This window comes from Stegodyphus dumicola, chromosome 8 (assembly GCF_044657685.1).
Source record: "Stegodyphus dumicola isolate Sdum_Otavi_A_Nest chromosome 8, ASM4465768v1".
Lineage (NCBI taxonomy): Eukaryota > Metazoa > Arthropoda > Arachnida > Araneae > Eresidae > Stegodyphus > Stegodyphus dumicola.
In genome coordinates this window covers 84,047,050-84,335,407 of record NC_140775.1, presented here as the reverse complement: position 1 = coordinate 84,335,407, position 288,358 = coordinate 84,047,050, and the positions used below count along the sequence as shown (strand labels likewise).

The following is a 288,358-nucleotide window of genomic DNA, read 5'->3' as shown; positions in this document are numbered from 1 at the left end:
ACAGTTATTGAACATAGCTTTAGTAAGCTCCCTGTTCCGAGTCAGGTCCCTGCATGTTCCCAAAGAAAGTAAGACGGAACATTGAACCTGATAACGTTAGTAAAACTTAGGATCCTTACACACTGTGGCTTATGATTACGTTTGTTGATGACAAGTGAAGAAAAGTAGTATTAACGATAAGGATTTACAAATTTTAGATGGATCCCTTTTCTGATACACTCTGTCAAGATAGCAACAAAATAATCATATACATTCAGGGAAAGGAGAAGATGATGATCAGGACGACAGTCACGAAAATGATGACAACAGGCAGAGCAAGAAATTACTAAATGATGTTGTAAAGCTACATAGGTCGCACAGCGAAGTTTTAAACTACTATGACAGTCCTGTACGCAGGCAAATATTCCAAACTGTATGCCACCACAATAAGATATTCGTAACATTCATGTAATAAAATGTATGGTAATTTCTAAAAACAATTATTTCGTTTTTCAGAAATATCAAATCATGTGCATGTGTTTTAATTTTAAATAATCTATAGAAATTTTCGATACTATTTAAAATATTTAATTGTGGCCGATAGATCAAAATCGTGACCAAAGGATTTTATGAGGTGTAGTTTCCACAGATGGCACAACAAAACATGAGCAAGTAATTTACTAGGAATGTATACTCACGTATCCGTAGAAATGTTTTATCCGAAATCGGCAAAGTCCCATTGATGTCTGTTAGAAAAAGATTCTATTCTATTTTGCTTCAAAGGCTAAGTGTCCTAAGGAGTGCAACATAGGATTCCAGTGTCCTAGTGTGTATAAAATAAAATCTAAAGAAAATCAATTCCAAGGAAAACAACGGTATTAATATATTTGGTTAATTTAAAATTGATAGTTTTTATTTATTTCAAGAGATCCACGCCTATCAGCCTGAGAGGAAGAATGCCTTTCTGTATCACCTTCTAAGAGAAATTGCCGGTATTCATATTAAATAGGGGGCAAATATCCATGCAGCCAGCTCGTCGAACCCGGATCGAACCACCAGTGTTGAAATGTCTTATCCATTCGGCCTCTGATGTGTCCGTATTTAAGAGATAGTACTCCAATGAATAGCCAAGAACATGGAATGACTTTCGGCAAGAGGGAAGGGTCGTTTACAGCAGACTGATAATCTTTTATAGATAATCGACATTTGATAGTAAATTAAATTATATATAAATAATAAAATGTAGGCTTTATGCGAATCATCCTAAGGATTTTTCCAGGGCTCGACAACTTCCGTTGCACTGCATTGGAAGAATCTCTTTGCTAAACTTCCCGTTTGTTAAAGGATTTCCAGATTTCAAATCTCCAAATTAATCATTTCTCCAATGATGACAATAAAAAATATTTTACGTAACCTTCAATATTTTTGTATAATTGTCCACTTGGAATGGGTTCTAGTTGTAGGCTAAGACACTCGCTATAATTCTGGAATTACAATTCAGCTAGTAAATACACATCATAACACACTTTTCCTCTTACCGTCAAGCTAATTTTAGCAGTGACAGCAGTGCAGTACTTTCCGCTTTACTCTTCAAATTATTATAGATGACTGTGTACAGTCATTCGGTTATTTTGAAAAAGGAGACGAGAAAAAATATGCAATACCCTCCTCTGGATTCGAACTCCGCATCTTCCGAATATGTGTCGAGAAGGCTTCCCATTACACCACAAAAGCATGCGGAAAGGAGGAAGAAAATACTTATAACTGTATATTCAATATTTAATCACTACTGTTTTTATTTTACTGCACATCGACAGTTCTTTCGTATCAAGTCTTTTCCTAATATCTACTATACTAAATGTCCTTTTGTGTACCCCTTCTAGGCTGAAAAGTTATGGTACTCTTCTTCTCAAAGCAAAAAATGATTTATCACTTATTTCCAAAGGGTCACTTTTCAGATTTTGAAGCATTGATTTTCTACAAATTATGTCAACCGTATCCTTTTAAGTTAGGTTAGGTTACTCTATTGAAGCAAAGACTATGAGGGCTATCTATTTAAAATCCCATTTTTGGAAGCAGTTTTTGAAATATGAATTGAAAGAAAAAGGACTTAAGCATATTCAAAACCATTACATTCACTAAAAGCTTTTGTCAATTATTCATTTTATGCAAATGTTGGTTAAACTTCTATAGCGCATACATTGTGGAAATTGTCTAATTTGCAATACCTCATAATGCAAGCAGCACATTTTATATTATTATTATTAGATACAGTCAATAACGATTTGGACTCATACTGCTGTTCCTGTGTAGCAAACAGCTGAACATCGGGGCAATATTTGTTTGAGATGGTGGTGCGAGTTCAACATTCTGCCGTAATTTAGTTCGACCCAAACCCAATATGAAAGAAGTAGTGAATCATAATGTGAAGGGTGAGGCAGAAGACCGTGAACAAATTAAATAAGTGTACATGTGGTACAATACATGGTTATACTCAGGTCAAAAATTGGCTGAATGGAGTCTTAGGAAAGATAGACAGACAGCAATGCAAATTCACAGGCGATTAGTGGTGAGCATAATTCCTACGCCAAGACCCGTATTTAAATGGAGTAGTATCTACAGCATAAGAAATGAAAGGAAGGAAAGTGGGAGCTTAATAGTTGAGACATACAACCACAGTACACCATGTATTCCAACTTGATACCGACATATAGGAACATTACTTTCGATAAGGTACAACAGGAATGAGGTATTGACAGAAGAGATACGATAGTGCATGAAGATTTGAAAATGAGTGGAATCTGGGCTCAGTGAGCGCCCACGGGCTCACTGAGCCCCGAAAACACTAAACACACAGAAACAAAAACATGTGATTGTGTGCCAGGCAATGTTGTATCAGACTATGCACGCTTCGATAACATAAAGGAAAATTTATATGATTGAGGATTCGCCAGCAAAGAGGAACTGCAATGAGCTGTCCATGAGTCCGCAGTACTCATAAAATAGTGGCATGCAGCAACCATTCGAAAACTTAAAGGAAAGCTGTAGCAGGTTTGATGTAAATTATCTGTAAGAATGATAGATGTGTTTCGATAATTAAAGTGTTTTTTGTCACTTAAAGTGTCAGTTAAGGTGTGTTCTTATCCAAAATGTTACTAAACAACCCAAAAATATTAGACTTACTTTTTAAAAGATTTTCCCAAGATTTCACCATGAAAACAAGAAATTTGACAGCACTTTGACTGCTAGTGACATTTCTAGAAGTGCTAAAGAGATAAACTTTAATCTTAATTGTCTAGTAAATATAGATAAAACATGTAAGTTGAACACTCGATCTATAGTAGGAAATTTTATTTTTCCACAGATCAGGAAAAGTATCTCAAAGCAAATGCAAAGCGAAAACTGAAAGAAGGTTAATGCTGATGTAAGCAAAATGGATTTTTACAGTTGAAAAATTAAAATTTTGATTGAAATTTTTGTAACAATTTCAATTGCATTATGAGTTTCTTCTATAGCTTCACAAATTACATATTTTATTTTTGCCGATTTGGAAATGGAATTAGAATAAGTTACTTCAAATTTTAAGCAGCATTATTACTCTGGTATGTAATAGCAATAATCATCCACAAAAATAAACAAATCCTAATAATTTTAATTATTAGTGCTGAACCATCTGTCCATCTCTTGGTAAATAATGTTTTTGAATTAAAAAAATTCCTTAAATTAAAGTAATCATAAATGCAAGAGAAATTCACGTCAACTTTGGTAAATAGTAAAATTTAATATTTTGTACATTTCAAACACGCGTATAGATAAACGCTATGAAGAAATAAGGAAATTCTGAAAAAAACATTCAAGCGTTCCTCGCATCTCCAGTAATGCCTACTGTTATGATCCACGGATGTCAAAAATGGTTTCTATGAGTACTGGACATGAAAATATAAGTTTTGTATGAATTAAAGAATCATTTTAGTAGTCTGAACACAGGACTTATCTTGTTCTGGAAGACACATCGTGCATCATTTATTGATCGCATAGTTTTGCCTCAAATGTTGCTTTAACGTTTAATGTAAGTTAAAAGAAACTTCTTGCTAGAATTTGATTTGACTTTTAATTGCCATAAAAGGAGATTTAGTAGAAAGCGCGCTGCTTCTTCATTAGCGGCAAAAAAACTTTCAAATTAATCTGATTCAAAAGTCAGTTGTAAAATCGTAATTAAAATTCACTTTTCGATACGGTATTTTGTGCTAACCTTTCTTCTTGAAGGTAAACAAATTTTCATCAGAGGTAAATAGCTTATGTTTTCCCGAATTGTGCCCGAACGTCAAAAAGGACACTTAAATTAATTATTTTTAATAGAGTTGTTGCCAGTTTTGGGGTAAAGTTGCCCACTGCTGAAATTGTTACGGAAAGTATCAAAAATAATTATATGAAGGTCACTCTCATTCCTTAGATCTAAGAAGTCTTTAAAAATAAATGTGACCCACTTTTTATTCATTATGCAATTATGGAACTTATTTTAGAACTGCTGCGAAAGATCCTGAATGCTAGAATGTCTCAAAGACTAGAATACTGAAAACCCAGAACAGAGCTTCAAATATATTTAAATAATGACTTTAAGGTATTCACTTAATAAAATAGCAACCTTTTAATGACACTTAGGATAGTAATTTTATCTAGATGTGAATTTCAGGGAATATTCTGAGATTTGATCAAATGTAGAAAACTGTATGAATTTCAGATTTTTCCCGTTGTTTTTAATTTGTATTTCAAAAGTTAGATCACTTTCCATATGCAGATAACTTTAATTCTATCTTTCACTAGAATTTATATGAAAAATGCGATGCTAAAGCAATCCTATTCCAGAAGATAAAAAAAAATTTTGAATCTTAAATCACTGCTTTTCAAATGCTTTTGCTGGATTTCTTGAGGAATAAAACAATGGTCGTTTAACAAAATTAAGAGCAGCAGCCTTTTATCTCCCCTCACTATCGATAGATGGTTTTATACAGAATTATCCCACCTTTGTTCAGAATTACGTGCTTCTTTATGAAGAATATCTGTTCTGTTTAGTGTAGCGTAGCAAATCGACTTTTACTCAAGTAGAAATCTTAATTTCAAATTACGGCGTTGATTATTTTGCCAGAACTTGACTGATTATAAAATGTGTGGTATAAATGTTAATTTAATTTGTGCACTAATTATTTCTGTTAATGTTACGTAGTTGACGGAATTTTTTTCTCTTGGAAATGTTAGTGCAAATCATTGGCAGCGGTGAAGAACTTTTGCTAAGTTATTAGTACATATGCTTGGCTTATGTACATATGCTTGGCTTATTAGAAAGTATATCTCTACTTAAAAGGCTATAATCACTGAACAAATCCCAAGCCACAAATTACATAGTTTTATTCCTTGCTTTCATTTATGTGTGACAATATTCATTTTTTGTCTCCAGCCGCAACCATTTTACGCGTTGGTTGTGTTGTGACTTATCTCACTTGTCTGACAGTAACATCAGAACAAGCCCAAGAAATTCTTCGTTTCAAGGAATGCGAGATTGCGCCTGTCGTCCGCAAGAGTCTTGAGCATTATACAGGTGATAATAAGACTGCTCAATTCTGCCCCCAATTTTGATGGAGAGCACCCTGGGGGACGAGTTCAAGAGTAGTCTCCCACCCCTCTTTCCCTACCATCAACCTTTCGAGAAGACTTTTGACTCGCCGCGTATTTAGAATGCCCCCATGCTGCACAAACACTCTACGTTTACAAACATCCATGCCTTCTCCGGAATTCGAAACCCCTCCGGCCCTTAGGCATGGCAGTCAGCGACGCTAACCACTATCCTGGTTGGGCGGCTAAGATTATTTTAGTGAGTCTAGCCAGTGTAATTCCTCGGATCCAGCTAATAGTAAATAGTAATAGAAATAAAGAATCTCGTTTATTTCTTTTAAACGGCTTACTTTTTTATTTAGTTTACATATACTAAATAAAAATTATACAGATTATATACAGATACAGAAATACATATATACAGATTTGTATAAAATATACAAATTTAATATACAGATTAAATTTGAAAACTAAATTAAACATCTTACGCTTTGCCGAAGGACTGGCGCATACAGTAACAACACATTTCTTTTAAATCAGTAATTGTTCATTAAATTCGAATGACTAGAATCTTACACTTTGTCGAGTGGTAAATCATTTCTTTTAAAATGCTAAGATTTCTGATTAAATTATAAACATAAATATCTTACGCTTCGAAAAGTGGCAACGAATTGCTTTTAAATTGTCCAAATTTGTTAATTAAAATTACATTAATTTTTTATAGAGCATGAAATAGATAAAACTATTTGAAATTCAAAATTCAGGCTTGAGTTGGACGGTTTTCGGTGGAGGACTACGTGTGCAAAATTTGAAGTCGCTTATATGCCTCCTTTTTTCCACAGTACGAGAAACATACATAGATATATACAGATTATTCATTACTTAACAGAGTTAATTTTTTTGTTTTCAAAATAAGTATTTTTAAAAAAATTTACAAAGATTTTTTTAATTTATTTATTTTATTGGCAAACAGAAAGAAAATGCATTTATTTCTTTGCTTATTGAAATAGTTAGCCTAAAAGTTATACACACGTATTTATATTGTACGTTATATTATTGTACGTTATACACACGTACAAATTTAAGAAAACATGCAAGTTATATCTATTTTTACGAAATGTATTGAACCAAATCGCTGAAGAACTATGCAAGTATTCAGAGTCGACTACGTAAACGTACACGTGCGTGTGTGCGGAGCTGTATTTGTGAAAGTGATATAAGCTCACGAGAGGTTTTCGTTGATTTGTATGCTCGTATTCCTTTACGGCATTCGGCATATTTCTCGCAAGAGTTGGGTAAATTTTACAAAGTATCAGGTAAAAGGATTATCCACGAAAGTATGGATGACAGAATAAGATGAAGAATTGTCAGTGGACTGGAGGCAGGCCAATATCACAAGCGCAGATGGCTATAGACCTTAGTATAATGTCAAATTGAAAATTATGAAAACAGTTTCAAAACCCTGGATCCATACCGAGACGACCTGAACAAGGTCGACCAATATTCCCAACGACAAATGAAGATCTTTATTTGGCACTCGTAGTGCGGCGGCAGAGGACCGCTATAGCTACACAGTTATCACGTGAGATGAATGCTGCCATTGGAACCCGTTTCACAGTCTACAGTTGTTCGAAGGCTTCCTGATAGGGCTAAATGCCAGAATACCCGCTGTTTCTGTCCTGCTCACTGCAGTACCCAAGACAGCGAGTTTAGCATTGTGCAGACAACATGCGCCTTGGACAAGACTTGAGTGAAGCACTGTGCTTTTAAGAGATGAGTCGAGATTCAGCTTGAACAATGATTCTAAGCGTACCCGTGTCTGGAAAGAGCCTGCAACACGCTACCATTACTTCCTCATCAGGTAAAATGATCATTATGGTGGTGGTGGGCAGATATGATTGCTATAAACTCTTTGATTCATGTGAGGCATAGAGAGGATATCTTAGGGCCCTATGTTTCATTTTTCAGGGACGCAATTGTTCCTGTTAATGGACGACAACGCTCGTCCACATAGGGCTTAGCTGGAGGAGTGAGATCACACCACAGGAGTGAGATCGACTGCCACAGGAATTCCTCAACTGCCTCCTGTCTAGTCTGCCCTCATGCTGTGGAACCTATCTGGTTGTGATAAAGGACCATACCCTATATTAGATTTTCAGTTTTCAGTTCGATATTACAGTGCGGATTTTGGACACCCGTGCACTATGAGCTATACTAAATCATGCATATATAAAATAGCTTTTAAATGGTACATCTCTTTCTCTGTTATAAAACAAATTCATACCAAACGTCATTAAAATTTGTCTATTACTTTTTCAAAAATTTGACATGATACACAAGTTCTTTTGATTTTGTTGCGCATGAGTGTATTTCGGATATTTAGAAAATTTTTGTGTTAAACATTTGAAATGAATTGATGACAGAAGTATGTTTTCTTATTAGAAGTACCAAACTGACACAAACAGAGACTCATTTGTTTTCGGAACTTGTGTTTTTCTGATTTTATTTGCAAATGTCCCTTACTAAAACATGAAATTACTTTATTTTTCTTTCACGTATACTATTGATAATCTTTTTAAAAAGCTACTTATTTTGGAAATTTTATTCCAAATTTTTTAGCAGACAGAAAATAATAATTTATTCAAAAATTCCTGTAAAATGAGCTGACATAAGAATTTGGACCCTTTAAACAACTTTTAGTTAACAAAAATATGAAAATAATGGGGCATTTAACCTTTCATTGGTTATCCTTTTAGCTAAAATTGCATTTTTCATGCTATTTGCCATAGAATTAACTAATTTCTTCGGATAAGAATATTTCATTTTGCTCCATTCCTTCGTGATAATTGTTTTTAGTAGAGATTTCGAAGAAATATCATGTTTCCTTATTCTTTTCTTCAACTCACGCCATACATGTCTGACAGGATTTAAACCTGGAGAATGTGAAAGACTTCATTCAACTACAGGGAAGTTGGGAAATAACCAAAAGCGAACATTTAAAGCTGCATGTTCAGGATAGTTATCATGACGGAACTTGAATGTATTTTTTATTTCAAGTTTTCTTGCAAATACTTTCAGGTTTTCATTAAGATATGTATATATTTACATTAACTCATGTCATTTTTTAAACCAAAATTTCCTATCCTAGAGGCAGAGAAATTTTCCAAAACATAATGCCTATACCCACATGTTTAATAGTATGCAATAAGTTTTGCAAATTGAATTCTTCACTCAAATTTTGCCAAACGCTGAATATATTCGTCCATCTGATCCAAATGGATTAAATTTTGACTCTTTCTGAAAATATAACATTGTTCCAGTATGATAAATTTTTGCTTACTTTGGATTTCCGGAACGGCAGGAATATTTTCATTGTTTTCTTATTGAAAACTGAATTTCCTTCTTGCTTATCGCCTTGTATCCATACGTCCTAATGACTATTTAACAGTTTAAGGTCAAACTCTTCTTCAAAACCTGCTGTATGTTTTACACCTAATTTTTGGCTCTTATTTTGATTTTTTGTAGAATAAATTTTGGATTGCCTGGTGTTATCCTTGGCAATGTCCTTGAATGTGGTTCAAACCTTAGTGCATTTTCAAGAGTTCCACATAATTTCCATCATTTTATAACATCAAGGATTTTGGGGAGGATACTTTTATTATCATTAAAAACGATGAACCATTAAATTTCGAATAGAATTTATCATTAATTTGTAGCGTCCTGCCATGCTCACTTCAGCTGTGAAACTGTTATTATATTTTGCTAAAAGTAACAATTTCCACACACGGATATTAATTCTTCATTTTTATTTAAAACAAATTCATGCATTTTTATTTAAAACAAAAAGAGTAAGACCAGAAGTATTGTTCGGCAAAACATCTCAACAAAACTTTGGAATGTCCGAATTTAATGTGTGAGTAACTGACTAAGACTTTTTTTTTTATATTTTATTTCAAGGAATGTATTTATAATACGTATTTTGCAAATATAAGAATTAGAATAGGGGGAATAATACATTAGAAAAACGTTTGAGTTTATGTTTTAATATTTAGTGTAAGATTTAAGCAAATAAATTTTAAAAATAAAATTGTCCGAAAACAAATGTGAACTACTGTATAACTTTCTATAGAATCACTTTGGCGCATGTTTTCCTGTAACGAAAAAGATCCGAAGTTATTTCCTTTATTATGTTTAATAGAAAAGCTTCGTAATAAATTCTTTCCTAAAGTACTGAATGAAGCTGAGAAAAATTCTCTCACAAAAGTTCGATAACGTGTAAAACTTTCAAATTTATCGATCAAAACTCTTAACGTTATTACGTTGAAGGAAGTGCAGAAGGAAAACAAAATATGTCGGAATTGAATGTATTATATTTTAATCTATTCCTGAATCTTATCTCTGTATTGTAATACATGCATTCTTGCTTTCAACGCGATTTCTAAGCTTACTTTGAAAGTAAAATCCTTTAGAAGAGGCTTATAAGATTCCTCAAATACGACGTATCAAAACAGGCAGAAACGTAGATGGAATATCAGTACAAACAGAGAACAAAGATCAGTAGATAAAGTATACGTAAAACTGAAAATCTGTATTATTTGCATTATGCTGCTTTTAAAGTTCCCAAAGCACGGATCGTTTTACAGATAGTATCAATCAAGAAATAATCATGAGGAAAAGGTGATGAAAATAAAAGTGCAGATTTAACTAGTTGACAAGTATAGATATTTAAAAATAGAGCAAAGGGTTAATGACCAAATGTTAATAAAAGCGGATTCTAGTTACCGATGCATGATGTGAGAAAATTAAGTCTGGAAAAGGAAGTGTACATAGTGAAATATCTCCAAGGATGTATATATCATCAAAAGCTAAAAGCAAATTACAAATTCAACGAGATATTGTAACAAATATTAAAAGATTTGCAGAGATATTAGGATTTTTTGAAGCAGAAGACATGAAAAATGAGCACTGCCCTCGGCGGGCCTCGAGCCTCGGACCTCTCGAATACCCGCCGAGTGTGCTGACTGAGTGACGAGTGTGCCGAGTGTGCTGACCGAGTGACGAGTGTGCCGAGTGTGCTCCACCGCAAAGGCAAATTAAGAACGCGGAAGAAATGCCTTATATACTCCCCCTTTTAAAGGGCTTTAAAAGGATAGAAACTCAACCACCAAATCCTGGTGGTGGAGAATCGTCATCCACCACCATTTGTTTAGTTTAGGGGCCACTGCAGATACTTTAGGTTATTTCGAAGCAGAAAACATGAAAAATGAGTAATGCCCCTACCGGGACTCGCACCTCGGACTTCTCGAATACGCGCAGAGTGTGCTGACCTACTCCAAGAAAGCATGCTAAGAAGACAAGAAAAAAACTTTATAGATTTATGTCAGTGTAAGATAGCTTCGATTTTCAATTAAACTAAAAAAAAATTTAGTTTAGAAATTTTTATTAGTGTCATATTTAATATTAGCCGTACATCCTACATTGCGAAACGTAAGCTGTTTTCAAACAATGGCTGAATTACACCACGTGCACTTTAACGGGTCGTTTAATTTCAAATTTAAATTAATAATTTTTATTATGCAAAATGCTTCAAGTAAAAAATCTATTTATTATCTAATCAAACTTATAAGGTATTTTCTCCCTCCTTTCTACATGCCTTCATGATGTAACGGCAGCACACTCGACACGTATTCGAAAGGTCAAATTTCGAGTCCCGGTTAGAGCATTGCATATTCTTTGTGTTTCCTGCTCCAAAATAACCTAAGGACTTTACAGTGGCGCCCGGACTAAAAGATGGAGGATGATGATTCTTCACCACCAGGATTTGGCGACTAGGTTTCCAAATCCCCAGTCAGCCTTTAAAAACGGGGAGTATATAAGGTATTTTCCCCCTCCTTTCTGCATGCCTTCGTGGTGTGACGGTTGCACACTCGGCACGTACTCGAGAGGTCCAGGTTCGAGTCCCGGCGAGGGCAATGCTGATTTCCATGCCCCTACTTAAAAAATACGTAATGTCTCTACAAACTTATATTGTTTTTTGCTTTACTTTTATATGGACATCATGATACACTCATGTCCATAAATTAAGGATAATTCGGAGTCAAGCGGAAATCGAGCTCTAAAATAAATATATCACCTGTAAAATCACTACACGCATCTTCAAGAATCATATGCAAATTTCAGGAAGTAACCAGATGACACCGATGGTACGTCACAATGACGAGAGTGTAAGAGAGGCAAAGATATATAAGAAATGCAGGCAAAGAAGTAAAATTATTCGCAGGCGCTTTATAAGCATTTCAGTGCAATAACCGAACAGTTATGACACAAAGGACGCATTTGGATGATTTTTTACGTGGTAGAATTATCGGCCGTCTGGAATGTGGGCGTACCCAACTGGAAGTATCAGACGAACTTGGAATTGCCCAGAGTGTCATCTCCAGGCTTTGGCAACGAGTCCAAGATGATGGTAATGTGAGTAGACGTTACAGCACAGGTCGCCCCAGAGTTACAACGCCGAATGAGGACCGGTATTTGGCAGATGCTGCCAAAAGAAACAGGCAGAGCACAGCATCAGACCTATCTCGTCAGCTCTCTTCAGCCACTGGTACGATAATTTCAAGGCAGACCGTGTGCAGACGCTTAGGGCAGATTGGTCTATATGCCCGTAGACCTGTCAGATGCGTTCCATTTACTGCAACTCACTGTCGCCTACGGTTAGCCTGGAGTAAAGAGCATGCATTGTGGACACCGCAACAGTGGGCTTGTGTGATGTTTTCCGACGAGTCCAGGTTTAGCTTGTAGTCTGATTCTCGCCGGACTTTCATATGGAGAGCTCCAGGTACCCGTTACCACCAAGAAAACATCATTGAACGACACCGTTACGGTGTTGCAGGAGTGCTCGTTTGGGGTGGAATTATTCTGGGTTCCAGAACTGACCTGCATGTTCAAATTGGAACCATGACAAGCCAAATCTACCGGGACATCATTCTGTAACAACATGTACGTTTGTTTCTGGGCGCCATGGGCGCAAAATTTGTGTTTATGGATGACAACGCCCGTCCTCACCGTGCAAACATCGTAAGCGAATGCCTTCAATCGGAGGATATCACCCGTATGGACTGGCCAGCATTCTCACCGGACTTGAATCCAGTAGAGCACGTGTGGGACATCCTTGGCCGACAAGTTGCAGCCCGTCAACCTCCTCTTACATGTCTACCGGAACTTCGGAGAGCATTGCTTTTTGAGTTGTGTAATATCCCCCAAGATCAGATCGATAATTTGATTCTCAGTGTTACATCTAAACTCCGGACTATCAGCGCCACCACATCTAAACTCCGAACTATCAGTACCTTTACATCTAAACTCGAGAATAATCCTACGTAAGAACGTAGTTAGAACTCTGAATCCGAACTTGAATGACTGTTAGCTGGAGAGCGCGTAATTTTCATGTAACCTAATAACTGTATATAAAATGTATAAATGTATCTAAATATAATATCTTTATTTATACAGAAATGTCAGTCTTTATGCAAAAGCTTGGAATTATTTAGATATTTCATCGAATAAGAATTTAGAATGGAACAAGCTCGGCTCCCGGGTGAACGAAAAGGTAAGAGATTTCTTTTTACCTTTTAGAATTCTATTGAGAGATACAACACTCAGCATGCCTAGGCGTTGTACGGACTATATTGCATCGTCTGGAAGACATACAATGTATTAGCAATCATACCAACCATATAATATTGGTTTTTTGTAAATAGTTTTTTTTTAATTTGCTCCAGGGAGAAAAAAACCGCTAATTTTTTTAATAATATCAAACATATAGCATCTTTTTTTGCTCTTTACCTTTTGTTTAATAAATAAGCTTTAGAAATAAGTCAAATTTGTTTTGCTTCTAACTCTTCCTTTGCCTGATTTTGCATTATCCTTAATTTATGGACATGAGTGTAGTATTCATTCAAAAATTACTTAGCAGTACGAGTCTATCAAACACCTTCAGAAATATGCATAAACAATGAAAACATTTCTTACTTTAAAATTGAGATTTTACTTATTGATATCTTTATTCTAACAAAACTTTTAATTTGTTTTACATTTATTGAACTGAAAATGCAAGGGTTCTTAATTTATAGTGGATGCAAAAAAGTTATTTCTCAGTATTCATACCCAACAGTTGTACTTACTTTAAATAAGAAGCAATGAATTTCGTATTTCTCAATAGCTATTTTACTGTCGATGGATTTATTTATTATGGGGAGTTTATGCCACATTTATTTAACTGAAAATTTAAGATTACCTAGTTTATTTTGTTAGTCATAAAGAAATAAAGATATTACTATATTATAAGATAGTCATGTGTCACTCTAGTATGACCAATTCTGAGGCGAGTCAAAAGAACTTCCTCTTTACATTTCCAGTAAAATCCCAATGCTCGATTCTAGGCTTTACATTTCTCAACTTGTTGTGAAGCTGAATGTCCCAAATTTGCTGCCAATTTTTCGGATCTTCCCCTTGATGACACAGCAGATATGTCTCTAAAAGGGATAAGGCGACTGGACAGTTTCAACAGCAGATTTTGCTCCGATATCTGCAAGCTCGTTTTCCTTTATTCCCGCATGCCCAGGAACCCAGCAGTACAAGATTTCATATTCTCGAATCGTTAAGTTTAAATGAATTTTGAGAACATCCACTACCACAGCATTCTGAGTGTTGGGAAAAGCTTCCAACGATTTAAGAGCACTACTCGAGTCTGTATAAACTATGAACTTTTTGTGGCAGAGCTTTGAGATGTACAAAAGACCATAATATATTGCAGTTAGTTCAGATGTTAGGACTGAGAAAGCATGGTGCAGGCATCTGCTCTCTATGTAATCTTCAAATACAAATGCCATCCAGACATGATCATTTGACTTGGATCCATCTGTATATATCGGATAATAACTGTTATACTTGTGCCTATGCTCAGCGAAGAGTTGTCTGTAAATTATCCCGTTAGTGCTTGCCTTCATGTGATGCTTGAAAACATCAAGAAGCTGAATCCGTGCATTTTTCCAAGGGGGGATTTCAAAATTCTTCACTGCTTGGGAGCGCATATCAGAAAGAGAAATTTCCTCAATGACAGGGCGAACTCTTAAAAGAAAGGTAGGAACACAGGATGGACGTGTTTCAAATCAAGTGTTACAGACATTATCAAGTAAGCACAGCATATTGGGATGTTCAGGTTGAGATAGCATATTAAAATATTGCAAAAGGGATAATTGCTCACGCCTCAGATAAAGTGATGGTTCATTAGAGTCAACATACAGGCTCTGGACAGGGAAAGTCCTGAAAGCTCCTGAACAAATCCGCAGAGCTTGATGGTGAACAGGATCCAGTTTTAAGAATACTGGTGACCGAGCGGATCCATAAACAACTGAGCCATAGTCCAGTCTAGAGCGGACAAGTGCTCTGTAAATGCGGAGCATTGAGCAACGCTCTGCACCCCAGGAGGTGTCCCCCAACACTTTTAAAATATTTAGTGTTTTTAGACAAAGTCAATTTTCGGTCGAACGTCACTCCTAAAAATTTCACTTCAGGCGTAACTGAAATAATTGTACCATTCAGATATAACTCAGGCTCAGGATGGAGACCTCGCTTCCTACAAAATTAAGATACCCAGCCTTGATATTCTTCGGCAGATCAGGCGACTTGAAGATCAGGATTACGTGTTTCGTGTGAATCAGCTGACCTTCCTTACGCATCTTGATCCGCTTTGCAGCACAAACCTTTTGATCAGCTGACTCGAAAACGAACTCTTCTTCACAAACAGACAGAAGGTCGACTTCCGAGATTACGCCGCGAGAATAATTTAATGTCTTATGCCCTGTTACAGTGATAGTTGCTTTACCGTTATTTGTAGTAAGGAAGCAGACTGGGTGGTCGAAGTTGTATCAATAAGCAAGTCTCCAGAGCGGAGAAGCTTAATATTTCTGGGCTCACCAATACAAGAATGGATATATTTATTTATAACAAAAGGAGACATCTTTTGCAGCTCACCAGAAGGACTAGAGACAACAAGGAAACGGAGACTATTATTAGGATTAATAGCATTTGCATCTATACATACTTTTTAGCAGATTTTTCGGAACTAGCGCTTGGAGCGACGGGACTGACTGCAAAGTCTTTAATGAAATATATTTTGGAATTAGCCATATTTAAGAAAGAAAAGATTCGGGTCCGACGTCCTCGCCCAACAAGGGAACACAGATTCCTGTGTTAGGGCTAGCCGGACCTATACGCAAACTGAAGCCCCACAGTCAACTTTCCCGAAAGCAGGTACTCCCGAGAGCCTATCCCCAAGCCACTGACACAAGGACTAGTGACCAGCCGATTGACACCCGTGAGGACGATTAAGCTGCCTCCTGTTTAGCTGAAGCAGAGGCCGAAGCAGTGTGTTGGGGACAGTACCTCGCCCCTCAACTACCAGGACCCTTCTTTCCAGCGACACGGGTCTCCACGCACGGCAAACAAGTGGGCAGTTTTCTCGCCACTTAAAAACTAGAAACAAGAGCTGTTTTAGCTTCTCGTGACGAGCCCCAACCTCCGAAGAAGAAAACCAGAAGGGAGAAGGAAAAAAAAGTATCAGGACAGAGGAGAGGAGACAGAAAAGAGGATAGATCACTGGGGCTCCAGGTTCGTGACACCCGTCTCACCAAGAAGATGTTCCCTGAAGGGCTAGGGTACCTCGGGATTGCCACACCCGTACTCACAAAAGTGAGCCCCTGAGGGGCGTCAATAAAATGTTTCTACAGCTTGTCATTCTATTCCTGTCTTCATTGAAATAACTGACGTAACAGATACCCATATATCTAGCTATGAAGACCCTTCTGTGGGCCTTGTCTTATAACGGAAAAGATTCGAATAATAAAATGAGAAGAAAAATATATTAATAGTTGAACTTTTTAATTTAGTGTCTGAAACATCTTTGCCCACAATATTGAATTTTTGTTTGCTGTAACATAATAATATGTTTGATAGCTTTTATAATATGAGAGCTAAGTACAAATTTTGGCTCTGTAAAAATTATCCATAAAGCTATTTCAGCTAATAAACTGGATTTCCGTGAAGCTTTTAGCAAATTTTAGCTTGCTTTGCTTAATATTAAACGAAAAAAAATGTGTTAATTGGATGCACCATTCTAACAATTTCAAAATTAGAAACAAACTTCTGATTTGCTTGAAATTTTGTGCCTGCAGAAAAAATAATATAAAAGAATTATTTAACCCTAATAACTAAGAAATTTATAATATTGAAAATAATGCCATTTATGGTTAAATAGGAAGTACTGATACATATAAGCATTTTTGGCTTGCCGCTCTTAAAGGTAAGTAGTGGAAACTATTATACCGTTATTGAATGCTTAGAAGTCGAGGAGTAATTTAAATGTACTTGTTGTTGTGATTGATCTGACTAGTCTGATAATAACATCAGATCGAATCCACGAAATTTTGGCTTGGTCAAGAAGCAAAGGTTGCGTATTACAGGTGACAGTACGAGTTTGACGCTCAGTTCCAATTTTATGCAAGAATCCTCTTTCCCTTCCACCAGTCTTTCGATAAATTTTCGGCTGGACAGCATTTTAAGTGCCCCCATGCCGCTAAGACACTGTAGGTTTACAAACATCCATGCTTTTTCTCCGACAATCTCATACCCGCGTGGTGGCTAATTCGCTTGTAGTAAAAAAGATGAAGTGTAGGGAGAGGTACATTATGGGACACAGAGAACACGAACTAAGCAAATGTTGTTTGCAAACCTTTTTGGTTGCTGCATAATTACCACAAGCGTTCTTCTTGTAAAAACGTATAGATTTCACGGACTACACTGAAAGTAAGCACAATAAAGCAATAGGCATCTAAATAGGAAATTGTCATGAATGGAAAATAATGGATAGAGAAACTAACTTGTATCTTTTTGTGAATCATAAATGTAAACAATCGGATTTCCTTGAAACTAAACTTTCCTTCTTATAAGCTTCCATGAGTTTTCGTGCGAAAGTAGAAATTATAAAGATATCATCGAATACCACTGGGAATCGCTTGAGATGTAAACAAATGCCTCCGGCAAATTGGTACGAAAATAGCTTTTCCACACCGCTGTTGGAAAATAGCTTTTCCACACCGCTGTTGGAAATGCGATTAAAACAAATAAAAAAAATATTAAGTGTTCCTTAAGGAAATAACAAAAGATTATTTACTCTTGTAATTTGTAGCATTCATTTATGATATCTACATAGCTCAGCTTACCTAGGATCGATTATGAACGAAATATGGTAAAATATAAAAATGTTACTTATCTACTTATTAGGTTATGTACCTTCGCGAAGAATTCTTGTTATCTAACTCTTGTTTATACGTTGCGAATCGGAAAAAATATGAAAAACGCATACAGCTAACCCAATCAGCCGCTAACATTATAATTCGGAGCCAAATTATTGGCGTTTACCAGTTAAGATTCCGCCACTGGGTTCGTATTTGATTCCTATACTGGTGGATTCCTATTTTGGTTAGATTTACACTTCTGAAATATTTAGAATTATTCTTGTATAATATAAATGATTTGCAAACTTAAAAGTTTAATTTTTCTCTTTAACACATACCTTTTCTTTATGTAACTTTACAGAATTGATTTCTGAGATTCAAAATCGTGTAATATGCCATTTTAATTGGTCGGTATTGTACAACTTGCACGTCTAATATGACTTATTTTTAGTACACTGTATTTCTCTTCCGAATTTTCGAGGTTGGATATTTTTAAATTTTGAAATTAAATATGGCGCTCAATTTTTGCCGGTACGAGAGTCAAATTACTTGCATTTTTTTTATCAAAACGAGTATAAAACTTTTTCCCACATAAATATGGGAATCGGGAGACTCATTAAAAGTTAGATTTCTTTATTTATCCAAAATTAAATCTTTTAATTTGAAATTGCCGAACATGCATATTTTCATCATTTGAAACGCTTCTGTTACTACTTACAATGATTAGATATTCTCCGAAATCCGATAATTCATTCTTGTCTTAAATGTGTAAAATATGCTGCGCAGTTTGCAACTTTTGTTATGTGGGCTAAATTTAGAGTTCTATATAATATGTCTTGCGATATGTGTGAAATAGCTCATTCTTAACAAGTTCTAGTAAAATTAATTAGTTAATACGCAATTCTTTCACGTACTATATTTATCTTATGAAACAGGAAATCCTGTTTTATGATCCGTAATTCGTAGCTTCATACCACGTTTTACGCATTATCTGTGACCCTTAAGTTTCAAAGAAAAACATTTTTCATAATTCCAAGATAACCATCTCTTCTAACATGCAAATCACGTAAGGGTAACTAAGCTGTACTTCATACCACAGTCAGCATTTTAATTCATCACATACTTAGTGGTTTTAAGATCAAATTACGTAATTCCACTATATAATGATGGTCAAAATTCTGAGAGAGTGAAAAAGAGACTCATATTTTATGTATACATGCATATTTGAAAAGCACTACAGATTGTAAATTCTGATAATTCGGTTTGTTATTTTCTCCGATGACAGAAGACGAGCGCAAGTACAATAAATTTCATATTCAAGGTTTTCAGAATAAAATATGTTTTATGCTTCTAGCATATCAAACTAAACCTTTGAAATCTACGCTTTGATAAATTTAAACACTTTTCGTTTTCTTTCCGAACTGATTTTTTTTCACAAACAAAAACACTAAAATGTCTTATGTTACGACATAATACTCTATTACGAACTATATTTTACTTTTATCCAATTTTATCTGCCCTGATTTTATTATTCATTTTTTCATTGTAGGTTTTCTTAAAGCTCGAAATTTATTTTTGACCCCACGTCTACCAAACAAATTTTCTTGAACTTTTTACCATACACGTATGTTTGATGACAATGCAGTATTCGACACGGTCTTTTCTTTCGCCCCAAATTGGAAGTCTTTTTTTTAATCACTTGATTTTTATTTATCATAAGATTTTTGACAATGACGGATTTTAAATCAAAGATTTAATATTTTGTGCTAACAGCTGCGTGATTTTAAGTAATACTGAAATCGTATTAATAAAATCAAACAAAAATTTGCATTAGTTTATTATGTATTAGTTTAACCTCCTATTATCGGATAGATTAAAAGACCTTTAAAGAAAGATAACATCACATTATATTATTACTGCGTTTATTAGAGAGAATAAATTTCTTGTGATCAGGAACATTTATTTTCTTTATTTATTTATTAGTTTTTCATCTTCTTTGGGTTAAAATGTGTATACATATATACGTGTGATGGTTCAGATGGTATGATGGGAGAAGACCCAGTTATGGCTGGAATGGCGGGAACGGTGATAGCAGACAGTTTGATATTGCTGCGTAGACGACTGGAATTTTTACAAAGCACAACTGTCTTGAAAATTGAACACGTTTTATTTCTCAACCTAAACAATTATGTAGAATTTTATTCTGTAGAAATCATTCATAAAAGTGGCAGGCAATCTACATCCCACAATTTTGTATATGCAGTTATATTTTAGAATAATGGAAGAATAGGAATAAGCAAAGAAGCATGGGTTATTCAAGACACAGCAACCGGGAAAAGATTCTATGCATAAACGCACGGAAGTATTTATAGCTCGATAATTCTTTGTTTGACTTCTGGATAGTGATTGGCAAGAGTTTTCACAATGCAAAAAATGGTGACACAAAATGGACACAAATATGTATTCTTGAAGAAGAGGTGTACTTAATTAAAGTTATATATATATAAGCTTTCAAAGTTACTTGCTTTAGTTAAATACATTTAAAAATAAATTTAAAAAAAAAAAATCTGAAATGTTTCAGATTTTAAATTACGTCCAAAGGGGCGTTTTTTTAACGTTTTGAGTGTTACCTTTATTTATTAAATATCATGTTCTTTGCACTTAAACCATAAAATTCAGTTCAAGAGCAATATCGCAAAATAATGTTAAATTAAGCATATCTTTAGAATTTCCGATATACACAGTCTCGCGAGCTGGAGATAAAAGTATTTTTTTTTATATATATAACGTTGCCATTTCTCGCTTTTAAAGCATTGAGTTTGTAAATCAAAAATTCATTAAAGTTTTACAAAATATAAAATCTATAATAAAACAAATTCCAAAGTTGGGATTTCAGATGCCCATATTCGCAGTAGGATTTCGTCATTCAAAATTCGATGGCTTTATGTACCATTGTTTTATCACAATGCGAGAAATAGACAATCATTTATGCAGATTTTTCATTATTTAATTTCTTCAAATATAATGCAGGACTCTAACATTTTGTGGCAACAGTTTGAAAAGTGAACCGACGTTTATGAGTCCGACGCAAAATCGCAAAATGAAAACAATAGTCCTTCAGGGACAAAGCCCCTTTGGACTAAAAAATCTGAAAGCTTTCAGATTTTACATTACGCCCAAAGGGACTTTTTTTAATCTTCTGTGCGTTACCTTTATTTATTAAATATCTTGTTCTTAGTGCTTAAACCATAAAATTCAATTCAACGGAAAATTCCCAAAATAATTTTAAAGGGAGCATGTCTTTAGAATTTCCGATACACAGCCACGCGTGCTGGAGATAAAAATGTTTTTTTTTTTTTTTCGTACAGTTTTGCCATTGCTCGATTTGAAATCGTTGAATTTGTTAATCAAAAATTCGTTGAAGTGTTACAAAATATGAAATCGATAATAAAGCAAATTTCAGATTCCAAATTTAGGCTTCCAGATGTCCATATTCCCTTGAAGATTAGGTTATTCAAAATTGGATGGCTCTAGGTAGCATTATTTTATCACAATGCGAGAAACATACATACATTTATGCAGATTCTTCATTATTTAATTTCTTTAAATATAACACAGGACGATAATATTTGGTGGCAACAATTTGAAAAGTGGACCGAAATTTAAAGTTTTCAACACAAAATGTCAAAACGAAATTAATAGGCCTTCTGGGCTTACGCCCTTTGGGCTGAAATTCTACCAATTATTTTTTAAAAAAAAAATAGTTTTTAGATTATTTTTTGATAATGTAAAGATTGAAATTTTGCCATAATTTTTTCGGGAAAAATATTGAATAATGTTAAAAAATATATCGAACTTCGAAAGAAAGTCCTGTGTTAACTTCGCAAATACCGCACATGTTAATGTACAATGTTAATTACATGTTAATGTTAAATACCGTACATGTTAATACTGTACATGTTACCGTACATGTAAAAACTAATTTCAGAATTTGAACCAAACAAGTAAGAAACCCGAATTTTAAAAAAAAACGCGTAAAACAATTATGCAAGATCAAATAATGTATATCTTTTTGTGTATTGTAAAAATAAACTACAGGATTTGATTTAAAACGAGTTTCTTTTCCATAAGTTAGCTTAACATTTAGTGAAAGCCTAGTGGCTTTTAAATGTTTTAAAGTGCGAAAGGAATACGCATAAAAACAGTAAGTAGTTTCTAATGGTGGCAAGAATTATTAAAATGCTTCAATCAATGCTCGTACATAACTGAAGCGTATTTTTGGAATGTAGCTTGGCTAGTTGCAGTCAGTATTGATGAAACTAAAGCACATTTATTAAACTGACAAATTATTTTCTTTATTAAAGAAACACAATAAGTTCCCATGTACCACATAGTATCACATGGGGCTTACAGAAGTAAGTATGAAACACAATACAAAATAAACAGAAGAAACTGACATAAAATTAAGGATGATTACAAAGTTTTACAATTAATTGACAAAAAGTGTTAAAAGCAACTCTCTCGGAAATAAATTGGTAAAATTCTGGAGGCCAGTTAATATTAAAATTTTTCAGTTCCAGTTTCAAGACTTTCCTTTCGCTCTCATATTTAGGACATAGAAGAAGCACATGTTCAACATTCTTCTAGCCACCGACGCTACAATCCCAGACAGACTCGGAGCTAAACTTAAATCTATTCAAATAACTTTTGAAATTTCCATGGCCAGTAAGAAATTGGGTTAATTTATAGTTTGTGAAGAAGTGATGACATGACAATCTCATTTTGATAGAAGGGAAAAATCTTGACAAATTATTAGAACTACTACTCGTAGTTCTACTACTACTATGAGAACTACTCGTATTTTAAGTTTTAATAACATTTAAATTAATACTAACTTACCTTCCCTTTGCTTCACGGCATATACCTACGCTCAGACAAAAGATTATGCAAGATAAAACACACATAGGAGAATTTAAAATCTACGAAGGTTACCTGTAAATCATAGTTTGCTGATTGAAAAGAAGTCTTCGGAATTGCTAGTATTGTCTAACTATTCAAGTAAGAAATTTAGCGTCGGTCGGAGGCTAGATTGATTTCTGGCCTCCGACCTTGCTTTTCGAGGTTGGTAAGCGCTCCTCTTTCTATACTAATTGTCTAAGACTAAGTTAAACTAAATGTCTTGCTTTAAAGGATTTTGTGTTCACATTTGCACATTTCAGTGCAGGGGATTGCTTAGTTATCCGTTATCGTCTTTAGTTTATAAATTCTCTCTTTGGTCGTAATCCACCAGAAGGAGATAAATAAAGCTTGTTGAATTTTAATCTGTGTTTGCGTAAGTTGAATTCAATCAAGGCGGCATTTCATTCACACGTCGATACCAATTCTTAGCTTGGTACCATTATTTGCATACTTTTAATACCAAACCCTTTAATATATCTTTAGAACATAGATGGACTAACCACGGCACGCATGCGACAGTGTGGCTCGATGTAGTTTTAACAGTAGCTCTCAAGGATTTATTGAAAATATTAAAAATTTGGAAAAATAATAATGTCGCCTTCAGGAACTTTGTCAAAATCAGTAAAAACCTTACTCATATGCTACTAAATGCAACAAAACCGAAAAACGGAACTGCATCATACTAGTACAATTATGCGGTAAGATAGCGTGGTCATGGATCGTGCCCAATGGGTTTGAATTGCCTTGCTTTGGCGCCGTTGTGTCTTGCTATGGTTGTCCGTTCTCGACCGACGCTCTGACGGTCTCGCTCACTTGATTTTAAACTGTCGAGCAAGATGTTAACCATTTTTTAAATTGTTTTTAATTTTGAAGTTGAGCCTCGTTGTTTTAAATTTTTTTTTCACTACACCCATGAACAAAACTTCGGTCTAGTAAGAACAATTTTTGTTTACGCATCAAAATACTTCCAAGCCTGTTTATTTGATACGTGAAATTAGTGTAGTTGTGCCTAAAACATTTAACCTGGACCGATATTTCAAATAACTACATAGTGATTTCAGCAAAAAATATATTGCAAACAGAATTTATCAGCAAAAAAAAAATATTTTAGCTGGTCAACAATCCTTGTTCCAGAACTGAAATGACGGAATGGAAACTATGGTGAAAGCTTCTCATGAACTTTCTCTGTTGTTAGCCAGGAAAAAAAAGAAAAAATCTGAAGGAAAGGAGATAATAAAAAATAGCGTTTTAATATTTACCTCAAATCTTGCTGATATTAACGTCAAAAATATGTTTGATAAAATAGCTTGATCTATAAATACCGCCATCTGTCGTATAGATGACATGGGACAGTATATTGACGCACAAAATGTCTCTGGACTACAATATTGCAAATACTTTTCATTAGCTTTGGATGAAAGTTGTGAGATCACAGGTCGGTCGGTTATTAATGTCTGTTAATATCGATATTAAGAGACACATAAATAATTTAAATTTAAGATTACAGGGAAAAAATCGTATTTTTTCTATCCTTGTTGATTATGTATCTTCCTTTGTGAACAAACCTTTGTCTTTTTTGTCTCGATTTTGGAGGTAAAAGATTAGTAAATTTCGCATTAATGCAGGAACTAGTTGCCAAAGTCAATAATTCTCCGATGTATGATAGATTTAAAAACTTAATATATATTTTGCAGCATTCATTCTGTGCTAAGTTTGATGATTTTCAGAAAGATAAAAACAAAGTACTAATCTTTGTCTTCCTGAAAATCATACTACACTGAAAAGCCTCATACTACACTGAAAAGCAAATATGAGGAACTTTATTTCAACTGCAAGGGATCTAAACTATATTGAATTTCGGAAGTTTGTACCAACACTATTTTCGAAATTTACACAATTTGCTGACAGATGTTGTTGTACGTTTGGATCCACATATGTTTGTGAACAAATGTGTTCTGTTATGAAGGTAACAAAACCAAATTATCGATCAAGATTAACTGATATGCACCTAAAACACATAATTTTGCTAGTATCTTTAATAACTAATCCTAATACAAATGACTTGGTAAAAATACGACAAATTCGGAATCCACATTAATTGAGTAATGACTGTTTAATAATTATTTAGAATTGAATCTATTCATTTTTATTTCATACATAACCTAACTGACTGAATTGTTAAAAATGTTTATTAACAATAAAAATTAAGTTCGTACTTTTGTTTTATTTATTATATTATTTTTTAAATCTCCAATACTCAGACTTACATGAAAAAAAATGTGTTATTTGCATAAAAATATATCAGAATATAAATAACGTCTTTTCTCATTTTTATATTTTTTAGTATGATGGAAAAGTTGGAAGCGGCCTTCACTAATTTTTTTCAGATGGTGGCACTCTTCTCAAAAAGGTTGGCCACCACTGATTTAGAAAAATCATTAAATAATGGTAAACAAAAACAAGATACCCCTTCAAACATTTCTCAAGAGTAAAAATCGATAATCATATTATTTAAAAATTAAATTATATAATATTAGCCAAGCTATTTTATCGTGGTTTCAGGAATCATTTCATCTTTCAGCTTCCCCACGTTGACATTCTTCTAGTCATGCATTTCTTAGCATGATGATTCTTTGTAAGTATGCACTTTATCGTACTCGTGCTTCTGCTAGGTTTCAACTGATATTGTTTGTAGGCATAAGTAAAGTAGCAGCACAATTTTAACCACGCTAAAATAGATGCATGTTGACTTCCAGGCTGCTTTATTGCACAATTTAGTCTTTTATTTTTCAGACAAGTTGATAAAAAAACTTTAAAAACTGCAATGATTCAAGAATAAACTGGTTTCCGATGAAGCAATGATAAACTTCTATGATGAGTCGCCTATGATACTCACCCAAATGTGTAAATAGTATTCGCAATATTTTATTTCAGAAACTATTTTATAATCTTCCCTGTGTATTATACTTAACGTAATTAGTTTATTAATTTCGTTTTGGAATTTTGCGTTGAAAACTTTAAATGTCGGTTCACTTTTCAAACTGTTGCCACCATATATTACAGTCGTGTGTTATATTTAAATAAATTAAATAATAAGGAATCTGCATAAATGTATGTATTTTTCTCCCTTTCTGATAAAACGACGGCACCTAGATCCATCCAATTTTGAATAATCTACGTTTCCACCCGAATATGGACATCTGGAAGCCCAAATTTGGAATATGGAATTGGTTTTATTATCTATTTCATATTTTGTAAAACTTTAAGGAATTTTTTATTAATAAAACGAATTCAAAGCGAGCAATAATAACACTGTATGGCGGAAAAAAAATTATCTTCAGCGTGCGAGACTGTGTAGCCGAAATTCTAAAGATATTCTCATTTTAAAATTATTTTGCGATTTTGTTGTTTAATTGAATTTTATGGTTTAAGTGCGAAGACCATGACATTTAATAAATAAAGGTAGCACACAAAACGTTGGAAAAAAGTCTCTTTGGGTGTAATTCAGATTTCCACCACCCCCCTTTGCTTTTTTATTTTTCATATGTTACACATTAAAGTTCTAGTGTCTTTTCCATAAAAAACATTGCATACAATAAACAATAGGTAGAAAGGGCGGCGTACTATCACAAAGTAGCTTTTGTTTGAGAATGAAAAAAAAAGGGCCACAAAATAATCTTCCAACAGTTCATCATAACGAATCTCATTAAATTACCAGCATGCTGGAAACAATGCAACTACCAGCTTCAAATACCAGTCTTGAGGAAGCGAAGATGTTCTCCTGAAACTCAACTTTCCTTGTTGAAATTTTCATCGATGCAGTTTGCCTTAAGATAGCAGTGAATTTTGGAGATGGTTTTTCCTGGCAAATGTAATGAAGAAGAAATTTTAGGCTCTACTGACCAAGCATTCGATTGCGTTCTCGTTTGAAAGCGACAGGTCCCTTTTGCCCAGGATAAACAGAAAGAAAAGTTTATAATGAGAATAAAATGAAAGGAAACGCGAGTTTTTATCCAAAAACTGCGATTTTGACTTTGGATAGCGCAAAGTGAATGCTTCAGGAAGGTATGATGAGTTAAGCTATTTGCGGATAATTTACAACTTCTTTCCTAGGTTAGTTTTCATTGAGAAGGCTGTAACTGTCGTACAAATTCATTTGCGGCTTTCGCAGAAAGTGTACTTTTTTTTTTGCGTTTTAGGATTGTATATAATATTTCTTCAACAATCTTCTTCAAAAATGAGAATCTACCAATTACATTTACAGCGAAGTCACCGATTAAATGAAAATTTTGTCGTAACTCTTTTATGAGATAATTGCAAAGTTATAATTTTTGATCCATCCGTGTTTAGTGCTTATTTCTAACCACGTGTTACTCGTTATCATTATGACGTCTAAGTAACAAAAATTCTTCGTGACACCTTTTATACTTTTTAATCCATCCATTCTGCGTTTCATGCTACGGATTATCATTATAGTTTCTTGGTAAAAAATTGCTTCTTTCTATCTATTACGATTGCTAATCCAATCCATTATATAATTCCATACTAACTTCATACCTTATTATGCATCCATTCATGCGTTTCGTACTACACGTTGTCATTATAACTTCAAGTTATAAAAGTTATAAAGTGCTTCAGGCTAACAAATATTTTTAAAAAATTAATTTATGAAACAAAATTGTATTCATATAATTATTATCTCCAAACATAAAACGCGTGCTACTTAAAATCCTTTCCAGCAAAACATTGCATAATTTACATTACTTGTCTTGATACGATAGTTAAACATAGGCTAATTGCCATAGATGAAAGAGTTCGCTTTATGAGCTTTAGGCGTTATAACTCAAACGTAGCACTAAGTACCTATGAAGCAATTTCTCTTAAAAAGCTTTCTATTTAAGTTGCTTTACGAACATCCCAACAGTGGCCAAGTGGCAAGACTACTGAATACTGATAGTTTGGCTCAGGTTCATATCCCAGAGAATGAACTGGCTAAGGGGAGGTTTCATGGTTTTTCCATGCATAACTTGAATAAGATCTGATTTCCCTTATTTGAATTGTCGCACATCTCTTGCATATATTACCGGTTACAGTTCTTTGAAGAACTTTGTCATAAGAGTACCTATTAACCTTACTTATCTGTCAAATGACCTACTAAAATTAAATTCTTTGAAAGCTTTCACTTTCTCCACTTCTAAGCGCTTACAAAATGTTCTAACACGAAAACGAAAGTTGACCCAAATAGTCAACAAAGACTGATATTGTTGATTGCCCAAGCTAATTTTACTTGTACTTAAAATGAATGTTATTATGAAACATAAACAAAGCTGTTTATTAAGGAAAACGATGCTTTCTTAAGTATATTTTCTAAAAACCAGCATCTGTAAGGTGACTATCAAGTTTTCCTTTTTCTTTCTTGTATTCTGTAATCTATCACTCTACTGATGAAGGCTTTCCGTTTAATTCAGTTTTTCGTTCAGATTCTATTTAATTTATTAGAAAAGCTGATGGATTCGTTGCAGTACATGCTCCACTTCAGTTTTATACCAAGTATTAGAGACGTGGCTAAAGAACTGAGCTACTGTGGGAGTAATGGGAAGGCGTAAGAGCTTACACAGGATTATCTGTAATAATACTTTTCAAATATTGATCAACAATTTACTTTTTAAGCTTCTATCAAAGATTTCATAAATATATAAATTTTGGATGGAGATATTTACGTTAATTATTAGGTTACTTCAAAATTTTATTAGTATTTCTTTTAATTCTAAAATTACTATTTATTTTGCCATTTCACATTTATTTCAGCAAATTTTGCATGCTAAAAATGCATACAAGTAAGTTTATGTAATTAATTGGTATAAAACTGAAGTGGAGCATATACTGCATTTTAAAGTTATGTTGCAATTATCTGTGTCTTCCAGAAGAAGAATATGCCCTGTAAATAATTTATAATTATTATCGTTGCACTTAATTAGGCAAGCCAGATACTTGAATCTAATGAGCAAATAGCCAAACTTCATCTGTCATTTAACCATCTTATCATCGACACCGTTACCCAGTGTGCACCACACGGTGCGGCCGATATTACTTTTGCATAGAAGGGGCACAAACAGTCTCAAACCTATTCGAACTCGCAAACCCTGAAGTTCAGACTAGCAGGTAGCCTCCGTTAACAACTACACCAATCAATTTTAATTACCATAGAGACACAACGAACTACTTAGCTTTTCTTGTCTCCAAACGTCTACGAAGCTCAGAGCAAAAACGCAGTTCTTCATCCAATAATAGCAAGATAAGCTTTTGTAATTTTTCGCCATCCGATTAGTATGATAGTCACAGGATACTTTTTCTATGTTTAAGAATTAGCCTTCAAATCCTGTTGAAGAAGGGAATTTTTTTTGGCTGTAATTCTAAGCGGATTAGAGATACTTAACATCTGTCAATCTGAGAGTTCTTTTCAGAATTTAATGGCAGCAGAAGAGCAGGAGAAACCATCGATTTGGATTTGTTTTTTGATTTCTCGATAAAGGTTGGAACTAAGTTGGAAAGAATTACAAAATGACCAGCAGTAACCGCTCAATATATACGATGCGTAAGACATACAACCCTTTAATCTCACTAAAACTTATGATGCATTGTTTGCATTTTAAGGATCTATAATGAACAATAACAATAATAAAACGTACGTAAGCATCGAAAGCTCGTTTATTATTCGTAATGTTGCGATTAATCTTCTCAAAACGAAATGTGATTAAGCTGGTCGGTCGATAAATGATTTCAGAAATACGATCAATTTAATTGTGAATCCGACATCGGAAATGTTTGTAAATGACAACTTACTCTAGAAAAAATCGTACAGTATCATACTTTCTTTACCAATCTCTCTCGTTCATATTGTTTACTGATACTGATTTGTTGATCAATAAGCGCTTTTTCTCCTTAAATTATGCTGAAAAATAGAACGTAAATTTTCATCTGCGCTAAGGCTCACTCCATGAAAAGCCGAAACTTAACCTGTAATGTTTATTTTAATTAATATTTTAATGTTATATCTTTCTTACAGTTCTGCTTTTCACCATCTCTACTTGAAGGGCAAATTAAATGAATTTAAATAATTCGAATTGAAGTTAAATGAAAGACCATAGGAAACTTCTGCCAGGAATGCTGTAACTCTCAGATTCTGATACCTACTGTAATATTGTAGCGATTTTGGGTTATTTTTGGCTTCCAGCTTTGCTTTTTGTTACGTTAGGAAGCGAATTAGCATAACAGCTAGGATCTTAGACTCTACTTTGTATTTGCTAAATAAATGGTTGAAACATTGTTCATTATCAGCCAGCAAGAAGGGAATGTCTAGTTTCTATCACGCACTTTAGTTTCTTGTACGTTACAAAGCACAAATAAATGCTTCAGTTAATTGTTGCGAGTAATTCTAATTACTTTGTGTTGTCGGATTCTAAATTAGAGACAAAATGCGAATTGGTCTGACAATATAGAGAGTTTACCCAGTGTTTAGATTAAGGTTTAACTTTACTAGCTCTCAGTGTTGGAGAACTAAAAATCCAAAAGTAAATATTTGGACAAGTATGATTAATCGCGTAAATCTGATATTTTGTAATTTAATCGAGCTATGCCTAAGTTAGATCATCTAAAATTCCAAGATACACTAGAATATACAGTTAACTGAAACAAAGTTTAAATTATTAATTATCTTCAGAATTAAATTATTAATACAACCTACGCTTGTACTACGTAAGACTGTGGATAATTGAAAATATGAACATTTTATTTTGATATCTATAGAAATTGCGGAGTGAAAAGATTGTTTTATCATTCAGTTACACATTCCTATAAATGATTAGGATAAAGGATGGTGTTTCCATTGAATTATTACTGGCTGAGATTAGCACTGTACTTTCAAACAAAAAGCAATAACCATTTCAAAGTTATTAAACAAGTTTAATTAATATTTAATTATATATTACTTAACTTGTAGACAATGCATCATTGTGTTTAAGAGCATTATGTTTCCTCATTAGTTTGTCAAGAAATAAAACAAACTGCTTTTATCCTTAATCAATCAAGAAATCAGTGGGGTGTGTAATTAACTGAGATGCCATAATCATTTCGGGTTTCTAAATGTTTACAATTTAGCAAAGAAAATTATTACCAAGCAGTTTAGCTTTCTAACTGACGGCAAATTACTGAATGTCAGCAACTTAAAAGGAAATATTCCTTAATTTCATTTCAGCTCATACTGTCAACATGTGAATCAAAATATTCTTTTCATTAACCTTAATGAGCTAGTACAACAAATTTCTCGTCCAGGAAATGAAAATGTTATATTTTGGGTCTCATTCGAGGATGAAAGTATAAGGAATTACCGCATTTCCCAGTATCTACTCTAGAGCTAAGTGGTGCTTAGCAAATCCATATGACAGCTGGAAAATTCGTGGTTCGAAATCCCGGCGAGGGCAAAATTATATTTTCTCAATTCTTGCTTCGAAAATTATAATAGTCTTGTCAGTACAGCCTGGATTAAAATGTAGGGGACAATAATTCATCGTTATTTCTATTTTATTAACTGAATCTCCTGTATGCTCCCAGTCCCCCTTTAAATAGGGACGAATCTAAAGCATTACTGCATTCCCCATTTAATTCTCTTGCGGCGTAAGTAATCAGCACACCCAGTTGGCGACACCGGGTTGGCACCGGAAAAGACACAGTTGATTTTTACTTCCTTGTACCAGGATTTAGAAGAGAAGGGCTAGTTCATAGAGCTTTTCCTCCTGAAACAACGGAAGTGAGGACTAATGATGTAATCATGTTGACACTGACTACAAAGACGCAATTCGCAGCAAATAAATTAACGTTTTAAATTTGAAAAAACAGCCTTAAAAAAACTGTACTCGAAAAATAGCTATAATCTACAACAGAAGATATTACTGTATGCATTTCAAACGTTTAAAAAGTTAATAACACTTATTTATTAATTTGAAAATAATAGATAAAATAAGTTACAATTTCGTTTTCGTTAAAAGCTGTAGGTTTTTTGCCCTGTACCTTTATTATTAAATCATGAAGAAGAAAACTATGGCATTTATTATCTTTTCTTCATCTGCATACTAAGAGAATTTTATTGCTCTTTCTAAAATAAGTATGATAACAGCCTTTTAAAGTTAGGCAAGAAAAAAAAAAACCTTAGTTTCGCGTACAATATATAAGTCAATACAATATATATGTCATTTTTTTCCTTCAGCTAATGAAGAAGAATTTATGTTTGATTGTTCTTGAAATCGATAGTTTTATTCAAAATTTAATCCAATCTAAGATCTTGCTGACCTAATTAAAAATTTTACATAAATTCCGATTTGATATAATATCTGCTATTTCACATCTATACACATACATTAAATTTAAATAAATGCAAAATCGTTGTCTTAAGTTTGACAAAACAAGTTTGCTCACAGCTCCTAAAGAGACTAATTTAGTCTTTCAGGAATAGGCAAAGGAGGAAGGTCTTTTTTATGCGAAATTACTTTGATGTTTTATACGATTATAAATTACATAAATGTCGAGCTAGTTTTGTTTTTCACAAATTATCAATGTATTCTTGTTTATTTTTACAGTTAGGGCATTCAGCAATATCTACATCATCATTTGTGATTTCTATTTTAAAATCATTCGTATCTGATTTATTATTAATATCATCATTTTCGTAATCGGCCACAAAATGAATTTTCTTCAGCTTCAATTCATGTAGTCTTTCAAAAGCCCTCTACATTATTTTTATTTTCGTGGCTCAATATTGGATTTTAACAGCGTCTTTTGCGACAATCCAAGCAAGCGATTTTTCATGTCATCTTCACAATTACTGCATAGAAAATGTTCCCTGTAAATTTTTGCGTTCTTTTCATTAATAGAATCCTCTCTTCAACACGTGCATTCATTTTTTTTTCGCCAAAAGCAAACTGTTTTTTTGGAAAAGTATGAAATACAATATCCTTATCTTTCTCATTTCCATGACTTTTATGGCACTTGGCTACAGTTCAAGAAGACATATTACATAAACGATACTTTACAACAGTAGTCTCAAACTTACACTGCACACGAGCCAATGCGTAATTTGAAAACAACCGACGGGCAGGAATTAAAAGGAAAAAAAATCTGATGTGTACACTACATGACTTCCTTGTACGGAATATTAAATTTTACGCATTTTTTGCTGCATTTCATTTAAATTTATTTCATAGAATTTCATTAGAAGTGTATTTTCCTAGAATTTCATTAGAAGTGTATTTCTAATTCAATTAATTTAGTTCTCATTTCGCGACAAGGCCAAAATACAAAAAACCTCAAAATGTCTTCATTAAAAATTTAAAATTATAGAAAAATATAAAACGTCAAATATAGTTTAAACAGTTAAAAAACAATTTTTACAGTTGAAATTAGAGTTTCTACGCAAACACAAGCAATTCGGCCAGCGGACAAGAAGGCACATTTATCGGTGCACAAAAGTGAGCGCCAAAAAAAATGTGACTTTTTTATATTAAAAAAATGCATATTAAAGTCTCTGAACACTGGTAGTTCCGACACGATTTGATTCCAGGCGAACTGGCTGGTTGTATGGGCGTTTTCGTGGTTTTCCCCTTGTGTAATATGTATACATTAGAAAGTCCTCCACGAAAGCATTCCTCCCCTTAAGCAGACAGCCCTAATGTGCTTTGCTTTAAAATCAGTAAACGAAACCTTAGAAAGTTCTCCACGAAGCCATCCCTCTCCTTAAGCAGATAGCCCTAGTGTGCTTTACCTATGTTAATATCTGGATACAGCTAACATTCATATTTATGCTTTTATAGAACCTAATATGTCACATATAACAAGGTAAAGTTTATATTCATTACATTTTTACTGACAGTATGAATTTGTAAAGCCTGTAATCGGCTCAAATGTCGTGTTACATTTTCGACGCAAATGTTCTCACGAATCTTGCGTATTTGAATCGAAACTTGTCGAAGATCAAAAAGGCAGTTTTTATGAGATCTGACATTCATTATCATATTTCGATGGAAAATGAAACTTTTTTTATCAACATCTAGAACGCACAACCTAAATTACACATTTCTTACATCCAGTTACGTAAGTAAGAATTCATTACACGTGAGACCTTGGAAATCAGGTTAAAATGAAATATTTATGCGACCAAGAATCACAAGTGAAAAGTAGTATCACTCTTAAAATCATATTTCTTTTTTTTTATTATTTGATTGTAAAACAGCAAGTTGCCAAGGCCAAAGTTTCGACTTCTTTTTTAAAAGTCTGTTATTACGCATATGAAAAAAGTTGAAAATAACTGTAAAAATACAAATGGCACTTTTAAGGAATGTAGTCCTGCGATTTTTTTTTTTTTTTTTTAAATTTAATTTCCTTTTGCACATTTCATTATCTCGTAGTTTTAAATGCTAGTTACCCGGGTCAATACAGGGAGTGATGTTCTCGCTAATTTCAAAATCACTGCAATTGAAACAAACCCGAGAAACGGGAACTTCCCATATCAGCCATGTAATTTTGTTAATAGAAAAATACTGTTGATTGTTTTCGGTATTTTCATACAAATTAAATTTATAAGAAGGAACTGAAAAATAATATCGTATTTTATTCATGAAATTTAAATAAATAATTTTATAATGTATTTAAATTTCGAATCAATGATAGAATAACCCTCATTATAAATGACATTTTTCACCCATTGGGCAACTTTTCAATTTTGAATCTGTAGAACAAAAATGGTTTACGATGAAACAATCTGGAAATTCCGTCTTTGACTTCCTTCCCATTTCGAAATTTTTCCACTCAAAAACTGCAATTGCCTGAATAAATGGTAATGAAAAAACAGATATCAGGCAAATTAAGTATGTGAAATAATATGCAACAGCCTAATTATTTGATTTTATTCCAAGCAGAATGACACCATTCCTATTAACAAGGACTGGATGCTTCTCAATCAAAGCAATATTTACTCAATTATTTTTTGGCAGTGAACATCTTCAGTTGTACTTTAATCTAGTTCTAGCATCTCAAAATGGATTATGCCCCAAGTATTATGGTAAGCCTGATTTTGAAGTAGCTAATGAAGTTTGACTGGAAGGGATCCGTTGTCTTTCATATTTAAGCTTGTCAGAAAAAAATTCTCATCTACAGTCACCACACGATCAAAAAGGCTTCTCCGTTGCGTCGTTTCAGTAACAAATTAGCTCTTTTTTTCTTCAACCATATGGAGCCTAAGTGCCTCCTCTGTTAATTTTACCAGTCTACTTTACATGCTTTCATGAAAGTTCAGTCAGGGTCTTAAGTTTATCTTAACACCCTGACTGTATCCGATAACACTTCGATTGTTCGACAAGGATTCTCTTCCACTTCTACAAGTAAAAGAAAAGACATTTTCTAGAGACACTGATATTCCAGAAGAAAGGAAATCACGAATATCAAAATTAGCTGACCTGAACCTAGAAAACCGCTTTTTCCGTTTACAGATATATAAATCGGTTGGATAAACACAATTTTTTTTACAATTTTATTAGCTTACAGCCTTTCCGAAGCTCGAATAATAATGCAGTGTCAATACCCAGCTCTAATTTTCGACTTGATATTTCGAGCACAGATGTTATGAAAATGAAACTGACCTGTTACACAAAAGAAGTCACTTGCAAAAATATCTTGCTTAACTTCGGCACACGCAGTCAACTGATGAGTATTAAACAAATGTTGATAACCGCAAATATGACATTGTTTTCCTAATAAATGAAAATTCTCATGAAGACAACACATGACTTCCTTGTACGGCCTATTAAATTATACACATTTCTGCTACATTTCATTTAAACTTTTATCTCCTCGAATTTCATTATAGATATATTTCTCATTCAATGAATTCAGTTTTCACGTCACGGCAAGTGTTATGAAGTATGAGATACTATAGGTTAAAAGAGTTAGTTGATTCTTGTAACTCAACGTGTTAAGACGTGTATATATAAAACTTAAAACACCTTCATTAAAAATAGTAAAATACAGAAAAACATAAAACCCCAAATACAGTTAAAACAGTTAAAGAAACCATTTTTACAATTAGATTTAAAGTTTCTATGCAAAAACAAGAAATTCGGCCAGCGAGCAAGATTACAGATTTTTCGATGCACAAAACTGAAAGCTTACTTTTGCTCCCACTCGACATAAAAACACTAAAGGTGCAGAAACTGACTTAATTCACAACTCTACTTCTGATTTAATTTACTATTCTACTAAGAGTTTTCAGATTTAAACAAATGGCGGCTTCTTTAGGCTTAGTGGGACTTAAACAACTTTTAAATTGTTGATAATTCTACAACTATTGCATGCAGATTAACTAAAGGCGTAAAACCCTTAACAGGAAGATAAGAAAAACATAATTCAATCATTTTTAAAGCAAAAATGTACAGTTTATACACATATATACTATATATAAGTTTATTTACTAAAGAAATATTGATTATATTATCTTCTAATATAAATTTAGTAGAATGTATCAAAATGAAGGAACCCAGAAGTAGGAAACTTAATTCCGAAAATTGTTTTTAAAAGGAATATTTATGTAAACCATGAAAAAAAACTTTTTAAGGAGACTTGAATTTAACTGGGTCCTACTTCTGGGTTCCCTCATTTCTATACATTCCACTAAATTTATATTAGGAGATAATATAATCAATATTTTTTAGTAAATAAATTATTATTATCTTACTTTGCAGCTATTGCGCAAGTATTAGAAAAACTTGTTTTCGATTTCAATGAATTTTAGTTCATTCAATATACTATATATATATAATAAGGAGACCGGAAAGTAATGTCTTTTCTGCGCATTTCGACAACAACATGCTAAGGGCAGAAGTGGAAGCAAATCCATGTGAAACACTCTTAACCAACCTTGGTCGACCATCCAAGAACATTTAAAGCAGAATGGAAAAATAAGCAAAGCAAGTGTTTGAGTCCCCCATAATCTGTCCGAAAAGAACAAAGTCAACCTATCCATCACATGTAACGTATTGCTTCAACGGTACCATACAGAAACATTTTTTGATCGTTTGATTAGTGGATACAAAAAAAAAAAAATAAGTCCTATATGATAATCCAAAACTCAAAAGGCAGTTTTAATAGGAGTTACAAAGGGTTTACATCCCGAAAAGGCGCTTCTAGGTATTTGATGGAGTATTCGCGGAATTGTTCATTTTGAATTGCTGAAACCTGAAAAAACAGTTAATGTAGACCTTTATTATAAACAATTGGATCTAGTGAACCAATCTTTAATCGAAAAATATCTGGTGATTGTCAACAGAAAAAGCGTCATTCTGCAACACGACAATGCAAGACCGCACTGTGCAAGAAGAACACTGGAAAAATATAATGAATTGGGGTGTGAGGTACTGCCTCACTCACCATATTCACCTGATATCGCACCCTCGGATTTCCATTTATTCCGATCCCTACAACATTTTCTTAGTGACAAAAAATTTGAAAATTTGGATGATGGCCAAAATGCCATCTCGAGATATTTTACTCAAAAACCAATTGAATTAACTTTATCGGTCTGGGTTTGAAATCGGCATACTAGATGGCCAAAGGTTCCTGATAACGAAGATGATTATATTATTGATAAAAAATAAAAACTTGTTACAAACGCAACCTCCAATTAACTTTCAGCAATTTAGGATCTTTCCCCTAGACCAGTACCTTCGAGAATATTCTAGCCTATCACATAACCGCTACTGTAAATACTGAGTGCGCGCTATTTGGGATCAGAAGCTTCTCTCTCCCTGTGCTGTTAAGACCTACGCTGCTGCTCCCATCTTTCTTTCCTCTATGACGCAGTAAATTTAAAATTATCTTATTTAGTAATGAATAGTGATCTGCTTCTGAAACTGAATTAAAGTTTTAAACTTAATATTAAGCCAAGAAAAATCCTACTTTCGTATTGATTTTAGATAAAAGTCTACCGATTTCGAAGGAGATCAAACACAAATCTCTCTTCTTCAGGAGCAAATCTAACTGTGTTTGATAACCCGCGAAAGCAACACAGTTTTATTCAAAATCTGCCCCAGACTAAAAGTAGTTTTTTTTTTTCCTACTTTTTAATTTTGCATTGCCGTTTCTCTTTCATTTTAAGCAAATTTATTTTTTCTGTTTCAGACAGAGCCTACGTAATCTAGAACGCACTTAATCCATCTCTATAAATATGGAGTTCACTGTAAATATACGAGAAATTCTGTTTTATAATACCCCTTCCGATTACTTAATGTAATTTTATCAACGTCAGACAATTACGAAAATGTATTTTAATAGCGGAAAGAGCTGTTACCGTTCTTAAAATCATTCCGTTTACCTGGCTAAAAATTAAATTAAAGAGGTTTGTACCGCCATCTATGGAATTAACGCCTCATTCTAAAATTTAGAATTACGTACTCATTATTTCTTTTATCATAATTATGTTAGTGCAGTTTCATTCTTCTGCCATCATTAATTTCACTTCCAAATGCTATATTTTTCTTAATTTATTTACGTATATACTATATGCTATTTTAATCATTTAACACACTGGTTGAAATTCAGAAAATAAATGCAAGTTATTTCGACTAATGTTTGTCAGAGATGCAACAAGTTTTTCAGTTCAGGAATAAAGAACAAATGAATGTGCTTTCAAAGACGTAACAGAATCACTTTTAGAGTTACAATAGACTTTGATGTCTGATTAAAAGAAGGCCATTTTTGGTTCCGCTTCAACTTACAGGACACTAGAGAAGAAAAGTTAGATGCATAATTCATTTTTTATCTTCAATTGCAATTCTGGCAAGAATTGTATCACTGCTAAATCCAATAAGTGGTTTGCTGGGTGCAGTTCACTTGATTTCCTGTGTCTGGTTATTATTTCCCTGGTATAGAAAGGACGCATCTCTGTATTACGAGTTCTCTGCCTCCAACCCAGCTATGATCGGTTACGCTCGCCAGGATAAAAAAACATGTCAGCAGTGAATTTGAGAAAAGTTTTCAGTCTGTGAAGAAAAGCGCTTAAATTAAAATATAAAATAATTCTGTAATTCATTCACTTCTGTAAGATACAATTGCAATTATAACCTATTACTTTAGAATAGGCACCTCAGCGTCATTTTTCCACAGCTTAATTCGTTACCCGTGGTAAAGACAACTGTTGCAAGTGGCCGAGTTCCTTAACTGTTTTTTTTTTTTTTTTTTTTTTTTTTTTTTTTCACTTCTTCATTTCCGTTTAATTCGTGGAAGGCGTGTGAAGAATAGGCTGACTTGAATTATAGCTTCAAATGAGCTGGAAAAAAAAAAAAAAAAACGCTAAGCATTTGATAACGACACTCATTACGATCGAAAATGAGTGAGATAAAAAGACCTTAAACTGCGTATTTTAAAGTAACAGATTTAGGGAATATTATTTAAGGAAACGAAAGTTTAATTGTTAATTATTCTATTACAATATTAATATTCTTAGTGCTATTCTATATTTTGAATGCAATATTTATTATTTTGCTATTACATGGGTAAACATTTTCATTACATCAATAATTGCTTGAAATAGCAGTAACTATAGCAATAATTATTTCTTTAATAGCTATTTGTTTAAAATACCTTTTCTGGTTTTGCTATCAATTTGTTAGTATATTTTATCAAAAATAAAATTATTTTCATTTTTTCTCAAATGATTTTAATAAATGAAATACGTTAGTTTTACTTTGTGTTATTTATACTAATGTCGTAGCTCCCTGATTAAGTGGGCTTAAGAAATACTTTTGTCTAAAATAAATTGCAAAGCAAGATCTTACGAATCTTAACAACACTAAACACACTTAACAACACAACAAACTGGCATAACTAAAGACGGCAATTTTGCCTTTTTTTTTTTTTTTTTTTTTTTTTGTATGTGTGTATGTGGTCTTTAACAGGTCGCAAATCCTGTAAATGTGAAGAAATTATTTTGTCTGAAATTTAATTTTTTCATATTATTTAATATATTTAGATTTTTCTGGCGATGTCATATCAAAAAGAGCCCGCCAAAGCAAATTGGAATCCTAAAATTAACAAAAACGAATCATTTTTATAGATTAAAATTTTTTAGACTGTCATGTATAGATTATATGCTTCACAATACTTCTTTATTACTTTCCGCAATGCTTTGCAGTCGCCTCAGCATCAAAATGTCTGCAGGTGTAGCATTTATTTGCTTTCAGAATGCAAAAATACTCCTTTATATCTCGGGTAAAATTCCTCTGTGCCCTATACAGAATTCAAGACAGCACACCTTTTTATAAGATTAAATAAACTCAATTTCGCAACTGCAAAATTCAACTGTCGCATATGGAAATTTAAATAAAAATTACACATTCTTTATATTACTTACATTGAATAAAAATCATCTATTTTAACTCGCTTGAGCGATTTGCGAAGTATTAGCATTAGTGCTGCCATCTCTTGTCCGTTGGTCAATACTTTCTATATGTCGATGATATGTAGGTAAACTCTTTTTAATAATTTTCATACCTAATACCCACTTTAAGTATTAGTATAGAAATGATAAGTAAAACCCTTTCCTTGGAATTTTAGCTATTTACATACTGAAAACATAGAGAAGATTTGGAAAATAAGAGGTGGAATAAGATTTGAAGATATGAAGTGCGACAGTTTGGACATCATATATTGAAATTTTATTAACACATTTCTAAAATATTGTTTTAATGCACTTATTACTGCTTCTAAGAATTTGATACACGTCTTAAAGTGTATACAGAATCAAATGTTTTGTTTTATTGTGCATATTGTAACAACTACACATTGCTTCTTGTTGCTGGAATATGTAAGAAAAAATTACAGACGCTTCCCTTAAATTATATAATAAATAATACGAGTACCTCAAAATATTCATTAATTAATTTATGACTGAAAGTATATGAATTTAGAACGCGGCAGGGAACAATCTGGTATACCCTGGGAGAAAAGATATTTTGAAAAAATGCAGCCGTCTCTTATGGTCTAACGTGGAAAGATATTTGCATGTAAGCATTCCATACTGCATTGCACACACCGTGAGAAGTCCATCTTTGTTACTGTTAGAAGCGCGAATGACACTGGCCGGTAATTTTCTCTCGTCTCTTTGGAAACTTAAAATTTTTAAAATACACTCTATTACAGAAAAAGAGAGAGAGAGAGATCCACTCATCTAGCCAAGTGGTTTGAAGTTCCTAAACTTAAGTATACACCTTAGCCAAGCATAAAAATTATCAGAAATTCATTACAAACAAATGCACAGAGCATGTTGAAAACGTTCAGTAAATGCGAATCCCAAAGCTCGATTAAGGCGCAACGTTCGGTCACTGTACCAATTTGGGCACCTCATACAGAAGTGCTGTTTGCATTATCAAATAAAGATGCCCCTAAAAACATACCCAAGTGACGGTACACTCAACTGATCAAGTTTTATAAAGATCGCCTGCTCACTTTTAGAAAGCGAAATGGCCATACCAATTAATCGCCCAGTATAAGAATCAAAGCCATGATGCAGTCAGGTGAGGTTGTTACTAATGGTTCCAGTGGGCATCCATAACTATCAAGAAATCCATAACTATCAAGGAGGTATCATGAAATCTCAGATAATAAATTCCAGGTAGAATCGTGCGCCAGGAAAAACTGCTTTAAATGCATTGACATCTTCGCAGTTTGCCATCTAGAATTGCTTGGCCACAACTTCCCGATGTATGGTGTCACAGACCATTGTTGCAAGAAGTTAGATAAATACTGAACTCCACTGGCTGCGTACGTTATGAAGTTCGCCACAAACTGCAAGGTACGGAAATAATTCTTACTGTTGCATCACAGGCTACGAATATCGGAATGCATCGACTCGAGTCATATCATATTCGATTACAAATCACAGTCTTAACTTGGCTCGAATAACGGAAGAATTCGTTTAACCCTTCAATGCATGATTTTTTATATTTTTACCAAACACTTTTTTTTCATAAATCATCATTTTTTTTAAATAAATATGGAAAAATATTTAAAAAATTGTTTAACATTTTTTATTAGTTATTTTTTTAATTTTTAGGTTTGATGCATATATGTATCGTCATGCATTTAGCAATAAAATGTAAATCGTATGAAAAATCATTTACAATAATATAATTAATAAATATTGGTATAAAATACTTAATTATTTATTGTTTTTAGAAGATATTGACTTTGATTGAAATTTTATTAAATTGAATTCTAATTAATCATGTTCAAAATTTATACAAAATTAAAATTTTGTTGAAAATTTAAATTAAAACTTTAAATAAAAATTACGTATCAAATATATTGTACATGTATATTTATCGTGCAGTTTAAGTTGTATGGAAAATTTTGAAACGATTTCAATCGTTATTTAGACATAAAGCTACAGAGCATTTTTCACATCCAATAAATGTTTGGAATTTCCAGTTTGGCATTTTACTAAGAGTGCGATTTTCGTTCCATATGGGAACATGGTGAATTTTATCCCGTTTGATGCAGGTTGGAGGAATGTTTGATGCAGGGTATCTCTATCTTTTCACATTGTAATCATTTTATAAAAGATTAGTCGGTCTTCAATGCTTAGGAACTGAAACCTTTCACACATTTTGCACAATCCAACGGATAGCTCAACTAGACAGACGACGGCAAGTTTTAGCAAATCCTTGGGGTTGGCTCCATTCTACGAGTATATAAACACCCTTTTGTAACAGCAGCCATGCATTTATAACCGCAAGGTGTAAGAACTGGTAAAAATGTCTAATATACCCCTTTCTTGATCTCAGATTTATTTTGTATATTTCTATTTGGTTAACCAAAAAATCTGTTCCCTCCAATATGTTTGTTGTATCGTTTCACAACATCTGGGTAGTCTACAGTAACTGTTTCTTTTTTTTTTTTTTTTTTTTTTTCCCAATCGAATCTGGATATCTGTTCAATGGGGAATTTCTCAGCAAATGTAGACAACAGGAGCACATTCTTATTGTCTTTCCACGCTAAATTACATATTTCAATTCTACCACACTCTGCAACGTATTCAGCGCTTGTTCCCTTCGACTCTTTCTTCAGTATCTCATCTGTAGGGAGTTTGCAACCTGAAACTCTGTTCCTACGCACAGTTCTCAAACAAAGAATGCCCTCGTCAGCTAAAAACTTCATTATTTCAATTGAAGTATAAAAGATGTAGAAAATACAATTTGAAATTTTAATTTCGAGGAATCTCTCTACAAAATCTAATCACATCATTTTCACTGACGTCCAGTTCTGCCTCATTTGTTGAGCGATTGTGAGGTAGATTTTGTTGGCCTGAGTATACCTCAAACTTGTGAGCAAATCCATCAAGTCCACATAAATTTCTGGCAAACGTTGGTCACTGCTTTTCACTATGAAGCGGCATATGTTCATCAAACCTGACATTACCTCATTCAAAGATCCATCATTGGAACTGTCATCTTCGTGACTGTTCACAGTACTATTAACAGCCGGATGATCGGCAATATCCTGTGACCTGTTGCAGTGGCAATGGTATGGCGTATGTCAAAGTCCATTCTTCAGTAAGATAATGCTCGTTCACACGCAGTAAATATCCCCAAAGAATGTCTTCGTAGAGTGTCGCAGTCCTCGCTTACCCTGCAAATCTCCAGATCTGTCCCTAATCAAAACGTATGGAACATATTAGGATCCTGTTACAACTGTCTCGCAACTATGCGAGAAAAAGCTAAGCGATTGAAGAATATCCGGTAGAAAATTCTACAAAACAACATTCGATGTTTATATTAATCAATTATACTGAGTACCTTAACTGCATTGGCATCACGAGCAACTATACATCGCATACGTATGTAAAGGTCATGTCAAACTCGAGGGATGAGGATCGCATGTGGCTCTTGGCTCATCCTGAGAAAATTTTAAAATATGTATGATTATAATAACAGAAACTGGAATTAATCCCCATCTCGATTGTGTGTATACAAGATCTCTCCCCCCCCCCCGGGAGTCGACCGGGAACAATCTCGGCGTTATGGCTAGGTCAATATCTAGACAGACTCGGCTTCTGTGGAAAAATTAAGTCTTCACAGTGAACCATCGTTTATCGGCAGAGACCATAATGAACTTATAATGAAGTATCAATAATGAAATATCAGAATCCCACAGCCAAGTGTCTGCCACTTGGTTGTGAGGGCATTACATGGTCAGATATCGAAGATTGTACTTGGAGGTTTGGCTCCCCTTGGTCAACACTGGGGAACGATCGATGTCTTACTATGTCGTGTTTGTGGTGGATGCGTTGCCGTCCACTTTTCACTTGTGCGCTTTTAACCCGGACTGTGTGAAACAAAAATTGTCTCCCTGGGTTGATCAAGGGGTATGTCTCCTTGGATCGCTTCTAGGGGTTACAGCGATTAACCATGTAAGGCAGCCTCGAGCAAGCCAAGTCTGGATGCCCTTTCCTCCTAGTGCACTGTGTATATACAACATTGGGTGCCAAAAAGGACTCTTGGTAGGGTCTCTTTACAAATATATTATCTCAACCTACGTTGAGAAAGTACCAGTTTATTTACAGATGGAAATAAAAGAAATTCAGTACTCAATTCAGAAAAAATCAGTGAAATTGTAATGTCAGAATTTTATAAATACCTGTCTACATGATTCCCAGAAATCCGCAAATTTGCATAGTAGGCAGTTTACATATTCGTAATGCGTAGTGTGAATAACATGTCTCACTTATGAGGAGGAAAAATTCCCAAAGAGATCCATTTGACAGAAATTCATTTGATTTCTGAAAATTGATAGTACGAATAGCATTCCTCCAAACATCTCAAAGCTCGTCGTTGCAGGAAAAAGATGTCATGTGTCTGTAAAACAGAGGTGTCTATATCTCTTACCAGGATTTCCTTGTGTTCCTGCTATTTTTAAAGAACTATAGTACTAGATAATATTTTCATTTTATAATATTCATATAGTTGCTCAATTTTTAAGTATATCATTAAGTATGAAAATAGCCTTTTTCCCATGTGCTCGCAGCCCACCAGCGGCCGAGCGGTAAAGACGCTGAACACTGGTAGTTCGGTCTGAGGTTCGAATCCCGCAAACGGGTTGGCTGCATGGGCGTTTTCGTGGTTTTCCCCATGTGTAACGTGTATACGAGCCAGTTTCCCTTAGAAAGTCCTCCACGAAAGGCATCCCTCCCTTTAGGCAGATAGCCCTCGTGTTCTTTGCCATAATTAAAATACATACATACATACATACATACCCATGTACTCGCACTATTGTAAAATACCTAATTTGCCCACCTGAAATACTGTGTTTGAAATCCTGTTCTAGACTCATGTTTACTCAAAAAATAGTTTGACTGATTATCAGTTTTAATTAGTGATCTTCTCTTCTCATTGCTCATAAGCAATTTCATCACGATCGAACAATCTTTTTTGCATCGTGAATTTTTTGACATAGAGTATATTTTGAATTATGCTTATTAAATTCATGCTTTTTTGCTAGTCTATTATGACAAAAGATAGGAATTTGTAGAGAAATATCATAAATTATATATTTTGCTATTTTTATTTTAAAAAATCACTAATAAATGCTATTTATTAAGAACATTGGCTATACTTGCCATTTCGATTCTTTAATGAAAGCTTTCGTTCGGTTTTTGTCGGAAAAACATATTACATTGCTTTTTATTATCGTCTAATGCATAGCACTGGTAATATAAGATAATTTTTAAAGAAAGTGTTGTAATAAAACCATCCTGTCCGGTTGGGGAGAAAAAATTACTGTTGATGAATCTAGTAGCACGAATTCCTGGAAAAATCAACTCTAAAGAATGACAACTACATTCTCATTGTTGTGTCACCTTGTGCTTGGCAAGGCACTAAGGCAGGGCTTAAAGATCAAATGAATAATTCGGAAAAACCATCTGGAACAGGCATCTTTACAAAAAAATGGATCTTTTTGAGGGGGAGGTAGGACAAAGACAAAATTTGTGAAACACTTTTATGTGTTGAAAAGCATTTTTTGGCAAAGTGCTTAAATATAGTAAAGCAAAATCTGCAATTAACATGAAGAGTAGTACCGATAAAATATCACAATTTTAACAAGTAGTTAATAACAACAATTTTCAACAGCGATTTGACGCTATAATCAGTTCGCATGAAGTTCATTTCTAAAAATATTCTGGGGAACTTACATGAAACTAGAAATTCCCTGCTAATGTGACCACATTTATATTTCGACTAATTAATATGATCAATTAATGATCACATTTATATTTAGTGTAATTTACATTTATTGACCTGGGAATATGACCAATTAATTAATGATCACATTTATATTTTTAATTTTTCAATTTAATATATATGTGTAATTTAATTCGTGTAAAACATTCATCTACAAAATTGAAGTAGTAAGCAGCATGTGACCTAAAAATGCATGACAATCACAAATGGTGTTTATGTTATGAAAATTACGGATGTTAGGTATCCTCATCGCATGCATTTTTGACAACGAACTAGCAAGTCGTCTATAACTTTTGCAAGTCTTTCATTTCATACCAAGTAAATTTCATTTCTTACAGCAACTTTCAGATTCTTTACGTGCAAAGATGATATGTGACAAATTTTCAGTTCTATAATTATTTTTATATCTAATATACAGTGCACTATTATGCTAATAAGCAATCTTTATTTTCAAATCCTTGCATTAGGATGTTGGTGAATATGCGTCGTCTATTATTCATCTGTTTTCTTATCCGTCGTGGTGACTACATTAAGACTGTTAATTAAAACTCAAATGTAGCCCTGCCTCCCGTAATTTTTAAAGAAATATTTGAAGGAAAGATAGGTTAAATTACATAATAATTATACGTACTTTGCTTGTGTGTTTACAGTCAAACATAATACTCAACAATTAGTATGCTTGAAAATGCTTAAGTGGGATTTGAAAGGTTTCAATAACATATACTGGAAAAGTAAATAAAAGTATTATAAAAATATTGTCCCCATTTAGATGGCTTCAATAATAGTTGTGTAATAAAAGAACATTTAGATATGATATTAACTAATTAATTTTTTTAATTTTATCTCTTTGACCTTTAAAAAATGAAGAGGTAATGTTTCTGGTTTATATTATGCGAAAACCTGAAAAAGCAAACAACAACTACACTAAATCTAAAAATGTTTCCAAATTCCACACATCTGCAAGAAACTAATAAGGTCAACAATGCCTGATTAATTGAATTTGTTGGCAGATGATGATTCAAATCTGAATATAGGAGACATCTAAATAGTATAAAAGCACACCAAATTTATATCAGTGTGTGAGTCATCGTATGTTAGAATGAGTGTCTACTATAAAATTAAGTACAAATCTTACTCTGAACTACTTAGTATGCTTATGCACTAATTTTTGCATTTTCTTAATTCATATATTTAATTAGCATTGTTACAAAATTAAATAATGTCTGTAATAATTGTAATTGAAACAATCGTATTTCAAATTTAACCTCTTTCATAATAACCACGATTGCCTAGTACATATGCATTAGCAAAACATACAATTAAGTGCTTCACAGTATTATTAACAGTAAGGCTGCTATCACACGTCGGTTTGTTTCGGAAGAACAACTGTTTGGAACAATTTTTCTGCTTTTCACAACAGCCAATCATCATAGATCGGGGTTAACACAGGGAAAACTGGTTCCCCATTACTAACAAGCTGATAGCTGCTTGGTTGAAAACGCATAGCTTGCAATTTTTTTGGACAGGAAGGAAAAAGGTCGCACGCTTTCTTTCAATGGTAAACCAGACAGAAAAATTGTCCGAAACAGTTGTTCGTGTGAAACAAACATCGTGCGATATGGGCTTAACTAAGACATCATTACTTACATCTAAAGAGGTTATCATACATGTCTACAGTCCCTGCTAGACGGGACTTTTCTGAGAAACGAGATTCTGGTAGCACTGATTTAAACGGGAGGATTCCTAGAAAAAAGAGCCCCGCCTGATGCGAAGTTCCGCCTAGCTACGGAAGCAATGTTGCGGCTACGCGGGATTTTTTTCAAAGCTCACCGAAAATGTCTCGGGTCCTGGGTAGAGACAACCAATCAGACAAAAGTTCTGCTTCTGAAGGATCACGTGATTCCTATTTGAGCGATAATCGATTACTGTTTGGCGTTCAAGTCTTTGTAGTAAGTGAGAATGGTAACCTAGCTACGTGTGTTTCCCGGAATTGTGCGGGTTCTGAGAATTTTCCCTTTCGACGGCAAGTCCCGCGTAGCCGAAACAATGTGATTGGGACCTTATGAGGTTGGCAGTAGGAGAAGGGTGCGAGAGCCTCGGACCGCCCCTCAGGGTATTCTTTCTCAAATTTGGGACAGAAATGCACAGTTAGTGCTTCGGGACTATATCTGTATGATCAGCGATAAAATTCTAGTGTCCCGCACAGTTCTACCTGCACCTATATTTAAGATAGAGGATATCGCAGCCTCACTATGTCTTCCATACAGAAACAAAATATAAGCATGAGCATTATAATCATAGATCTCACTCGCCGTGATTTAGAAATCTTAGAATTGCAATGATTTGTGCTATGATATCGTTAGGATTTACGCTATGATTTACAAATCTTCGCACTAAAATTCCTTTCGCCATTAACTTCCATTCAATGACTGATCGTTGCGACATTCACTTTCGCAACCTTTCTGATTCAATTATTCCTTGCCCTGCTTCAGAGTTTTGCGCAGAAAGTAGTTCAGATTTAAGTTCCTCGGAAGATAATTCGATTAAGAAATTCATTTTCAGTGTTATATTTGTTTTATAATTAATTCGCTCAAAAAAGCAAAATTTAGTTAAAATTTCTGATATGCAGATTAACTTGTCCAGCAAAGCAAACTTTAGTCGTACAGTTTTTGATATACAGATTAACCCATACGAAAATGCAAAATTTAATTGTAGAGTTTCTGATGTATAGATTGTGTAAGAAGTCAAAATTTAGTTGTACAGTTTCTGATATAAAGATTAATTTGTACAAAAAAGCAAAATTTAGTTGCAATTTCTGATAAACAAATTAACTTTTACAAAAGAGAAAAATTTAGTTGTAGATTTTCTCATATGCAGATTATTAACTTGCAAAGCAAAAAAGCAAAATTTAGGAGTAGAGTTTCTAATACAGGGATTTCTTAAATCTTTGTTAAATATTTTGATGATCATCAACGTGTTTAGCACGCATTCTAGTTACACACCGCAGTGGGCGCAAACGAACATAGCTCGCATTACAAATTTAAGACTGACAAATATCATGTGCATTTGAGAAGAAAGAATTGCTTAATCTCGCAACCACCGAAGGGTTAAAAAACTGTCCGCCAGCGACCGAGTAGTAAAGTCGCTGAAAACGAAGCCAATTTCCCTTAGAAAATCCTCATGAAGGCATCCCTCCCTTTAAGCAAAGAGCCCTCGACTGCTTTGTCATAATTAAATAAACCAAACTAATGAAATACCGACTGAGTAATTTGCGCCTTGGGGTTCAAATAAAACTTATTTTTATTCACTTGATCTCTTTAATAGATAAAAATTTCGATAAATAATGGTCCTCAAGAATCAGGACACGATAAATTAATTTTTTTTTCGTAATGTGGTCATGTTTTTCGTGGTTTTATGTCATGATCTTTCATATCTGCATTCAAATGTCACTTGGATTCTCATTTTTATATAATTACAGTTATTGTTCGGTTGATACAACTGCAAGAAATGACCTTTTTGTTTTATAACATTTAAAATGTTCAAAAAACCAATTTCTCATTTTTATACTAGATAAGGTATCTTATGCATACAAAACCTTGTTCAGCAAGTTTTAAAAGTACATTTCAGGGAAGACCGGATTAACTTTTGCCATTTTCCGACAACAAACAACAGGTTCGCCTAGTTTTAAACGCTTACATTTTGGCTTATTTGACAGCAAAACAAATCATTGTCTACCTATCATGATAAAAATTGTTACCTTGGCTTATTTAAATTAAAGAAAAAGTAAAATACACAGGTCCAAGACACCGTATCAGTAACTCTCCATGTAATGACAGTTACATACACGCTTACAGGCTTCAAGATTAACAAACAAAAAAATTCTAATTAAATAATAATTAAACAAGTAATACGTCGAACTATTTTTAATTGCCATAAAAAAGAAATAGGAACAAAATTTTGACAATTGCTAATTTCGATTCATTAACTGCTATCCATGCTCGAACATAGCATATTAAAACTTCACTAAATTGCAAAAAGAGAGCAAGAACATATTTATTCATAATTTTTAAGAAAATTAAATACATTTCAGATTATCTTTGTTCTCGAATAATAACGTTTGTAACAGTTCGTTATAATACAGAGTTTGTAATTGTTTTCTCTTTGTAGTAGGAAAAATTCAGTGGTATTTACCCGCCGATGAAAAGTTTTAGAATAATTTTAATTACGTTTTCTCGTAAATATCTCTCACATTAGACAGATGAAATATAAATTGAATTAATTATAAGACGAACAGAATAAAGATGTGTGAATAATAAGTGAAATCAACATGTGGACATTGAAAAAGTTTAATATTAAGCAAGTAGATTCTCAGCTATTCATCTATTTTGCAAAAATTCAAAGTTCGTGATAACCAATAAATTATTAATATGTTAATGAAAGCAAGGCAATTATTCCATAAGTAAAACGGCAGAACTGCCTTTTTTCCTATTATAGATTTTATGGGCCATTTCAGTTCTGGTAGCTTGAAAGCCCTCCAGCTTGAAAAATTACGACTTTAATTAACAATTTACTATATTTTTTCTATTTATTCTTACTTTTGTGGCCATATTTTAACATTTTGTAAAATTAGCCATTTTTTTTTCTTTCGCCTACGCCTAATTTCCTTAAAACTTGTCTAGCAAGACGCCATCTTGAACATTTCCTTCATTCTGCAATAAATTGTCACCCCCCACACACACACTGAGTCAGGTTTATGCCAACGGTCAGTGACTTTTCATGGGCTCTTTCATCATGACGTTTCTTCCCCTTTTACGTCATCCTGCCTAGTTCATGGACTTTATAAGAAATAGACTAACCCAAACGGGTTTTCTCCTTCGTCTGAGGCGTGGCCGGCTGTCACCTTGATCACATCCGGAGGAGTAGGGACGACTTGCAGAAAGTTAACATTGGTTGCCTATTGCAGCGTGTATAATTCTCAAGAAAAAGCTGGTTGTAGCGCGTCATTTCACAAATTAGAATTTCTACATATTTTAATTTTGAAATTGAGATTGATTTTTAAAAATTTAGCATATTTGTCAAGCATAATTAACATTCCAAATAATTATAAAGCTATTGCATGCTTTCAGGGCTGTATATTTTTTTAGCTTTTCCTGTGCTGTAAGGAAATTTGTAATTACTTCTTTTAGAAAATAATATTTTAAATCTGAACTAATATAAAATTTCAAACAAGCAATTTTCTCTTGCAATTTTTATGCTTTTTATTGGTGCAAATAAGTAAAAAGTACTAAAATATTTAAAAACGAATTTTTGAAAGTTTTGCTTAAAATTCTAAATTGTGCTGCTTTTTTAAAATTATAGATGAGTATAATAGCACAATTTCTATAAAGGAATTTTATTTCAATTATATTTCATAATACATCATAGTGATAAACACTTTTGACTCTTTAAAAATGTTTATACATTTAATTCTAATATTAAAATTGTATTTAACTGTAATAATTAATTTTGCATGTATTTTATAGTGATTATTTTTTTAATTAATTTTTAGTTCTGCATAAGATTTTTATTTACTGTTAATTTAATTTACTAGCCCAAAGCGGCGGAAGCCTAGAAAGGCTGTTAGTTTCGAAGCGGCATTTTGCGCTGTTTTACTATAAATGACCGTGTCTCCTTGCAAATTGTTGTTACCTAATATTATCGCCCTGTATTATATTTAAAGAAATTAAATAATGAAGAATCTGCAGGAAACATGTATGTTTCTCTCACCGTGACAAAAACGACAGTATCTAAAGCCATCAAATTTTGAATAATGTAATCCTCCACCCGAACATGGGCATCTGGAAGGCGGAATTTCGAATTTGTTTTAATCTATTTCATATTTTCTAAAACTTTAACGAATGTTTGATTAACACACTCAACGAGTTTAGCACTGTACAGTGCTCAAAGCACTGTACGAGCGAGCACTTAAAGTACTTAGCGAGCACTGTACAGAAAATAACAGTTTTATCTCCAGTGCGGAAATTCTAAAGATATGCTGTTTTCAAATGTATGTGGTTTACGGGCGAAGAACATGATATTCAGTAAATATAGGTAACACACAAAACCTTAAAAAAAGGTTCCTTTTGGGCATAATATAAAATCTGAGAGCTTCTATATTTTATTTTACCCTTTTTTCCCCCTTCGTAATGAAGGGAAACTCAGAAAATTTTATGCTCCGAATTTTATAAGTTACTAAAATAAATATTCCACTTTAATGTTAATAAGTTAATGATGATATAGTCAAATAAATGATTGTTTTGTAATGTTATTAAAGTTTTGAAAATCACTGCCTGAAAATGGTTATTAATTAATTAAAAAAAGTTATCGGATCTTGTTTAATTTTACCTTATTTATTTCAAAGCATCACGTACTGTCATTGTTATTTAATTTTACGTTATTTGTACTTAAAATTAAGTCCATGAATTTTGTGCCTAGAGTTTTTACCGTTTTACTAAAGTAAAGATGTTTGTACAAGAATTACGCGAAATGCAGTAAAAATGCGCGAAATGAAGTAAAAAGTGCGTTAATGAGATATATTAAATCCTATTTGAAAAAAATTGTGGCTTTCATAATCTCATCACTATACAACGTATCACATTTAATAATTAAAAACAGTTATGTGATACAAACGCCATAGGTTTCAGTGTTAAAGTAAACCAGATCGTCCCTACTCTTTCTTGCCAACATGTCGGTGACGCGCGCCCCGCCCACTGGGTTAGTCTATATCTTATAATGTCCATGGCCTAGTTCAGTGCTCCGCAACCGGTGTGCCGCGGCACACTGGTGTGCCATGAGTAGGATATAGGTGTACCGCAATCAAATACATGTATTTGACATTTTGCAATTTTTTATCATGTATTTAATACACAATGACAATTTTTTTCCTTAATAATGTCTATTTTAAATGTTTTTATATATTTCACTGTTGTGTGGTTGTGTGTGTGATTGTAAGTGTGTCAGCATTTGAATTTTTTCGGCACTTCCTTGATAACTCGGAACTCTTTGGTGTGCCACGAAATTCCAGAAACATTTTTTGTGCGTCGCAGGTGAGAAAAGGTTGCGGAGCACTGGCCTAGTTGGTTGGCAACTTCCTTCCTCGAGGATTTCATCCCCCTTTTGAGTTAGCATGGATCCAGAAAGAAGACATCGACGTTCCAGATCTGCTTAAAATTTTTTTTTTTTTTCCCATTTTTGGTCATAGCTTGACCCTTTTAATAATTTTCTAGTCTTCTTCGCTTTGTATTATAATTTTTTTTATTAAAAATTTTTTAGCTACGTTCACAAAGTTTAAACTCAATAAGCTAGTAGGTCCTCCCTTAAAATCTTGTAATTTTGATTAATAGCAAATCGCTATTTATTTTATTTTGTACATTGGCATAACTAGACCATTATGTACAGTTTTTTCTTACACCTTAATGTGTTTTTTCAAGCGGACGCGTCGTGAAATGGAACAGGAAATTGAGACTAAAATTTATGACTTAGTTTTTTCAATTAATATACAAAAGCGGTTCAAAAAGAGTTTCGTACACAGTTTCAAATGTCTGTTTCGACGAAATGCGATATGGAATTAACTGGATTCAAAATCATTATAAAAATTTTCCCTGAAGAGTCGGTAATGAAATTCGAATTGGGCTAATCTACCATTCACCGCTTTTTTCTTTTTGTATTTTTGTCTTATGTCACACTTTTATTCTATTGTTTAAAGTATGCCTTACCTTGATCAGCATATTATTTACAATTAGTTTTGAATTTTATTTGTAAATATTCTAGTGTTAATATTGTCTTTTTAATATTTACACTTTTCATTGCACTTTACTTATGTTAAAATTATCACCGGAACCACAGTATCTAAGCTACTTTTTAGCGTAAGCACTAAGAATTTTCTTTTAACTTGTTTTCTAAATTTTGCAGCTTAATGCGCAAAGTTCTTGACCACAAAGGTCTTTTTTAGTTTGTTCTCTTTTCTTTAATTATTAATATATATATTAGAATATATATTTTATTAAAATTCAAAAGAAAAAATTGAATAAATACATTGAATAAATACAAATTTAATTAATTCTTTGCGCCATTGCTGCAAGGAATGAAATTTAAATTTTAATAAACATGTATATACGTAAAAAAGCAAATTTAAATTTAAAAAATAATGTGCAAACATATAAAAGATTTAATTTTCGAACTAATCTACAATATCATTTAAATTCAGATAGCATAAGCAAATCAAGTGCAAAACCAAAACATGAAAATAAATTCACCAATTTATAATTTTTCATAAGATTTAAATGAATCTTGGTTTATTTTCTTCATAAACTAGTTAATTTTATAGCCAATTTACCGCCTCCTAAGGTTGCCGCCCCGGGCCGGGACGCGGCTTGCCAGCCCCTAGCGCCGACCCTGATCCACGAAGACATCTCTCCTGTTAGGCAGATAGCCCTTGCATGCCTTACTCTATTAAATAAAAACTTAACCTCACCTATGTGCCTAATTACAAATATTTTAACATGCATAATACACAAATGTTTTCACCTCAGTCGATTACCCTATTTTCAAATTCTTAATAAGATGATGTGGCATGTTCATATCATTATGGTACTTTCACCGAATTCGCAAATGTATCCGTCTTCTGTTCCCCACATTTGTGTAAAACTGTGCATAATTTTACACAAATGTGTAGTTATAAATCAAGGAAAATATAACTTATTGGCATGTCTGTGTATAAAGTATTGCTTTTTTGTTGTAATATAACTGCCTGAGTTATTTTTAAAATGTTTATATACTCACAGGGCCGTCTTAAGGAATTCGGCGCCCATGGGCTACTAAAAATAATGCGCCCTTCTTCCTAAGAAAATACACTGAATGGCAAATGGGAGTCGGAAAAGTTATACAAAACAAAAGTGTCAGAACTAGAAAAAAAAACTATTTATTACTTTTATAATAAACTGTTATCTTTATTGTAACTTTTCTTTAAAGTCACTTATTTAAAAGATGGGTATAAATGTTTACCCAGATTTGAGGGGATTATCTCAATAATGACAGTTCCGATCAGTTTTTAGTCTAATCCTTAGAACTTGATCGGAACTATTATATGATTCTCCATCAGTGCATAACATAAACAAAAATAAAATTTAATTAAATAAAAAACCATTTAAGAACAAAAACACACCTTAATCTAAACAAATGTAACTTATATATTTACTTTCCTAGCTTTTTCTTTGGCAAACTGATCAATAATATCACTAGTATTTAAATTTTCAAGTAAATCTCTTTCAATAGACAAAATACTTAAATCATTGAGTTTACTCTGTCCCAAAGAAGATCGTAAGTAATTTTTTATTCTTTTGATTGCTGAAAATGATCTTTCGCCACTGCAGTTTGTTGTGGCGATACTTAAAAATATGCGCAGTGCTGTGGTTACGTTTGGAAATGTAGATTCAATTTTTAACTCGATTATTGTCTTTAAACTTAGTTCTGCGATAGATATATTTTCGTTATTTTCCAATAAATTCACATGTTTAAAATGTAGGCATTCTTCAATAAAGTTGTTTTCTAAATCATTCTGATATATTTCGCACAACTTTGCAGCATTATTTCTAATTATGTCTTCATTTATATTTTTTAAATTAACTAGAAACCCAAATGTTGAATAAATGTCAACATATGCACATTTTCTCTTTTGTACTTCTGCTAGAATTTTATCAATAATAGCATAATATGTTTTTATGCGGAATTCGTCATTTGCATCAAGTTGCACTTCTTCCGACGTATTTTCGTCGAACTGTCTTTTTCTTTTCCGTAACCGTTTGTATTCATAACAGCCAGATAATTTTATACCTTCTGATTTGTAAAGGTTAAACGAATCTATATTTCGTTTCGATTGTACAAATTTTTCTAAAGAAGCATATAATGAAACAATGCATTCAATTGTAATATCAACTTTTTGAAGCGATTTATTAGTTTTATCGATGGTTTCCAATATTTCACTCCAAAATGCTATCATAATAGCAGTTTCCAATGAGTTGAACTCATTTAACAACCCCTGGGCTTCAACTTTTGTTGCAGGCTTTTGAAAATTATCTTCGTAAAGTTTAGTTAAAGCATTTTTAAAATTTTCATAGCCCGAAACCACTACTTTCACTGAATCAGCTCTTGCTGACCAACGAGTGTCGCTTAATTTTTTGGGAACTTTATTTTTTGCTGTTAGCGTATTTTTTAAAATTTCCCATCTTGATGTTGATGCGGCAAAGAAATTGTATAAGTTTTGTAGAAACAAAAACAATTTAGTTGCTTGTATGCAGCATTCAGCTGCCGATTGTCCAATTAAATTTAAAGAATGTGCCGCACAGGGCACGTAAATGGCAAGATTATTTCTAGATTTAATGCGTGCTTGGAGGCCGTTATATATACCCGACATATTAGAGGCATTATCATAAGATTGTCCTCTACAATCTTCCAAACTAATATCTAAATCAGATAATAGCTTTAAAATACAGTCTTGCATTTCTGAGCTCTTATGGCCAGTATTCTCCAAAAATTTTAAAAACCTTTCAACGGGTGTTCCATTTTTATTGACATATCTTACGACAATGGTTAATTGATCCATATGGGAAATATCGGGCGTCGAATCTACTATAATAGAGTAATATTTTGCCACTTTTAGTTCTGTGATAATAAAACATCTAACATTTCTGCCCAATATTTTTAGAAACTCATCACAAATATTTGCAGATAAATAAGAAATATTCCCAGTACCTTTATTTGCAAAATTAAATATATGTTGTTGCAAAATAGGGTCAAATTTTGCTAAAAGTTCTAAGCACCCTAAATAATTCCCATTATGTTTATCACCAATAGTTTGATTTTCTCCCCTAAAAGCCAAACCCCTTGAACTTAAAAATTTTATGTCTTCGATGATATGTTCTAAAATATTTTTCCAGTAATTCGTATTTTTTTCCATTGATATAATAGAATAATTTTTGAAATATTCCCATTTTTCTGTAGATCTGTTCACAATTATACGGGTGTTTTCTTTATGAAGGGCTGAATTTTCATGGTCCGAAATTTTTTCACTGTGTTTCCAATCGTTAAAACCTGCACTAAATGGATTATTGGCACTACCAAACAGTTTGCAAGGGATGCAATATACTTTTCCTGAAGTATTTGAGTATAAAAGCCAGTTTCTTTTTTGTTGTTTTCCGTTTTGTAAACGTCTATAAAATATCATTTTTGTAGCATACCTGCTCTGTGATTTGTAGACCACTTTAGATGCAGAAAAGTCTAGTTCTTGAATATCTACCTCTACGTTAGATATGTTCTTCATTATATCTATAATTTTATCTTCGCTTAATCTTCCCTATAATGCTGGATCAGTATAATTAACACTCAACATATTACTAAGTTCATCTTCATCTAAATATTCTCTTTCTTGATCTTCTGGCTGTGGCTGTTCCATGTTTTGTTGTTTCTGGTCCTCTTCTTTTTCTTTCACATTTGATTGCTGGGCATTATTGTCATACTGTTGTTGATTTTTTTCTTTTCCCTCTTTGTGTTGCTCATCCTCTGTAATATCCATAGAAAGTGTTTCGCCTTTTTTAAAGAAATTTGTTAATGTAGGCATTTTTTCCAAGAGAGCTTTTTGCCTCGCCTCTTTCTCTTCTTTTAATTTACGATTGGCGGAACCAGATAATTTTTTTCGTTTACGTTCCATGGTTAGTCTTCCTACATAATGGAATAAAAAATTGTTATAAAATTGTTAAATATGTATATATCATTATTAATTAATTTTTAGCTAACATATACACTAGTGGACAAAAAAACGCATAATCAAAAAAATGGCATTTAGCAAGATAATATTTATTAATTTTAAAAGGTTAAAAAATAAATTGGTTTTTTTTTCTCATTTTATATTTAAAAATATATTTACTTTAAGGTATAAAGAAATTAGGTAGTATATTGAACGGTTTATAAAAATCAAAGTGGACAAAAAAAATGCATATTGTTTAATTAATACCTTGTATGCCCGCCCTTTGCTTTATAAAGTGCTTCAGCTCGATCTGGCATACTTTCGACTAACTTTTTGCAGAAATCCGGATCAATCCTGTCCCATTCTTCATGCGTTATCCTTTTTAACTCATCAATGTTTTTTGGCTGTCTTTCCCTTATTCTTGTTTTCAGGTAAGTCCAGAGATGTTCTATTGGATTCATATCTGGTGATTAGGATGGCCAGCTTAGGACAATAATCTCCTTATCTCTGAAATATTCTCTTTAATGCATTGAACGATGCTTTGGATCGTTATCTTGTTGGAATTCATATCCATTAAGACCCATTTTTGAAGCTGACAATGCAAGACAAGAGTCGATTATCCTAGTATATTTAAGGGAATCCATATTTCCCTCAATGATCGTTAACATTCCAGTGCCATTAGAGCTAAAACAACCCCAAACCATAATATGCCCTCCGCCATGTTTAACAGTAGGCTTTAAATTTTTCAAATTATATCTTTCCCCTACCTTACGACGCACATATCTTCGTCCATCTGATCCAAACAAGTTTATCTTGGTCTCATCTGACCAGATTATGCTATTCCAATGCTCTTGAGTGTAATAAACCCATTTCTTAGCATGCTCATATCTGCTTAAAACATTTTCAGGACTTAAATATGGTTTAGAACAGGCAACTCTGCCAGGCAAACCTATAGAACACAATCCACGACGAATTGTTCTAGATGAAACACATTTTCTTTTTGTGTCATTTAATATATTTTTCAATTTATTTGATCCTAATTTAGGATCTTTTGAGATATTTTGCTTCAAAAAAGTTAAATCACCTGATGAGAGTGACAACTTTCGGCCAGATCCCGGTTTTCGAGATGAAGACCCTCTTATAATATATTTTTTAACAATTCTGGAAATTCTTGATTGATTTACGGAGTATTTTTTTGCTAACTCCATTTGGCTCATTCCAGACTCGTGGAAAGCTACAATTTGAGCCTTGTCTTCAATTGATAATTGCTTTGACATAGATGCACTGAATCATAGAATTTTTTTATGTTTTTGGCGGGAAAAGGCAATTTTTTTCAATATGCATTTTTTTTTTTTTTTTTTTTTTTTGTCCACTTTGATTTTTATAAACCGTTTAATATACTACCTAATTTCTTTATACCTGAAAGTAAATATATTTTTAAATATAAAATGAGAAAAAAAAACAATTTATTTTTTAACCTTTTAAAATTAATAAATATTATCTTGCTAAATGCCATTTTTTTTATTATGCGTTTTTTTTGTCCACTAGTGTATGTAAAAGGAAAAGCACTTACCTTAGGAAGATAATAATATAATTTAATAATTTCCACTTAATTTTCAATTTTTAATTCACCTTATTCAGTCGACAAATACTAAAATTATATCAATTTTACTTTTGTCGTGCAATCTATATTAAGGTACGCATCAGTGACCCCTTTATGTTCCTATCTTTTATCAGGATTGTTAAAATAATACAATTTACGTTTAGATAAATGAATATGCCCTGGCGACGCGGTGAGTATACGTAGGTGGTCTTATATTAACTCCAGTACAGCTCCGACAGTTCAAATGCGACTGAAACAAAAGTACGATCGGTAGGGTGTTACTCCTATTTCGCGTTGCCCTTCTCTATCTATCGTTTTTCAGCACATTTGGAAGAAATAAAAATCAGTTTAATATTTTAAGAAGTGTTTTAATTTAAAAATAAGTAAAAACTAATAAAATGAAAAATAGATTTTTACTATATCGCAAATAAAAAATTGCCGCCTCAAAAGGCTTGCGCCCTGGGGCTATAGCCCATTTAGCCCTGTGGTTAGGGCGGCACTGGAATTATGTTGTTTTTATCTTCCGGTTAAAGTTTTTATGCCTTTAGTAAATCTGTATGCAATATTTTTAGAATTATCAACAATTTTAAAGTTGTTTAAGTGCCGCTAAGCCTTTTTTAATGGCGGCCATTGATTGTTTACATTTGAAACAGCAGACTAGTGGATTTGTTGTCAATCTAGAAAAACTTAGCTTCACAACAACAAAGATAACGCCTTCATTTATTATTGCCAATTAAATCGTGCTTAATCCTTTTTGGAATTTTTTCGAGGAAATAAGTGTTTAAGATTTACTTCGTAATTTTTAATAAAGCTATTTTGAGTTTTATGTATTTTTGCCTTCTCGCGAAGTGAGAACTGAATTAATTGAATGAGAAATACTTAATCGTCTGTGAAAAACTGTTTCTTTTTTGTTTTGCTTGCTTAAATTTTTATACATCATTCTAGCTTTATTATAGTATTTAAATAGAACATGTGGCAATGATTAGATAATTCTGTTCTTTAAATGATATAAATTTTGTGCATTATGAGTTATAATATGAACGAAATATAATACTGTTAAGTGAATATAGCACCAGAGTGTCACTATGGTAAACAAATACTAGAGTGAATTTTAAAGAATGCATTTATTCTATTGTGGTTTATGAGCTGTCGGCGAAGTAGATTTAATTCAATCCAATAAGTTTAAATGAAATGCAAGAAAAAATGCGTATAATTTAATATTCCGTACAAGGAAGTCATGTGGTGTACACATCAGATTTTTTTTATTTAAACTACTTTTAAATCTTTTAGAAATCGCACTTTTGTATATTTTTCCGTAGGCGAAAATCACATTAACGAAAACTCCTACTGAAATATAGAAAATACAATGATTATTCAGAGAATCTATATATTAAATGCTGATGTGGGATAACTCATAAAATAACCCAGGTAAGCCAGTGACCAATAATCAGGTAACCCAGTAACTTCCAAAAGAAAAAAATAATTGAAAAATTAACATGAAACTTGTTTATACATTATTCTCCATCTAAATAACTCCATTTCATTGTGTTATGTAAAAATAAAGATGTAATTTTTAAAGTCTTGCAACATTAGCACAATCAAGTCATTTTTATTCATGATGAATCTGTGGAGTATTTTACACTCTATATTACACTGTATGTGTTACTATGTACATTATTTTCTTTTGCGAAGACTTTTCTGAATAATATGCCGTAATTTATCACCTGAATTAATCGCCAAGGTTTGTAATTATATTTTAGGAAATCACACAGTCTTAAGCTGCAATTTTAATTCCACATGCTTATGATTTCAGATGTCATGTAAGCAGAAATTCTGTATAAGTTTTCTTGAAATCTGAAGCATTTTCTTTTCTGTACAAATAAAATATTCTAACCACAGCTATCACCATTGGATGCCTCTAATTTTTATTTTGTAAAGAGCAACAAATTGTATACTGTAGTCTACACATCTGCTGCCTATGTTCCTATAATTTCTGATTGTGGAATTGTGGTGAGTTTTCATAATTCTGTATTATGCATATTAGAGCATGCATAAAAATATTTCAGTTGATAAAAGAAGATTGTACAAATGCTTTTTTTTTTTTTTTTTTTTTTTTTTTTTTTAAAGTTCTGTATCAATGGTAGTAATTTACTTAATTCATTATTGCAAAGCAGGAAAACAGTATCTTCTTAAGGGTAGAAGATTTTCATGAAGTATATATTTAAAAGAATATGACTTCTGTTCATGTGGCACAAGAGAAATAGCCCATGCAGCTAGCCTGTCCACCAGCGTTCAAACTATTAATCCTTCTTAGTCTTCTTATTTACTCGACAGCTGATGAATACTAATTATGGAAGATGGTAATAATTTTTCTCAGTGTGAAAATTTTGTGACCATTTCTCACTCTAGTCCTCTCCAGAATCTTCAGATGAAGTTATCATTACATGACATATCATCATTTTTTATTTCATATCGAAACTGATTGGGGAACTGCATTTTTTTTTTTTTTTCATTTGGAATAATGGTTCCTAGTAGCAGAATAACTGCACACAAAGGACTTTGTTTATAATTGTTATTCTTTAAACATATTTAATAAATTAACATTATTCAGTTTATTATACCATTATTGTACAAGAGTCAAAAATGGCTTTAAGACAAATGAGTGGTATCTGAGTATAAGTGTGCATTTAGTTATAATAATTAGTAATAATCATTTATTGTTTTACAGTAATGTTATGTTTTCCTAATATCTAACATGTTAAACAACAATTTTATTTTGCTTGGTTTAAGGTTGGTTCCTAGGGACCAATGCTATATTTAATACGTTAAGCAATAACTGATGAAATGTTAAATTGATAAAAACAACTTATTTGTACATAGAAAACAAACACCTGAAATTTTCAACTTCAAGTTATATTTTGTGATTATGCATATGATCCATGTGCAAAAGATATTTTAAAATATAATATTAAAAAACAAAATTTACAGAGTTTAAGAATTTATAAAAAAAATATTCATATTATGCAACATAATCTGATGTTTTGGACAATATATATTAAATTGTAATTTATCAACCTAGATAAAATTTTGATTAAAATATCCAGTGGTGAGCTATTAAAATAATAACAAAGAGCACACACTTTATTTTATAAATTCAAAATACCAAATTATGTTTAATTTTTTTGTTTTAAATGTTTTAATTTTTACAAAAACGGAAAACAAATAACTGTGTATGAAAAAAAATTAAATAAGAAATATGATGGAAATTACATAAAATAGCAAATAAATTTCATGATATGCACAGTTTGTGCCAGAAGTTGCCACTCACTGTTTTCTTCTCACACCATTGTAAAACTGATGGCAATGAAAAAGCTGATTTCCTCACACAGAAAGAACAAACTTACTGAGTGCATTAGATTTCACTTTCTAAAGCTTTTGACGAATTTAATTTGTAGATTTTTCATGCAGTCATTTCGGGCATGTAATCGAAGAACTTGGAATGCTGTTCGAACAAATCCACGTGTGATCCTAGGTTCTCAAAAATATATACAGTCAAAAGTCATTAATTCGGACACCCATAATCCGGACCTCAAAGCTAAAAACTTTCTGCGCATGCGCATAGGCGTTTACGCGTGCGCGTAAGACCTTTACGACTGCGCATATGCGTGTGCGCAAACGCAGAATACGTTTTCGCGTGCGCGTTTAATGTATAACGGACGGTATAAGCTAAAATTATCTAATTATCTATTTCAGTTAATGCTGATGATTGCGTTGTTCCTTAATCTTCGAATTGGATGCGGGTTATTATTTTTTGCAGACTGTAAGAGCAATTTTATAAAGTTAACTTGAACTTTCGATTATGTCAAATAGAATTTCCGATGCTGGAGCTCCCAAAGGATCTACAAAACGAAAGTATGTTTCGATATCCATCAAACAAAAAGTGGAATTGCTGCAAAAAATGGATAAAGACATGAAGAAGGTGACAGAGAGGTTAGTGAAAACGAAAAAATTTCGATTGACGAGTTAGTCGGTATTCTCGACACAGCAATTACGGGACTTGAAGAGCGGAACTTTGTAACTGAACAAGAAATTATGTCTGTTTATAGAATTAAAGGGAAAGTATTATCACATAAAACGAAGCAACTTAAACAACTTACATTGAAAGAAATGTTTAATAAAGTAAACAAATATATATTGAGCTTTTTTTTCGTAGATTTTGATACCCTTTAGATCATAATTGTTCTTTATTTCATAAATTACGGTTTCATATTTTTAATTTTAGAATTTCTGCATGCCATCTTACGAAATTTAAACTGATGGTCTATAATCCGGAATTGCCGAAGTCCGGATTAACGACTTTTGACTGTAGTTGTCACAAAATTCAAAATTTGGCAGGTCATGAATTTAAAGACTAATATAAATCAAAAAGGCTTAGACTGATGCAGAATTTGTATAATTCTTATTAATTTTGAATGTTATTTGATATATGCTATTCAAAAAGCCAGGAATAAAAACCTTTTTTCATTTTTACTGAAGAAGAGGGACCTACCAGTTATTTCTTAAAACTGGCACAAGATTTTATGTTAAGCTGCTATTTTTGCCTTACTTTAATTTTACATGTTTTTTTCAGTTAAGTATGACATACTTTTATCTGCTCTTGAATGTCAGACACATTATTTTTTCTAAACCATGGGTTGTATCAAAATAAAGTACTTTGGAAGTAGATTTAAGCAAAATAAGTATGTTTCACAGAAGACTCATAAGTATTACAGAAATATAAATTCTGATTGTATTGGAAGCTTACAACTTTAAAATACATAATTACAAATGTTGGATATGTACATATTTCGTTATATGGTATCTGTCTCCATACTGCTTGATAGAGTACTCTGGCTGATGTGTTTGTGTAATATCTACATGACACATAACAATTTCACTGGCTTGTCGGTTTCCTTAGCCACAGTAATCTTGTTTGCAGATCAGACATAATATTGGGTACAAATACTTTGTTTTTCATTTACCATTTTATAGACATCATCAGACCAGATAAGCTAAGCAAAAGGTGTCCAAATATATAGTTAGGATATAAACCTAACAATCAGTGTTCAGCAGTCTTACCATTCATAGGCTCTTTTTCAGATGATTATGAACTGCGTTATATAACATAAAGATCTTCACATTTTACATTTCTCATGTTATGCTACAGACAATTTTTCTAAAAATCTATTTGTTACATACATTAATCCTTCACACATCGTTCTTTCCTAACATAGTTATGTACTTAAGACACAATAACACGCCGAATAAATACTAATTCAGAAGTCAAACAACAAAAATCAGCGTTATATTTACAAAATTTTCACAGGACTAGTTTCGAGGGTTTTACCGAACCATCAACCTCAGCTGCAAACCCGCAAATGAACAAGATAAGAAATAATGACAAGATAAGAAAGCCTGGAGAAGAATAAGCAAGTGGCGCCATCTGTTAGTGAAACCAGAACTAAAACATAATTTCTTTAAAGGCCGAAGGCAAATTTGAATTGGAATTAGAATCGTTAACTAGAACAAAAAGATTTTTATGAATGTGAAATGCCTCTAGAAAATCCAGTTCTCCAATGGAAGATGTTTTTTGAATAATTTTGGCAGCAGAAAAATTGAAAGTGTGATTTTCGGACCAACAATGTTGAGCAACAGAAGACTTCTGTGTTTCCTTTTTTCTAACATATGCCTCATGTTCCTTGACGCGAAATTTTAAGGCTCTCTTAGTTTGGCCAATGTAAATTAAACCACACTGGCAAGGAATCCTACAAATACCCCAGGAATTCCTATCCGGAATGGGGTTCTTGAGTATGGAACTCGGAATTTTATTGATGGGAGAATAAACAACCCGAAAGTTAAATTTCTGCAAAATATGTGCAACTTTACTGCTAATTGATGTAAAGAAGGGAATGACAACAGAATTTGATTGGAATAGCTAATTGATGGAAAGAAGTGAATGACAACAGAATTTTTATAATCTCCTAAAACAAGAGTGTGCTTTTTAGTGTGTTGAGATGAGAATTTTTTAATTGCTTGTTTAATAATGATGGGTGAAAAGCCCCTGTCAATAGCTATTGCTTTTAGATAATTTAGTTCTTCATCAAGGGCTAGTTTGGAGGAGCAAACTTGAAGAGCACGGAAAACATAGGAATAAAATGAAGCTAACTTTTGTTTAGTCGAATGACATGATTTAAAGTGTGGTGGAAGGCAAACCGATGAAGGTTTACGGTAAACCGTAGTACTGAAGTTGGATGTATTACGTGTGACCAGAATGTCGAGAAACGGAAGAGAATTGCATGTCTCAAGTTCAAAAGTGAACTGAATAGCAGGATCAATAGAATTCATTGTTGAAAGAACTTTATTTAAATCATCTTTATTACCTCCAAACAGAGTAAAAGTATCGTCTACGTAGCGGAACCATGCCGGGAAGTTTAAAGTTTCAAACAATTTTGATTCATAATGATGCATGTACATATCAGCCAGGATGGGACCGAGGGGGCTACCCATGTCTAATCCCTCAGTTTGCTTGTAATATTTATTTTCGAAAACAAAATGTGTTTGTTTCAAACAGAGTTGAGTGAGAGAAATTAGCTCATCAATTTCGATGCAAGGGAAATGAAATTCGCGAAGTCTGGTTTCTAGACATCTTAATGCACCCTCCACTGGAACATTGGGGAATAATTATTTTACATCAAAAGAAACCATGAGTAAATTACTAGGAGAAATGTTTTTAACCTTTTTTACAAACACTATTGAATTTTTTATGGTGTAAATGTTATTGTCTAATAGAGTTGAAAATCTAGAAACTAAATATTTATCTAATGGATACGAGGCAGTACCTAAATTTGATACATTAGGGCGGAAAGCAATACCACTTTTATGAATTTTGGGAAGAGCATATAATCTGGCACAATTCGTAACAGATGGGATAAGCGAATGTTTTAAGTTGCCTGAAATGATTTGCGAAGATTTGATCGCAGTTTTTATTTTTGACAAGTCCCAAGGTCAAGGATCTTTAGGGATCGGATTATATGGTCTTTCGTTTAAGAATTTAGTGACACCATCGATGTAAGTGTTCTTATCCATGACGACTATCTGGCCACCTTTGTCGGGCTTTGAAATGATAATATCCGGGTTAGAATGAATTTCGCGCATTGTAGCTCTTTCTCTCGCAGTTAGATTTGATTTCAAAGGTTTATTATTGAATTTCACATTATGAGCGATAAGATGCCTAATCATTTTTTCTGTGAATCTGACACTTTACTAAACTTCAAAGCTTTTTCGATAGGAGCCAAAATCTTTGGAATCGAGGGTTTACTGGTTTGTGAGAAGTTAAAATTATATTTTAGAATTCTCTCTTGTTCTTCTGAAAGACTAACATTAGAAATCTTAATTATTGGCTTGATGTTTACAATGGGAAGATTTTTTGAACTACTTGAACTGGAAGACTGTAAAATAAATTTTTCGAATTTAACTGCAAGGGTGTTTTTATGACGGTTAACTGCATTCTCCGTTCTAGACCAAGACTTTTGTTCAAGGGCAGTGAATTTTGGATATGATTTAGCGAGTTCCAAATGAAGCCTTATAGAGTTCATGTTCAATTTTGGACAGTTGTTGACGTTTATCCCTTATGACGGACCGAAGTAAGACAAGGTTGCATTTTAATAGAATTCTTGAAACGCGACTCGAAGGTTTTTGATTAGATTTGATTTGAATGAAATTGGGGATCAAATTTTTACATTTACATTTAAGTAAAAAGTCAAGATGATTCAGGAATTTTTGCCATTTCAAGCGTAATTTAGTGAAACGATTAACGGATGAAGGCATGATAAACAATGCAGAAAATCAAACTAAATTAGCTAAGCAATAATAAAGCACACACCAAACAGCAGAAAAATCCCTCGCTGAAATGATTAGGAAACAAAACGTTTGTAAGCAAAATGCATGAAATCAGACAAGCAAAGCACAATATCCAAATATACAAAACATAAACATAACTTGAAAATTGCAAAAAAGTACTTACCGAAACTCATGCAATCACAAAATGGCGGCCACACCACGTGCAAAAAAGAAAGCAAAAAATAAGTCTGTTTGGGGCTTCTATAATTAAGACACAATTGTTGTTTGACTTCTGAATTAGAATTTATTCGGCGTGTTATTGTGTCTAACAAAATGTTAAATAAATAATAAATCAAATTCCAAATTAGAGCTTCCAGATGCCCATATTCGGTGGAGGATTACGTTGTTCAAAATTTGATGGCACTAGGTACCGTTGTTTTATCTCAATTCGAGAAACATACATACATTTATGCAGAATCTTCATTATTTAATTTCTTTAAATATAATAGAGGGATGTAATATTTGGATGAAACAGTTTGAAAAGTGAATCAACGCAAAATACCAAAACAAAATTAATAGCTCTTCTGAGCTAACGCCCTTTGAGCTACTACTACGACTAATAATAACAACAACAACAATAATAAGAGTAATAATAATAATTCAATAAAATTTTACATTGTGGAATTTTGTATAAGCAATTCCAAAAGTAACTCACTTCTCTTTGAACTATTCATCCACTTAAGTGTGTAGGGTTTATATTTATTTTAACTAACATTTATTTTAAGTTTAAACTATCTTTCCTGTCAAGCCTTACTTTCCCCTGGAACTGCCAATGCCAGAATATGTAAATTTGAGTAGAACGCGCAAGCATGCAAATTATCAGCGGAAGTAGTATGATTTAAATAGAAGGAAACAAGTTCGGTGTGAGAGTTATTCTTACTTAGCGAGCGCGGAGGTAGTTATCGAGAATTGAAGAACCCCGCGTTGCGGCCTATGTGCTTGGCGGGAAGTAGTTGCAATTGTTCCAGTGAGCTTTAAGTCTGCTGAAGTAGCTGCGGTATTTGTAAAACGCGATGAGTTAGTTATTTTAGAGAGCCTCGTAGTTAGAATCTTGTCTGTACTTTCTTTTTCAGGTTATTATTTTTATTTGACTGCCTAGTGGGCACAGTCTGTAAGCGTCAAGAGGACGCCATTGTAATTTATTACGTTGAATAAAAAGGGACTTAAACCCTTTATAAGACTCTGTGGTTTATACAAGCTTTCACAGTCACCTCTTGGTTGCGTGCAAGTTAGAGGCGCGCAACGTTATAAGTGTGCCAGCCTCTGTAGCTACAGCGAAGAAAATCTAACAAAATTTTATATCATGTATCTAAAAGTCACAATTTTTACATCCTGATTTGCAATGCCATTTCAAAGTTGTTTTGTCACATACGATTGGCTGCTTATATAGGAAATGAAAAAGTTAGTATAATACAGGAACGTGATAAATGATTGAAAGCGAGACACTTCCTAATGCAAACTAGTATACTTGAAACATTACACACCCTGACCTGACTGTACTCGTATATTTTATTGCATTTAAAACCAACCCTAAATTTTAATGATTACGTTTCCAGTTAAAGTACGTTGATAACTACAAAAACAACGAGAAATATAATGCTTGTATTACGTACTACATATAATATTTTTGTAGGATATCGATATTGGATATTTTGATGGTCCATATACTACATATTTTATAGCTCTCTTCGGGTTAGAGAGTTGTCTCCTTAAAAAGTGCTATTGTAATTATCAACTCCAATGCTTATTTATGTTCTCAAAAATATAATCATTTTCATAAGAGGTCTCCTACGGAAGAGGTTTTCTGCACTTCTGTGAAATAAAATTTTCTATATAAATTTAAGTAATTACAGGCTGAGATATGAGAATAAAACGCCCGAACACTTATCGAACTGAAATGGCCGAAAACTGGATGGAAGCCGCTGGACAACACCAAGAAATGACAACGCAGTTAGAAGGATTTGGATACCTGGTCCAGACTTTGAGAGCATCAATCAAGCCAAACGTCTATTTCGACGGAAAAAATTCGGTGTCCGTATTTTTAGAAGGTATAGAAAACCACTTTCAGCTCTACCCTGTGCCTGAAAGACAAAAAGTCGCCATCGCCACATCAGCACTAAGAGGACAGGCCGCGCTATTGTGGAAAAATATAGGAAAATTTCTACTAGGTGAATTTGGAAGCCCGACGTATACATTTGAAAATTTCAAAAAATCGTTAGTAAAGGCCTTCCCCATAGTGAAAGATCGCGCACGGCTGGAAGCCGAGCTATATAGTTTTTATCAACGGGATACAGCACAATTGACGGAATTTATTTTACGAAAAATCAAGCTAACGGATATGCTGTATGGGAAAAAACCCGATGCGGAGATAATTGAAATAATATTACCAAGATTGTTACCCGCTGTCCAAGACTACTTTGAAATTAGAAACCCAACCACATTGCAGGAACTTTTCGAATTGGCGGTGAAATTTCAAAATCGCAGAATAGCGGAAAGAGCGAGAGGGGAAACATATTCTCAAAGTACCAGAAGGAAGGAGGAAACCAGAAATGGAAATCGCTCGTATGGGGGAAAGAACTATCAAGCTAACGCATCGAAACTTGAAGGTCAAGGCCCAAAAAGAAAATTTGAAAATAAGCATCCGCGTACCCAGAAGACACAGATTGAAAGGAAAGCTTTAAACGACTAGAGGGGCCTGTGAAAGGGAGGGTCCAGACCCCGGAAGTTTTAGAAAAACCCTCAAATAGACATTTAAATACAGTCATCGTAAAAAACTCACAGCTACCAATTATACAAGTCCTGGTTGGCGATGTACCAGTAGAAGCCCTCATCGATACAGGGGCAGAAGGAAATTTCATGAGTGAAAAGTTCTTCAAAAAGAATTTTTATAGGATACGACTCTTTAAAACCAGAAATACGGAAATTATAGCGGCGCAAGGAAAAACATGTCACTGCATCGGGAAAGTATCATTAAACGTACAGGTAAAAGAGGAAAATCTCAAAGTATTAATTTTTGTGGTGAAAGACCTCCAACACTCTCTTATTTTAGGTATGGACTTTTTAAGGGCCGCGAGGGCCAAATTAAATTTTCAAGATAGTTCCGTGGTGCTGGAGATGGACCAGAGGGTGGTGGAACCGGTGGAGACACCTGAATTGGACCTTAGCCATTTGAATGACCAGGAAAGTAAAGCAACACAGCAAGTGGTGAGTAATTTTTCTCATTTGTTTTCAGAAAAACCGGGAAACTGTCAGATCGTGACTCACAAGATTCAATTAAATGCCGAAAAACCTTGTAGGACTAAACCGTATCGCTATGATAAACAAAAAGACTTAATCATCGAAGAACATATTCAGGAGATGTTAAAGAATAAAATAATAACACCCATAAATAGTGAATACGCGAGTCCAGTCGTACTATGTAGGAAAAAGAACGAGTTTCCTCCTTCGGATAAAAGGGCTTGGAGGTTTGCTATCGATTATAGAAAACTAAATAGCATAACTAAATTTCCAGTTTACCCTTTGCCGGTTATAGACGAGATCATTAGACAGATCAAATCGACGAGATATATGTCTACTTTGGACTTAACGTCTGGCTACTATCAAATAGCTATGAGACCCGAAGATATACATAAAACCGCGTTTATAACAAAATCGGGCACTTATGCATTTTTACGCATGCCCTTTGGGTTGTGTGGGGCCCCATCAACATTCCAGAGAGCTATGGACATTGTTCTAAAGCCTGTCCTAGGAAAATCAACTTTAATTTATCTAGATGATATAATTATAACGAGTAGTACGTTGGAACAACACATTAATGACCTCGAACAAGTTTTTAAATTATTAAAAGAGGCCGGTCTTACAATTAACGCCTCAAAATGCAAGTTCGCAACTAAAGAACTTAAATATCTCGGTTATAAAATTTCGCAAAAGGGTATAGAAACGCAAGATTCAAAAATAAAAGCTATTAAGAATTTCCCACCGCCCAACACCGCCAAGAAACTTTCGTCTTTCCTTGGACTATGTTCTTACTATCGATCTTTCATAAAAGATTTCGCTAATATTGTTGAACCACTCTTAGTAATCAAAAGAAAAAAGAGTAAATTTACGTGGACAGCTGAAGCTAACACAGCTTTTGAAAGATTAAAAGAAGCGCTTATTAATGCCCCTGTTTTAAAATTCCCTGAGGCTGATGAAAACCTGGAAATTGCGGCAGATGCATCAGACTATGCGGTGGGTGCGGTTCTTATGCAAAATAACCATCCGCTGGCATTTTTTAGTAAAACATTGAATCAAACACAAAGGAATTATACAGCTACAGAAAGAGAAACATTAGCCGTATTAATGGCTGTACACAAATTTCGAGTTTATTTCGGCAAATCGCCAGTAACAGTCTTTTCGGATCATGCGGCTGTTGGTAGACTTTACTCGGGAAAAAACCTAACGCCCAGGTTAATAAGATGGGCTTTAAAACTCCAAGAATATAATATCACAATAAAATATAAACCGGGTAAGGAAAACAATGTAGCTGACGCACTTTCTCGTATAAAACTGGACGATGAAGGTAATGAACTTAAATGCGCTGTGTTGACTTCAAAAATTTTAGATTCTAGAGATACGGTTATTACTGAACTGAAAGCTGATCCTGAATTTGGAAATATCTATGCTTATTTGAGAGACCCCGAAAGCTTTGAGCACACAGATATCGATGCGATAAGAAATAGAGCAAAAAACTATGAAATAATAGATAATTTATTATTCTATACGAAAACAACAAACGAAAATCTTGAGTATAAGCCAGTCATCCCAGCCTCGCTTCGATTAAGCATTTTGAAGGAGTTGCATGAAAAAAAAACAGCGGACCACCTCGGGTCAGAAAGACTATAAAAAGGGTACGCGAGGCGGTATATTTCCCGCAATTATACAAAATAGTAACGGCGTATGTCAGGTCCTGCAATCAATGTCAGTTAATAAATGATATTAATTACAGCCCGGCCAGGTACTTAAATAGCATTCGCGCTACATTTCCGAATGTAATTTTAGGCATAGATCTCCTTGGTCCCTTCCCCCAGAGCAAGTTAAATAAAAATCGTTTTCTTTTAGTAATAGTAGATCATTTTTCAAAATGGATAGAAATTGTTCCACTTAAACGCGCGTCAGCCAAAACAGTCGCAGATGCATTCTTACACCGATACATTTTAAAATACGGTGCACCGATAAAAGTCATTAGCGATAACGGAAAACAATTCATTAGTCAAATATTTGAAAACATATGCAATGGACTTGATATACGCCATATCAAAATGGTTCCGTATAGACCACAGGCTAACATAGCAGAAAGAGTTAATGAAAACATTGTAAAAATAATTCGCAGTTACGTTAGCACACATCACAAGCGCTGGGATGGCTACATAAATGAAGTAGCTTATGCTTTAAGAACGGCACATCATGATACTACGGGAAAAACTCCAGTAGAATTATTTTTAGGCAGAAAGTTAATTACGCCTTTAGATAAATTATTCTTTGTGCAACAAAGAGAGCAGGAATTTAAACAACAAGACGTGCAAAAATTGATTGAGCAGGCGCTTAAAACTTCGGATACGGCAAGAAATAGACAAAAGTTATATTACGATAGAAAACGCCGTGAAGCAGATTTTAAAGTTGGGGATAAAGTATTGAAACGGAAATTTTCCTTATCAAGTGCCCCAGACAATTTTATGGCAAAGCTAGCTCCAAAGTTTGAAGGCCCCTATGTAATTCAGGAAATCAAAGGAGTATTCTTATATCTTAAAAACGAGAGAGGGGAAATCTGTAAAGCAAGTCCCGACCAGGTGAAAAAATACTATAATCCAAATGATTTTGAAATCCTTAAAAGTTTCTTGCAGGACTCAAGTCTAAACGAAATAGAAGGGTCAGAGACTACAACAACTATTCCACCACCCAAGAAACGGAGAACTGAAGAGAGACCTAGCACTTCTACAACCCGGACGTCGGTATCAAAAAGAAAAAATGATTTTCAAACTCCGGCGTTTAAGAAAAACAAAAATACAGATGAACCGGGTAAAGAAACCGTGGTAAAGACGAAAACACCACCTACAAAAGATGGCAGGAGAAATTACACATCAAGGAGAACGCGCACACGGCCACAGAGTCAGGTGCCAGCAAGGCCGCCGTTCCGGAAACTGAAACGCCAACAGGAGGCACAGAAGTACGAGGAACAGAAGAAATTCAAGGACTCCAGACCGGAGGACGTCAAGACCAGCCGTCCCAGGCAGAAACGCAAAGGCCAACAACCAGACGATTACTCCGTCAAGAGGCCAGCATGTAGAGGACGCAAAAGAAAGACACTCGGAGATCAATAATGAGAAGATTGACATCCATGACACCTCTAACTTGGGATCAATTTTGTCAAAAACGGATGACGGAGTTTCAAGCATCGAAAACTCAAAGATAAGTTAAAACCTTCTATAAATTTTTTTTTTTCTCTTTTGTTCCGAAATGTTATGCATAAGTACGAAGTTCTATGTTTTGACGAAAGTCAATATGTGTCGGTTGAGACTTAGTTTTGTTTTACTTTATTTAGCTAAGGCAAAAGTATTATTTTCTTTAAGTGTAAAAGCTAAAAACAAGCATTTTCTGTTGGTCGAAAGACTAATTCTGTTATGTTAAAGCCAAAATTTGGCCGGAGATAAAAATAACTTCGTATTCTTGTACTAATAAGAATTTTAGTTTCAGTACCGCCAGCTTGGCGAAGAATGAGTAAAGTAAAAATTTATTTTCTCTTATTCATTTTTATGGTAAATTGTAAAAAGCATATGTATTAAACTTTTGTAAATGTATGTAAATACTTGCATGTTATGTAAAAGTAGAATTTAGTCTAGAAGCATAAAATTGTAGATGCTAAAAGTGAATGCTTAAAAGCAATGAAGTCAAAATTTAAGTATTAAACTGTAAAGTCATGCTTTAGAGCGAAAGCCTGCATGTTTAAAGATGAATGAGGGGGAAGTTAGAATGAATGTGTTTTGTAGGGTTCTCCACCTACATTTGAATTTTTAAGAATATTAAAGTAGCTCATTGAGTTGTAGAATGTCGAGTAAGGTGTGTCTATTTGGTTGTTCAATTCTAACAAATCATGGTGGTTAGGGGAAGTGTTGTAAGACTAAAACACGAATATTCCCGTTTGACACCACACACGGTGGAGAGCCAGGGTAAAGTTAAATTAATGCTTGAAAAATTGAATGAATGTGAAGTAAGCAATAACTAAGAAAAACGAATCGTTAAAAACAAAAATTTATTGTGTCAAGAAAGTGTAAATTATAATGTATGTAGAAAGATACTGATACTTATTCCTTCCAGATGCTGGAAGGAAAGACCAAGAGTGATTGATGAAGTCCAGGAAAAGTTGCTGTAAGAAGAAAGCTTTGTAACGAATAACAGAATTTTAATATATAATTGTTACATAAGATTTTTTTTGTGTAAACGAGGCTTTCGCCAGTTAGTTCAGAATTAGATAAACTTACAACAGGTCGTTTGTAGGACCTGCTTCCAAGTTTTCCAAATTCTGGCAGCGGCAAATGTAGGGTTTATATTTATTTTAACTAACATTTATTTTAAGTTTAAACTATCTTTCCTGTCAAGCCTTACTTTCCCCTGGAACTGCCAATGCCAGAATATGTAAATTTGAGTAGAACGCGCAAGCATGCAAATTATCAGCGGAAGTAGTATGATTTAAATAGAAGGAAACAAGTTCGGTGTGAGAGTTATTCTTACTTAGCGAGCGCGGAGGTAGTTATCGAGAATTGAAGAACCCCGCGTTGCGGCCTATGTGCTTGGCGGGAAGTAGTTGCAATTGTTCCAGTGAGCTTTAAGTCTGCTGAAGTAGCTGCGGTATTTGTAAAACGCGATGAGTTAGTTATTTTAGAGAGCCTCGTAGTTAGAATCTTGTCTGTACTTTCTTTTTCAGGTTATTATTTTTATTTGACTGCCTAGTGGGCACAGTCTGTAAGCGTCAAGAGGACGCCATTGTAATTTATTACGTTGAATAAAAAGGGACTTAAACCCTTTATAAGACTCTGTGGTTTATACAAGCTTTCACAGTCACCTCTTGGTTGCGTGCAAGTTAGAGGCGCGCAACGTTATAAGTGTGCCAGCCTCTGTAGCTACAGCGAAGAAAATCTAACAAAATTTTATATCATGTATCTAAAAGTCACAATTTTTACATCCTGATTTGCAATGCCATTTCAAAGTTGTTTTGTCACATACGATTGGCTGCTTATATAGGAAATGAAAAAGTTAGTATAATACAGGAACGTGATAAATGATTGAAAGCGAGACACTTCCTAATGCAAACTAGTATACTTGAAACATTACACACCCTGACCTGACTGTACTCGTATATTTTATTGCATTTAAAACCAACCCTAAATTTTAATGATTACGTTTCCAGTTAAAATACGTTGATAACTACAAAAACAACGAGAAATATAATGCTTGTATTACGTACTACATATAATATTTTTGTAGGATATCGATATTGGATATTTTGATGGTCCATATACTACATATTTTATAGCTCTCTTCGGGTTAGAGAGTTGTCTCCTTAAAAAGTGCTATTGTAATTATCAACTCCAATGCTTATTTATGTTCTCAAAAATATAATCATTTTCATAAGAGGTCTCCTACGGAAGAGGTTTTCTGCACTTCTGTGAAATAAAATTTTCTATATAAATTTAAGTAATTACAGGCTGAGATATGAGAATAAAACGCAAACAAATAATCCTACAAAAATCATTTTAGCTAGCTTACATTTTGCAAAACAATATGTGTCGACTAATATTAAAACGGCTTTGTAATACACGTTCCAAATAAGGTTAAAAACAAACTTATAACAAAATTCGAAAGAAAAAGGGCAGATGTAGCTTTAATATTTTATCAAAAATGAAAAAATCAGAATTTTGATTCTGAAAGCGTTATTTTAAATGAGCACCCACGGAACTCTCGTTTTATTTTTGTGTGAATATGATTTTCCATCGAAAAGAAAATACCTAACGAGAAATATTTTAGTACAGTATTGTAGATACAACAACGAGAGAAATGTTTTATTGTATGCAAGATAATTCTACTACTGTTCATGAAATTGAATTTTGAATTAAATCGGTCGTTTAGAATGGAATGAAGAATAAATTTAAACCAAATTCAGAATTTTTTTCATTTTACCCCAAGCAAACAGTAAAATAAATCTAAATAAAGTGGTGTAAAAATTACATAGACTCTGAAAAGAATATATATACCTTAAGTTATTCTACGTACGCCAATAGGAACAAATGAGTGAATTTTAATTTGAAAATAATTTATTTGAATAGTAAGAAAAATATTATAACATCATTATCATAATTCTAGAGCATTTCGTTTGTAATTTAAAGGAAGGAATTAATTTCTGAAATACATTAGATGATAGTCTATAAGAACTAAGATTAAATTTTTATTTGGAATACTTATGCACTTCCGTTATATGCTGTTAGATGTTTTAAAAATTATGCGAATATATTGAAAGATAATAAATTTCCTGGATTTACGTTTTCTTTTTCTTTTTTCAATTGTATCTGCATCATAACTTTTTGTTATCGAAGGACAATCGTCTATTATTTTTCCTTGGAGAGAAGACGATCCAGAATCACGAAAATCCAGTAGGTTCTTTACTTTCTATATGATAACGTACTGATAGTTCGAAAAGCGATATACAAAAACATTTTCCTTCAGGCTGGGTCATGTTAAAAAATGATAAGGTGGTACACGCGAGCAACGCAAAAAATTTCAGAACAATAAGGAGGGTTTAGAATAAAGACAAGTTTTGAACAAATCCGAAGAGGTCCCTACTTGGAGTTTTGGAATAACTGAAACATTGTCAGTAGTTATCACAATGATAACTCTTACGATGACAATCTAATCGTCAGTTGACAGGACAGACTTTTGCTTTTCTGGAGGAGGACAGAAGAGATACCATATGAAAATTAAAACTTTAATAGCTTGTTTTTCCTTTGAGGTTAACCTTGTTAGGTATATAAAAACGTGTACTTTGTTATTCTAAGGAATTAAAAGGCATTCTTTCCATATGTCCTTGTGATATCGCAATCAGCACATTCACTTAGCAGAGGTTCAAAGGTTACATATAGGGTTCTGAATTGGATTTTCGATGAGATGTAGAGTTAATGTTTCAGGATTTCTAATCACAAATAAACAAACGACTCTGAAAAGCTTACAGTGGTAAAGTCACGTTCCGCCGCTAACTGAAGCTTAAATGAAAATTCATTAACCTGAAGCAAAACACTTTTGAACTTGAGACTTGCAATTCTCTTCCGTTTCTCAACATTCTGGTCACACGTAACACATCCAACTTCAGTACTACGGTTTACCGTAAACCATCATCGGTTTGCCTTCCACCACACTTTAAATCGTGTCATCCGACTAAACAAGACTTAGCTTCATTTTATTCCTATGTTTTCCGTGCTCTTCAAGTTTGCTCCTCCAAACTAGCCCTTGATGAAGAACTAAATTATTTAAAAGCAATGGCTATTGACAGGGGCTTTTCACCCAACATTTTTAATCAAGCAATTAAAAAATTCTCATCTCAACACACTAAAAAGCACACTCTTGTTTTAGGAGATTATAAAAATTCTGTTGTAATTCCCTTTTTTCCATCAATTAGCTATAAAGTTGCACATATTTTGCAGAAATTTAACTTTCGGGTCGTTTATTCCCCCATCAATAAAATTCCGAGTTCCATACTCAAGGACCCCATTTCGGATATGAATTCTTGGGATATTTATAGGATTCCTTGCCAGTGTGGTTTAATTTACATTGGCCAAACTAAGAGAGCCTTAAAATTTCGCGTCAAGGAACATGGGGCATATGTTAGAAAAAAGGAAACACAGAAGTCTTCTGTTGCTCAACATTGTTAGTCGGAAAATCAGACTTTCAATTTTTCTGCTGCCAAAATTATTCAAAAAACATCTTCTATTTCCTAGATGCATTTCACATTCAAAAAAATCTTTCTGTTCTAGTTAACGATCCTAATTCCAATCCATCTTTGCCTTCGGCCTTTAAAGAAATTATGTTTTAGTTCTGGTTTCACCAACAGATGGCGCCACTTGCTTATTCTTGTCCAGGCTTTCTTATCTTATCTAATCATTATTTCCTATCTTGTTCAATTGCGGTTTTGCAGCTGAGGATGGTGGTTCGGTAAAACTATTGAAACTAGTTCTGTGAAAATTTTGTAAATATAACGCTGATTTTTGTTGTTTGACTTCTGAATTAATAGTTATGTACATTTCTTATGTATTGAAATTGGGAAAGAATTCCAGATTTTATTTGATAAACAAAACAATTTAATAAAATTTCATATTAACCTTTTCAAAAATACAGTATATTTGAGATTTTTACTATCAATTTATTCAACATGTTACATTTCTTAAAAAAATATCACACAAAAATGCAATGCATTTTATTAAAAGTTCAATTAAATTATATTTTCTTAGTATTTAGGAATCTTCTAATATCTCTACATATATAATAAAAGAAAAAGTCACTGTGTGTGTTTTTCGTTTGCGCTGCGCGTAAGCTAATAGACCCACGGCTACGAAATTTAATACATAGGTGCATCTAGACAAGAGCCAGTGTAAAGCGATTTTATTTCGAAATTCGAATTCGAATTTTTTGAATTTTATGTTTTGTGACGAAATCACGTCATTTTGAGACATAATGGGCTATAGGAAAGCGAGATTTTACTCTACACACTCCATTTTCACATCGTCATGAAACGTAGGCACTTAGCTATTTTACGAACTTAAAATAAATTTCAGGTTTCAATAAATCGATTAAATATGAAGTTATTTAACAAAGTGCGCTTAACACCTTTTCAACGGGATTTTTTTCTAAAAAAGTTTATTTTTCTTTGAATTTTGGACACGTTAACTTTCATCTTTGCGACTGCTTTTATAAAAAGAATTTTGGAAAAATGATGATATTTTGTATTTTTAAATGAAGATTCCGAGTTCACTTCTCACATCTTTAAAAATGTGATTTTTGCAATAATTTTTCTGTCTTATTGTTGTTGATAGATTTTTGATGAAATCGCATCATTTTGAATAGTTTCATTCTTTTAGAAATATGGGTTTGGTATAAGTAAAGGTAACACACAAAACTTTAAAAAATCGCCCCTTTGGACGTAACCTTAAAATCTGAAACCCTTTCAGATTTTTTGGTTACTATTGAATTGTTATATTGTATATACGCATGGATGTAGGATGTATCTTATATTTGGTTATCTTATATTTATATACTAAATAAGTAAACATTTTCTGAAATTAATTTAATTGGACTTTTCAGTTTTGTTATATTTTTCTCTCTGTTTCTGTTTTTCAGTAAATTATTTTTATTTAAATAATTAAGATTCAATAAATATGTAAAGAGTTAAACTAAAATTTAATAAGCGATTTTTAATATAATTTTAAAGCAAAAAAAAGTAAAATTTTCGAGATTAAATTTCTACTGAAATTGTTCTTCAGTTACATAAAAGAAGTGCCGGAACCTTCTTATTTAGGACTTCGGTGCGCTCCGCCTAGAATTATGATTCATCCCAAAACCTAACAAGAGCCAGGATCTGGTGGGCTCGGGCGCAATTTAAGCTCTGGCAGTAGTATCTTCATTCTAGAGTCTATCTCTGTCGCCAAACTGTCGAATAGGTGGGCCATTAGTTACTGCCGCTGATACTTTGTCCGTAGCCGCAGGTTATCGAACTACCTAAAAAATGGCAGATAAGCATATTAAAATCTTAGCTGCATAAGATGCAGTGGGGTATGATATAAAAATGTAATGGCAATTTTGCATTTAGCTTCTACTTCTGGAATAGCTAAAAGTTTCAGAGAACGGGTTTTTCCATCACAGGCTTGTGGTATTGTTAAATTAAATTTTTTTTAAATAATTTAAATCCGTGTAAAATATTTTGAAGAGTTCGTATAATAGAAAAGAGCTCAGAAAAAGTAAAATATTGTGATGTTGATCAGTGATTTTGATGACTGCTACTAGATGGCAGCACTATCGTGTTAAAGTAATACAAATAACGAACTCCGCGAAACGTTTAACTTCCATGAATATGTTTTACAAAAATGTTATATTTATTGTAATTTTAGCCAGGAATTGTAAGTTGCCGACTTAAAACATTCCTTTTTACGTGTTAATTAGATTTGTCCTGTTTTGCGCATCCCTACGTTGGTCCAGGGGCCGAATAAGTAGCCCGGGAGATTCCCAACCCGAAGTGAATCCCCCCCCCCAAGGCAGGAATTTTAAAGTTTAAGGGAGGAGGCATGCAATCAGCCTGATTCGACCTGCTTCTTGCTGTGCAGTTAAAAAATGTAAATAGATGTAGTATGTTTTTCGAGTTTTGGAAAAGGGAAGAATGATCTTCTATCAATAGCGAAAGAGGTGCATGAGGCAAAAAAGCCTGATAATGATTGGGATAGACGGTATACAAATGTGCTTTGGTTCGCCCGAAATGTAAAGATAAGGCATGGACGTAGCCGTGCCCGTTGCGATTCCTATGGCTATCCTGTTCTACCTATTACAGCATCTTCAAGTTATAGATAATTATTACGTGACGAATACATATTATGTTAATAGCAGTTATCTTATTATAAATAATAAATATATTATAAATTTTATTAATAATACAATTATGTAACAATTAGGGATATATTGCATTTAATTATCGTTATTTATAATGATTACCTAACAAACATATTAAATGCGTAACTCTGTTTTTGTTTTTCACCTTAACCGTTTTAACCTTTATTCAAGCAATTTTAAAAAGCATAATAAATAACAAAAATAGAATAATGCTAGTAAAAGTACTTCTAGTATTTTACGTTAATTTCTGCCGTATGCACTCGCACACATACAAAGAAATATCAAAAGAATTTTGAAATTGATAATACTTTGGTTTCATAATATAACTATAAAGATAAATAAATATATAAAATCCGTATTTCTGTTCTATATAATTATATAATTAAGAAATTGAATTAAATTCGTAAAATCATTTATTTTTGATATAAAATTAAATTTCAAATAGAAAGAAGACAAACATTTTTCTGCACTTTCATTTTGATTCGGCAATTAAAATATTCCCGAATTCCATTTTCGTGGCTGCAAACTGGCAAATATATCAATAACTTTATCAACTAATATTTCTTTGGTATAATGAATATACATTAATGCCAAAGAACTTCTGCGCTTTTCTATCTTCGTAGCTCTATTATAGTTTTCTAACCTTTTCAAAGCGCTTGCGGAACATTCACATTCGCAAGATGTCATCGGCAGTGTAGCTACTATATGCAAAAGCACATCAATATTAGGGAAAAAGATATTATTCGAAGCTTTTAAAGCCAAAACTGATGTGTCTGGGAGTTTTGCTTTGGGAATAGATATAAAATGCCATCACCAACGTTTCAACTCTTCGTTTAGAAGTTCTGGAGAGAGTAAATCATCTTTATATGTCCCCTTCAACTCATTTGCAGAAATTCCATTTACATGATCAGCATAAACTGATGGTAAATAAGGATGATGCATTCTTAAATTTGAAAATCGAAATTTGAAACGGAAAATGAGATAGTCAAGTAAAGGGATTGCTAAAATAGCTTTATAATAATTAAACACAGAATCACTATGAGCATTATTTCTCTAGACTTCCTTTCGAATGATGCGTGGCATTTTAAGCTGTACATCTAATTTTTTTGCACATTTGCCCAGCATGATCAAATAGACTCTCAAAACTCTTTTTTACATTTTTCTGCTTAGAAATGTAAAACTGTTATTTCCTGGACTATGTTATAAGTTTGCACAATATCAATAACTCGTCCCTGAAGTTTAACTGCAATTCCTTCTAAATGATATAGATAATGATTTGCTGTTATGAATGTTACAATGAAAGCAAATGAAATGATTGAATTTATCAGAACCATAGGATCTCGCTTATATTGCGCACTCCATTGATTATACACATGAGCATCTGGTTTAGTTGAGCAACACATCGTGCTCTAAGGCTTCAAATATATCGAAAAAGCTTTGATAAAAATGACGGTACGCCTTATTATCAAAGCTTTTTCTTCATGACCCTTCTTGTTCGACAAAGGTCTAATAATATTTCCTCGGCCTAAATCATATGAGGAAACTGGATTATATGGGCTTAATGTAACCAAAAATGCAAATTTATTAGCCACCAAAATGTAAGGCACTATAAAGTACAAATAGACTTATATTTAAACTATAAGGTACAAATAGACTTATATTTAAACTATAAGGTACAAATAGACTTATATTTTAACATTTAAATAATATTACACAGAAGAGTAAATATATTCATAACAGCAAAAGAAAATACTGAAAACACTGTTCGTATGATATATACGATATAATTTAGATACGATTATAGATACTATTCATTTTATAATTTTTATCTCAATATAAGTAACAATATCTTTAATTTATAACAATAATTTGAACTTAAATAAAAATGGATTTCAGGCAATACTTTATCTGCAAGATAAGAGTTATTAAGGACTGCTAAGCTACAGAACACGATTTTGCGCTTTTTATATTCTAGTCAGTATCCTGAGGGATTTAAGATTTTTCTTTTAGCAATCTTCTTTAAACGATTTATTGAAATTTGTTATTTGAATATAAAATTTAATTATTTTATCTGCATTATTCAACTATTTTATCTTTGTGAAATTTAATGCATTAAATACAGTGAGTCGTTTTTAAAACGGCAGTCTTTATTGCAGATAGTTTTGATCTGGTAAGTAAATAGTCGCCGTTCTCAGAAATACCGATCACATTTACAGATGGACTTCGAAGGAAGATGGTCATCATAAGAAGATTCCTTGTATTTAATTTGTATTTAAAACAGAATATGGAACGTGTATTTCCCCCTTCTTATTAGCGGGAACGTGCATTTCCCCCTTCTTAAATAGTATTCGTATCTTGGTATATAGTTGGAAACAATAATGATATCTTACAGAAAGAAATTATTGCCTTCTATTATCAGGTTCAATGTTCCGTCTTACCTTCTTCGGGAACATGCAAGGACCTGACTCGGAACAGAGAGCTTACTAAAGCTATGTTCAAAACTGTGGGAAGTAGACAGGATACACAAGAAGGGTATACAAAACCCTTTATTTTTCTCTATTTACAATAACTTCCGTACTTCGGAATACACAGACCCGCTACTTGGGGTCTAACGTAAAAATATAAAAATAGAACTAAACTCTAATTTAACTTTAAAATAATAAACGTGGAAGATTGGCCTTATATTAACAGGAAGCCGTATGTAGTACAGAGAACTGTGAACACTACAATACGTTTAAAAATTATCAAGAGGATTAAACCTCTGGCCTGGAAGGCAACCAGCAACTGAGTAAAACTTCTAAGGTAAGCGGCCTGCTTCGACTAACTGCTTCCTCTCTCTCGCTTGGCAAAAAGCCACAACTTAAATACTTGGCTTTCGCCATTCAAATTTTGCATAAATACTTTAACGCTTATAATTCTGGCCGGAAGTAGAAAATAAGAAGTGATAGTAAAGATTTAAAATAAAATAAACGTTAGTAAAACTTAAGATCCTTACACTATTATTTTTTATTAATTTACTTTTATGTCATTGGGATTATCATTTAAGTATAAAATTATTTTTGAACTTTTATTTTAATGCTGAGTTTATTAGTTTATGGATTAGAATTTTATGAAATTAATAATTTATTCATTAACATTTATTATTTATTATTATCTAAAGTGTTTATTTATTATCTGTTTATTTATTAAGTGTTGTTTATTCAATAACACTTTAGATATACTCCATCCCATTTAAACTTTTTCATAAGCAATAAATCAAATTGCATATCGACTCGGTCTTTTAAATTGACAGAAGCAGCACTGGTTAACTTATTTACAGTTGATTTTTCAATGTAAAAAAGTTAGAAAGAGGGCTTTGTACTTTTTCTTCCGCCACTAAATCAATGATTCTCACATTTCTTAGAATTTTTAATACAGCACAAAAGATTAAACAATTCAATTCATGGATAAAGGAGCAAGGAATATGTCACAGCATACATAAGTTGTAAAAGACAGTAAATAAGTTGTAAAAGACATTTTCCTTTTCAAGATCTGTAAAATCGGTGACGTTGAAACATTATTAGCAAATTTTAATCTAGTCATTCCTTTGTGATTAATGTTGCCCTTCGAAGAAAAACTTCAAATAAGAATTAAAATAACTGCCCCCTCATTAATATCATACATTCCTCTAACTGCGCAACTTGGAAGCATTAACTATCTATATGATAATATCTCTGAATAGTATAGTTAAATAAAATTAAGTTTATTGCAAATTAAACTAATGTTTCGAGTACTATTTATAACTGCAAGTAATTAATAATTGAATACGTTTACGAATTACTAAAATTTGCAGTTTACATACATTTAAATACACAATATAGCACATACTGCGTGAATTTTGAATGGCATAAAAATTATTTTATTTATTATAATTACATCTATTATTATAATAGCTATAATTATATAATAGTCAGAATTTTGAAATGAGAGGGAAAAGTTGCTTTCCTTTTTTCCACGACAGAAATGCTTCGTTAGAAAATATATAAGTTTTTGGAGAAAAGAAACTCACAATTTTTTTAGACTTTTTTTTCTAAGTTATGCTTTTTTTTTTTTTTTTTTTTTTTTTTAGGGAGTTCCATATTAAGTGATTTATATTAACTCAACACAAGTTAAAGTATTATTGCTAGTAACACAACACACAGCAAAATCTGTAGAAAAAACGTGGTAATTTTCGAAGACGTTAGATTTGACCCGTTATTTTTCACTTTTTCATGATCAAATTGGCCGCATCCCTCATAGTTTATCCCTAAGGTCTAACTTCACCTCTTACAGTGATTCCCGCAATTTAGTAAAATGCCTCAGTTCTGTTCGTTACCTGACTTGTTTTTAAACAAAAGAATAGAGCAAAGAGTATGTGCCTGTGTTTTATGTTATTTTTAGATGTTTACTTTTTTGCTTAAAAAGGAATAGAAGCTTTAAAACTGCAAAATTAAATGCAGTTTTGAGAATTTTTTAAAAATCGATGATCTACTTTATAGAATTTAACACTGAATAACTATCATTTTAAAATTTTAGGCCATGAATCTAAACTATTGTATGATGTAAATGAACCAGAAGAAAATGAACAATATTTTCACACTCCCTTCCGAGGACTAAGGTATAATATTAATATTAAATACTTTTGTTATTTTTCTGTTTAGCATTATGATCAAAACGTAAAATGCATTTATTTTTGATAAATATATTAGAACTATAGTGTAGATCGGCGTTTCTTAAACTGTGTGAGGCAACCCCCAGGCGGGTCGCGGGACCTGCAGTAAGGAGTCGCCAAAAAGTTTAGCAATTTTGATATTAATTTGTTATAATAATTTTCAATTACCAACTATTTTTACACAATGTGTCTCAAAATGGATAAAGATAAAAAAAATACAGACAAAGAAAAAGGAAAAACGTTGATTTTACTTGTTTTGCAAGTGACGGTATCATTTCGTCTGTTACTTATTTAAAACTTTCACATTGTTCTATGTCTTAAAATTAGAAATTAAAGTTAATGACCTAAAACTGCAATAGTATATTACAATACGAGTGAAAAAATTGACAGTTTCACACACGCGTATGTCGGATTTGCGCATATTTTCGTCCTGGGGATCGCGAAAGAATCTCAGAGATAAAAAAGGGTCGCAACTGAAAAAAGTTTAAGAAACCTTGTTCTAGACCATCGATTTTTGTAAAATAAAGCCCATGCCAATAAAATTCTTTCCTTTGGAAAGGGATGTTGTTGATTCGTGGTTTCAGCTTGATGTCGACGATGTACATGATCATACAATTACATCAAATTTGTATCATTATAATTAGTACTTCATATATGCTTCCTGCTGTTTGTTTACATCAACACGGAAAAGCATACAAAGGTTATCTGTACCCATAGACATGCATAGGGAAGGGATGCCATCCCATTTGTGGAGGACTTTCTAAGGGAAACTGGTTTATACATAAGGAAAATCGTAAAAGCTCATTCAGCTTGTTCTCTGATATTCTAACCCATGTCGAATTATCATTGTTCAGCAACCTTATAAATTTTGCCCACTAATGGGCAATGTACGTTTTTCGTTTTTATTAAATTCTCTTGTTTTAGACTTCCTTTTAATCAGTAATTATCTGATTATTTGTCCCAAACATAAATAAATAAATAAGTCTGAAAGCTTTCATATTTTATATTACGCCCAAAGAGACCTTTTTTTAACGTTTTCTTTGTTAGCTTTATTTATTAAATATCATGTTCTTCGCACTTAAACCATAAAATTCAACTCAACAGCAGTATCACAAAATAAATTTAAAAGAGCTATCTTTAGAATTTCCGATACACAGTCTCGCGCGCCGGAGAATTTTTTTACAGCGTTGCCATTGCTCGCTTTGAAATCGTTGAGTTTGCTAATCAAAAATTCGTTCAAGATTTACAAAATAAGAAATAGATAATAAAACAAATTTCAAATTCAAATTTGGGTTTCCAGATACCCATATTCTAGTGGAGGACTACGTTATTCAAAATTTGATGCCTCTAACTACCGCTGTATTTTCACAGTTCGAGAAACATACATATATTCAAGTAGATTCTTCATTATTTAATTTCTTTAAATATAATGCTGGGCTTTAATGTTTGGTGGCAACAATTTGAAAAGTGAAACAACGTTTATAGTGAACCAATGCAAAATGCTAAAACTATTTTAGGCTATTAATGCCAAAATTAATAGCCCTTCTGGGCAAATGGCCCTTTGGACTAATAATAAAATAAAATAAAATACTTGGCAGTTGAATGAACTACCTGCGTATTTAACAACTAGCCTATTAAATAATTTTAAATAACAAGAATTTAAATTCCTAGATGACTAAGAAAATAAAATTCATTGCATTGAAAGCATCGAAGTTGACATGCTCTCTATACTACTTCAAAAAAAAAAGTTTCATATTTTTTTTTATATTTACTGTCTTAACTGAAATTCGAAATTAATGTAAAAACAGTCACTGAAACTTATTTTACTGTGTTTCTCTTTTATATTCTTTGCAATTTTTAGACAGGGATATCGGACTTTTGCATTATTGAATATATTGAAAAAATGCATATAGGGATTTCGTAAACATATTTCTTGAATCATACTTATAAGTAACTAAATTTATTCATAATTTAATGCCTTTTAATCAGTTTTTTTATGAAACCATTATTATTTCTAGCGTATGAAATCTTTTTATGAACTTGCTCAACTGTTTCAAAGAATCTGCTTTCTTTGTCAATTAAATCATTAAATCATCATTTCTCCAATAGTATAGTTTTTATATTTTTGGCGCATTTCACAAATGCATTTAACGCTTCATTAGTCTCAAGCTAAAGGATTCTAATTGAAACTTTTTCTTCCCATTTTCGTTTCTTTTAGTACCTGCGGATTCAACGCATAATGAATTATTACGTTGTGGCTTATTTATATCGCAATTGTTTCCTTTATATTAGCAATTTTTATTTGTACAATAATTTCGTGTTTTGAAAGGGTACTTAACGTATTATTCGTTTTTTTAATAATTTAGCATGGTGGTCAACATTTTCGTCTTCCTAGGCAGCATTTTGTTTCATGATAATTAGCTGGAAATTCATTAATAGTTAACAGCAATTTAGATCAAAGTTTTGTGATGTTTTGTTATTTGCATGTTTCCAAACAACAATAGCCATGAAACAATGCATCTATTTTCTTGAGATGAATGCTGCGCCAGAGTTTAAAGAAATTTGGACAGTCCCTGTTTTCATTTGAAGTTTTGAATGAATTGAAAAAAAGAAAATAATTTAATAGCTTGATCCATAGATTGGATCAAATTGTTAACTTTGGTACATGTTATTTTGAAGTAATGTTTTTCAATATGAATTTAGATGTCGTAAGATGGGCTATACAGTTTTTCAGAAGCTTGGAATTACAGGGAAAACCAAGTTTTATTAATATTCAACGTTTGGGAAATGTTTAAAGCCATATTATTTTGTTTCCATTCCTTATCAAAATTTTTACCAGGGTGAAAAATTCATAAATAAAGAAAACAAACTCTGCATTAACACGAAGTTTAGGACAAAGGACTAAACGAATATGGCAAAAAGACTTGAAGTAATATCCGAAACATTCCGAATGGAATGATATTAGCAGCCCCGTAGTGTGTCGGGGAAAGGATGACAGATTATCGTACTTTTGATGTTAAACGTAAACAAAGTGACCTGAGATAAAGGAGGGTTGTTTCATTGTTTGCTAATGACATAACTGTCACACAAACGTTGAAAAACTATTAAAATTCTTGTAAAATTAAAGGTAATGCACCTAACTTAACCGAAATTTAGTCAGAATATCTTAAAATGGAACTTGACACTATTCATTGACTAGATTTTTATATTTATGTTACGAGAAAGGAAAGATGATTACTACAAAGTATTGCAAATTTGTTGCCAAAGCGAGTCTATAAAGTATTACAAATTTGTTATAAAAGCGAGTCTATAAAGTATTACAAACTTGTTGTCAAAGCGAGTCTATAAGATATTACAAATTTGTTGTCAAAGAAGGTCTATAAAATATTACAAATTTATTGTTAAAGCGAGTCTATAAAGTATTACAAATATGTTGTCAAAACGAGTCTGTATACCTCAGCCGATGACTATGTTAACCTATTAAAATTATAAGAATGAGATTAAATACCTGTCGCATCCGGATCCGTATTAAGATTTTTAGAGACTAAGCGCTTAAAAGATTTTGGTGCTCTCCCATATGTTTACGCCAGTTGATTGTTTATTCCTTCTGTCTTTCGATTTTAATTTAGCTGCACAACGCATTCCGGGCTAAAGACGGCAATGAGCAATTTTTGGTGGTCTCTTTCCTGAATACCTGAAAACCATTTCATAGTGTCCCCTTTCCTTGATGCCCTAGGCACGTGCTTGTATTGCTTAACGGTTAATCCAGTCCTGGTGGCATCCCTGTTAGAATTTTATTTTTTATCTTAAACTGAAGAAGAAAATGTTGCCAGAAGCAAGCGGAATTTTAATGTAAATAGACACATAAATTAAAGTATTAATTTTATTCGGTTAATGGAAGTTAATGTACATAACAAACATCATAACAGAATATCGTTTATTATAATGTAAGCCAATGAAAAAGGGTTTGTGTGACTAAAGTGAGATTTGCCACCGACACATAGAGCCTAAACGTTTGATATCCACCTTACGTGGATTTTTATTGAGAACACATGCAATAAATTCTTTGTTTTCTCTACAGGTTTATTATTTGCCATTCGTGCTTGTAGCTCATATGTACGAAGGTTGTATTGCAGAATTATAAAATATTCACAACTGAAAATCACTTTTGGAAGTAGGAAGCAGGGAATTCAATTTATAGTTATAAGGATAGAAGAGAATTTCTTTAGAACTTATCAAGTAATTAATACGTCTGAAATAATAATCAAGAATTTACGCTTTAAAGTAATATATAAAAGTGATATAAGCAATATATATCAAACTTGATGTACTTAAGCCTAATTAGTATAATAAGTTATGCTTTATTTCAGTCTATTATATGTTATCGGTATTAACCAGTACTGCAAGTATTTATATTAAAATTTGCTGTCTGCGCCTTGAATTAAATAATCCATCAGCACAAATTAGCAAATAAAATAAGAGAATAAGTTGTGATTAATTATATACTTTATTTGGAGAGCTACAAATAGAGAACTTAACGAACTTGAAACAACTTATTCGAAGCGCCATTCTGGAATTGTTCTGGGCGGCACTGGCGGCGAGAGCGTCGTTCTCTTTAGCCCTTCCGAGCAATGAAGTTGACGAACGGGAACTCGAGTAAAGCACAGAACACCAATCACGTACAAGTCTCGATCCACACATCCACTGCCTTTACGCAAAACATCTATGCAAAATGAAGATGCATCAATAAGCATTTCAGATATCAAGCCGCTAATGTACATTAGATGCAACATCAGACAAAGTACGAGGTTGTTGCAAATGAAATGGTTGCAGAATGATGTCAGATTTTTACTTGTCGCGGAAAAAAAAAGCAAGTAAGGTTTATGCAAATTTTTTATGTCTATGGCAATGTCACATGCGGGTCATGAAACTGTAGCATTTCTTTTGTTCAACGAACATTACACATTGAACATTATAATAATACACGTCGCTAAATGTGATCGCAGTTAATGTTATCGTTAGGATGTTGCTATCGAACTGTCGAAGTATCGCCCGCTTATATACGAAAACATGGAAAATGCATCGCTTATTGTGATCAACAATTCGGTTAATCTGATCAAAATATTTATAGTTTGGTCAAATATCAAATATATATAGTTTGGCGTAGATTTTCAATAACTTAGGCGATTTGATCGCTTCCTTAAAATCCCAGTCCACACGTTCCTCTTCTTTAGAAGGAGAAAAAAAGAAAGAAAGAAAAACAATCCCTAAAAGCATATAAGCCAAAATAAGATTGCTTATTGCTTTTAGGCCTGATTTTAAATTTTATATTAGCGCGTTCTCTTTTCATGAAAGATGCTCTTTGAATATTTAAGTTAGAGGTGCAGCATAGCTCAAATGATTTCCAGAAACATTATGAACCGTTCATAAAAGAACTTTGGCATTAAAGATATTGTGAACAGTTCGTAAACAAACACTGCGTTTCCCTGATTAAGATGCTATAGGAGTGCCTATTTATATGTTTCTAGTCATATTTATATGAAATGAGTTGAATTCCATAGTTATTATGAAGGAATGCTATCGTTCACGGTTAATGTTGAACAACTGATGTGAAAAACCTATTCACCGTTGGTTGTAAATATTTCACTTAAGTGTGTAGTTTCTAGTCTACAAAATGGTTGCTGTGACCTCTACTGATCCGAATGCCATAAATAATTTCATGAAAATATGAAAGTGATCGCCAGATGACGGTAACGATCCTTCACTGATGAAAACAAAACACGGCGTTCGAAAATGTACTCTTCCTTCTTAAGAACGGTGAAGAAGAAAGGTTCCTGTTATGAATTATGACTGTGAGTGAGAATTGGGTATTTTATAACAACTGTATATTTTTGTTCCAGTGGCTGGGGGTGAAAGATCCTGCAGGAAGCACTGACTTCACCTTTGCCTTATAAGAAAATCTTGTTTACTGTGTGGTGGTCTTCTGCTCGTATATTCACTATTTACTCCCTTTCCAAGGTGAAACGATAAATTCAGCTCGATACTGTATAGACTTAAATGTATAATGAATTGCGATATCAGTAACCAGCACTTATGAATAGGCATGGAGTCCAGTTTCTTCAGAATAATACTCGACCGCACATGGCGGCGTAAACTATACAGCAAATAAACGCTTTAGGATTTGTGTCACATCCTGCATACGTTCCTCATATTTCCTTCCAAATTTCCATTTTTTCCTAATTATTACCAATTTCCTCCAAATTACCCTTTTTTTCTAATTATTAATTTTTCCAAATTACCATTTGAACCACTTTTGTCCAAGAAATGCTTTGCCAGCGAAGCATGAGTTTACGGGATAATGGAGGACTCCACTTTCGGAGACACTGATGTTCACAAACATGGGTATAAATCACCGCGCCACACGTTTCCAGGGCAATACTCGCCCTATCGATAAATTTCCTATCAATAAATCTAATTTTTTTAAGCCTGCCATTCATATCTTGTTGGCGTTTATTGGTGATGAAAAGTATTGTGAAGCAACAGTTTGCCCATAAAGTGAATCCCAGGTACTTATGCTTTAGTTCAGTTCCAATGATCAAGATGGTCAACAAATGTACTTACTGTATTAAAAGAAATCAGACAAGTGGTATTCCATGTAAAATTTGTATGAAATAAAAGACAATGTAGAAATGTAAGCAAAATTAAGATACTCTTCTGGAGGATCTGATGTGGGAATGTATGATTTTGCCTTCAGAATATAAAACATTTATGAAAGATTCACACTGAATTCACATTTTTCTCGAAAGCATGATGAGTTTATTTTTTATTATAGTGTATATACATATTATAGACATCAATGAAATACCTCCGATAACTTCTTTGTTGTAGATATATGCATTAATGGCAATCAGCTTTCTAGGAAATTTTCAGAATGCTATAAACATTAGTAGCCATGTACTTAACAATTCTTCACTTTCAGCAAACAGCATTACATTGTTATTGTAACCTTTTTAGTAAAGGCCCACCTCTGGTACATTAGTGGCTTATTGGAACCTTAAAATATATTAACTAAATTACAATACCAGGAACTCTACATGAAGCTATAACACTAATTGCGTCAGAGAGATGGAGCACAACTTCCGGTGTGCTCCGGCGCAATTTAATTATTAATAATAATCCTTTGGGGACATATTCTAATTCTAGCAGGAGCGCACCGGAGCCCTAAATAAGAAGGCTCCGTCACTTTTTTATGTAACGGAACAATTATTTTAGTAGAAATATGATCTAGAAAATTTTATTTTTAGCAATAAAATTATATAAAAAGTCGCTTATTAAATTTTAATTTATCTCTTTACATTTTATTTAATTTTAATTATTTAATTCCTTTAATCTTTAATTATTTTAATAAATGATAATAAATTAATTGTGAATTAATTAAATAATAATTAATAAATATTAATTATTAATATCGATTAAATAATTAATTAATATTATACTCATTAACTAATTAATTTTTAAATTATTAATGATTTTAATAGTCATTTTGTTTATTTATTTACTCTTGTTCCTCATTCGTGATTGTCTTTCATAAGGCTCCGGCACTTCTACTTTTAGAAATTAAGCCCGGACTGTTGCTATCCAAATTGAATATCAAACTTATCTATAAAGACAACAATGAAACATTACGTCTTGGTTAAAACAATGAAATCACTAAGTCTTGGCAAATTGATCAACATCATTAAACTCTCAATTAAGATTTTAAGACACACTCCCCTCAAAAAGAGCTAAAAGATTTGATCATGTTTGCTTGATGCCATATATCTATGCTGCCTTGTTAATTAAGACAAAAAGCAGTTAGCTCTGATTTCGACTTAATACATTAGAAATAGTATACTCTACTGAAACCTGGAAACCGACAATTTTTTCAGTACTCACAAATGCGAAATAGCGATGACAGCAGTCTAAAGAATTTCATAGCTCACTTGCTGAGCAGCTATAACGTCGACAGTGAAACTTGTGCATATTTGTATGTACACTGCGGAGGTGGTGGGGGGAAGGACACTTCTATATCTACCGTTCTACTAGCCGATTGATGAAAATCAAATTGCGTTCTTTATGTCTCGACGAAAGTTCGACTTAGGATATATATTAGATTTACATATATCACTATTCTAACATAAGTATTTTTACACAAATAGGAGCTTTTTCTGAAATAATATACCATTTTTTTTTACATATTTCGATTCTGTGACTGAAATTATGCCTAAATATTAAATTTTGTAAAATTTGGTGTGAAGTTTACGGAGAAATTCAAAATTTTATGTTGGCGCTTTTTTTTCAGTTTGCGCAAAGAATACTTCACTTGGCGAACTTCTTAATATTATGGCAACCTATTTTCATTTCCCTTTTTGTATAGTGCGTGAGAGGAAAAAAAGACCCAATCGTTCCTTCTTTCAAATAATGTTCTTTATATTATATTTTTAATTATAATTGTTATTATTTTAAGTAATATTTTCTTTTTCGAATTTTAATTGTTTAAATTGTATAGTCTCTTTTAAATAACTGTTTTAAAAATTTCTAGTTACTCATTCGAACTGCGTAGTTTAAATAAAAGGTGCATCGTTTTTTTCAAATAGTTTTCTTTATACTAGCAAATATTTTAGTCATAGTTCTTATTTTAGGTATTTTTTTTTAAATTTTTAGACTTTTACTTTAATTATTTGTGTTGCATTGTCTCTTCAGATAATTGCTTTAAAATTTTCTGTTTATTCATTCGAACTGAGCATTTTAACCCGCGGTAAAGCGCGTGGGGTGCGTATCATACACCACCCTTACGTTAAAGTGGAATATTCCTAACTTGTGAAACTGAAATTCTGTGCTGCATTCAGTAGCTGAGTTTCTACGACAGTTAGCCAGAAATTAATTATTTTCATTCACTAGTATTTAAAAAAAAAAAAAAAAAAAAAAAATTAGCAGACGGTTTCACTCAAACAAGAGCTCTACAACATACGTTCCTCAAGAATTCTTAGTCCCTCCCACTACCATAAATTACTTCACACAAGTCTTACCGACTGATATAATTACTGACTGAAAACTGAAGTTTCTTGTTTTGTCAAACAGTAAAATTTTTTTGTAGTTAATGATTTGAAGATCGAGATAGTCAATGTTATTTTCCGAATTATTTCTTTTATTGAGTGTAAGGCATTTTGGATAAATCTCGGAGTATTCAATCTTATTAAAATTATTAAATGTCATAAGATCATCTATATATTTGTAAGTGTGCTTGTAGTAATTTAGTTCTTGGTGTTGTAAATTTTTTGGAAGTTAAATTCTTTGATAAATAAAAATGTAGTTATGAAAAAGTGTGCATTTTAGGTAGGTTTTCCATTTACTAAGATTCATAATCGTGAGTATATCAGGGAAGAGTTTAGGCAGATCTAGTAGACTAGTATAAATTTCTTCTAAAGGAAGTGAGGTATATAAGTTTTCAAAGTCATAGCAGTTAATGTTTTGTTGAAATTTCGTTATTCATGATTTAATTCAAGTCCCCGTTAAACATTTTTAACAATTTACTTCAAGTTACTTTAAAACAATTTTCGGAATTAAACTTACTAATTATGGATTCACTCTTTTTAGATAATTCTACTAAAATTAATCTTCGGAGATAATATAATCAGTATTTCTTTAAATAAATTAGTAACTTACTTTGGAGCTATTGCGGAGGTAGTAGAATAACTCGATTCCGCACTAAGTGAATTTAAGATCATATAACATTTGATATGCTAAATAGCAGCTATTAGCGCTGTTTATCTCTTACCTAATGAACTCACTATATATATTACCTCCACCTTTTATTATTATTATTTTAATTTTTAAGTTTAAAAGTTTTTTCTACAAAAACTTTACTGTATTGAAGGTTAGCAGTCTCCTTACTTTTAAATCTTGCTCGTATCTCTCTAAGTGAAATCGTTAAATGTCATTCCACTAGATGACAAACTTGCAAATTTAACGCCATGCCTACTACAGGCAACACCAAAAAACAGTTTCTATGAAAAACATTTAACTGTATTTACATGATTACTTGCGGCACCTGATATATTAAATATATATGACAGACTAGAAACAATCTTAACTTTCGAATTAATAACCATAAAGCTCACATTAAGAAATTCAAAGCAAAAAAAAAAAAAAAAAAATAGCACTAAAATAAGTACACCATCACAAATCAATTCAGCAGAATTAGAGCACTTTAAACACCATGACTCCAACTCTATTCAACTTCAGATCTTGGATATGATACCCAATCACAAAGCACGAAGTGTTCAGGAATCACTCTATATACTAAAACAACGTTCACTTTATCCCTATGGACTTAACACTTGTATACATAGTCACTAATAAATTCGTTTTCAGCCACTTTAAGCTTTACAGCAACAAAACGCAAGGCAAAAGAGGAAGCAAATTAAAAAATAATTCGAGATTTTTACCCACTTTGGATACACTTTCATTGAAAACACAATTGAAATGTTTTTTTGACTCGGAAAACTTCCCCAAGAAAATTCTCAACTGGTTACACTCTTGTACTAATAAATTCCTTATCAAACTAAAAAAATTCATTCATGAAAGCTACATATCATTAAAGACATGTTCTCAATTTTTGTATATTCAGACTTTCTAATTATCTGGCTCAAAGCAAAATTTATTTTAAAGTCAATTTTCTGCATCCGCAGTTTGACAATGTTCGATTCTCTAGATTCATCAACGATTGTAAAGTTTACTTCCCAGCTGTAGACACCATACCAATAGTTGCATTTAAATATCAAAGGACCTTAAGCAACTTGCTAACTAACCACCATGAAATAGATGAGTTAGCAGAATAACATTGCAAGTCACCAGTTTACAGTACTTACATAGATTCTCATCACCAGCACATAATTGCTGGCAACCTGAATATCATACAAAACCATTAACTAAAAACACTAATGAGTTATGGTGCAAAATTTAGACCAGTCAGAAACACCACTAAAAATTACTGTTACAAGACTTTCGAAAACAACATCAACGAATTTATAGTTAAAGCAAGCTATCAACTGAATTTACCCATAGATACCTTCTTAAAATGGAAAGCTAAAATTCTTCAACGCATATCCACCGAAATCAATCGCTGCAAGTTTAAAAGTACATTGAATTGGTCGCAACTTACATCAGATATTAAAAATTTAAATAAAGTTTTTACTATTACAAAAATAGATAAAGCAAATAATAACTTTAGCATTATATGAAAATAATTCTACGCAGAAATTATTCATAAAGAACTTTTCAACGCAACTACTTATCAATTAGCAAACCTTACAGAAACATCTATAATAAACAGAATTAAAACTTTTCATAAAAAACTAAATATTACTTTAAATCCAACCTAAAACAGCTTTACTAACCTCTATGCACTTCCCAAATTCCATAAAACACCATTAAAATTCAGATTTATAGCAAATGGAACTAATAATTACAAGAAAAATGTAGACTATTATTTTTCAATTCAACTTAAAAAAATCTGTAAATTTATTTTCAATGATTGTAACACTAATCATAACTATTGCTGGATCATCCATAATAACACTCCTGTCATTAATGCCATTCAAACAATTAACATAAAGAACATTAACTGCTATGACTGAAAACTTATATACCTCACTTCTTCTAGAAGAAATTTATACTAGTCTACTAGATCTGCCTAAACTCTTCCCAGATATGCTCACGATTATGAATCTTAACAAATGGAAAACCTACCTAAAATGCACACTTTTTCATAACTACATTAAATTTCAAAATCAACTTTTTAAACAAGTCAGAGGTCTTCCAATGGGGTCCCATTCCAGTACCTCGCTCTGTAATATCTTTTTATTTATCAAAGAATTTAACTTCCAAAAAAATCTACAACCACAAGAATTAAATTACTACAAGCACACTTACAGATATATTGATGATCTTATTACAAGTAATAATTTTAATAAAATTGAATACTCCGAGATTTATCCAAATTGCCTTACACTTAATAAAACTAATAATTCACAAAATAGCATTGACTATCACGATCTTCAAATCCTTAACTACAAAATAATTTTACTTTTTGACAAAACAAGAAACTTCAGTTTCAATACTAACAAATTAATAAATCGGAATTCCAACATATCCAAAAAAGTAATTAACAATACAATAATAAATCAAATACAACGAATTAAAAATATCTGCACTGGTACGATAGATCTACAACGCGAAATTTTGCTCCTTATTAAAATTCTCAAAAATAATCTAATACCTAATCAATTTATTAACCATTGCCTTAAAAGAGCAGGCATTAAATACTCACTCTAAATCATTTAACTGATAGGGATATGATAATTTGTTCCTAAACCTGAGAAGGCAATATAAGTTGGATGACTATCAGTTGAAGGATTTGTACATAGTGTAATTACCAGCTGTATATAATATGTAAAAAGCTAATTGTCTTCAGACTTATGCTGTTACTAAAAAAATGGGCCTATTTCATAATCTTTAGTCTGTTAAATAGCTCTTTGACAGTGAAAATTCTTTTTTTTTTTCCTTTTCTTAATTTCTTCTTCGTTACGACACGACAATTAGCCAGAAATTAATTAATTTCCATTCACTAGTACATTCAAAAATTTTAACAGGCGGTTTCACTCAAATAAAAACTTCATAACATACGTCCCTCAAGCATTCCTAGTCACTCCCTCTCCCATAAATTACTTCACACAGGTTTCGCCGACTGACATAATTCCAAGCCCCCGCTGCCGATAAAGAATTTCGGACACACAACCCTTCTGAGTAAGACGCGAAGACAACACTTTGCCCACTTCCCACTAGAAAGAACGTAAGTTAATTAATACTTTTTCTGGCCTTTTATATCGTCGTGCACATTCCCTTTTCTTATTATATATATTTTAAATTTCAATTTTGATTTTTGATTTGTTTTTGCAAAGATTGCGTTATGTTTCTTATATTTTGTAATTTTCTGATGTTTATTTCAATTACTTTGAGTTCTATTTCATAATGCCAATTTCCAATGCTTAATTTTTTACAAATAGATTTGAATTAAAATACATAAACACGAGGGTGTCGGGGGACTATTACTGAGGTAATTTATCAATTTTACTGCATAAATTGCTTTTCACTCAATATTGAATTAGCGAAAATGCTTGATCAGAATGAGATATTTAGTGCTCTGCATTGGTTCTTGAACCCTTCAATTCACGGAAATATTTGGCCTAACTTAAATTGCCAGTTTGGCATCGCTTTATTACTTGAGTAAAGGACGAAACACCTTCGTATTTATTTCTTAATTATTGTTCACTGAACGGGAGTTCGTTTGTTCCGCTTGAAAAGTCAACTAATATCCGATCAATGGCAATGATTACTTGCTTTCAATTTAATTTCTTTTTGCAATTGAAATTTCGTTATTCATGATTTAATTCAAGTCCCCGTTAAACATTTTAACAATTTACGTCAAGTTACTTTAAAACAAATTTCGGAATTAAACTTACTAATTATGGATTCACTCTTTTTTATATAATTCTACTACACGGGTGTGCAAAACTTAAACAAGAATATAAATTTTAATCATATAGCCATGGAATTGCAGAAAAGAGGTTTTTGCGATGAACACGCAATTCAGTAGAAAGTTCATACGTATGCAAATGTCAAGAACAAAACGTCACAGGCGACGTGAGCGTATGCAAAACACGTGCGCACGGCGGGCTCAACTCAAGTCTACAATAAAAGGAAGAACGTAGACGCAATTAAAGACATTCACTGCAAGTACAAGTGGGTCCTTTCGTGAAATATGGCTAGACGAAATCACCTGGATGACTTCATACGTGGAAGAATGATGGAAAAGCTGCAGGAGGGGCGTAGTGTGACCAGTGTAGCTGAAGAGTTCGGGATGAACAAAAGTGTCGTTTCGCGCGCTTTTAAAACCTTCCAAACCATACGTACAGCTGTTAGAAAGGTTTGTGGTGGCCGTCCCAGGAAAACAACTGCAGTGGATGACCGATATATCGTCTTGCAGGTAAAAAGAGCCCGAAACCAGTCAGCAAGCGCCATAGCTCAACAACTGTATACATCAGCGCAGCGAAAAGTGTCGCGGTTTATTGTGTCGAGACGCCCTCGCAAAGGTAGCCTATTCGCCCGCCATTCTTAATGCTGCATCCCTTTGAAAGTTGGCCATCGACGACACCGTTTAGAATGCTGCAAGAAGCACGAAAACTGCGCATCTCATCAATGGAGTAGTTTTCTCTTTATGGAGGAGTGCCACAAGCAATTCTCAACGCCAGCTGATTTGGAGAGAGGTCGGTTTCATCCCAGTAATGGTTTCATTCCAGGATAGTTTCATTCCAGTAACATCACGGAAAGAAACCTATACGGTGGTCCTGGAGATTTCGTCTGGGGAGGCATTATGCTGAACGGCCGCACAGAGCTCCCTATTTACGACAGTTTCTGTAACCGGAGATAGCTATTGTCAGGAGGTGATTCTTCCCCATACGCGTCTGTTCTGTGGTGCCATTGGAGCAGACTGTTTTTATGGATGACAATGCACGGCTGCACCATACTGATGCTGTTCAGAAGCTACTGAAAAGTGAAGATATCACTCGAAAGGGTTGGCCAGTGTATTCCCCTGATTTAAATCCAATAGAACATCTGTGGGATGCTTTGGGGAGATGGCTTGGGGCAAGATTACATTCTCCGGGAGCACCGAACAACTAAAACAGATGGTGATTGAGAAATGGGCACTCTTACCTGAAGATCTGTTGTACAGTCTGGTGCTGAGTATAGAGAGACGGTGCGAAGCAACCATTGCAGTAATGGGAGGGCATACCCCATACTAAGTAATATCTGCTTGTTGTTCTTCCTCTTGTACAGTCATGTGTAACGATAATATGAGTTCAATAAAGCCTTTTTTATTTTATTCCATACTGTTTGCATTGTATTCATTTTTGTGCACCCATGGTTTCGTCATCGTTTAAATACAAACTGTCTCACATTTCCGAATTTCATGTCTCTCAGATGATTTCTCGTGGAGTTATGGCAAAAAGAACACCTGTTGCTTAAGTTTTACACACCAGTGTAACATTAATCTAAGGAGATAATATAACCAATATTTCTTTAGTAAACAAATTATTAACTTACTTTGCAGCTATTGCGCAAGTAGTAGAATAACTCGATTTCGCACTAAGTGAATTTAAGATTATATATATATATATATATGTAAACTCGGCGTCTAGGGGATATTTACGCTGACGACACACATTTAGGTGACTAAGTATTTATTTAGTTATTGATGGAGATACAGTGATGAGTATTTACAAATGAAAAAACGAGTTATAATTGAGAAGTTAACAGGTTCGCCATCTATTAATACGTCTTAGTCGAAAACATGACTGTTCTCTTTCGCTTCCATCATCCATCTCTCGTCTCACTGCAATGCCGTTCGTTGTGTTGAGTTGTTGCACTCCTGCTACTCACACTCGGGTATCCTGACACGACAGGGCCTCCTGTCGTTCTGAAACAACAAAATCTGAAGAGTAATTAAAAAAAAAGAAAAGGAAAAAGGAAAAAAAAAGGTATTTTGGATGGGAACCATCTTGGAACATCCTGAGGGGGAAAAAAAAGGAAACGTCATTTTCTTGGAGTGTCAATTGATCATCCTGGAACATCTTGAGGGAAAGAGAAATGTTATTTCTCCAGACCGTCTTAAATGCTCAAGCGTCTTTAGGAGCATATCTGGGACATCTTGGCGAGGCAAAAAAAAATGAACATCTTAATAAATCTTGTATATATAAAAATTCTTTGTAGAGAGGGAAAAGAAAAAAAACTTTTCAACTGATTAAAAAAATAATGAAGAGGAAAAAAATGAAAGGTAGTAAATACTAAGTAGAATGTCCAGTTGTAGAGTATAGAAATTCTAAATTATGAATTCATTGTTGAAAAGGCCATGGTTTCATCAAATCAGCAGCTGTGGAAGTTGTATTCGGACCTTCATGTATCCCGACTTTCTCTACCTCATAGCGGTCATTTGGCTTAATAGCTGTGACTTTGTAAGGTCCAAAAAATCGGGGACAGAGTTTGATTCCAGTTCCAAATTGAGTACGTTGAAGTGCGACTTGATCACCAACTTTGTATAAGTTTGGCTGTTTGCGGCGTTTGTTATATTGACGTCTATTTTCTTCTTGAAGTCTGAGAATATTGTTTTTCGTTTCGTCGCGTAATCTTTCTTTTTCTTGTAAAGTGGATTGGAAGTGTTCCTCTTCAAGTATTTGCTTAATTTTGATATAGTCTTTGTTTTTCATCATTAGTCCAAAAAGTAATTCAAAAGGCGTGAACTTAGTAGCTTCAGATGTAGTACTATTGATGATTCTCTGCACAGAAGCAACATGTTTAAACCACTTTTCGGGATCGTCTAAAGATAGCTTAGTTAAGACGGGAATTAAAATACCATGCATGCATTCAATCTGTCCATTTGCACGTGGAACGCCCGTAGTTATTGTGATGTGTTCAATATTCTCGTCAAGACAATAGGTTTGAAAGTCAGTTGAAGTAAAAGCTGTACCCTTGTCTGAGATAATGCGTCGGGGATTACCAAAAGTTGTTTGCTGTAATTTCAGTTTGTCGACAGCAGCTTGAGTGGTTGTTGATTTAACAGGATAAAGGCCAAAGAAACCTTGAGAATGCATCAACAACTGTAAAAAGATATTTGTAATTCTTGTTTGTTGACGGCAGTGGTTCCAGAAAGTCTATATGATAAGTATCAAGTGGTGTATCGCCTTTTGGAATCGGATGAAGAAAACTTTCCGCTTTACCAGCCTTTTTGGAAGAAAGAATGCAGGGTACGCAGTTCAAAATGATTTTTTTAACAATCGCAGATAAATTAGGGATGTAATATTCACGTTTAATAATGGATTCCGTTTTGAGAGCAGAAAAATGAGCTTTAGAGTGAGCATTTTGCACTATTTCGGTTTGCATTGCCTGAGGTACAACTAATAGTTCTTGGTCTTCAACTATTTTATACAGAACACCGTTCTTTAAGGAGTAGTCATCTACAGGGGTTTTATCTAAAGTATGTTTGATCCCCGTAATGAAGTCATCACTTAATTGTGCGTCAATAATCTTTTGAGTGACACTGTCAATGGCAATTAACATGACAGGGAAACGACTTAGAGCATCTACATGTTTCATAAGCTGTCCAGAGCGGTGTTTTATCGTGTAATCAAAGTCTTCAAGGTAAAGAGCCCATCGAGCAATTCTGGGTGTTATGTCTTTTTTAGACATAGTTTTTTCAAAAGCAGCGCAATCTGTAACAATATCAAATTTTGTTCCGGCTAAATAATGTCTAAATTTTTAAGGGCTTCAGTGATGGCTAGGATTTCTAGTTCATAACTGGAGTATTTCTCTTCTTGAGGATAGTTTTCTTGCTCATATAGTAAATTGGGTGGAAGGAGCCATCAGTGCTTTGTTGCAAGAGAACAGATCCGTAACCGTATCTACTTGCGTCACAATGAAGTTGAAGCGGTAAACCTTGTTGGTAAAGGTGCAGAACAGGATCACTGGAAAGTGCTTCTTTCAGTTTTAAGAAAGCGTGCTGTTGTGCAGGACCAAACTCAAAAGGAGTGGACTCACGTAGTAAGTCACTGAGGGGTTTTGCAATTTTGGCATAATGTTGAATGAATTTTCGAAAGTAACGAGTTAGGCCAAGAAAACTTTGAACCTGTTTAGCTGTTTTGGGTTCAGGAAATGACTGTACAGCGCGTGTTTTGGATGGTGAAGGTCGAATGGTGCTATCTTGAATAACATAACCTAGGAATTCAATTGTTTTCTTTAGAAAGTTGCATTTCCGAAAGTTTATTTCTAGACCATAGTCTGAGGCAAGTTGAAGGACTCGTCGTAATTTTTTAATTCCGTCGTCTTCGTCCTCAGATGGAATAATTATATCATCCATATAAATTATAACAGTCTGATCACTAATGAGAGGTCTGAATATGGTATTGATAAATCTTTGAAAAACGCTAGGAGAGTTGCACAGTCCAAAGGGAACTTTAAGGAATCCATACTGGCCTTCATGAGTAACAAATGCAGTGTATTTGCTGCTTTGGGGATTCATGGGAACATGAAAAAAGCTATTTTTCAAGTCAAGAGATGTAAAGACTTTAGAATTCTGTAAATTATCAAGAATTTGCTCTATAAAGGGTAGAGGAAATTTGTCTTTCACTATTTTCTTGTTGAGACGTCTGTAATCTATACATAGTCGGTAAGATCCATTTCGCTTTTTGCAGAGGACAATAGGAGAAGCAAAATCGGAGCAACTAGGTTTGATAATTCCTTCGTTCAGCCACTGCTGGATTTGAGCTTCTACAATACGTTGTTCGGCGATAGATAAGCAGCGAGGACGTTGACTAACAGGGATTTCATCCGTTAAAATTAAAGACATTTGCAAATCTGTTGTTTTGGTTTTATTAGGTTTGTAAGCCGAAACTAGGTGTTTGATTTGTGTGCGATGATCTGGATTGGTAAGATGCGTTAAATCAGGTTCATCGAAAATATTTACAATATTAATTAGAAAATTATGGTCAGGAGTTTCTGCTTCTATTAGTTTAATACAATGCTTTCCAATAGAAAATTCAGCTTGCTGGATAAAATCACTTCCAATAATTGCGTCAACAGATAGGAGATTATCTTCAAAAACAGGAATGTCAGTTTTAAAATTTGTATTTTGAATTTTGAAACAACCTGTGAAATATCCTACTGGGTGTACAATGCGATCAACAAGTCCTGATAATATTATAGAAGATTTTTGAAGCGCTGGAGAACTAAATTTTTGATATGTTGATGTGTTAATTATAGTAGCTTGACTGCCAGTGTCAATCAATGCTGGAATGATAACGTCAGAAATATTGATGTGAATCGTCATAAAATGTAGAGGGTGTGACTGTACGACAACTCGATTGAGAATTGTCTCTGATTTTTGTGACGATGGAGGTGATGCACGACTTGGTTTCTGAGTACAAGTAGACGATTTATGGCCAAATGAATCGCAGGAAAAACATTTAGGTTCTTTATGAGAACAATTAGAACTTTTATGGCCTTTATACCCACAATTATAGCAAACCATAGGTTGGAGAGGCTTCTGAGAGATTTTGCTCTCTAAGTGATGAGAATTATTTTGTTTAAATTTCAGATCACTAGAAAATTTAGCATGTTTGGAAGCAGACACAAGCTTCTCATAAATTTTTAACTTATCTTTGAATTCACTTACAGCTTTACAACCATATAATAAAATTTTGTTAGGGTTTTCTGGAATACCATTTATCACATAATCAAAAATAGAAGACATATCAATTTGACCTTTAGAACCAATTTCTCTCATAGCAATAAAATAATCGAATAAGATTCGTTTGGCTTTAAACGTCTTTTAAACATCAGTTTATGCAAATCTGCACTGTTAAGTTTAGAGGAAAATTCTTCTAGCAAATATTCTTTTAAGGTAGTAAAAGTTTTGACACCATGTAAAGAGTTTACAAAAGTTTTAGCAGAGCCTGATAAGCATTTTTTGGTGAATATAATTTTGTGAACATCATTTGTAATTCTATTCAGTTCAAATAATTCTTCTATGTCAGTTAAAAATGATTCAATTAAATTATCAGAAGAACCATCAAAAGGTTTAATACATTCGTATAAATCACGAAACGTTATGCTGAATTGTTGTTCATTTACCATCGATGACATCACAGGCGTATGATGTGTTCGATGTTTATGTAAACAAATACCGGAGCTGGAAGTCTGCGCGTTTTGGCTAGCTGTCAAGTTCGAACAAGTAATTGACTGCGTAGTGGTTTCAAAATCTGTTTGATTTTCGGCAATTAATTATTGTTTTGCGTTTTCTAATTCGTTGTCAGAATCAGAATCGGAAATAGCAGTTTCCAATAGCAAATCGAAATTAGTTAAAGCATTCACAATTGTAGGATAACATTCATCAGCGGAAATGGCACAGTCTAAATTTAGAACTTTAATAAGAATCGAAATTAGATCAGCCAGAGTGAAAATATTTAATAAACGTTCCTTAACTTCGGCAGTGTGAAAAGAGTTATCTAGTCCTTTGAATTCCCGAAGTTGTTTGCGATTTGCACGGTCGCCTTCTTGACCAAACACAAATTTATGTCGTAGCTTAATTGCTTTCGTGGAAGCTGATTTTAAGGATTTAGCGATATGCGGTATATCATTTAAAGTTGACATTGTCACAACTTAACTATTTCGGAGAACACAAGTGAGAAACAAGTTTATACAACAAAATGAACATTGAGTTTCGATTTCGAAAGGAAAAGTTCTGATTTTTCACACAATTCGTTCTAGTGGTAAAAATATAGTTTCAGTTCATCAAAATTAGATTCTTTAATTTCACTTCATCAAAATTGAATTTAAAATATTCTTTATTTGATTCTTAAAGAACAGCTTACCTTGATTGAAGAAGAACCGGTCGAAGCTCCCATGTAAACTCGGCGTCTAGGGAATTTCTACGCTGACGACACACATTTAGGTGACTAAGTATTTATATAGTTATTGATGGAGATACAGTGATGAGTATTTACAAATGAAAAAAAGAGTTATAATTGAGAAGTTAACAGGTTCGCCATCTGTTAATACGTCTTAGTCGAAAACATGACTGTTCTCTTTCGCTTCCATCGTCCATCTCTCGTCTCACTGCAATGCCGTTCGTTGTGTTGAGTTGTTGCACTCCTGCTACTCATATATATATATATATATATATATATATATATATATATATATATATATAATGTTGTATGATCTTAAGTTCACTTAATGCGAAATCGAGTTATTCTACTACTTGCGCAATTGCTGCAAAGTAAGTTAATAATAATTTATTTACTAAATAATATTGATTATATTATCTCCTATGATTAATTATAGTAGAATTATCTGAAAAGAGTTAATCCATATTTAGTAAGTTCTATTTCGAAAGATGTTTTGAAGTAACTTGAATGTAAATTTGTTAAAAATGTTTAACCGGGACTTGAATTAAATCATGAATAACAAAATTTCAATTGTAAAAAGAAATAAATTAAAAGCAATTAATTAAATGCAAGTAATCATTGTCATTGATCGGAAATTAATTGACTTGTCAAGGGGAACAAACCAACTCCCGTTCAATGAACAACAATTAAGAAATAAATAAGAAGGTGTTTCGTCCTTTACTCGAGCAATAAGGCGATGTCAAACCGGCAATTCAAGCTAGGCCAAACATTTCCGTGAATAGAGGGTATTAAGAACCAATGCAGAGAACCAAAGAATTCATTCCGATAAAGCATTTTAGCTAATTCAATTTTGAGTGAAAAGCAATTTCTGCAGTAAAATTTATATCGCTCGAGTGACTGTCCCCCCACACCCTCGTGTTTATGCATTTTAGTACAATATTATTTGTAAAATTAAACATTGGAAATTGTCATTATGAAATAGAATTCAAAGTAGTTGAAATAAACTTTAGAAAATTACAAAATGTTAGAAAAATAATGCAATCTTTGTAAAAACTAATCGAAAAATAAAAAATAAAAATTTTTTAAAAATATATAATAAGAAAAGTGAATGTACATGAAGATATAAAGGCCAGAAAAAGCATTAAATAACTTACGTTCTTTCTAGTGGAGAGTGGGCACAGTGTTTTCTTCGTGTCTGACTCAGAAGGGTTATAGGTTTGGGCTTCCCTGTTCCGAGAACTAGCTCACTACAGGTCGACTCTGCCTTCGGGCACGTCGTGGAGGTTCAACCTCCACTATTACCCTCCAGCAGAGCCGCGCACCACCTGGATACGTCACCAGGCAGCACCGGTCGTCAATTGCTCCTGCCAGTCGCTCGGGCGAGCCCGTCGCAGCGGGACATTACCCAGCGACCCCGGGGGAAATCCCCACGGGTTACTAGCACCACGCCGCGCTAGGACGTGCCAGACTCCGAGGCCGGCCAATAAGTGACCTTTCCCAGAGCCTTCAGAACCACCAAATTCATAAATTTTATACCCCCGTGGCCGAGACTGCCTAGGTACAGATCCTAGCCAGTAGCTTCGCAGAGTTCTCTACGTCGACCCCCGGGGGGGGGGCTCAGAAGGGTTGTGTTTCAGAAAATTCTTTAGCGGCAGCGGTGGCTTTGAATTATATCAGCCACTTTGTTACTCGGCTCTGTGAGCTCAGTTTTTTGTTATTCTTATAAGTTGGTAAATTGTGCATTTTTCGCTTTAAAAATGATTGAATTATGTGATTCTCATTTTCCGGTTCAGGTTTTTATGCCTTTATTTAACTTGCCTACAATAGTTATGGAATTATCAACACTTGAAAAGTTGTTGAAGTGCTGCTAAGCCTAATTTTTGTTTACCATAGCAGCCATATGTGTGTTTACATTTGAAACTTAGCAGAATAGTGAATTAAGTCAGTTTCTGCACCTTCAGTGTCTTTTTGCCGAGTGGGACCAAAAGTAAACTTTTCAGTTTTTTGCACCGAAAAATCTGCCTTCTTGCAACCAATTGCTTGTTTTCGAGTAGAAACTCTAATTTTAATTGTAAAAACTGTTTTTTTAATTGTTTCAGTTGAATCTGGTGTTCTGTATTTTTCTATATTTTTCAATTTTTAATAAAGATATTTTGAAGTTTTATGTATTTTTGACTTGTCGCGAAGTGAGAACTGTATTAACTGAAAGAGAAATAAATCTCTAATTCAAGGAAATACGTTTAAACGAAATGCAGGAAAAAATGCGTACAATTTAATATTCCGTACCAATTCCGTACAAAAGGTTATGTGGTGTATACATCAGATTTTTTTACTTCTTTGTAAAAATAAAAGAAGTATCGAGGAAAAATTCGGGTATTATATTTCAAAGGAAATATTGATTTTGACAACTGTCAAATGCAATGTAACGATGTTTATGCGTGACACCTGTCCGTAAGGACAGAAGAAAGGACTCTTTTTCCCAAAAAAAATTGCAAAATGGATTTAAAATAGATTCAACAGAGATATTTTTTCATGACGTCTGTACGTATGTACATAAGTATGTATCTCTCATATTTCAAAAACCAGGAGCCTCAGAAAGTTAAAATTTTGTATATAGGACTTCTATAACATGTAGTTGTGCACCTCTCTTTTTGGTTGCAATCTTTTTGGTGCCAAAAGTTTATATAAATGTAAAGTAAGAAATTTAGATCCAGTTTTACACAAATACTAAAATTGAAATTCATAAGTAATAAATTTCAAAATATCCAAAATATGTATATAAATGTACAAAGGAATTTAATAAATGTTAAAACTAAAATATTGCAAACAAGTAAAATCCAAATTCAAAAAAGAAATGAAAGAAGAGGAATTCAATCAACTTCAAGGCTACTTCATCAGGAGGACGAAACACATAAATCAATTAAACAAAACATTGAAAAAATTAATCAAAACGTTGAAATCAATTAATAAATGTTTTGAAATTTTTATTGCTTTATTATTTATTATTTAGGAATTTCAATTTTTGGTCTTTGTGTAAAATTGGTTCTAAATTTCTTACTTTATGTCCTTACTGGTAATGTTTCAGTAGCTTAATGTGCGAAAATATTTGGCTTGATTACATTATTTTATTTATTTTTTTAAAAAATTAAATAAAATAATATATATATATATATATATATATATAATTAAAGAAAGGAGAACAAACTAAAAAAGATCTTTAATTAAAAACAATTCTTTTGAAAACAAAACACAAACATGCCTAGTATTTTCGTCCATTAAGCTGCAGAAACATTATCATTAAAGACATAAAGTAAGAAATTTAGAACTAATATTTCACAAAAACCAGAAATTGAAATTCAGAATTAATAAATTTCAAATAATCGTGTAAATGCAACACACAATTTTTAAAATGTTAAAACCAAATCATTTCAAACAACCAAGAATTTCAATTTATGGTCTCCGTGAAATATTAGTTTTAAATTCCTTTATATATACACCCGCTCTGTTACTCTGCTCGCTGAGCTCAGTTTTTTTTTTTAATTCTTATATTGGTACGTACGTACGTATGTATATGTCTTGCATAACTCAAAAATGAGTAGCCTCAGAACATTGAAATTTTGCATATAGGACTGCTATAACATGCAGCTATGCATCTCCCTTTTTAGTTGCAATCGGCCGCACCAAAAAATATATATATGTGTGTGTGTATGCACTCGGTTCCGTGAGCTCAGTTTTTTTTATTCTTATATGTTGGTAAATTTTGCATTTTTTGCTTTAAAAATGATTGAATTATATTGTTCTTATGTTCCAATTAGGTCTTTTATGCCTGTAATTAATCTGCGTGCAGTAGTTGTAGAATTATCAATATAAATGAGAAATATTCGAATGAATGAAATTCGAGGAAATAAGTTTCGATGAAATGGTGCAAGAAATGTGTATAATTTAATAGGGCGTGTAAGGAAGTCATGTGGTGTCCGCATCAGATTTTTTTTCTTTGTGTGCGTATAGAATGTTTATTGAGGAACTCTGAGAAAAACGCCTTGTCTGAGATTTCAGGCTATCTAATCAGACTCTCTGTAAGCTTATGCCTTTGAATGATATGATTCCTAAGAAACGATTATTAATCATCTGGGGGGTAAGAGATATTCTGTTTTAGAATATAAGCAGTGAAGAATATGGTAACGTATCAAATACGAAAAAAAGGGGTGGTCAAAATTTGCACAAAACACAAATGCTTAGGCACTTTCATTTTGTTACTCTAAATTTAAAATAAAAGTAAAAGTATGCAACAAAAGCCAGGGGAACCATTATCATTTCTTGCTTCACTAAAGCATTGGACAGTTGTTTTGAAGACTGTATACGATTTAGCAATGCAATAGCCGTTATATACTCCAAAAAAGTGTAAATTAAATCAGTTGTATCTTTACGATGGGAACTAACAGAAATAGTTATCTCGTTGCAAAGAATTATGAGTAAAGATGTATGCAGTTATAAAGTACAATATAATGAACAGATTTTTAACTAATGTTAAAGTTTTTTTAATTTATGTTTCTTCAATAATTTGGCACTATATTCTTAGCAGAATACGTAATCTTATTATTTTCAGCAGACAATTGCATCATAAAGCACAAATATTGAATTTGTTTTATAACTCACAGAAATATTTAAATGCAAAATAGATTCAACCTACAAGCATATGCTCGAAATTGGGGAGAAAACATACTAGTAATGAATACATACAGGCAGGGCCCCACTTAGCCTAATTGGGGCCCAGGGCAAAAACTTCATTGGGCCCACCTCTGTTTCACAACTTCAGTAATGAGAACCAAGGAACTTTATGGAAGTATTTAAATTTTTCACCTCATTACAGATATATAACAAGAAAATTGACTAAATCTAAAATAGCTATAAGTCCACCCCCCTCCAGTGATCAGACGAATTATCGTTCTGTCCATTTTATTGATTTTCTGACAGTTCTATGTCCGTCATTAAAAGGATATAGCACATCTGAAGAGACAAAATTTGACAAAAGTGCTATTTAAATTTATAAATAGAAAATGTAAAAATACAGGCTTTTGATTGGTCAAATTTATCCATCGTAATTGCGAAAATTTAGCTGAATTCCGCCCTAGAAAGCCATGGATGTACGAAATATAGATTTTTTGTGTTTATGCGATAGATTAATGAAGAAGCTAAGATAAAACCGAAGGATTTTACACTGTACTGATATTTTGTTTAACAAAATTTTCATTAAAGAAGGAAACGTAAAATAAACTTTCTATTCGATTTGCCCCCCCCCGATGTGGGGTCTCGGGGCAGCTGCCCAGTATATCCTTGCCTAAGTGAGGCTCTGCATACAGGAAGAATCAGAATTTAATTTTGTCGTTTGCAAATGGCGGCGAAACCATAGAGTCACTTCCAATTACGATCTCATCAGCTTCTTAAAATCATACTCTTAATGCAAAGCAACCTCATAACAGTCAGCGTTTAGATACTGGTGTAATGGATGTCGGAGTTCACGATTCTAAGTCCACTGAAGCAACGAGCCAATATGTTCATGAAGACTCTGAACGTACTTTTGCTTTTAGATGTATCTCTGATGTTCTCTAGATTATAAACTAAGTGAACACAAGTAGTCAATTTCGTCCTAGTTCTGAACTTCAAAAATCTTATAAGAAGACAGCTCCATGCTTAAACCTCCTACCACCCAGTTCATACTTTAATTGTATCGAGAACGAAATTATAATCAAAAAATCCACGAAATTTAGGTAATTCAATAAAAATGCAAAGTGAACAGCAGTTTGTATATCTCTTTCACGAATTTAGTAACACGCAACAGTTTAGTTTTGATATAATAGTAGATCGGAAATCTTTAATTCGCCATCTCCCATATGCCAAAACCTGTGATAAAATAAAAAATGGCTTGATTTTAGATATTTATTGTCAGCTTAAGATTTGTTCATTTAAGTTAGCCCTTGATCAGAAACTCATTTACTCTGAGACCCATTGAAAAACAAAAAGGTCTTTAATCTCAAATTATTATTCACAGTGCGTTTAAGAAATTTTCAAATTCTAATCCGAAGAAGAATCTACTCCAGTAAGAATTTATTCTCATTTCTTTCTTTTTCTTTCAGCCGTAAAATTACGTATATTTAGCATAAAATAAAATTCTGAAGGCTTCCCCTCCACTCTTTCTAATAAAATGCGTCATTCGCCTTTCAAAAACAAAGTGCTATGGACTACCAATGTGGACTGCAAATCTGGCTATCTTCCACTGCGGCTTTCTACGCATTGGTCAAACCAAATGTGCTTTAAAATTTCTTATCAAGGATTTTGAATATTAAGTACCAAATAAGAAAATAATTAACCATGTATTTCACAACACTGTTAGTCTGCAAATCACCTATTCCATTTTGTTTGTGCCGAAATCATCCAAACAACTTCCCGAATCTGAGTTTCCAAACAATTTTCACACAAAGACCATTTCATTTGCTTTGAATTTCTGAGCCCTGAAACATACAGATTTCTCTGTGTATTCTTTTTATCTTCCTTATTATTCATATATCTTTTTTCCGCCATAAAAACGTTATTGTAGCTGTTGCTACCTGACCTTTACTTAGAATCGGTCGAAGGAGGTAATAGAGTAGAACTGCATAACCTTTTCGGCTTTCAATTACTATAGAGAAGATAACCAGCAAAATTACCTAAAATGTTTCGGTAATCCATACACCTACTTCGTTGTCTCCTTGGATTCTAGAAACAATACTTGCTTTCTTAGCATGTGATTGATACAGAAATAGGAACTTATAAATCAATGCGCGAAAGAAGGACTACGTAAGTTTTGTAAGAGATAATAATAAAATTCGAAATAAATAAGTTTTAATAAAATTTTGACTTTTTAGTCTATAGTTCAAGACTAGTGAACCAAAACTTTGCATTTAGCTTTTATGAAATTTCGGAGTTACAGAGTATGTAATGTATGAAAATGTCTGTGGAGTTCGAATCAGATGCACTTAGTTACTTATTATTTAGAGAAATTTGGAGAAATATTTCGAAATATCTCTAAATAATTCTGTGTTATAATCAAGAATGAAATATTGATTTAAATCTATAGCATGATTTGCCCTAATGTTTTCCCTACAGTTTAAACACTTTGGCTATTAATGCGCAGTCTAGTGAGTATTTCGATAGCGATAATTCTGCAGTATTTAATAAATTAAAATGCAATGTTACGAATTTTTTTAATCTCAACTCCAAAAATTGCACATTTATTAAATGAACATATATGTTAATGGCAGTCGTTGAAAACTGACGACAAGGAAATGAGTATAGAGGTTTTACATTGTGTTGCAGGATGATGAACTTTTCTTTTTCCAAATTTAAGGTCTAAATTAAGTAGATATGAAATATCTATTTTCTAAGAACAAGTTACTAACTGGATGCTCTCTCTATATATAATAGTTACGCAAGCGTTAACTAGAAGACGTCAGTAATACTGTGCAAAATATCATCTTAATTTAGATTCAAATTATACCTTAGTCTAGAATTACTGATGTTTGAGTTTAATTTCTATATCCAATAGATATGAGTAAATGGATAACTAGTAGGGAAGAGAAAATCCAAGACAGAAACTAATATAAGATACATCAGAAAAAGTTTTGGGTATTCCTCAGAGAATAGCATTTGTGGCGACAATTTCACTCCTTGAAGGACGCAGGCTACATTTAATAAAGCCAACGGAAGTAAATATCACATGAGCTATGGACAAGAGGAAAATATATGGAGGCAAAAGCGGAATTAAAGATGTGTTTATTTTTGTTTGTAATCTGATTGCTAATTTAGTTCTGATATCTAGTTAAATTAATAATAAAAGTTATGTGCATTTATGACAAAAACGTTGAGCAATTACATATGGATACGATTTCATATATGTATTAATCTGTCATATTTCCACTCATATTATCTTAATATTTAAGTAAAACTTTAAGTAATATTTGAACATTTTTAGCTATATTAGTTTTCCCTGAATCAAAGATCACATAAAAATACCAGAACAGAAAGAAATTCTCAGAACAATGAAAAGTACAGCTGTTAAACGGCTCGATTATTTCCAGAGGTGAAATAGAACGCATGGAAACTCTCCTGCTATGAAATTAGCTTAAAATTCCATTTAAATAAGAAACATTGATAAATGGCTATGGATAAGAATTTTAGCCATTTCTTTGTATTACATCATGATATTACGTCAGCAGTTATTATTAAAATATTGTCATTAAATACATAGAATAAATATTGCATTCTTTATGTAACCAAAAAGTATGCATATTTTTAGAAATCTATGAAGTTCTTGAATGAGTTCAACTATAGGTTTGTAATAAACAATCTTTTTGAACTGAAAGGTAACATAATAAAAGAAATAAAACTGTAAAGCTGAAATAAAGATGTATATGCTGAAAGTTCCTTGCATGACTGTTTCTGCACTGCTCATTATGAATAACTTTTAACAAACAGTTTCCACCTCCCCTTAATTAATAGGAAAGGAAAGAAACTAAACTGTAAACTATAATGATGTAAACTGCGAATTGAAATAAACATAATTTTTCAAATTTTAAGACCATTTGTTCGTTTTTAGTTTTTTTATGCATACTTTTATGATTTCTTCGCAATATGAAGTTTTTAACGGGTATTATTTTGCAACATTTATTAAGTGAACATATATGTTAATGCCAGTCGTTTATTATCCAGGTACAATACTGTCGTTGAACTATTATCTGTCTTTTGTTAACATAATACTGTGCACGTCTTAAAATTTGCATTAGTTACATGATCACTTTTTCATGTATTTCAGTAAATGGTAATCTTGTAGCATTCGCACTGTTGATGTGAAATGCTAAAAAATTTTCGCTAAGACTCTCTTTAAAAAATGTATTTTACTATTTAATTTAGTTAAAAAAATTTTCAGATTGTATTTCGCAGTTTTTGAGATATAAGAAAAATGGGGTAAAAGTTGAAGTTAGCATCAAAGTGACGTCAGAACAAAGCCGCAACTACCATCTACAAACATTGGAATGAACCACCTAAGCGACGTTTTCGTATGTAGTTGCGTGATGTGCGTTTGAAAGTGTGGAAGTGAGTTGATTACGCTAATTGGATTTTAGTACTCTGATCTTATTCAATGCTTCTGGCATGGATATGTATGATGACGAATTAGAAGAGGATACAACCCGTTTCATGAAAGATTTAAGCCTTTTTGAAGTGCCATCTCGAGAATGTTTTAGTGCCAATTCAACAACACTGAAGAAATCGGAAACATCAGCCGGTGAGGATTTTGAAAAGAAACGCGAATTATACGCGAATTTGAATTTGGAATCTCATCCGAGTTTATATTCAAGTAGAGTTAATTCTAGTATATCTTCGGAGTCGTATTATGGAAAAATACGACCCAAACAGGTGAGTTCTTCTCAGCTTAGCTATGTTCCTGATCATTTGCCTGAAAAGGGTACCAAAACTTCGTTAGATTGTCATGCCAATCATATATCAAATGCAGCTTATTTGTCATCTTATAAACAAGCTGATGTTCCCAATGCTTTGCTTAGTCATGCAAATCGTTCAGTTGGAGCCAAAGAGAGTTTAGTGAAAACTGGACAGAATTTTAAAACAAAAGATCCTCCTGCATATTCAAAAATAGATCGTGCCAGTGTTATTGCAGCTGCAAAATTTCCTACACCAAAGCAGCCCCTTCCTGTTACTGTATCTAGTTCTTCGGTAAATGTTTCAATCTCCAATGGTCTTTCCAACAAAGGATATTCTTTAACAAATTCTAATGCTAATGTTTCAAAATCTTCATTTTTACAGGTTAATGACCGTAGTCATTTGAAATATGCTAATATTCCAAATAAAAATGTGTTAAGTTCTATATCTGGCATTACAAATAGACTTGGTCATGATTCGTTACATTCCAGTCCTCGTAGTAGCCTCAGTAGTTCCAGTGGTAGCCGAGAGTCACAGAATTCTGGCTCACCAAGAACAAGTTATACAGGGCCTATCTATGAGAATCTTAGCAATGTGCGAAGTGTAAATACGATTTTGCCTGAAACAGTGCTAAAGATGAACTGTACTGTTCCTCATGAAATCATACAGCAGGTTTCTCGGCCCAACAGTTCTCTTGAATCACGAAATCCAGGACCATGCATAACTGTAGTACCTAAACCTCCACCACCTTATCCTTATCCTAAAGTATCTACTGAATATCCAATTTATGCAAATCTGCAGGAACTTTCTTTAAAACCTCAAGCTTCCACTGCAGTTTGTGGTGATACCTTTGGAGATGTCAGTAGTGTTGTGCATCGACAGGTTGGCACCACAAATTACCCTTATGTATCTGCTATACAACATAATCCTATTACTAATATACCACATGTTATTCCTGGCATAAATAAAGATTATCCCCTTGTTTCAGCTGGTTATAGTTGCCAACCTGTGAGTGCAACAAATGTGTATCAAGTGTCTAGTGGTAATACATCTCATTATCAGCAAGCTACCACCCCTGCTAGTAATTCAGTTTATTCAACTCAGAACAAAGTGGCTGTATCTTCCTCTAGTAATTTAGTTGAGAATTATATTTCAAATCCAAAAATAAACTTATCTTTGAGACCAACTACGTCTGCAAATTCGTTTACACCAATACATAGTCAGCATTTGACTCATCCATCTGTAAATCCTTCATTAATAGGTAGTACCCATAGCCTTTTATCTAATCAAGGTTATATCAAGCCTTTGCCAAACGGATCACATCCTCGAGATCAGGTATCTCTGCTAGCAAAACTGCAGTTGCCACAACCAGCTCACTCACAAATTTTGACGTCTTCCATGACTCCGAAGTCTGCATCTGCTGGCCATTTACCCCCACCCCCTCCATATCCTGGTACAGGATCTAAGCCAAATACTTTGAATTCCAAAACACTTTTGCCTTATAATGTGACTCCACAACGACAGAAAGGCCCAACAGAGGCCGAGAAAAAAATTGAAGCTTTAACCAAACAAATTGAAGATGAACTGGAAAGTAATCCTGAAGGGGAATATTTTGGTAAGTACATTTTGTTTTAAAACATGGCATAGTTACTTTTTTCCCATGTGATATGCATACTAATTCTAATTCATTTTGTAACAGAAAAGTATGTGAACTTAAAAATAATTTAAACTAGAATTTAGTCTAAATTTTTAATCTTTTATCGATTATTTCCAGAGGTGAAATAGATAAAATATTTTCATATTAAATGCTTCTTGCAAGAAAATTTCATTCTCATATTCCTTTTTTTAATACGTAAGTGAAACTTTAAATTCTATAACTAGAAGACAATGTGTGCATGCTTATTATCTTAAGATGTGATGATATATGTAAACTTTTGAGATTCTTCTTTGGATCTTATGTGTAAGTGCTTTGACCTTTCCACTTAAAATAAATTTAATTCAGAAGTTGATTTTAAAACATTTTAATTTTGGATAAAGAAACTTTATCTTTTTGATTACTTGATTATATTGGTAATATAAATAACTGATATATATATGTATAATGTAGGGGGGATTTAACTAACATCATTTCATTTGATACATTGCACAAGAAATATTATTTCATATGTAATTTGTGGACAAGTTTTCTGCCAGTATTAGCTTTAGCATAAATTACTAGGGCTATAATAATTTAATAAAAACAAAATCTGAAAGCTCTTAGATTTTTTATTATGCCCAAAGATGCATTTTTTTTTTCTTTTACGCACACATACATGTTTCAAGAGCATTTGGGCTAATGTCCCTTTAGACTAAAAATATTTAGAAACAGCATATCTTTAGAATTTCCGATTGACGGTCTTGCACATTGGTGAGAAAAAAAGTTTTTTTTTCCGTACAGTGTTACCATTCTATGTTTTAAAATCATTGAGTTTATTGATAAAAAATTCATTAGTTTTACAAAATATAAACTAGACAATAAAACAAATTCGAAGTTCTAGAGGTTTATATTCAGGTGAAAGCCTATGTTATTCAAAATTTGATGGTTCTGGGTATGATTGTTTTTTTCCCAACGCGAGCAATATATAAATGAATCCAGATTCTTTATTAATTTAATTTCTTTAAATATAATATAGGGCAATAATATTTGCTGGCAACAATTTGGAAAGTGATAGTGCTTTTAGTTATTCAGTGCAAAATGCTGTTTCGAGATTAAGAGCCCTTTGGGGCTAATGGCCGTTTGGGCTAATAAAATAATCTCTGTCCTGTGGTTTTATTTCTAATTTTTCTTGTAATTGCACAGAAAAAATATTATGTCTTAAATGATGCATTATTTGGTTTGGATCTAGTACTTAAGGACTATTTGCCTAAAGGGAGGAATTTTGTAGAGGACTTTTAAAGGGAAACTGTTTCTCATACATGCAATGTATTATTTGAATAATCCTGAATATTCAATGAATTTCTAATGTGTTTAAAAAGGAAAAGTACTTAAGAACATCACTGAAATAAATATGCAGTCTTATACGAATACCTTAAAAGAAATATTGCAGGTGATATGTATTTTATAAGTTCTTTATTAACCTCTTGAGTGGCATGACCACCTCTATCTACGAAATTTTTTTGTCTTTTGGTATATATTAGATTATAATTAAAAATATTTTGCTTTCTTATTTAATAATGTAGATATTGTCTTAATGAATGGACATTTATGAAAACAGGGAATAAAAAAAAGTAATTGTAAAAATTTAGCCAATAGAAGCAAGCAGTTTAAGTACTGGTCTTCATGAGCAAATCCAAAAAGCTGTACCACTCAGAGGGTTGTAGGGTGTAGAAGTTATTTGTAACTTTTATGAAGAAAATGAGGGGATAAAATATAAAACTATTGAATGAAAAGTAAGATATATAAACAAGTGTATGTAGAGTAATATTAGAATGGTTTTACTGAATGCATTTAATTAAAATGTGGAGCTTTTTTAGTAGTGAAGATACTGTTCATACTCCCAACTTCAGCATTTAATTACTTCCTTAAAGATGGAGTCTTCATAGTTGATGTTAACAACTTTCGCCTTTCTATCATTTAAACATTTTTTAGTAAGCATAATTACAAAAAATATTTTATTCATTTAACTATATAAACTGATAAATCAAATGTGTTTATTGTATGTATTGTTATTTATCAAGGCTAGTGATATTTATTTATGCAAATGATATTTGAAAGTGTATTCCTAAATGCATTATTAAGTTTTTCTATTGTGAAAAATTTTGTGAACACTGTGGCAGAGCGGCATTCAGCACATATAAGTCAAAATGATAAAAGTATATTTTAGGGTACCCCTTGGCGATTTTTGGCGGTTCATGGATAGCGAATTTGTGCAAGTCTTCGACTTGCTATTTTGGCTTGTGTAGCGGATATTTTTGCGCCAAAAATCTCCGCTACGCAAAGCCAAAATAACAAGACAAAAAATTGCACAAACTTAGTACTCATGTACACATTGACCTATTTTCACTTTTAAAAAAAATCAGATAATTGCACAAACAAAGCTTTCTACACTCTATTGAGTTTGTCCATGATGTACGCATCGATATATTTTCATTTAAAAAGTCAAAGGAGCACACAATTCTACAGTAGAGGCAAACAAAAAATAAATCTCAGTAAACTACATTTTAAACCAAACAATAAAATAACATAAAAAAGGATTATGCATTTAAGCATTACACAAAGCAAATATCCACTTACCTCTGTGGCACACAAAATTCCTTAACAGCATCCAAAAACTTCCTAAAATTATCTGAACTACAATCCATATCGCCACATAAATTCATAAAAATAAGAGTAAAAAACATCCTATGTATTCCGGACTGTCCCGAAAATAGCTACTAAGTAAACCTTCAATTACACACCAGTCAATTAATACACTTTTCCCCTTTCGTTCCAAATCGTACAGAAACTTCAAATTAATCTTACTACATTCAGCCATTCTAAAGTCTAAACAATGAAACAAGCAATGTATTTCCTAAACACACACCACAAAAGCCCTTACAAAACATCCCATGATTCCAAATTTCTTGGAATAATGAAAATGATTACGTCATAATAGGATTTCTATAACATTCAATTTTTCAGGTTACCATAAATGAAACAACAACTTGGCAATAAATGAAACAACTTCGCTGTAATACTAGAGGTACCCTAAAGTCAACTCTAATCATCAAAATTTGATCAAATGGATTTTGTTTTTCCTCATAAAATTTCTTGTTTTTTATAAAATGCTACTTATTGTTGTTATCTTTAAGATGAATATCCATAGAGATTTGAGGATAGCCAAACAAAAATTTTTTAGCATTTGACAAACATGCTAATTTGTTGATATTTTCTTTTTTTGTGTGTGTGGGGGGATGTGTGTTTGCTATGAAGTATTGATGGGGGGTATCATACCGTGTTACCAAAATCTGTTTATGTAACAACCCCAGGATGTTGCCAAAAAGTGTTTATGTGGAACCAGAGATGTTCATACCATCCATTCCCTCGAAGAGGTCTTTCCAATTTTCCTGATATTTTCACCAGTCAACTGCTGATTATGATTCTGATTATGGTATTTCATCTTTGGTGAAGTCGTGAACTTAGCAGCTTTCTGCATGCATAGAACATGATGTAGCTTGCTGTGAGGTCATCATGCACTTAAAAAGGTTCATGATGCATTTAAGCTTTTATCCTTCTTATATTTAAGATTTTGGTGCTCGAGTTGTACATGATGGTATGTTTGTGGCAATATGATGATTTTTTTTTTTTTTTTTTTTTTTCAAATTTTGTGATGTGTTTTTAGTGAAAATAGATTGCTGTGTATGTGAGGAATGTTGAAACGGCAACACATATACATCGAAAAAAAAATAAGAGAGAGAGAAGAAAATGAAAAAAAAAGTATGTGTGTCTTGTAAGGAAAAGAAAAATGTATAAAGATGGGACAAAAAAGCTGTTTTATGATACAGTCAAAAGTGTTTAATCTGGACTCGTCGGGACATCGGTGATTCCGGATTATTGGTTTTTCCGGATTATAGATCATCAGTTTAAATCTGGTAAGATGGCATGCAGAAATTATAAAATTAAAAATATGAAACCGTAATTTATGAAATAAAGAGCAATTATGATCTAAAAAGTATCAAAATTTACAAAAAAAAAAAAAAAAAAAAAAAAAAAAACTTTATATTTGTTTACTTTATTAAACATTTCTTTCAATGTGCGCATGCGTAAAGCATACATAACGCATAGTCGAAATTAGAAAATGGGAACCAGAAAACTGTTTGATGTGTATTTGTGATATTTATAATGACGAGGAATTTGATTTAAATCATATTAAAGATGGAGTACATCGAGATGAAATACTACATTTAGTAAGGAATTATAAGCCAAATAAAATAAAAACATCTGCCCTGAAGATAAGGATAGTGCTAACAGATCAACTTCCAGTTCATTGCGTGCCGCGACGTCCCCCCCGGCAGAGCAGCGTGAAATTGATAAACAGATTTCGGAATGGTTAGAGAAACAAAGGATATGCCCTTATTCATTTTTTGCAGCAATTCCGCTTCTTGTTTGATGGACATCAAAACATGCTTTCGCTTTGTAGATAGATCCTTTGGCAGCTCCAGAATCGGAAATTCTTTTTGACATAATCGAAAGTTCAAGCTTACTTTTATAAAATTGCTCTAAAAGTCTGCAAAAAATAATAAGCTGGATCCAATTAGAAGATTAAGGAACAACACAATCTGCAACATTAACTGAAATAGATAATTTTAGCTTATACCGTCCATTATACATTAAACGCGCATGTGTAAAGGTATTGTGTGCTTGCCTAAATGCATATGCGCATGCGTGAAAGCTATGCATGCGCAGAAAGTTTGTAGCTTTCAGGTCCGGATTATAGATCACTCTGGATTGTGGACGTTTAGATTAAAGACGTTTGACTGTATATATCCAAACCTGCTCTTTTGTGAGAGTGGATAAAAAATGTTCACTCACTGAAATCAATTGGCTTTTTCTTATGACTCGCCACTCACCAACAATAACACAGGAAAAAGAAAGAGGGGAATTGAGCAGTAAATGAGAATGGAGCAAAGAGTGAACAAAATTGAATAAGCAGTAGGATCAGTAGAATCCGCTTGATCAAACACTAACTCCCTGAATTGATTTCTTTTAACTCTAGTTTTTCAATTCCCTTAAACATCCATTCTACATGGAACTAATCATAAAATTCTAGGATAATTTTTTTAAAAAAGTAGGAAAACAGTAAAAATTAAACTCACTTTAAACATGGGAGGATAAACATTCTTTTCTCCTCTAAATTGGGAATCGAACTCATGTTCTTCGCACTTAAACCATAAAATTCAATTCAACAACAGCAATATCACACGCACAACACACACACAAAAAAACTTGTGCATAAAATATCCATGCTTCAAGATGCATGTGATGTTAATATTAATGGAATCCTTTGAAATCATTGAGTTTGTTAAAGTTTTGCAAAATATGAAATAGATAAAACAAAGTAGGGCTTCCAGATACTCATTTTCAAGTTGGAAACTCTGTCATTCAAAATTTGATGTCTCTAGGTACCATTTTTTTTTACAATTTGGTGGCAACATTAAGTTGTATCATTACTAAAGCTATAGTTAGAAAAAATTATAAAAGATAATTCAAGCTTTCTGAAAATCTTATGAATTTTGTTTTAAATGTGAAAGCGTATATTATCCGTTTTTTTTATGTGTCATTTGCTTGAAATTATTTTATTATATGTAGAAAAATTTAAACCAGTTTTCCAGTAATATGTGTAACTAGTATTTCTGTACAGATTAATTAATCTTAAATTTTTAATATAGCTTGTAGTTTTGGGATACAAATAGCAGGCTTAATTTTTTGATTTTTTAATGTATTGTAGTATTCATAAATATTATGTTGCAAATATTCAGGGTGAATGTAAGTAAGAGCAGTTTATTGTATCCTGAAATGTGGTTCCTTGCTTATTTTTAAGTGCAAAATGTGTTATTCATTTAAGTATTACCTAAAATATATATAGTGGTCATTGAAATTTGACAGTCTTATCGAACCATTGAGAAATGGTAAAAATATAAGTTCATAATTGTTTTCAGTGCCACAACTGTAAAAATAAATCATTATCATTGATTACAAAAACTTGCAAACTAAAGAACAATTTTGGATTGATGTATAGGGCAATAACTTTATTATGGTGCAAATTAAAAAAAAATTCAGAGAATTTTTTATAAATGTTGAATAAATCTATGAATTTTGAATTTGTTCCTATTATTTTTTAATTTCTATTATAAATAATAGATTTTTTATATATTTAAATAATTTTTAAGTTTACTTTCTGTTAGCATTTTAAGAAAAATACACTGCAAAATAATTAATTTTGCTCTGAAATCCAAACCTAAATTCTAAACTCTGAATTTTTAAAATTTTTGCTGGATTTTTGATATGACATGAAAAAGCTATTTTCTAAAGTTGTGTAAAGTTTTCATCCATTTACCTCTTTATGCCGCCAAATTGTTTCAATGCGAAATAATCCTCATTTTTCAAAATACTGTTGAATGAATAAAGTCCGTAGATGCACAATAAAATAATATTATTGTAGATGTTACTATTATAATGCTAAATATTATCCTTTTATTTTGTGTAATATTATACGTAAATGTTATTGCTTTATTTCTCATGGGCCCACACAAAATATTAACGTAAATTCTCGATTGCAAAGTTTAGTTTAAGTTAGTTTAAGTATCGAACTGAAAAGTTTTTTGAATTTTCAGTTTTTCTTCTGCTAGTACCTCTTAAATTTTGCCTTTTCCCATGCTCTTACCATGACTAAAAAACATTACAATGTACAAATTTAAAGCAAAAATTTAATAAGGGTAACTTTCACTGACAGAAACCCAAAATTGGCAATGATTGTTCAAGGTGGTTATATGAGTTTTGAAAAAAGTCCTACAGTACTTTCTAATTATCTGCATCCCCATCAAAAAGCTGCAAAAAAGTGCTGATGAGACAATTGCACTGTGTTGCTAAGTGGCAACCTATGATGTCATTAAAAGGTATTTATGTAGCAACCCAGATATGTGCTTAGCACACGTGTTTGAGTAAATGTGAATTTGCATGTTTGTAATTCACAATCAAATTTTTTGGTTAGTATTTCTTTTTTCACTGAGTGTAGTTGTTTTTGTTGTAACGAATTCTAATGGAACTGCGAAGTTTAACAACATCTTAAAACTCGGCAACATGTTCATGACTTTTCAGTGAAGTTATGGATAATCAAAATGTATTGATTTTTCAAGAGAGCTTTGATCCTGTGCATAACATTTGAGGTTATGCAAAGGTTTGATCCTGTGCATAACATTTGAGGTTATGCAAAGGATCGGTGTTGACCGATCGATATCCAATAAAATACTAAATTTCAAGATTATGTTCTTCCAAATTCTTATCTGTTCAATTTTTTGACTTTCACAACTTTATAATTCTACTATCTGTCTTCAGAATTAGTATATCTGTTTTTTATTCTTTAAAAAAAGTATTCTCACATTTGATGTTCAGCATATTAGATGAATGCTAGTGTTTGAACTACGAACTTGAGTTTTATCTCAAGCTGGTTACAGTTTTGTTCACTTTCAAAATACATTTTGATTTTATTCACATTGTTAAAAAATTTGTTTTTCAGTAAAAGTTTTTCTTTTCAAAAAATTATTTATATATATAAAATGCCTACCACTGTGTGAAAAAATCCGATGTATACACCACATGATTTCCTTCCATGGAATATCATGTTATATGCATTTTTTCCTGCATTTCATTTAAACTTTTTAGTTGAATTAATTCTACTTCTTCGATAGCACATAAACCACAACAGAATAAATGCACTCTTTAAAAAATTCACTATATTTATTTACCATAGAGACACTCTGGTTCACTTAATAGTGTTACACTTCATTCATTTTAAAACTGACTGTGCAAAAATTATATCATCTGAAGAATGATCTAATTATTGTCACATGTTCTATTTAAATACTTTAATAAATCTAAAATGATGTATAAAAGAAATTGGACAAATAAAAAAGAAACAGTTGTTGTTGCAAAGCTTAGTTTCTTTAGATGGCAACAAATCCATTATTCTGCTAAGTTTCAAATGTAAACAAAGTAAACAAATATGGCTGCTGTGGTAAAAAAAATTGGGCTTAGCCACACTAAACAACTTTTACATTGTTGATAATTCTACAAATATTGCATGCAGGTTAAGTAATGGCATATAAATTTTAACTGGAAGATAAGAACAACATAATTCAATACTTTTAGCAGAAAATGCTAATTTACCAGTATATAAGAATAAAAAACTGAGCTCATGGAGCCGAGTAACAGAGTGGGTATGTGTATATATATATATATATACACAGTCGAAAGCCGTTAATCTGGACTCGTCGGGACTTCAGCGATTCCGGATTATCAATTTTTTTGGATTATAGGTCATCAGTTTAAATCTCGTAAGATGGCATGCAGAAATTCTAAAATTAAAAATATGAAACCGTAATTTATGAAATAAAGAACAATTATGATCTAAAGGGTATCAAAATCTACGAAAAAAAAAGCTCAATATTTATTTGTTTACTTTATTAAACATTTCTTTCAATGTAAGTTGTTTAAGTTGCTTCGTTTTATGCGATAATACTTTCTCTTTAATTCTATAAACAGACATAATTTCTTGTTCAGTTACAAAGTTCCGCTGAAGTCCCGTAATTGCTGTGCCGAGAATACCGACTAACTTGTCAATCGAAATTTTTTCGCTTTCACTAACCTCTCTGTCACCTTCTTCAAGTCTTTATCCATTTTTTGCAGCAATTCCGCCTTTGGTTTGGTGGACATCGAAACATACTTTCGTTTTGTAGATCCTTTGGGAGCTCCAGCATCGGAAATACTATTTGACATAATCGAAAGTTCAAGTTTACTTTTATAAAATTGCTCTTACCGTCTGCAAGAAATAATAAGCCGGATCCAATTCAAAGATTAAGGAACAATGCAATCATCAACATTAACTGAAATAGATAATTAGATAATTTTAGCTTATACCCTCCATTATACATAAAATGCGCACGCAAAAACGTATTCTGCACTTGTGCACATGCACATGTGCAGTCGTAAATGTCTTACGTGCACGCGTAAACGCCTATGCGCATGTGTCAACGCGTCGCATGCACAGAAAGTTTTTCGCTTTGAGGTCCGGATTATAGATCATTCCGGATTATGGGTGTCCGAATAAACGACTTTTGACTGTATATTTATTTACTTTTGGTGAGGCCGATTGACACCAAAAAGGGAATAGTACAACTACATCCTATAACTGTTCTGTATACAAAATTTCAGTCTTCTGAAGCTACTCGTTTTTGAGTTATGCTAGATACATACGTACGTACAAACGCCACTAAAATATATTTTCTGAATCCATTTTAAATCAGTTTTCTAATTTTTTTGTGAAAAAAAGAGTCTTTTATTGTGTCCATACGTACAGATGTATGCAAAAACATCCTTAAATTGCATTTGATAGCAGTCAAAATGGATATTTTTGTTGAAATATGGTACCTGGAATTTTTTGCAATTACAATACTTCTTTTACTTCGTACAATGAAGTAAAAAGGGTAGAATTTTGAACTGTTTTAATAGCTAAAACTGGTAAGTTTTATTATTTGAGAAGAACAAGAATTTTAGTGATGATAAATAGTCATAGATGCTCTAAAAAAATTAATGCAATTATAATAAATCAACAACTTTTTATAAGATGTTGGCGATTAAAAAGCAGACAATTTTAGAGAGAATATAATAACTTATGAGGAGAGTGTCATTTCATGTCTTGGTAACTTTAAAAATTATTAATAATAGTAGAAATGCCAATAAGAGTTTGGAATATTAATTTTTTTATTACCAGGAATTGAGAAAATTGAAAAGTTTTACATTAATAAGAAAGCAATGAATTTTTCAAGAAAAAGTGATCTGAGTATAAATGTTACTGTTGAAATTTATATCTTGATAGGATTTTTACGTTTGTATGGTTTGTGTAAATCTTCCCATTTCAATTTCAGAGACTTACGAACATGTGATGTCATAAAAACATTTAATTTTTTCATTTTACTTTATAAGAAATTTATGTAATGAATAAATTTATGTACATTTATTTTTAAGAGATCTTAGACCATATTTAATGTCGTTTGGTAACTATAATGGATGTTTAGAAATTTAATTCTATTAATCAACATTCTTAACAACTTTGGTAATTGTAATGCATGATCAGAAATTTAGTTCTGTTTGCCAGCATTCTTTACATCAGGTACTGTTTTATAACTTTTTGCATTTGCAGTGATTTTTTTTAAATTCCCAGGAATCTCGTAATACCTCCCCCCTTTTTTTTTACAAAGTAAAAAAAAAAAAAAAATTGTATCATTAATACATTAATAAGAAAACATGTCTAACAAGATTAAAAATTCTACCAAATAGGAAATATGATCTGTTTTTGTGATTTTAGGAAATGCATTATTAGTTCTGTGTTAAATTTGGAATATTTATGCATGTTATTCCATCTTTGATTTATCAATGAGAGAATTTAATAAAGGTCATGATATCATTCACAATTGAGTGTAATGGCAGATTGTCTTTTGAAATAAGATTTGGTGATAGCTATTTCATGAAAGCTTAATGAGGTCTACTGCTTCTGTCTTTCTAGACATTTTATGGATATTAAGAATTCTTCCATATCAAGTAGTCAAGATTGAGTAATTAAAATTTTAATTACTCAATCATGAAAGCTATACCAGGCATTTTAATTGCTGTATTGGCACTTTTGGCTTATTTTCCAATGCCTTTAGCACAATACTATGTTTTTGTTTTTTTGCCCCAAATTTTGTAATTTTAAGTTTTCTCTCTTTTTTACTAAATTTCTTTTCATTTCTTCAGTAAAACTCCTCTTCCCCCCTTTTTTTTTGGAACAGAAAATAAAAATGAAAACAGAGTGAAGTTAATTATATTTATTGCTTTTTCAGTGTCTAAACAATGTAAAATTAAAAGAAAAATATTTACTTTCTGATTTTCCTCCCCCCGATGAAAAGTCACCAACTCGTTGCTGACTTTGGAAATTAACGTAAGACATTTGTTGAGTAATCTGTATGACTGTTAGACACTATAAATAATAACAAAACAGAGCATTTCATAAAGAACAAGAAATTATATAAGGAAAAAAATCTATGATCAGCTTATATATTTATAAATGTTGAATACTAATTGGTGAAATGACTGCAGGATATAAAGCATGTAAATCCATTTGCATTGAAACATGTGTGTTGTACATATGTTTGTGGGTTGGCTATAGTTGTATGTATGTTTAAAAGAAAATGCTCAAAAGTGAAAGATGCTTAAAAAATGTTAGAAAACTGCCCTTCTGTTGCCTATTGAAACTGGGGATGATGAGAATAGTCAGAAAATAATGGTTACTAATACAGATAGGTTACTAATAAAAATTGTAATAATAGTTACTCATAAAAAGTAAGTTGCTAATAAAAATTGCATTAAAGAAGAACCATGCAAAACTAAACAGCATGCAGAAAATTAAAATTCCATTCAACAACATTTTTTTTTTTAAAATGCATGGGGCACCACATGAATTTAATTAAAAAATAGTCTAAATGTTGGTGCTGCTTGGTATTTGTTGTGCCTTTTGCTCTGCTTCACAAGTACTAAATGCATTGGGTGTAACACATCCATTGTAGTAGATAAACAATAAATGTGATTAGGTGAAAGATGTGGCTATACAAGTGCCAGGCGGTATGGCTTTAATGAAAAAGAACGAAAATATTTCTCTTGCACTCTGAAAAACACAGGAAAAAGTGGATGAAAATTCAGTGGCGAAAAAATGAAAAGCAAAGTGCTTCATTCCCTGAATATAAAGGTAACAGATATCTTCTGTGAGTATCTTCTGTTGATGCTGTTTTCTGGCATATGTTTCAACAGTAATGGGGATTGTGCAAAAAAATTATTTAGAGGTTAGAGAATTAAAAATTTCATTCTTTAGGTTTTTTTTTTTTTTTTTTTTTTTTTTTTTTTTTTAACTTCTAGGCAACTAATGTTTATGTATTTCTAAATTGAATTTCTAAATATTGTATATTTTAGCATGCACAATCCTATTCATTATTACTAAAGATTAAATTGTTCACATATCAAAACAAGATGCAATAAATATTATTTTCAGGCATGTTTCACACTTTCAGGAAATACATTCATTATATAGTTTGATTTCTTTGTTAAAAACACATACTCCCATTTTTTTAGTTTGTGAAGTGTTTTAGGAAGAGGCACACTAAAATTTGATTTTTACATGAAATCTCTTCTAGTAGTTATGTGTCTGTATTTATTTTGTTCTAGTGTGTTTGTAAATTATTTTTGTATGGCAGATAGGAGGCATATTTGTATTACTAGAATTATGTATCATGGATAAAATTTTGATTGTGTAAGTTAATTTAATCTAATAATGCAAATATTATCTGTCCAAGCTTCATCCCAGTTTTGATGTGTACTCCAGTGGAAGGAATATTCAGGTCTTCTTTCTTCTTCTACTTAAAGGTTTTGGATAATTTAAGGTCTGCAGATTTTAAATGTTTCAATTCTGCAAGGACATTACGGGCACAAATGTTTGTGGCTTTTCCAAGATGCAAACTCAGCCTTACAACACTGATCACCGTATTGTTTAGAGCTACGTATTTCATTGAATTTGAGCTTAAACCTCCAAGCAGCTAAAGATTTGGCCCCCAAACCATAAACTTCCCAAAAAAGGCAATGGGATAATGGCATTTTCTTGGTTATAATTCCAAAATGATCCTCCCACGTTGTATCTTGACTCATTTTCTTGATGCAACTATATGCTATAATTATCTGGTCGAAATTGATAGATTGGCACAAAACCAAAGAACTTAAAGATTCATTCTTTGACAAAACTTTTCGCGATAGTTCAAACTCGGATTTTCGAAGATTTTGCTGCTCAAAATATATAATCCATTAATTAATATACTTGCGCGGGTCTCTGATTAGACTTACATCAATAGGGCGCGGAAAAAAAATGGTATCACAGAACTTTAAAACTGTTGATAAACTTTACATTCGACATACACCGGCTTGGCAACTATTTTGCGCAAGCGCAGAAAGATATTAAGGCTGGATCTGCTTCGACAGCAATATCACGCATGCGCAAAAACGTAGTAATGCTGGACGGATATCCCCTGTAAAGTAAACTTGGAATGTGTATTTCCCTCTGTGGTTTGATGGAGCCACTCCTGCTTTGGCGAAGCTTTCGTTTTTAATCCACGTTCTTTGCTAAATGGTTTTCTATTCCATCATGTTACTGACTCATAGTCTGCTCAAAAACGAGTATTTCCTTATATTCTTTTTGTCGTCTTTTCTCCCACTTCTGTACGCCTAGTGACGTCATTGAGCTCGAGCATTAGAAAGAGCCTAACCTTGATTGCTTACCGACATTACTATCCCATATTTTTGGCTTTTTTTTTTTCTTCTAAACATTCGTATCTGTTGTTTAGTAATCATACTGAACTAATTAAAATATAATACGAAGTTGTTACTTATTTATATCTTCAATGTAATTAACAAATGACGTTTCTAATGTCGTGTGTCTCAGCTACAGAATTAGCTGACTTCTGCAGTTTGTGTTTGCTTCGAAGCGAGTTTGTGTGTAACGTACCTCTCCTTTTTTGCTTTCTAGAATTTTTAGAATATTATTTACTATTTTTTTGCGTATTTGCATAATTTTCCCTCTGTGAGAATGACCAATTTCTGAATTTTCTTGTCTTTGCATATGCATTGTAAGTCCGTTTATTCAGGTCTTAAGAGTCTTAGAAGGTTATTTTCTGTCCGTGGGGACAAAAACCCAGCTTAAAACAACAGTTATCACGAGTTGTACACATGGGCAGCCATTCTGTCCCATTCTACTGTGTTATGTTAAATGGTGAACAAATAACAGCTTACAATAGCATATTTCGTAAATTGACTGGAGAAATAAACTGTTCGGTGGAAATCAAAAGAAACGGAAAAGAAAGACAGTATTTTCTTTGAGGTTCCTGGATGTATGCATAAAGATGGAAATATGAGAGACGTGATATATTCGTAGTAGTGGACTGCCAGAGGTACAAAAGTACAGAATTGAACTGCCATTGTCTTTTTCATTGACTTTTCATCTGTAGCCATTAAAATTTTAATGGTATTGGTAATTCAGTGTCGAGAAATTCAGATAGTTTTGTAGTGAGGTTTTTAAAGTTAGTGTAATATTTGTGAAAATGTTTACTGTCAAGGATTGCTTTTCATTTACTCAAAATCGGGATGTATACGGAGACTACTCGTGAAGTGTAAAATTATGTAACATCATTTATATATTATTTTGTCGTTGTACAAAACGAATGTCCTGCATAATGGTTGCGCGCACTGACAGAAAAATATCTCGCTTAAAGCACTTGGTCACACATTTGAGACCGGTCACGATTCTCTTCACGCATTAAAAGAAGCGATTATTACTTAAGTAAAGGAAGTATAGTAATCTCGAAAAATTTCGAGTATCATATTTCAACGAAAATATCCATTTTGACGGCTCTCGAATGCAATTTAACGATGTTTTTGCGTGACATCTGCATGTAAGGACAGAATAAAGGAATCTCTTCCCCCAAACGGATTATAAAATTGATTCAGAAGAGATTTTTTCGTGACTTGTCTACGTATGTATGTATGTATGTATCTTGCATAACTCAAAAATGAGTAGCCTCAGAACATTGAAATTTTGCATATAGGACGCTATAATATGTAGCTATGCATCTCCCTTTTTAGTTGCAATTGGCCGCACCAAAAAAAAAAAAATATATATATATACGTATATACGCACTCGGTTCCGTGAGCTCAGTTTTTTTTATTCTTATATGTTGGTAAATTGTGCATTTTTTGCTTTAAAAATAATTGAATTTTGTTGTTTTTATCTTCCTGTTAAGGTTTTTATGCCTTTCGTTAATCTGCATGCGATAGTTATAGAATGACCAACAATTAAAAAGTCGGTCATTTTACAACTATCTACAAAAGTTTTAAAGTGCTGCTAAGCCTAATTTTTGTTTACCCTAGCAGCCATATTTGTTTACATTTGAAACTTAGCAGAATAGAGAATTAAGTAAGTTTCTGCACCTTCAGTGTCTTTTCGCCAAGTGGGACCAAAAGTAAACTCTCAGATTTGTGCACCGAAAACTCTGCCTTCTTGCCCGCTATCCGAATTGCTTGCTGTTGCGTAAAAGCTCTAATTTTAGTTGTAAAAATTTTTTTAAATTGTTTTAACTGTATGTGATGTGTTATATTTTTCAATGTTTAATAAAGGTATCTTGTTTGAGATTTTTGTATTTTTGCCTTGCCGCGAATTGCGAACCGAATTAATTGAATGAGAACTATATCTCCAATGAAATACCATGAAATTAGTTTAAATGAAATGCAGCAAAAATGAGTATAATTTCCGTAGAAGCAGGTCATGTGGTGTACACATCAGATTTTTTTTTTTTTTTCTTTCTGTTATAATGCGTAACCCCTCCTCCCAATTTCACATAAACAAAGATAACGACCAGATGAGTGAATAAATCTATTTATTTCGTAAAGTTATATTATAGACAGACTAGCAACAACGAGGAAATCCAGAGGGAACTAACTTCTGCTGAAGAGTGGAAGAATACAAATGGTCCGTAATTATTACAGCCATCAAATATATCATGGAAAAGTAGAAATTAGTTTGATTAATGTTTTTAAAGTGCAGTTTTATTTAATTAAAAGTGGAAAGAAGTCCATATCTCTGCCAACGCTCAACTAATCGGGCCGCCGATGCGAATGCCGAACTTATCGGGCTGCAAATCTGTTCATAAGAGTTCCCGCTTAAGAACGATTTTGATGGTGTGTGTGTGTGTGATTATGGCAAAGCCTCGAGGGCTATCTGCCTAAGAGGAGGGATGCCTTCGTGGAGGACTTTCTAAGGGAAACTGGCTCGTATAAACGTTACACATGGGGAAAACCACGAAAACGCCCATGCAGCCAGCCCGTTCGCGGGATTCGAACCTCGGACCGAACTACCAGTGTTCAGCGACTTTACCGCTCGGCCGCTGGTGGGCCCGATTTTGATGGAAAAGGATATAATTTTAGACAAATTCTTGAAACCTGAAGCTTTCAGTAAACCGAAAGCAGATGTACAAGATAAAGGACAGTTGATGAGTCTTCCAGATGTCTTACTATTTTCGTGGTTAATGATAACTTTATAGTTTAACGGATTTTAAAAGAAGTTACTGCAGAGGATACGTGAGGGTTTTACCTCACGAACTTTTGCCGTTTTTACTCTAAAATTCCTTCTTCTAGGAGTATTTTTCATTCTCCCTTCATTTTTGTCGATTTTGTTCTTACTTAAAAGCTGTAATCACCCTGAAACCCCTCATTACAGTGACATTGGTTAAAGCAGATATCATGGTAGTAGAAAACAGATGATTTATGATCCATCGGTCTTCCAGTTTTAGTGAAAGACTTGAGAAGATTTAGATTGAAAACTAAGCTATGATCTATGATCCTTCGGTCTTCCAATTTTAGTGAAAAACTTGAGAAGATTTAGATTGGAAAGTAGGCTGATATTTAGCGTACATGTAGGGCGTACTTTAATATTTTTATAACTAATAAATTCATGACAAGTTTCCAACATTTTTGGTGTTTTTACTATTTTCTGAAATAGTTTTATGATGTTTCATGATTTTGAATTAGGAACAAATTAAAATAATTAAAAAAAGGATAGATTAAAATTATTCTCATAATAACTGATGGAAAATAATGACCTGTACGATGAACACCATGGAATTGATTAAGTTTGTTATGCGAGGGAACACAATATTAACAACGCACAGTGCGCAGATTGCATTTTTGTGTGAGAAACTCTTAAAAGTTTACCGTAGCGTTGCTGACGTATTAGTTTAACAAGCATATATTTAAAAGCAATATATATATTTAATAATTTTTATTCTCCCTGCTTTAATATCTGTTTTGTTTTATTTATGATACATCTTATGGGTAATTTTTATGAATAGCTACGTCATCAATATGGTTGATATGAGACGCTTCTAAACCCATATATATTATGTACTCTATTTCTGAATAATCGTTTAGCTCCCACTTAACAAATTTGCGACTTTTTTACTGTATTGATCTCTGCGCAAATTTTTTGTTGATAGTATAAATTTTCGTCAATTAATATTTTTTTTTTTTTTTTATTTCTGTATTTGTTAAATGCGTATGGCTACTTTTGACTTATTAGTTTTTGAACTAGTAAGTTGACTTGCTAGTACTTAAACTGTTTGCCGTAAAATAGTTCGTTTAAGCTGTAATGTTTACATAACTCAGTTGACATCACTTTTCTTTCTTGCATGTTTCACTTTGCCAGATGCGTATAAATGTTCCAAAATAGCTCTAATATTATATAAAAAAAATTCCTTTTTTGTGCATCACAGTCATTTCGTGTTCTTTCTTCGAACGTCGTAGCCTCTTCAGAACAATAGTCGCATCAACAGCTTGTTTAATTAGCTATCCCTAATAGTTGTAAAATGCTTGAGTGAGTAACAGCCTGTTTCTTTCAAGTGTCAGCTACTGTTCTTCTGCTGTTTTCGTAGTTTAATTGCTGTCTCTAGATCATTTACTTTTGAATACTGCATTCATGCTCTTAATGAATATTCCCAGTCAAATGACTCGTAAACGCTGTGAAGCCTTTAATAAATCCTTGCGCCTCCCATGATGAGTTTCCCATGATTAATATATTAAATTATTTTATGTGTTTAGGTTGGTATGTTATTATTTGCAATAAACCCCGAAGTGTTGTTCTTCATTGAAGAGGACAAGAGTTCTAAATTTAGTTATTATTTGTAATAAAAATTATAACTAATATGCTTGGGTCCTAGGGATGGGTAAATAAAATTACCTTTTACCAAACCTTTTTAAATATTATCGAATAATTCAAAAAATGATGAATGATTTATAAAATGAAATATTTTTATTTTTTCTGAAAGCAATCAAGGTACTAAGATATATAGGATATTTTTCGCATTAACAAAAATGACTTTTAAGTAAGTTAATATTCTGTCCTTCTGATCTGCACCACATCAGCTGAAGGTTAAAGGTAAGGGCTCGGGGGAAAAAGGCGGCGACAAAACTTTGTAATACTACGACCTATTACGTAAGTGAGAAAAAAAGATGGCAAAAGAATTTTTCAGAACATCGTACTGCAAAATATTATCACTAAAAATAGAGCTGCCGTAAAAACATTGCTGAAGGTGCATTTCATACGTGAAAAGTGTTGAAATTTACTTTAAAATATACTGTCACTGTTGTTTTGTTTCTTACATAATATTTCGAAATGCGAGTTTTTTTCCTTCTTTTTTTTTTTTTTTTATATCTCTATACTCCACACTGCAGTATAATGAAACTGCTAGGTTTTGCTTCCCCCCCCCTTTCGGTGGCCTTTTTCCGGCGGTGCGAAATATCGCCGAAAGCACCGCAAGTTCCATATTGTAACCTTGCAATGTTTACGGCGGACACAAATATATATGTGCTTAATGTGTTGAAGTACAGTGGCTGCGAATAATTAAAATTTTTGAAAAAACTATTTATCCAAGCTGAACCAAATTGCAGATTATTATAAAAAGCACCTTGAAATTGACTTAATGGAGAGGATTTGAAAGCAGTCAAGCTTGGATTGATTAGGAAGTGGCATATTAAGTGAAATGAAATCTGAAGCAGAAACAGTAATTAAGAAAGTTAGCCTGCAAATTTTTCTTGAAGTCAGTAAAGAGGAAGAAAAGAGTAGTAAGTTTCTTAGTAAAGAGGAAGAAAAAATTATATTATTTATATACATATCGTCTTGATGTTTAACAAAGTAGCTAGCAGTGTTTTTAATAAAATGGCTCTGTCGGCTTATAGTGTTAGAAATGAAAAGTTGGCAGAATCGGGGTTTAAATGTAACCAGTTTACCTTGGCGCATTTGAAGAAAAGTCGGCACTTCGGAGAAATATTTTATTCTTTAAAATGCAGCCGTCACATTAAAGTTGCTTAGATATTGCTAGATTGTGCGAGAAAGGACAGGGTAAATGAATTCAGGCTCTGCCATTTTCTAATAGCTTGTCAAAATATGTCAGCAGAATAAATTCTTGAAACTACTCAATTCTTCTAAAAAGGAAAATAATAATAAAATAAAATGAGGTATTAAGCAGATTTTCTCTTGGATAAGGACGTGAAATACCGATTTCCAGCTGGTCTCGGCTGTAACGCCTTCAAAACAGTAATTACAATGGAACTAAATCAGAGCTTTTTCGAATTAGATTTAAATATTTCTACTTTTTATTTAAAAATTTTTCACGTCTGTTATTCGAGTTGAGAGTTTATTAATATCGCAAGAAACATTAGTTCCATCCATGTTTGTGTTCTGTAAAACTTACGGTTATGTTGAAGCCGTTGACATGAATGTCAGGCTATGACATGAAGAAATAGCATGTATGCCTGTTAAAATGCCAGTCTTATGCTATAAATTTATGTATCCAATAAATCACGTCAGTAACAAACTCATAACACAAGCAGTAATTCTTAATGAGAAACGTCTAGAATCATTAGTAAGTAGTGAATATATAGCAAAGTTCAAAGAGCCACCGGCGTCCCAATATTAACCATTTTCAAACATTTGAAATTCACAACCGCTGCTTTTTCTGTCTAGAGCTCTTCTTTTAAGATGCATTATGCTTGATGAGAGTTGCGGGCTATGCATGGCTTGGAGAAAAAAGAAAAAAAAGGGAAGATATTTCAATTCGGTGCAGAGGTTAAGAGCAAACTAATGTGCGTTTGACTGGGAGCGACATGGAACGTGTGTAAAATAGCATCATTAGGTAATTAATGATTACTTAATAAAGGTAACCATGCTGAGAAGTTTTAAATGTTATTTTCAAAGTTATTAAGAAAAACTCCCAATGGAATTGATATTAATTCAAAAGATCCGTTGTAAGTAATCAGCATTATGTGGATTCTGACTATAAATATTAATTCTGTCAAGAAGAGCCCACCAGCGGCCGAGCGGTAAAGTCGCTGAACACTGGTAGTTCAGTCCGAGGTTCGAATCCCGCGAATGGGCTGGCTGCATGGGTGTTTTCGTGGTTTTCCCCATGTGTAACGTGTATACGAGTCAGTTTCCCTTAAAAAGTCCTCCACGAAGGCATCCCTCCTCTTAGGCAGATAGCCCTAGTGTGCTTTGCCATAATTAAATACACACACAATCCCGGCAAGAAGACTAGTATTTCCAGTATGTGAAATAAAAGTTAGAATCCTGGCGTTCTATCAGAATGCAAAATATCAACAGATTGTGAGAGTTCATTTTTAGTTGATAGGAGCCACAGAAAGCACTACAGTTGAAAATTGTAGAAAACGTTCTTCTGTCCAGTTCTTAACATTTTTTATTTCTTCGCATTTACTGAATATAAATTCTTTTCTTTATATATGTTTTACGAAAAACGAATTGGAATCAATGAAAATCGCAATAGCAACCTTGTATTTAGCGTACATATATTAAAACACTCAATTGATTTCGAGGGCAGCTAAAGGTCCCTCCTCATCAGGAGAATGAAATTACTAAAAAGGGAAAAAAAGAAGAAAAATAAAGTATCGGCGACTGAGTCTCAGAAACACGTGGTCGTTTGCCCTCGAAATCGATTGTTTTAATATATGTACGCTAAATACAAGGTTGTTATTGCGATTTTGATTGCCACATTGGCGTGTTTCTCTTATATTCTAAATTGGAATTATTTAAATAGATCTCAAAGAATAGCTCGAAGATGAAAAACGACTTCTTCAACTGATGTTATTTATAAACACATGCATAAAAAGGAAACTTTATAATTTCACCGAATAATATAATCACCGAAATTGAAGCAGTCACGTTCTTTTTAATAACCGCTAAAAAAAATTCCAGTTGCGAGACATTTATTTCTTGCAGTAGTGAATCCAGTTGAACCTCTGTTGAATTCTGAATAAAATTAATCTTTCCAAAGTATGAATCAAGATATTTAACGGATTTCAGTTAGGATTCGAATGATAAAAAATGCTTGAAGATTTTAGTCTTTAGATCTTTTTGAAAACTGGTGGGATTCGAAGTTTAGAATGTATTTGAGTTATCCCCTCTCTAGTATTTGAGTTAAATAAATGAAATACCTTACCCTTTTCCTTTGTTGTTTGAGATAGTTGCCTCTTACTTCTTTTATTCGAAATCACGAGTTATTCTTTTTTTTTCTGTGTTTACACACAAGTCACCTATTGGATAATTTTTAATGATCTGTGGAACTGTTCTTGAAATTCTAATCCTCTTCGATAAGCAGAAACAGAGAGGCCGTAAACATGCTTTTTTAAGAACTTCATATGAAACTCTAATCCGTTCTCACGGATGAGAAGTTTGTTTTTTCCCTGTGTGGTATTCCCTTTCCACTGACTGCATAGATTCCTCTTTTTATTTATATGGGAAATGATTTTTTCGAGTTGATTGAGCGCGTTCGTCACACTCACTTACCTCTGAAATGTTTCCCGGCAAAAAGGCAAGAGATAGACCAGCAACTCCTAAGCGTGTGAGCATCGCTTTGTTTATGTGTCTTCCTCATTCTTTGTCTCTATTCTGCTCAAGTTGCGTATTTATTTTAGTATAGATACTCTTGTAAATTTTCTCTTCTACTGCCCTTTTCTTGTTTGAGAAAATGCTAGATTTATTTCACTAAAATGGCACTTTTTATTTAATTCGTCAATCAGAAAATAAATGTGATTTTAGTAGGTAGCGTTTCTTCCCCTTTTTCTAAACTAATAAAGTTTGCCAAAAACTTGGAACATTTGTTCAAAACATTAATAGTATTTATGATACTTTCTGTGGTAAAAACGTGTTCGAAATATATTGCAGCATTACAGCTTTACCACTTCTAACGGTGTTGACTAACGCATCACTTGAAATTTTAATTAAGTTGCAATGAATGACAGTCAAGGCCTGAGTACGACAGTCTAAGCCTTTAGCTATAGAGCTCTTTTAGGAATTTTCAATCATCAATATCCTGTTGAAGAAATATTACATAAATACATATATAGGAATAATGAGAGAAATACAGGATATTATTGAAGGGTTTTTGTAGCCTTTAAAACTTGACTCCATATGCCAGGACTTATTCGTTTTGCCGGTGATCAGGCAGTGATAACAGTATTATTGATTATCCTCACTGCAAACTGAATGTAGCATATAAAAATTACCCAATAAAATGGGGACTCTTTCAGAGCAAAAATAATGTAAATCCTAAGACGATTTATTGCTTTGGATTTTTGTGAACCATACCCAAATAAGCTCAGCTATTTATAAAATATGCAGTTATTCACAGTCGCAGAAACAAGTATCCCAGTGCACCATGCTCCAGTAGATTCAGTGTACATTAAAAAAACATGGTAATGAAAGATCTATATAGTTGATATGTAACGTCTCGTATCTAGGTCACTATTGTACCAGCTATACAGAGGCTTATGTACTTTTCGTTAACTTTATACTTCGAACTCTTCGTTTCTCAAATGAGGTTGAGAACTTTGCGGCTCCAAACAGGTAGCATTGTGAGGACTGCAGAGAATTCACCTTACAAAACCTTCCCTTAAATATTAACTTTTTCTACCTCATTTTGAATACGCGCTCCCTAGATCATTTACATTGTACAAGAAAATGCGAGTTGAAAGCAACAGCGATAGGAAGAACTGCTTTAAATAACTTTTAAGAAAATTAAATAAATCCATATATACGCTTTATTTGATTATGGCAAAGTATATGCTAGGGTTATCTGCCTAAACAGAGGGATGCCTTCCTTGGAAAGCTTTGTAAGGCAAACTGGCTCGCATCCATATTACACATTGGGAAGGCAACGGAAATACGTACGGAGCCAGACCTTTCGCCGGGAATCGAGCTAAGGTTGAACTACCAATGTTCAGTGACTTTACCGTTTGGCCACTGATGGGCATTGGCATACAGGAGAAGAGGCGTGAGAAAGGAATCATCCTTGCATCACGGCAGCGTACCTCTTCTCAGTGCCGTAATTGCACAAGTAGCTTTTGTGGATTGTAGCTTCACCTCGCTACCTAGCCACTTTATTCCCTCGATTTGACCCAACACCACTGAAAGCTTATTTCTCGGTGGTGTTTCCTGGCCCTTCTAGATTTCCATCTGTTTTCTGCTGTAAAGAAGTATCTTTGAAGACGTGATTTGAACAAGGATGATGCCATTGAACCTGTTGTTTAATGGCTAAGATTCACGACAAATCATTTTGTAATTTGACTAAACAAATTGGAGCATTGAATGCGTAAGTGTATTAATATAGGTGATTATTTAGAGAAATTAAAGCTTAAAAACTACCTTAACTTGAGACTAAAAAATTTTCACCCTATGTAGTTACTCTCACACATGAAAATCCTTTGTTCAACATTTTAGCTCCTAATTACAGGGCTAAGTGAATATCCGTCGTTTTTAGAAATTATTCCAGAAGGCGCATAATAAATAACCTCACATAACTAAGTCCTCAATAGAGATTTTCTGTTACTGTTTGCAAGAACAGTTCATTTTTTGTGTTTAGCTTACTAGTTGTGTACTGTCTTTGACATTAAATAATGTAGCTGCATATCCTTAGCCACAATTTTCAGTTTGGGAACAACGGGAAAATACGCTTTTAAAATTGTCCTGTATTTAAGTAAAGCTATAATTGTTAACGCTAAATCGACCGAAACGCTACATTAGCATTATGTGGGATGTGCAGCCTGCTGTGCAATGCGTATTGTAGTGCAGATTTCACAAAGGTATCTCTCCCTTCTTCCTGCGCCTTGGAATTTTACACTGTATGCTTTCGGCATACGTGATTTTCCTGTCTTGCTAAAGGAAGTGTGTTAGTGCTCAAACGTTCAAAGAATCCCTCCCCTTCTTTCCTCCGATGCCTATCGGAGTGTCTTTCCGGTACGCCCAGCGGTACAGCAAGTGTACAGCAGTGTTGCAACTTAACCATTTAAAGAAAAGTTTGAGCGATCTCTTATCAGTCTATTCATTATTTGAAAGAGTTTGCGGTAAGAAAATATCCGACAGAGATTTCTGATTGATTGTTGGAAGTTCGTATACGGATTTTGCTGTATTGTTCAACATGTGTGATAAAAGCATACAATCGTATTTACTTTCAGGACTTTCTTTCGCCTTCAAAATTTTCCCATGAGGAAAGGTGGGAATAAAAACAACACTTTCCTCTTTACCTTCGCATCTTCTGAAATTCATTCAGTGTGTACGTTTGATAATATAGAGAGAAGTTGCCGACTCTAGAAGTCATTTAATTGATGACGAATATTGCAAAATACAGTCGAATTAGGTCTATTCAATAATAGATTGCTGTCGTACAACATCACGTAGTGTACAATTTCTGTCATTTGCTATGACTGTGATTCGGTATTGTGTGAATTATACACCCCAACGTTGTTTGCTAAAATTAAAATATATCTGATCGATACTTACGTATTTACACAATTACGTTGAATTATTCATGGAATTTTTTTTAACCGAAGAAAACAAATGGTGACTTATTCTTGCAAAAAAATATTAATTATATACATAGCTATTTTACATTTCATTTAGGTATTTTTCCCGAAAATTAATCAATAAACCTACTTATAAGTGTTTGTTTCTTCTGATCTGATGGAGATTTCGTAGTGATCACTTTAAGAATAGATTCTTCGTAGTGATCACTTTAAGAATAGATTCGAAGCAATTGCTCCTTTTACGTGGCAGCAAAATGCTGTATTATTGCAGAAATGTCATCGCAGTTTCTTCCATTGCAGGCAAATCCCCTAAGCGTATGTTTTAAAACTGAGTTTAACATAAAAATGCATCGATTTTTCTATAAAAACCACACACAAAAATGGAGGTATGTTTTTTGCAGTTGAAGAACTGTATTGTTTGAAAAACTATTATGGCCAGAGCATTCTGAAAATGTGGCGACTTCTAAGGTGTTTGCGCACTAATTAATTACCATCTAATCTACTGTTTAAGCTCGGCAGTTATTGTATTCATTTTGATTTAGTAATGAGCAAGTTAAACTTTCTGATAGCCGTTAATTAATCCAATTACTTTCGTAATAATTAGTTTTAGCTGCACGAAATTGGTTGTATATGCACGACAGTATATTTATATTATTGAAGTCACAGAGAAATAAACATCCTTCTAATTTATTATTGGATTACATCTTAAAGGTAGAAAAAAAGAAGTCTCCCCCTCTTCTGTTATTAAATTTCCCTATAAATGAAATGTTTATATTGTTCCTCCTTCTTAATGAATGATGATTTAACTACGTTGTTTTGTAGTGTATGGTATTTCACAAATGTTAATGAGTGCACTGAAAATACTTAGGATAAAAAACTAGCAGGTTTATCTAATTTAGAGGGTAATAAACTTACAGGTCAAGGAATGAGCTGATTTTCAAATTTTTAAACGCCTGGAAGGAAGCCTCTTCGTTGTGTGTTGCTTGTTGTTTTCATTTCGCAGATTTCGTGTCCCGGCAAAATATAAAGTAATGTTAGAAGGGAAATATTTCTTGCTAGTCACGTGCGCAAGCGACTGAGTGAAGTAATACTTGGCGTTGCAGTTTTGAAGAGCTTATTTCAAATAAGCGGTTAAGGTACTTTTAATTTCCGAGGAAATAAGTCTTAAATTAATTAGCTTAATGTAATTATTTCAGATTAAAAATGGTTGAGGTGTTGAACTGAAATCTGCATATCAAAAGCAGATTGCGTTTTCTTTTTATTCTTGAGAATTTTATATTTCTAATTTAATACCATTGTTGTTGAGCCCACCAGCGGCCGAGCGGTAAAGTCGCTGAACACTGGTAGTTCGGTCCGAGGTTCGAATACCGCAAACGGGCTGGCTGCATGGGTGTTTTCGTGGTTTTCTCCATGTGTAACGTGTATACGAGCCAGTTTCCCTTAGAAAGTCCTCCACGAAGGCATCCCTCCCCTTAGGCAGATAGCCCTAGTGTGCTTTGCCATAATTAAATACACCAACACCATTGTTGTTGTTATTATTTTTTTAGAACTTTGATGGTAAAATATTTTAGGTATTAAACTGTAATCTGAAGTTTTCAGGTTAAAGTTTAAATTCTAAGAATTTTAATAACTTCTGTCATGAATAATTGTTTTGAAATTATATTTGCGACTTTCGTCAATCCGCATGTTTTTCATCCCTGTTTCCGTAACATATTGCTACATGTACACTGCGGGGGGGGGTAATCCCTTTCTGACAAAATTCAAATTGCGTTTTTTATGTCTCGAAAGCGCGACTTAGGATATATGTATTTTGACACAAAAGCGGACTTTTTCTGAAATAACATAATATTTTTTTCCATATTTCGATTCTACGAAATATGGATTCAAATTATGCCCAGATATTTAATTTTGTAAAATTTGGTGCGAAATTTACGGAGAAATTCAAAAATTTATCTTGGCACGATTTTTTTCAATTTGCGCCAAGAATAATTCACTTGGCACTTCTTAATATATGACAACCAATTTTCCTTTCCCTTCCATTATGCTGGAGCGGAAAAAAGTCACCTCGTTCTTACCTTTTTACATTGTGCAAGAGCGGAAAAAAGTCACATTGTTCTTACTTTCAAATAATTTTAGCAAAGCGCTAAACCACATTTGATGTTTTATCGCTTTACATTGTGCAAGAGTGGAAAAAAAAGTCACATCGTTCTTACTTTCAAATAATTTTAGCAAAGCGCCTAAACCACATTTGATGTTTTATCGCTTTACATTGTGCAAGAGTGGGAAAAAAAGTCGCATCGTTCTTACTTTCAAATAATTTTAGCAAAGTGCCTAAACCACATTTGATGTTTTATCGCTTTCAACAAAATTTCAGAACGCGCCTTTATATAAATTCGCGTATATCTTCGGAAATTTTGAATAAAAAACTAATTTTTTGCACCTATGCTTAGAAATACGTCTACTTTAAGATCATAGCTTTATAAAAATTATTTAAAAATACAAATTTTAAAAATAAATCCTAAAAAATGGGTGAATTTTATTTGGAATGAACCTAAATTTCAAAATGGGAAAGGATGAATTAACTAAATTTAATTAAAAAAAAAAAAAAGGTTAATGAATATATACCAAACTCAATTAAGATTGTGGAGCTAAAATTTTGAGAGCTGATTTTTTAAAATCTACTTGTGCGATTTTTACACAACTTAATAGTTTTGGGTAATTTGAGTCGTAGAATTGAAATATGGGGGGGGAAAAAATGTATGTTGTTTCAGAAAAAGTCCGATTTTGTGTCCAAAATACGTATATTAGAACAATGCTATATATAAATTTAATACATATCTAAAGTTGCGCTTTCGAGGCATGAAAAGCGCAAGTTGAATTTCGTCAATCGGGCCAGTAGAACGGAAGATATATAACTGCCCCCCCCTTTTTTTGCGCAGTGTACTTTATTTTGATATAATGTTGGTTTTGCTTACCTCTTAAGGCTCGTTTCCACTACTGCGTACGAACGCGTTGCGTAAATTGAAGACACGCCTACGGCATCCGTACAAGCGTTTCCACTGCTGCGTATCCGTAAAATATTTTCATTTTCCGCCGCTAGGTGTCACTGTAATATTTTGGTGCCAAACAAGCAGTTCGCAAGTTACGACGCTGAACATCTGAATTTTTCCCGCTTAAGCGAGTATTGTTTGTTTTGGATTTCATATGGATCCTGACGTAAAACGCAGAAAAGTTTTGTTTACTAAAGTCCATGTTAATTGGAAATTTTTATTTCTGCTTATGAACTGTGAAAGTAAAGTACGCTAGCAATTTTTAGATAAGTAAGGTTATAATGCATATTATGATCTTCAATAATTCCACAGAAGCTGAAGTAAATTAAAAAAAAATTTGCATTTCTAGAAGCCTTAATTATTATGAAATAATATATATATTATTAAAACTAAAATGTACTGTTAGTGAAAAAGTAAGCAAATAAATAAATAAAATAAAAAAGTTAAAGGAATTAAAAAATAATTGGTACTTTAAAAGTACAGAGCAACTGTAAAGAAAGGTTCACAATACTTACACAAAATTTCCTATACTTGTATACCGCTGACTTCAGGGTCATAGCTGGATAATTTATTAGAAATCTCGTTTGTTTTAAAATGCACTATGGACAGTTATATTTTATGCATAATCCATAAAATATTATTTTTAATTTAAACATTTTTAATTCATATCTCTTTTTATAAAAGAAGTTATAAAAATAAGATTTTTCTCTTTATATATACACACATTAGGTAAAGAAAATGGAAATATTTAATTAATTAATTCCTGCACTTCTGCTGGAGAGGACTGAATTTAAAAGCAATTATTATAGTAATTTTTTGTTAAAAAATTGTTTAGGGCATTAATACTGACTCATGTTAATTGGAATGAAAGTTTAGAGTCGTAAACATCCCAAAGTCTGAGCACATGTGTATACATTCACATAAAAGTGAAACGAAAATATATATATATATATATATATATCTGCAGGGTTTCAAAATAAATTAAATTTAAATAATTTTCTTGTGCCATTGCTGCAGGGAATGAAATTTGAATTTAACAAACATTTTCTATTCGTAAAAAGCAAATTTAAAGTTAATTAAATTTAAATGAAATTTAATGCAAACAAATAAATGATTAATTATTGCTGTGAACTAATATACAATATCATTTAAATTCTGAAGCATATGTAAATCAAGTGCAAGTATCAAAATCCATGAATAAATATATAATTCCAAAATTTTATTTATCCTATTATTCACTTATGCATTTTTATAAATTTTTTAGGATTAAAGCTATCCTATTATTCATTTATGCATTTTTATAAATTTTTTTAGGATTAATAAGCTATCCTATTATTCACTTATGCATTTTTATAATTGTTTAGGATTAATAATCTATCCTATTATTCACTTATGCATTTTTATAATTTTTTAGGTTTAATAATCTATCCCATTATTCACTTATGCATTTTTATAAATTTTTTAGGATTAATAAATTTTTGGAATTATATATTTATTCATGGATTTTGATACTTGCACTTGATTTACATATGCTCTCAGAATTTAAATGATATTGTAGATTAGTTCGCAGCAATAATTAATCATTTCTTTGTTTGCATTAAATTTCATTGAAATTTAATTAACTTTAAACTTGCTTTTTACGAATAGAGAATGTTTGTTAAATTAAAATATATATGTACAGGATATGCTTTAAATTAGTATTATATAATTTTCAAACTTTTTTTGCGGTAAAAATTTAAATAAATAAGAGCATAAATAAAACAATATATTTAATGCATATACAGTCAAAAGTCGTTAATCCGGACTCGTCGGGACTTCGGCGATTCCGGATTATCGATTTTTCCGGATTATAGATCATCAGTTTAAATCTCGTAAGATGGCATGCAGAAATTTTAAAATTAAAAATATGAAACCGTAATTTATGAAATAAAGAACAATTATGATCTAAAGGGTATCAAAATTTGCAAAAAGAAAAAGCTTAATATTTATTTGTTTACTTAAATAAACATTTCTTTCAATGTAAGTTGTTTAAGTTTTGCTTCGTTTCATGTGATAATACTTTCTCTTTAATTCTATTAAACAGACATAATTTCTTGTTCAGTTACAAAGTCCTATAATTGCTGTTCAAGTCCTATAATTGCTGTGTCAAGAACACCGACTAATTTGTCAATCGAAATTTTTTCGTTTTCAATAACCTCTGTTACTTTTCTTCGCTATCGGAAGCGAATTATAATGACGAGGAACTTGTTTTAAATCATATCAAAGACGGAGCATATCGAGATGAAATACTACATTTGGTAAGGAATTATAAGCCAAATAAAATAAAAACATCTGATCTTCAATTATAAGCCAAATAAAATAAAAACATCTGCCCTGAAGATAAGGATAGTGTTGACAGATCAACTTCCAATTCATTACGCGCCCGCCGCGCGGCGTTCCCCCCGCCGAGCAGCGTGAAATTGATAAACAGATTTCGGATTTCAAAACATACTTTCGCTTTAGATCCTTTACATATTAACAAATATATATCGGAAATTCTATTTGATATAATCGAAAGTTTAAGCTTACTTTTATAAAATTGCTCTTACAGTCTGCAAAAAATAATAAGCCGGATCCAATTCGAAAATTAAGGAACAACGCAATCATCAACATTAACTGAAATAGATAATTAGATAATTTTAGCTTATACGTCCATTATACATAAAACGCGCACGCGAAAACGTATTCTGCACTTGCGCACACTCATATGCGCAGTCGTAAAAGGTTTTACGCGCACGCGTAAACGCCTATGCGCATGTGTCAACGCGGCGCATGCGCAGAAAGTTTTTAGTTTTGAGGTCCGGATTATAGATCATTCCGAATTATGGGTGTCCGAATTAACGACTTTTGACTGTAATAATAGAAATAAATTATAAAACAAGAATATAGATCAAATTGGAATAAAAAGCTAAGAAAGTTGCAGACAGGGTGCAAAAAGCGTATGGGATTCGAACTCACGACTCCAAAAGGTGAACATTGTTACCATCAGCTTTACCACTAAGCTAGGATTGCATCTGAGTTGCATGCATATTTTGGCTTATATACATTATCAAGTAAATCAATTCTTAAAACTTAAGTTTTTTTTTTTGGTCCCATTTCAGTTTGCTATTGTCTGAAAAATTCACCAGAGTTTGTTCTTCAGATTCTAGTACATTTTTTACAAAAAACATTATCTTTTAAAGTGGCGTTTCGACTGAAGTTAAACGGGCTGCTAAAAATATATTTCATGTGCTTGCAAATATATGTTAGCCAAAAAGATAGATTTATAAAGGAAAATACAAATTTAACATACTCTTCAAGGAACTGGAGTATTTAAAGGGCTATCAAATTTAATTTATAATTAACGTTTTTAGTTTTTACTTGTTTCAAAAGAAAAAAATAGCAAATCTTTTAATCATATCTAATTTGCTATAGCAGTTTGATATAGTCAGACATTAATTTTCATTAAAGCTAAATGAGTATGCAGAACTAGGAAATGATTATCAGAACAAATTTTGCTATTTCATGGACTTGGAATTATAATTTTTGCCGCTGATTTTCTTGAACGAACAAGTACTGTAGTTGCAGTTATCTTGTTTTTCTTATCTTTTTTTAACTAAATTCAGCTGATTGCTATCTTTTTCAGCATGCAGATTTCTCGCTATAATGTTAATTCAGAAATAAGTATTTTTTAGCAAAACATTCTTTTCCTAAGCGAGCGTTCATCGCTCTTCTGCCGCCATTAATTTTTGGTACTAAAACTACATATTATTGCTCCTTTTTTACCACGTGACCCCAACGCATCCGCAGACATACGGATAGAAGTTGAACATTGTTGAACTCCATCCGTATGTCACCCGTCACCGCACACCGACCGGATTGCAGATGTCAATCAAAGGGAATTCGCTCGCTGATTGGAGAAACGCATACGCACCGCAACGCATACGCAGCAGTGGAAACGGGCCTTTATGGTGCGCGTTACAATTATTTTTCGGCCCACCAGCGGCCGAGCGGTAAAGTCGCTGAACACTGGTAGTTCGGTCCGAGGTTCGAATCCCGTGGACGGGCTGGCTGCATGGGCGTTTTCATGGTTTTCCCCATGTGTAACGTGTATACGAGCCACTTTCCCTTTGAAAGTCCTCCACGAAGACATCCCTCCCCTTAGGCAGATAGCCCTCGAGGCTTTGCCATCATGACACACACACACACACATACAATTATTTTTTCTTCCTCCTCTATATATAGTAACAAAGCATATTGTTATAGTTACAAGATTTTAATCTGTGTTTGAATTTCCCAGTTTTAAACTTACATATGTGTTTAACGCATCGCATGTACATCGTCTTGCCAGGAGGTCTGAGACATTTTGATTGTTTCTTTTTATAGAGAGGGTTGTCCGGCGAAAACATCGCGATTGAAAACAACGCTAGAAGAAAGCCTCGTGGGAGAAAAGAAAGCACAGCTAGAAAACATTGTCATGGAAAGATAAAGCGACTGGAAAACTTTTCAGTTTTAAAACATCGTCGTGGAAAATATTGTGGTAAAAAATAGGCGCGTAACCATTCGCAGACAGGTGTTTCTGAAGGCTTTAAAAGTTTTAAATGCATATTCTCACAACTAATCCAACTTTATAAAAGAAATTATGAGTAATACGGTTTTGCAAAAAGATGTTAATTAAGTAATGATCTTTCGTATTTAACAGCGTATGTTCCGAATTTTATTAATTGCCATACGGAGTATCTATTCATTTTCAGTTTTTGAATACTTTAGTTTTCTTCTTATTTTTTCTGTAAAATTTTATTAGTTAATTAAGAAGTATAAAGTATAGAGGTGAAGATATTCCTCATTTCTTCTTATGCTCGCAAAGTGTTATGCAAGTAGGCATATAAAATTTTTAAAGTCTGAAAAAACATGCCTGTGACGTTATCTTCATGCGATGATTTATTTGTAGGTACTGTATTTTATACCACAATATTTTGTGCAGCAATGCTTTAAAACTGCAAAGATTTTGAACCGCGTTATTTGCTAGTACGATGATTTATGCTAACATGTTTTAAGCCATACGATTATTTATACCAGCATGTTTTAAAACTGCAATGTTTTCTTTTTGCTTGCTTTTGTCCTGCGTTGTGTTTTTTTGTGCGGTGTTTTCTCTTCGATGTTTTCATCTGCGATTGGTTTTGCCTGTAACTTAAAAAGATTTCATTTCTTATACAAACTTACTGATCCTTAATCGTTACAAGTTGCTTAATGTCTGTCCATGTTGCATGAGTGTTTCAAGATTTTCCTTTTTCAAACAAAATTATAAGGCCTTCTATAGAATTCTGTATATCATCACAATTCATGAGGGCAAAACTGTTATTTCAAAACATTTATTTTTATAAATAAAACTGAAGATAAGTAATTTTAGTTGAGATAGTAATCATATTCAGGCTTTTATTAATGTATTACAAAGGAATTTCAGTTTGTCTTTTAGAACTATATTGTCCAAGATTCATATCTTTTCAGAAGATGCTAAGACGTCACTATGTCATAACTGTTACTCATAAGAAAGTCATTAAACAAACTTCCAGATAGCTCTACGAAACTTTATTTATCATCACAGCACATAAAAGGCGTGTTTATTATTTCAAAATATAAAAATAAAATTAAAAACTTGAAATAGTAATTTTTAGTTGATATAGTAGTTACATATAGGCTTTCGTTAATGTGTTATTCGGCAATTTGAGTGTATCATCTTGGAAATATATTCTGTAAGACTCACATCTTTTAATTACAAGAAGGTACCAAATCGTGACTTTGTTATTCATAGGAAAAATCTTGCATGATATGAGTATGAAAGTTCTTAGTGGCCTGAGTGTTTCAAGGTTTTTCATTTTCAAACCAATTTATTTTCAAGGCGCCCTTCAGAATCCTGTTTATTGTCTCAACTCATGAGAAGCGAAGCTATTATTTCAAAAGTTTTATTTTTATGAATGGAATTAAAGATAAAAAATAATAATTTTTGTTGAGATAGAATGCATAAAAGTGCGTTAAGTGGGGAAAATAAATGTGCCGATGGGTTCAAGATTGCATATTCTTTTTTCCAAGTAGTTTTCCCCTGCTTATTAAGAAAAAGGAAAGGAGGAGGAGAAAGATTAATAAGGTATTCATGTTTAGGGAGGATAATGGAAGTTCGATGAATTTAGCGGAACTTCTGTAGATAAATTTCTAGAATTTTCTGTTCTGTCCTGCATCTTTGAAAAGACTGCACTCCTTAATATTTAATTAAATATTAGCCATTACTACTTAATTTGAAAGTATAGTTAAATCTTTTTAATATCTACTGTTTACAGCTAATTTATCTGCTGTTTTACTGATAGATTTGGATTCTGTTTTTGAAGATTGTTTACCATATCTTCAAAAATAATCGAGTTTTCGGTAATTTGATTGTTTTAATTGAATAATAATGAATTACTCTTGCTTATATTCATCGTTATTCTGACGAAATATGACCGGAAAATGCAAAGCTATTTATATGCTAAGCTAATCAGTTTAACACTTACCCTTTCCATGTGTAAAAGTTTCGAATATGAAAGTTATAAAATTTATACAGACAATAGGTTTTTCGAAATATATGCGAAAAATTAAAGTCGGATTTGAACCTCGGATCTTGCAGTTGTCAGCTTGATGTTCTAAGGTAATTCATTCTGAATTTATCTACTTTTCTAAGTTATGATATAACCCTTTAATAGAAAAAGTTACTAATTGGATATTTCATATCTTTAATACACATTTTATTAAATCTTAATTTCCATAAAAAACTAGGATTTTTTAAGCCATGAAGATAAATTATTTTGCAGAAACAGTGGCTTTAAATCTGTCTCTTACTTGAGGAATCCTTTATGCAGCTTCCGTGTCAATAAGGTAATGTTAATAGAAGATGCCGCTGGTCCTTTCTGCCGTCTAGAAGAGGTTAATTGTACCTTTTTTTTTTAATAACCGTGTGCGGACATGATGCTCCGGAAAAGGAGTGTTCTTAGCGATGACTGGCTAAGGTCGCGGTCTTTTCTTTTTGTCACACTAATTGTACACTTAGCACTGTCTGAAAACAAAAAGATTATGAGGCGCATGAAAGTAAATAATGATTGGATTGGAGCGTCCGTGTGTTACTTAAAAAATAACGAAAAAGAAAAAAAAGAAAGGAGAAGATTGAATGATTTCTACTTAGCTGTGGCCGCTTATTTAATTTGCTGTTCACACGAGAGTAACGTAACAGATTGCTTTCCTTGGTTCAGCTCATGAATGCCGTCATTATTAGGCTTTGTTGATTTCGCCGTTAGGACATGTGTATTATTAGGGTTTCATAGTTCCACGTATTGTTTACCGACAGTTTGTATTTTTAATGTTCAACTCCGTATCGTTTATACTTAGGTTAAGTTAATGACATATCCATATTTTTAATTAGTATCATGATTACGACTTTTTTATTGGATAAAATACAAGACAAACTAAATCATGCCACTTTTGATGGTATATTGATAGGTGCCTCAAACAGACTTATATAAAACTTCTATTCGTTCAATTTTTCTTCTACATTTTAAAGCACGATTTACAAAAGTGTGATAATTTATGACAGCCTATATCTACCTTCTCATTAATCACAAAATGTAATACTGTAGAATCACATGAAAAATTCAATCATATCGTAAAGGGGAGAATTAAGAATTCTTGTAAGAGAAGGCAGAGGAGTGTATGATATTGGATAAAATCATCTAGATTGTAATTTGTTGTAAGAGGTTCTTTTTTGGGGTCCATGTATGTTATAAAAATGTTATAAATATTGATGAAATAAGAAATGTGAAATTAGTACTGTCAGTTTGTTTTAAATTATTCGTAGCTGTTTTGCCTTGGTTTTGTATCGAAAAAACTTAGTCACCTTAATTACGTATATCACAACTCAATAGGCATTGTAAAAGTAGCCTGATTTGTCCTCGGAATCGGACCATTAAAGAAACCGCCTACGATCAGTGGCTTTAATTCCTTGATCACTAATTGATCATGAAGATAAGTAGAGCAGTGTTATAGAAAATGAAGATATTTCAGAAATAATATATTTTGCATGAATGCAAACGTTCTTGAATTGAAAATACCTCGTAGTTGGTAGTCGCTCATTCTTGAAAGTGGTTCATTATGGCAACGTACGCGATGGCTATCTCCTTGAATGCTGCTTTCCTGGACGACTCTCTAAGGGAGACTGCTCCATATATACATTATGTATGAAAAAGCATTAAAATCTCATGAACCCGGAAACTGAATCTGGAGTAAGAGATACGTGTATAAGAGGAATTTGATAACATCTCATCATCATCTGAATTCATCAATGCAGTTATATCGCTAATGTTTCAGTTTTTCTGTGTGAGATCGAGATTTGTCGTATGCTTGACTGTTAAGTATTTCTATATTTTATTAACTATTTGCAGGCATTTTAAACAAATTTGCCTTAACCGTACCTGTCTTATCAAAACTAAAGTGCTTGGACAGAACAAAGGCTAATGTTGCCTTCTTTTGCCCTCCTCCCCCGTAAAGGCGAAAAACACTTTTTCTAAATTTTGTTCTTTAGTGGAAATGTAGTTCACTAATGTTTCACAGTTTCTCTCATTTATAATCTTTATATGAACCAGCTTTCTTTAGAATGTTCTGCTGAATGGCAACCTCCTCAAGACATTAATGAATTTCAAAGGTGGCTCAAGTCGGACGTGCGATTACACTGAACAACGGCACACACATGTATATATATATATAGAGAGAGAGATTAGCGGAAACTATTTTTATTTCTCTGTGTAATCGGCCTCTACATAGCTGCACATATTCCAGTGTTCCATTAGCAGCATAGAAAAGATTTCTTAGTACGTCTGAGGCGTGCTTTGACTGTTTGTTTTACCTCATCGTCACTGCTAAAAGGCTGGTCTTCCAGGAACTCTTCTAGGAATTTAAACAGATGAAAATCGCTCCGAACGAAATCCAGATTTTAAGAGAGAGGTAGCAGTAATTATTCAATCGGAATCTTAAAGTTTTACGGTGGCAGTGTTCGAGTTTGCGTTGTATTTCGGAAACAGAGCGCTTTTAGTGATCAAACCAGGACGCCTATTCTATGATCACTGGATCTGTCTACAACTTGAGCGAACAATATTGACTCAAAAAAACCGGTATCGACAGCCATCACAACTTATCGGAGAAAGCCTTTCTGTGGTCCTCAGTTGGTGGGCTCCATTTAACTTTACTGAAAGGGAACAAGGCTTCAAGGAGCTTTAGACCAATCGCAGTACAGACCGAGTGACGAAATTTATAGCGCGCGCTCGCTGAAATTCTAGGAATATTCTCCTATTATTTCACTAACTCACACGCTGCATTTGTAGTTCGAAAAAAATAGCACAAAACAGTATCTGCTGCGTTATGTGAAGGAAAATTCCTTTTTTTAAGGGAAAACTTAACGCAGAAATTTAGAGCTAAGAAATAAAGAGTGATATGGGCTACCACGAAAGCAATGGTAAATAGATAAAAGGAAGTGAATTAAGCTTACTTCAAATCCTTTTAGAAATAAACAATTTTAATCATTTAAATTTATAATATGATTAATTTGCATTACAATCTAATAGCAAACTAAGTTTTTTTTTTTTTTTTCCATGCTTACATTAAAACTGTTTCCCGCAATTTATTTTACAGTTACTATTGGAAAAATATTTCTTTAAATAAGAAATTAGAAAGAAAATATTTCTTTCTTAATATTTCTTCCTTTTTTTTATTTTCTTTTTCTATGAAAATTTTTTCTTTCAGAAAAGAAATAAAATTCATTCGCTGTTACAGTATGGCCGATTGCTGCTGCATTCAACTATCACACACGCATCAAAATGCTTTATTTTAAATAATTTATTCTATAATTAACATGAAAGAAAATATTTTTTCAATATAAAATATATAACCAAAATTAAACTAATATATCCTGTATGTGCGATTAATTCGTTTTGCAATTTTTGTCACACAATTACTAATACCTTTTTTTTAATATTACATTGCTATTATTTGAATTTTTTATACATGTAAGAAATGCTCAGTTTAAATATTCTTCCTTCTCAAAAGATTTTATTCTGTGAAAATAATTAAAAGATAGTAATATTTTCACAGTGCAAGTACTAAAGTAAAAATAATCAGTGTAGGTCTCCTGCAGTTGAAGTCCTTGTCAAACCAGCGTTTCGACACATTTTAAATAGAAAACTAATAATAATCAATATCTCTTTTACAATATAAAAATTAGAATGCTATGAACAGTACTTTTTTTTAATTTGCAAAGAAATAATGATTTTTTAATACTATAATAGATTACAAAAGTACTATTCCATGAACAAACCCTCAGTCTTATAGCATAATACAATAATAATGCAGTATAATTCTGCTAACAAGCCCACCAGCCGCCGAGCGGTAGAGTCGCTGAACGCAGGTAGTTTGGTCCGAGGTTTGAATCCCGGGAACGAGCTGGCCGGCGTTTTCGTGGCTTTCCACATGTGTAACTTTTATACGAGCCAGTTTCCCTTAGAAAGTCCTCACTTAGAAACCAGTTTTAAAACGCAATAAAATTACACACACACACACACCATAATAATAAATAAATAAATAAATAAATGAAAAAAATCTGAAAGCCTTCAGATTTTATATTACTTCCAAAGGACCATTTTTTTTAACGTTTTGCGTGTTATAATTTATTTATTAAATATCATGTTTTTCGCACTTAAACCATCAAATTCAATTCAACAGCAATATCATATAATTTAAAAAAAGCATATCTTAAGAATTTCCGATACATAATCTCCCGCGCTAGAGATGAAAATGTTTTTTTCCGTACAATGTTGCCATTGCTCGCTTTGAAATCGTTGGGTTTCTTAATCAAAAACTCATAAATGCTTTACAAAATATGAAATAGATAATAAAACAAATTCTCAGTTCCAAATTTGGGCCTCCAGATGCCTATATTAGGATGGAGGATTACGTTATTCAGAATTTCATGGCTCTAGGTACCGTTGTTTTATCACAGTACGAGAAACATTCATACATTCTGCAGATTCCTCATTATTTAATTTCTTTGAATATAATAGAGTGCGATAATACTTGGTGGCAACGATTTGAAAAGTGAAACGCCACAAAATGGCAAAACGAAATTAATAGCCCCTCTGGCCTAAAACTTATTTTTAAAAGTATCACACTAGTAGTAGTACAGCTAATGAAAAAGATATTATAATGCTATTTTATAGTTTTATAATTTTTTTTTAATTTTTATTTTACAGTAGTGTGAATTTCGCGTAATAATGAACGACATTCCTTTTTGTGTTCACAGTATTATTGGTAAGGTATTCATTCAACTGTTAGATTTTAAAGTAAACGTAATTCTTGCTGTAATCGAGTAGAAGCTTATCGGAGGTCTATATTTGTATTAAATGAAGAAGGTTTATGCGCTTGATAAACTTATTATCTTCTACATTTTTAAAGCATACAATTACAATTTATATCTATAATTTCAGGAATAGTATAACCTTTCTTTCAGTAGAAATTGCGTTCTTGTTTTCTGAATGTGGCTTCAAATACTCTCTCAGTTCATCGCAAATTAAAATAACTATAAATTTTGGCAATCTGAAATACGCAATGAAAACATGTTTTGGCAGAGCAAAAGCATCACTATATTTTCTATAAATTCGCAACCGATTCAGAGATCTACGACCGTATTCTTCGTTTAAATATGAAAAAATCAGCAGCGAAAACACATACAAAACCATTGTCTACTTTAGTACGTCAACTGCACAACCCTGATTGACGACGCGGCAACACTTTTTCACGCGCTTTCGACAACTTCCGTACTCAGAGAATATAGGATATCGGGCAGACCTGTTTTTTACTAGCAGCGACATCTGGCGGCCCACAACTTGCTTTCGACTCTCGTAGCGTAGAATAACCGTCCAGCTCTGTTTTTCCTTTGTTGAGAGTTAGGCTTATCTTTGAGAATACGAAAACAGTAATCCCTGTTGATAACCTTTTTTTTTTTTTTTTTTTTTTTTTTTTTAATATTGTTTGTGACTGTAGTTGCATTTTAGAGAAGTGATGAGTTCGAATTCTTCCGCTCTTTGATCCATATTTGGATTTATCAGAAACTCAGAATGAGCAAACCAAACAATCTGGCGATGAATTGATGCACTTAATTTGCGTCAGAGTTGACAACCGAATCGAGAAAACACTGATTCGTGTTCTGTGTCAAAATATTCCTTCAGTGCTTTGCACATTTGCAGTCTTTTTACAGAATCAAGCCAAGGAGTTATCTATCTTGCTACTCAAGCGTTTAAACTAACCTTAGACGGCTGTTATTGCTCGTGAATGATTGTGTTTACAGTTTTTACAGAAAAATGGTCTCTTTTCCGTAAGTTAGCGAGTCGATTTTCGAGCATTCTGTAAGAATGTTCTCGTAATCTTCTCTTCCGAGTTTATTTGTGTTGAGATCGTCTTGTAATGATGCATGGTGTAATAAACATGGTTGTAATGATTGATTGTCTTAAAACCGTTTACTTCTTTCGACGGTTTTACTGTGACTAAGTCTGATCAGTGCTATGTTAAAAGGTCTTCTGTTAATGTTACTCGGTTTTATATCTTCTGTTTCATGAGGAAGTGTATCACCATGCACTGTTTGACATTTGCACTTGTAGGCTTGGATGCTGTCTTGTTTAAAAAATTACTCGCTTTACCCCTGAACATCAGTGCACGATACTGTAAGAGTAGATACCTTTTTCTTGAAAGTATGGCTAACATACGCTGTGTATGCTCATGAGAAGAAAAGTCCTTTTCGTACTTTAATTAGCTCTCTACAAAAAAATAACATAAATGCTTTTACGAGATATGCTGTTCAGTGAACGTATCTACACATGAGTGTGAAACTCATGAAAATATATTTGAGAATTTTGTGAGCAAAACGTTGAAACAAATCCACCGAAACATTAACTATATTGGCGTAAAAATTGTCAGTTTGCCCGATTATTATTATTTGAACATACACAAATTTTCGTTTTATTTCGGAAATTTATTATTATTTTATTACAGTAATGCGTAAAGTGAGAGTCTCCTTATTTCATACGTATGAGTATAGAACTTGGAATAGATAAAATGTAATACTATGCGGTCTTTTCTGCACCTCTTTTCATACGAAAACTTCTTCGTTTAATCATTTTGAGTTCAAAATATGTTACATTGAAATTACGAAACAAACTTGTGCAAAACATTTTTCTCTTTTTCAAGAGCCTTTTTATTTATTTATATTTTTATTTTCCGCACATCACGCAACTACTATTTGCTTTTTTCATTCCTTTGGTTCTTTTTATGCTGGAAAGGGGTTTTACTCACTCTTTCTCCCCTCCCGAAACTTCGGCTACGCCCGTCTGACTCTAATTTCACCCTCTTCTACTCCCATCCCCTTGTCCATTGTTCTGCTTTTCGAAAGAGAAACTGAATGTATTATCGTAGGAATAATTCGAGCGCGTAAAGCAAAGATTCAGTTTCCTTTTGCTCTTTCTTTTCGTTTCTTTTTTCTTTTCTTTCTTTCTTTTTTTTTTTTTTTTTTTGGAAAGAAATTGTTGCCAGGGTTGAAAAGGTTCCCACTTTCTTCACCCCCCCCATGCTATGGAAGTAGAATAGTGTATTCGTAATAAGTAGCCTTTGAGGCTTAGGGCACTTACCTCTCCTTCAGAGAGAATGTAATATTTTAAAATTTTGTATGTTAATATTTGGGTTTGGTTGTTTACATTTTGTTCATGTTATTTTTTCTCATAGTTGTAGTATTGTTTATTTGTTTTTAGTTATTTATTAGTGTGTTAATAATTTTTATATGTATTTTGTGAAATTTTAATTTATATTTAATTATTAAGCATTTTATGATTTTTACGTATTTCATTGCTTTGATATGTATAGTAGTTGTGATGTTGCAATAACGACATTTCGAAAATTTCAAAAAAGCACTTTACTGGGAAGTCATTTGGTAATTACTAAAACAGAAGTGATTAGTTAAGCAGAGTACAGCGATATCTGGCAGCTTTGCGGGCGATGTTTTTAGCTGTTTCTTTTCTTTTACAAAATTGTTATCACTTGGAGGTGCATTAAAATTTGTCTTTCAGTATTAAATGTTCAGGATTAATGTCGCTCGCTACCAAGGCAGGGCAAATTGAAAAGGAAACTCTTTATCATATTCAGATTTTCGCCCTTTTCGTTATTTGTAACATGCCTATGAATCTGCTTTTTCTACAATGTTTTCGTCCATCAGTGTTTTTAAGACAAATGCCGCTTGAGGGCTTTGTCTTAACCTAACTTTTCAAAATCGTAATCTTAGCGCCTAAAAGAAAAATCATACTATTATTTTTATCATCTTGAAGAGAATTACAACATATCAATGACTTTAAGTCAATTACTAATCTCCAGTTTTGTTTTCACTTACATCTATTTTCTGTGTAATTTTTTCAATGTTTTACGTCGTGCTAAAGAAAGGTATTTATATTCTATGCTATGAATCATGGAAACTATTATCAAAAAGTCATAACATTATTTTTCTCAATTGAGCGCATTCCAAATAGTTAAATATAATGTTAATGTCTTTCCCAAAAAATCGGCATGAATAACTATGCAGTAAAATTATAGATGGTATTTACTAAAATATCCTGAAATTCGGGAGAGCATTATTGCCAAGATTTTTATACTATGTCTCTTCCAAGTAAAAAAAGTGTAAATTATTTTTAAAAAAAGGATATTTTTGTTTTTGAAATTTCGTAAATGAATTTCTGAAAGAAGTGGGAACATTGAAGTATCGGAATTTCTAAGGGACCTGTGGTAGTTTTATAGTTCGGAGGGTGGCAAATTTTATCCTTCACATTGGTATACTTTTCTTCTGCGAAATTTGTTTTAATATTAAAATTTTTTTAATTATTTATTTTGTAATTTTATTGAGTATAATATAGATTTAGTACTTGATAGTTAACGAGTTAAGATATGACAGAAAATAATGTAATTTCATAAGTTAGTTTTTTTTTTTTTTTTTTTTTCTGTAAACTTATGAATTGGTTTCTTTTCACCACACACGAATCTTAAATCCATTTTTTTACTTGTTCCTTTGCATATGAGCAAAATCATATTATTAATTTAAAAATTCCAAACATAAGAGGAATATTTAGTCTATTGAGTATTCTATAAAATTCCCTCTTTCCTGCAGGGCATAGCCATGGCGAGATTTTTCTCACTGATAATTTACGTAGCGTAAATAATAATTTTCAAGAGATGGTTCAATCAGAAAGTGGCGTAACTTTTTTTTTTGTCTTGGATACAATGGGCGAATTGAATCTAATTCTTGCACAGCTTGATGTCAAGGATTAGGTGGGGGGGGGGACATGGCGATTAGTAATGTTTGAATTTCCTTTGCATTCAAAACCTGTTCCGGCGTGACTAGGTATTTATCTGTAATGAATGTAATAAGATGACTTAAGAGATGAAAGTATCAACGTTGCATTGGCAGCGTTGCGCAGGCACGAGTTTTACATAATTCTTTTCTGTTTGCTTATCTGGTAGTTGCTGGTATGTGCACTTATTTAAGTGTTTTCAAATTCTTAACTCAAAATGTGAATTAATTTGTTATGCTTCTTTTATTAGTGTCTCATTGATTGGTCTAATTAAAGCCAGAATGAATTGCTAATTAGTAACGAAAATCCTTTTTACGGGAGGGGAGGTCAGAGCTTTTACACAAATACGCATATAAATAAATAAATCGAATTAAAGAAAATACATACAAAAGGGTATATCATTATTTTAATAAAAATTAAAAAAAAATTGTTTAGGCTTCGCACATTGGGCTCAAATATTAGAAAAATACTTGCACAAGTTCACGGTTTGCTGACAACACCAACCCCCTTAAAAGGGGGAGGAGAGACAAATTAATTAAATTTCTAAGGGAGACTTTTGTCAGATTTTTTTGTCGAGATGCGCAGACCATGTTTTAGATGTGGGTTGAAGCATTAAATTCTTTGGATTGCGGACCTTACAAGGTTCTGGACTCCATCGTAGAATTAAAAAACTTTTAATGCAGAACTTGAAATCTGTGTTTAATGAAGAACAAATTTGAGAGGAGGAGCTAAAATTCACTGAATTCATTCTTTTATTTTGATTTAAAACATTTAAGTCTTATAGTATGAGAAGAAGATCCGAATTTTTCTTAAAAGATTCGTGAAATTCGAGAATTCAAACGTCCTATCATTAATTCGTAACCTTCCTATTATTAACCCCGAGCAGGCTGTGTATACGGAATTTCTATCATTTCCTTTGTGCTTAGTGTAAATAGAGCAGTTTCCTTTCAGAGTTCTCCATGAAGGCTTCCATTCGGAGATAAGATAGCTCTTGAGTAAAACATTTAACATAGAATAAAATAAACCTTGAGTTTTATTTATATGTACCTGAATTAAATGATTAAAAATCTTAAAATTGACTAATTTAGAGCATTAAATTAATAAACATTAACAAATTTTTCGCATTAGCGCATGTATGACTGTCTATTTATTATCGTTAAAATACATGTGTGAAATTCTAGCTTGTTTGATATAAATGCCTTACTTTAATTAGCATATTAAAATAATTTATCACATATTCCTCAATTTTTACGTTGTAGAAAACAGTTTACATAGTTTTATCGCATGATATAAAATTCACACTTAACGGTATTTACATTATTAATTACATTGTACTTTGTTTTTTCGTGTAAAGCAGTTTTTCTCATATATACGAGCGGCTTTATGTGCAAGCTTTCCCCGTATTTTTTACCGTGTAATTTTTTTTTAAATAGCAAAGTCATTTTATCCATGACACCTTCTCTTCGAGCCAATACGGTAGATATTATTTTCGAATTTGCTTTTTATTTGATGATTGCCCATTACTCGTATGTTAAATAAAGTCTTTAATTATGGTTATACATTTCTGCTAATATGATTTTACAATGAACTTTGTTCAGCATACTGAACAATTCGGCATACAATGAAGTAAGCTAAATTTTAAATTTTATAAAATATTAAACGAGGCGGTGAAAACCTCTAGTGTGCTCAGTACTTGAATTTATTCGTTACCTAACTGAGTTTAGAAAAATTTTCATTAAAAAAATAAAAAATAAGTAAAATTGAATAATTTGTTTTTAAAACTAGGATATTTTGTGTGTCGCTGAATCAAAAAGCGACATGTCTTTTCATGCTGCCGGTCGATCCCGGAACCCGCGGAGACTCGAGAAGGCCAAATATTTGCAGCATTATTTATCTCTTCATCTGTCGCTGGCGATGCGGTGCTAAGCATATCGAATGGCAGCTGAATAACCATCGTCTGCTGAAGCATCCGTTCCATTCGTCTCTCTTTTCTTTTTGAGGTCACATGATTTGCGATGCACCCGCACTGCTACACTGCCGTGATTGCCGCGTTTTTAAATACCTCCTTATTTCTGTCTTTAAAAAAAAAAATCTCCCAAATTCTTGGAATACATTGAATTAAGTTACATCTTCCAAAGCACGATTTGATTAAAATGTTACTCGTTTAAGTAATACTTATTTGATTGCGATTTAAAATTGAGAAAGCTTTCTTAGTGAGAAAAGTCGAATAAGAAAGACTAATAGTTTAAGATAATAATAATAATAAAGGATAACTTCAATTCACCAAACTTATTAAGCCTAAGTGGGAAACATATCTTCAAAACAGCAAGAACTCCGTAAAAAGAAATTAAGTTTTGAAATTTCATCCGGATTCCCCATCCCTCTCCTGGAGGTGATGGATACTACAGGTAAAAATTATGACTGATAAAATTCGAATTAGACGACAGTTATGAAGCAGGATTTGAAGATTTTAAAAACGGCAGGATTAGCTCATTGCTTTATTATTTATTATTATTATTATTTTAAGAATCCTCTGAGGACGCTAGTCTCTTCAATGACTATTGCATAAAAAATTGCCAGATAATCAACGGATTTTTTTCTCTAAGGTTACTTTTTTTTTTTTTTTTTTTTTTTTTTAATGTATTTAGCCAAATAATTTTATTTAATCTTGTTCTTTTAGTTTAAAAGCGTAAAAGTGAGATAGTAAATATTAATGACATATGATACTTTTAACATGTTTCACGTCGTTAATTTTGTATACATAGAGATTAACGCCTTACTGTCGCGAATTTTTTTTTGCACTTCTTCCTGCGAGATTTGAGATAAGAAGGTTTGGCTGCAGACCGAAATCTGGAGTCACATAGTCTTTTGGTGTATGTCCGAAATATTTTCCAAATACTCTTATTTCTGACTTACACCGGTCAATGGCGACATTCACCATGTACTAATGGTGAATGTTGAACATATAACAATATTATATTTTCTTCTCCGTAATTCAGTCGAGAATAAACTCACTTGAAACTTGAAATAAGAACTTAAGAATATGAGAACCTAAAACACACAATACATTCAAAATGAGAAAGGAAAATAATAGAAGTTAAAAACTTACTTAATTATACAGTACATTCTAAATGAGAAAATAAACAGTAATAAAAAAACTTACTAAATTATGTGATTCAAATCTTATTTATTGCAACAACTTAAACTATTATGGCACTTTATGACCTCTCTTTTCGACTTTCACCAGAGCATGTGATTGGCAATATACACCGGTGAGGGTCCGAATATACAAGAATGTAGTACAATATTCGATCTTTCATTGAGGTATTTGGTGAATGTTAATATTCTCCGGTGAAAGTCGACATTCTCCAATTTCGGTCTTTCACGGTAACAAGTACACAACAAGTAAACGCATGCGATCGTACCTGCGTATAAGGTGCATGTGAAGTAAAATCATTGAATGTGTTTGTTTTGCTAATAATAATTTTTTTTTTGAGGGGGAACTCCAATCGTATCATTTGATTTTAATAATTGTCTGCGAAATTAATGTTAGTCACGTGTCATTTGCATGGTTTCAATTAGAAATTCAGTAAGTTGCAAATCGCTGCTTTGATTATAATCCGCAGCTTGATTTGACTTTTGATGCTAAAGTCTTTTCCCTTCTGTATCGTTAGTCTTTCCTATTTAATCTTGCTCTCGACTTTTTTTTTTTGCATACTGGTTTAAGCACCATCCGCATAATAACAAAAATCGCGGTGTGTAAAGCAGCAATTATAATACAAGAATAGTGTATAGTGCATATAAGGTCTGTCCCACCGACGACGAGTCGGACCGCTAAAAAGTGATAATTCGATCTGTTTAAACGGGCTGGCTACATAAAAGTATTTGTAGTTTTACTTATATGTTACATAAATATGAGCCTTTTTTTTCTTTAAAAGTCCTTCACGAAGGCACCCTTTCCTTTAGGTAAATACATAGCCGTCTCGTGCTCAAAGCAAATTCCGATATGATTTTCTGCTTTGAGAATTGAAGTGTGTGCTAGGGGACAGGAAACTTATCTTATTTTTCAGTGCCATTGGATTAGAAAGCTTGTGGAGCTAGTGATCGAATGGAGAAAGCCTTTCGACACTGGTACTTCAATCTGGTTTAGATTCATATCCAACGGCATTTTGCATAGGCGTTTTTCTCGCTGCGCCATGTGAATGCGAGTGAAGTCCTCAAATGCTCATCATCGTATGCTTTACCGTATTCGATAAAACAAACAATTAAAGCTTGCGAAGCCAAACAAGTAGAGCTGTATCCTAGCTTTGTGTATTTACAGGATTCTTTGAAATTTATTAATTATGAATTTCAATTTTTGGTGTTTGTGAAAAATTAGTTCTAAATTTCTTACTTTATATACGTAAGTATCGTGTGTATATATATGTATTACGTAAAGAGGAATCAGTTTCTCTCAGGAAAAAATAACGATCTTTTGAAGCTCTTGATATACGTAACCTTTATATATTTAGTTATGCTTTTCTAACCAATCAGCGAGGCAGAGAGAGAGAGCTTGTGAGTTGAGCGTGAGCAGAGATGAGCTTGTCAAATTTAAATAAAATTCTTTAATTAGATTTCATATAATCGCATGTTTACCAATTAAATTTTACTTAAAATATGTAACATTAATCTGCTGTGTGTGGATTGATAAGCATCCGTAATATTTTTCATCGTGTGTGCCGAAGTCAACTTTGATAAGCTACAGTTGCTTTGCATATTTAGCTTATCTTACTGGTTCAAAGATTAATTTTTATTTATTTATTTTTTTAAAGATTTTATTGAAAAGTTTTGACAAAGGTAAAATATTTTTTAAATCGGTGGGAGAAGTTATCACAGAGAAGCGTACTAAAGCGTTTGGTAGCATTGAGATCCATATGATTATCCAACCGAGCCAGTTGCGATGCGCTTAAGGACGTTTCTGAATTCAGTTTCTGATTGAAGTCTAAACTCTTCGTCTTTATTTTACCACGCTGCGCCAGCTTCGCGCTTCAACATTTCTTTGGAAAGCTGTGCTCGGCATATCGTGTATTGGATTATTATTAGCCAAGAAGTAGGTCTAAGTTTGCGTTTAAAATTTTAAAAATGCACTTCTGATTCCGTATTAATGATGTTATTTACAAAAACTCCTATTGCATGTGTGCAAAATCTTTTCCTTTTCCAATATTTTTTATTCCCCTTTCTTGTTGTTGCTGAAATACCAAGAAAGGAGTAATAAATATTAATGTGTTTTTAAATATACTGGATATATAGGTATATTAACATAAAAATATAAGATGGCGTTTTAAAACTAAAAATTCACATCTTTGAGATAGAAGCTTTAATCACATTTTATAAATAAGAGAACAACTACTTAATAAATTGTTGGAGTAGTAACAGTATACAAATAGAAGCTTCTCGAAAATTCTATAGTAACTTTTTCACGGGGAGCGTCTGAAGCAGTTTCACTTCCTTTGGAATTACTGTTGTTGTTTAATGTAATGTGTTGCAAATATGATAATTCAATAGATGTTGATTAGTTCTTTTCTCTTGAGGGGAAAAATACTTTCTACAATTTTTTTAGGGGGGGGGCGGGTCAATTTATTTATTATCTTATTTCTTTTGTTTATGGTTTTGCTAATGCCTCGCAAATACTCTGATATAAGTCTAACACAAATCCTAGAAAGGTTTACTTTATCTGTCAGACATATTGATATAACTACATTAATTGAGCATTTTAAGACTTAAATGAATGCTGTTGTAAATAACTACAGAAATCTTCATTTGTCAGAAACTATTGTCAGAAACCAATTTGTTTTGCCCACATAACTGACAAAGCGAAAGTGTGTGGGGTAACAAGTTTCAGCAGAAATGCAAATTGATCTTCTCTTTCTGAAGAAAATTTTGAAACTTAGCTCGTCATTACTCCGTAGCAGCGTGTCTGAAGCTCTTAAGCTGTCGAGCAACTTAATCTGGCACCCACTTTCTTTTTCATTCATTTTCTCCCCGCCCCCTTAAAGCAGAAATCAAGTAATTAGAAATTGCTTCTGAATCGCCTAATCGTTGCAGCGTCCGATTAAATTTTGTAAAATAACTGATTGAACGAGTCTGCTCTGATTGTTATATATGGTCTGTTATGCAACTTCCGAATGTAAATTCCGAGCATGGCTCTACAAAATGTTCGTTCAGAATCGCTAGAAGAACTTTAAATTTTCTTTATAAGTGTAATTATAATTAAAATAATACCTTTTATTAAAAATTAATTAAAAAAATTTAAAAAGAAAGAAAATATTAAACTTATTCGATAATTCGATTTGCTATATATTTTATTAAATAACTGGTTAACTAATTTGCAATATAGTTTACGACATAATTGATTAAACAAAAAGTAGTTTTGTGTGTGTGTGTGTCTACCTGTTTTGTACTCTTCAACAACCTCCCTAAGATACGAGAAAATGATCACTAATTAACGGCATTTAGCACTCGCACTAGACTCAATTCTATATCATGAAGCTAGCACTTTTTATCAGGCGCAGATTGAGTGAAAGTTAAATTCTCATGCTCATTGTTAAGTTATAAGGTAATATAGTTTTCCTCTGTATTGACATCATACTTTAAATATTATAAATGTTCTCAAAATTTGTATATTCTAAAACTGAAAAGGGAAAGAAATCATCGAAACTGGCGGTGTTTCTCGTCACTTTGAATGGCTAGTTCGCATACTAAGAGGCCCAATTGAATTGGTTGATTATTTGGAACATGACAAAGCACGTGAAAGCTATCTGCTTAAGGAAAGGGATGCCTTCCTAGTTGAGTTTTTAACGGAAAGTGGCTCGTAATCACGTTACATTTGAGGAAAACTGCAATGCGACCAGCCAATTCCTGGGATGTGAACCCAGTTCGAAGAACACACGTTCAGTGGTCTTACTACTAGGCCATTGGTGGAAGGATTTACTGTGATTATTATAATGACAGTAAATGGTATGTCATCGGTTGCGAGGTGTTAACAATAAGTAGCTATCACTTTTCTCAAATAGTAATACAGTACAATGTCTTTAATCCGGACCTCAAAGCTACAAACTTTTTGCGCATGCGCATGCTCATAATATGTTTATGCATGCGCGTTTAACGTGTAACGGACGGTATAAGCTAGGCTAAAATTATCAAATTATCTATTTCAGTTAATGTTGCAGGTTGCGTTGTTCCTTAATCTTGTAATTGGATCCGGCTTATTATTTTTTGCAGACTGTTAGAGCAATTCTATAAAAAGTAAGCTTGCACTTTCGATTATGTCAAAAAGAGATTCTGGAGCTGCCTAGGATCTACAAAGAATCTAAGCGAAAGCATAATTAAACTAAAGCGAAAGCATATTTCGATGTACCGCTTTCGATAGTGAAGAAAGTGACAGAGAGGTTATTGAAAACGAAAAAATTTCGATTGACAAGTTGAACAGTGGAACTGAACAAGAAATTATGTCTGTTTATAGAATTAAAGAGAAAGTATTAGCTCAAAAAACGAAGCAATTTAAACAACTTACATTGAAAGAAATGTTTAATAAAGTAAACAAATAAATATTAAGCTTTTTTTTTGTAAATTTTGATACACTTTAGATCATAATTGCTCTTTATTTCATAAATTACGGTTTCATATTTTTAATTTTATAATTTCTTCATGCCATCTTACCAGATTTAAATTGATGATCTATAATCCGGAATCGCCGAAGTACCGACGAGTCCGGATTAAAGGCTTTGTACTGTAATAATAATGATATTGATTTATATTTCTAATTCAAACTAAGGAAAAGGGGGAATTAATAAGAACTTCTTTAAAGCTGATAAAGAGGAGTGAAAATATTTCTCGAAAGGTTTGCGCGATGTTCTTAAACGAGAAAGTCTTTCAAGAGGCGGTTTTTTTTTTTTTTTTTTTTTTTTTTGCAAGAAAATTTAGCGTTATCGAAATAGGAAAATATGTAGGAGCTTTGTAACATAAACTTTTTAAGCGGAAAAGCTTCTGAAACGGGTTCTACTATACTTACAAAAGTGACTACACATTTTTTTTTGGACTTTATTGTTACCTCTTTCTTTCATTTAATTGCTACTAGCTAACTAATAAATTTTCCCTTTCGTGTTCTTTTATTTACATACTCCACCCCCACCCTTATATTTAATGGCTGATAACATTTCTTCATAAAAACGTGGAGTGTTACTTCGATTGTTGTCGGTTAGTTGGTTAATTAAAGCAACACTTGAAGCCACTTGCCTGAGAGAATGTATGCAACCTTATGCTTTGTGCTTTTAGATTAAATACGGTAAAGCCCTGAAGATCTATTTGCGAAGAGTATGTACGCCTTCTTGAAAGTTTGTGAAAGTGAATGTCTAAGTGTACGCTCGCAGTTATGTTTCCAACATGAAAATTCTGAAAACCTGTGCAGCCAATTTGATTTTACTATGAAAAGGTTTGTTTTAAGATGAAAAATTATGTGATTTCAGTATATCGCCCAACTGAGTATTTCACGCAACGTTTATATATTATAAAGGTAATTTTATACTATAGTGTTAACGCAAAGGAGCTAAAAGATGTGGGAAATATCGTATGATTTTGAAATTCTGATGTGCTATTGTGGGTAAACTATTTTGATTTGGTATAAATCTGTCTTACGAAGCTAATGTATAAGGATTTGTTTACGTTAAATTATTATGTACGAACAAGTACTGTTGCTGTAAATCCTCAATTAAATAATTTTTAAATGGAACGGACTATTGTCTTCAATTATATATGTAAGCTATAAGAAAATACGACAGCTGCTTTAAGACTAATTGGCGATCTCAAAATTAACGATTCTTGATTTGGTGTTCTCCCCTGAATTTAAGGGGAAGAATGAATTTAATCTGCTCTCCCAAATTCAAGATCCTTCTATGTTATATAACAACTTCAAATTAACCAATCATAGCTTGTCTCTACAATTACATAGATTTAGTTATAAATACCGCTGGCGAATTAATTACGTCATTCCCTTCCCTAAGTGCTGCTCTGTCATCCTCGCACCGCTTCGCTTCTCAAATGCCTACGTCATTTCTTTTAAAAAACCAATATACATAGAAATTTAGCTTATTCAATTATGATTGAATAAGTGTCTGTTAAATTAATTGGATGTGTGTGAAAATAAAGATTGGTGATTTGTCGGAATGTAGTTTCGTCATTTTCATCTGTCTGCCTTAACCATTAGCCATGACTGCTACCGAAAGTTGTTAAGAGTTCCAGTGTTCCCTTTTACGCATTAAATCATTACACATATATAGTTGGATATACAGCATGTCGAAATGGGTTCAGAATGCCTCGCTTAAATAAAAATATTTGCAGTAACATGGCGATTGTCTATAAATATATGAGTTGTAGTTTATTTTAGACGTTTTTCACGTGCGAAACGAGACTATCCATGGAAATTAATGTGAAATAATTGTATTATAAATAGAGTTTTCTCATGTAACTATACCGCAGCACTACAAAAATAATTTCGGCATTTAATCACTTACTAGATAAAAATTATGACAAAGTAGTTTTTGTTTCTTGCAAGAATGCACGTATTTAACGCTGATTACCTCGTAGCTTTATGCATGGAGCATGAAAAGCTCAAAATGTAATATTCCCATCTTAAGCAAGCCTGCGTCGAGGACATTGAATGACATGCGTATCAAACGCAGGTGGTAGATCGTATCAAACGCTTAGCACGCATTGGCCGCAGATCACTGACGTGTGTTATTGATATTATTTTATTCAATGATGAAAAGAAGAAAAAGGGAGAAAAAAAGAAAGAAAGTCTGTCTGAAGGAAAGGAGACTTCATGTAACGTGAAATTATTCTAAACGCCAGTCAGACGTGTTTGGAGGAAAAAGTACACAATTGGCGCTGGAGCTGAAAACGATTTCAGTGATAAGATTGGGTAATTTTTCCGTCTTTGCTTTCGCTTTTTGAATCTTCCTGTTTTGGTTTAGTAGAAAAAAGGATGTCTAATTCGGATCCTCTGGATCGTCACAGTCGCGTGTACATTGGGTGAAACTGCGTGATTGCTGATCTCTTGAATAGGATGTCTGCTGTGCTTGCAACAATTTACCGCATTAGATTACGTTTCTTATTGCTTGCCAAGCTGAGGCGTGCGACAAAAGGATTCTACAGACGAAGCATGAATATAGGAATCTTATCCACTTAAAATTAACCAGAAATTAATTTAGGCGAGCGTATAATGAAGCAGATAGAAACTAAAATTCAGATTTTGGACATTATATTATCAGTATATATATATATATATATATATATATATATATATAATTTATCAAGCAAAGCAGTAATAACAATTTTTGAAAAACCAATTTTGGTCAAGAAAACATCTTGCGCAATATGCTGCAAAATAAGTAAAAAATAAAAATTGTAGAAAGCTCGCCTAAAAGTTACCAAGAGCTGCTGCTCCAAAAGGTTTAAGACGTTTTCAAAAATTAATACACAATGAAATTAATACACAATGAATACGTTCAAATAAATGAAATTTCCCTTGAAAAGCCTGTTTGGATGTCGAATTGGGCTAATTTACCATTTTCCGCTTACTTTTTAACTTTTTCTGTTTTTTAATTTTATTGTATTTATGTTTTACATGTCTAATGATTTGCTTTTCATGTGTATTAATTTTTGAAAACGTCTTAAACCTTTTGGAGCAGCAGCTCTTGGTAACTTTTAGGCGAGCTTTCTACAATTTATATATATATATATATATATATTTCCTTCCTCGTTTGGTAAAAGCACCCCAGAATTCGCCTCTATGCGTTAGTTACAAGGTTTTCAAAAAGGTTTCTAGTATATTTTATTTCGCTGCGTATCTTTAATTATTCATATCTTAAAAATAGGAAGCATTTTCTATTTTGTTCCTAAATCGGAACAGTCGTAAAATTTAGGTGTTCTGTAACAGTATGGGAAAAGTCCTTTGCCATGAGCTATGTACTACCGTGAACTTTATATGTAAAACCCTTTACTATGGTTTGTGAAACCTTGTTTGAGTTTCTTTCTGTGCTGTGTGAAGCAGTATATTTATTATTTCGAAAAATTCTTAATTTTATTTTGTAAATCTTTGTACGAGTTCCGAAAATATGAAAATTTCTTCTGTGATCTTATCTTTCTTCTATGATTAACTCATGCACAAATTAAGATAAATCCATCAACATGGGATATGAATCTATATATTCGTTTTGAAAAATCCTTAATTGTGCTGAGTTGTTATAAGAGTTACGTAAATTCCATCTACTATTTATGAACCCATAATATGAATTCCAAAAACTCATAGCTTTAGAACCCATAAATTCCGAAAAACCCTTTACTAACAGCTTTTGAATCCGTATATGTATTCTTACACAACTTTCAACATAAGCTTTGAACTCATAAATGTATTCGATACTAACGATGGGTGCATAAGATACAATCATAAAACATGGAATGTGAATTTTATTACATTTGTTAAAATTTCTTTATCAAAGCTATTCTTAACTCTTGTTTAACTACTATTGTTAACCAATAACTATTTGTTTGTTTTAAATAAGGAGTTTAGTTTTTAGAAATTCTTACAAAACATTTCTCTTCATTCATTTTATGTTCATGTCTATGGAATTCAAATGTTGCGTTAAAGAAACTTACGTAGTTTACTCGACATGTACATTAAGCCAAAGAAATATGCTTGTACAGAACCTGTCAAGTGTCATACTCACCTCAATCACCGAGATTCTGGTTAGTTTTATTATATTTTTATTTGATATAATGGAATGCAATAATCCTTCGATAAAGGGAATGGAATAAGTGATTGCATTTTGTTGTAAAGTTTGATAAAGTAGAAAGTTAGCTACCAATTAGACTTCAAACTGTTTAAATCGAAATAAAATATGAAGTATAAATTAAGACTATAAATAAAATAAAATAAATATGCTAAGCTTCATTTTGTATTCAGAATTTTTTTTTTAAACAATATGTATGTGTGTGTGTCCGCGCGCGCCTGTAAAACTTTATAAAAAAATATTGAATACTAACTTTAATTTGCAACAGCCCCTTAACTCTCCTTTTCATTTCCCCTATTCGTCATAAAAACAGTAACAGCTTATAATGAAAGTCTCTAAACTGCATCATTCCAAAAAGTCAGTTTTTATCACGTGATACTTGGATAGCGAATCGAAACGTGAAGTTAACCAGTAAAAATAAAACTTGACCGAAACTAAATCTTTTTGAACCGGATTTTCATCTTTGATACGTCGCATTCGTATTCGCACTTTTCTCGTGGCAAATTATTGCTGCCTTTCTCTCTTTCGTCCGTCGAAATTAATTGTTATAAAGTTGCAGAAAAAACACGAATGTGGGCAAGAACCGTCTCGCATATTGTGCCCATTATGCTGTGAAATTCATTAAGAATTTGTTTCTCAACAATAAAGGAATGTTGAATTACAACTGCTAACATCTTTAATCTTTTCTATCACTCCGTAAAAGCGACTTTTTATATAATTATATCATTACGTGCCAGGTTCGTAATAGATTGAATGCGCGCAGAACCGATGATAGTCTGATAATATTTATTTTCCCAAAAGAAACACTTCACAGTTCTAGAACATTTCACAAAAATACTCTTCTCAGTTTGACAGAGCCACCATACCTGCCAACTTTTACGAATTTTTCGTAATTTTTACGAAATTGCGTTTGTCTTTACGATTTTACGATCGTAATCCATTTTTCACGATTTTTTTTCCTTTTTCAAGTGTTTTTAGTGATTTTTGTCGAAATTTTAGAATTTTTCGCCAATTGCATTGTGTTTTATCGCCAACTACCGACTACTTCGAATCCAGTAACCTACGGTTTCTCCCAACTCGCCGCTTAACCAGCCAATCCAATGCGCTGAACTTGTTTCTCCCACTCTTTTCTTTGTGGGCGCCAGATTATTTTTTTCGCCTTCTCTTCAGCAGCAAGAGAATTACTCAGCTCGGACTTAGCGAGCGTGGATTGTCGCATTCTGTTTTGTTTTTTGTTTGCACGTGCTACGAATTTTCTTAATACGTCGTTGTTACGAAATGAGTTAAAAAAAACCGTATTCTCAATATTTTCGGGCGGCCTACAAAGCCGAATTTCCAACAATTAAAGAATCCTTCAAAGGAAATAACTATGCATTTTGCAACGTGAGCGTGTGTGACTTCATAATAAGTCACGGTGGAAGAAGCGACATTGTGAAGCATGAAGTTAATGCTTCGGCTTCGACAACGTCAAAGAAAGTGGATGATTTTTTTTTCAAATTCGGCTACGATTTCGGATGCCGATGTCATTTTGGCAGAGTGTTTGTTTACTGCATTCCTCATCGAACACAACGTGCCGTTAAGCGCTGCCGGTCAACTTTTTAGACGGATGTTTCCCGACTCCAAGATTGCTCAGAAATATGCTTGTGCTCGCAAGAAAACATCTTCTATTGTGAACGAAATTGCTTGCGATGCACAAAGTAAAACGATAGCTGCACTCCAGAATTCAGCATTTTCGGTGTCAATCGATGGCAGCAACGACAGCGATTGGAAGCTTTACCCCATCGTTGTCACATATTTCTGTGATGTTTCTAATGAAATGAAAACTCATCTTTTGCGTACGTTACGGGGGAAAATATTGCCTCCTTGGTAGTTAATGAGTTGAAACAACATCCCAATATCAAACTGCATTTCATTTGGTGCAGATAATGCTCATGTCATGGTGGGTGACAAAAAGGGTGTAGCCTCTTTCCTCAAAAAAGAACAAAGTGAATTAATTGTTATTGGATGCCCATGCCACTTAATTAATTTGGCAGCAGAAAAAGCTGCAGCTGTAATTCCACACAGTAATGCTGAGTGCGAGAGAGTCTTCAGTGTTGTGAAGAAAAACAAAACTATGTTTCGTTCTTCAGTTTCACCAAAAACTCTAGAAAACATTTTAATTGCTAAATGTTATGAGGAAACTAATTGTTATGACAGGAAATTTTCCAAAGGATTTTTGGCTAAAGCCAAAAAATGCACTCTAAATTCATTACAATAATTTTTTTTTTGTGTAACATTAAGTTCTTGTTTTATGTTTCCTAATAAATTTTTTAGTTACTACTTAATTGAGATTTACTAATGCAAGTACAACTTTCTTTTTTCTATTTGCATAAATTGTTATTTTTTTAATATCAAAGCATGATATTAATTCTTCGTGTTCTGAATTTTGGAGAAATCTTCTGAATTTTTATCTTTAGAGGTTGGCAGGTATGCAGAGCACAATCAGTAGTTACCAGTTCAAACTGCTAAGAACGTTAAACACAAGACAGTCCAAAAGCCTCAAATGCGTAAGTTTGCATAGTGATCTGGTGATACTCTCAATACTCTGAACTAAACTGAAGCTGTCTCTGGTCTTATATAGTTTTTCTCCGTCCGCCGAGAAATTTCTAGTACCTTCGATTTCTCGAAATTGCTGGAAGGCATACACAGTTATAATTACATAGAGCCTGTAACGCTTACATAGATTAAGATCAAAATGTTGCCAAATAGGTCACGAGGTTTGGTAGTTTTGGGGGAATATTTTGCCAAAATTGGCAACAACATTAGTCGCCAAAACCATTGCCAGCTTGGTGCAAGTGGTCATTTATCTCATTGCATAATTAACTTAGCCACCCTGTTTTTTTGGCGCTTCACGCTCGCATATTTTTCCTCCTCGTGTACTTCCACCACTATATTTTTCAACAAATGATTTAAAAACCTTTGATTTCTGGTAACAATGTAAAATGCATGCACAAATAAAAAAGTGTTTTGTGTAAATAAAAAGAATATTAATGAAATTGATAATTCTTTTGAAGGACATAATATAATAAATAATATTAGTTTGTCTTTACATGCGTTTTTAAATGTGCTGTGTTTTTCATTTAAACTTAATCTTCAGAAATACCATTCACCGCATATGTTTCTCCAGCCTGTTTTCGAGCGGTAAAATTAGTAGGAAATGAGTGAGGGAATACGCGAGTTAGTACGGTTATATACATCTTAAAAGCAATGGAAAGTTCATAAATAAAAAGAAACCACACCGTTATATTTATAAAAATCTGATGTGGACACCACATGACTTCCTTGTACAGTATATTAAATTACGCACAGTTTTTGGTGCACTTCATTTAAACTTATTTCTTCCAGTTTCATTTAGAGATATATTTCTCATTCAGTTAATTCAGTTCTTACTTCGCAGCAAGGCAGATATACTTAAAATATGCAGAGTTCCCAGTTATATTTGAAAAACAACGAGATTTATTCTTTCGCTTACTTTGTGTGTGTTTTCAACTTTTGGAAGGGGAGGGGTGAACACAATGGATTTTGCTTTCCATCTCATAACATTATGGAGTTTTCGATATTATACGCAAGAGAAAAAATACGAATCTCAATCTTTTAAAATAAGATTTTTATTTTTTTTCCTCCCAAAATGAGAAACTTAAAAGTATTATTCATAAAGAATTTACATGATAATTTTGTGATAAATGGAGAAAAATATAAACAAGGCGTGCAAAGCAGTTTCTGTTTATTCGGCCCAAATGTATACGTATATGTTCAAAATTTCCCTATTGGAAAGGAAAAAAAAAATAATTCTATATGCCTTCTGCTGTTACAAAGATAAGTGTGTGTCATCAAACAAGAGATAAAATAACCAGCAATAAGACCGAAAGTTGTGGACAATAACCTGGTGGCTCATAAAGCTAAGTACTAACACGAATAGCTGCGTGTCGATCTCGTAAAAAATACAGAAGCTATGAATCATTTCTGACACCCAACTAAAGAAATCTGCTTATCTCAACTGGATGATTACTCAAAGAATTATCAGTTTGCTTTGCAAAATGTCTCGTATTCTTTCCTTCTTCCTTATTGTGAAAAACACTGATGCTTTGTTAAAAACGTCTGAGAGATCAATTGATGTAATTGTGAAGATCACTTACACGCGAAGGAGATTTTTTTTTTTTTTTCCCACAAAGAGAGGATAAAACTATTCTTCAGGCTCGATAATTTGTAAGGCAGCATCTTTTGAGATGTTTTATATAAATGAGGAAATTAGGCGAAGCTTAACTGTTCTTTCTTTTTATGTAAGTAATGTCTTCCTGAAGTTTAAACTTTTCGTTATTCTTACAATATGTGTGGGGTTGTGATGTGGTATTCGTTATATGGCTAAATTGATTATAGCTAAACACTATTTAAGAAACATGTATTACGTAAGTGGATATTTGTGCATTATCGGAAAGGCGCTTCCCTCCCTTAATCTCATCAATACTAAGGAATTCCATAAGGTGATGGCATAGTTCTCAAATCACGAATAAAAAAGATTGCATGTCTGTATAAACGAAAATTTCATTACTGTGGCTACACAATTCAGTACTTTCTGAAGGTAGGTTGGTTACGGAAACATGGCAAAGCTACCAGGCACTATCTGCCTAAAGAGAGGGATTGCTTCGCGGAGGACTTATTAAAGAAAATTTCCTTGTATTCACGTTGAACATAGGAAAAAAAACCACGAAAAACTACCATGGTGGAGGCTGGATATTCAGTAGAAGCAATTATGTAATCAGCAAATCTGTTCCTGTTAATATACCTTTTTTTGGGGGTACGAAGCTTATATAATCTACGTAGTTTGTTGTAAGTCAACGAAAAAGATTAATCAGGGTGCCACAACTGGATCCTACACTCCCGTTCCGCTGGTTTCGAACCTAGGACAAAATTCTCTGTCTTGATGATGTCTTGAGACATTTCGTTCCATATTTGCTGTAACCTTGCCTCTAGTTCGTTTAAACACGTGGGATGTCCAACTCGTCGTCCGAAATGATCCCAGATATGCTCGATTGGAGACAAATCTGGGGATCGGGCAGGCCAAAGAAGGGTAGTAACAGTGCGGAGACAGTCTTGTGACACCCTTGCCGTATGAGGGCGAGCATTGTCTTGCTGAAAAATGGCTCCTGGGAGCCGTTGCATGAGTGGCAACACATGTGGTTGCAGGATTTCACGAACATACCGCTGGGCTGTCATGGTGCTACGGAACAATACTAGGGATGACCATGTATTGTAGGCATGGCACCCCATACCATCACACCAGCTGTAGGAGCGATTTGTCGCTGTACAGCAAAGGCAGGATTGAGGCGTTCACCACGGGCTCTCCACACACGAACACGATTGTCATCACTGCCGAGATTGAATCTGGATTCGTCGCTAAAGACGACCTGGTTCCATTCCGCTGCAGTCCAGTTTCCTCGTGCTCGACACCACTCCAAACGGAGGCGTCGATGGGTGGCCATCAAGGGCAGCACACGTAATGGGCGCAGCGATACTAACTGTCCTTCAGCCAGGCGCCTTCGTATGGTTCGAGAAGACACAGGGGGCCCTAGTGAAGGTGCTACCTGTGCCTGGATGGCGGCCGATGAAGCAGTTGGCTGTATGCGTGCATTTCTTACGATGTGACAGTTTTCTCGACGACTGGTCTGTCGTGGGCGTCCTGAGCCTGGTCTTCGTGTACATGACATCTCTCGGGTCCGCTGGCCTCAACACCTCCTCACAACACGATCAGAGCGGCCTAATCGACGAACTACTCGCCTAGCTGACCACCCAGCTTCCATCATCCCGATGATTATCCCCCTCTCAAACTGCGACAACTGCTCATATTGTCTTCGAATACAGCGTAATGGTATGTCTACCTCAGCTCGTCCTTTGATTCAGCACACTCAAACAATCCAAGTTCCTCTTTAAGCCACGATTAGCACGCAGTAATTACGTGCTGTGTTTCGGATGCTTGAGCTGGGCGGTGCAGGAAGCTGAGATGTTAGAAAGGGGTGTGACCAAAGTCACGTGAGCTCTGAGATGACATCTGATTGGTGTTGAAGTATTCGTCAAAAAGTAACATATATAGAATACAAGAAAAATATAAAATAAAGTGCAGAATAAATAGTTGAAAAACAATATGCTAGGTTAAATATAGATTATATACATATGTACATAGTATCAGGAAAGCTTGATTGAATGAAAATACATCTGAATAGCGGTGTGCGCAGGTCACGTGGGACGCCACCATCCCAAGTGCTGGCTCTGATGAATGCTGCTTCGTTTTGGACTTACAGTTCCAATATTCGCTAAATGAACTAGGAATTACGTAGGAAAGTTCTGATTGCTATTCAGGATAAAAGCAGCAAAAGGACGGAGATGTCTGTCTTCGTCTAAGATTTCGTAATGAAATAGATTAAATAAATTCAGATGTTCACAGTCTTTAGCTTTCCTGAAGAACTTGTCATTTGTTTTGCGAAAGAAAGTATCTAGTGGCTCGATTTTTAAGTCCCTGTGGAGTACTTCGTTCCGCACAAAGTAATGAGCACTGGTTATCAGTCTTAGAAAACGATTTTGCACAACCTGAAGCTTGTTTAAGTCAGTTTTAGTCACAGTAGTCGAGGCTGGTGAGGCATATGTCATGATATTTGAGCGATAGATTAATCTCTTTTTGGTGAGATCAAGTTTTGAAAAGCGTCCTAACATGGGATACAAGCATTTCATTACATAGATGGCTTTATTTCTCACATTATTAATGTGGTTAGTCCATGTCATTTTACTATTCAAGGTAACTCCTATGTACTTAGCATGTTTCACAACAGGTATGGGTTCATTAAACAATAGGAGTTGCCTCTTGAGGTTCTTTTTCTTTTTTCTGATGATGAATAGTTGAGATTTGGATGCATTAATTTGTACTTTCCACTTTTTGCACCAGTTTTCTATGAAAGGGATGTGGTCTTGGAGTTTTTGTAACTGCATGATTCACATTTGCAGATTTCACCGCCAAAGCAGTGTCGTCTGCGTAACAAGCTAAAATTAAATTATTGTTGTAGATTACAGAAGGGAAGTATGCAGCATAGAAGAGATAGAAAATTGGATCTAAAACGTTCCCTTGAGGAATTCCACTGTGAATTGGACGTTCTGAAGAGAAGGCATCGTGAACAGAAACTACGAATTTTCTGCTGGTGATAAAAGAGAAAATAATTAGCAGGAGCTCACGTTCAAAGTTGAAATCAATAAGTTTCGCTATGAGACCCTCATGCCAGACGCGGTCGAAAGCTTTCGCCAATCCAGCATGAGGATAGCAGCATTTTGATTAAGCTGAGCCCATAAATCTTACTAGTTGTTTGGAAGTTGAAAGGTGAGCTCTGAACCCAAATTGTTCAGGGAAAAGTAAGGTGAGATAAGACTTCATTTTTTCCAGTAGAATTCTTTCAAAGACTTTGCTTAGGCTCGGGAGGAGACTTATTGGACGAAATCCGTCTGGTTGAAGTTGATTTTTCTCCGGTTTGGGTATCATGATGATCTTTGCAACTTTCCAGGGGTTGGGGTAGTAAGAGTTTGAACTGCAAGCTTTGAAAATACTAGTAACTTTGGTGATAAAGTTACTCGGGAGATGTTTTAAGGTAATGTTAGTGATACAGTTGATTCCCGGTGCTTTCTTTGGATGTAATTTTCTTATAATATCAGAAACTTCAGCAGGAGTAGTTAATTTACAAATATTTTTGGCAGTTGGTGCGTTGAGCCAGTCTCGAAATTTAATTAGTGTATCCTTTTCAAAATCAGGATTCACTGGCCAGTCATTGTGCATAAATTGAGTTTGGAGATGGGATGCAAACATATCAGCTTTTTCCTGATTAGATGTGGCTACAGAGTTATTATAATGAAGAGGATAGTTTGTGGAGAAGGTTTTCTTCAAATTTTTAATTAAAGTCCAGAAGGAACCATCTTTTACGTTTAGATTGAGAACACTCAAAAAAGCTTTGGTTACCTGTTGTATACTCCACAGAGTACGACGTTCAACGCCCTCTACTGGCTATACGTAATGCGCAATCATGCTGCATTTCTAATCATTTGCATATCTCCCCGACATGTACCTTCTTTGCAAGTTTCGTTACGATCCCGCAATTATTTCTTGGTGCGCTAATTTTTTTGTCCATGAGTGTATTATTATGCAATCCAGCTATTCTCAAAAACGTAGAAAAATTGATATCTTTAACGGAATAAAGGTGTAAGCACTTTTATGAAAATAATTTTTAACTAAAAAAAAGTAATCATCTTCATAAAGGCCTCGGCACCATTATAAAAATCTTGGCGAACAGTGGCCGATTTGCATGAAAGTGCCATAACCGTTATGACAAGGCATAGTTATAAACGGCTACGAGAGAATCTGACGCTGGGACTAGTCTTAATCTTCTAATTTACAGATCTGTTCTAAGTAGCTTATCCTATGGAAGTAGTTAAAGAATTATGTTTATGTAAATGCATTTCATGTTACGAATCCCGTTTGGAAATAAGCATGACTAGTTTCAAAGACTTGCTAAGAATGCATGAAGTAACAAGTACCTTTCCATTTATATTTTAACGTTACAAACAAGGTCATTGGAATTCCCTGTTGTAAAATTCTCTTTTTAAAAATTAGTTGAAAATATGTCAGAATCAAAACTGTGAATGAAGATATATATAAATAATAGGTGATATAAAATTTTCAGGTCTTATTTCTTGAACTTCGCGATTGTCATCTACTTTAAATACACTGACTACCAATCAGTAATTCAGCTGCAAAACCGCAAATGCGGTCATTCGCGGTTTTGCAGCTGAGGATGGTGGTTCGGTAAAACCATCGAAACTAATCCTGTGAAAATTTTGTAAATGTGATGCTGATTTTTGTTGTTTGACTTCTGAATTAGTATTTATTCGGCGTGTTATTGTGTACCAATAAGTATTTGGACACCTATTCAAATGATGATATCTACGGTTCTAAGGTACGTCACGGACTCCGCCGGTATATATCGTGTAGGAAACAGCATCGGCTTTAGTAGCATGCAAGATGCCTCGCAGTTCGGAGCTCTCTGATTTCGAGAAAGGTGTGATTATCGGGTATCACAAATGTGGCCGATCCTTAAGGGACATATCTAGCGATTTGAAGTACCCAAAATCGACAGTGGGCTATGTGATTAAAAAGTGGAAGGTGAGCGGTGATTGCCCCGAGTCGGCAGACCAACGAAACTGGGAGATAGAGACCGACGAGTGCTGTCCAGAGAAATTCAGAAGAACCGCACCCAACCGATGGCCCTCATCCGCGAGGAGTTTCAACAGGCATCTGGGAGTATTGTTTCAATGAATACCATCCGTAAGGAAGCACATCTGCTTGGTTTTCATGGTCGTGCTGCTGCCCATAAGCTTTTGATCACAAAGTCCAACCGCGCTGCTCGGTTAATGTGGTGCAACGCACATCGAAATTGGACCGTAGATCAGTGGAAACGGGTTCTTTGGAGTGACGAATCAAGGTTCACCCTTTACCTTTCGGATGACAGGGTCTGGGTCTGGCGTCTACCAGGAGAACGTCTCCTGCCAGAATGCATTGTGCCAACAGTCAAGTTCGGCGGAGGTGGAATTATGGTCTGCTGGTTTTCTCCTGGTATGGGCTGGGATCGTTGGTCCCCATTCATGGTAAGCTCAACTCCAATGCCTACTGGATGACAATGTGCTTCCTACGTTGTGGCAGTTTTACGGGTTGGACCCCTGTTACTTTCAGGACGACAATGCCAGTTGTCATGTTTCGACGTTAACGAAGGCTTGGTATGATGCCAATGGAGTTCATCGAATGGACTGGCCTGCCCAGAGTCCAGACCTGAACCCTATCGAGAAACTCTGGGACGATTCGCATCGCCGAATTCAGGGGTGTACCACCCGTGCAAAATTGGGGAAGGAACTATGTCTTCTCCAAGCCGAGTGGGAGAAAATACCACTAGCTGTCGTACAAAGACTTGTGGAAAGTATGCTCCGGAGGGTCCACGCTGTAATTACCTCTCGTGGAGGCTCTACCAACTATTGATTTTGAATAAAGTTAGTTTTTCTTTTCTATCACAGGTGTCCAAATACTTATTGGTAGTCAGTGTATGCCTCAATTTAATTTTAGAAAAAAAACCGGAGAACCGCAGTAAGCAGATTTAAACTAGAAAAGAAATTATAAATAATTTTAAATAATATAATTGGTTCAGAATATCGAAGCATACATAAAATACTAGACACAGTTAAAAATTACGCAAAATCCAGTCTTGCATTAATGTTGGCCGTAGAAAAATGCTGTACATCTTCCTGGAATTTGAGCTACTTCCGTCATGGAAAAAAAAATATTTTGTCAGAAACGCTGCAGTATTATTTTAATATTGAAAGGGGTTTGCTTAAATTGATATAAACATTCTTAATACGCCATTTATGGAACTCCATATTTAAGGTTTATCAATTCTATGAATGTAGTATAGTGATGAGAACTAAAGCAAGAATCATCTTAATGAGAGAAGTCTGTATGTTTATGGTTTTCAAATTTATTTATGTAAATTTTTTCGACTTTTTCTTTCGAATTAGCTTTCTGATTTCATATTGGATCACGTTTACTCGTAGATTAAAAAAAATATATGTTATTTTATAAGGTATTACTCCCGCCTTCTTAGCAAGCCTTCGTAGTATAGTTGTCAGCACGCTGGGCGCGTATTCCAGAGGTCCGTGGTTCGATTCCCGGCGAAGGCGTTGCGCGTTTTCACTTCTTCTGTTTCCAAAAAATAACCTAATGTCTCTGCAGTGGCGCCCGAACTAAAAGGGTGGCGGATGATGATTCTTCACTCTCCATGATTTGGGGGCCCTAACACCCCAGTCGCCCTTTAAAAGGAGGGGTAAGGTATTTCTCCCACCTTCTTATTGGTTCGAGTCCCGGCTAAGGCGTTGTTCATTTTTCATCTCTCTTGCTTTCAAAATAACCTAATAGTCTCTACAATTTATTTATTTAAGGTTAGAAATGCTGAAATTGCTGTTGTTACTCATCGAGAGAAAATCTTCAAAAGTTAATCGGTGTTTGAATTTTGCAGAAATTAATTCGAAATAAATCAGGGCTATTTTATTGTATTGACGTTATAAATACAAACTAAATAAATAAATAAAAAATAAAATGAATTGATAAAAATAGTGTTTTAAAATATATAAGAAAATAATGATATTGCAAGATATCAAAGATATTCCAGATTCAACAGATATTGCAGCAATTTGTTTCGGCTAATTGCATAAGTAATTTTTTTTTTATTTAAGGCTATTTTGTGAAGGTGGCTTGCCTTTGTTCCTGCTTTGTGTAAATTACGTTGTTGGAATGCCGCTCCGGTGCATTAGCTCGTAAACAAATAATGTTTATCTGTTGCTAATTATTAAGATTGTATTTGATGACAGTGTTTGGGTGAGGCGAAAGTAAACAAGCCTCAACTTATAATTAATTGCGTGTCTTACCAATCCTCAACCTTTGGTGGATTGGAAAGTTGTTAATTCGTTACAGCAGGAAATCTTACTTAAGTACATGCATTCTTTAATAGTTCTCTTTTTTTTTTTTTTTTTTTTTTTCCAGTAGGAATATTTCTTTATGATTTGAGAAGTTTTAAAATGTGAACCTTAAAAGTTCTTTTTTTATTTCTTTTTATAATATCAGTTTTGATACTGAGTATAACGGATATTATAATTTGCCCACTCTTGAAGCTTCAGAAACCTTTAATATCGAAATGTAAGAACAGTAATTTTTAATGGTTGATGTTTCCTGTATAGATTTTTTTCATTCAAGTTAAAAGGAGGAAAAGCTGTAGTATCTCTGCAGTCTGATCTTATGATTTATCACTCTATTGTGCCATAGAAAAGCTGATTTAAATAAGCCAAGATAGCGTTTCCTCCTAAGCATCGAAAGCGTTGTAATGAAGCATGCATCAATTGCGTGGTAGAAATCTCTCGGCTTTTATCTTCTTACCCTGGATATCTCTTAATTTCAGTGTCTTTTTAGTAGACTTTTATCTGGAATAACCTTAATCCTATTTTGACATTCAGTTTTCGTATTTCTGTACTTTTTCGGCATAATTTAAAGTTACACTTGTTTGCATGATGATATGAAAGATGTAATTTGTGTGTTGCTTGTTTTCTATGCCATGAAAATAAGTTGTAAGCCATTTCTCAATTTTATTCGTTCATTTGGCACTAAAGAGAGAGCACTTTGTTGCAACTTGCGAATCTGTTGGTTCAGTCTATCTCAGAAATTCTTATAATATTTTTATGGAGCGCTGAAGTAGATAAGTATGTAAAGATATATTTATTTCATGGTTACTTTGAAATAAATATATCTCTACATCCAGACCATGAGCTGGTTTTTAACAGCTGTTTCAGTGCTTACCAGGGATATTTTCTACGGATGGAAATGTTCTCACCGAGAAGTTCATGAGGAAAAATGGCTTATATATAAGTTGTACACGAGCAAATTGTCTGGTAACTTGCAGACATAAAAATCTATCGGTTGTTAAAATCTAGAGCTGATTTCCGAGGTTTTCGAGGCCTTAACCTTTCGGCTACCGCAAAAGGGTCCTATATTTTTTAGGTTTCTTCAAGGTTGCATCTGTTGATGATCAAACGTCTTTAAAAACTGATAGTGATAGAACCAGCTACATCCCGTTTTGATTCTTCGAGATTGGAATCCATGATTCCCTACCCCGCTTTCACTACCACAAAACTCTCGAGAGGATTTTCATATCAACATATAAGTGTCCTAATTTCACAATGATACAAAGTAAAAAATGCCATATACAGGTTTCGAATCGGAACCCAATGGCTCTGTAGCGTGCCTTCAACAAGCACCATATACTGTCCTAAGTAATAGAATATGTTGTTAAAATAAGAAGTTAAAATTTCGGACTTTGTGATAATTAGATCATCGTGTAATAGTGATGTTTGCAATTTCAAGTTTATTCGATTTTGTATGTGTCTGAAATTCCTAAAAAGGTAATTACAGAAACGGCAATTAGTAGTCTGTTAAAAAGGAATATTAATTCGTTGCAAGTATCAGAATTTTCGTTAGGTTTTATATACACTTAATAATAAAAATATTTTAGGAACGTATTTGTAAGCATGTGTTTAGATAGTTTGTTGTGTGGAATGTGTTAATTCTTTAAAAATATGATTTATTATGTAAATATTGCGTGTATATATGTGTCATAAGAAATATTTTTTAATAATAGTAAAAATAGAGTAAAATATCGAAGTGTTAAAGGAACTTGATTTTAAAATTTTCAATTTAATAATGTTGACTTGATAATTGCTTCTCACTATCTTTTATTTCTAAAAATAGATTATCAGTGCTGGCCGCGCAGACTTCTGGAATGGCATTGAGAGAATGCGCGACTATTATGTAGGGTACTGAGAAATAAATTTGCAAATACCATTCTGGTCACGCCACTTCTTGGAGGGGGAGGGGGAGAACCTAACCGCCTTCTTCGGTTAATCATAATGGCATTTGAGACTATTGTGTTTCAGTTACTTAGTACTACGAGTTTAACTCTGTGCATATTATTTGTAATGGAGGCTCCACGACACGGCGAACTTACAACCTTGGCCTACTCTTCGTGATTGTTGAAGGTGATTGATAAAGCCGAAAAGAATGAGTTTTCGTAGTTGCTGAATGCGTAACAATTCCGTTTACAAAATGTTTTGTGGTAAATATGCTTTAAAAAATGTGGAGAAGGGTTGCTGTAAATTTTTGTGGCGGCAATGTGCTCATGGACATGTGAAACTTTTGTGTGAATAAACGTTTCACTTGACCTTCCATACTGTTTATACATATACACGTGTTAGATAGACCTTGAGCAGTTTTCGTATGAAATGTTATGTATTCCACTTAGACAGAAAAGGATGGTATTGAGATTTCCGTATATGATAGATCTTGCGATGTTGAATTTAAAAAGTATTAAAACATTATTTTCCTATCTATCCGATGGTGCAAAGATTAAAATTCTGCTGTTGGTTTGATCACTAAGATGTTTCTTTAAAAATGAGCATGTAGCAAAAAATGAAGCTAAGCGAATTTTTTTTTTAGGTCGGAAAACTCATTTCAAAATACATGCGATCCCCTTTGGCCAATTTATATGCCGAATTTCGTAACTGTAAGCCTTTTAGTCTTAAAGTTATATGCGATATATACACACATACACTTATCAAAACAGATCTCTAACCTATAAAATCAGTCTATTTATTATTCTAGATACTTTCTGAATTCGTTCATTTATTTTTCTGGAGACTGAGTATAAATAATATTGTTACGAAATGTACAGGCGCGGTAAGATGGCTTCACCGCAAAGCAGTTTTATGGTTGCCATAAAATGACTAAGGATGACAGGGTTGCCATATTTGGCACGAAATCGCCCATTTGGCGACAAAATTGGCTCTATGTCATGGACGGATGGAGAACCTTCTGAAACGAATTCTTACCAGTCTAGCCCAGAATGTTCTCGAACACAAGCCGAAAGCTATAAACCCTGCTGGTCCGCAGCCAGTGTGAGTGTGTCTCGTCTAGCGAGTTGATAGCGAGTGTGCCTAGTCAAGAGTTGCGTGTTAGTGTGTTTCATCTAGTTACTCCGTGCGGAGACGGTCGATCGTCGAGAGCACCGAAAGAGTCTCAGTGTATCGTCGAGAGAGCGTGTTGAGCTCCGGGAACGACTGAACCGAAGAGTCCGGAGCTGTGCTCTGTGTGTCGTCGAGTGCATCACTAGTTGTAGCGTGGAGAGTCTCGAGAGTTCGTATAGTTCCGAGAACGATCGAGCAAAGTCGGGAGCTGTACTCTGGTGTTTTGCAGTGAAGCTGTTTGCACCGATATAGCCTGATTACCTGGAGGCTTTGTCGCTGATTGTTACAGTTTGACGACTGTAAACGTGATTTTGGAGCTGTTCTGATTAATATTGGCTAAATAAAGTGTGTTTCCATACTTCATCAAGTGTCGTCGTTATTCACTCCAAATCCATACGAACACCGTACTTGCGAACGTGAAGTAAAGGAAGTAAATAACGTGTAACAACTGGTGTCGGAAAAAAACGCAACAATATGAACTCTTCCCTTCCATGATGGTCGGGTGACGACCAAGTATATGTTCATATATGCGTACATGAATTCTGCTTACCTTGTGTATGATAACAATAGCGAAAGGAATAATTAATTTCCTAACATAGTTATCAAAATATTATATGTAATTAAACTAGCAAAATTCTATCAGTTCTGTTGAACGTATAAAGTATAACTGCTTTCATTCTTGACAATGATTTCTCAATTGCAGCAGACATTGAACTAGTATATAGTTCACATGCTGCTTTAGTTGAGTTTAAAAATTCATTTGAATCTCTAATAGTTCATCTAATAATTCTTATTTTTATCAGTATATGGTTATTTAGTAAATTTACTCTCGCTTTCTTCTACTTGCAACTTTTTATCACTGATTTTATAGTTTTGTGCAGTTCTGTTTGTCGCTCGATGAGATGATATCTCATTTGTGTATAATAAATGATCCGCGAGATGAATTAAAAATATTGTTTTATCAGAGCAATCTATTTGACCTTCATTTACAACCCTCTTTCTTATCAATCATCTGCTGTATTTACTAAAGTTGGTTAATCAAGAGGGGGGAAAATAAAAGGTTGTGGGAGTTGAGGATGCGCAGTGTAATTTTATTCTCGGTGAAATTACGCTCTTTTTAATCTAATTCTTAGTAATTAACTGCCATTTATTAAAATCAAAGTTCATTTCTAGAAGGAAATCTATTTCTAGATTTCCTAGAAATCTAGAAATAGATTTCCTACGCGCGCTAGTTGTCAGATTTTTTGCATTGAAGACGTTGCTACTGTGATGTTTTCTGTATTGCCTAAAACCGAATTATAAGCACAAACTTAACTGTCCTACCTTCTGTTCTAAAGAAAGAATTCTCATAGCGTACGGATGATTTTTAAAGATAAGGAATATATAATTCAGTGACGATACCCCCAAAAGTTCGTTATATTCGATTTTCATGCGTTTGGATATTCGTTATAGTCGTATAAATAACATTTAAATATAGGAAATTGGACTGAACCAAAAAGTTTCTTATAAATCGGATTCGCTGTAGCGGGATTTGACTGTTAGTTATTGCAACTTATTCGGAGAGAAAGGAATTGTAAAAATCCGATCTTATTTGAAACAATCAATACTCTTTTTCCCAAAACGAATTATAAAACTGATTTAAAATGGACTCAGAAGTGATTTTTTTTCGTGGCGTCTGTAGGTACGTATGTATCTCGCATAACTCAAAAACCAGTAGCCTCAGAACGTTGAAATTTTATATATAGGACTGCTATAACATGTAGATGTGCACCTCCTGTATTGGTTGCAATCCAGCCGCATTAAAAGTATATACATTTTCTGTATATTCAAAATGTTTGTAAATTTTTTGCTTTAAAAAAGATTGAATTATGTTGTTTTTATCTTCCGGTTAAGGTTCTTGTGCCTTTAGTTAACCTGCATGTTACAGTTATAGAATTATCAACAATTTAAAAGTAAATAGCGTAATTTTTTTTATCATAGCAACCATGTTTGTTTACATTTTAAACTTAGCAGAATAATGGATTTGTTGCCAAGTTAGAGAAACTAAGCTTCCCAACAACAAAGTAACGTATTGTTACCAATTAAATTACACTTAATCCATTCTGGAATTATCATTTAAGTCAGGGATGGGCCAACTTCGGCCCGCCGGAAGGTTCTATCCGGCCCGTGGATAGAAGAAATATGTATCTATATATTATACACCATCTCTTTTTCTACTTTATTTAAATATTTTTTTCTTCCTTTTTTACAAAGGGCTGATGATCTTTTTACTTTCTCAATTTTTGTTCTGCAAAACATAAATTGACGAAAATAGCAATTTGTAAAATGTTAAAAGCAGGAAATTCTTTGTTAGTTATAGATTTAGATTGGCGCCAACAAGCGTTATCTCTTTCTCGGGGAGCAGACATATGACAATCCAATATAGGTGAATTAGACCTCTTAGAAAAAACTTAATAAGCACACAAAATAACTTAATAAGAAAATTTATTTTGTGTGCTGGGCAGCTAGCTAAGAACGGCTTGTCTCATTTTTTGAAGTTAAGTTCAATACCCTCAGTAAATGAAGAGAAGTTTAAAAATTATGAAGATAGATTGAAAAAAAACTGCATTTTGAGTTCGAACGGAAGATTTCAAGATTTCAGTACCATTCATACATAATTGGATATATTTACCATGTCTTTCAACGTAAACTGTGAAGCAGTGAGGTCAGATTTGCAGCTTGAATTAATTGAGTTGCCATCTAACAATCATCTGAAACAGTTTTTTATAAATAGTTTTTTATAAATGTGCAAAAGTTAAAGTTTTATAAATCATTATCGAAAGTAACCTTCCCAAATTTAATATTCTCACGCACAGAAAATCAGTGCTATGTTTGCTTCATCTTATATATGTGAACAAGTGTCTTCAACTATGAAACTCAGAAAGAATTATTTCAGAAGTAATTGACAAATAAGCATTTAGCCTCGTTCTTTAGAATCAGTACATCTCACTTCGAAACTCAATATAAAGAACTTTTAAAAATGAAATCGCAATTTCATGCATCTCATTCACATATTTAAATTGTAATACTTGTATATTGTTTTTAAAATTTTAGAAAAATTTATCTTGGCCCGCCAAACTTTTTGTTTTCGATTTTTGGCGCGCCACCGAAAAAGGTTTGCCCATCCCTGATTTAAGTTATTAAATTATTCCATATATTGGCTCAGCATAGCGTCCACAATAAATTAAGTCAGTTTCTACGCCTTAGTGTCCTTTTGCCGAGTGAGACCAAAAGTAAACTTTCAGTTTTGGGCACCGAAAAATCTGCCTTCTTGCCCGTTGGCCGAATTGCTTGTTTTTGCGTAGAAACTGTAATTTTAATTGTAAAAAAAATTTTTTAAAATTGTTTTGACTGTAGTTGCTGTTTTATGTTTTTTAATATCTTTCAAATTTTAATATAGAAATTTTGAGTGTTTATGTATTTTTGTCTTGTCGCGAAGTGAGAACTGAATTAATTGAATGAAAAATATATCTTTAATGAAATTCGAGGAAATAAGTTAAAATGAAAGGCAGGAAAAAATGCGTGTATTTTAATATTCCGTGCAAGGAAGTCATATGGTGTACACATCAAATTTTTTTATTTTATCGTTTGGTCTTTCAATTTATCCGGCAACTTTTATGAACGCGCCTTGTATATCTATTATTGACACCATGCAAATTTTACGTATCTATAAGTTAATGTGTTGCGAAAAGCATAATTAAGGAGATATTTGGGGGAAATTTAGGAGAAAACTGATTAATTTATTTATATTCATCTCACAGAATGTTGGGCATAATATAACATATATAACATTGAAGAACAATTTATCAGATTCATTTAGGTGAAAGCAGGGAATTCTGATTATTTTGGCATCTTGCCGATGCTTTGTAAAATAAGGATCGTACATAATACTTTTCATCACTTTTCTGTGTTGTGTTAGATACATCGCTGAAGTATTTTCCCACTTTTTGATAGCTTATCTGACATTCCGAACCTTATCTAAGTTATTCTAGTAGTTGTTGCACCTTGATACCTGATAAAATGCCATCAAAATTTAAAGCGTAGTAGATGGTTAATAATTACCATAAAACTGTCGTGTTTTTAAGATATAAGAAGACGGCAAAACTATGATTATATTTGAAGTTGAAGATAATTTTTTTAACCCATTTTTTCGTAACGCATTGTTAACTTTGCTTTTAATCTAATCATTTAAGCTGAGAGAATGCTTATCACAAGTGTAATAGGCATATATCCATTATGCTAGTTTCATTTGATAAGATCTAATGTTATCTACGGCATTTAATGATAAACAGTCTTAGCAGTAATACGTTACAAATGTTGTAGGTTACAACTATTGATTAATTTGCGCATCTTGTGTTTTCACGAACTCGAGTAATTGAAAACGAATTCGTTTTAGAGAAAAGCATTTGAGCTGAAATTAATTAGTTTATATGTAAAAGTGTTTTGTTAGGGCAATATTTTGTATTGTATGCAAATCGTATATTATTCTTTACTAAATTTCCGAATTATTTCTTGCATTTTGATAATTCAATTTAATTAAAGAGTATAGTAATTCTGCAAAGAGATTGTTATTATTGTGTAACTGAAATAGCAGAAAACTACTTGGGTTGCATATAATGCAAGTGTAGTGCAGAAATATTGAAAAATAGGGCTTTCTTTATTTTTTAAAAAAATTAAATGAACATGGAGTTTAAAAATAATTTTTTTCAGTTGTGAAGAGTGGATTTTGTATTTTCAATAAGTTAAACCATTTGTATCGTCAAGGGGGACTGTTCCATGTTTCACTTTAAGTTGAAAAGTATCTGATTCCGTTACCGGCTGTGAATAAGAACACGCCTTATTTTTAACCTTTTATACTAAAATTCGTGGTTTAATCGTAAAAGGATCGTATTGTAGGTGTTATTTTATAGGAAATTAATAACATGCTTTGTGTTAGATCAGTAAGTCAAGAAAATCTTTGAAATATCGCAAAGTAATTACAAATAATAAAATTTGCAAAATTTAAAGAACATGAGTTTTATATCAGAGAAATCCACAGTATATTGTTAGGCCTTTCGACCATTCTTTTAATTATCTGTCACGTTTGAGCGATGTGGAGAACTAGTATCTCGTTCGGGACATTGGCGGCCGAACTGACTGGCTACAAGGAGTTTCGCAATTTTCCCCATCAGTAACAGCCCCACCTAAGGGCGAGTGTTTAAGACCGTTGAATATTGAGAATTCGACATTTATTCAACCCTAGGTTAACGATCTAGCTGCATGCTTGGATTTCTGTTTTTCTCCATATGTAACGTGAATACGAGACAGTTTCCCTTAGAAAGTAATCCGCAAAGGCATCCCTTCTGTCAGATTGATAGCTTTCGCGTGTTTCGCCATATTCGAAAAACTCTATAACTTTAACACATGAATAAAGTAAGAAAGTTTACCATAGAAACCATTGGCATTGTTTATAATATAAGGCAGTGATTCTCAACCTTTTTTTGTCGCTGCACACTTTTAACGATTTCAAAATTTGGCAGGTCATAAAAAAAAAGGTAAGTTTAAGAGTTGTTTACTTACCTATAATATACTGTGTAAAATAGTTTGTGATAATAATTGTGAATGTAAATTAAAATAATATGTACTACAAATATAACAGTACGTTTATTAAGGGATTAATTACAAGTTAATAATAAGGATACTTTTAATTTTTTTTAGCTTCATGTTTTTTGATAATTTCATTTATATTTGGTCGTGAAAATGACAATGCTATTCTCATATCGTCTTCTACATTTAACAGTCTCTATCTCTTTTTCGTTTTTATGTTGGTTAATACTGAAAATCTGAATTCACACAAATAAGATGTAGAAACCTGTAATAAGCTTTTTAGGCGATCATAGGATAATCCGCATCTAATGTTAATCCAAAATGAATTAATTGATTCTTCCGAATATTTTAAAATTAAATCTCGATTATTAGAAAGCTAAATTAGTTCTTCCTCCTCGTTCAAAGTTAATTCAAATACAGAAATATTAGGCACCAAAATTGGCTTGGATCCCACAATTGACACGCATATTAATATCTTAAAAACCGAATTTTGCCAGTTCTCATGTGTACCATATTAAACCCATTATTATTATTCTCATGTGTATCTGATTAAACCCATTATAATTTTTACTATATACATTTATAAAATTTGGAGCACATTTTAAGAATTTGGCGGCACACAAAAGTGCCGCGGCACAGTGGTTGAGAATCATTGATATAAGGTAACAAGATTTCTTGTGGAATCCAGGAATTGATTGATCAAACGAAACCTTGACCTAACATTGTGAGAATTGTATTAGAAAATTAGTGTATATATTGACGTTATCATGAAATTGAGATGTAATTTATATGTAAGTAACCTACATGAGAGTTTAATTTTAATATAAGGCATTAAAATTAAGTAACTAGTCCAAAGTTACGTAGTTTTAATGTTTTACATATTTATTGTTATTTAAATACTTGTATTAGTACTTATGGTAATATTATTGTGATTGTTTAAAATGAATAGAGGAACTCAATGTTAATGAAGTAGAAGATGGGAATAAAAAGCAAAATATGCAACACGCAAGGTATGTTGACCTCGTGTTCCTCCTTTCCTTGTTGTTCTGGAGTGACCGTTCTCATGATTGTGGAAATTATTATTTTGCAATTAGTGTTTTATCTAAATAATTAGGGGCAAATTTTGTGAGATTAAAAATTGAATTGTAATTAGTTGTTAAAGAATACTGCTATCTCATTAGTGTTTTAAAGCGACTCGTAACTTTTATAAATGATGCAACTACTAATTTAAAACTTGAGTTTGTTTAGTTTGAGTTAAATACGGATAGAGTAGTGAAGGTCACGTTATTCTTTCGTGATGGAAATGCAATCTTTTGATCTTCAATAAATTGGTCTTAATTATAACGTTCTTAGTTATTAAATTAGAGTGATTATATGGATTAGTATCCTAAGTATTGAAATGATTAATATTTAGAAAGATAAGTTATTTCGAGAATTGAGACTACTATGATAGGATTTCTGAAGAGTTAAAATTGATTCAGCTATTTGAAGTGTTGAGTTAAAATTTTTCAGGTGTAAAATGTTTTGACTATTTTCAACAGAAATTTTCGCAGTTTGATAAGATAGTGAAGTTTAGAACTATGTTATTGTTCGGTTTGCGAAACCAAATTTAAATATCTCAGTAATGGCTAACAGTGAGAGTGATAAGCAATTGGAAGATCTATTCATGAATGAGCGTGCCGTATAATATTGCATCATTGTTTTCGATCCTTACAACGATGAATATCTCGCTTAAAATGATGAATCATTCCGAGATGAGCAAGATCACGAATCGTTAATTATCGAATAATTCCAATTTATTCAGTCAGCATAAATTTTTCAAAATAAATAAAAATTATAATTTGTAATAGAGAATAAAATTGCGAAATTGCATTTTTATTTCGTTGATAAATAATTTAAGTTATTTTTACTTCCATGTGTGATATAAAGGAAGCATCCAATCTTACCTTTCTCGAGTGCCCCCCCCTTTTTTTTTTGCGTGGCATCTCTACGGACAAAATAAAGGACTCTTTTGTTTTTTCTTTCCCCAAAACAAATTCTAAAATTAGATTTAAAATAATTTTTTTTTTTTTTCCCGGACGCCTGTCCGTACATATATATTCTTTCCTAACTCAAAAACAATTACTCGTAGAACGTTGAGATTTTATATGGGATTGCTCTAATATCTGGTTGTGCAATCGACAGTACCAAACATGTATTTATACAGGGTGATTCTAAATTGTTTTTACAAATTTAGAGGGGTGATAGTACTCATCCAGATGAGCAATAATTACCATAGAACATAGGGTCGCATTCCACTCTGAGAAGCAGAAAAGAGGAATATTAGAATTCCAACCTGAACTTACATTAATGTTGGGAGAGCGAATGAACGAGACCAAAAGTTGCGCAATCAGTTTAGTGAGAAACTCACAGAAAGTGCACAAAACGGATAAAACCGAAAACTTGGCGTTTCGCTTTCCAGTGCTAATTCGAGCTCAGACTTTGTGGGCTAGCACTCAAATGCACATCTTTGACTCGCAAACGACTGCAACAAGTTAATTATTTAATTAAGGGCTGAATATTATCAACTAACTCCAACTTCCGTTATGTGCCGAGATTGATACTCTGATATCAAGGTAGTAGTTTTTCCCCTTCGCCATCTTCTATCCTGTTCTCCTGGACATACTGTGCTACGCTGATTCTACTTAAAGCGCCCTTCTATGGGACACGAAGTTCTGACAGCCTGAACTTTTCATGCTAATCTCGGCATATAGCGTAAGTTGGAGTTAGTTGATAATATTTAGCCCTTGATTAGATAATTAACTTGTTGCAATCGTGTGCGAGGTTGAGACCTTGCGAGTCAAAGATGTGCATTTGAGTGCTTGTCGTCAAAGTCTGAGCCCGAATTAACACTCGAACGCCAAGTTTTCGGTTTAAAACCCTTTCATGGGCCGTGGGAAGATTACTTCCCACCTACATGATCCTGGGAAATAAACCTGTGGGAAGCGCAAAACCCACTATAATATATTGGCTTTGGTATTATAACGTTGGGAACTCTAATTCCCACTTCAGTATTGTGCTGCCATCTGTGTTCAATCGATTGAAAACAGAATTACCACATTTGTTTTGAAAGTTCGAACGCGTTGTATGAGATCTGTTCCACTGAGACACCTGTTTTGATTTGACATTTGCATTGCTATTCGATTCTGCTACAAATGTAAGTAAAACACTGTTTTTATTATAATAACGTTCTCTTATTTTGTATATTTCTGCAAGAACTATCTAATATTGAATAATAAATAATGGGTGAAAAGTGAAAATGCTATTGCATCGTGTATAAAAGCCACGTGCAATAGGTATGTTGGAAAAATTAGAATATTTCTGGAAATACATTTGAAAATAATATTCAATTCTACTGAGAAAGATAAGGATTATTTTGGCATGATGTTTACCGAGGAAATTTTACAGAATATTGTTGACGAAACTCGTATGCAAAGCAGCCTAAGAAAAGGAAGAGATTGGGTCATACCACAAAAGACATTATCCTGAACTGGAAAGAAATCACACCAGAAGAATTGAAAGCATGGGTAGGTATGCATATATATACTCATGGGTATACATCAATTGCCTGAACTGAAAATCTACTGGAGCACAGACCCTATTCTCAATGTTCAATCAGTAGCAAGAATAATAATCGCAAAGAGGTTCAAAAAAGTAACTGAGATTTTACATGTAAACGATAACAGCACAAATCCATGTGGGCAACTTGGGCATGATAAACTCGATAAAGTCAAACCAATCCTCTCACAGCTCAATGATTCCATACCTAAAGTCTACGAACCTTCCTCAACATTATGAATAGATGAATGTATGATAGCTTTTAAAGGAAGAACTTCATTGAAGCAGTATATGCCAATAAAGCCTATAAAAGGAGGTTACAAGGTGTGGTGTTTAGCAGGCTCTAAGATTGGATATATTCAAAAATTTTAAATTTATTGTGGAAAAGAAACTTCTGATAATAAGGATAAAATATTGAGCTTAGGGGAAACAAACTAAACTAACGGAAGATGTGGAACAGACAGGTCATCTTATAGCCTATGATAACTATTTGACATCTTTTAGGCTTGCAAAAAGTCTACTTATAAGTGGTCTGTTTTCTGTGGGGACTGTGAGGCCGCAAAGGAAGGATCTTCCACCAATGCTGAAGGCTAATAACAAACTAAAAAGAGGGGAATCAATGTTCCTAACTAAGGAAGGTGTTGCTGCAATAAAGTGGATGGACAGAAAGACTGTTACATTGTTGACTACTACACACAATTCAGGGGCCCACCAGCGGCCGAGCGGTAAAGACGCTGAACACTGGTAGTTCGGTCTGAGGTTCGAATCCCGCGAACGGGCTGGCTGCATGGGCGTTTTCGTGGTTTTCCCCATGTGTAACGTGTATACGAGCCAGTTTCCCTTAGAAAGTCCTCCACGAAAGGCATCCCTCCCTTTAGGCAGATAGCCCTCGTGTGCTTTGCAATAATTAAATACACCAAAATACACCAACACAATTCAGGGATTATTGCATCTGTAAATCGTACACAAAAGGATGGTACTAAAACAGAAGTACCTTGCCCTAAAGCTGTTGCCGTATATAATGATATCATGGGAGGGGTTGATTGCTTCGATCAAAGAAAAGAAAGATACCAAATAGGAAGAAGATCTGTAGAATGGTGGCATCGTATCTTTGATTTTCTTATTGATCTTGGCATCGTAAATAGTTTTATACTGTGGCAAGTAAACAAGAGAAATAGAAGTTTAGACCACCTAACATTCCGTATAGCATTAGCTCGTCAACTAATAGACGGATATTCCTCGAAAAAGGAAAGGCCGTCCTGCTAGCTTCCAAGCAAAAAGGTGTGCAGTTCCGGATGATATACGCTTAGCCAATGTGGGAAATCATATACCAAAGATGGTTTCCAACTATAGACGATGTAGGAAATGTAGCACAAAGGCCCAAGAAAAGAGGACCCGCTATATGTGTGCAGTATGTGATGTACCCTTGTGCATTGCAATATGTTTCTCATCTTTTCACGGCAAATAATCGCCTTTAAATTGAATTTTCTCTATGACCCTAAAAGGTCCCGTGGGAAGTATACTTCTCACCCCTAGAACTTAAATGTAAACAAAAAATTTGGCAAAATAAAATATATTTCCTTAAATGCTATTGTTTAGTTGATAATAAAACATAAAAAAAGGGAGAAATTCAAAAGAGAAATAAATGGCCTACGAAAGGGTTAATCCGTTTTGTGCACTCTCTATGAGTTTTTCACTAAACTGATTGTGCAACTTTTGGTCTCGTTCATTCGCTCTCCCAACATTAATGTAAGTTCAGGTTGGAATTCTAATATTCCTCTTTTCTGCTTCTCAGAGTGGAATGCGACCCTATGTTCTATGGTAATTACTGCTCATCTGGATGAGTACTATCACCCCTCTTAATTGGTAAAAACTATTTAGAATCATCTTGTATATAATGAAATGTGAAGAATGTGTCCTTTGAAAGGTGAAGTGAAATTTAGTAAATGTGTACTATTCTCGAAATTATTAATTGGAATTGTTAATTAAAATGCAAAACTAAAGAATAAAACAAGATAATTATTTCTGATTCCATTGAAAGATCCCGATTTTTCAATGAGAATCGGAACCTCTCTATACAACCACCAACAATTCATAACAAACGTGTTTCGTTATTTCGCGTTTCTGAACAAAATTCTCAATTCCAATTTTAAATTTTCTGTTAAATTTCAAGGCCTACCAGCGGCCGAGCGATAAAGTCGCTGAACACTGGTAGTTCGGTTCGAATCCCGCGAACGGGCTGGCAGCATGGACGTTTTCGTGGTTTCCCCCATGTGTAACGTGTATACGAGACAGTTTCTATTAGAAAGTCCTCCATGAAGGCATCCCTCCCCTTAGGCAGATAGCTCTCGAGGCTTTGCTATAATCAAACACACACACACTGTTAAATTTTATAAAATCCGAATTTAAATCTTAAAGAAGTTCAGAAATGTGATACATTTTCCCGACGCGCGGATAGACATTGTCGACATGTTTCACTTCTTCAAGATTTAAATTCGGATTTTATAAAATTGAATAGATAGTTTAAAACTGCAATCGTAACTCCAATTGTCGTATTGCCAAAAAACAGCGGTCCCTAGAGCCATCAAATTCTGAATAACGTAGTCCTTCAACCGGATATGGGCACCTGAAAACCCGAATTTTAAATTTCAATTTGTTTATTATCTAATTCATATTCTGCAAAGCTTTAAGGAATGTTCTGTTAAAAAACTCAACGAATGTAAAGATAACAGTGGCAACACTGTACGGAATAAGATGTTTTTATCTCCAGCACGCAGAGGGGGGGGGGAAAGCATGACTGATTAATCACTGCTACAAAAAAGGAAATAATGTAACTTCACTAATCCATTCTGATTATCACTTGCATTAAGTAATTCGCATCGAATTCCCATAAAGCAAGATTTTGTCGTGCAACGCATTTTGTGAAGAAAAAAATCGAAATGAACAAAAAGCTTTCCTTAGTTATTCAGTAAATACTATTTACGCTGGTATAATATCCACAATTTGATTTTCATGAAGAAATATAAGGAAGAAATACTGATCCGTGTTATCCCCGAACTAGCATATCTTTTTTTCAGTTTCTGTGTTTAGGTGTGTTTTGTGTTTAACTGAAAAGTGTGTTTCATTTATATATGTATTTGTTTTTGTGATGATGTACAGAATAAAATTTGTTTTAGGAAATGTATTTTAAGGTTGCTTAACTGAAAGCATGTGCTCCTTCGCATTTTAAAGAAAATGCATAGGCATTTTAAACTTGATGTATAAAAACATTTAATTATATGATCGTTTTGATTGTCTTTTTTTACATATATTTTGCCCTTCAAGCATTATCGTAGGCTCTGAGGAAGAATAAGTGCAAGTTATCGGAAATAGGAACAGAACAATCCGTGTAACTTAATTTATGATAACCTATTCTCCTTTCCTCTTTCATTGCGGGCGAGGGGGGAAAAATGCATCTTTCGTACTTTCAATTAATTTACTTTATATTATATATTTTACTCATAGTTGTTATTTTCATGTCATTAAAACACATTTGGCGTTATTATTGATTAAAACAAAGATGCCAAAATTCAAAACCCGCCAGTATGTAAATTCACGTATATCTTTGGTAATTTTGATTAAATAAAGTCTTGATTTTTTGCAGATATACTTAGAAATACATCTATTTAAAAAATGTTAAAAATTTCATAATTCAAGCTTTTTCGAAAAATTAAAAAAATTACTAAAAAACTTTAAAAAATAAATCAGAAAATATGTGTGAAATTTATTTGGATTGAATCTAAATATCGAATTGTGAAAGAAACAATTAAATATGTTCAATAAAAAAAAAACGAGATTCAAATAACATTTTGAGAACTATGTTATTAAAACTTACCGGGGCCATTTTTACAGAACTGGACACTGAAAAAAGTTGACATAATTTTTGCAAAACTTGACGTAATTTGAGCCACCGCATAGAAATATGGAAAAAAACTCAGTTAGTCATTTCAGAAAAAGTCCGATTTTGTTATCCGATCTATTTTAAAACAATGCTATATATAAATCTAATATATATCATAAATCGCCCTTTCGAGACATGAAAAACGCAAGTTAAATTTCGTCAATCGGCCCGGTAGAATGGGAGATGCAGAACTGTCCTCTCCCCCCCTCCAAAGTGTATATGTAGCTGGAATCACATGTATCGGATTCTGTGATAAATCTTAAACAAACCTTTAAAATTTTAGAAATTTTGGTAGAAGAATGGGTTTGATCAGTGCATCGTACTTGAGATTTTTCAAAACATGCCATTACTTGAAACAAGAGGTTACTTTTCAGTTGTGATCTGCTATAACCATCTCTGTTCGCGAAGTACATCATTATTGAGAGAGGTTTCTACGCAGTCGGTTTCTTATGACCATTCTTTTATTTAATGCAAGCATAGCTAATGTTATAAGACGGTTGAAGTTAACGTTTCTTTCATAGAGTTCCCTCCTTTAAGCCATTCCATCATTTAATCTAGTATTCTAATAGCACACTCGTTTTCATTTTATTATTTTTATTTATTCGAAGACCTCGCCGTTTCAACTAACGTCAAGCCAAAATCGTTGATAAATGCGTTTTCGGTCATTTAAAAACGGTTAGGATTCAAGTGAATTGAACAAAAGAGAAAAAATACTTGATGTCATTTGTTGGAATACGAAATTTCAGAACGTAAATTACCCATGCATGAAATTAAATTTAAGAATTTATACACAAATGGAGGCAAGCAGAAATGGTGTTATTCTATCTAGCTTTCGCATTCTGAAAAAGAGGGGGGTGGGGAAACTGCTCTTAATCGCGCGATTTATGAACCAGCTAACAAATTTGATCATTTGCTGGTTAACTAATAGCCATTTTAAGTTGTAGTCGTTTAAATTGCGCTTGGTAACAGAAATCTGTGAATCAGTCGGGAATTCTGTACTTTCTCCAAACGCATAGTTCCGCATCTTTTAGTTGTTCGGTCTCACCTTGAACGCCGGCTGTCTTTCATGACGGCTTGCAAGCGGTTTGATTTGTTGCCACTCGTTCTATCGGGACGTGCTGTGGGAGGAAGCCCGTGGAAGGGTTAAGATTGCATGAGTCAACCTCTTCGTCGTGACTCACACACCAGCGCGGAAACCGGATTTCGATCCGTTGTTGTTCGATCGGTTTGCAAAGTTCCGACCGCCCTTCTTTGGATTCATCCTAGAATCAGCTCGAAGAATGTCTTTTCGATGTAGGTCAGAACTAGGGGTGGGCGGGTGCACTATGTTGCACTCCCTATTCAAAATACTCCCCTTTTATGTATTGGAATGCGATGAAATTTAAGAATATATTTTATACAATGCAGAATCGCCGATTCTTTTAGTAGCTGGGATACGCCCCATATTCTGAACGTTAACAAACTTTTTGGGGTTTCTTTTCGTAAATATTTCTGTGTCAGCAGGATTAGTTCAAGCTGCGCATGCGGGTATTGTTTAATTCAAAAGGAGTGGAAGAAATGTCCGTATAAAACAATTTATAGGTCTGTGTAGGTGCACTGAAAGACCTAGATCTGTTAACCAAGTGATCTTTCAACACCCGCTTTCTTTAACATCGTTAAAAAAGTCACTAGTTTTGCTTCGCCTCTGTTTTTCTCGTCTGTCATTTCAATAACAAAGGCGTAGCCAGAAAATGTTGTCGGCGAATATTTTTGGGAGGAGTATTTTTTCCTCGCGCATATAAGGAGAATGCGTTAAACATAAAGCAAATAATTTCGTATTGCCGTTTTAGTTATGTCCGAGCTCAAATTTTCACATTTTTATCAAATTATTTAATATTATATCATTGTGAGATATAGCATACTGTTGAATATTTTTCTTTTCTGTACGTAAAGTAGACTTCCTTCCCCCCCCCCATTTAAACGACTACAACGTAAATGCCTTGATGTTCTTTAAATGAACGTAAATTAGATCTGTTTACCTTCGATTGCACACCATTCGTTGATTAATCCGGGTGGTGGTGTAAAATTTATTTACTTAACTTGTAAGTGATCACCTTTGAATGATCCAAAAGGTCTTCTTGTAAGTTTAACTTTTCTTATTTTCCTATATATTTCGTGTATTTTTATTTTAGCTACTTTAATTAAATTCAAACCCGAAGCCTTGCCTGCATCAGTACGATTCTTGGGAGGCAGACTTTCTAATCTACCTAGGCACAGGAGTATGACTTCTCAAACTTCCGCCGCGTTTGAGGGATCTTAAATAGAAACCAAATCCCCAATAATATCCCCCCCCAGAGCTAAGACTCCCTTAGTATAGATCTCAACAACGCAATAAATGACTGTGCTTAGGGTGGTTACAATGATGTTGCTGTACTAATGTGAACCATCGGAACAGCAGGTCACAAGAGTATGAAAAGAGATGTTTTCTGTTTGTACTTATTAGCTCAGTCAGTGTGTGTAAACTATGTGTCTATGTAACCGAATATCGAAAATCAGGCTTTATTGTTCGCTGTAGCTGATGGGATATTTTTACATTATGTTTGTTGCTCGAGACTGAATGGAGACCCATTTTTTTTCCCCCATTGATTTTTCACAGGTAGTTAATACATCGTATAAAATCGTAAACTTGAGTCTTCATAATAAAGAGCTCTCCTTTTTTCATTTTCTTAAAAAATGTTGAATTGTAGTTACGCTTCTTCCCCAAAGCTCAAAAGCACACAGAATTTTTTTTCTCCCCTTCGTACACTTGTAAACTGATATAGGTGTTAACAGGTTTTTCGTAAAAGCGAAGTCGTGAAAACAGATTTTTGTTAAAGTGTGGAATGTCTTTATTAATAGTTTATATTTCATCTGTAAAGGAAGCAGCAGGTAAGAATTATGCTATATCGCATACACTTAAAGAAGGAACGATTATTTCTGATTTCGAACTGCCAGTAACCGTAGTCGAGTCGGGCATATTTTTAGACAATCTAAAAATAATATAATAAGGTAAATAACATATGTAACTGATATAGTAAACTGATATAGGTGTTAACAGGTTTTTCGTAAAAGCGAAGTCGTGAAAACAGATTTTTGTTAAAGTGTGGAATGTCTTTATTAATAGTTTATATTTCATCTGTAAAGGAAGCAGCAGGTAAGAATTATGCTATATCGCATACACTTAAAGAAGGAACGATTATTTTTGATTTCGAACTGCCAGTAACCGTAGTCGAGTCGGGCATATTTTTAGACAATCTAAAAATAATATAATAAGGTAAATAACATATTATTGTATTTTGATTAAATTTGAATTTGATATGAAAAATCGTAAATGAGTTTATCCCCTCCTCGCAACTCCAGTATAAAAATACATTTTTATCGTTGTCATCAGTGACGATCTATGAAGGTTAACTTTTTTTTTTTTTTTTTTTGTTTGTTTAAGTTCGCCTACAAGGGTTTGTTAAGGGTTTTTACGCTCTCGTTGAGCTCGCATTCTAAACCTGTCTGCTGTTGCACTCATGTTTTTTTTTTTTTTTTTTTTTTTTTTTTTTTTTTTTTTAAATTTTTTAAATTTTTTATTTTTTAAGCTTTATTATTAAGCATCTTTTCCTTCGCACTTACGCCGCATACAGTTCAACAACAAAGTAACAAAATTTTTTAAATCGGTATATGTTTAGAATTTCCGATGCAGTGTTAGATTGCCATGCATATTTTCACATTGTGAGGAGTATACATACAGATTCTTCATTATTTAATTTCTTTAAAAATAAAACAGGGCGATAATATTTGGTGGCAACAATTTTAAAGTGGTACCCAAAATAGTTAACCAATGCAAAATCCCCTTTGGGCTAAAAAGTTACGTTACGTCACGTCACGTCACGTCACAATGAAACTATCTGCTCGCCTTCTTCATGTTCTATGCAATATCCCATAAACGTTAGCTTTGAGTTTTAGAACTCAAGCAGAAAAATTTTTTGGAATTGTGTTGTGTCTGAGAGAAAGTTTCTGGGAAAGGATGTTAGAAAAGCATATCTGACAAGAGCGGCATTTCTGTGGTTTTTCATACTTCATCAGCCTGTCATGTGATGTTCACGCCCGGGATTAAAAAAAAGGACTCTTTTTTTTTTTTTTTTTTTTTTTTTTTTTTTTTTTTTTTTTACAACTCTCTGGCTTTACAAATATGAAATAATTGCCACCCGTACGTGTATGTTAACAAGGAATGAAATTTGCGGTTTTTAACCATACATGCATACGTGTGTAACTGATATCGTTTGGAACAGCTGTATTTATTTCTGGTAGTAAACAAGGCATGTTTTCTAATGATAAAAAGTTCTTTGGATTTCAGTTGAGTGATTTGACTAAAGTGTAAGTATTCGTTTGGATGTGTAGGCTCCTTCTAAATTTTGGCCGACTGTTTTCATTTACTGTAATCAGAACCTGCATATGCGGATGCGCAATTGACTATTTACGCTTATCTCACCGTGTTCTGTAGGCTTAAAGGTTATTGAAAAAAAAGAAAAAAAAAAATACACCCTGTTGCTTATTTTACTGTACTGCTGTGTATGGGAAATTTGTTATTTAGCTTTTGCAAGTTAATAAAGTACGATTTGTACAACCTTTAAGTACTGCTGTAAAGTAACAGACTGTAATGGCTGAATGCCTAAGACCGTTGAACATTGGTTACTTTGTTCCAGGTTACCTAAGGAATGTGTTGATTGGTGGAAAGTTACCTTTTGTGTAAAATGATTACGAGCCATTTTCTTCCTCCATGAAGGTAATTCCTAGGATAGATTGCTGTTTGTTGTAATAATTATCAATCAGTTAACTGTACTTGGCGCAAAAGCTGGAATCATCTGAATACTGTCTAAAAATAGCTGCATCGGAACGCTGATTTTGTCGGGTTTTGAAAGTATGGGCTACATATGGAAATGTAAATTTTTCTAGTAATGATAATATTTACAGCAAACCATCTGTGTTCGAATTCCGGCAAAGAGGCAGAGTACATGAAATTTTTCCGTTTATGTAACATAAATACGAGTCAGTTTTTCTTAGAAAGTTCTCCAGCAAGGCATTCTTTCTCTGAGGCAGGCAGACCTAATGTGCCATAAACAGGTAAACCAACTAAATAACAAATTGTAATTATTTTCTCCGCTAGCCTTAAAGTATTTCATTTTGGAATTTGTAGCACTAAAGATTAATGCCATAACAAAATTGGAAGATTAGTAACATTTTTCAAGTTAATAAAAAACAGGAGACTATAGTTAAATTAAATTGGGGACGTAATTTGGTGCCGTACTTAATTGTTCGGTCGCCATATTGATTCAGCAAGTACTTTTCCTTAATTAGCATTTCTGTATGCTACAAAAGTTGTTTATCGTAAAACTGGAAAATGTGTAGGAAGAAATTGAAATATTCGCTTAAAATGATAGAAAAAGAATGAGAAGAAATAAAAAAGCATTATAAAATAAGAAAAAAAAAAGGGGGGGACATGGCTACATGACACGTGTGTACAAGAGTAATGTTGATAATACATAATATTAGGGAGAAGACATTCTATAACCACAACATCATGTAATTTTCCATAGAATTGTCAAAAGTTTGGACTGATAAATAAGTCTATCATATTCGTGTTCAGTATGCCCCAAAATGGTAGGAATAGTCTCTTAATATTTTGAATATCGTTTTTGCTGTTCTTCGACATTAATAGTGTGGCTTTTAATGTACTATGTTCAACCTTTATTAGTTTGTAATAAGTACCGTAAATATAGCATTTCTGGAACCTTTATACCGGAAATAAACCATTTGAAACGCTGTAAATACAAGTAACCATTTGGGGTGAAGTTTCTGTTTATCTTTTGACATAGAATTCTACCGGAAGAAGAAAATTCCTTTTCCAAGATTGTGGACTTGGAGCAGGTGTTCATGCATCTTGGACATGTCTGCACGAGAACTGCGTGCCACTGTTGTGACGTGTCCTGGTTAAATGTCAAGGACCAGATCAAATATTTTTGTTTTTTGTGCATCGTGAGGCACGCATGTAATTTTTGAAAATTTTCCCCAAGCGTTTGTCTGGCACGATTTGAACAGCTGACGCGGCGTGGATCGCGATATACTGACGTGAGCATAAAATGCTTGTTGCCAAACCGATTGCAACAATTCGATAAGAGAAGATAAAGCTCTTAGAAGTTATGTTGCTGTTCTTTTTTTATTTGCATCAGAGCTAAATTGTGAATCGGTTGACCCAATGAAAGAAAAGGGTTTAGTTGCAGTTTACAGTGAATGATAAGGATACATTGAACAAGAATTGTATTTAAGGTGCATGTGGGTATGTTTTATTGTAAAACGCTGCAATCGTAAAGATTTACGCCTTGTCTGGAATTCGTATAGATGATATAGCAGCGTGAGTATATCAGCTTTCATTAACAAGTATAGCATCTAGGAGCGGGGAGTGACAAAATTTCTGTTTAATCTAAATGTATTAAGAGAATGCATTGGAATTGGCAGCGACTAGAATGAATTGTAAAGTTGAAAGAATGCAGTTTCTTCATGTTCCGCATTCAGAGTAAGAATATGTATATACTTTATTTTAAAAATCTTCCGATTTAATGTACTTGTTTGTTTTTGTCATGTTACAAAAACATTGAACTATATGAATAAAAATCAAAAGTCTGCAGCGAGTATTGCTACTGCAGTTGATTAAAGAAGAGCATCCTTTTTATTATGCTCATCATTCTATTGAATTGTCAAACCACAAACCTGCAAATCTTCTCGATTTTTTTTTTTTTTTTTTTTTTTTTTTTTTTTTTTAAATTTAACTCACGGATTTCAAATACAGTTTCCCGAGAGCACGGCTCTCACTGAGCCTTCGGCGGTTAAAGAGGTAAACAAAACAGGTTCTAGAAAAATGGGGCTCCTTTTAAAGTCAAAGGGATGGCAGTATATAAAAACGTGTGTGTGTGTGGGTTTCTGCGAAAATGATGGTTTGGCGGGAAGGTCATTGTCTCTTCGGCTCCTTGGTCAAAACGTGGCCTACGTTTTAATTGATGTCTACTTCGACATTTGTTGCCGTCCGTTGGGGCTTTTCAAATGGTAAATTCAAGTGAAGACCTGCAAATAGATTGTAGGATTATCATTTGACCGCAGAAAAATGTTAAATCTACTGTGTTTCGAGCAGAAACTGTTGTAAATAAATTATGTATGATGCTGGTGTCACGTGTCTTTTATCTATTCAGGATGCTTTAAGTAAGAGGGCGTTTTAACAAGGATTCGTTTAGGTTTCTTTTTTTTGAGGGGGGGGGAGGTGGTTATGTTTTGTTTATTTGTACGGGCAGGATATGAATTTTAAAAAAGTACTCTTTACTTTAAGAGCAGGTTTTTATTTGATCTTTGTTAAAAATCGACTTTTAATTTTGAACGAAAATTAAGATAGCACTTAACAGTGTTATTATGTGGTTGTTGCACAGGTAGAAGCTTCACTCTAATGACGAACTTTTTGTAAACCGCCTATAATTGAACATAGAGATTTAAATATACTATACGTAAATGATAAATTTTAATGTCGACTTAAAACAGCGGAGCATGTGCATAAAAATGTTAGCAGTCGTAGTGGCCAATTTAACATCTTTTTCTTAACTTCAACTTTCTAACAGTTAAAGGGGCACGATCTTCGCTTTCATTCTTGTTCACACCTCTGCCTTTTTCACATACTTTATAATAAATCTAAAGAAAGAAAAAGTGGCAGCGTACAGCATGCTAGCAGGAAACGGAAATGAAATGCGCAGATTCCAATAAAGCACTTTAAGCCTCAGTGGCAAACTTCGTTGCGTGAAAAACTTGCAAGTTTAACGTTTAAAATTGCCGTTGTATTTTATTCTATAATGACGTGATTTTAATATAGAATTTTCTTTTTTTACAGTATTTCTTATTTTCAGTTGTTTCAAAAAATCTTTTGAAACTTTGTTAGCCCAGAAGGGCTATTAGTCCTCGAAACGGCATTTTGCATCGAGTCACTTTAAACGACTGTATCACTTATTTTGTTTTAGTTTTAAAATTTTCGAGAACTGTAATCGCGTTGTTATGATTTCTTGGCGTGTTGAGAAGGGTTGTAAATGTTTTTGTATAGGAATTCGAGTTTAATTTGTTTTATTATTTTCGTAAATTTCGTTTTTTTTTTTTTCACTCAAATAGTCAAAAATAACGAAACGTGTTTTCAATACTCCTCAATTGTTCAGATTTTAATGTTTTAAATTATTACCTCCCCCCTGATGAGTCGATTTGAAGCATTAAAATATGAATGATTAATTTACGTTTTTCAATTTTCGTTTTTAGCTTTCATAATGTTTAAAAAAAATTATAAAAGAATTTCGGTATAATTTTATCAATTCATTTTGCTTATTGCTTAGTTAAAAAATCGAATAGTATCACTCGGTTTAGACCAAAAGTTTAATTTACTTTGGGTAGAACTTACCCGATATGCATGTTTAACAAAAGCTATGATCTACGGTTAATGGGTGGATTACATTAATGCCAATAATATAACACTTAGCTTTAGTCGTCGTGTATTGTATGCTATTCTGACACTTAAATTACTCACATTAACCGTCACTTTCGCCAAGCAGCACTCCATTTCCCACTGCCACAGGGAACGAGTAATGAAATGAAATGAATTCCGAGTAGTTCGGATATGAGCCAAGTGGAAAATATCTTAGATTAATGTTATTAATCCTTCTCTGGGTTAGCTAGATTGTTTATAAGGCGGAAATCTTTTGATACTTCTTTACATGTTCCAGAGTTGAAAATTGACAATCACAATTTCTTTTTTAAAAATGTATTTCGAAATATCCTTAGCTAAATTGGCCTCCCTTTTAATTGTTCACCTGAGGCAAAAGCGGAACTTTCCTCACCCTTGTCACGGCTCAGCCTTTACATATTAAAAAGTTCTGGTAAAACGCAAAAGTTTGAAGAGTTACTCAAATATTTTTTTTTTTTTTTGAATTTTTATTTTTTGTCAAATTATGTTGAGAATTAGAACTTTTAAAAGATTAAAGAGATTCTTAATTCTCTATGTCATTTACGGAATTTCATGTGTCTCTTCTGAATAAATGGAGGTATATTTTATATTCTTTATTTTGTATTCTTAATTTAAAAAAAAAAAAAATAAATAAATATTCAGATTTTGTTTTAATAGAAAATCTTGTATTTTTGGGGAAGGAGGTTATTTAATTTTTTCTTTTATTAATGAAAAAATCAATTTTTCATACATGAAGAAATCGCTAATCGAAAACTTTTCGAAGTTAGAAATAGTGAGATTTAAGATTCCTATCACTTCTAATTAAACCATAGTTTCTTAGCTTTTTTTAGCCCACAAATCCCTTTTCGAAGTTTATTTTTCTTGTTATTCTTCTGGTAGTGATATACAGGCAGTCCTTGACTCTTACGCCGGCTGAAAGCTAATGTTCTAATTTATGTTTACCTCCAGCATATGCATACAAACATCGTTTTTGTATACGCAAACGCACCGTGATCGTTAAAACGTCGAGGGCGCCTACAAAATTCGCTGTATGACCTTTGCCTATATTGTTTAATTTTTTATTTCTTATTTCTTGTGGTAAGCAGTTCCGTAAACGTAAAATATCGGCGCTAATAATATATATGCTATAAAAGGTTTAGCTGAAACGTTTTCTAAATGAACATCAGTTATTCGAAAATGTGAATCAAATCACTGATCATTTCACTTAAGTACAAAAGTAAATTCGAGAAGCAATCGTGTGTTTTCATGGTTTACTCACTTATTTTTTTTTTTTTTTTATCAAAAACATTATTTGTAAACTTTTGCTCGTGTTAACTAATTTAAAGGAAGCGTGTGTGTTAATTCTGTAAAATATTTATGTATGCAGTGTGTATAGTTTATATATATACGCTGTAAAATATTTATGTATGCAGTGTGTATAGTTTATATATATGTTGTAAATGTTATATATATGTATACATTCTTTACCGTATTTTATGTTAAATATTTGCCTAATTTATAAAATTGCTATCAAAGATACCAAGAATAAAATAAGCCTTCGACTTTTGATAAGACTGATGAAATGATGTCCGTCGTACATCGAGAACTACTGGTATTAAATGTCTTTTGAATGTAGTGTGCAAGTACTAATTAGAAACGCATTAAAATTCGGCAGTATTTATTACACTTGAACTGTATCAAATTATTAATTATAACTCATCACTCAATACGGAAATTAAATGGTAACGACTACAACTTTCTTAAACCAGGTTATAGTAATGAAACTGCAAAACATTCGCAGATTCTGCCACATCACGCGCAAGTGCTACATAGCATACTGAAAGAACATGCAGCTACTAAGTACTGGATTTTATTGAAAGTACAGATTTGCAAACTTGTTTTTAGAATGTTAGACTGGTAGTTTGTAGGTGTGTTGTTAAGAGAAAAATCAAACTACGTGCAATTTTTACCAAATTATGTGAAAAGTTGACTGACATAATTTGTTATGCTTTTGGTAAATGTTGTCTACCCTCCAAGCGGCGGGCTCTAGCCGTTTATAGGCGTTGGTCACTACTAAGGCCGGAAGCAGTGGTATCTTTATTATGGACGCACCTAATAGATGGGCCACCATTGCCTACTGTCATGCCTTCTCCGGGATTCGAATCCAAGCCCTTCGGTACGGCAACTACTTTGTCGTCTTGGGCGGCACTTTTGGCAAAGGTGCGTGAATGTAATATTTATATGATAGAGCAAATAATTTTTTTTTTTTTTTTTAAGAAACTAAATCTTCCAACGTATTCTTATCGCCCATTTGCTTTTCAGTGCTTCCTTTCTGCCCCTCCAACAAGTAACGCTCCCTTCTGCCTCCTCAGCGCCCCCCCCCAATGAATGATAACATCCGCATTGGAAAAATATGAACTAAGTTAAAACTTTCGTAACTAGGGACACTTTTTTATTGGGTTGTTTTTTTTTCTTGCGTCAAACAACTCCTCTTCCTTTTTTTGGTTCTTTCTCTTTACGAAATGTGAATAATTCCTGTAACTCAAAAACACCATTTTGGAGTTGCGCCCTACTTTGCAATGCTGTTTTCATTTGGAAGTTAAGAAACGGCGTTTTGTTCTTCTAAAATAAAATCCTCAGTAAGAACTGTCCATTCGTCTTTGAAATGAAGTCTTTATTGCTGATCTTTTTGGAAAATGCTAATTTCTCGGTCTTTGAGAAAAATATGAACTAGTGCGAAAAGGCCTTGAATTTATCTGATTGCTGTTGTCTGGGGAATGAGAGGTATTTGAAATCTCATCGCTTGCACGCCACTTTCATGTGTATATATGGTTTGGTGGGGAGGTTATTGTTGTTTAGGAACTATACCGTTGCTTTTGCTGTAACAAAATGCGTTCGGTGTTTAATAAAGGATTTGTGAAGAAAGAATTGATTGCTTGTGTTAATGATGGACAGCGTAGTAAATTACTCATCACGCCAAGAAAGTTTTAACAAACTCTTTTTTGCTAAAGAGTTACAATGATATTTTCTTTTCTTCGTAGGAAACTAAACGGATGCTTATCTAGTGAACCCCCAATTAACTAAAGTAAAACTGGGGATCATATCCTCGGTTAACTCAAAAATTCGAGTAAGAACTTTTTAATTTTTGTCACATAGTGTTTATAATCAGAATTATGCACAGTTAAATTACATATTGTTATAGAATAACTTAATGGTTAGGAATAGTAATTTTTCCGTCATTCCACAAGAAAGTGGGAAGAGCAGTTAAAGGCTCTCACACGTTAAAGAAGTGTGAGCATATATCACGCCTTTAATGTAACTACAAAGTCAAATACCAGAACTACGTCAGTATGGCCGTTAGAATGTCTAAGTAGCCGTTATTGTTTCACTAAACTTTGATTTTTCACTCATCATTTAAACTCTTTTAATTTTGCATCTTTGGCGGAGTTGATGGAAAGTAAAAGTTCAGAAAGGATTTAACTTAAAAAAATTAAGGAAATAAATTCACTAAACTAAAACGTAAAAAATTGCAAAAAATGATTTTGCGAAAAATTGGCAATCATCGAATTAACGAAATAAAATTTTCATTTACCTGACATTTATGCTCAATTTGAATGGTTGTCTTATAGGCACCTAAATAAATCCTCATAAAATTTATATTTTAGGGGAACACTTTTCAAAATATTTGTAATAATGATTAAAATTTCACTTTAAAGTAATATTTGCTAAAATTTTTCACCAATAAGAAAGAAGTATTGCGATACACCTGATGTCTTCCAGATAAAAAAGCAGTAAATATAAACAGGATGCTAGGATACCCGGGACCTGTACCGTATTTATTTAAAGTTAAACGACATATACGCACTTAATGTTTTTCTTTTAACAGAGATCAGCATGTTCTTGTTAACGCGATGAACGATTTCCATTTTCTTTGTTAGAAAATCTCATTGAGAACGATGGATTCAAGAAAAACTGTCAGTAAAGCTGCAAACAGAGTTGAATAATTAAACGTAGCCGAACCTACCAATGTGTCTCATGTCTACCAGTGTGTCCTTTATGTCTCATGATATTCTGGAATGGACTGATATTCTTTCATATCTTGAATTAAAAAAATGTTCTCAAGCGCTACATGTAAAAGCTTTGGAGGACTGTCTTACTGTTTTTAAGTAATACATTTTCAGCACAGTCAGCAGTTTCTCTAGCTTCTTACTCCCCCTACCCCTTCCTCAAATTCCAATGAATTATATTTCAAAATATATATATTTTTTTTTTCATCAAACCTGTGCCCCTCGTGTGCTTTTCGCGATATTTTCGTGTACGCTAGTACATCGTTGCGGGAATTTATTCTCTGTTTATATGTACATCTGTTTGGTGTTTGGTACAAATGCAATCAACTAACAACAATGATCTGTCTGAATGCACGGGATTTTCACACAGTGAAGAAACGGAACTGTAAATATCCTTTCTTTCACAGACACATTAACGGCCGTTATGCTTAAATTGGATATTTTTGCGTTCACAGCTGGACCAGATAATGTGATACTGCTTGTCAAATGAGTCGTTTATGTCTCATGATATTCTGGAATGGACTGATATTCTTTCATATCTTGAATTAAAAAAATGTTCTCAAGCGCTACATGTAAAAGCTTTGGAGGACTGTCTTACTGTTTTTAAGTAATACATTTTCAGCACAGTCAGCAGTTTCTCTAGCTTCTTACTCCCCCTACCCCTTCCTCAAATTCCAATGAATTATATTTCAATATATATATATTTTTTTTTTCATCAAACCTGTGCCCCTCGTGTGCTTTTCGCGATATTTTCGTGTACGCTAGTACATCGTTGCGGGAATTTATTCTCTGTTTATATGTAAGAAACTATTTTATTACTTTGCAGCTTTATCGCAAGTATTAGGCAATTTATTACTGATAATTGTAATACACCATGTCCTCAAAGCACCTTATGTGCCATGGGTTCAGAACGAAATTTTAATTCAGACTTATTTTCGATTTCTATACCATTTGAATGGTTAATTAATAGAGCTCAAAAATTATTATTTGAGGCTGGTTGATTTTCGCTACATAAAATGGCACCAGCGTTATGTAAAAATTATATAACGTAGATTAATCTGAGAAGTTTATTTATTATCAACAGTTACTATTCTTTGAACAGAAACGAAAAATACCCAAATTAAATTAGTGAGTTACGGGTTATTAGATATTTAAAAATTTAGAATTTTGATTTAAATATTTATCTTTCATATATATCTGTAATAAATTTTGTAAATTTGGCCTTCTTGTTTCTTTTCTTTGATCGCTGGTTTTTAAATTAAAAGCATTCCTTAGCAGTAAATTGTAAAAACTGGGTAGATGAGTATTGACTAATCACCGTATCCGTGATTTCCGAGTAAGTGGGCACATTGATACAGATATTAGAAACTGGGTACTGTTAGTACTTTGCGAAACCGGTACTCACTTGTTTGGGCCATTATCATTAACTACCAAGTTACAAGCGATAGCTGAGTATGATAAGTGTAATCTTTTTCTTCAAACATTTTAAGATAGCATCTTTCTGAGATATCATCTGATGATGAAAGTAATATTCTGTTTGGGTAGTTTCTATTCATAATAGCGCAAAAATTCATTTATCCTTAATAAGCTTCAATTATCTTAGTTTTGTGGTTTTAAAATAGATATATGTAAGATAAAAGTATGTAAATCAAAATTACAACTTAAATTAGCAATATCCCCTTCATTCTTCATTCCGATTTGCGCATTTTCCCTCTCTATTTAAAAAATATTAATCGTTTATAATATTATAAATTTTCTGAACTGCGTCATTTCTAGATTAATCAATACCGTGTGGATTTTTACATAACGCTTTGTCAAAAATAACTAACATAAGCTTTCAGCCGGTAATCATTTTAAAGCTTAATTACTTATCCAGTCAAAATGAAATCGCAAATCGAAACTAACCCACTATAAGTTAAAATTGCATTCTGAACACATCGCACTTTGCTTCTGCTTTCTTGTTGCCGCTAATACTTTGCCGCGCTGCTTCCTTCCTACTGCAATAGTATAAAAAATGTAAAAGTTCTGAAACAGGCACAATTAGTAAGGCAGTGTGTTTATGGCCGCAAATTGTTTAACTACAATAAAAGAAATATGATTTAAATCTGCTATGACTGCGTATTCTTGCATCTACACGACTTCCAAATTTATTTTTCAGTGCAAATGTGGGCTTTAGAATCTATTATCTACGTAATTCCTAGATTATTACATATATATTTAAATGTATCACATATACATTTAAAAGATATGTAATCCACAGTTAGAAGACATAGAGAGCAGTAATCGGCATATTTAACTAAATCTTACCAATAATATCAATGTTGGGATGATTGATTTGAGTTTCATATTGGTATTTAATCACTTTGCTAATGGTCTATGTTGAAGGCTCCTGAAGGGATTTTGTCGATTTATGGAGGATTTTTCTGACGGAAAACACATTTTAGTCGTCACATATGAAAATTTCGCAGTAAATCCATTACTCTGGAATCTGACATGGTATGAAACGTTCAGGTATTCGGCAGTTATTCATTGGTTGATTAGATGCTTATAGCAAAAGTAAATTTAGCGTTCTCTTTTGTTAAAGAAATGTCATTATACTCTTTCCAAACTTTAACGTCTAGTATTAAATCACATTTTAACTACTTGAATTTTTAAGGACAAATAATAATTTGTGAACGATATGCTACGTGGATACCTGTTGAAATTTAGTCGAAGGCTAATATTTTGGCACTCCTATTGAACAAACATTTAATTGTAGTAATATAGTAAAATTAATAATGTAATACAGTCAATAGAAATTTAAAGGCAGATTATGTGATTTTTTTTTCCCCCCTTGAAAGTTATATTTTGTATTTATCTCTGACTTTTGATAAGTCACTGTAAATGCTACATTTCGAAGTGATTGTCGCTTAATTAATATATGTTGGCGCATTTCCTAAAACATCAAATGTTTGCTCTGCTAAATATCTATTTAGTATCCATTGTCACGCTTTGTTCAAAGTCTGTTTAAGTTAAACACAGTTGTGTTCAGCATTTTTAATTAAGCTTTTGATTAACTGTGTCTAACTTTAAATTGGCTAAAACAAATATTCTGCGATGCTATATAGGTTGTTGTAATATTTTAAACGTCTCAGCATTATTTCTTAATCTGTGACGTACATCATCGTTTCGGATGACGTAGACTGTTGCGTGAAATGCGATGGAATTTGCTTACATATTTGTGCGATAAGATTTTAAGTGATGAAATTTAATTTGTTTTCGTAATAATGCTGAAATCATGGTACGTCATTCCAGCATATTTAATTCTTAAGCTCTTGCTTTTATGGTTAGTATTAAGATTGTGATCCATTGATAAGAGCATCGTAACGGTACGCAACATTGCTGGTTTGTTTCATAAGCAATTTAAAAGCACAATTTCAACTATTTTGAGTTGTAGATGAATTCTACTTAAAAATGTGTAGGTGCGTCTTTTCGGGTTTGGAAAATATATTCGACTCGTACGTGATGCAGTTGCGTTTGCTGAAAACTGAAATGTGCAAATTTGATTCAATTTCTGAAGTTTAGTGACTTAAAAGATTCCTGAAACAAATCGTTTAATTTATATATATAATAGCATAAAGAAATAGCTCATGGCCGATTTTAATATTTCTTTATTCACGTTGACAAACATTTTTTAGCCAACGCAGATATAGTAGCGTTCTTGAAGAACTACATCAGTATTATATAAAATTTTAAAAATACATATGAAGCCACCGCTGCGGCCATTAGCAAGTTAGTAGCAGCAAACCGGCAGAGAGAATGCGAAGAGTACAAGTTGTTCAGAATGATTAATTTTGGTTGATATTGTTTAGATTTCATGAGATTCATATAAGAATCATACGATAGAGGTTAATTTTTAAATGACGCGGTTTAGAGTTATTTATTATGAGCATAAACACTGTTTGGGGACCAGAAACAGGAAATAGCAGAAGTAAAATGAGAGTTAAGCGATTATTGCAAATTAAAATTAAAATTTTTATCAATACTTTGTATCATACATAGTATGTGTATGTGTGTGCATGTAATTATATCAGACTTTTGTATATTGCGATTCGGAAGTCCTCGAACTCAAATTATTACTATTATTTATTGTAACATTGGAAAATGTGTATGAGTATTACTATTTGGAATAATGTGTTTGAGCCTCATCTGTGCGATTGCATCAGGCCGGTTATAATAATACAGTGAGTGGGAAGTGAAAAGGAAGGACAGTCAGTGCGGCATGAGTCTGATCCAAGAATTTACAGTCATGTCCATAAATTAAGGATAATTCGGAGTCACGCAGAAATCGAACTCTAAAATAAATATATCGCCTGTAAAATCACTACACACATCTTCAAGAATCATGTGCAAATTTCAGGAAGTAACCAGATGACACCGATGGTACGTCACAATGACGAGAGTAATATATAAGGAATACAGGCAAAGAAGTAAAATTGTTCGCAGGCGCTTTATAAGCATTGCAGTGCAATAACCGAATAGTTATGACACAAAGTACGCATTTGGATGATTTTTTACGTGGTAGAATTATCGGCCGTCTGGAATGTGGGCGTACCCAACTGGAAGTATCAGACCAACTTGAAATTGCCCAGAGTATCGTCTCCAGGCTTTGGCAACGATTCCAAGATGATGGTAATGTGAGTAGACGTTACAGCACAGGTCACCCCAAAGTTACAACGCAGAATGAGGACCGGTATTTGGCAGTTACTGCCAAAAGAAACAGGCGGAGCACAGCCTCAGACCTGTCTCGTCAGCTCTCTTCAACCACTGGTACAACAATTTCAAGGCAGACCGTGTACAGACGCTTAGGGCAGATTGGTCTATATGTTCGTAGACCTGTCAGATGCGTTCCATTTACTGCAACTCCATGTCGCCTGCGGTTAGCCTGGAGTTGAGAGCATGCATTGTGGACAACTCAACAGTGGGCTTGTGTGATGTTTTTTCAGACGAGTCCAGGTTTAGCTTGCAGTCTGATTCTCGCCGGACTTTCATATGGAGACCTCCAGGTACCCATTGCCACCAAGAAAACATCATTGAACGACACCGTTACGGTGGTGCAGGAGTGCTCGTTTGGGGTGGAATTATTCTGGGTTCCAGAACTGACCTGCATGTTCAAATTGGAACCATGACAAGCCGAATCTATCGGGACGTCATTCTGGAACAATATGTACGCTTTTTTCGGGGCGCACAATTTGTGTTTATGGATGACAACGCCCGTCCTCACCGTGCAAACATCGTAAGCGAATGCCTTCAATCGGAGGATATCACCCGTATGGACTGGCCAGCATTCTCACCGGACTTGAATCCAGTAGAGCACGTGTGGGACATACTTGGCCAACGAGTTGCAGCTCGTCATCCTCCTCCTACATGTCTACCGGAACTTCGGAGAGCATTGCTTTCTGAGTGGTGTAATATCCCCTAAAATCAGATCGATAATTAGATACTCAGCATGCGTAGGCGTTGTACGGACGGTATTGCATCGTCTGGGAGACATACAATGTATTAGCAATCATACCAACCATGTAATATTGGTTTTTTGTAAATAGGTGTTTTTTGTAATTTGCTCCAGGGAGAAAAAAAAATCGCTAATTTTTTGAATAATATCAAACATATAACATCTTTTATTGCTCTTTACCTTTTTTTTTAATAAATAAGCTTTATAAATAAGTCAAATTTGTTTTGCTTCTAACTCTTCCTTTGCCTGATTTTGCATTATCCTTAATTTATGGACATGAGTGTATTTGCTCTGTCAGAAATTGAATGGTGTGCGAAACTTCGTAAACAGCAGTCTTGGAATATCAGCCCTTTAAACAAAATGGCGGAAAATATAGTCTTGTCTATGTATTAAAACACATAGTTGTCATTTTTAGCTGACATGTTAAACTCAGTTTGACTGTTCGCCTCATCCTCGGTATAAAAGTAAGTTTCAGCAATTTTAATAAGATATGGTTTATTCACTTTTGTTATATAATTTAATCATCTTACGAGTTAACCCTAAAACAAACCAATGGTAAATTAAAGGTGTAATTTTTTTTAAATTTAGGTGAAGAGAGCTTTTGAATCACACTAGATACGAAATTGTCTTATGTGAAAAACCTTCCTCGTCTATAAACATCTTTCGGTGGTCGTAATTAAAAACCATTTTATATTTGGACTGGTGAGATGTAAATTTATAATTAATACGATTTTTACCTTTGTAATTTGTATAGAAATATATTAACTATAAAAAATTCAGATTCCATGTTTTAGAATTGCTTTCTGACCTTTATCTTGGGAGTTGGAAGGAAATAATTCTTATTTATAATCTTTATAGTTTGCATTTTGTGTGTGCTGGCATACGTACTTTTTTTTAATAATGTACATGTTTTTTTTAATAATGTTTTTAATAATGTAATTCTTGACAGATAAATTCCGTGGCGTCGGTTAACTACTAGTTTTATTTGCAGTGGTTCAAATTTCTCCTCAGTGAAATATGGTTACAACTTGAACGTTAAAATTCCTTTTCTTTCCAAACGGAAATGTTACCCGCATTGCTTTGAAAAATACCTACCATTTGCGGCTCGAAAAGTATTTTGACCACGAAATTTGGTTGCATTGTTTGATAGAGAATGCGGACCGCAAAAAAGGAAAAACACCGTTTCATGAGGTATTGAGTTAACAAATTTGTTTGAATGCTTGAGTGCATAATTATGGTGATTGTAATTAATTAATTTTTATAGTAAAAACTTTTTAAGTGTTTCTATTTTATTTTAATCATAACAAAACCGTTCGGATGTGATCGTGTTAGAATTGCTGTGAAATGTTTCGCAGTAAGGCGTAAACTGTAAGACATTTGTAGCTAAACGTATTCTGGAATTACTAAGTACCATTAGACTGGAGAAAAATTTTCCAAACGTGGAACGCAAACGCAACATTTTGAGGCATCTGTCTCGCAGGAATTTTACATAATTAGGTCTGCGATCCTTCCTTCTATTTGATTAATTGACTTACGCGAAACACACCATCGAACGCAACCACCCTTCCGAGGCCAGTCAAAGAAAAAATTTTCGGATGAAAGCTGGCTTTGGGAGAACGCATTTCAAAAAACAGTTGTGTGTTGGTGTTAGCATTCGTTGATGTGATAGACAGGTTTTGGTATTTGCATGAACTACATCAAACTCCAAATCCATGTATTTTGCAATAATAATAAATAATAATAATTATCGATAAATTAAAATTCATGTTTGCAGAATTATGTAATTAAATATAGTTGATGCATATCATGAATTGTACGTTGCAGCAATTTCGTTAAAGAAAGTACTGTTCTTACTTCATTTTATAAGAAGACATTAACATTAAAATAATGATTCCTAAAGTCTTTCCCATTAACTTTTGAACTCGGTTAAAACCTTACATTTATTTTCTTCAGAGACTGGGTTTTACAGAAAAATACAGCGACAGTTAAGCGATAGCTAAAAGTTTTGAAATATACCGCACACACACTATATGTACTATAAAAGGTAATTTTATGACATAACATAACAAATGCAAACGTAAGTTGCATGCTAATAAATTAAAATGTAAACTGGCGTTTTTGATTTACAGCGAAAAAATCCTATTCAAAGCACATTCACTTTGGAATGAAGAGTTGGTAGAAATGAAATAAATTACTTTTATTTCATTTCTACCAATGAAATGGGTGTGAAGTGAAGCACACTTTTTCAAAAGCAGCAAACCATATTAAAAATTAGTAAACATAAACACGCCCAGTTTCAAAATCCATAGAACTGACTAATGTAGAAACTGAATAATTTGGATTGGTTGGGTTTCACTTCTTCTTCAGGTGATTGGAGTATTCAAAGAAATCAAAGACTCAGCTTAATTCAGAACTGGCAAAAACATACATAAATTTAAAAAATCTCCAGTTAATTTAGTTCTGCATTCATCATTTATCAACACATACCGGCTGGAAAGGAAAAGACTTCTTGATTAAATTAAAAAAACAAGTCCGTTATGATCCAAATATTGCGAAATCATTACCAAAACTATTTATTTGATTTAAGATACATCAAATTTAGCAAAGTCATTCATTAAATAAAAATACTGTAATGTGGAGCAAAGTAGTTAATCTTCCTAAACCAGGTGATACATAGACTAGATTCTGAATTTTTATATTAATATCAAAAACCATTTCAGATTTAAAAAATCGGAATTAGCTAAAGTTTATTTTATACAATACAAATTATGCAACTAATTAAGAAGCTTAGAACAATAAACATACAACGGCATTCGAAAACCTGGAATAAGCTTTTTAACTAAGCCTAACCTCTTTTAATTGTATTATTTATTATACGCATGGCGAATATATTATATCTTAACACGATTATCTATAACTTTTCATATCTATTTGTTGGGTTTTATATTTTTCTAATTTGAGTTTATCACGCAGCGTTTATTCTATACTAAGACACACACACACACACACACACCTCCAAAAAACACCTTGGGCTGGGCTAAATAATTATTTATGACGTATCCATTGGAGGATTCTTTCGTCGTATGTTTGATGATTCAGGAGTTCTTTGGCATATTAGTAAGAATCGTTATCAAGAAGGAGAACTTGATGCATGAATAGTAAGTACTTATTTTGAAAGAACAAAAAGAAACTTTGTATTTATAAATTGCTGTTTCGTGTCTTTTTTGACGTTTCTCACATAAGAATACCCCATCAATCATTCATGTAATTAGTGGTATAGCTGATCTTGTTAAAATTCTTAACGTCTATGAAAGGGTGTGAAGTGAAGCACACTTTGTACGACCTCGTTCATTAAGTAATGTTTGTGTCGTCTGGCCTAGGAAAGAAATAAGTAAAATTAAGTATATCATACAACTTTAAATCATTATATTGGCCTCTAGAGGTATTTATTGAAGTTGCTGTTATTTCTTCCCTCTATTTGTAGTAAAAAGAAGTTTAGTAGTCATAGAAATCTGTCATTATGGAATATTGGACAATTGATTATCCCACAGTTTGCTTCTCTTACTTGGTAAATTGGTAAATATGTCAGTTTTTATTTTTTATTTACATTTTTAAAGGTGGCGTCGTGTGCAATCGACGGTATCCAGAAATAGGTAGTTTAGATCAGTATTTCTGAACTCGAATTGAGTAGATGATATTTTTCTTTTCGGAAGATTTAAAAACATAAAGTTTATATACTGCGTTATTTCAAATTTAAAACATCAGGTCATTGAATTTCATTCAAATGTTAATTTATTTTACTTTTCCTCCTCTCTTCCAAGAATGGTTTTTGTAAATGTCTATTTTCTGAATTAGGGAGCAGTATTTTGAAACAATTAACCCTTTGCACTCGAGGCCTTTTGCTCGGGTGAACCAACAACTCGATAAATTTTCCACATAGTTGGAGAATTTCTTACAGCAACCTTAAAATGATTTCACTGAAATCTAATGGTTCTTTTATGAATGAAGATATTTACGATTCTGCGGCTCTTTCGCTGGATACAAACATATTCATTGCGGTATTTTTTCAGATTCTGTGCACGTTTTCCTTTCTGAATTTTCTCTCTTCTGCAAATTCACTGTCGCTTTCACATTCTTTATCTACTACCCTGATTTTTTTCACTTTTTTTCAACTCTTACTTCATCGCTATTTTCATCACTGCTTTCCTTCTTTCTATCATCAAGCAGTCTACACAGACATAATTTCGTTCATCCTCAATGGAAAATCGAGCTCATCTTCACTTGAATTGATCCGTTCATCGTATTTCATGTTTATTGGGCTCTGTAACTTTAAAAATAATATTTCTATTACCATGACTGCGTATATAACAATAAATCTAAAAAGCGTATTTAAGATTGAAGATTGACAGTTGTTTTATACGCATGTATCGTTGAATACATTCATGAAGCGATATTGCCCAAACCAAAGAGTTATCGAGTTCCGCATCAAATCAAGTGGTGTTCGAGAGTAACCTCTCGATGCGAATGGGTAAAGTAATTTTGTCTTGCAGTAACATTCAAACATAAAACCCTATGCACATTTGCAGAGACTGCTAAATTTTCGAAGGGATTTTGAACTTTCTGAAAAGATAATATTTGGTGTCTTTATGGAAACTAAGAAAGTTTCGGAGTCGGGAACCGTGAGAAATCGCTAGCGTCTTCGCCGGAATTCGTACCATGGATCTTCCTTCAGCTTGACATGCTAACCGCTTTCAATACGAGAGAATACAATAACCTTTTTGGACGTTACAGTTCAAAATAATGCAAGTAGGTGAATTATAGGTGAAAGACATGTTAATTCTGTTTTCGATTTCGTTTTTATTCGTAATGAATCAGATCTAATTTAAGAATCTCATTACGGCTTTCCAGCCGAGGAGCCTGAAGAAATGCCCAGCACCTGAGCCTTCAGTAAAATTTCAGATTTAGAAATTCTACATTTATATTTATTAATATTAATGTTTGGTTTTACTCTTTTGTCGAGGAGTTGAGCTTTTATGTATATATATACATATAAGTGCCTGAAATTTTAGCAGTTGGTACATACTGCAGGCTTGTACTTCTACAGAAGAGTAAGTTTGATTTTTTCAATAGTCTCACAGTTTTCTGTGTAATATATTTATTGTACAGATTTCTCTTAAATATCGTTATAATTATTTCTTTTATTGCGACGTACAGTCATGATCTTATTGTAAATGTGCGTATTTATAAGTAACACTGACGGAAGATAAAGCTTTCTTCATGTTTAACCGGCGAACAACTTTCATGGTCACACAGTGGACTTGGATATGGAACATATTTCCCAGCGCATTGTCCGGAATGTCTTGAGTATTTGTCGCTAATAGCATTTCATGCTCTGATAGGCAGCGTCTTCAGTTGTAATTTTGTAAAGCGCGGCTCCACGTTTCACTACCCGGCGACTGGTTTCGATTGTTCCAGTTGGGAACAAGTGTAAGTGACTCGACTCGGTTGCACTGACGTTTCGCTGGAAAGCACTCGTAATTGCAGAGAAGGCGGTCGTTTCTCTCTTTTTCTCTCTAAAATCGTTCCAGCTTGGAACAGTTCTTTTTACCACCGTTGCGAGCAGCACAAACCAGGCTCCGCTTAAGCAGATTTTCTTATAAAATTGCAGTATGAGTGATTATTTGGTTTTAGTCTTGATTTCCGAGCATTGTTTACTTCTATCCAAAATTCTTGTTCATATTTACATGAATTTCTTGTTCATATTTACATTATTGTAATATAGGTGCAAACGTACAGATTTTTACATACTCTTAATCGCGATTTTTGTAAACGGTTCTTAAGTCGGCCCTAGTATTGAATGCATTTCAAAAGAACTAAGAAAAGTTGTAAATTAACACTTATTTTGTCAAAATGACTTAGCAGCATAAATTCTTCTGCATATTTGGCTTAAATAACTCATAGCAAGGTAATATATGTGAAGCCATTGTGATTTGATTGCATTGTAGAAGAATGAGTGTTTAAAAAATTACGATGTTCCAATAAGAGATTCTTCCCCTCCAATCTAAAATTATTTGGCGACTGTAATTGAATGAAGCTTTGATAAGTATTGTTTTCCAGAATTCATCAGTCTATAAAGTGTTTCTCCCTCTTTCCTAGCGTGCCTTCGTGGTGTAGTGGTTCTGCACGCTGGGCCGATGTTCCAGAGGTCCGTGGTTCGATTCCCGGCGAAGGCGCTACTAATTTTTCATCTCTCCTGCTTTTCCAATTAACCTAATGTCTCTACAGTGGCTCCCGAACTAAAAGGGTGTTGGATGACGATTCTCCACACCCAGGATTTGGCGATTGGGTCCCCTAAAAACCCCAGTTGCCCTTTAAAAAGGGGAGTATATAAGGTATTTCTCCCGCTTTCCTAGCGTGCCTTCGTGGTGTAGTGGTTCTGTACGCTAGGCCGGTATTCCAGAGGTCCGTGGTTCGATTCCCGGCGAAGGCGTTACTAATTTTTCATCTCTCCGGCTTTTTCAATTAATCTGTTTTGACACTTGACTTCAAATATTCCATTGTTAAAGCTGTTATTTGACGCAATGAAAACAATTCTGAAAATAAATGCATTAGAAGCAAACGAAACATACTGTGTGGAAGAAACGTCTGAAAGCATGACAAAAGAGTACCAAGCATTAAAAAACGACTTGTAGAGGCATTAGGTTAAAGGACTTCAACTTTTTCGAGTAAAAGTTTTAATTAAGGCACAACAGTATTCGAGTGTAAAAGTCACGAAACATTGGCAGTTATATTCTTCGTACCTTGTTCGCTGGCTATATTGGCAAACTGCGTAGAGGTTTCTGTGGTCTTAAATAATACATGCGGGATAACTTGCCGTGAGAAGGTTTTCTATAAAGTTATCTCTTCCTAAAAATAATCCTTCTAGCCCTTTGCGTAAACCCTTTTACAATTAGTGCCGGTTGAATCCGGCATATACAAAATGCTTCACAATGCTTAGCGCCAACTGTATCAAGAACCCACCAAATGCTTCACCATGGTTAACGTCGACTTTATCCGGCATCCATCAATTACTTCACTGTGGCAAGCGCTCGTTATATCTGGCATCCACCCAGGTGTTTCACTACGCTGACTATGTTTGGCATCCACTAAATAGCCATTCTTTACGCCCATAATTAACACTTGTGACATGAGTATGAATTCATTGATAACATACCAACGTCCAGTTCTGCTATTCGTGAAAGAGTTATTAATTAGCCGGTGAAAGAAGTGCCGTTAAAAATAATTGATGTTACTTTTGAATTTACTAAATGGAAACATTTATTTTATATTGTTTTCCTTTTCTTGTTTTTTGAAAACGGTAAAATAAAACAATTCTTTGAATATCGTATTGGCCCGAATATGAGATGGTCTCACGTTTAAAATAGTTATATTTTTTCGAGTTAAAAGTTTCAGTTTTAATTTGCTTATATTGTAGTTTCAGTGGAAAAAAATGTGTGCACTTTCATATATGCGAGTTAATTGTATTGAGGATATTTTGTATTGTTCAAAAATAAAAGATAAAAAGATAATTCAAATATTGTATACGCCAAACATTAAAATAAATGTAAAATTAAATAAAAATTATTTTTTTAACTTACAGAAATTTAGGAATTGTGATAAATTAGCTAGACATATTTTTTAAATGTTGGGCTTGTAAATGGCCAACATATGAAAAGAAAGTTTGGTATGATTTTCAGAGTGGCATTTTAAGGAAATCATCATCATCTTATGTTCGAATCAGTACAGTATATGTGAATATAATATTTCTTGTTTTGCGGGTGGTATATGCTGTATTCAAGTCTGTTGCTGCATATAACTGTTATATCCCATAAATTAAATCTGCCTGTTTATCATATAAATAATGTAAAATTAAACTAAAATTAACTGAAAATTGCAGACTGTAGCCCAAAAATCTTAACGTGATACTAAAACCGTGGCTGAAAATAAGTTCACTGGCCATTATGTAACAAAACTCCGTTGTATATTTTCCTTCGTCTTCTGCAAATGATGTACATTTTTTAATATCATTTCTTAGACTTACAAAATCTGAAATGTTTATTTTAAGTGCTTTAATATGCTGATTAAGAGAATAGAACATGAAAGTCTTCTCCTTTTCTTAAGTCACTAACCTTATTGTTGCGCGTCACTGAGTTTATCTTCTTACCGCCTAGTATCGCAAATTATAAGAAGTCTTTCTTCCCCCTACATCCACCACCACCATCCTTATAAAAAATGAAGTGCTATCGAATTGTCGATAGATTAATTAACCCCTGTTTAACTGCTGCACGTTCTGTTGTTTGGCAATGAATTGTTGATTTGTTTCAGAGGCGGATACTTATTAAGCGGCTCTAATGCGTCAGTCTTATTTTGGCGGTAAAGGTTCCAGATGAGCTGAAGAGAGTGGCATTACGTCCCTACACACAATAAACAAGAACCACCCAGAGTTTGTTTTTTTTTTGTGAAAATAATTCATTGTCTATTGATACTAAATTAATTATGCTTTGTCTGGAATGATATTTTTTTTTCCTATTTTTTTCTACTATGAAAGCTTTTGTGTTAGTAAATATCATAACCTTTTAGTTTTGTATTAGTACCATTTCCTATGGCTAGTAATCATCCTGTTGTACACAATCTTGTTACACGATTTAACTTCTAATGCTGTGCAGTTTAAAATATGAGGATGAATAAGCGAATGAACAGAAGATTTTAAGTGCTTAAAAAAATCTGAAAGCTTTCAGATTTTATATTACCACTCCAAAGGGAACTTTTTTTTACTTTCTTGTACGAAGTAAAAAGGAAGTATTGTAATCGCAAAAAATTTCGGATATTATATTTCAACGAAAATACACATTTTTATCGCTATCGAATGCACTTTAACGATGTTTTTGCGTGGCATCTGTACGTAAGGACAAAATAAAGGACTCTTTTTCCCCCAAAAAATTATAAAGCTGATTTAATACGGATTCTGAAGAGATTTTTCGTGTGGCGTCTGTACGTACGTATATATCTCGCATAACTCAAAAACGAGTTGCCTCAGAACATTGAAATTTTGTATATAGCACTCCTATAACATGTAGATCTGCACCTTCAGTAATAGATATCGCTATTTCAAAATCCTCAGCTCAGCATCATCTACTACTTCTCTCACACGCATGTACATAAATGTAATAAAAGCAAATTTCAGAGAATTATTGATGTAGGAATACAGAGACATAGAAACGTAGATCCATATTGAAGCAGAATACTGAAATACCGATCTGCAGTGAATAAGAAATTTGGCAGTTCAGGCAGTTTTAATTCTATTTTTATTTAAGCTGCCATTTGTAGCCACAATTCATTTGGCATTCTAATCGTGCCTATTCAAGAAACATTTACAATTTTGATACTGTTGCGATAGAAAACGAGCACAACGAAATAACTTCCGAGCAGCGTTGAAAGAGAAGCTAAAGTGCGTAGTTATCCAATATGGAAGTTCACGAAGAGGAATGGTTTGGTTTGAGTAAGAAAGGTTTCAGTTCTAAGAGTTTAGGTTCTCAATTACTACGTCATCGGCGTTACACAAGCTTCGTGGCATAGATTAACCTAGAAATGACGCAATCCAGAAATGTTATTATTATTTTTAGAATGAAGACGCGAGTTAAAGGGCTGTTATTAATTTATTATTTGAAAGATAGATATTTTATATTTTACATAGTCTCCCTTCCCTTCAAGAAGAAAACGGCTCGGTGAGAGAAAACGTTAAAGCATTAACAAATGAAGGGAAATAATTTGAAAAATAAAAATAATAAAATTTTGCCCAAAATAGCGGCAGCAGAGCTGCAAGCTAACTGCACCGTTATTTAAAATGTGAAACTCTGTATAAAATTGTGGTGTGCGTATTGCGCTGGTGATCATATGTAATAAAAATATAGTTTCTAAAATTAGTTCGTATCCAGCAATAAAGATTATGTTCAGTTCGACTACGTCTGTATACAAGTCTCTCCTTCGAGTGTCATCTTTCTAATAATGCAGTAGTCTATCCAAGTTTTTATCATATATGTATATATATATAATAGGTCGTTTTTATTTTGGATAATTTTTATCTGCTGTTCAGTGTTATCTATCTCATCATCGGATCTTTCTGATGATTCTTCGAAATTTCGTGTTCATATCTATGATCTGAACAGAATCGTTATATCTCTATTTCTAGAATCGGGTGGAGTGGTATATTTGCCTGTCCTCCCCATTTTCTCATCATCTTTGGCTATTTCTTCGCATATCCGGGTCGTTCTTTTGTATAAGTCATTCGAGAATACACCTGCCCCACGTGTATGTCATTTGCATTTTTCCGGCTCTCGCTTCCCTCCTTTCTCATGGCAAAAAATAAAGTGAATAAATGCGATGGTCACTCCCCTCATTAAAAGAGGCTGAATTAGTTTAAAAGCAAAATCTCTTGCCACCAACGCCTGTTATTTGGTTTTTTGGAGGTAGGAGCCGAAATGTCTCAATTTAAATCCAGATGATGGGAGGAAACAAAACTGTTATTGTTTACCTACACTACTAGTTAGCAGTGTTTTTGGTACCCAAATGTATCTTTTTCGTTTCAATCATAACAGCGTTAGTTATTGAAGATAAAACCAGCTAAATAAATCATATTATATTTGCCAAACGCTTAATGGTAATGAAAGATCTTTTATGATATCATGTTCTCCGAGTATCTGTGCCTGAGCAGGCATCGAAATTTATCAGACCAAAGATTACGTATTAAATTTCCCATAACTGCACATCGTTTTCACACAGGAACAAATTAGCGAGTATCAAATAAAATGTATTTTTGCAGGCCTATTGTTTGAATACTAAACATTTGATTTGTGTCGTTAATGTACTTGATATGCAATAGCAGCTAAGAACATGCAAAATTGCACGTATGTTACAAACAAATTAGGGCAAATTATTTTGCTGCCTGTATGGAGATTTAACGGTCCTACCCCCGTCGGTAACGAAATAGAAGATAGTTTCTTTGGCCTAACATTTTGCCGTCTGGGCATATAAAGTTCTTGGCATAGTTAAACTATCTTTTTTTTGTTGCTGTTTTTGTAGGAGGCTTGTTTTGGGGAAACCTCTGTAGCTAGCCGGATGTGGTCCAAGGCATTTACTGCTCTTAAATGTATCAGTACGGCCCAGGTGCGGGCAGTCAGCCGTTCTGTGAGGTTGAGAACAAACATTTCACGCACCTCGGCTGGAAGTAACAAGTTTTCCGAAGAATAGTGCCACTTCACTTTTATAGAGGCAAGCGGGAAAGTACGTCGTTATCAACATGGAAGCTTAGTTTAACAGAAGGGTTTCTATTTCGGAAATTTTGAGTTTAACTTTCGAATAAGCTACGTCTTAAGCGTTATGCAAAGGATGAGAAGGGAAAATATTCAAATTAAAAAATGATAAAGGGTCTAATGCAGGGATTCTCAACAGGTGGTACGCGTACCATTAATGGTACGCAAGAGAAAAATAGGTGGTGCGCAAAAAAAGCAAAATATTTTTAACTGTTATATTCAAAAATTAAAACCCCAATATCGTAATTGAGTTTTTTCTCTAACACTCGTAAATGTTTGCGATTTTAGCTTTGATCAGGAGTGATGGTGGTAGTAGTACTTTAGTGGTGGTACTAAAGGTTTTCAATTTTTGTTTAGGTGGTACGCGTTAGTCAAAAGGTTGAGAACCGCTCGTCTAATGCAAAATTAATAGTTTGCTTTCATATTTTTATCTCTCTCTATATATAATTTGTGTATTTATAAACATATACAGATGGAGGACGAAATTATGCGAACACCTTAGAAAAATTATGACGTATTTCATACCTGTAGTACAGCCGCGCCACCTGCAACAGAAGTCTGCCCACCTAGTGAGCGTGAAGAGGAAGGTATCAGTCTCTTAACAGCAGTCACCTGCGTTGCATACTTCGATCAAATTGTCTGTGAGAAGTTGAAATGTCAGACCTGTGAGAGTTCCAAAGAGGAATGATAGTTGGAGCGCGTCTTAGTGGAGCATCGGTTACGGAATCAGCAAACCTTGTGAGGTGTGCAAGGAGTATGGTATCAACCGTTATGACAGCGTACACGAAAGAAGATAAGACGACGTCTTCAAAGCACAACAGTGGCCGAATGTCAAAGCTGGCTGATAGGGATAGACGGGTCTTGAAGCGCATATTAGCCCGAAAGCACAAGCTATCGTTATCCGAGATAACATCCGAAATGAACAGTCATCTCCAGGACCCCGTTTCAACAAAAACTGTCAAAAGGGAACTTCATGCTGCGAAAAGTTTATGGCAGAGTGGCAATTCGTAAACCCTTGGTGACAACAACTAATGCTTTCAAGCGTCACTAATGATGCAGAGATCACAAAGGCTGGCCCCCACAGTAGTGGCAACAGGTAATATGGTCAGATGAATCGTCATTCACCCTATTTCAGACAACCGGACGCGTTTATGTCTGGAGAACTCCCAAAGAAGCGTTTCATGCCGACTGCCTCTTTCAGACTGTGAAGCATGGAATGGCGCTATTATGGTATGGGATGCGATATCTTGGTGCTTTCTTAGGCCACTTGTTATTCTGCATGGGAGGATCACATCCAATCACTATCTAAGCATTCTAGGGTATCATATCCATTTTTTTTTTTTTTTTTTTTTTTTTTTTTTTTTTTTTTTGTCCATACTGTATTCCCTGGGGAGCGACCGCTTTTTCAAGACGACAATGCCCCAATCCACACTGCTAGGTGTATTCAAGAATGGTTCGAAGAGCATGACGATGCAATTGAACATCTCGCTTGGCCCCCTCAGTCTCCGGACTTGAATATTATTGAACATTTATGGGCATATTTGGAGTCCAAACTTCGTTCCTTATTTCCACCTCCATCCAGACTTTCGGAATTAGAGACCGCTCTGCAGGAGGAATGGCTTAATATTCCTTTAAATAATGTCCATGATCTTTATGCATCTATCTCACGTCGTATTCAATCTGTACTTCAGTCAAAAAGTGGTCCTACCCCCTATTAATAAAGATTTTCCGGTACTATTCCGTTTTGAGGACCGTAAAAAAATTGCAGCGAAAATGTATGCGCAAAAGTGCCAAATCTAGCACAGCCGCTGATTTCAGATTGCGTAATTTTATATAGTTCTATATTTCTTAAGATGCCATTGAAATACTGGTTTGATTTTTAAATCTTTTTTGATATCCTATGGATTTAACAATTTGGGAATTGCCCATGATAAACGTGTGCAATAGAATTTTGGGTAAAGTGCAGAGTCACCCACTGCTTGACGCGTTTTTAAAAATTGCACATATGCGGTATCCATGTACACATCGACCTATTTTCACTTAAAAAATTCCAGAATTGCACAAAAATGGCACTGCGCACACCCTTGACTTTATCTATGTACATCGACTATTTTCACTTAAAAAGTAAAAGAAAATTGACAAAAATCCAATTGTTTTTACCCTTGTAAAAAGCGGCAAACAAATAAGTGGACGATTCTGCACTTTACCGAAAATTGTTTCAAAGAAAAGACATCATTCATTATAAAAAATTATGTTTGAACAACCAACGAGATGAAAGTATGCTTTAGCGATAACTTCCTAGCGAAATGCGATGCATCCATTCAATTATGTTTAGCAATTTTTATATAAATTCTAATAATGATCTGAAGTAGTTATTTACTCTTATGCTTCCATTCCATTCAGTCATGTTTAGCCTTTTTTATATAAATTATAATAAAAAAAAGTATTATATGAAATTAACCTTTCATCTAAATTAAAACATCAATCTTAGATAGTTATTTATTATTATACTTTTTTTCTTGCGTTAGGGTTGCCGAATTATTTTTGGCAGCACTGGCATCAACAATAGTTTGGCAATTTTTTACGGCCCTCAAAACCGAACAGTACCGATTTTCCATTATTTCACAGGTGTTCGTATTATTTTGTTCTCCATCTGTAAATGAAATACATTTGTTAAATATAAAACACGGTAAATTTACATTATAGCTTATTATAACTAACAAACAAAATTTCGAGAGTACACCCCCTTTCTTTCTCTTATAATTTTTGTTTATTTATTTTAATCCTGTTATCTTGCTTGCTTATGTCAAAAACAGTTGTCCGTGCAGTAATTCTTCCTGCAACAGTTCATTGTTTACATAACCATTAAGTTGTTTAAATTACGGGTCAAAAAGTTCTTTTTGCTGCTGTTTACAGACGGCAGACACCTTTTAAGTTTCTGGCTATATCATTCTAGTTCACGTGATGTTGATGATGCAGATCAATAAACTCTTCCAGCATTCAAGAAATACTGTGAGAACGATCACTTGTTCTTTCAACTTGTTTATTCAATGTCTATGCATTAACGGCTTTTTGGTGCCTGCTCTTGACATGGACCTTTTGCCGGAAATTCGAAACGGCGTGGTGATGACGAGCTTGCCGATTGATTGATAGAAAAAAAGTTCCATGTTGAAATCTTTTTTGTTTCGTTTTGTTTTTTGTGTTTCTCTTATCTTTATGTGCAATGATGTATTGCTTTCTCATTTCGTTGATAATTGGCTTGGCTTTGCAATTTATCCGAGACATGTTTAAATTCTTTACATAATTATCTGTTGGCAGTGCCATAGAAATTATGCCGCAATTCCCCCTCCCATACGCTTAAGGTTACAGTTGTCCTTGGATTAGAACATTGCAATTTTGATATGCTGTATCTTATCAGAAATTGCTGCATACATTTTTTTTAACCCTAATCAAGTTTCCGGTGTTACTGTGTTTGGGGAATTTTGATAGACGTTCTGTTAACAGTTATATATACAGTATAAGTATACATAACACACAGGTACTGAAATAAACATACTAAAATAATCAGATTGTGGAGTTAGACTCTTTGCTGATAAAAAGTTTCTTTCCGTTGAAGGAAAGATATCCTTAACACTATATAATATATTTGTAACTCTTTAAAACTTTTTAATATATTAGTTAACTCTCTTGCTATAATTATAATTATAAAATTGCAGTTAAAACGTAAAATGTGATGCATATGACTCACAACCGTGACAAATTGGTACTGAAAAGTTCAATAAATTTTGTATTACAATAATCATATTGATGAAAATACGACTACCCCTGAAAAAAGACAACAAGTCAGCCATGGAAATATGTTTCATATCCTGCAGAAAATAAACTATTTGACTTCATAAATCCCGTGATGTGTATTCATAGCATTTTAAGTTAATATTTTCTATTTTAATTACAATATTTATTTCACTATAAGCCAGCCAGCCTTGACAAACTGGAAATGCAAATTTGTTAACCATACATAGGGTATAAATGTTACAGTATTTAATTGTTCACTTGCTGTCATCATGTAATTTGTATTCATCATGACTTGATGTCTTCATGCAGAACATCATCTTTTGTGCTGCCAGTCGTATTGGAGACTTTTGATTATGTTGGTAAAACTTGTTACCTATTATGCCAGCCAGATTAATGATATTGTTTCTAAGCTGATGAATATATTTTGAGCTGTTGGGGGGGGGGGAAGGTTGACTTTCAATCAGTACATCCCAAATATATCTCTAAAGCAGTCTACATCAGTTTGTCATATTACCTATGAATAACCAAGTTAAGAAATATTTATAGCTAGAGGAACTAAGAAGCATTTAATATGTCTTTGAAGAAGAGAAATCAAATGCTTCTTAGTATGGTTTGCATGGTAAATTTCACATTAAATCACCTCGCTGTAGATGCATTAAAGGAGAGCATCTCATTTGTTTACCTAGAAAACCAGGCAAAAAATAAATTGTGGTTTTTTCTTACATTATTTTAGTGCCTGTTCTTACCCTGTTACTGAAATTAGTCTGCATTGCAGCTTATTAAGAACACCACATTGTAAAATATTACATTCAATCAGTTAAATAAATAATTGAATTCATGTTAATAACTTTGGTGGATAAAATACATATCTGTTATTAGATTGTTAATTTTTATTAAAAAGTCATAAGAAATTAGGTAAATCATTTTAAAGTTTGAATTGACATCTGTACTATAAATATTTCACTTAGGTATTCAGTTATATTTTTCAATCATTCGGTTTTTCAAAATGTCATTTGCATTTGCTTTGATTCAGTATAAGAATTTATTGTGAATAATGTTTAAGCTTTTATTTTTAATATTCATGATTTATATTGTTAATTTTATAGGAATCTGCCATACATGTGGTGAAAAAGTGACTGGTGCTGGACAAGCGTGTCAGGCAATGGGAAACTTGTACCACACCAATTGTTTCATATGTTGCTCATGTGGTGAGTTGCAAGGATCTTAATATAAATGTTTTATTATTTATATGATAACCTTTTGTAAAATTGGTACAGAATTGCAGTAGAAATTCGTCATCTCTATCTATCCTTCCCTTTTCCTTTATTTCTGATATGTTGTAATGAATTTTAATTCTATATTACTGTTTACCCAGGACTGCTTTAACATACAACTTAAATTGCTTAGACTTGCTTGAAATATAAAGAACTCATTCCAATATAATGTTACTAATTGTGTGTTATTTCAGTATCAAGCACCTATTTTCTATTCTGAGTATTGGTGATTAATTGTTCATTTAATTATTCATTAATCACTGCTTATTAATCAGATGAGTTTCTAGTACTTTTCTGGTATGTCTTCTGTGAAATTATTTTTAAAAACTTTTTATAGAGTTGTAATGCTAAAAATTATATTAATGCCTAATTACAAAAAGGTGTTGTTATTGTAATGTTTTCTTTTTTTACAATCTAGCATTGATTTTTAAAAGATTTCACAAGGTATGATTATTTTAAGGAGTGATATTTGTTAAAATTAAGTCTTTCTTTTAATTATATTGAATTTTTTCTGTGGTATTTCATTTTTTTAATCCTTAACTAGGAAATTTATTATGCATTTATTTAATGCTTGTAATTTGATATTAAGCTTTTAATTAAATAATAGTTTTTCTGTCGGACTTTATATCTTTTTGTAGTTATTACAAGATTTCATATTAATTAGTAAATATGTGTATATTTTGTACTCTTGCATATTTTTCTAATTCTTTGATAGAAACAATTCATCCACTATGTTTTAACTGCAATTGTATAAAATAAAAGTACAAAGAACTAAAATTTTAAAAAATATAAGTTCTCCAGTGAATGAAAATATTGGGACATTTTAATAAGAATCTTAGCTTAATAAGAATGAAAATTCCAAAAAAAAAAAATTAAATTTTTATAAAGCATTCTCAGTATACCAAATAAGATTTTATATGAGGGGGGAACTTTTTCCAGAGTCGCATTCTAGATTTCATGATATAAAAATTTTGTGTGTAGAACTGGCTCAAGCCATAGAAGGGTCGAATAGGATTTTCTCATGGAGCTCCCAGTTAAATAAAAAATAAGAAATTTCATTACAAGATTACCAGTTTTATTATTGTTATTATATTGCAATTACATTATTATATATATATATTTATATTTGGTAAATTCTTCTAAAATATGATTTAAATCTAAAATACAGTACGAAGTCTTTAATCCGGATTCATCGGGACTTTGGCGATTCCAGATTAGCGGTTTTTCCGGATTATAGATCATCAATTTAAATCTGATAAGATGGCATGCAGAAATTATAAAATTAAAAATATGAAACCGTAATTTAATGAAGTAAAGAGCAATTATGATCTAAAGGGTATCAAAATTTACACACAAAAAAAGCTTAATATTTTTTTGTTTACTTTATTAAATATTTCTTTCAATGCAAGTTGTTTAAGTTGCTTCATTTTTTGTGCTAATACTTTCTCTTTAATTCTATAAACAGACATAATTTCTTGTTCGGTTACAAAGTTCCACTGTTCAAGTCCTGCAATTGCTGTGCCGAGAATACTGACTAACTTATCAATCGAAATTTTTTCGTTTTCACTTACCTCTCTGTCACTTTCTTCATGCCTTTATCCATTTTTTGCAGCAATTCCACTTTTTGTTTCATTGACATCGAAACATGCTTTCGCTTTGTAGATCCTTTGGCAGCTTCAGAATTGGAAACTCTTTTGGCATAATCAAAAGTTCAAGCTTACTTTTTATAAAATTGCTCTAACAGTCTGCAAAAATAATAAGCCAGATCCAATTACAAGATTAAGGAACAACGCAATCTGGAACATTAACTGAAATAGATAATTTTAGCCTAGCTTATACCGTCCGTTATATGTTAAACGTGCATACGTAAATGCATTATGCATTTATGCATGCACAGAAAGTTTGTAGCTTTGAGATTCGGATCATTCCGGATTATGGATGTCCAGATTAAAGATTTTTTGTACTGTATTACATTCTTTGCATTCAACTGAAATTATAGCTAAGTCATTTAACCTGTCTTAAGTCAATTTTGACCTCAAATAGTTTTTTATAAGTTTCAACTTAAAAATGATCTCTCGCCTGATGTAGCACTTACTGGTATTGTTAGATATACTAAAACAGCAATAATAATAAATGAATTCATAAACCTTAAACCTTTGTGATATTTTGTTTTCAGGCAAAATATTTTCAAAAGTGTTTCCTAGTGCTCCAGAACTATAGACTTTATTGCCTCTATTTTAATGCCAACATTTAACCATCTAATTCCTTGATATGCTGAGCTTTATCCCTTTCTTTTAATTTAGTCGCTATCGAAGCTGTTTCTTACTCAGCTACTGTAGTTCCACTTTATAATTTAATTACATTTTTCTAAAAATAATACTAATAATAATAAACTAAATAAGTGTGAATGACTTTTTACTTGTTCAAATCTATTTTTTAGTGACTCGTCCACTACCAGATTTTAAAAAAATGCGTTTTAGATGATTCTACTGCATCAGTTAGGTTTATCCTCTGTTTCATAAATAAAGTGCCTTTTTTCTTTTCAAAGTCTGGAATAATATCTAAAGTTTCTGCAAGTTTTCTGCATTGCTTAAAACATTTTTGAGTCCACTATTTCTATACTGCAGGATCCAACCTAAAAGGTTTCGTAAACATGAAGGAACCATGGAAATGTCTACCGAAGAACTTTGAAGTTCATTGCTTATGATACTAATGTGGTTAAGTTAATCATGCCAAAAAATATAAAGAAACTATGAATTTATAATCACTAATTAAATTTGCAGGTTATTCTGATTCACTTTTAATTTGTGGATCTGTAGTGTTTTCTGATATTTGAAGAAGTGCATCCTAGAATTGACCCAGCTGGTGTCTTAACTGCTTTAATACTTTAATTGTGAATCCCACTTTGTATCACAAAGAGGCTTGACAGTAAGATGTTGCACATATTTCAAAAGTACTGCCCATGTTTTTCTAGATGCTGAAATTACTTGCGGAGTCACAGCATCGAAAAAGGTTTGAGAATTTTCTTTGAAGAGTCTTGCCTTAACTCTAAAATCCTTACCTTACATACTGGATCTGTTGCCATAACATTATTCATTGATATCCAGTCCCAAAGATTTAATTTCTTGTTTTAAAAATGGTATAAACTTGTTCATATATGTCCAGAACTATCATCAACATAAATTGCTTATTAACACCAATGATTAAGCCTGGTTATATACCATCTGAGATATATCTGACAATAAAAGGTATGAGCTGTTGGTGTTTGATATCTGGACTACAGTCAAGAATCACGGCAAAATATTTTCCAAATTTTATTTGATCTTTAGTTTGTTTTCAATTTTATTTCCTATTAAGTTGATAATTTCATTTTGAATTATTTTGCTAAGGTATATTTCTTTTAGTCTTGTATTAACGATTCACTGAAAATGGTCTTTTTGTATTGAGTCATACATTCCAAGTAGTTCAATGATTCGTAGAAAATTGTCATTGTATGAATCATCCAGATCCTGAAAACGCTAAATTATGTTCAGCTAAAAGTTGTATACAGAAAATAGTCTTAAAAACTTATCTTAATTGAATTCCCCCCCCCCGATTATCAGTTTTTTTATGTACAACTTTTGCTTGACTTTCTCGATAGTAATTTCAGCTAAGAGTCTTTTTTGCAGTTCCATACATTTTAACATTGATACTAAAGTGTGCTTTGATTTTTCATGATAGTCTTCTGTGGATATTATTAAGTCTTGTATTAGTCTGTTATAAAGTCTTGTAGTAGTTAAAGCAATTCTTTCACTAATAGATGAAAGAATCAATATATTTTATCCATTTTTTCAGACTAAATAAACCAGGGTCAAGATGATTTCATCATTTGGCAGTTTTCTTTTTGAATGATTCTTTGAAAAAACGTGCTATCATTTTAAAGGGAGAAATTATGTAAGAAAATTTCTGGTGGCACTTTTTGAACCAAATAATCTCTTATAGGTCTGTTAATTATTTCAGGCCAAGTAGCGGGATCATGTCGTATTCTCATTTGATGTTTCAATTCTTCATTTGTATACTGCACTTGACTTACTGGACTAGTCTTGGGTTTTTGAGATTGTTCGTTATCTTTGTAATGATTATCAATCTTGTTATTTCTCTTAAGGTAAGCTCTGCTCCTGATTTGTCATTTAAGCTGTCAGTTGCTGTACCGTCATTGTTCTTGTGGTGCTTATCAATTTCAACATTGTGAACTTCTTTTGTTGATATGTCAATGGTTCTTTGTCTCTCTTGTTGACTTTTAAATATTTAAAAAACATTTTTATTTATCTAATTGGCAGCTATGATATTTTCTACCTGTATTTTATCCCTTTCTCATTCTGCATTTGACAGCTAAGTTAAAATGATAATCAAATTAATATATTTATTTAAATGTGTTATAAAAAAATACAGTCAAGTTTATAATTTTAATTCACTTCTTTGCACTTGGGGCTTTTTTTGCACTTCGCTTCAGCAACTTGAGACTTTTCATAGCCTTTTTTATGCATTTCTTACCAGTAACTTAAAATCATTACACACACAAATTAATATATAATTTTTTTTTTATTTTAACATTTTATATATCTTTACACCTTTATAAAAGTAATTTCCTAAATATTAGTGTCTGTAATTTTTCTGTGTATGATATTTCGTGTAACAATTCTCAAGATGCATGCCCTGCTTGTCAGGGCAAGTATTACAATAATATGTCATTTGATGCCTCTTCCCTGGTTCATTTCTCTGAGAACAAATTTTGTGATAAATAAGAAAAGATAAGATTTTCTTATCTGAAATCTTAAAGGGGTATCATTTTACACTTCATAAAATTATACAGTAACAGTGTAGGTACCCGCTTTGAAGAAACTGAACGTAAACAGTTATTGCCCCCACATCCAGTTTCTGTATCAAACCAAGTGGTGAGTGAGAGTTACCTCTCAAGTTGCAACATCACACAGTGAGTGAGAATCACCTCTCCAGTTGCATCATCAAATCACATAGTGAATGAGAGTGACCTCTCGAGTGCAAAGGATTAACAGTTAAACACACTATAAGTTCTAATATTGCTTTTATTAATAATTTACTTACACTTTTCCATAAATATTTAATTCATTTATTACACACCGTTTGCAACAGTACTTACTATTTTCAGTGTTAAAGTACATGGTGGGACAGAAAAGTAAATATTATTTAGTTTTTGCTTTTAATTGTGAGTATCAGAGTAGTCAAAATATAATGTATTACTTGACAAGGATAAAATAATATCCATCCACTTATGCTCGTACGAGAAAAATATGTCTTATTCAGTTTTTAATTTTAATATACAACAAAATCTAATGCATGAATTTCTGTACATGGGATCCTAACAAGTACAGGGCCGAATTTAGCGCATTCAGACCAGTTGGCATTTCTTCGGCTCTGATCATATTAAAAATTTGTGATTTAACTTGAATTCACCAAAATGGCAAAATATTATTATCATTTACTATTATATAAACGAAAACAGGGGTGCATGATAGCAGGTTTCAATTCCACGAATGTTTCAAATGAAATCTGCTAGTAGAGTCAGTTAATTAGTGTTGTCATTCTTCAGATGAACAGAGTAAAGCATATTTGTCAAAAACCCAATAGTGACAATGGCCACATGGGCCCTTTGTGAAATAGCAGAAATGTTCAGTTTCTGTAACTTCTGAAATAAGAGAAGTAAAATGGGGACTTCATCAAATGTTAGTGCAAGGACTGACTATCAAATGTAAATGCTAGAATGAAGTTATGATAAAGTTAAAATAAATACAATATAAATCTGAAGTAATATGATCAGAAAATTGTGCAATTTTTGTAATGCTGCAGGTATAATCAGGGTGTTGCATGTTTATAATTTGAAAAATTGTTTTATTTTTATTATTAAATTTATCAAATAATGCATAGCAAGCACACTGATAAAGCATTCTTTAATAACTTCTGTATCAGTAAATCAATTCATATTGTTTTCAAACATGTGATAGCCTTCATATAATGGTTTTCTCACTGCTGTATATTGCAAAACATTATATTTTGTTCATGTCACAAAAATTCTTGAGGTTAAATTTTCACTTCTTGTTAAAGATCTGCATGGAAACGTATCATTAAATTTATTTTGTTTTGATCATGAATTTATTTAGTATCATACTTTTAGAACAGAGCTAAGAAGTTGTTGAACTAATGATGATTGTGCATAGCAAAATATTCCTCTTCTCCCTTGTCTTAAAATAATCTTTTTTTTGGGGGGGAAGACGTTCCTGCCATTATGAATAATAAAATTCTATGATTGTGTACTTCAAATTAAAATACCGTATTTGACGGCATATAAGACTCACTTTTTTTCCTAAATTTGGTCTCAAAAAAGTTACCTGCGTCTTATACGTGAAGGTAATTGCATTCAATAATTGTTTATTTGGCTTTTACGAAACGTGAGAATTAAAAGAAACCACGCTATTGAAACTTTTTTTCCTTGTGTGTGCCCCTCTAAATAAGGGTGCGTCTTATATGCCGTCAAATACGGTAATTAAAGGCCATGTACCTGTGTAACTATTTAACTACAACAATGTACACACTCATTACTTAAGATTAGATCAGATCATGTATTTGGCTGTGATCTGTATGGTAATAGCTATACTAGTGATATCACAAATTAAAAGCTCACAGGATGTGTAAACTTTGAACTTGTATTTGATAAATTTAAAATTTTATTATATTGCAAAAAAGCCCAAATCTTCATTTCCTACAACCATAAATAGCTTTCTTTCAAGGCACATATATAAGCTTGTTGGGCTGTGGGTTGAATATGAATGCTCCAAGAAATTGATTATGATAGATAAGGGAATATGTCTTTATACTTTGTGTAAAAGTCACTATCTTTCCTTCTCTTAAAATGAAAATGCAAAGTACTTGTGAATGTCATTTGTCACTCCATTTTCTTTCTTCTCAAAGCCTGCCTTTAATAATTAGGGATCCCATGAAGCATTAGGATACCATGGGCACTGATGGTATATATATGTAAGAAGAAATACAATTTTATATACACTTGTGAGAAGTACAAATGTAAAAAGAAATACAGAAAGATGAAAAATAATTTGTAATTTAAATTATCAGCATAAATTAATTTCCCTTCTCTATTCTAAAAATAGTAATCTTTCTTGCACTGTGTTATATCAAGACTAATCCTTGTCATATGACTTTTACACAATTCTGATGATGTAAATGGAACTAAAATTTCAAACAGTCAATAATAATTTTACAGGCATTTTTAATTATCCAATCAAAATGCTTTGAGAACTAAAACTAACTGTCTGAGTTAAAATTTCATCCTGAGCATAACACATTGGCTTGCTACTCTTCAACCTATCTGTACTGCTGTCTTCTTACTGCAGAGTTATCAGTAATGTGAACATTTTGAAAAAGACACGAATAATGTGCCAACTTGTTTGTGGTCGCAACATGTTTACTAAAATAAAATGAAGATTTAATCTGCCTCGTCTGCCAGTTTCCCTATTCCTTGTGGATCAACATTTCATCATTCTACGGCATCAAAATTCTTGCTCTTCATTATAGATTCAACCTTCTTCATCATCAGTGTTGCAAAATCCTTTTTTATTACACACAAGCACACACACACACACACACACACACACACATACATACATATATATATATATATATATATATATACACACACACACTACAGTTCTCTCTTTTCTTAGATCCTTTTAAAATTTACTGTTACCAGCCTTTGATTTAAATTGTTTAGTTGGACTCTTTTACTTGTAGTCCAAAGAAGGAATATCTACATGTATTATACTTAGAGGGAAATATTTAGAAAATCAGTAACATTAATACATCTGTTTTTATGTATATTTTAATAGTGTGAATATTTTATTATATTTCTCCTCAGAAGTGGTACAACTGTATGATTTTCTTCTGTTGATTCTCATGTATTAAAGTTTGTGAAAAAGGAAACATATTGTGTTATTAAATGCTGTAAAATGATGCTATTGCATCATTTTTGGGGGTGTTCTTCATGCATAATTAAAATATAAACTTGTTTCTGTAGAAATTCATTGCAGTTGGTATTCTTTTTCCAAAGCAAATAGCTCTTGCATGTAATTAAAAAAAAAAAAAAAATATCCTGCAGAAGGTTTCCAACAAGTAATATTTATTTCTAATAACTAAGGTTGAAAGCTTGGGGGGAAAAAGATACAAATTATTGATAATTTCATATATTATATGCAAAGGATAGATATTTATTCATCCTAAAAGTATTTTTCATGATTGTGATTATTTTGTTTGTATTAGGTCGGGCTCTTAGAGGTAAAGCATTTTATAATGTCCATGGCAAGGTGTATTGTGAAGAAGACTACCTTGTAAGTTTTTTTTTTTTTTTTTTTCTTTGTATGTACATGTAAGATAAGTAATATGTTAAATTAAAATGAGAATTTAATTTGTAACAGCCATCTTTTTAATGTGATTATTATCTTTTATTTCCTAAAAGTAATAATATACTCTTTCTGAAATATATTCTTTCAAAACTTATCCCTCCCTATAACTTATATATCAGGGGGCCAAAGTGTGGCTCGCGAGCCTGATACGGCTCTCACAGGCAATTATTGCGGCTCATGCATGTAAAATATATGTATGAAATATGGTAAACTAAAACTATTCAGTGTCCAAAAGGAAGTAATTAATTAGTTTAGACTCCTTTTACAAAGTTATCAAGGATTTCTTCCTATTTAAAACCTCCTCCACTACTTCTATAATGATGTAACTATGAACACTGGCTTTTAGAAAATCTAGATGCGACTCTCGAACATTCCTGAATTCAAACTTAAGGCTCTTACTGACATGAAATTTGGCCAACCCTGTTATATATAATACTAATGATATGTGTACTATGTCCATGCATAAATCCAAGCAGGAAAGTAAAATCTTGTATCCAGTTATAATCAAATTTTCTGTTCGTAAATAGTAATAATGTGATATGATGTTCAGCTCTTGGAATTTAAAACAACTTTACTGTACTTATTCCATCATCATTAATGTAATATTTTCTTCTGGCATTCCACTCTTGATAACATGTAATTTACTACCCCTCGTTGTTGCCAGTTATAGAAATTATTGAATATTGGATGTACTGTGTTTTTACATCAAACCAAAAATTTCATTACATACGTATAATATAAAATTGATGAAGAATTCTGTTTATTGGTCAGATTTTTCACAATCGGCAATGGTTATTTATTTATTTAATATTTTCAACTAATTAATTATTTTTTATATTTTGCTGTAGCATTATATATTAAGTTTCATTAGTGTGTTATTATAAAAGTCTGTTTGATTGCTTTACTCCTTATGAAAAAATGCTGTGCAGATTTTTCTTTTCATGTGCATAAGATTTGGGGAAAATGTGAAAAATTTGAACTGTTACTCAAATATAGTTTGTCAAATTATATTGTTAGACTGAGAAAATAGCCCTCAAAATTTCAGAGTTAAAATTAAGGAGTAATATTTGAATCACCTGAATCCTGAAAAAAAATCTTGAAACTCGAAAAATGTTTATGCTCCTCCACCACCCATTTGAATCTTTTGGAACTATTAAATGTTTTTATTCCAAATATTGAAAATATTAGTTATTTAAAGAGATTTTTTTTAATTCTTTCATTGAGAAAGAATTAAAAATTTCATACAGCCGATTGTGGCGATCTCAAAAAGGTTGTCTAGCATATCAGGTATTGTAATTAACAAAAATAAGGTAGGTTAAAGCTAGAATAAGTTCAAATGCTTTTTTTTTTTTTTTTAAATGAAAATCTGTGTTAAAAGTTCCTACTTTTATAAAATCTTACTTATTTATTCAAATCTTTAACTCTGTAGAGAGAATTCGACCTCTGTGTTCAGTGTGTTTATCTCTGTTAATTTTTGAAATTATCCCCCTCCCCTCTATAGTCGTTTAATTTTTAAAATCTTGAAAAAAATGTGTTAAGCAATAGGAGTTGTTCAATATTTTTTATCAAGTTATATTGAGAAAGTGAAACTTAAAATTTAAGAGTTTCATTTATGTACCGCATTAACAAAATTTTGTTGTATGATACTAAACACTGATGTATTTTTAAAAATTGCATAAAAATTTATCTCGTTAAATTCAAATTTTAGATTTTTCTTTAACTGAAAACTTTTAACATTAACCCTTTGTTGCATACAAATAATCTAGAGAATTTAAATGAAAATGTTTGTATTTTTTCTACTTAAAATAACCTTAGTAATAATAAACAAAATAATAATAATAATAATAATAATTTTCTTCAAATTTCGTTTTAAATAATTGCTACAGTTTGTTCACTACAGTGGACAGCATGCATATATGTACATGCATGCAAATCTCTTCCCAACGATTTACGGTCATTGCATTTGAAATCATTTTCTACCTTATTTGCAGTGATCATTACCATCTTTTAAATGGTAAATCTACAACTGACATGTACATACAGATCCCCCAAAATACTTTTATTTTGTCTATTGTGATTGAATTCATTTTGCTACGATTTTGTAACCTGTACCTATTGGATTCAAATGTCAAATGTTGTAGAAATTCCTTGCCAAACATAAACATTTCCAGTGGTGTTTTGGCTTGATAAGCTGTACATTTGGGTTTCAATTAACTCTTTTCAGTAGATCTTTATCTACCCACTCCACAATTTTCTCAAACTGACATTTAAAATAAAATGTCTAAAATTACTAATTATGAATAAAAAATGGCAATATAAGAAAATGTAAGCAATATTATATAATGTTTACTATGAGAAATTGTACTAACTTGGAAACAGGAGTAGCAACCATTTTCCAAATAGCAGTGCTTTGCTTAGTGATGCTATTGCAGCCATCTATGCTCGACTGCTATAAAGCTATCTATGATCGACTGCTATTTAGCCATCTATGATCAACTGCTATATAGCCATCTATGATCGACAGTTGAAAGTTCTAATATTAAAGAATGAATAAACACAGGAATGGAATCTGTTAAGGCATTTACAAAAGAATAAAGAAATTTAAACTTTTGTCTACTAGAGTGGACATGATGCAAGAAAGGGTTAAACAAAAGCTCCTTAAGTGCCGTATTCTTAACTCTGTATGGCAAATTGTTTTTCGAGTAATATTTGATACCTTAAAAACTCATTTGTAATTTCTGTTCCTTTTCTGTTAGAAAAATCTCTTTAATACACCTGAAGTTTTTATCTAAAAATAATCCTTTTGGGTCCTGTCTTTAATTTAATTTAATTTAATTTTTTTTTTTTTTTTTTTTTTTTTTTTTTTTAGTAGTACAGCTTTTTTTTTGTAACCTAGTTTGTTGTTAATTATATTTCAGCTCTAGGTGAATAAAATGGTGCAGTAGTAATTATTTAATTACTGTTGACTAGCATTGAAGCTTCATATTTTTTAATGTACTTGTATATTTTAAGCAAATTTTTAAAAATAATTCTTGTAATCATGTAAATAAAGTGCAAAACATCTTAGCCCAATGTTGTGTTTAGGTATATATTATATATATGATTTTCTACTCAGGTCTGTACTTTATGGACTGGAGGTAAATTACAAATAAAACTATTTTGCATTTGTTCTAAATTAAATTATTAATTCTTGATCCATATAAATAAATTGATTTATAAATTGGATTACTTGTGTGTATAAATTGCTCTTGAAATACATTTTATTAACTAAATTTCTGTAGTGTATGTGTTAAATGTTTCACTAACATGTATAATACTAAGTACTGTAAATATTTGGTTATAATACTTATATTCTTTCATTTAGTATTCTGGATTTCAACAAACTGCAGAAAAATGTGCAGTATGTGGTCATCTAATAATGGATATGGTAAGCTGTGTTTTAAAATCTGTTTTTGTTAATATTTTCTTTTAAAAATGTCTTGTACCTGTAACCAGGTTAATTTGTTTAGTTTTAAATATTTTATAAAAATGTGAAAAATTATTGAATTATCATCCCTTGAAAATTAAGCATAAACTTATTTTGCCTCTTAAAGTAGTTAATCCTTTTTCCATGTGCACAGTATTAGTTCTAGAAATTATTAATCTGAGAAAAGGAAGCAATGAATTGCTAAATATTATAACTCATTCATTATGATAAATAGCAAAACATTTCATAGATTATTATTGAAACATATGTGTTTGTGTTATTGTATTTCACAAACTGATTCCAGTTAGAGAAATTATTCAGTTTTATTATCATGTATTTGTAGATATCCAATATTACATTTAAGGTACTATTTATTTGTAAGATACAAGAGGAGAGCATGTTGAAAATTCAAAATTGGGCAAATTTCTATCTTAGCAATGAATTTTTTTTTTTTTTTTTTTTTTTTGTGTCAACAAATTTATGTATGGTGCTATTGCAATAATAGAACTATTTACACTAATTATTTATCAGAATAGTTTATTCTCACTACAGAAACATGTCCCATCTAAAGTTGAATTTTACCTAATTTTAATAATTACTTTGTTGTTTTGTTAACTTATTGTTAAAAAACTATGGTGCATGTTTTTATATAGTATCTTAAAAGTATGGGCATCTTTTTTTTTTTTTTTTTTTTTTTTTTTTTGGGGGGGGGATGCTGTCTTTGCTGATTTATTATCTTACAACATGCACACAAGTTTACTATAATTTTTGTAGAATTTTTTTTCGTAAATATAGTACAAAATTCAAGATCGTGACTTCAGCACTTCTGGATTTGCGATTTATCTGGGTATTAAGTCATAAGTCATAAGTTTAAATCTATTAAGATGAGATGTAGAAATTATAAAATTAATATATGAAATAGTGATCTATGAAATCAACATCTACAATAAAAGCTCAATATTTATTTATTTGTTTCCTTTATTGAATTTCTTTCAGTATAAGTTGTTTAAGTTGTTTCTTTTTGGTTCTGAGACTTACTTACATGGATGTAATTTTTGCTTCAGTTATAAAGTTTTGTTGTTCATGCCCAGTAATTTCAGTAGCAACAATTCCCTCACTGTCAAGAGTAATATTTTTTGGATTTAAAACTCTACTGCATATTTCACCATCTGTTAGTTGGTTGATGGTTGGGATATTATCATCGCAATGAAGAACTTCTGTTATATCATCTTCATTTTTACACCTTCTCTATTTTTCTTCACAAACTCAATTAACTGGAAAATTTTGCTTTATTTGCGATAACTGAAAAGCTTCAAATTTGAAGTTATAATTATAGAGTTACTTTGCACCTGCTGTACACTGGCAATGTAACGTGAGATTGGCAACTAAAGATATTTTGTCTTGCTTCTATTGCACACTGGCAAAGTTAAGCATGATCAGCGTAATTATTTATTTTACTTATGCCTATTTCCTGCTCATGTGTAAGGCTTATCTATGTCCTGAATAAATAAATTCCCACATAAGGCTTATCGGAGGTTGGTACTAGACATTTTGCAGCTTGATGCAGTTTTTTGTAGGTCCTAAATTCTGCTGCCAAGTGCATTCCTAAATTTTAAAATGTATTCACTCCTAAATTTTGCATTCCAGTGCCTTCCCTAAATTCTAAAGATTTCACCATCCCATAATTTTTTGGTCAGTGCTTCTCAAAATTCTAAAAATTTTGCCTCCTGTAAATTTTACTGCCTGCTGTGGCCACACAAGCTCTAGTGCTGTCCTGAGATTATCTGAATAATAAATCAGTTAAATAAAATAGCACTAAATGTAATCATGTAATATTTTCAATACTCAACATTTCGTGCTCAAGGAAGTATCATGTAATCTTTTGGCCTATGAGTACCATTTATCAAATCTATTTTTTGCATACGGAAATAAATTTCTTTTAAGTTTCTCCTTGTCAACATACTCAATGCTTTGCAGTGCATAAAAGTTACCATGCTCTTTGGCTCTTACTGATATTTAAAAACAAAATTGTTTAAATATCTCTGATTGAGTCATTTCTCAATCTCCCTTGGGATTCCATTCATAGTCATGGATTGATGAATGCAAAAAAAAAAAAAAAAAAAAAAAAAAAATTATAAATAATGATTTGCAAGTTTGACATAAGGGATATAATTTATTTAGTAAATGTAAAATCAGTGATGTTTTCAAGTAGAATGTTTCAGTTTGAGATGTAGGTAAAGCAAAAAGGCGTCCATGGAGCCACAATATTATCATACATATTTATGCTAATAAATGATTGTTTCTTCAGTATGGAGGCATTTTGTTTATCACCATAGTGAAATATAGAATTAGGACTCTCCACATGTTTTATTATTTTAGTATAAAAAAATACCAAATGAGCATGTATAAAGCATACAAATAAAATGTAAAAATTGCTGATGGTCCAGAAGCTGATTCTGTATGCTGGACGTCCAGATTTCTGACATTGTACTGTACACTGTAGTACATTATGTATACCTAGCGAGAATTTTTTTTCACTAACCAATCGTAGCTTTGAAATAACATTCTTTCAGTGATTTATTTATCTGTTTCTGCAACCTTTTGTTGTAACAAAGCTTCACTTTCAGGACTATTGCTTCTACTTATAGAATGAATCTCCCAGAGACAGCTGAATCAATATTTTCTGTCTTCATTAGTTTTGTATTTTTGCAGATCTAAATATTTTTTTCTACTTTTCTTTTACTATTAATTTTAAGTATTCTCCAATGTATACATTTTCAATTAAAAGGTGCACTAAAAATTTTCGTAAAATGACTGTTTTTTCTGTAGCATCAACAGTTTCATTTCTTATTTTTGACATTAATGTTTTCCTTTTTAAATATGCAATAAGAAATAAAGAAATATGCCATATGACCTAGACATGATTCACAATGATATGAATGAATCAAGAGACAGTGCATGTTTTGTATTTTTCAGTATCCGTTTTGGTGTGAGAACAGACTTGAAGCTCAATATGAAATATCCAAAAAGCTATCATGACTGTGAGAACTTTTCAGGAAATCCAAATGAGCTATTGGGAATCAAATTTACATTAGCAAGATATTATTTAACATTCATTTCAGGAGGTGCTTTTTTACTCATCCCACTCTTATTTCCAATTCATTTTTAAAATTTCTCAGAATTAAAATGCTTTTGTGACCTTCCCACTCTTATTTCCAATTCATTTTTAAAATTTCTCAGAATTAAAATGCTTTTGTGACCTTGGCAATTTTTATATAATCCCTACTTTGAAAACCACTGATCTGGATGGTTCCCCTCCTTTTGTTTGCTTTGTTTAATTTTCTTTAAGAATTATAGATGAAATCAAAAAAGCTATAGTTTTAATAAATTAATTTTTAATTGATTTAAATTCTAATCTTTTGTAAGTTTAAAAGATAGGAAGAGAAAATACAAGGACAAATAAAAAAGAAAATTACTCTGGGCACTAATTGGTGACACTTTGTGAATGTAGTAAGTTTGTGGAGTTGTAGAACAAATAGGAGAGCTTTGGAAGGAAAGGCAAGTTAGTATTTTTTCCCCACTAAGTTATTTGTAATGTGCTGCATCCATATTCCAAATTGGAAATAAGAGGAAGTTTAAGTTTTTTCATGGGCAGAACCCTTAAATTGGCTAGACATTCATGAAATTGCTGCTGTTAATGGCTAGTATGCAATATCATGGTGTACAATTTTGAAGTGGTGTGAGTGATTTGAAATGGTCACACTGGGATCACAAACAGTTATTGTCCAGGGCAATTTGCCATTGTCGAGCACATTCTTTGGGACAACTGATGCATAAAAATTAAGGAAACTTTGTTTATGCTGGGCATTTCATATGGAAATGCTTATTCATTTAATCATAAATAATAACTCCCCATAATTCCATTAATTATAACATATGAATCATTCAACATGAACACCTGTAATGTCAAAAGCTGTGTGTGAAATGGCTGCCATGGCTTTTTAATGGCTACACATAATGAGCAGTGTTTGTGGTTCTGTTTCAATATCTGGAATGATGTGCTGTAGGAGGCAACAAATTCCTATGCTGTATAATCACAGGTGACAAATTGTAGTTTCACCACTTCACCCCCCATAGTGAAATGCTACACAAGACTCTCCTAGAAGGCAAAAATGCAAAGTCTGATTGTCAGTGAAAAGTCGTGGTCACTGTGTTTTTCAACGGTGAAGCTATGTCAATGAAAAGTCATGACCACTGTGTTTTTCGATTGTGAAAGTTTTGTTTACCTTGAATTTGTGGGTAAAGAGATGATGATAAAGCCAACTCCTATTACAGAATTTGAGAAAAGCAATCAAAGACCATCAACATGGCAGAATAAACTACGGCATTGTATGGCACATTAATGCCAGACTTGATGAAAACAAACTTTGCTCAGAAATTTAATTGGTAGGTTAGGCTTTCCCTACCATACTTCCCTGACTTAGCACCATGCAATTTCCATTTATTTGGACAAATGAAGAACAACCTCTCCTGTCTACATTTTCGAACTTATGACAAACATAAACTGGCTCTATTCGATTGCTTACACAGTGTGATAAATGTTTCAGCTCATTTGTAGACTATATCAAAAAATCTGATGTGTGCACCACATGACTTCCTTGTACAGAATATTAAATTATACACATTTTTTCTTGCATTTCATTTAAACTTATTGAATTGAATTAAAGCTACTTCACCGACAACAAATAAACCACAATAGAATAAATGCATTCTTTAAAATTCACTCTATTTATTTACCATAGCGACACTCTGGCACTAGATTCACTTAACAGTATTATATTTCATTCATATTATAACACAGAATGCACAAATTTATATCATTTAAAGAATTATCTAATCGTTGCTACATGTTCTATTGAAATACTATAATAAAGCTAGAACAATGTATAAAAGAAATTAAGCAAACAAAAAAAAAAAAAAAAAGAAAGAAACACTTTTTCACAGACGATTGAGTATTTCTCATTCAATTAATTCAGTTCTCACTTTGCAAAAAGGCAGAAATACATAAAAACTCAAAATACCTGTATTAAAAATTACGAAGTAAATCTTAAACGCTTATTTCCTCGAAAAAATTCCAGAAAGGATTAAGCATGATTTAATTCACAATAATAAATGAAGGCATTATCTTTTTTGTTGTGAAGCTAAGTTTCTCTAGATTGGCAAATCTACTAGTCTGCTGTTTCAAATGTAAACAAGCAATGGCCGCCATAAAAAAATTAGGCTTAGCAGCACTTAAACAACCTTAAAATTGTTGATAATTCTAAAAATATTGCATACAGAGTTACTAAAGGCATAAAAACCTTAACTGGAAGATAAGACCAACATAATTCAATCAATTTTAAAGCAAAAAAAGTACAATTTACAAACATATAAGAGTAAAGAAACTGAGCCAGGTAACAGAGTGGATATATATATAAGTATATTTATATATGTTTGGTGCGGCGGATTGCAACTAAAATGCGAGGTGCACATCTACATGCAGTCCTATATAAAAAATTTCAACGTTATGCGACATACATATGTACGTACATACATTCGTACAGATGCCACGAAAAATTCTCTTCAGAATTTATTTTAAAGCAGTTTTATAATTTTTTTGGAGGAAAAGAGTCTTTTATCCTGTTCTTACATACAGATATCAAGCAAAAACATCATTAAATTGCATTCGATAGCGGTCAAAATGGATATTTTCGTTGAAATATGCTGCCTGAAACTTTTCGTGATTACAATACTTCCTTTTTACTTCATACAAGGAGGTAAAAATGACTTATGCCTATGCTAATTAATAATCTTTATTTCCTTTTTTATTTTATTTATTTATTTATTTATATTTGTTATTTTGTGTGTGGCATTTTGACTCAAGTGCAATTTACTTTGTATTTGTCTATGTAAAATATATCAGAGTGCAGTAATTAATTATAATTGCGATGTTTTTGCATTTGTATATTGCCCGCTCTTAATTTTTTTATATCTTGTCTAATGTGCTGCTGATTATTTTTATTTTTTTAAACAATAAAAAAAGTTTAAAATTGTTTAACTTAAAATATTTATCCATTTATAATATATTTGGCTGATTCTTAATAATTATTCAAATTAATGTTTTTCCTTAATGTAGATACTGCAGGCTATGGGCAAATCATATCATCCTGGGTGCTTCCGTTGCTGTATATGCAATGAATGTTTAGATGGAGTACCATTTACAATTGATATGGATAATAAAATTTATTGTGTGAATGATTACCACAAGTAAGTTCAACATTCATAATATTATCTATCATTGTTCTAGATCAAATGTGAGTTGTTGGTAACAATTCTATGTCGGAGAATATCAGATCTGTATTTACATAAATATGCATATATGTGAAATAAATTTAAATGTTTTGTGAATACTTATCATTTATTTTTTATTATGAATTAAATATATTTGAAGTAAGGTCTTTCAGTAACTGAGTGCCTAAGACCAGTGAATCTTTGTATGTTCAACACAGGTTCAATGTTCTTGAAGCAGCAGCAATTATTTTGACTAGTGTTTATTGCATATTTTTAAATATCTTTTAATTTGATGTTTATGAGCTATTGTATACACTAAGTAGTTGTCCTTTACATTCTTGCATTTTCTAATATATTTGATTCTATTGCTGAAATCTCAAAAACTGCAGTTTTTTTTTTTTTTTTTTTTTTTTTTTTTAGTTGCCATAATTACAAAAGTAGAGTTTCTTTTTTGGGGGTGGATGTAATAGTAATGCATCTTTGCTTTACATTTTAGGTTCTGTCTTTTAAGATTTTATTTCTGCTTTTTCAGCATTTATTTTTTAAAAAATCTGGAATTGTTTTTTGTTTATTTTTACAGTCAGTTTACTTTTACAATACTTTTCCTTTAAAGGGATGCATAACAAAACATAAATATTATAAGAAATAAACATAAATACTATAAGAAAGGGAAGAGCTTACTATAGCTGCCAACTCTCCCAGTTTTTCATCATATCTTCTGATCTCCCATTAAAGCACCAAATTTCCTGATTTTTTACTTTTAGCCTTTACAGAAGAAAATGTTTCTGGTCAATAAATAAAGTTTTTGACTTAATAAAATTTAAATCATCCAAATCCCAAATTACTAGTGGTGGAGACCACTAGTAATTTTCAATATAATTTTTTTATCAATTTTTTATCTGAATACAGACATTTGTAGAACATTTTATGAAACTTGAACCAATGTCTAAACTGTAAATATTTGTATGTAATTTTATTTTGCTTCAATAAGTGATATATTACTAAGTTTATCCACACAGTATTCTCTACATTAATTATTAATTTTATATTCATTGTATTTAAATATAAATACAACTTATTTATCCCTATTTGGAACATTTTCATTACAAAAGTGTAAAAAAAGGGGGGAATTGTCCAAAGAGCATAAAATTCAGAATATCTAATCAAATATATTTCATTATAATCATACTCTAAATACGTCAGTAATGAGATTATGTGGCAGAAGGTGAATTTAAGTCAGTTTGGAGTTCCTTTAAAATATTGCTGTCACATCCCGAACCTCCTAGTTTATCATGTTTCAGGGTTGGTAGCTGTGGTTTAATAAGAAGCACATGATAAGTAAATGCCATTTATTGTATCATGTGTGGGTATTATGCTTCATTTCTTGGAGATTATGCTGAATTATGGATAGTTCAGTGGTCTCAACTCATGGAACCCTTAAAACTATAAGGTATTTTTCTCACCCTTTCAAAAATATATCTTAAAACTATATAGACAATATGTTGCAGGTATTTTATGTAAAGGCAATTAAAGTATTGTAATTTTTATTAAAAAATGTTAGCATAAAAATTATGTAATTTACTCATTTATAGTGTATGCGCTCCAGGTCTCGCCTACCTTTATATTATATTTAGTGACAAGGGTGTGCTTGCATTTTTTTACGCAAACTGTCTAGCTGTATTGATGTTATCTGCAGGTGCATTTCATATTGTGCATTTAATTTGTTTCTGTGTTTTCTTTTTGTTGCCACATATGTTGAAAAATATTTTTCACTTAAATAGCTGTTCCATTAAAATGTTTACAGCTGTACGAGAAACTTCTGGGTATTTTGCATGAATCTACAATCAAAAGTTTAGCAGCTGCTCTTGTTTAAAATTAGATCTTAACCTTGAATCTGTTTATATGTCGATAAGCTGTTCCCTTTCCTTCATTGGCAAGCCTTTTGATTAATCTTAATACTCAGATGTATTTTTTATGTCTTTTAGTTTTTTTCTTCTGGAAAATATTCTTGTAGAGTTTTCTTCAATTGAAAAAAACATTCCATTATATAATTCCTAACACTGTCATCTAAATTTTATTAATTTTTGATTAAAAAATCTATAAATCAAAAAAATTGGTTCAAGATTTTCCCTTTCAATAACCATCTGACTTCTGAATGTAAAAGCTGGCTTCTGTGGTTGCTGGATAATTATTTGCATAATTGAGCGAAAAAACAAAATAACCTCAAATTCAAATCTCTTTTGATTTTATAAAATGTATCATTTTCGCAACATAATTTAAAACATCTTTCAATACATTCTGTATTCATTTTATCACAAATGCCTAGCAATAGCAATGAATATGTTTAATGTTGCACTAAAAAGGTTTATTTGCACTAAAAATGTTTTATTTTTAGTGCAGTTGAAATTATTTGGGCTATTATTCCTTTGCTGAAATCCAATAATGACTCTGCTCCATCTGTACAAATATTCAAACATTATTCCCAGTGTAATATGTTTGTTAATTGTATTATTTTAATATAATATGCTTTCTCCAGTAGTTCTTTCTGGAAGAGATTTGCATAGCAGCAAAGACTATCAAAACGGCCAAGTCAGCAATATCTTATCAGTTAATCGAACTTCATGATAAATTGATAGGGAAAAGATTTTAAATGAAATACTAATTCTTCACAAAATTGTGCCATTGCTTCAGTTCGTCACATGACAGTGTTATCAGAGAGTGTCAAATTATTGATTCCTTTACGATATCTGTTACTAAATTTGCAAGATAAAAGTGTCATCTTTAATATGCCACTTTATTAACCTTTCACTATTTTGTATAGGCCTCACCTATAGCAATTTGGTGTCTAATACAAAAAGAAATCTCAAGAGAAGTTTGGTTGTCAGAATATGTCTATTTTGAGACTACTTTCTTTTTATGGTTATTTAGTTTTGTCATGTTTATGTTCAAAATTTCAATGTTTTTATTAAGAAGATGTGGGTGATGAGACTGTGTACCATTTTAATTTAGCAAGATTTAGTCTAATGTTTGTAATGGCTTTTTCACACTCAACAAAATCCACTGGGCTCATCTTCATTTCCCATCCAAGTGAAGCCAAATGCTAAATAGCCACCATTGTGCTTTGCCTTTTTTTAATTGGCACATGAACATTCAGATAAAGGAGCTGGTGGAAATATCTGTGAAGCAATTACTATTGATGATATCTGATCAGTGTCATTTACTGTCATTAATATTAACCACAGTTGTTTCCTTTTCAGTTCTCTGATACTTAACCACTCATCCATTCTAAAAATTGGACTTACTGAATTAAAAATTTTATACAAAATCATTGGAAAAGGCTTGACAAAAGAATGGCACACAGTGTATTAAAAATGACTGGAGATAATAACAAAAGAATCCAGTTTATTCTTATTTAACAGAAATCTTTAAAAACTTATTTGATTAATAATAAAAAATATTGCAAAGTAAATATCTTCATTAATAATAAATTAATCATAATCATTAATAATAAATCATTAATTTATTTTAAAATATCACTATATAACTATTTAAGGTCCCAGAATCATTTCCGAAAACGAAACATTCAAAAAGATTTACACGTTAAGTCATTAGAAACATGCATGAGACGTTGTTGGTCCTACTAGCATGTATGAAAAACATACCTGCCATCGATGAGAGAACTAAGAGAAAAGCAAGCAAGTGCTGACATAAGAACAGCTCACTTTACATACTCACAGTGATATAAACTCTACAGCGAACATGAATCTATTTTCCGTATACATTGACTGAACAGTTGGAAAACCATAACTCTTCTTGCACGCGTGTCACTGCTGGTGCTGCATTACAGACATTGGCAGCCCACGCAAAGCTTCTGATTAATTTTCAAAGATAATTAAATGTTTCTTAATATTTTTTAGTATAACTATATTTTTAGTTTACTAGTTAACTAGTGTGAGTGCTTTATAATTTTCTTTTTGAATTTCTATATTCAATCGCAGAACCCCAGGTTTCTGCAAAGTGCGGGTTGATCATGGGCAATATATTTGTCTAATAACCTGCAGAAGTTTGTATTGCACATATATAACCTGCTTAAAAGAGTCTTCTGCATGATGCGTTTTATGTGATTCTTGAGATCAACCAGTGATTTGATTTATATGGTAAACACGATGTTCAAGTATAGTCTATTCACCAAGAGAAAAGACTTGGCCATGCCTACTTCACATGGTATCATCTTACTTTAGGTAAACCAAGGATAGCTTTTTAACAATAGAATTTGCATTCATTCATTTCCAAGTTTGGATGGGTTCTGTGCATCTCTCCTTGAAGTGAAATTAACTGCCCTTTCTAACAGGTGAAGTCAAGATCCTTCTTATAGTGGACAGACTATATTCTTACTGTAAGGGATCTCTTGAGGATACTGACATTGACAGTCCTGCTGACTAATGTTCCCAATTCTGAATATTAATTACCAAGAAGAGAAGTCAGAATAATTCAGCAACATATCTGTGTTAAATTTTAATTGACAAGCTTTGAAAGAAGGTTAAGTAGCTTGACAAAGTCTTCACTAACTGTAATAATAAGACATTTAGCAATTTCAAAGAAATATCACCCCTTGATGCCAAACCATATAGTGCTGCACTAGACTGTAACACATTTATTATATAGCTGTTTATGATATAAGTAGAGAGTTTCTAGTGTGCAGTATTGGAAACATTGCTTGTTTACTCTTCAAAATTTGTGTCATTATGTGTCATAAAATTATTCAAGATCTGCAGGTTGACTGCCTGGTGTTACAGAGAATTTGTATCATCTGCGTTTTACATTAAATAACATGCAGATCATCATAAGCTAAAACGTACCTGAAGCTAAGAAGCTGAAACATAATGATAAAACACAAACGCCATCATAAAGCTGATGCCATTTGTGACCTTGAATATGCAGAGTTTTCCCAGCATATGCTACATTACTGAAGTATTTCACCTAGCATAAAATTTTCCTATTTCTCTTAACCTCTGTGATGTAGAAAGTTCCTTTGTGCAATGATCAGTAAACTTACTGTTTTTAAAATGCCTTCATGTACAATTTTTTAATACTTGATGTGTCTACTGCAACACCATTTTTACAAATATCAATTTTTCGTTAGTCTAACCCATGTGTATATTTTGCACATGTGAAGATAGCCACCACATTGCATACACTTATCAAAACTTATACATTTTGCATAAACTTCTGAGTGTGCTATTCTTTGTATTGTTCACAGTTCAAAACATTTTTAGGCAATGCATTTATTTGATTTGTGTGCTACAGAAAAAAAATATGCATGTAGAAATTTGTAGTAGAAGTTAACGTTAAGGTGAATGTATATAAGATACTGACAGTGTTCATATGACTAAGCAGAAGCAGTTTATTAAAATTAGTGGTACTTATTCTGAAATAAGTTGTTATGAATTTAATTTTCACTTATTTGATGTGTGAAAGCATAACAATGAAATATGAGCAAGAAATTTAAAATGGTTTTTGCTTTTGTAGAAGCATGCTGTCATACAACTTTGTGTGTGTGTGTGTCTGAGAGAAAGCGAGCATTTTGTTTCTTATAAAATAAGTTTGTGTAGCAGTGTAGCATTTTACTTATTTTTACAGAATGTTTGCTCCTAAATGTGCTGCTTGTGGACAAGCTATTACTCCTGTGGAGGTAATATATTTTTTATTATTTTCTGTAGTCACATAATTCTAATTAATTTTTCTTGCTTTGTTCCAAATAAATAGATTATTACTTTTTTTGATTTGCTTAAACACAAAGAACTAAAAGAAGCATTTTAGATTCAATGCATTCAAATGCTCCTAAAAAAGTTTTCATTCATTTGTGAAAAATTATAACAATCACCTGTATTAAAATGACATTATCATTTTATGTATTTTCTAAAGTGACATATCAGGAGAGAAAAAGTGAACATCCATTTTATGTATTTTTTATACATATAATAGCATTTGAATTACTACACTTATAAGATGATCGCTAAATATTTTAGCAATATTTCAAAAAACTGTATGGTTTCTAAAAGGATTTCATTTCTTTTAACTCAGAACAGTAGCAAATAAGTTTTAAAATATTTCATTTAAACTGCAAATCAGTGTCTTTGAACATTCTTTGAGGGCTCGGAAATTACTAGATATTTAATATGTTAAATTTATGGCTTGTTGAAATTACAGTCAGTGTCAAGATAATCATAATAATATTTTGGAAATTTAGATATTCTGTCCATTTTGTTTGTTCAAATGTTATCAGGTATTACTTCGTATTTATTTCTGAAGATTGTTCTGTGTGACATTTTTCTGCTAAATTTTTTGTTATCTTCTTTCATCCAACTGATGTTCAGTTGCAAAGAAATGAATGGGGATTCTTCTTGAACTGTTATGTTATTCGAAATTGCCTCCATGTTACTTGTGCAGTATAATTCTGTCTATAAAAATTTCCAGTTCTTCAATCTGACCTAACATGTGTGTTTTCCCTTGAGATAATTTGATAACTGTATAATTAAAAAACAATAAAATATATTTCTTTTTTGTAAGAAAGCAGTTGTATTTTTGAGAATCTTTTGCTTTTGTCTTCCCTTCCGTTGTATAAATTAACAAGTTACAACTGAATAAACTATGCAATCCTGGAATTACTGTACTCTGATTTAGTGACTTACTGTACATAAATTTGTAAATAATTTTTAATGTAGTGAATATTCATAAAATTTAATATTTTAAAATTATATAATAATTTATGGTAGAAGGAAACTAAGTTTTTTATATTAATTAAAATTTATATTGTTGCAAAATAAGTATTAAGAAAATGAAGTTATTAGCATCATTGAAAGGAAGCCTGCAACCTGTTCATGTGCTGTGTTAAAATGTTTTTGTAGCATTTAACATATATGCTGTCCAGTACAGGTCCGCTGTAATATCCACTCTTTTAGTGATTTCATAAAAGTCAAGAAAGAAAAATGCACATCTCTCTGATTTTGTAGAAGTTTTGGTTTTTCTGGAGTGGCAGTTCGTAAAGATTTTTTTTATAGTCTTTGGAGTTGGTTCAGTTGTATCGTTATCTTTCTCTGTGAATAAAAATACTGGTTTGATACAGTTCAAAACATTAATTTTTCTCTATCCTATTTACAGTTTGAAAATTTTTTTCTGTGTATTGTAATATTAAATAAAATCCAATACAAGTAATTTTATCATTGCATCATGCCCGGACACATAAATATAACACAGTAGCTCTTTGAAACAAAGTGCATTTTCACATGTATGGTTGCTTGTAGCTGATAGTATGAAGAGGCACATATGAGCAATATTTTCTGTTGGAAAAAAGCATCAATCCATGAATGTATGCATTTTGATTAGTATATTTCCATGATCAGCTCATCAAATTCACCGTTCCAGTTTAAAATTTATGACTTACCTTTTAGTGTACATCAGCAATAGAAATATGTTTGCAGTCGAACATGTATCATCCTATAAAGAATCATCAGAAGGAACAGAATAATTCGTATTGTTTTTAACTTAAAAAAATATCTATTAATTAGGTTTATTTGTAATTTTCAAAGAAAATTGTTTTATATCAAACTGAGTCACTGATTAACTGTACATGAGAGATAATGGTATAAGAAATCCCCAATGATATTGATTTATTTGCTAATGTGTTTGTGAGCAATTCGAAGACCGTGCTGAAGGGAAAATGCATTGGTACATATGGGTATAGCCTGGGTCATCTACTGGGATGGCCAATATAACAAACAGCTTTGGTAGTGTCGCTTATAAAGACAACTGTGTATCATATAGGAGCAATGTCATTTTCCCTTTATTTTTGTAACAAAAACAGCAGGATGGACTGTTAGTTTTGAAGCTTTTGGATTTACTGTCTCTGAAACTGAATTTATTTTCATCAAAGAGCTGGGCTGTTATCCGTAGTCTCACCTTCAGAACTCTAAATAACCCCTTTAAAAATCCACAAATACTTTAGGTGCAAATAGTACAAATAGAAAGGAGTTGTAAAAAATATTAGAAGCCCCATCTTTTTTCAAATGTTTAAAAAAATACCAGGAGCATTGTGAAAAGGATAAAAGTTAGCTTTGCACAGAAATAAAACTCAGAGCAGACCTTGCCAAATATGGCATCATTCTAAAACTTTAAAATTTGAAGAATGAAAATATTTATTTTTTCTAATTAAAAATAAAATTTAAAGGGACCTCTACCCCACTAGGTGCATGTTGCTGCCTGTGGCTAGTATCATCACTAATAAATTTATGAACTAATAAAAATTTGGTCAAATTTAAGGTGTCACTTTGCACCCTTTTGAATTTGATTTAGATTAAAGTTTTGCTGCATTAATTACTTTAGTTGATTACACCACATTAGATCATATCAATGATACGGTATTTATGTGAAGCATACTCATTTTAAGTTACTTAATTTTTTGCCTCTTTCCCTTTCTCTTGGTAATGGGAAAAGTAATCATCTTAATTTTTTTAACTTTTATCCTCTAGGGAACTGATGAAACAGTTCGTGTTGTGTCTATGGATAGAGATTTTCACGTAGATTGTTATGTATGTGAGGTAAGTCATATTTTCTATTTTCTTTAAATTGATAATGGATGTACAGTTGTGCAAATTGCTTTTCTGATTCAGTATCTGAAGTTTTAATTATTCCTAATTTACATACATGGTCCTCCATTTTTAAAATTTTAATTATTATTATGTTATGTCAGCCCTTGAAGTTTTATATGATGCTATAGGTCATTTTCAGATGATATCTGATGATTTGGAGTCATAATGAGTGAATGAAGTGTTCAGGCTGTTTGAATAGGACATAGTAGCTAAAACCTAAACATGAATCATTCAGAGAAGTTTTTGTGTAATTGATTATGCTGTTTCTACAATAGAGACATGAAGTTATTATATACTCTTAACTCTGTCATTAGTTTGATAGGCCGAGAAATTGACTAGTCAGATTAATTCGTAATATCAAAGGAATTCATCAGCTGTGGTGTCATTGCTTTTGAAGTCATGAGTCATTTATTTCAGCAAGGTGGCTTTTGATTATTTACTGTAAACAATAACAGGCAGGACTCAAACGGTTTCTATCCTATGTAGCACAGTGCAGGAACAATCAATATGTCCTGCAATAACAGCATTCTGTTTTATACTAATTATATTTCCTCTGCCACGGGAAGAGTCAACAGCAATATATCCCTTTAGTGATTTTAAATTCTAACATCTTCTGGCTCCTGGCAAAGACTTTTATCATAAATATACAATCTTGCAATAAAATAGTGCATGTTATACTCTTACAAAATTTTGTAGCATACAACATAGCATGAATGATTGTATTTAAACCACATTTTCATCATACTAGCTACTGTTATATATTTCATCTTACCAACTACTGCTATCTAAATGCAAATAGAGAAAATACAATTATTATCAAACCATAATTAATTATTAATTAACATAAGTAATTAATATAATTAATTAACATAAGTAAACAAATTTCAGTTATCAAAAGAAATACTAAATAGTTTCCTGAAATTCTGAAAACGGTTATTAATCAACCTTTGCAAGTTCCAAATTGTATTACATTTTGATAGGCCTTTTTATTACACCTGAAGAAGTTTTCACTGTGATACTTCCTGCCTATGTTGTGACGGCCTCTATGCAGCTTCACCTTTCCGAGCTTCCACAGCCGTGCAAGTAATTTGTCATCCTCTATCAGAACTAAAATCAGTGGTTACGTTAACTGGTTTGACAAAATTTGTGCCTTTAACTGGTGAAGACACTCTCTTTTCCATTGTCTCCAAAAATCATGGAAGATTTTTTTCCTGATACAAATATCTCATAAATTAAAACACTTTGGTTACTTGCAGTATTTTCTCTAACATGACCACCCTGATGTGGTAAGGATGTTAGCTTTTTTCCGGTTAGGAAATGAGGAGGATTAAGGGGAATGCCTCTGATGGTTCATTGTAATTGTAAGTAAGTGGCCTAGTTTAGAATCGCTTCTATTTCTCTCAGAATGGTTTAGGCTTGCATCGTGGAATATATGTACTTCCAGCTGCTGAATTGTCAACTAATCAAAATATGGTCAGTTTGTGGCTGAAACACAGATTCTGATTCTGTTGGAATATCTTCATCCTATTTTAAGCCCTTTTACTTAAAGAATCTGCACTGTCAGTTTAATTGTAAGACTAAATGGTTCAGTTCAATCCAATGGATTGAATAACATGCCACATATACTCAATACTATATGTATTGTTGGTGTCACATATTTAAATTTTGAAATTTCATTTCTATCTTCAAAGTGTCTTTATCATCATCCCGAATTAATCCTGTTACCTTTAATGGTTTATTTGTTTGATTCAGTGGCATTGCCATTCAGTTTGGTTTTCCTTCTGATTTCATTGAGGATCGTTCAATTAAAAAACACTGCTGTGAAGTCATGCTTCCTGTATGAATTTATCTCTTGCTAGGGATACGGCTTCTTCGACAATTTATGTTCTGCGTATTAAATCATCAACATAAAGTTCTTTCAAAATAGAACTGACTTCACTGTGTGAATTTTCTTATGTCTTCAGGTGGAATCGTATAGTTGCTGTCGAAATTAAAGGACATCATTTGACAACAAAAGGAACACTTGTCATTAGTAAAATTCTGATATCACAGGCATTGAAATCAAGCTCGGTTCCCCTCTCATTTCTACATAAAATTTGCAAAACATTTTTTTGCCTCATATACTATGCCAGTCTAAATGTTCTTTGAATATCAGACACAAAACATGATTGAGTTATATAGAAATCTCAAAATAATCCTAAGCAAATCTGAATTAAGATTATCACTACTGTCTAAGCAATTATTGAGCAACTATACTGATTTACATACTACAGCATGATGAGGCATAAAATATGGGATTTTTCTATCATCATCCCCATGAAATTTAACTTGCTTAACAGTACCATCCCTTAACTGCTCATTAATAATTTCTTTATCACAAACATACAAACTTGGTGCATGCCTAAATTTATTGCTTAAGAATATTAAACATCTTTCTGCAACTTTGTAATTACTGTTCAGTGCATTATAATCCTCCATAATTTTGTTTCATACCTCCACTTTTTATATGGGATATTTCTTTTACACATGTCTTGACATCTGCATCTGATCATGAAATTTCCTTTTCTTGATTTATTCCTATAGCTTTCAAATTTTACAGATTAGGAACTCTTTCGAATTTTGTTTCTTCCTCCACAGATATATGGCTTATCAAAGTCACTCCTCAAAGCTCCGCTGTTGACGAGGCATATTGACTGCTAATTAAATGTTCACCGCAGACAGAGGATGATAAATAGATTTCAGTGAAACATTATATACATGGAACAAGCAGCCGGTTCTCATAATTTCAATTATAATCATGCATTCTTCATAATGCTGGAATGTTGGTGCATGTCTTAACAGAATCAATTAACAACATTTTATTCATATGTGAGCTTATAATCGAATCTATCTGTTCAAATCTTTCTTTTAACAACTTAATTGAAAAATCATAATTTTCATTTGTTAATGAAAATCCCAAAACTTCTGACAAGGCAGTACCTTCTAAAAATGTTTTCAAATAAGAAAACTTTTCAACCTTACTTTCAATCAGCTGGTTTTTCTGGTCATAAACATCATCAAGAATTTGTTCTTTGCTCTAAATTTCATTTAAAGGTTTATTTATTGCATCTTCAATCTTTGTTAAAAGATTACCAAAAAAAAAAGAAAGAAAAGAAAAGAAAAAAAAAAGAAATGAAAAGAAAGAAAAACTGTTTAACACAGTTTTGTTTCTGCTTTAGCCTAACTTTTGTGTCATGTTTGCAAAAAGTACTTTGGTTTCAATACTAATTTTCTAATCAAATCAGAACAACTAAATAATCATATCACCACTATGAATTCAAGTTTTCCTATGACATACAAAATCATAACACCTCAAAGATTGAATCTAAAGAGACCTTTAAGTGTTCAGTCACATATTTCACACAAGGTGACTTTTAATTATTTATTGTAAACAATAACAAACAGGATTCAAACAAATAATTATATCCTATGCAGCACAATGCCAGATCATTCTGTACATTCTGCAGTTATAGCTTTCTGTTCTAATCATAGTTCACCCATCATGAGAAAAGCCAACAGCAATTTATCTCTTTAAAGATTTTATGTTTTAACATCAGACACCTGTAGCAACTCATGTAAATATTAACTTCTGTCTCAGTTTGGAACGATCAACATCAAGAGTTTTTTTATCAGGAAGCCCTTGGTGCTGATGAAAATTATCAAGCTGCTGCTCAAATTTAATTACACCAACCAAATGTTCATTGGATATGGTAAAGATACTATCACATTTGGACTTTAGGATTTATAGAAAAGTGTTATTTGGAAAACTGAATTGTGGTGTATGATCTGACATTCCTGTAGATAAGCTTGGATTAGTTGATGGTCAGTGAGTAGCATTTGCAGGGTCATGTTTTATTTGGCAGTAAAATTTATGAAAGTAGCATATTAATGGCCAAGGTTGTTTTATTCTGTCTTGTTTATTATCATTTATTGATTTATTTATTTGTTGATATTTAATATCAATCAGAACATTTTAAGCACAGCCTAAATACAACTTTGGCCCATTAAATATATTTTGGAATAAATTAGAGAGTTATTTGTATGTAAATATACATGATCAATTTTTATTGATTAGCTTTTTGCAATGTTATAAAATGAATTAAAAGAAAAATACCATTGCCAGTTACAAGAACTTGGTGCAGAATTTATCTAAAAAGTAACAGCTGCAATGATAAAGCTAAAAGGAAAGACCTTAACTTTTGACGTGGCTGTAATTCAAGAAAAGTCAGTAGTTATTGTCCAATAATTTTTAGATGTAGAACATAAAGCAAATTATATTTTTTGTAGTTATTTTCTTATGTAAATCCAATAATTCCTAAAATGTATTTTATGTTATTCAGAAATATCTAAGGTATAATAACCTTAAAGAAATTTAAAAAGGAATTCTGATCATTGTCATGTGTGTATATTCATTAGGTTATGCATTTACTGTATGCTGGTAATAGACATTATAACTAATGAAGAATTTGATATTCTTAATGCTTCAAAGTAGAGTTTTCTGAAGATCTAAAATGGTCTTTTTTATTAAAATATTTTGTATATTACTATCTGTACTTGAAACACAACTAATTGAATGCATTATCAAGGTTGAGAACAACTGATTTGCGCATATCTCTGTGCACTTCTTATTAGATATATATATATTGTTGTGTGTTTATGGGTTTGTAATAGATTGAATGTGCACAGCCCCAATGATAGGCCGATAAAATTTATTTTAGAGGGAAAAAAAAAAAAAATCAGAGATCTGGAACTTTCCATAAGAATGGTTATACAACTCTTCACAGTATCATAATCAGTAGTTACATTTTAAACAACCATGAATGTTAAACACAAAGCACTGCAGAGTGCAGCTAAAGAATGAAACTAAACCGGAAATAGTACTCGGAACTCGGACTGAGCTAACGGCTAACATCATGGCCTTATATAGTTTTCACACGGGTATCGAAATAGTTCTAGTACTGTTGCTTCTTGAAATTACTGGTAATATGATGGTCACACTGTAGTTACAGTTAATTCAGTGATCAATTGCGTTTGCTCAATTACCATACATATTATGGTAGTACAGGGACCAGCCCCAAATGCCGCCATATAGTCGCCAAGTTTGGCGACTTTTAGCGACTTCTCTTGAAATTTTGGGATGAAAATTTGTCGCCAAAACCATCGCCAGTTTGGTGATATCTTGTGAAATACCAAGATACCCATTTATTCATTGTTAAACAGACTTCCCACTGAATTTTTACTTTTCTGGTATGGCTTCTCTCTCTCTGTTTTTCATGTTACATTAAATAGAAAAATACATAACATGAAAAAATGTCATTTAATATGAGAAAAATGTCATCTAATATGAAAAAATGTCAACTGCACATGCATAAAGCATTAATTTTTTTTTTTTAATTATGATACTATTCTGGATATGATAAAAACATGGAAAATAAATATCGATCACAATTTACTATCGAAAAATTTAGGTTCATTGTTAAGGATTGGTACAAATGAGTTTGACCTATTATTTCAAATTTCTCATGAAATAATCACAAACATTCAAGATTGCACATCTCATATTAAGTATATTAATTGAGAATTGCTTTTACAATACAGTATGTGTAATAAAAATAAAAATGTATACAAAACTATAAATTTACAAAAATAATTCATTAATTCTCCATGCTTTCCCCCCACCTTGAAATTGCTACTCTGCTCAAAAAAAAAAGGGGGGGACAGTCCTATATCTCCCGTTCTACTGGGGCGATTCACGAAATTCAAATGTCTCGAAAGCGCGACTTAGGATATATATTAGATTTATATATAGCACTATTCTAACATAGGTATTTTGACACAAAATCGGACTTTTTCTGAAATAACATACCAAATTTGTTACATATTTCGATTCTACGACTCAAATTATGCCAGAATACCAAGTTTTGTAAAAATCGTACGAGTAGTTTTTGAAATATTAGCTCTCAAAATTTTAGCTCCTCAATATTAATTGAATTTGGCAAATATTTATTTATATCTCTTTTTTTATTAAACTTTTTTGATTTTTTCTCTCACATTTTGAAATTTAGGTTCATTCCAAATAAAATTTACCCATTTTTTGTGTTTTATTTTTTAAATTTCTAATTTTAAATAATTTTTATAAATTTTTGGAAAAAAATTTTGAATTATAACCTATAAAATTTTTACCATCATCTTAAAGTAGGTATATTTTTAAGCATATCTGCAAAAAATTAGACTTTTTTATTCAAAATTTTCTAAGATATACACAAATTTACATATTTTCGCGTTTTGAAATTTGGCATCTTTTTTTTGAGCGATAATAACGCCAAATGTGGTCTATGGATTTTTGTTACACTGTATTGCCACAGCTATTTTTAACCATAAATTTCAAGTAAAATTTTACGGAGAATTAATTATATGACATTTTTTCCCTCAGTGATGTGTAATAAATATTTATTAATACTATATGAAAAGCCATTTTTTAAAATAATTTTTTTAATATTTTTTTTAAATTTCTCTCTATCTTTTTTTTATTTTATTTTTTTTTTTTAAATAAGAGTAAATTTTTGTAAGAGTAAATTTTTACCTTCGGCGTTTTATCGTCTGCTACTTTACTTTGTTTAAATCGAATTGTCTAAAACTGAGAATTTTCGTTTGATGTTTATTTGAATTTTATGACATTAACTGCACAATTTATTTCTAAACAAACTGATGCTTTTGAAGTGGCTGAAAGAGCGGCTGGTACTATCATCCATATTTTTAAAGCACAGTATATTTTTATAGAAACATAAGATTTCGAATAATCATTTTTATAAAAGTCAAATTATGATATAAATATACAACCCTCTAGAGACTGAATTAATGGAAGTTCAATGGTTATGTAGAAATGATCTGCAGCTACTTAATCGCTGGATAAGTCAGCAGATTCCATGGACAAGTAAGAATAATTATATAAACGACACCCAACATTCTGAATTCAATTAACAACGAGGATACGATATTTATTAAATGAATTCAAGAAGTTTTAAAACATAAAAAATCAACTCATTTTTTTATCCTAAAATTTTTTTTTGTGCGTAGCGTATTTTCATTATTCTAATTTAAAATTCTAATAATTCTTAAAATTCTAATTTAGAATGTAATTGTCAAGAACTGATTCCTAATCATCAGTAATATAATAAGTAATTATTACGGTTATTAATAAATCCTTCTTATAAAGTAATTGCAAATATTTCAAAAAACTTTCTGTCTGAATGCAAATATTTTTCTGTGCAAATATTTTAAATTTTATATTAATCAAGATTGCACACGATATTATTTATTTGCACTTCAATTCTTAACGTCAGTTCTAGTTAGAAATGTAAATTTAAAGTAAAAAAATTTGAAGTTAATTTGCAATAATAAACAATTCATTATTGCTATTTTTAAGAGAAAACAGTGTGTGTGTGTGAGATTATGGCAAAGCCTCGAGGGTTATCTGCCTAAGGGGAGGGATGCCTTCATGGAAAACTTTCTAAGGAAAACTGGCTCATATACACGTTACACATCGGGAAAACCACGGAAATACCCATGCAACCAGCCCGTTCGCGGGATTCGAACCTCGGACCGAACTACCAGTGATCAGCGTCTTTACCGCTCGGCCGTTTGTGGGCCTTTATGAAATGGAAGGCGATAACTTTATTTAAAATGATTGTCAGAAATACCAAAATGTTTCGAAAAGTTGGATACTTTTTAATATACTTTCAGAATGCTTAAAGAAAAAGAGAAGAAAAATAAATTTTTTCGTAAAATTTAGTATTTGTATTTTTTTAAATTTAAAACTTTTCAATGTTATGATATTTGATTCTTGCAATTTCAAAAATAAAATATTTGACTAAAATATGAATAACATTTTAAGAAACCAAATGTAGGATAAAATTGTGTAAAGCAATGGGCACAATGATAAAACTGTTTAAAGCAGTGTATGCAAGTCATCCTAAGTTAAAATGTCGGTTATACATCTCTCTTATTTATATATATCTTTTCTGAACGGAACATTGAAAGGCGTGTAAAACTGTGCTTTACTGTATTTTCTCTTTTAATATAGTCATCGTAGTCTATAGTAGTAGTAGTAGTAAAAACTCATCGTAGTCTGGGTTACAAAGTATTCTTTCGAAAGAAACGCAGTTCAAATAAATAAAATCAAATTCTGGAAAATTGATATTAATAAATATATTTAAAATGCTCAGTTCAAAGTAATAAATAGAAAATTTTAAAAAAATTATCTGAAGAGACAATGCAACACAAACAATTAAAATAAAAGTATAAAAATTTAAAAATTACCTAAAATAATAACTATGACGAAAAAGATATATAAAGAAAACTATTTGAAAAAAAAAAATAAACGCTGCACCTTTATTTACGCAGTTCGAATAGGTAAATAGAAATTTTTAAAACAGTTATTCGAAAAAAAAAAAGTGCAACTTAAACAATAAAATGAAATTCGAAAAAGAAAAAAATTACTTAAAATAATAAGTTATAATTAAAAATATAATATAAAGAATATTATTTGGAAAAAAGGAACAATGACTTTTTTCCCTCTCACGGGAAAGGAAACTAGGTTGCCATATATTAAGAAGTTCGCCAAGTGAAGTATTCTTGGCGCAAACTGACAAAAAAGTGCCAACATAAATTTGTGAATTTCTCCATAAATTTCGCTTCAAATTTTACAAAATTTCGTATTTAGGCGTGATTTGAGTCGTAGAATCGAAATATGTAAAAAAATTGGTATATTATTTCAGAAAAAGTCCGATTTTGTGTCAAAATACCTATGTTAGAATAGTGCTATATATAATTCTAATATATATCCTAAGTCGCGCTTTCGAGACATGAAGAACGCAATTTGAATTTTGTCAATCGGCCCAGTAGATCGGGAGATATAGTATAGCACTGTCCCCCCCTTTTTTTTTTTTTTTTTTGAGCAGTGTACATAGGGTCCGTTGTAACCCTGTGTTTACTGTCTGAGGCTAGTAAAGTCACAAATATTATATTAGTGCATAAAATGCTGTTTAAAATTGTAATGTTATGTTTTAAAAAATTTCTATTGGAAGCATGTGCCCCCCCCCCATCTTAAATGACCTCTTGGCAAACAATAGGGGCAGTGCAAAAGATGGCACACAAGCATCATTGTACCTTGCAACAGCTCTGCATGATGTTACACTGAAAAAGATCTTTTGGCCCATGATTAAAAGTATTTGTCCACCTCTCGCATGCAGTATATGGTTTAGCATATGCATATCACTGCATAGTTTATTATATTTTTAGCCAATCAATAAGTTAACTTCAACATTTTAGATTATTTAAGTATTTTGTATTTTTTGTACTTCAAGTTTCTCTCTTTCAAAATTTATATCTGTATTCATAATTTATATCTGTATTCATACCATTGTTTTAGATGTTTTGAAATAAATTCTTTTTTTAATAGGATTGTGGCTTACAATTGACAGATGAACCTGACAAGCGGTGCTATCCTCTAGATTGCCATCTACTTTGCCAGGAATGTCATGTGCATCGCTTAGAGGTTATGAGCAATCCAAGTATTAGCTTACAGTGATATATAGCAATTGTCAAATAGTTTCAGTAAATGTAATAAGAATTAGTCTCAAGGAATATATATTTGTGCATTTGTCACAATATGAAATGCCTTGTCAAGAATGTGTTATTAAAAGAATTCCATTTGTAATATTCTTTTGTACATTGTTTTCTTATTGTGGTGTTCCTTTTTGTTTTCTTATTGTGGTGTTCCTTTTGTTTTGTATACTTGTAATGCAGAAAATTGAATTTTTTCATATTTTTTTCCTTTGCATCATTAAGAAAAATGTACTTTTTATTATTGACTTCCTGAATTTATAATTTTTCTCATTTTAACAAATATCGTTAGCAAATAACATTTGGAACTCTGAAATAATGAAAATAAATTGTAGAAAGGAATTGAAATAGCTTTTGTAACATGTCAGTTGATAATCAGATTGTTTTTTCATTTTAAATATTATATATCCTGAATGAGAGAAGCTTTTCATCAAAAAAATAACTTATCTATATTATTTTCTATCATTGTGATAATTTTGTGTGAATGTGTAGTATTATAAATTGCATTTCATTAAAATTGCTTAGTTTTGTAATTTAAATCATTGAAGTTATTACGAATATTGTGCAAAATTAATTGATGTGGCTGAACCAAGATATAAAATAAAAAGAGGAAGAAGTAGCAATTACAGAATGAAAACAATAAGTAGAAGAAGAGCATTTTAACTGCATTTATGTATTTAAATATTCTAATAAACTACTTTTTTTAAAAAAAAGATCTCTTTAAGAAATTGAAAAAAAAAAAAAAGTACGTTCTACATTTTGAACTTTTTATTATTTATTTTTAAGATCTGTAAATAAAAATCCTGATTAGGAATTATATGTATATGTAATATAACATTGTGCTTTATTGTGTTATAAATGTATTTGTGAATGTAATGTAATAGTGTAAATTATTTATCTTGTAAATAATACATGAAATGTTAAGGGGCAACATTTTTCACTTTTATGTAAAGTGACTTTCTTGATCCTCAGTTTGAATGCCTTTTAAGATTTGAAAAAAATTAAATTTTAGAATTTGATATGTGTTGTAAAAATTTTTAATTATTTAATTCCTGTACTAATTAATATAATAATTTAATTAACATTTCCTTTAAAAATAAATTAAGCATATGCCTTGATGTAAAAAGGCAACATATCTGTATTAAAAATAGTCATAAAATTAGGGAATTCATATATAATTTATTATACCAACATTTGTAAGACTTGGATAAGTTCACGCAGAACTTCTCAAGAACTGAAAAATTCAAGAATAAAATATGAAGCTAAATCTGTTAGTAAAACTGCTCAATAGATTTTCAATGAAATATTATTTTCTTTAATACTCTTAAGTTCCCATTCACTTTTAATATTCTGGAAAGTCAATGAAGTGAAAAAAATTAATAATTTTTTAATAGGATAAAAATTAAAACTTTTATCTGAAAATTTCGGAAACCTAAAAAGAAGGGAAGATCAGTCCTCTCAAATAATAAAAGTTCAGCTTTTAAATTGTATGCAGCAAAAAGGGAAGGGGGACGAAATGGAGAAGAAATACTATAGCATTGATTTTCTTTCATAAAGCGAACCATTTCTTTCATCCATCTCAATATATAATTATCTTATTCTCATATGTGTATTTTTTGTTTTGTTTGAATAAGAATTTCAATAATGATTTTTTCAGTTCCCATTTTTTTCTTGGGGAGGGGCATTTCTTATAGAAATTGTTTACTTGAGATAGTCCCCCCCCCCATTTTTTTATGAGTGAAATAATTCAAAATAATAACTTGTATTGATGTTTACTGAAATAGCATGTGTTAAGTATAAATAAATGTATACTGTACATGCTAGTAACTGAATTATGCATGCTACATTGAGGTGTAAGTTAGTACAGTAAAACACCAGTGAAGCGCAAAGGGTTAAAACTGCATTTACTATCTGTAAAGCAAATGAATGGTGATGTATTCTACCATAGTTGAGTTATTTTTTATCTACCGTATGAAGTATGCAGCTACAGTTTGTGAGTAATAAAATCTTTTCATAAAAATTAATACGCTTTTTTATGTGAACATAAACTAGAAACTTCATTTATAAACAAATCAGTCTATTTTATTTTCTAACTGAAAAATAATAGTATACATTTAAAATACAAATGAGATAGATTTGACATACGGATAACTGTTTTTGGGTGTGTTTCGAACAGTATAATGGTAACTCCTGTTTTTTCATATTGCAGTATTCAAACCTGTAACCAAAACTGAAAATCAACACACACTAAATTCTAATAAAAATATAATTTATATAAAATAATAAATTTCAGTTTTAAAAGATTATCTATCACCAGTATTGTGCATAAACTTGCTAACTGAAATTCTAAATTATATGTCTGCTGTTATAAAAGCAAACATAAGAGTATTATTTATGTGGATAGAAAACTTTTGTTTATGTGTTGATTTATTTGAAGTCATATGCATTAGAAAATGTTCTGTAATTGTAATTTTATGCATAGAAAAAATGCCAGATTAAAACTATGCTTAGTTATATCTATACTTTTTTTTTTCCCCCATGAGGAGAAAATGGTTATTCATATAGAAAGAAGTAACATTGTAATGCTGAAACTTTATGTGACTGAAAATTTCTACAGACACCTTTGAAGTACAGTAATGCCGATTAATGTAATCATGTTGTCCCATGATTAAACCTAATGATAAGAAAACAATATATCTTGAAAAAAATATCTGCAGTTTAACTAATTTAATGGAATTAACTTTATTTCTAATTAAAATATTGTATGAAATTTTAATTAGGAATAAAAACTGAAAATATTCGTAGTGGCCTGTCTACGGTTGTTACACACATAAGTTTACAAACTTTATATTTTAAAGTATTTCTGGAAATGTAGTAATGCTACATATCTAATTTTATCTTGAGCAGAGTGCTTTTTTCCTCTCAAACACTAACAGGAAATTCCTTATCTGTTTCATTATTATGATTTTCAATATGTTTCTCATGTATTGTACTCTTAAAATCTGTTTAAGAAAGCGATTTTCTCTTCTATCAGTACTGCAGCGTAATCTCTTTCATCATCATGCATCAAAGCTTCAAGTTTCTTAAGATGCACAGTAATGAAAGTTGTTACATTTATACTTCATCTTTTTATCTTGTAATTTAAAGTTTGTCATTTTTAAAACAGTTCATCTGTTTTGAGATTCAGTGTTCAGCAGATGCATGCATAAAGTAAATTAGTTTTCTTTGGTTGCTCATTTGCCATTAAACATCCATTTTTTTCAGTGTTATGCAGGATTCTAGTCATCTCGGGATGATGAAAATATCCTCTCATAACTCTAATAATCCTTTAATCACAGGGTTGATTTATGGTTGTAATGTTCGCTGGAAGAAAGACATTTATGTTGTGCAATAGCTAGTAAAAGGATAACATTCTTTAGTTCAGTATTCCATATCAAGATCCATTCGTTAAAAATTGTCAGTCATACCTCTAAATTACTTGATTTTCTAGTTTTGTAATATCATTCTAATTGAAAAATTTTCATCCAGCAGCATTTTGACCACTCTAAATGATTCACTGATTACAATAAATGATTGAATCCCTGTTTCACGTGTGCAATCAGATGGAATTTAGATGATTCTCTAATAGTATTTGTTAAGTTCTTCAGAAACTCCTGGTTGAATTGCATAAATTAAATAACTGTATCAGAGTCTCTATAAAACAATTATTTGGAAAATTAATTTTTGCATTAGTTTTCATTTCTTTCAATTTTGAAATGTGTTTAAACTATGGTATAATAAACATATATTTCCATGTCAAATTAAGACTTATTATACGTTTTTGTTGCTGTTATAGTTTGGAAATTATTATCTTTTGCAAGGCTTGTTTTCAATTTCAAATTTGCCAGAATTGTGTTGTATCATTGTACAGCTCAAACTTTGCATTAAATATTTAGTCTAGTTCTAATTTGTAAGATATGTTGCACTAGTTTAAATCATTTGCAGAATGTGCTTGTAAATACATACATAACTTGTATTAATTTATTTTGTGCAAATTAACATCCTATAACTCTTTTCATATTTGTTCATATGCAGTTTATATATTGCATGAAATACGTTTGTGTACAGATGAATAACATTTTTACATTCCTTTTGTATGTATGACAGTTTTCTATGTATTATAAGAGTGATTACTGGGTAAAGGATTGGCTGGGTGCTGGAAACCTTTGCCAATATTTTTTCAAAAATTTTCTGTAACATTTTTTTTTTGGTCGAATGAAAATAAGTAGCAGTGTAATGAAGATTTTCTATAAAACTGATAAACATTCATTTTAAAATATATTCCAGCTTTAAGTCTTATTAACAAATTAAAAGAGAAGTTAATGCAGCTGTTTATATCAGTATCTAAACTATTTCTAACAAATGAAATAATCAACAGAAACGCTGCACATTATTTATGTGGTGGAGAGGCATTGGAATATAGCTATAATAACTCATGAAAACAGAAAAGCATAAAACATGAATTCATGCAGAAAATGCAATATGAATATTGTAAAGAAAAATTTGTAATGTGGAATAAAGATTATGAATCCTTAATTAGTAAGGCATTTTTATATTTTGAGGCTTTAGCATAAAAGTTTTGTGCCTGAGAATTGAAAATTTTTATAGAACATTGTTTTTTCCTCTTATTAGTGGATATAAATTCAGTATTTAAATCATTGTATCAACAGACCACAAAGGTATCAATTAGTTTGTCTCAACAAGATTGAAAATCAGTGGTTATATTACAGTCTTCTAGAATCTGTCAAAGCTCTGCTTGTTTAAAATTGAGAAAAATGTTTATCCTTAGAGTGCCGTATCATTTAAAAATATTATCTGATACCAGCTTTACCCACAGCTTCGCTCGTGTTCATGTCCTTAAGTTTCAACTGCGCATTGATTTTAAAAAACACACCTCGTAAAATTTCAAAATAAAGAACATTCGAGCACCTTAAAATGATTGAAACAAAATTTTTTATCGCACCACACAGTAAAATGTAAATGCAATTTTCAAGCAACAATAACAGAAATGTATAGCACGAATGAATAGATCTTTAAAATAAATACAAAATAAAACTTTAAATATATCACAAAAGTCGAAATGTTGATAATAGTTTCAAGCCGGTAAGTTAATTAGAAGTTATTAATTTTTAAAGGATTTTCCACGTGTAAATCTGTGAACTTTTCGCCAACCCAATAGTCGACCAGATACCAGCTCCCCCTTTCTCCGTCGCTTTCGAATTGCAGCCTGTCAACAAACAGTTAACAATAGCGAGCAGAGTATTGTTTTATCTGTGATTAAGCTGGAAATAATTAAGCTACAAAAACAGTTACGCCACCATTGTTCCTATCATTCAGAGAGCGACACAAGTTTCTAAATTTTGAGAAATTGGATAATTAGATCAAAAGTTATAATTTTTATCACCAATTTATTGGACCCACACGAAAAGACTGAAGAAAAAAATCGCTAATGTCGCTACTGAGTCACATTCAGATTAGCGTTTTCAGAGTTTTTCATTAATATCTCAGCTGATTAGTCTTATGAAGATGAGAATGGTATCGATGGATTCCGACGAATTTTTGGAATCAGTGGATATGTGTCTCAAAATTCAACTAACCGCCGTTCCATAGATTTGTGAAAGTATAAATTGGTGCATTTCCAAATCCCTTTGATAGGGAAACATTCAACAAAGTAAGTGAAAAATGTAGGGGAAAAGTAGTTTTTAATTAATATCTTGGCTAATTAAAGTTGTACGAAGACATTTTATAGCCTATAACCTTTGCTAATAAAAAATATTTCTTGAAAATTTCATGATGATCGGTTAAGTAATTAAGGCGTGAAAGCATAACAAACAAACTCACATTCGCATTTATAATATTAGTAAAGATGGTGTTTCTTGTTTAAGGAACCAGATTCTGATTTTTGAAGATTAGCTTACATCACACAGTTTCTCAAAATGCATCATCTTTGTTTTAAAATTAATGCCAGTAAATATAAGATCTTGCTTAAAGAGTATCATCTGCTGCATCTAAATTTTGTTTATCTATTGAATAATTAATCATATGAAGTAAGAAAATTGCTTTTACATGTCTCCAAATTTTAATAATTTAATAGCTGATTGCTGTAGGTGGTGTTGTTTTGCACATTCACAAAATCTAAATTAAATCCTTTTGAGATCATCTTAATTCACAGCTATTGGAATATGCAGATTGGGGTTTGTGAATTGGCAAGGAAAGTATCTGCTATATATACATATATTCCGTACTCTGAAATGTGAAACTCTATATTTGTGTGCTTCCTTCTGATAAACATTATTTTTTTTTTTTTTTTTTTTTTTAAACAGCTGCATAAATTTCTGTCTATCTGTTTGATATGGCATGTTCTAATCTCTCACATTTCATTTTGCTGCTACGTTTCAAATTTTCATTTATGCTACATGTGAAAACTAATTTATCATGCACATTTTTCCACAGTTTTTAATCTTGACACTGTAAAATCTGTTGGAAAAGCAATGAGTTTTGAAGAAATTTAAAGTAGAGGAATCTTAATCTTTGATATGTCTTTCTAAGCACTCTAACAATTGGAATACAGTTGGCATTTTGATTAATAGTTTATATTAACTATGAATTTCTTTCATTTTTTTTATTCATTATGGATTGGTATTTAAATTTAGAATATTAAGTAAAATAAATATTAAACTGTCAAACTGTAAAATCATAATTATAATTAAGATATATATTAATTTAAAAGCCATTTGGAATTTCTGTTGTTAAAGTGTTAATATGTTAGCATTCCATTCTATGCATAAATCATGTGATTAAAATTTCAGAATGAATTTTTTTAATTAGTGATCACAGTTAAAATATGCGTTTTTTTTTTTTTTTTTTTTTGTTATGTAATTACAAAAATCAGAATAATTGTCTTGTCTTATTTTTATATTAAAAAAGGCTAATCCTAAAAGTAAGTGCATATTCTATATTGTATTGTTAACAGTCATTTATTTAAAATTATGTTTTGGATACATTTTCCAATTGCATTGATCAGCATTTTTAACACATTTATATACTTCTAAAATGTATCAGTAGGAAAATAATTTCACTTGTCTGTTTAAAAAATTTTTGAAATAAGACCAACTGTGTGTTCTAATTTTTTGGAAATTTAGACTTTCAATAAAATAGTTGAACAATAATTGGATTTTTTTTTTTTTTTTTTTTTAAATTTCTGAAGAGGTTTTACTAAATAAACCAGCATCACTTTTGTAGTCATAAAATTTCTAAAATAAATTTTTATGAGCACTTTTAAGGGGGTTATCTTTCCATTATGATAAAGATGAAATAGATTTATTTATTCATCAATTTTGCTGTATGGGGAAACAAAACCAAAAAAGTTTTATCTTCCACATAGTGTGCACAAATGTATAATATGTATGTGATGGGATGATTGGAGAATAAGTGCAATGGACAGCAATGATTTTTTGCCTGGTAATCACTTGGAGAGGCTTTACTGCATATCTTTTCTGTTCAAACAGAAGGAATATGATATGCAGTTTATCATTATCATTATACAATTATTTATTATTCACTTTATTTGAGTAAGCTCTTATCAGTGCAAGAAGCTGTTGCATAGTATGAATACTGTGATTTGTTTTAAAAATTTAGTCAGCCTCACACTTTCCTGTATGCCTTCAGGGCCTAACTCTGAAATTTTGCATGCTGCGTTTTGCTATTTCATAGTGTATTTTTATTTAGGCTATAATTGCATCCAAAAAAGAAATCACAAATGTGATGTCTAACGAGCATAATTGCCAGTGTTGTTACCATGTTGTAATATAAAGATTCGGGGAAGGGGGCTCCTCTGGCCATATATGGATGTGTTTTTCTTATGTAAGGCATATTGCATTAATGTGTTTTTGTTGTGCAAGGTGTTAAGGCATATTAAGGTATTAATATTAGCAAATATGACATTTTGTTTCATCTGTTTGTGAAGTAAATGTGCACATTATTTCTGTTACCTTTGTTATCCCCATTTTGAACTGGAGAGTTTCTACCAGATTTTGTACAGCATAAAATAACTTCCAGTTTTAGTAACATAACTATAATTAATACTTAGTGGGAATAATTTACAACTCAATTCATTCTGTAGTTACTTCCAAAGAATTTAAAGGTTTTATGAAAACTCATTTTCTCAACACCTCAACTTAATTATGTTATGAGTGCAATTATTCACCAATTTAATAACTATATAGTTTTGCAGTGACACAGTATTATCTTTGACTTTCGCTGAGCTGCTCAGAGCCTTCTTGTTTTTGCCAATTTTTTTTTAGTTTTTTCGCCATTGCCTTAGCCATTGTATAAAAGTTTGTTGGTTCTTTTATCAAGAAGCTCCAACTGTCAGTCTGAGTACTTTGACGGATGTTTGAGTGCCTCCTGTTGCACAGTGGTTGCACATTTGAACAGTTGAAACAGTTATGTAGGTCTGTGTATAAGAAGACACGCAATTTCTTCAAAAATTCTGCCACCTTTTTTCCTGGAAAGGAAGGAAAAGATAGCATTCGAAGATAATTTGTAGAACTTAGAATTAACAGTGTGATGCTGGAAGTGTAGGTAGTGGTATGTATAGTAGTATGTATAGTGGTATGTATAGTATATGTAGCTCTAGTAGGTAGTGGTATGTAAAACCGTAATTTGTAATGAACCTGCATTTTCTGTAAATGAATTGTATGTTTTTATTACTCTTAAGAAGAGTATTTTTTCTTGCCACGTAACATGACTCAGTAGAGTTTGTTTTACTGATTGTAATTTTTCAATAATTATTGAGTTCGTTGTGCAAATTTTTATCTGGAAAACGATGTTAACTTAAATTTTGGGAGCTGTCTGTAAGTGACAAAATTTTGATGGTATTCTGTGCCTCGTAGATATGTGGCAAGAGATTGTTGAAAGGATTTGCTCGCAGTGGTTCTCGGACTCTTGTATTGTTCCATTTTGTGGGTAAGGTTGATAAACTTGTTTATTAACATATGATGTGAATTCTTCGATGGGTACTTTCATATTATAGTGACTCCCAAGATTGAATCGCTAATTAACCGAGATATCTCACCACCATATTAGCATCACGTTTCATTTTTGTTAAGGGTTCCAAATTTGTGTTAGTTTTTTTAATTTTATATATATATATATATTATTATTATTATTATTATTATTTATTTATTTATTTATTGCTTTTTGTGAGTATACGGTTAGCAATCTTTAATTTACCAAATAAAGTCGATACCATGTCATACCTGACGAGCCAGTATGCAAAAAGGGCCACAACATGAAACTGCAAGTATATGTTAACGATGAAACCATTTAAAGATGTAATGTTAAAAGTTTTAGGAGGAAGAAGGGCCTCCGTGATGGAAATTGGTTCAGTGGTTCAAGACTATCATTCGTCACTGCTATTAGATTTATGAACTCTTGGGCAGAGTTGTCATCCAACAATATATGTGAAAATGCTGCAAATGATTGGAATAATAAAATGAGGGAACTGTGTTCCCTGCATCTGATACAAAGATTCGAAGGGCGAATAGGCGGTCCCGATAAAGTAACGTAAATTGATGAAAGTTTGTTCGTCCTACGTTAAGAACAACAGTGGTAGAGAACTCGCACAACAATGGATTTTTGGAGAAGATGGCGAGTGCTTTATCGTTGAGATCTCAAATACAGATGCTAGTATACTTATTGTGAAAATTCTGTACAAGATGGATCAATTCAGCTTGCTGAAAGGACTATAAAACGGAACAACTTGAAGAAGCTGGTTACAGTCACTTGACTATAAGTACAATTTTGCAGATTTAACAAGGGGTTTTTCACACCCAAAATGTGGGGTTTAGCCAAGTAGTGTAATAAAAAACAATAGAGTACAGCTAAACATCACCTCGAATCATATGTTTCGAAATATATGCGGAGAAAGTACATAAAAAAAAGTTATGTTTTTTATGAATTGTTGATAGCTATTTTGGAAATATGCACTTGTTACAACGATCATTAAAAACATTCTTAGAAAACAACACATTAGTGTTATTGTATATTGTTTCGTTTATTTTTTATCTTCACGAGTTGGCGAGTTAGCTCGGTTGGTCACTGATTTAATCTTGGGGGTCGCTATAATAAGGAAGGACCGAAAGATATTTGATAGGATTTTGAACATGGCAGTTCTTTTTTTTCCGCGTCTGTTTTGCTGATACTGGGAATTAACTTCGTGGATCAGTAAGAACGCATTTTTTTTCTGGAGTATTATTTCAACATAAATTTGCATGTTTAACGTCGTGAACAACTTTTCAGTAATTTGAAAAGGAAGCTGTGAAGATGGAACAACGCTGCTGCCATCCAAAATACATATGCATAATATTACTAGAAACATGGTAAAATCTGTGGAACTGGGCTTATGTGTTGGGCTAATATTTGAACTAAATACACTGTATATATATATGATTCATAATTTTAAAACTAATACCGAAAAATTAGGTATAATTTCTCCTAGGATAAAGAAATTATTCGTTTAATGTAAATAACATAATCTTATAAAAGTTATCTGAGATCATCGACTTTCTCACTGGCTGACTTATTTATGTGACCATTTCATTTTATTTATATAAAGGAAAAGCTTTCATCTTTTTCGCATAATTTTGTATTTCTGACGAACACTACACTACGTGTCTTTGATAACAATATTTTGGAATCGTTCAATGGTAGAAGCCAAACCAAAATGAACGATTCATACAATGGTTAATAATTCAGATAGCTATAGCCCTTTCCCTATTAAGATTCACTAATCCATTATCTGTAAACGACTCATTAACAAAAATAGTATTTTGATACAGTAACAGTGAAAATTCAGCAAACAACTACTAAGCACATTAGATGTGGAGGTTCTCTGAACAGTTTCAGAAAATGGTGTGTGAGCATTATTGTTAAATGAAGTAAAAATGTCACTACACATATGACTGAATGCTTTTATCAGTCACAAAGTCATCATCGCGAATTTTTCAAACTACGTAATCATTCACTCTGAAGCCCTGTTTAAACTGCAGCAACCATGCAACGAACTTTTAAAATAAATGTTAGTCTTTTTCATGTATAGCAGTGTTGTAACTAAACTCTGAACTTTTTTCCGAAGTGAAGTGAACTGATTCTTGTGATTTAGTCTTCCTCGTTCCTGTGCTGTTAACGCTAGGGTGCAGAAACGCGGCGTGATATGTTTTGGTAGCATGTTCTTTTCTTTCGCTATGTAATGGTAAATAAATGTGATTAATTTAATAAGTTTAGCTTATTTGTGAATATGCAGAACCAACCTGCCGTAACACTGATGGAACTTTGAGTTCAAGGAACGCGCGGGGAACTTTTACGGCTCCGCTAAACCGGAAAAAGAGCACTCCTGTTTTTGAGATGAAATTAAGTATCTATGCATTTTATTGCATAAAACAAATAAATAGCCTTTGCTATAATGCCATTCAAAATTTCGAGAACGAAATATTTTCTCAAAGCATGAAACTAATTCCATTAATAAACTTTCAAGCAGAGCGTCAATTTCACGAGCTTAAAGTTCTAGTGAGAAAGAAGAAATGGAGAAAAGTCATAGTCTAAATTTATGTGCTGGCACCAAAATCTTTTGAGTGCGGCCCTGGGTTATCGATACACAGATTTGTTTAAATTAGGCTATGCACGTGTCTCCTGCGAAACTGTTTTCTCTGGCTTATAGTAGAAATCATTAAAGGTTCGTATCATTTATTTAACCTTAGCGTTTGTTATAAAACTCGACATCAATTCATTGTATATATGTGTGTTTGGAATGATGTAGGCATGCTGATGAGAAGACACAAATTATGGTAATCATAGATGATAATTGTGGCTGGCGTAATTGCGTAGTAAAAGAAGAAAGTTGCAGACTTTGAATGCTTTGTAGATAATAAGATGCATAGTTTTATTTCTTGATTAATAATTTCTTATGACATATTTTCTCCTATTCAATTTACTATAGGTGCGACAATCATCCCACAAATTTATATATATTTATTTTTAGACAACAGATTATACAGCGAAGCAATGGTAAGTACCGGGCAAGAAATAATAGAAAAGCTGAATGTGCGTTTTAGCAGAGGCTTTTAAAAGTAGAACCCTTTGCTCAAGTTCTGAACGGCGAACTGGATAAGATCTTATGGCAATGCAGACATGGCATAATATGGTTAGTTTTAGGGGACATGACCAGGTTAAAGTTAGTAACTATGAATTTTATATTTTTTACCTTACACACACACATGTATTTAAATTCGGAACTCAGTCGCTCTCAAAAGCTTTCAATTTGGGGCACTGGCTATCGCGTCTTCTGCCGAATCAAAAAAATTTATAACGGTTGTACGACATTTGAAGTTCTTTCATATGCAGTGTGCTGCAAAAATGTAGTGAAGGTAAAACAAGGGCTAGTTCTAAAGTAAGTATTATTTCAGTAAAGTAGGTATTATTTCAGATGACAGAGTTATCCTCGCTTGACACATTGCAATTATGAAGTTTTATATTCCTAGACGTAAAATTATTCACATAAAATGTACATTTAAATTCGTAGACCATAAGTCTAGTTCCACAGGAGAAGGGACTGCAATTTAATCTGGCACTAATTTTAGTGCTCTGTATAGTAAAGGGTGTCCCAAAATTAACGCAAGATTTGAATTTGGCGCCATTTTTGCATTAAGTTGTTGGGAACCCTGAAAAAAAATAACAGTTTGAAAGCCGAGAGTTTAGAGTTAGTGAAAATGGCGCGTTATACGATACAACAACGTGTCTTCATTATTGAACAATACTTTAAAAATAATGAGTTTGGCGGCCGCAGTTCGAAAGTTTTATACAAAATATGGTAAAAATAGTGTGTTAACCTCGAAAAGATGAATTGAAAAATTCGTGGATACTGGATCAGTTGGAGACACTAAGCACACCGGTCGTCCAAAAACAAGCCGTTCAAATGTCAATATTGAAGCAGTGCGTGAGTGTTGGTGAAAACCCAGGAACATCAATTCGGCGTCGTGGACAAGAATTGAAAATTTCAAGAAGCTCTCTACAGCGTATACTCACAAAAGATCTGTGTCTTCATGCATACAAAATTCAATTAACACAACAACTGAAGCCTAATGACCATGAACAGCGAAGAGAGTTTGTGGAATGGATTATTAATCATCAAAAAGTGGATGCTGGTTTTTCGAGCAAAATAACCCTAAGCGATAAAGCACATTTTCACCTCGATGGCTTTGTTAATCGCCAAAATTGCTGTTTGGGGTTCGGAGAACCCACGTGTGATTAGCGAAAAACAAATGCACCCACAACGTGTCACTGCTTGGTGCGGAGTTTGGGCAGGAGGCATCATCGGACCATACTTTTTTGAGAATGAGGCTGGTCAAGCAGCAACTGTTAATTGTGCTCAATATCGCGACATGATAACACAGTTTTTTCTACCGAAATTGGATGATATTGATGTAGTTTCAACAAGACGGTGCCACACGCCGTACAGCCAATGAAAAAATTCAATTACTGCATGAGACATTTCCTGATCGTGTAATCTCTCGTTTCGGTGATCAGAATCGGCCCCCTAGATCCTTTAATTTAACAACATTAGATTTCTTCTTATGGGGTTATTCACTGTATATGTCAACAATCCCACAACCACACGTGCATTACAAGAGGAAATTAAACGCTGCATCAACGAAATTCAGCCACAATTATGCAGAAAGGTCATAAAAAATTTCCACGAAAGGGTGCGTATGTGCCAGCAAAGCCGTTTAGGCCATTTGCCCGATCCATAAATAACCCTATCCTATGCACTTTATGATTCACTTAAAAAATAAATATCTAAAGACTAAAAACTCTCTTTTATATTGAATTCAAATCTTGCATTAATTTTGGGACCCCTTTATATGTGCGACAAAATTGTAGTAGTTAACGCAATATCTTTTATTAGAGGCGAAAATAATATGTAACTATTATTTCTGTCACTAGGTTTACTTTCACCTTACATTTCTCGGAAATCTAGAGTTTTTAAACGCCTTTACTACTCCCTAATTTTTCTAAATCCCTTTCGATCACTAGGAAATAAGCCGTTCATTTACAATTTGCTCATCGCATTTATATCCATCTAATGTACAATTTCAAGCGAATTATTACACGAGAAGCCATCTGAAGCCCTATACTACTGGTTTTAAAAGTGTGCTCCGCGAAATTCTGAGCTGCAAGCAACTCCTCTGGGGATTAGAACCTCCTTACGATGGTCCTTTTCAAGTGTTTGATAGAAAAGAAAAATATTTTTACAATAAAAATCAATCACAAAATGTTACAGTGTCTATTGGTAGATTAAAGCTTGCATATTTCTTGCATATACCAAACGTTACTAGGAAGCAATCAACACAATCAATAAGACGACTTGTCAAACCTCCAACAGACTTACCTCCTAAAATTAAAAAGTTTCCTGCCAAACAGCCGTCTAATGGACGGACAATAAACCCCCCCCCCCCGTGCGATTTCCGGATTACCATTTATATATATCTATAATATTTTTTGTAAATAGTGTGTTTTAAACGTCATAATATGCTCTACCGCAATTTAGTTACTGGGAAAGAAGTACTTTTGTGGCTTGAAACTTATACGGAAACTTTAAATAATGGTTAATACCTTTTTGTATAACCCATTACGAGGGATTCTTTTCAGGTTCTGCACCTGCTTTTAAATGACTGCCAAATGATAACTAAGGGAGTTCTAGCAAAAACTCAAATACTGAAATAATAGGACTTAAAATCAACGCTCGCGCTATCAATGACGATATTAACTGTTACTCTGAACATAATTCTTTTACATTTTTATTTAGTAATTGTTTTAATTACTTTTGCTCTTCAAAATGAATCACTTTCCGAGAGCTGTCTAGTTTCGATTTTCTAGATTTCAGGCTATCTTTCAAGGCAATTTACATTCTTTGAATTTTTTTTCTGTTCAAGAACTGTGCTGGAACACATGCTGCCAACTTTCGCTTATGTCTGAAAAGCCCCACTAATTTGAACAGAAACCCACTATATCCCAAGATGTTACTGAAACTCGATCTAAGCCATGTGGAGGCTTCCTGCAAAACAGTCGCGCATAGGATGGACAATAAAACTCCCTATGCGAGTTTTCGCCAACAATTAAGGAGAAATTCCTAATTTCTAAAACACCTGTCCCTTCTAAGGCTTTTCCCACTAAGGAAGCAATTACAAATAAATCTAATAAAAACGGAAGATGAAAACTTTACCACCACCGTTCAACAGAGCAGACAAAACAAAAAATTGAAATGCTCAAAAGAAAAATTCCACAAATAACATCTCTGCAGCTTCTGTACATTTTATAGTGATCATTCGCGAAATAAATAAGATTTTCAGTGACTATTCCTATTAGGAGGTAACTCTGTTGGAGGTTTGACAAGTTGTCTTATTGACGTTGTTGATTGCTTCGTAGTAATTCCTGGTATTTGCAAGAAATATGCAAGCTTTAGTCTATCAATAAACACTGTAACATTTTTGCGATTGATTTTTTACTGTAAAATATTTTTCTTTTCTGTCAAACACTTGAAAAGAACCATCATAAGAAGGTTCTAATTGCTTTTTAACTCTATCTTTGCGAGTAAACACATGTAATGTTGTTTTTAAGTGTTTAGAGACAAATAGTTTTTGGATATATTTATCGGATACTGTTCTTGGTCCAATTTGTTCCATAGCTTTTTTAGCTGCTTGACAAAACTATCAGGTGGTGTAGGAGTTGTGCTATCTTGTAAAAAATTTCTAAGTAAGCGTATATTTTGTTGATAAACCACCTGAGCAATAGTGTATGCAGAGTCTTCTTGCATAGCTGTGCGTAGACCAAGAAGAACAGTTGAAAGTGTTTCACTCCAGGCCAGGTTATTGTTTGCCATAAGTGCAGTCTTGAGAGATCTATGGAGGCGATCATCCTCCATAGATCAATGGGGATGGTAAGTCGTTGTATGTTGCAATTTGATTCCACACATTTTTGATAGGTTGTTGAACAGCTCTGAACTAAACTGCTCTTCACGATCTGTGATTAGGCGACATGGCGTACCAAATCTTGAAATCCAGTTAGAATAAAATGCTTTGGCAACTGTGTTTTCTGAAATGTTGTTAAGTGGAATCACTTCCATCTAGTTAGAGTACTGGTCAGTGCAAGTAAGACAATAAATATTCCCATTTGATGGTGGTAGGGGTCCAACGAGATCAATATGCACGTCGCAAAATCTTTCTGAAGGCAGCTGAAAATCACTAAAACTTGATTTTGTGTGCGGATTAATTTTAATTTTTTGCCAAGCCATGCAAGATCGAGTCCAAAGCTGCACATCTTTATGGATACTTGGCCAAATAAATTTACACGATAAGAGCTTTACAGATGACTAAATGTCAGGATGAGCTGTGCTATGAATTTGATGAAATATTTTCTTCCGATAACTATCAGGGATATATGGTCTAATATTATTCGTTGAAGATTCACACCGCAAAGACTTCCCAGAAGGTAGCGGATACTGCTTGAAGTTCAGGGAAATTGCTGATGTCTTCAAATTTTGCAGTTCCTTATCCATAATTTGTTCATCTGCAATTTTGTCATAGTCGATCAAAGAAATTTCTTCAATTCTAGATAAAGTATCTTCAACGATGTTGTCTCGACCTTCTATGTGCTGTATATCAGTTGAAAATTGAGAGATGTGTTGTAAATGTCTAATTTGACGAGGCTGGCTTTTGTTTAAAAGCAAAGTGTAATATCACCCCTTTCTTCATCCTCCGCCTCATAGAGAAATAACTCCAACCTTTTGTATTTTGAACATTTAATTTCACAAGCACAAAACTAATACTAAACTACAATACTAATAACTGAAATATTTAAA

At 32.7% G+C, this 288,358-nt stretch overlaps 1 protein-coding gene and 1 non-coding gene across 2 annotated transcripts; both read left to right on the top strand.

Moving 5' to 3' along the window:
- The first annotated feature begins 115,472 nt into the window (after positions 1-115,472).
- LOC118190375 (uncharacterized) lies at positions 115,473-271,498 on the top strand. The gene is made up of 8 exons (XM_035361079.2): positions 115,473-117,508; positions 234,641-234,742; positions 243,155-243,222; positions 246,662-246,724; positions 252,939-253,069; positions 258,734-258,785; positions 261,622-261,690; positions 271,241-271,498. Exons 1-8 carry the CDS (start codon positions 115,609-115,611, stop codon positions 271,367-271,369), a joined length of 2,514 nt encoding a protein of 837 aa, XP_035216970.2. The 5' UTR covers positions 115,473-115,608; the 3' UTR covers positions 271,370-271,498.
- Positions 224,551-224,624, top strand: TRNAI-GAU (transfer RNA isoleucine (anticodon GAU)). Its single transcript has one exon. It is a non-coding gene; the product is annotated as a tRNA-Ile (tRNA).
- Positions 271,499-288,358: the final 16,860 nt, after the last annotated feature.

Excerpts from the sequence above, each read along its gene's own strand:
- LOC118190375 (XM_035361079.2), top strand. The coding sequence starts at position 115,609 with ATGGATATGTATGATGACGAATTAGAAGAGGATACAACCCGTTTCATG. Across the intron at positions 234,743-243,154 it reads TTTCATATGTTGCTCATGTG|GTCGGGCTCTTAGAGGTAAA; the intron begins GTGAGTTGCAAG and ends TGTTTGTATTAG. Across the intron at positions 261,691-271,240 it reads TAGATTGTTATGTATGTGAG|GATTGTGGCTTACAATTGAC; the intron begins GTAAGTCATATT and ends TTTTTTTAATAG.